Source organism: Mustelus asterias, chromosome 27, assembly GCF_964213995.1.
Source record: "Mustelus asterias chromosome 27, sMusAst1.hap1.1, whole genome shotgun sequence".
Taxonomy (NCBI): Eukaryota; Metazoa; Chordata; class Chondrichthyes; order Carcharhiniformes; family Triakidae; genus Mustelus; species Mustelus asterias.
This window is the reverse complement of record NC_135827.1, coordinates 342,001-588,063: the sequence shown is the minus strand read 5'-3', so window position 1 is coordinate 588,063 and position 246,063 is coordinate 342,001. Positions and strand designations below refer to the sequence as shown.

The following is a 246,063-nucleotide window of genomic DNA, read 5'->3' as shown; positions in this document are numbered from 1 at the left end:
TAACACTTTCCCAATAAGGCATGCTGGAATTCTCCCAAAAAATTCAAAGTTCCCAACGTGCAGGAAAATGGGAGTAAATCCCGCTGTTTTTTTTTTGGTGTGATTTCCAGAATGAATGTCCGATACTCTGTGCATCAGAGCCTCAGTGGGATTCACTCTGGAAAGGGGCGGGCCCAGAGGCTGGCTGCATAGCGCTGAGTGGGTCACTGCACATGTGCCGACTTGTCAACGTGGAAATTGATGCATGCGCAATGGCCCCCCGTTGCCAGCCTACAGACTGGCCAGCCCCACAACCCCCTCATCACTGGCCTTCCAAACCCCCCCACCCCTTGATCGCTTGCCTCCCGATCTCCCAGGGTCAGCCCCGATCACCCTCCCTCCCTCCCTCTCCCAGTGATTCCAATTACAAAGTCGCAGCGGGTCCTCTCCCTCCGCCAATCGCCCCCCCCCCCCCAATACCCAAGCAGGGCAGCGGACTGAGAGAATCGCCCCAATATGTTTCTTTTAGGTTCAGCTATTTAAACACTGTCCTTAATATCAGTTACTCACCAATCTGAGGGACTTATATAGAAGGTAAATGCACATGAGATACAGGGTAATTTGATAAAGTGGATTCACAATTGGACTTGGTGTAGGAGACAGAGGGTAAATTGAGTTTGTGTCTATATGTGCCCTGTTTGTGAACACAACTCCCACTCACCTGATGAAGGGGCAGTGCTCTGAAAGCTTGTGGCTTATGCTACCAAATAAACCTGTTGGACTTTAACCTGGTGTTGTGAGACTTCTTACTCAGTTGTAGGAGACAGAGGGTGATGATAGCGGTACGGTAGCACAGTGGTTAGCACTGCTGCTTCACAGCTCCAGGGACCTGGGTTCGATTCCCGGCTCGGGTCACTGTCTGTGTGGAGTTTGCACATTCGCCTCGTGTCTGCGTGGGTTTCCTCCGGGTGATCCGGTTTCCTCCCACAGTCCAAAGATGTGCGGGTTAGGTTGATTGGCCATACTAAAATTGCCCCTTAGTGTCCTGGGATGCGTAGATTAGAGGGATTAGCGGGTAAAATATGTAGGGATATGGGGGTAGGGCCTGGGTGGGATTGTGGTCGGTGCAGACTCGATGGGCCGAATGGCCTCTTTCTGTACTGTAGGGTTTCTATGTTTCTATAGAAGGCTGCTTTAGTGACTGGAAGCCAGTGTCCGGTGACGTACCACAGGGATCTGTGTTAGTCCCCCTATTATTCGTCACTCATATATATGACATAGATGACTATGTGGGGTAGGATTAGTAAGTTTGCGGATGACACAAAGATTGGACGGGTGGTTAACAGCGAGGCAGCGTGTCTTGGGCTACAAGAAGATATAAACAGAATGGTCAAATAGGCAAATAAGAGGAAGATAGAATTTAACCCTGGAAAGTTTGAGGTACTTGGAATGAGGAACTTGACAAGGAAGTATGCAATGAATGGTAGGATACTAGGAAGTTCTGTGGAACAAAGGGACCTTGGCGTGTTTGTCCAAAGATCACTGAAGGCAGGACTTGCTAATAAGTTGGTGATAAAGGCATATGGGACACTTGCCTTTATCAATCGAGGCATAGATTACAAAAGCAGTGAAGGTCCTGTTGGAGTTGGAGAGAAATCTGGTGAGGCCACAGCTGGAGCACTGTGTGCAGTTCTGGTCGCCACATTATCGGAAGGATGTGGTTACATTGGAGGGGGTGCAGAGGAGATTCACCAGGATGCTGCCTGGGATGGAGCATTTACATTATGAAGAGAGGCCGGATAGGCTTGGGTTGTTTTCATTGGAGCAGAGAAGACTGAGGGGGTGACCTGATCGAGGTGTACAAGATTATGAGGGGCATGGACAGAGTGGATAAGGAGCAACTGTTCCCCTTAGTTGAAAGGCCAGTCACAAGGGAACACAAGTTCATTGTGAGGGTTAGGAGGCTTAGGAGGGATGTGAAGGAAAACATTTATACCCAGAGGGTGGTGAGGGTCTGGAATGCACTGTCCGGGAGAGTGGGGGAGGTGGGTTGTCTCACATCCTTTAAAAAGTACCTGGGTGAGCACTTGGCACGTCATAACACTCCAGGCTATGGGCCAAATGCTGGTAAATAGGGTTAGGTAGTTCTCACGTGTCGGTGTAGACTTGATAGGCCAAAGGGCCTCTTCTGGACTGTATGATTCTATGATGCTATGAATCTATGATTTGCACATCAGCCAAGCAAACAACTACTTTAGGCAAATCTTGCAAAAGGCTCTCCATTGTGCATTGTAAATTTGCACAAGTAGACGAGACTCTGATTGCAATCTGGTGTACTGATACAAATCCTTATCAGAACATAAGAACCAGGAGCAGGAGTTAGGCCATCTGGCCTCTCGAGCCTGCTCCGCCATTCAATAAGATCATGGCTGATCTTTTTGTGGACTCAGCTCCACTTACCCGCCCACTCACCATAACCCTTAATTCCTTTACTGTTCAAAAATCTATCTTTGCCTTAGAAACATTCAATGAGGGAGCCTCAACTGCTTCACTGGGCAGGGAATTCCACAGATTCACAACCCCTTGTGTGAAGAAGTTCCTCCTCAACTCAGTCCTAAATCTGCTTCCTCTTATTTTGAGGCCATGCCCTCTAGTTCTAGTTTCACCCGCCAGTGGAAACAACTTCCCTGCTTCTATCTTATCTATTCCCTTCATAATCTAATATGTTTCTATAAAGTCTCCCCTCATTCTTCTGAATTCCAATGAGTATAGCCCCAGTCTACTCAGTCTCCCCTCATAAGCCAACTCTCTCAACTCCGGAAACAATCTAGTGAATCTCCTCTGCACCCCCTCCAGTGCCAGTACACCCTTTCTCAAGTAAGGAGACCAAAACTGTACACAGTACTCCAGGTGTGGCCTCACCAGCACCTTATACAGCTGCAACATCCCTCGAGCAATGAAGAACAAAATTCCATTTGTCTTCTTAATTACCTGCTGCACCTGCAAACCAACTCCTTGAGATTCCTGCACAAGGACACCCAGGTCCCTCTGCACAGCAGCATGCTGCAATTTTTTACCATTTAAATAATAGTCCATTTTGCTGTTATTCCTACCAAAATGGATGACCTCACATTTACCAACATTGTACTCCATTTGCCAGACCCTCGCTCCCTCACTTAGATTATCGATATCCCTTTGCAGACTTTCAGTGTCCTCTGCACACTTTGCTCTTCCACCCATCTTAGTGTCATCTGCGAATTTTGACACACTACACTTGGTCCCCAACTCCAAATCATCTATGAAAATCATGAACAATTGCGGTCCCAACACTGATCCCTGAGGCACACCTCTAGTCACTGATCGCCAACCAGAAAAACACCCATTTACCCCCACTCTTTGCTTTCTGTTAGTTAACCAATCCTCTATCCATGCTAATACATTACCCGTAACACCGTGCACCTTTATCTTACGTAGCAGTCTTTGGTGCGGCACCTTGTCAAACGCCTTCTGGAAATCCAGATACACCACATCCTCAGGTTCCCCATTGTCCACTGCACATGTAATGTTCTCAAAGAACTCCACCAAATTAGTCAAACATGACCTGCCCACATATTATGTATGTGAATAGCAAAACATTCCCTGCAAGTGTCATCCAGTTCCAAATGCTGGTATGCATGGCTCACATCTAACTTGATGTATGATAGATCCCCAGCCAACTTTGTGTACAAGTCTCCTATTTTAATATAGGAAATCTGTCTAATTTCTCTGCCTGGTTTACTGTTACTTTGCAGTCTCTGTATATTTGAATGATCTTATCGGGTTTGACTACTGGCATAATGGGAGCTGCCCACTCTGCAAATTGCATGAGCTTTATGATGCCCAAATCTTCTAATCGTCTAAGTTCAGTCTCCACCTTTTCGTACAACAAATAAGGCACAGGTCTATCTTGATAGAATTTTGGTGCAGTTTCCAGATCCACGTGAATTTTGGTTTCCAAGCCTCAGATTTTGCTCAATTCATACTCTAATAAATCCTTGTATCTTCTGAGGATTTTATGTAGACCATCCCTTCCCCCATTATTAATTTTAAATATTTTTAGCCAATACTATTTAATTTCCTGAAGCCAATCTCAACCTATCAAGCTTGGCCCTTTGTCACAACTGCAGTTAAAGGCTGTCTGTCTCTTACAGGGGCTATTGTTGTTCCAATGATCCACGTGGCCTCATTCGTGCATGTAGCCAGCTTGATTTTAATCTCGATTGAACCCTTCCCTGTAGGTATTGATAAGTTTGTTCTCCCACAGAGTGCTTGACTGTTGACCCATCAGTATTATTGAGTGAGGGGCTACTTTGCCAACTTAATATTATTCAACGTATATACATTTGGTTCTCCTTCAGAATTACTCTCCACACTGTAAACTGAAGCTGGAATCTTGACCCTGCTGGCATCAAGCTGACCCTGCTTGACCTTACATCTGCTAATGTATATGCCCCTTTCTGCCACAGGGACGACACACAGTTTCCTTCAAACTACACTTCTCCTGGGGGTGCTTTCCCCCACACTGATAACATCTCAACATCTCATTAAGGGAAGACCCAAATTCACAATGTTCAACTATTTGCCTCAATCTCGCCACAAAAAAAAGCTGCTATTGCTTCCCTGGGTATTCTTGCTGTTAAGTTGAAATTATATCTCTTCATGATTACTGAGAGCTTCAGGAGATAATGTCCTGTTACTATTACTACCAGCTCTTCTGAGGTTTTAGACTCGGGGGTATCCAGAGAAATCAAGCTTATTATTAAATTGAATGTTTGGGTACTGCAGGCTGTTAGCAGTATTACTTTCCTCTTCTCCTTCCCCCCATTCCATTTGCTTTGAAAAAATATTGCAATTGTTCGTTGTATTGAACCCAAACTTCCAAATTAGGGTCAAAAGGCTCTAATTTTCCTAATAAAGGCATTGCTGTAACTTATTGTAATAAGTCTGCGGAGGCAGAAGTTCCTTCACCAAATTCCCTTGATTTACAACTCAAACAGCAGTCCACAAAGTGCTAGCTACCTTCCAGAGGAACTGATACTCTGGTTAAGTACAAGGCAAAGACTCCCTGGTTGGCCCATCAATTGGATCCTTAACTGCGGATTTCTTTCGACACCAACCAAGTAAACAAACTCAAATTAACTTAGGGACAAAGTAAAAGGGGCAGCTCCCCAAAAGAAAGGGGGAACAGCCCGAACCAAAAACAAAGTCGAAAGGAAACTTAAAACGTCAAACCAAAAGGTGATTATCGGGGTCGATAATATACCCCAGCCCCTGCAGCGCCCAGCGGTCGCGGAAGGCGTCAACCGCGCCCGGGGACACCGCATGCTCCCTCTCCAGAGACACCTGGCCGCGAATGTAGCCGCGGTAGAGGGGCAGACAGTCGGGATGGACGGCCCCGTCGATCGCCCGCTGCCTGGACCTATTGATGGCGCATCTCGCCAGGCCCAGGAGCAGGTTCACGAGGAGGTCGGCATCCCGACCCGCCCCTCTCCGCACCAGGTGTCCGTAGATCAGGAGCGTGGGACTGAAATGCAAACAAAACATCAGTAAAAGGTGTTTGAGGAAATCAAAAAGGGCGTGCTGCCTAAAACACAGAACGTAGACATGGTCCACGGACTCCACAAGGCCACAGAAAGGGCAGTCTCGGGAGCCCGTGTACCGGAAAAACCTACGGTTGCACGGCACTGCTGCATGCAGCACCCTCCACCCCAGGTCCCCGAGATAATTGGGGGAGATCCCTCCGTAGAGGGACCTCCACTGGGGACCTCCGCCGCCCGGCGGCAACAAGGCCCGCCAAGGTGTATCCGGGCGACGGGCGAGGACGCGGTAGTGAAAGGTGTGCAGCAGCAGCCCGTACAGGAAACGCCTCCGCGCGGTGGAAAAGGGCACGGAGGACACTTCCGCGAGGCGGCACACGCAGTGGGGCACCTGACCCAGGGCGGGGGGGGTCTAGGCTTCGGGCCAATGTGAAATTCCGTCCGAGCAGGGGAACGCTCGGGCGGGATCCCACCACACGCCTGTGCCGCCTCCAGACCGTGTGCGCACTCGGGGCCGAGCACGACCGTCCTAAGGATCCTTAACTGGGGAGTTCATACTCCAATAGGCCAACCTTAATTGCCTGATTGAAGTCATTACACTTAATGACCCTTGAATGGATCTGGCTTGAATCGATCTGGCTTGAATGGATCTGGCTTGAATCGATCTGGCTTGAATCGATCTGGCTTGAATGGATCTGGCTTGAATCGATCTGGCTTGAATCGATCTGGCTTGAATCGATCTGGCTTGAATCGATCTGGCTTGAATGGATCTGGCTTGAATGATTTGCACATGAGGTCTGCTCTGCCTTGATGGCAATTTGAAGGTGCTCCCTATAAACTGTGTACAGAGTGCAAGAAATGTGGTACCGACTGATTTGACTTTAGTGCCACCCGGACAGGGAAAACGTGCGCTCAGCCCCCGGATTCACATTCTTCAGCCCAATTGGCCGATTGAGTCACAATGCTCCCTCTGAAACTTCGCCCCTGAAAGCTTCTCGCTACAACACCATCTAGGGCAAAGCAGCCCACTTGATTGGTGCCCCATCCACCGGCTTAAACTTTCATTTCCTCCATCATGCCGCGCCTGCTGTGTGTACCAGCTATAAGATACAGTGCTGCCACTTGCCACGGTTCCTCTCTCTCAGCACCTTACAAATATGCAACTTCGAGCACCTAGAAGGGCAAAGGCAGTAGATGCATGGGAACACTATCACCTGCAATTTTATTTCCAAGCCACTTGCAATCCTGATTTGGAACAACGGGCTGAATTTTAGTCTACTTTGGGTGCAGGTTGGCAGGTGGGCAGGGATGTGAAATTGGGTGCAATGTTATGGGTACTGCTCCTGGTGCCTACTCCAATCACTTTCATAATGCTGCAATTTTACAAGCAGCAAGGGAGGTGTTGAGCAGTCAGGTGTGTTGAACAGATGATGTATCTCGGCCTCTTCTAAAGGTCCCCAGCATCTCAGATATCAGTTTTCAGCTAATCTGATTCACTCCATATCATATCAAGAAATAACTGAACTCAGTGGACTCTGCAAAGGCTATGGACTCTTACAATATTGTGCAGTCATACTGAAGACTTGTTCTTCAGAACTAGTCGTGTCCCAGTCAAGCTGTTCTAATACAGCTACATCACTGGCATCTACCTGACATTGTGGGGAATTGTCCAGATGTGTCCTGTCCTCAAAAACAGGACAGATCCTGAATCTGAACAATGTTCAGGACCATTCATGACTCCTCAGATATAGAAGCATTACATGTCCATGTGCAGCAAGACTTGGAACAGATTCAAACTTAGGCTGCTAAGTTGCCAGTAACATTTGCACCAGACAATTTTTGCATTTGTTCAAAGGATATGTGTGTCACTGGCTGGGCCAGCATTTTTGCCCATCCCTAATTGCTCACCTTCTCAAGAGCAATAAGGAATGGACAGTAAATGCTGGCCTTGTGAAAGAGCGAATTTTAAAAAGTCACACGTGTCACCATGTGGTGGTAGAGCAGAAGGACTTGCCAATGGAGTTTGTGTACTGACTGGGAGAAACAGGCTCTCCTTTTCACAATGTCGCTCACAATGGTGTCAGCTGAAAATTGGAGAGGGGGTATGCTGGGTGGATCATAAGGGGAGGCGATCAGTTGAGTGCAGTTAGACGGAATGGGTTATTACAGAAACTGTAATTAAATAGGAGAGTGGGGTGAGTCAGGATGGGATAATAAAGAGTGGGCAATGAGAAAGAGACTAAGATTAGACAAGTTGAGATATTAAAGGGTGTTGGAAATGAGTGGGAGAGGAGGATTTGAATGTCATAGCCTGAAGCTGCCTGATAGGACTGATTGAGTGATATTGGCAGGAAATACACGTCACTGCCCCAATATGTGATGTTACGAAGCGGCAGATGTTAATTGCCAATAATTCTTATTGGAAGGGCATCAGAGTGAGACCAGCCAGAGTGAGACCAGTCAGAGTGAGACCAGCCAGAGTGAGACCCAGCCAGAGTGAGACCCAGCCAGAGTGAGACCCAGCCAGAGTGAGACCCAGCCAGAGTGAGACCCAGCCAGAGTGAGACCCAGCCAGAGTGAGACCAGTCAGAGTGAGACCAGTCAGAGTGAGACCCAGCCAGAGTGAGACCCAGCCAGAGTGAGACCCAGCCAGAGTGAGACCCAGCCAGAGTGAGACCCAGCCAGAGTGAGACCCAGCCAGAGTGAGACCAGTCAGAGTGAGACCAGTCAGAGTGAGACCCAGCCAGAGTGAGACCCAGCCAGAGTGAGACCAGTCAGAGTGAGACCCAGCCAGAGTGAGACCCAGCCAGAGTGAGACCCAGTCAGAGTGAGACCCAGTCAGAGTGAGACCCAGCCAGAGTGAGACCCAGTCAGAGTGAGACCCAGTCAGAGTGAGACCAGTCAGAGTGAGACGCAGCCAGAGTGAGACCAGTCAGAGTGAGACCCAGCCAGAGTGAGACCCAGCCAGAGTGAGACCAGCCAGAGTGAGACCCAGTCAGAGTGAGACCAGTCAGAGTGAGACCCAGTCAGAGTGAGACCCAGTCAGAGTGAGACCAGTCAGAGTGAGACGCAGCCAGAGTGAGACCAGTCAGAGTGAGACCCAGCCAGAGTGAGACCCAGCCAGAGTGAGACCAGTCAGAGTGAGACCCAGTCAGAGTGAGACCAGTCAGAGTGAGACCCAGCCAGAGTGAGACCCAGCCAGAGTGAGACCAGTCAGAGTGAGACCAGCCAGAGTGAGACCCAGCCAGAGTGAGACCCAGCCAGAGTGAGACCCAGCCAGAGTGAGACCAGTCAGAGTGAGACCAGCCAGAGTGAGACCCAGTCAGAGTGAGACCAGTCAGAGTGAGACCCAGCCAGAGTGAGACCCAGCCAGAGTGAGACCAGTCAGAGTGAGACCAGTCAGAGTGAGACCCAGCCAGAGTGAGACCCAGCCAGAGTGAGACCCAGCCAGAGTGAGACCCAGCCAGAGTGAGACCCAGCCAGAGTGAGACCCAGCCAGAGTGAGACCAGTCAGAGTGAGACCCAGCCAGAGTGAGACCCAGCCAGAGTGAGACCAGTCAGAGTGAGACCCAGCCAGAGTGAGACCAGTCAGAGTGAGACCAGCCAGAGTGAGACCCAGCCAGAGTGAGACCCAGTCAGAGTGAGACCCAGTCAGAGTGAGACCCAGTCAGAGTGAGACCCAGTCAGAGTGAGACCAGTCAGAGTGAGACCCAGCCAGAGTGAGACCCAGTCAGAGTGAGACCCAGCCAGAGTGAGACCCAGTCAGAGTGAGACCCAGTCAGAGTGAGACCCAGTCAGAGTGAGACCCAGCCAGAGTGAGACCCAGCCAGAGTGAGACCCAGTCAGAGTGAGACCCAGTCAGAGTGAGACCCAGTCAGAGTGAGACCCAGTCAGAGTGAGACCAGTCAGAGTGAGACCCAGTCAGAGTGAGACCCAGTCAGAGTGAGACCCAGCCAGAGTGAGACCCAGTCAGAGTGAGACCCAGTCAGAGTGAGACCAGTCAGAGTGAGACCCAGCCAGAGTGAGACCCAGCCAGAGTGAGACCCAGCCAGAGTGAGACCAGTCAGAGTGAGACCAGCCAGAGTGAGACCCAGTCAGAGTGAGACCCAGCCAGAGTGAGACCCAGCCAGAGTGAGACCAGTCAGAGTGAGACCCAGCCAGAGTGAGACCAGTCAGAGTGAGACCAGCCAGAGTGAGACCCAGTCAGAGTGAGACCCAGCCAGAGTGAGACCAGTCAGAGTGAGACCCAGTCAGAGTGAGACCCAGCCAGAGTGAGACCCAGCCAGAGTGAGACCAGTCAGAGTGAGACCAGCCAGAGTGAGACCCAGCCAGAGTGAGACCCAGCCAGAGTGAGACCAGTCAGAGTGAGACCAGCCAGAGTGAGACCCAGCCAGAGTGAGACCCAGCCAGAGTGAGACCCAGCCAGAGTGAGACCAGTCAGAGTGAGACCAGCCAGAGTGAGACCCAGCCAGAGTGAGACCCAGCCAGAGTGAGACCCAGCCAGAGTGAGACCAGTCAGAGTGAGACCCAGCCAGAGTGAGACCAGCCAGAGTGAGACCCAGCCAGAGTGAGACCCAGCCAGAGTGAGACCAGTCAGAGTGAGACCCAGCCAGAGTGAGACCAGTCAGAGTGAGACCAGCCAGAGTGAGACCCAGCCAGAGTGAGACCCAGTCAGAGTGAGACCCAGTCAGAGTGAGACCCAGTCAGAGTGAGACCCAGTCAGAGTGAGACCCAGCCAGAGTGAGACCCAGCCAGAGTGAGACCCAGTCAGAGTGAGACCCAGTCAGAGTGAGACCCAGTCAGAGTGAGACCCAGTCAGAGTGAGACCCAGCCAGAGTGAGACCCAGTCAGAGTGAGACCCAGTCAGAGTGAGACCCAGCCAGAGTGAGACCCAGCCAGAGTGAGACCAGTCAGAGTGAGACCAGCCAGAGTGAGACCCAGCCAGAGTGAGACCCAGCCAGAGTGAGACCCAGCCAGAGTGAGACCAGTCAGAGTGAGACCAGCCAGAGTGAGACCCAGTCAGAGTGAGACGCAGCCAGAGTGAGACCCAGCCAGAGTGAGACCCAGCCAGAGTGAGACCCAGTCAGAGTGAGACCAGTCAGAGTGAGACCCAGCCAGAGTGAGACCAGTCAGAGTGAGACCCAGTCAGAGTGAGACCAGTCAGAGTGAGACCAGCCAGAGTGAGACCCAGCCAGAGTGAGACCCAGCCAGAGTGAGACCCAGCCAGAGTGAGACCAGTCAGAGTGAGACCAGCCAGAGTGAGACCCAGTCAGAGTGAGACCAGTCAGAGTGAGACCCAGCTCGGGTGAGTGTGTGGGTTTTTAGGGAATTTAGAGTACAGTGGAACTGGCTGCTGAACGGAAAGAGATGCTTTTTGCTCTTTTTTGCCTTTCTAATTTTTTAATCTTCAGAGAGTGGTCTTGCCCTGCTGCAGGAGTAGAGGCTACAAGGGAGAGAGCTGATTGGTAAGGAGTGGGTAAGTTCAGGTAAGTATTTACTACTTTTATCACTTCCAGTTTGTAAAGTCTTTTTGTTGTTTATAGTTTGTAAGGGCTGCATTCCATAGTAATGAGACTCCAGGATGGTATGTTGCCTCCCTGATGCTAGGACCAAGGACGTATTGGAGTGATTACAGGATATTATGGCACGGAGGGTGAGCAGCCAGGGGTCATGCTGCACATCGGTCCAAGTGATATAGATAAAAAAGTGATAAGGTCCCAAAAGCAGAATATGGGGAGCTAGGAAGTAAGTTGAAAAGTAGGACCTCAAATGTAGTGAACTCATTCATCTGGAATGCACAGCCTAGGAAGGTAGTGGAGGCCGGAATCCTTACAACCTTTAAAAAGTATTTGGATGAACACCTGAGACATCAGAACATTCAAGGATATGGAATTTGTGCGCCATAAGTGGTAGTTACTGTCGGTGCTGCACTGACCCAGTGATTTTATTATGATCAACTCAATATCCTGAACCCACCTTCCCCCTATTTTTTTTTATCCCCTTCACCTCAAGAGCTGTATCTAACTCCTCCTTGAAAACATACAGTGCGGGCAATTTTACCTTTTTTGTCTAACTGCTGGGCGGACTTGAAACCAGGCGAGTTTCGGATCCATCTTTTGGCTGTGTTTTCAGGCACTCCCCCCAACCCCCCCCCCTCCCCCCCACCCCCCCGCCCCCACCCCCTCTCCCCACCCCCCGCCCCCACCCCCCGCCCCCATACACACTCTGCTTCCAAAATTCTGAGCGAGCCTGTTGCTCACTGCAGAAGTCTGTGGGCGGGGCTTGACGGTAGTGCGCATGTGCAGGCCTCTGATGCTGGGGTCTGACAGAAAAGAGAGCTGTCAGGCCCCTGCTAGTGCAGGCAGCCTGAAGCAGCTTCCCCCCCCTGCAATCACGGGGGCCCGCAGCCTGAGATGCAGCCCCCACAGACCCTCTTCTCCCAGCCACCCTGACCAATCACAGACCCCCTCCCTCCCCCACCGATCGTGGCCCCGCTGCTTCCCCCACCCCCCACCGATCGCTGCAGAGTCACCCCATTAGCCTCTCCCCCACTGACCCTGCCCCCATTGACCCCACCCCCCATTAGCCCCACTTCCTGGCACCGCCCCAGTGGGCATTTCCCAGGTGCCTGGTGGGCATTTCCTCGATGCCAGTTTGACACTGCCCAAGGGGCAATCCCCTTGCCTCCCCGGGGGGGCCTCAATGGCCTCCGGTTCCACCGGCGAGGCCTGGTTGACAGCTCTCCGTTCATAAGGAGCATGACTACTCCTTGCCGGCGTGAACCTTTCCCGATGAGGTCTTAAAGGGGGGTGAGCCCGGATAATTGAGCACCGGGCTCGCTAAACGGATGTTAAACAATATCAAAATAAAGTTCCATACATTAACCTGTCTCTCACCCATTTCCAGTGTGAGGCTGACAGCACCGGAAATCCGGTGCTCATAAAATGGCGCCGGTCGTGCAAACCCGTGCCAATCGTGCTAATTGCTTTACGCCCCACTTTACGACCACGTCGCGCCCGAAAACGGGCACAACGCAATGGTAAAATCACTCCCAGTATCTTGGCCTCAACTGCCTTCCGTGGTAGCGAATTCCAGAGGCTGACCACTCTCTGGGTGAAGAAATTTCTCCTCATCTCAGTCCTAAACAGTCTGCCCCGTATCCTCAGGCTATGATTCTGTGTCACTCAGATTATGAAAAACACCAGCACAGTTTTGAGGAGCGAGCGGAATGACGTTTTCTGTCCCAGTAAATTAAACAGTTGGGCAGGAAAACGGCTTGAGGTGTTTGAGCTCTGAGTAACTGAAACCAAAACGCTGACTGGTGAGAAGTGTCAGGTCAGTAACAGCAGAAAACATTTTTTTTACTTGAGATATAATCCATAATTAATTTCTTCATCTACATGAAGACAATTCTTCAGCAGGTCAATAAATTCCAAAGCATTCATGTTTGATAAGAATTGTGAGTATCGGTGTCGTGCGTCACATCGAAGCTGGTACATACACAGGAAGTGGTTTAACCGTGGTTAGACAGTTGAACTCGCGCAGCTTCCCCTTTCCTACTCACATTGTGAGAGACTCAGGACTGAAATTAGTGTCTGTTAGAGCAAACCAATCACTGGACAACATGTCAGAGAGCTCGTGGCTCCAATTATTGAAATAAATGAGTGCGATTGATCAGTGTGACCATTGGAAACATTGGGTAAGTGGAACGCTTGGTGTGAAATGCAGTGTGTAAGGCCATAAGGTAGGCCGGCCTTTACCTGCTCAAACTAACATGGTGGAAAGAGGCCTGCATATCCTATATGTACAGACGTTACTGAGAAATGTTCTTTAAAGTTTATTTCTTTTGGTCTCTAACTTTCTTTCCATCTGTCCTCATGCTGATTCTTTCTGATCTTTGTCTTTGTCCCATTTGACCAAATTGCTTATACTATCTGTTTGAAAACCATTTTTTGTCTCGGCTCCTAATATATTGCATCTAATTATAAGATGGGTTAATACAATCACCCGAAGGAGTTTCAACCTGCGGAAATCCCTGACATTGGGTGCAACGGAGGAAACAAATCAGCAAACATTGGAGGAAAGTAGGCAAGCTGACTCCAATCTGCTGTCTCACAGCGCCAGGGACCTGGGTTCATAAGAACATAAGAAATAGGAGCAGGAGTAGGCCATCTAGCCCCTCGAGCCTGCCCCGCCATTCAATAAGATCATGGCTGATCTGACGTGGATCAGTACCACTTACCCACCTGATCCCCATAACCCTTAATTCCCTTACCGATCAGGAATCCATCCATCCGCGCTTTAAACATATTCAGCGAGGTAGCCTCCACCACCTCAGTGGGCAGAGAATTCCAGAGATTCACCACCCTCTGGGAGAAGAAGTTCCTCCTCAACTCTGTCTTAAACCGACCCCCCTTTATTTTGAGGCTGTGTCCTCTAGTTTTAACTTCCTTACTAAGTGGAAAGAATCTCTCCGCCTCCACCCTATCCAGCCCCCGCATTATCTTATAAGTCTCCATAAGATCCCCCCTCATCCTTCTAAACTCCAACGAGTACAAACCCAATCTCCTCAGCCTCTCCTCATAATCCAAACCCCTCATCTCCGGTATCAACCTGGTGAACCTTCTCTGCACTCCCTCCAATGCCAATATATCCTTCAATCCTGGCCTTGAGTTTGCACATTCTCTCCGTGTCTGCGTGGGTTTCCTCCGGGTGCTCTGGTTTCCTCCCACATTCCAAAGACGTGTAGGTGACGTGGATTAGCCATGGTAATTGTGCGGGGTTATGGTGTAAGGTAGGGATGTTAGTCTGGGTAAGATGCTCTTTCGGTGCAGACTTGATGGGCTGAATGGCCTCTTCCTGTGCTCTAGGGATTCTACTCTTGTTTAATTTGAGTGGATTAGGAACACTGTTCTAAATTTAATGTCACACACATTGGTTTCATGAGATTCCTGAAACTCACTGTAAAAATGTGAAGAAACCAATGGCAAAAGAGCGAGTGAATCAAATGGTCAGAACTACTGCAATAAAAACTGAATATTAACAGTAGTTTTATTGCTGACTGGTGGGAAGATTTTGTTCACAGTAATTTTGAGTGTTTACTTGTGTTATATGTTCGATGTTTTGACCAGTAGTCTGAACAAGACAGAAGATGTGTGATATGGAGTACATAAAGTAGAGAGGTCAATACTTGGCTCAGAGACTAGTATGGGAGAAGTGAGTTTCAATTTGTGGGTGTAATAATCTTACCAAGTCTTCTGTCACCAATCACCCTTTATTTATAGTGATATCTGAGTGCCGTTCAGTGATTACTGAGTGCAGATCGGTCCCGTATCTATTGACTGCCGGCCTGAGTGGAGACACCTGGATTTAAACTTCCTGCTCCTCCTTCCCTATTGGGAGAGCCTCCATTCACCCAATCGGGGAGCTTGTATTCAGCAAGGCCTGCAGGGAGATCTATTGACAAAGCCCTGTGGCCATTGTAACATCCCCCCCCCCCGACCGTGTCCATGTCTTCCCTGCACCGCTGCTATGCGGGGGGGGGGGATCTTCTCCGCTGCTTAGTGATCGGCCTGGGGTCGGCTGGAGGCAGGACTGGATCGGGGGTGTGAAGCGGTTGGAGACCTTCACTTCCGAAGGGGACGCTGTAAAGCCACTGACTCTGCTCCTCTGTACTGGCATGGGCTCCCTACTCCCGAGATGGTCCAAGTGTTTCCTGACTATTTTGCCTTTGGACTTTATATGACATGGGCCTCATTTTCTCTGTTACAATCACGGGGACCCACTGAGGCCATCCCTGAAGTTCCTCACATGGACTGGGTCGCCGTTTTTGAATGTTCTGTCTGTCCTTACAGAATCATAGTTCTTCTTCTGGTTCTCTTGTTGGGACTCCACCTTCCTGGCCAGGTTTGGGAACAGTCAGCTTAATCCTCCGTCCCATTAATAATTCCGCTGGGCGATTCCTGTCATTTTGTGAAGGGTAGTCCTATAGTGGAATAAAACTCATGCCAGTTTGGTCTCTATAGATGCTATAGCTTGCTTCTACATATCGAGCTTAAAAGTCTGCATTCAGCCGAATAGGGGAGCTCATATTCAACAAAGCTCACGGAGAGATCTATTGATGGCATTCAGCCAACCCTTTGATGACAGGTGATAGGGAGCTGTCCTAATGTGTTGGATTCCAATGGAAAGCATGTAGGTCTGAAACTCGGTGCCATTGTCAGAGACCAGGACTTCAGGTATCCCATGTGTGCAGAAACTTTGTCCTAGTTTCTCAATGGTAGTAAGGGAAGTGGTGATGCTCATACGATGTAGCTCCAATAATTTGGAGTGCGTGTTGACCATAATCGGGAACATGGAGCCCACAAAAGGCTCGGTGAAGTCTACCCAAGATCTACCAGGCCACTCCTATGATGTAGGGAGGCTGAGGGAGGGGGAGTTTTTGATTCCCTTGGCATTGACTCACACTGTCTGGCCAAGTCGGTAATGTCTGCATCAAACCACCATACGTAGCTCCTGGCTAGCATTTTCAATCAAAATCCCAGGGTGGCCATAGTATAATTTGATAAGTAGCGGATGTCGCACTGGGCCAGGGACAACTACACGGGATAGCCAGAGATCAAGCCTTTGAGGAGTATAGTGAAAGTAGGAAGGAACTTAAATGTGGAATTAGGAGGGCTAAAAGGGGCTATGAAATGTCTTTAGCAAACAGTAAGAAGTCTCACAACACCAGGTTAAAGTTCAACAGGTTTATTTGGAATCACGGGCTTTCGGAGCACTGCTCCTTCATCAGGTGACTCACCCCAGTCCAATGCTGGCATCTCCACATCTTTAGCAAACGGGGTCAAGGAGAATCTCAAGACTTTTTATGCATATATTAGGAGCAAGAGGGTAGCAAGAGCAAGAGAAAACTTGGCCCATTAAAGGACAATGGAGGGAAGTTATGCATGGAGCTACAGGAAATGGGTGAAATCATTAATGAGTACTTTGTATCGGTATTCACCAAGGAGAAGTATATGATGGGTGTTGAGGTCAGGGATAGGTGTGTGAATGCTCTAGAGAATGTCAATATATCGAATAAGGAAGTGTTGAGTGTTCTAAATTGCTTTAATGTAGACAAGTCCCCTGGGTCGGATGGGATCTATCCCAGGTTACTGCGGGAGGCAAGGGAAGAAATAGTTGGGGCCTTAACAGATATCTTCACATCCTCTTTGACCACAGGTGAGGTTCCAGAAAACTGGAGAATAACCAATGTTGTTCCCTTGTCAAGAAAGGAAACAGGGATAATCCAGAAAATTATAGGCCGGTGAGCTTGACCTCAGTGGTGGAGAAGCTTTTGGAGAAAATACTGAGGGGCAGGATATATGCACTTTTGGAGAAAAATGGATTAAACCCTATGGTATTAAAGGAAGTAGCTACAAAGATAGTGGATGCACTGGAAATAATCTTCCAAGAATCTTTAAATTCTGGAAAAGTCCCAGAGGATTGGAAAACTCCCAAATTTATTCAAAAATGGAAGGGGACAAAAAAATACATAACTTACAGGCCAGTTAGCATACTCTATATCTAACCCCATGCTGTACCTGTCCTGGGAGTATTTGATGGGGACAGTGTAGAGGGAGTTTTACTCTGTATCTAACCCCGTGCTGTACCTGTCCTGGGAGTGTTTGATGGGGGCAGTGTAGAGGGAGCTTTACTCTATACCTAACCCTGTGCTGTACCTGTCCTGGGAGTGTTTGATGGGGGACAGCGTAGGGGGAGCTTTACTCTGTATCTAACCCTGTGCTATACCTGTCCTGGGAGTGTTTGATAGGGACAGTGTAGAGGGAGCTTTACTCTGTACCTAACCCTGTGCTGTACCTGTCCTGGGAGTGTTTGATAGGGACAGTGTAGAGGGAGCTTTACTCTGTACCTAACCCTGTGCTGTACCTGTCCTGGGAGTGTTTGATAGGGACAGTGTAGGGGGAGCTTTACTCTGTATCTAACCCTGTGCTGTACCTGTCCTGGGAGTGTTTGATAGGGACAGTGTAGAGGGAGCTTAACTCTGTACCTAACCCCGTGCTGTACCTGTCCTGGGAGTGTTTGATAGGGACAGTGTAGAGGGAGCTTTACTCTGTATCTAATCCTGTGCTATACTTGTCTAGGGAGTGTTTGATGGGGACAGTCTAGAGGGAAATTTACTCTGCATCTAACCCCATGTTGTATCTGACCCGGGAGTGTTTGATGAGGACAGTGTAGTGAAATATTTACTCTGGAAGTTCCCCTCCACATCTAACTCTGAAAGAACTAATAATGGTAAAAGCTAACTAGCTTAACATCTGTCATTGGGAAAATGTTGGAGTCCTTTATATAGTATGTCATAGCAAAGCATTTAGAAATACATAATATACTCTAAAGATGTGCGGGTCAGGTTGATTGGCCATGCTAAATTGACCCTAGTGTCAGGGGATTAGGAGGGTAAATATGTGGGGCTATGGGGATAGGGCCTGGGTGGGATTGTGGTCGGTGCAGACTTGATGGGCCAAATGGCCTCCTTCTGCACTGTAGGGATTCTATGATAATCAAGCAGAGTCAGCATGGCTTCATGAAGGAGAAACCATGCGAACTGACAGAAGACAGAGAATTTGGGATGAGAAGCGCATTTTCAGGATGGCAACTTGTAACTAGTGGAGTGCCACAGGGATCAATGCTGAGGTCACAATCATTTACTGTATATGAATGACTTGGGTGAGGGAAGTGAATGTAATATTTCCAAGTTTGTGAATGACACAAAAATAAGTGGGAAGGAAAGTGGTGATGATGAGAGTAAAAGATAGAATTAGAAGGTATGCCGGGCACAGCTTGCAAGAAGACGCCTCGATCCGGCGACATCTTGGAATAGTCCACAGAATGATATAGACAGCTTAGATGAGTGGGCACAAACTTGACAGATGGAAGATATTGTCGAAAAATAGTTATGCATTTTGGTAGGAAGAATAAAGGAGCTGAATATTATTTAAATGGAGAAAAGCTGCAGAAAGCTGAGGCACAGAGGGTTTTTCGGGCCCTCGTGCATAAATCACAAAAAGCTAGCATGCAAGTTCAGCAGGTCATCAGGAAGGCAAATGGAATATTGGCCTTTACTTCAAAGGGAATCGAGTATAACAATCGAGATGTTTTGCTAAACCTAGACAAGGCCACGCTTGAAATACTGTGAACAGTTTTGGTCCCCTTATCTAAGCAAAGATATACTGGCATTAGAGGCAGTCCAGAGAAGGTTCACTAGGTTGATGCCGGGTAGGGAGGGATTTTATTATGAGAGGTTGAGCAGGTTGGGCCTGTACTCATTGGAGTTTAGAAGAATGAGAGGCAATCTTACTGAAACATGGCTAAGGGGGGGACAGGACTGGCAGCTCAATGTTCCAGGGTACAGATGCTATAGGAAAGATAGAACAGGAGGTAAGAGAGGAGGGAGAGTTGCACTTTTGATTAGGGGAAGCATCACGGCCGTACTGAGAGGGGATATATCCGAGGGTTTGGCCACTGAGTCTATATGGGTAGAACGGAGAAATAAGAAGGGGGAAATCACTTTGATAGGGTTGTACGATAGGCCCCCAAATTGTCGGCAGGAAATTGAGGAGCAAATATGTAAGGAGATTACAGATAGCTCCACGAAAAATAGGGTGGTAATAGTCGGAGACTTTAACTTTCCCAACATTGACTGGGACAGCCATAGCATTAGAGGGTTGGATGGAGAGAAATTTGTTGAGTGTATTCAGGAGGAATTTCTCATTCAGTATGTGGATGGCCTGACTAGAGAGGGGGCAAAACTTGACCTCCTCTTGGGAAATAAGGAAGGGCAGGTGACAGGCGTTTTAGTGAGGGATCACTTTGCGACCAGTGACCATAATTCCATTAGTTTTAAGATAGCTATGGAGAATGATAGGTCTGGCCCAAAAGTTAATATTCTAAATTGGGGCAAGGCCAATTTTGATGGTATCAGACAGGAACTTTCAAAAGTTAATTGGGGGAGTCTGTGGGAAGACAAAGGGACATCTGGTAAGTGGCACGCTTTCAAATGTGTGTTAACCAGGGTTCAGGGTAAACACATTCTTCTTAGAGTGAAGGGCAAGGCTGGCAGAAGTAGGGAACCCTGGATGACTCGGGATATTAAGGCCCTTGTCAAGAAGAAGAAAGAGACGCATGAGATGCATAGACAGCTGGGATCAAGTGAATCCCTTGAAGAGTATAGGGGGTGTAGGAGTAGTGTTAAGAGAGAAATTAAGAGGGCCAAAATGGGACAAGAGATTATTTTGGCTGATAAGGCAAAGGAGAATCCAAAGACATTCTACAAATACATAAAGGCCAAAAGAGTAATAAGAGAGAGAGTAGGGCCTCTTCAGGATCAACAAGGTCATCTATGTGCGGATCCACAAGAGATGGGTGAGATCCTAAATGAATATTACTCAGCAGTATTCACTATTGAGAAAAGCATAGATGTTAGGGGACTTGGGGAAATAAATAGTGATGTCTTGAGGACTGTGCATATTACAGAGAAGGAAGTGCTAGAAGTCTTAAAGCACATCAAGGTAGATAAATCCCTAGGACCTGATGAAGTGTATCCCAGGACATTGTGGGAGGCTAGGGAGGAAATTGCAGGTCCCCTAGCAGAGATATTTGAATCATCGATAAGCACGGGTGAAGTGCCTGAAGATTGGAGAGTGGCAAATGCTGTGCCTTTGTTTAAAAAGGGCTGCAGGGAAAAGCCTGGAAACTACAGGCCAGTGAGCCTCACATCTGTGGTGGGGAAGCTGTTGAAAGGTATTTTGAGAGACAGGATCGACAGGGATTTAGAAACGCAAGGACTGCTTAGGAACAGTCAGCATGGCTTTGTGAGTGGAAAATCATGTCTCACAAATTTGATTGAGTTTTTTGAAGGGGTAACCAAGAAGGTAGATGAGGGCAGTGCAGTTGATGTTGTCTACATGGATTTTAGCAAGGTCTTTGACAAGGTACTGCATGGTAGGTTGTTGCATAAGGTTAAATCTCATGGGATCCAGGGTGAGGTATCTAAATGGATACAAAATTGGTGTCTTGACAGAAGCCAGATGCTGGTTGTAGAGAGTTGTTTTTCAAATTGGAGGCCTGTGACCAGCAGTGTGCCTCAGGGATCAGTGCTGGGTCCACTGTTATTTGTCATTTATATCAATGATTTGGATGAGAATATAGGAGGCATGGTTAGCAAGTTTGCAGATGACACCAAGATTGGTGGCATAGTGGACAGTGAAGAAAGTTATCTCCGATTGCAATGGGATCTTGATCAATTGGGCCAGTAGGCTGACGAATGGCAAATGGAGTTTAATTTAGACAAATGCGAGGTGATGCATTTTGGTAGATTGAACCAGGGCAGGAATTATTCAGTTAATGGTAAGGCGTTGGGGAGAGTTACAGAACAAAGAGATCTCGGGGTACATGTTCATAGCTCCTTGAAAGTGGAGTTACAGGTGAGCAGAGTGGTGAAAAAGGCATTTGGCATGCTTGGTTTCATCGGTCAGAACATTGAATACAGCAGTTGGGACGTCTTGTTGAAGTTGTACAAGACATTGGTAAGGCCACATTTGGAATACTGTGTGCAGTTCTGGTCACCCTATTATAGAAAGGATATTATTAAACTAGAAAGAGTGCAGAAAAGATTTACTAGGATGCTACCGGGACTTGATGGTTTGGATTATAAGGAGAGGCTGGGTAGACTGGGACTTCTTTCTCTGGAGCGTAGGAGGCTGAGGGGTGATCTTATAGAGGTCTATAAAATAATGAGGGGCACAGAAAATATCTTTTCCCAAAGGTAGGGGAGTCTAAAACTAGAGGGCATAGGTTTAAGGTGAGAGGGGAGAGATACAAAAGTGTCCAGAGGGGCAATTATTTCACACAGAGGGTGGTGAGTGTTGGAACAAGCTGCCAGATGTAGTAGTAGAGACGGGTACAATTTTGTCTTTTAAAAAGCATTTAGACAGTTACATGGATATGATGGGTATAGAGGGAAATGGGTCAAATGTGGGCAATTGGGATTAGCATAGGGGTTTTAAAAAAAGGGCGGCATGGACAAGTTGGGCCAAGGGCCTGTTTCCATGCTGTAAACCCCTATGACTCTATGAGACAGATAGGATTCTCAGGGGGCTTGACAGGGTAGATGCCAAGAGGTTGTTTCCCCTTGTAGGAGGGCCTAAAACCTGAGGGCATAATCTCAGAGTAAGGGATCATCCATTTAAGACAGAGAATGAAGAGAAATTTCTCCTCTGAGGGTAGTGAATCGGTGGAATTCTTTGCTGGAGAGGCTGGGTTGTTAAATATGTTCAAGGCTGAGATGGACAGATTTTTAATCAGTAAGGGATTCAAGGGTAATGGGGATAAGGCGGGAGCGTGGAGCTGAGGATTATCATATCAGATCAATCATGATCTCATTGAATGGTGGAGTAGACTTATTGGGCCAGATGGACTACTTCTGCTCTTATGATGTTATGCATTGTAAACGTGGATGTTCTGAAGTTGTGCAAAGTGCTCTGGAGGTGGGAGTGAATTGATTGTTTTTCCAAATTATTTTCCCTGATGTTCTGTAGTGAGTGACAGGATGGAGCTTTCATCTCCTCAAAGCCTCTCTTGCTGGGAGAAGAGCTCGTCTCGAAAACGCAGAGCATGGGCCCGGAGCAGAGCTCAGTGGCAGACTGTGGACGAGAACCTCACAGATACAATCTCTCATTCAGGTAAGAGTTTTTCAGGTGAAAGTTGCTCTCAACACATTAAGGTGCTTGGATCGTGCAGTGGACAGTTTGCTTTGGGATCATTCTCGTGTTGTTTATTTTGAGGAATTTGCTTGTTGTGTTATTTTCTCTGCTAGCTTCTGGTGTTCCTGGATCTCTCTGCTCTTCCATCAAATTGATGTCAACTGAACAGAATCTTCCCTCTTATTGAAATTCATCCGTTTCCCAACCACCTCATCCCCCCCACAATCACCCCATTCCACCCCTCCCAATCACCCCATCCTCTCTCCCCCCCACAGTTACCCCACCTTCAGAATTACCCCATCCTCCCACCGCGCCCCCCCCCCCCCGCCCCCCTCCCCCATCCCCATTCTCCCTCCTCCATCCTCACCCCTTCGTCTTGTCTTTCCTGGAGATTACAGTCTCAGCCTATTCAGTTTTTACTGATGGATATAATTTCTTAGAACTTCTAGCCCAGAATCACAGAATTACACAGTGCAGAAGAGGACTTTCAGCCCATGGAGTCGGCACCAAAAAACATGTGAGAAACACCTGGCCTCCTACCTAATCCTATTTACCAGCACTTGGAATGTTCTGATGTGCCAAGTGCTCATCCAGGTACCTTTTAAAGAATGTGAGGCAACCTGCCTCTACCACCCTCCCGGCAGCACATTCCAAACTTCTGGATAAAAATGTTTTTCCTCATATCCCCCTCTAAATCTCCTGCCCCTCACTTTGAACCTTTGTCCCCTTGTGACTGACCCTTCAACTAAGGGGAACAGCTCTTAAACCACTCTGCCATATCTCTCATAATCTTGTACACCTCGATCAGGTCGCCCCTCAGTCTTCTCTGCTCCAACAAAACAATAAGAAATCTCACAACACCAGGTTAAAGTCCAACAGGTTTATTTCGTAGCACAAGCTTTCAGAGTCTCGCTCCTTCATCAGGTGAGTGAGGACTTGTGTTCACAAACAGGGTGTATACAGACACAAACCCAATTTACAAGATAAGGGGATATGGGGGTAGGGCCTGGGTGGGATTGTGGTTGGTGCAGACTCGATGGGCTGAATGGCCTCTTTCTGTACTGTAGGGTTTCTATGATTTCTATGAATGGTTGGAATGCGAGTCTTTACAGGTAATCAAGTCTTAAAGGTACAGACAATGTGAGTGGAGAGAGGGCCAAACACAGGTTAAAGAGATGCGTATTGTCTCCAACCAGGACAGTTAGTGAGATTTTGCAAGGTACATTGGGGAGACCATGCAGACACTACGACAACGGATGAATGAACACCACTTGACAATCACCAGGCAGGAGTGTTTCCTTCCAGTCGGGGAACACTTCAGCAGTCACGGGCATTCAGCCTCTGATCTTCGGGTAAGCGTTCTCCAAGGCGGCCTTCACGACACACGACAACGCAGAATTGCTGAGCAGAAACTGATAGCCAAGTTCAGCACACATGAGGATGGCCTCAACCGGGATCTTGGGTTCATGCCACACTATCTGTAACCCCCACGACTTGCCTGGGCTTGCAAAATCTCACTAACTGCCCTGGCTGGAGACAATACACATCTCTTTAACCTGTGCTTAACCCTCTCTTCACTCACATTGTCTGTACCTTTAAGACTTGATTACCTGTAAAGACTCGCGTTCCAACAATTATCTTGTAAATTGAGCTGGTGTCTGTATATGCCCTGTTTGTGAACACAAGTCCTCACTCACCTGATGAAGGAGCTTGAGATTCCAAAAGCTAGTGCTGCCAAATAAACCTGTTGGACTTTAACCTGGTGTTGTGAGACTTCTTACTGTGCTTACCCCAGTCCAACGCCGGCATCTCCACATCATGGCCAACAAAAGCAACCCAAGCCTATCCAGCCTCTCTTCATAATGTAAATGTTCCATCCCAGGCAGCATCCTGGTGAATCTCCTCTGCACCCCCTCCAGTGGAATCACATCCTTTCTATAATGTGGCGACCAGAACTGCACACAGTACTCCAGCTGTGGCCTCACCAAAGTTCCATACAACTCCAACATGACCTCCCTGCTTTTGTAACCTGTGCCTTGATTGATAAAGGCCCATATGCCTTTTTCTCCACCCTACTAACATATCATTCTGCCTTCAGAGATCTATGGACAAATTCTTCCTCATGTCATGCCATTCATTGAATAGCTTCTTGTCAAATTACTCCTTCCAAAGTGTATCACCTCACACTTTTCAGGGTTAAATTCCATCTGCCACTTACCTGCCCATTTGACCATTCCGTCTATATCTACTTGTAGCCCAAGACACTCCGCCAATCTTTGTGTTATCCACAAAGTTACTAATCCTAGCCCCCACATAGTCATCAATGTCATTTATATAAATGACGAATAATAGGGGATCCAATACAGATCCCTATGGTACGCCACTGGACACTGGCTTCCAGTCACTTCCATCATCACCCTCTGTCTCCTCCAACTGAGCCAATTTTGAATCCATTTTATCAAATTACCCTGTATCCTATTTGAATTTACCTTCTTTGTAAGTCTCCCATGTGGGACCCTGTCAAAGGCTTTGCTGAAATCCATATAAACTACATCAACTGCACCACCCTCATCTACACAACTGGGCGGAACTCCCCCCCCTCAAAAATTCTAAATGTTGAATTTGTGTCAAAACTGGAGTAATTCACGCTGTTTTTTTTCAGTGAGAGCTCCCACTGGACTCAATCAGGTAAGAGTCTTTCAGGTGAAAGTTGCCCTCACATGTTAAGGTGCTTGGATCGTGCAGTCGACAGTGTGCTTTGGGATCATTCTTGTGTACTGTTTATTTTGAGGAATTTGCTTGTTGTGTAGCTTTCTCTGCTAGCTTCTGGTGTTCCTGGAAAATGCTGGAAAATCTCAGCAGGTCTGGCAGCATCTGTAAGGAGAGAAAAGAGCTAATGTTTCGAGTCCAGCTGACCCTTTGTCAAAGCTTGTTCGATACAGGTTTAATTTAAATTCTACCCCAAAAAAGGAACTCCGCTGTTTTGCTTGCTTCTTTATGGCCTTATTAACTGACACAACTTGAAGAAGTCTCACAACACCAGGTTAAAGTCCAATAAGTTTATTTGGTAGCACAAGCCATTAGCTTTTGGAGTGCTGCTCCTTCATCAGGTGATGAAGGGGCAGCGCTCCGAAAGCTAGTGGCTTGTGCTACCAAATAAACCTGTTGGACTTTAACCTGGTGTTGTGAGACTTCTTACGGTGCTTACCCCAGTCCAACGCCGGCATCTCCACATCACAACTTGAAGACACAGGAAACGGGTAATTTATTAGCCAGTAAGTGCTCAGTTTAAAGGCTGCGTGTGAAAAACTCACATCTGAAATAAGGGAAAGTTAAGGCCAATATAGTAAGATAATACAAGTAATCCAAAATAGAAGAGTTCACACAGGTGAACGGAAGTTAGGACATGGCAGGGCAACTCAGTCGAGTGGAATGTGTGTCCTGTAATATATGTGAAGTCATGGACGTTACCGATGTCTGAGATGACCACATGTGTGGGAAGCGCTCCCAGCTGCAGAAACTGGAGCTCCGGATTTCTGAGCTGGAGCAGCACCTGGAGTCACTGTGGATCATCCGTGAGGCTAAGAGTTACGTGGACAGCACATTCAGCGAGGTGGTCACACCGCCTCTTAAAGGCCTGCAGCAGAGAAAATGGATGATCAGCAGGCAGTCCAAGAGGACCAGCCAGATAGTTCAGAAGTACCCTGAGGCCCCATTAAGAAATCAGCTTTCTGTTTTGGAAGCTGGTGAAGGCATTGGTTACTCAGAGGAGTGCAGTCAGAACCAGATCTCTGGCACCACGAGTGACTCGCCTGTATAGGAGGGGAGGAAGGAGAAGGGAAGAACAGTTGGTTAATTAGGGGAACAGACAGTTGTTTCTGTGGCTATAGACGTGACTCCAGGATGGTATATTGCCTCCCTAGTAGCAGGGTCAAGGATGTCATAGAGCAGCTGCAGGACATTCTTCTGGCGAGGCTGAACAGCCAGAGGTCGTGGCCCACATTGCTTCAAATGACTTAGCTAGGAAGGGGATGGGGGCTTGCAATTCGAATTTGGGGAGCTAGGTGGACAATTAGCAAGCAGAACCTCAAATGTAGTAATCTCCGAATTGCTCCCAGTGTCTCGTGAAAGTAAGTACAGAAATAGGAGGATAAGGCAGATGACTGTGTGGCTGGAAAGATGGTGCAGGAGGGAGGGCTTTAGCTTACTGGGAAGCTGACACTGGCTCCGGGGAGATGGCACCTGTACAAGCCAGATGGATTGCATCTGAATAGAGCTGGGACTGAGTTCCTTGCGGGGAGTTTTGCTGTTGGGAGGGTTTAGACTAATTTGACAGGGGTGTGGCAACGAAGAGAAAATATTGGAGAGAAATACCAGAATGGACAAAATACTGGGAGAGACAGAAAGCACTAGTATAGTGGATAGTAAGTTAATCAATGAAGTCAGAGTAAGGGAGAAAGTAATGATGTCTAAATCAGGGTTATTGTGAATGCACGGAGGAGAGTAACTAAGATTGGCGAGTTACAGGCGCAGATTGCAACATGGAAATATAGTGTTGTGGTGATAAGAGAAACCAGGCTCAAGGAAGGTCAGGACTGGGTGTTAAATATACCTAGGTACAAGGTGTTCAGGAAAAGATAGAAATGGAATGAAAGGGGGAGGGGTGGTGGTATTGGTTAGGAAGAGCATTGAAGTGCTGGAGAAAGAGGACGTCCCAGAGGGTTCAAGGACAGAATCAATTTGGCTAGAGCTAAGGAACACAGAGTGAATTCACATTGCTCGGTGTGATCTATAGACTGCCCATTAGTGAGAAGGAAGAAGAAGAACCGGGAAAGTACAGAGTGATACAAACATTACAGAGTAGTTATAATGGGGAACTTTAATTACCCAAATGCAGACTGGGACCGTGATAGTGTAAAGGATGGAGAGGGGAAACGTTCCAAGAATGTGTCCAGGAAAGTGTCCTACAGCAGTATGTATCCAGTCCAACAAGAAAGGGTGCAGTGTGGGATCTGGTTCTTGGAAATGAGGTGGGCCAAGTGGATGAAGTGTCAGTGGGGGAACATTTAGGAGACAGTGATCATTGCATTGTAAGGTTTAGGGTGATGATCAAAAAGGATAACAGGCAATCCAGAGTAAAAATAATTAACTGGGGGAGAGCCGACTTCAATGGGGCAAGAACGGAGCTGGGCCGGTTAGACTGGGAGGAAAGGTTGTGGGAAAAACTGTAGTTGAACGATGGGCTACCTTCAAAACAGAAATGGTCTGGAAATAGTCCAGGTATATTCCCGAAAAGGGAAACGTAGGGAAAACAAATCAAGAGCTAACTGGTTGAAAAAGGAAATAGAAATTAAGATAGGGAATAAAAAGTGTGCATATGATTTGTGTCAGGTAGAAAATACAATTGAGAACCACGAGGAATCCAGGAGGTTCCGTGGGGAGGTGAAAAAACACAGAGAAGCAAAGAGGGATCTGGGAAAAGACTGGCAGCCAACAAAAAGGGGGAATCCCAAAGTCTTCTATAGGCAGATAAATAGTAAAAGGATTGTGAAAGGAGGAATAGGGTTGATTAGGGACCTAAAAGGGAATTTACACTGGGAGACAGGGGGCATGGTGAGATATTAAATGAATACTTTTCATCCGTCTTTACTAAGGAGGTAGATGCTACCCAGGACATGGTGACAGCTGAGGAAATTCTATTCTTGGAAGAGGTCAAAATTGATAAGGAGGGAGTGCTAAAAATACTGAACATTGGTCCAACACAAGTCCTGGGACATTGGAACTGAAAGTTGACAAGACGCTGGAACTGGATGAGATGCATCCAAGGATGTTGAAGGAAGTGAGAATCCAAATATCGCTCTTGACATTCAGTGGCATTACCATTGCTGAATCCCCCAGTATCAACATCCTGGGGGTTACCATTGACCAGAAACTGAATTGGATCAGCCATATAGATACTGTGGCTACAAGTATAGCTCAGAGGCTGGGAATCCTGAATAGTGTCACTTCCTGAATCCCCAAAGCTTACCCAATGCACAAGTGAGGAGTGTGATGGAATACTGTCCACTGGCCTGGATGGGTGCAGCTCAACACCATCCAGGACAAAGCAGCCCACTGGATTGGCACCACATCTACAAATATCCACTCCCTCCACCAATGACGCTCAGTGGCAGCAGTGCGTACCATCACACTGCAGCAACTTTCCAAGGCTCCTTCGACAGCACCTTCCAAACCTGTGACCTCTATCACAAAGAAAGACAAGAGCAGCAGATACCTGGGAACAGCACCACCTAAAGATTCCCCTCCAAGTCACTCACCATCCTGACTTGGAAATATATCGCCATTCCTTTACTATTGCTGGGTCAAAATCTTTGAACTCCCTGCCTAACAGCATTGTGGGTGGAGAAACGATGTAGGAGGGAGAGATTCCAAATCCTGGGACATTGGAACTGGTTCTGGGGAAAGTGGGACTGGAAAGCAGGACGGGTTGCATTTGGGCAGGACTGGGACCAATGTCCTCGGGGGTGGGGGGTGGTGGTGTTGGTATTTGCTAGAGCTGTCGGGGAGGGGTTAAACTGGAATGGCGTGGGAATGGGACGTTGAACCTAACTCTCAGCACTCTATTCTAAGTTGCACTTCTTGTCGTAAGCGTTACCAAAAGCACCCCTTTGGACCGAATTCCCAATTTGAACCAAATTCCCAAATATAAACCAGGACTTTCTGGCTGTTCACTGCGATGAGATCTTCCAGTCCTGCTGATAGTACATCCCTGGGATTTCTGAAGCGAGGGGGGCAATTAATGGGAAAACTTGTTGACAGTGGTGGGACCTTCTGGTGCCCCCGCTGGCCAATGACAATCCGTCCACCTCCTGTCGCTGTGAAACACATGATTGGTAAATGCCATCCCTGGTCTCTGTCTCACCAAGGCTGAAGTTTCTCCTCACTGATTGATTGCTCCCTTTGTAGAATGTCCTGCATCTATTTAATAATAACAATCAGAATAAGTTGTTGATGTCGTGAAAACTGAACTGCTTATTTGGAATTTGTAAATCTTACAATGAACCAGAGGAATCTCAGGAGTACCCAAGACCTTGGGGTCCGGGTCCATAGGACTCTTAAATCGGCCTCGCAGGTGGAGGATGCGGTCAAGAAGGCGTACGGCGTACTGGCCTTCATTAATCGAGGGATTGAGTTTAGGAGTCGGGAGATAATGCTGCAGCTTTATAGGACCCTGGTTAGACCCCACTTGGAGTACTGCGCGCAGTTCTGGTCACCTCATTACAGGAAAGATGTTGAAGCCATTGAAAGGGTGCAGAGGAGATTTACAAGGATGTTGCCTGGATTGGGGGGCATGCCTTATGAGGATAGGTTGAGGGAGCTTGGTCTCTTCTCCCTGGAGAGACGAAGGATGAGAGGTGACCTGATAGAGGTTTACAAGATGTTGAGAGGTCTGGATAGGGTAGACTCTCAGAGGCTATTTCCAAGGGCTGAAATGGTTGCTACGAGAGGACACAGGTTTAAGGTGCTGGGGGGTAGGTACAGAGGAGATGTCAGGGGTAAGTTTTTCACTCAGAGGGTGGTGGGTGAGTGGAATCGGCTGACGTCGGTGGTGGTGGAGGCAAACTCGTTGGGGTCTTTTAAGAGACTTCTGGATGAGTACATGGGATTTAATGGGATTGAGGGCTATAGATAGGCCTAGAGGTGGGGATGTGATCGGCGCAACTTGTGGGCCGAAGGGCCTGTTTGTGCTGTGGCTTTCTATGTTCTATGTTCTAAGACACAGGGAGCGAGGCGGAAGTAACTGAGCCTGAGGAATGGCGCAGAGGAGTTGATGGTCCACTGTTTTTCTGAAACTCGCTCTGACTGTTTCCTGTTTATTTTCACAGGATGTTCTGTTGATAAAATCAAGAGTTGGCTGGAGGATTGTGGGTAAGATGATGCTTGAATTCTGAAGCTTTTCCTGTTCTGAAATTGAAATAAATAAAAAGCAGAAACTACTCAGCAAGTCTGGCATCTGTACAGAGAAAAGAGCAAACATCTCTGGGTATTTTAGAACATCGCATCAATTGTACTGGAGTTACTTTTGGCTTACATTGTTGAAAGGAGCCCATTGTCCCTGCTCTTTGAAAGAAGATCCAACTAATCCTTGTCACTTAGTTTCTCGGTAAGCAGGCAAAGGTTTAAGAGATGTTGATGGAAAGCTCCTTTCCTCTGGCAAATCAGTCAGTAACCAGAGGCCATAGATTGAAAAATCTATGGGAAAAAATCTTGAGGGGAAATGAGGAATCGTTTTTCAGATATGTCAGGACTTTAAATGTGCTGCTTGAGCAAGTGGTTCAAGGCAATTCCCTAAATTATCTTGAAGGGAGTTGGACAGCTTCCCGAGGATGAGGGTCTGGAAGGGTTGTGGACAAATAGCAGGGATTTTGGATAAAGGACAACTCTCTTTCAGAGCGTCAGCGCAGCACAAAGAAAGAATAACAAAGAGTATTACAGCACAGGAACAGGCCCTTCAGCCCACCAAGCCTACACCAAGCCTACACCAAGCCTACACCAAGCCTACACCAAGCCTACACCAAGCCTACACCAAACCTACACCAAGCCTACACCAAGCCTACACCAAGCCTACACCAAGCCTACACCAAGCCTACACCAAGCCTACACCAAGCCTACACCAACATGATACCTTTCTAAACTTAAGACCTTTTGCCTCTACGCAGTCCGTATCCCTTACATCTGCAGGAAGTGCTCCCAATTGCAGCTCCTCCCAGACCACATGGATTGGCTGGAGCAGCAGTTGGATGCACTTAGGAGGATAAAGATGGCGGAAAGCGTCTTAGATAAAAGCTTTAGAGATGTGGTCACACCCAAGGTGCAGATAGATAGATGGGTGACCGCCAGAAGGGGTAGGCAGACAGTGTAGGAATCCCCTGTGGTCGTCTCCCTCTCTAACAAGTATACCATTTTGGATACTGTTGGGGGGGGATGGCCTATCAGGGGATAACAGCAGCAGCAGCCAGAGCAGTGGCACCATGACTGGATCTGTTGTTCAGCAGGGGGATCAAGGCACAGAAGAGCGATAGTTATAGGGGACTCTATAGTCAGGGGCGCAGACAGGCGTTTCTGTGGCCTGGAAAGAGACGTGATGTGGAGATGCCAGCATTGGACTGGGGTGAACACAGTAAGAGTTTTAACAACACCAGGTTAAAGTCCAACAGGCTTATTTGGTAGCAAATACCATTAGCTCTTGGAGTGCTGCTCCTTCGTCAGATGCAGTGGAAATGTCCACATTTCCACTCCATCTGAGGAAGGAGCAGCGCTCCGAAAGCTAATGGTATTTGCTACCAAATAAACCTGTTGGACTTTAACCTGGTGTTGTTAAAACTCTTACTGGAAAGAGACTCCAGGATGGTATGTTGCCTCCCTGGTGCCAGGACCAAGGATATCTCTGAATGGGCATGGGACATTGTGAAAGGGGAGGGTGAACAGCCAGAGATCATGGTACACATTGGTACTAATGACATAGGCAGGAAGAGTGACAAGATCCTGCAAGGGGAGTTCAGGGAGTTAGGTAGTAAGTTAAAAAAAGAGGACCTCAAGGTCTGTAATCTACTTCCTGTGCCACATGCCAATGAGGCTAGAAATAGGAAGATGGTGCAGCTCCACATGTGGCTAAAGAGCTGGTGTAGGAGGGAGGGTTTCAGATATCTTGATCATTGGGATCTCTTCTGGGAGAAGTGGAACCTGTACAAGAAGGACGAGTTACACCTAAACTGGAGGGGCACCATTATCCTGGCAGGTGGATTTGCTAGAGTCACTCGGGAGGGTTTGAACTAGTATGGCAGGGGGGTGGGAACCAGAGCAGTAGGTCAGCAGGAGAAATAACAGAGGGAGAGCTACAGACTAAGGCCAGGAAGATGAAGAGGAAGAGCAGGCAGGGAGTAGTTGTTGAACACAGTGGGACTGGTGGTCTGAAGTGCATTTGTTTCAATGCCAGGAGTATAACAGGTAAGACAGATGAACTTAGAGCTTGGATTAGTACTTATATTAGTATGATGTTGTTGTTATTACAGAGACTTGGTAGAAAGAGGGAAAGATTGGCAGCTAAAGATTCCAGGATTTAGATGCTTCAGGCAGAATAGAGGGGGATGTAAAAGGGATGGGGGAGTTGTATGGCTGGTTAAGGAGAATATCACAGCTGTACTGCTGGACGACACCTTGGAGGGTTCAGGCAGTGAGGCAATATGTGTAGAGCTCAGGAACAGGAAGGGTGCAGTCACAATGTTGGGGATTTATTATAGGCTACCCAACAGCCAGCAGGAGATAGAGGAGCAGATATGCAGACAGATTTTGGAAAGATGCAAAAACAACAGGGCTGTTTTGGTGGGTGATTTTAACTTTCCCTATATTAATTGGAACTCACCTACTGCTAGGGGCTTGGGTGGGACAGAATTTGTAAGGAGCGTCAGGAGGGTTTCTTGAAACAGTATGTAAGTAGCCCAACTCAGGAAGGAGCTATATTAGATCTGATATTGGGGAATGAGCCTGGCCAGGTGATTGAAATTTCAGAGGAGGGCATTTTGGGAACAATGATCATAATTCCATAAGTTTTAAGGTGCTTGTGGATAAGGACAAGAGTGGTCCTCGGGCGAAGGTGTTAAATTGGGGGAAGACTATAACAACATTAGACAGGATCTGGAGAGTGTAGATTGGGGGGAGGCTGTTTGAGGGTAAATCAACATCCGACATGTGGGAGTCTTTCAAATGTCAATTGATTGGAATTCAGGACTGGCATGTACCTGTTAGGATGAAGGATAAGTGTGGCAAGTATCGGGAACCCTGGATAATGAGGGATATTATGAACCTTGTCAAAAAGAAAAAGGAAGGATTTGTAACATCTAAAAGGCTTAGGACAGATGAAGCCTTTGAAGAATATAAAGAACGTAAGAAGGAACTTAAGGAAGGAGTTAGGAGGGCGAAAAGGGGTCGTTGGCAAACAGGATTAAGGAAAATCTTAAGGCATTTTATACGTATGTAAAGAGCAAGAGGGTAACCAGGGAAAGGGTTGATCCACTCAAGGATAATAGAAACATAGAAAACTACAGCACAAACAGGCCCTTCGGCCCCACAAGTTGTGCCGAACATATCCCTACCTTTTAGGCCTACCTATAACCCTCCATCCTATTAAGTCCCATGTACTCATCCAGGAGTCTCTTAAAAGACCCTATTGAGTTTGCCTCCACCTCCACTGACGGCAGCCGATTCCACTCGCCAACACCCTCTGTGTGAAAAACTTCCCCCTAACATTTCCCCTGTACCTACACCCCAGCACCTTAAACCTGTGACCTCTCGTAGCAGCCATTTGCACCCTGGGAAAAAGCCTCTGAGAGACCACCCGATCTATGCCTCTCAACATCTTATATACCTCTATTAGGTCTCCTCTCATCCTACGTCTCTCCAAGGAGAAAAGACCATGCTCCCTCAGCATATCCTCATAAGGCATGCCACTCAATCCAGGCAACATCCTTGTAAATCTCCTCTGCACCCTTTCAATCATTTCCACATCCTTCCTGTAATGAGGCGACCAGAACTGAGCACAGTACTCCAAGTGGGGTCTGACGAGGGTCTTATATAGCTGCATCATTATCCCCGGACTCCTGAACTCAATCCCTCGATTAATAAAGGCCCGCACACCATACGCCTTCTTAACCACCTCCTCCACCTGCAGGGCCGATTTCAGAGTCCTATGGACCCGGACCCCAAGGTCCTTCTGATTCGCTACAGTACTAAGAGTCTTTCCCTTTATATTGTACTCCTTCATCCCATTTGACCTACCAAAATGGACCACGTCGCATTTATCTGGGTTGAAGTCCATCTGCCACTTCTCCGCCCTGTCTTGCATTCTATCTATGTCCCTCTGTAACTTCTGACATCCCTCCAGACTATCCACAACCCCACCAACCTTCGTGTCGTCGGCAAACTTACCAACCCATCCCTCCACTTCCTCATCCAGGTCATTTATGAAAATGACAAACAGCCAGGGTCCCAGAACAGATCCCTGGGGCACACCACCGGTGACCGACCTCCATTTAGAAAGCCTCTGAGAGACCACCCGATCTATGTCTCTCAACATCTTATATACCTCTATTAGGTCTCCTCTCATCCTACGTCTCTCCAAGGAGAAAAGACCATGCTCCCTCAGCATATCCTCATAAGGCATGCCACTCAATCCAGGCAACATCCTTGTAAATCTATATGCACTCTCTGCCTCCTTTGGGCTCGTAATTTGCTACCAAATAAACCTGTTGGACTTTAACCTGGTGTTGTGAGACTTCTTACCGTGTCCTTTGGGCAAGCCAGTTCTGGATCCACAGGGCAGCAGCCCCTTGGATCCCATGCTCTCTCACTTTTTCGAGAAGCCTTGCATGGGGGACCTTATCGAACGCCTTGCTAAAATCCATATAAACCACATCTACCGCTTTCCCTTCGTCAATGTGTTTAGTCACATTTTCGAAGAACTCCACCAGGCTCGTAAGGCACGATCTGCCTTTGACAAAGCCATGCTGAGTATTCTTGAGCATACTAAACCTCTCTAAATGCTCATAAATCTTGTCCCTCAGGATCTTCTCCATCAGCTTACCAACCACTGAGGTTAGACTCACCGGTCGGTAATTTCCTGGGCTATCCCTATTCCCCTTCTTGAAAATAGGAACCACATCCGCAATCCTCCAATCCTCCGGCACCTCTCCCGTCTCCATCGACGACACAAAGACCATCGCCCGAGGCTCTGCAATCTCTTCCCTCGTCTCCCACAGTAACCTGGGGTACATCCCATCCGGACCCGGCGACTTATCTATCTTGATGCCATTCAAAGATTCCAGCACAACCTCTTTGTTAAAGTCCACATACTCAATCAATAATGAAGGGAATCTATGCATGTAACCAGAGGAAATGGGCAAGATACAAAATGAACATTTTGCCTCAGTATTCATCGAAGAGAGGGACTTGATGGATGAGGAGCCAAGGGTTGGGTGTGTAGATAATCTGGGTCATGTCGATATCAAAAAGGAGGTGATATTGGGTGTCTTAAAAAGCATTGAAGTAAATAAATAAAGCCTTTGACAAGGTACCTCATAGTAGACTGGTATGAAAGGTGAAGCCACATGGGATCAGAGGGGAGCTGGCAAGATGGATACAGAACTGGCTTGGCCATAGAAGACAGAGGGTAGCAGTAGAGGGGGGCTTTTCTGAATGGAAGGCTGTGACTAGTGGTGTTCCACAGGGATCAGTTCTGGGACCTTTGTTGTTTGTAGTATATATAAATGATTTGGAGAAAAATGTAGCTGGTCTGATCAGTAAGTTCGTCGACGACACAAAAATTGGTGGAGTTGCAGATAGTGAAGAGGATTGTCAGAGGATACAGCAAGATATAGACCAATTGGAGACTTGGGCGGAGAAATGGCAGATGGAGTTTAATCCAGACAAGTGTGAGGTAATGCATTTTGGAAGGTCCAATACATGTAGGAATTATACAGTAAATGGTAGAACCCTTAGGAGTATTGACAGACAGAGAGATCTGGGTGTACATGTCCACCGATCACTGAAAGTGGCAACGCAGGTGAATAAGGTAGTCAAGAAAGCATACGGCTGCTTGCCTTCATCAGTCGGGGCATTGAGTATAAAAATTGGCAGGTCATGCTGCAGCTGTACAGAATCTTAGTTAGGCCTCATTTAGAATATTGTGTACAATTCTGGTCGCCACACTGCCAGAAGGATGTGGATGCTTTGAAGAGGGTACAGAAGAGGTTTACCAGAATGTTGCCTGGTCTGGAGGGTACTAGCTATGAGGAGAGGATGGAGAAACTTGGTTTGTTCTCACTGGAACGACAGAGGTTGAGAGGTGACCTGATAGAAGTTTACAAGATAATGAGTGGCATGGACAGAGTGGATAGTCAGATGCTCTTTCCTAGGATAGAAAAGTCAAGTACAAGGGACATAGGTTTAAGGTGTGTGGGGAAAAGTTTAGAGGGGATGTGCGAGGCGAGCTTTTTTTTTTACACAGATGTCACAGAGGTTAGAGAATGTCTGGAACGCGATGCCTGGGGAGGTGGTGGGAGCAGGTACAATAGCGGCATTTAAGGCGCAACTAGATGAATACATGAATAGGATGGGAATGGAAGGATATAGACTCCGTAAGTGCATACGGTTTCAGTTTAGGCAGGCATCATGATCATGCTGGGGTCTGATGTTGCAGATGTATAGAACGTTGGTTCGGCCGCATCTGGAATACTGCGTCCAGTTCTGGTCGCCACACTACCAGAAGGACGTGGAGGCTTTGGAGAGAGTTCAGAGGAGGTTTACCAGGATGTTACCTGGTATGGAGGGGCTTAGTTATGAGGAGAGATTGGGTAAACTGGGGTTGTTCTCCCTGGAAAGACGGAGGATGAGGGGAGACTTAATAGAGGTGTACAAAATTATGAAAGGCATAGATAGGGTGAACGGTGGGAAGCTTTTCCCCAGGTCGGTGGTGACGTTCACAAGGGGTCATAGGTTCAAGGTGAAGGGGGGGAGGTTTAACACAGATATCAGAAGGACGTATTTTACACAGAGGGTGGTGGGGGCCTGGAATGCGCTGCCAGGCAAGGTGGTGGAGGCGGACACACTGGGAACGTTTAAGACTTATCTAGACAGCCATATGAACGGAGTGGGAATGGAGGGATACAAAAGAATGGTCTAGTTTGGACCAGGGAGCGGCGCGGGCTTGGAGGGCCGAAGGGCCTGTTCCTGTGCTGTATTGTTCTTTGTTCTTATTCCCTGCCTATTCATTTATCTGTCAAGATGCCTCTTAAACATTGCTATTGTATCTGCTTCTACCACCTCCTCTGGCAGCGCATTCCAGGCCCTTAGCGCTGTCTGTGTAAAAAACATGCCTCTCTCATCTCCTTTAAACTTTCCCCCTTTTGCCTTAAACCCATGTCACCTAGCACTTGACATTTCTATCCTGGGAAAAAGACTCCCAACTATCTATTCTATCCATCTACGTCGCCTCTCAGTCTCCAATGTAAAAACAAACCAAGTTTGTCCAATCTCTCCTCATAGCTAATACCCTCAAAACCAAACAACATCCTGGTAAATCTTTTCCATACCCTCTCCAAAGCCTCCACATCCTTCTGGTAGTGAGGTGACCAAAACTGTATGCAATATTCCCAAAGTAGCCTAATTAAAGTTCTGTACAGCTGCAACATGACTTGCTAATTTTTATACTCTATGCCCTGATCCATGAAGATAAACATGCCACACTTATATTGCCACTTTCAGGGAACTGTGAACTAGCACGCCTGGTTCCCTCTGTATGTTAATGCTTCTAAGGGTTCTACCATTTACTGTACATTTCCCTCATTCGAGACCTTCCAAAATGCATCACCTCACATTTTTCTGGATTAAATTCCATCTGCCATTTCTCCGCCCATGTCTCCAGCCGATCTATATCCTGCTGTATCCTCTGACAATCCTCCTCACGATCCATCGCTCCCCCAATCTTTGTGTCATCCGCAAACTTAGCAATCAAACCATCTACAGCCCCCTCTCGATCATTTATATATATGTTATATACAACAGGGATCCCAGCACTCATCCCTGTGGAACATCACTGGTCACAGATCTCCAGTCAGAAAAACATCCTTCTGCCGCTACTCTCTGTCTTCTATGACCAAGCCCGTTCTGTATCCATCTTACCAGCTCACCATAGATCCCATGTGACTTCACCTTCTGTATCAACCTGCCGTGGGGGACATCATCATAGAAATCATAGAAACCCTACAGTGCAGAAGGAGGCCATTCGGCCCATCGAGTCTGCACCGACCACAATCCCACCCAGGCCCTACCCCCACATATTTACCCGCTAATCCCGCTAACCTACGCATCTGAGGACTCTAAGGGGCAATTTTTAACCTGGCCAATCAACCTAACCCACACATCTTTGGACATGTGTTGGACATTGAGTTGAATGGCTCCTTGCCGCATTTTTCTACAATTCTAACTATTTGTACAACTGAGGAATGAGCTTCCATCACCCTTTCAGGCACAATATTCCAGACCACACAAAAAATAAGTAAATAAATTCTCATTACCCCTTTGTTTCTTAAAGAACAAAGAAAATTACAGCACAGGAACAGGCCCTTCGGCCCTCCAAGCCTGCAGCGACCATGCTGTTTAACTGAACTAAAAGCCCCTACCCTTCCGGGGACCATATCCCTCTATTCCCATCCTATTCATGTACTTGTCCAGACCCCCCTTAAAACTCACTATCGTATCCGCTTCCACTACCTCCCCCAGCAGCGAGTTCCAGGCACCCACTACTCTGTGTGTAAAAATACCTGCCTCATACATCTCCTTTAAACCTTGCCCTGTGCGCCTTAAACCTGTGCCCCCGAGTAATTGACACTTCCACCATGGGAAAAAGCTTCTGACTATCCACTCTGTCCATGCCTCTCATAATCTTGTAGATTTCTATCAGGTCGCCCCTCAACCTCCGTCGTTCCAGTGAGAACAAACCAAGTTTCTCCAACCTCTCCTAATGCCCTCCATACCAGACAACATCCTGGTAAATCTTTTCTGTACCCTCTCCAAAGCCTCCACAATCTTCTGGTAGTGTGGCGACCGGAATTGAACACTATATTCCAAGTGCTGCCTAACTAAGATTCTATAAAGCTGCATCATGACTTGCCAATTTTTAAACTCAATGCCGTATGCCTTCTTAACTACCTTCTCCACCTGCGTTGCCACTTTCAGCGACCTGTGTACCTGTACACCCAGATCCCTCTGCCTACTTTTAATACTTTTAAGGGTTCTGCCATTTACTGTGTATTTCCCATTTTGTATTAGTCCTTCCAAAATGCATCACCTCACATTTGTCCAGATTAAAAGCCATCTGCCATCTTTCTGCCCAAGTCTCCAACCGATCTATATCCTGCTGTATCCTCTGATGGGCCTTGTCAGTATCCGCATATCCACCAACCTTTGTGTTGTCCGCAAACTTACTAATCAAACCAGTTACATTTTCCTCCAAATCATTTATATATATTACAAACAGCAAAGATCCCAGCACCGATCCCTGAGGAATGCCACTTGTCACAGCCTTCCATTCAGAAACTCACCCTTCCACTACTACCCTCTGCCAGTTCTGTATCCATCTTGCCAGCTCACCTCTGATCTAGTGTGACTTCACCTTCTGTACCAGTCTGTCATGAGGGACCTTGTCAAAGGCCTTACTGAAAGTCCATGTAGCCAACATCCACCCCCATCAATCATCTTCGTCACTTCCTCGAAAAACTCGATCAAGTTAGTGGGACATGACCTCCTCTTCACCAAACCATGTTGTCTCTCGCTAATACGTCCACTTATTTCCAAGTGGGAGTAAATCCTGTTTCCAATAATTCTCTCCAATAATTTCCCTACCACTGATGTAAGGATCACCGCCTGTAATTACCTGGATTATCCTTGCTACCCATCTTAAACAAAGGAAAAACATTGGCTATTCTCCAATCCTCTGGGACCTCCCCTATAGCCAGTGAGGATGCAAAGATCTGTCTCAAGGCCCCAGTAATTTCCTCCTTTGCCTCTCTCAGTATTCTGGGGTATATCCCATCAGGCCCTGGGGACTTGTCTACCTTAATGTTTCCCAAGAACCCCAATACTTCCTCCTTTTTGATCTCAACATGACCCAAACTATCTACACATCCTTCCCCAGACTCATCATCCACCAAGTTCTTCTCTTTGGTGAATATTGACACAAAGTACTCATTTAATACCTCGCCCATTTTCTCTGGCTCCACGCATAGATTCCCTCCCCTGTCCTCGAGTGAGCCAACCCTCTCCCTGGCTACCCTCTTGCTCTTTATATATAGCCTTGGGATTTTTCTTAATCCTGCTGGCCAATGATTTTTCATGACCTCTTTTAGCCCTCCTTACTCTAATCTAAACTAATCACTTTAAATCTGTTTCCTTCCTGATTATGAAAACTGTTTTTCTTTATTTGCTCCATCAAAGTTCTCATTATTTTGAACACTTCTATTAGAGTCAGAGTCACAAAAGAGATTATTTGGCCCAGCCAATGCAAGCCACTTCCTGCAGGGCAACTTAGTCAATCTCATTTTCCTGTTCTATCCCTCTAACCCTGGAAATGTTAATTCAAGTTTCTTTTCAAATCATTAATTGTCTCTGTTTCCTGCACCCATGTGGGCAGTGAGTTCTAATTCTTTACCACTCACTGTAGAACTTCTGTCTGACATCCTCCTGGTACCTCTTCTCAAAACTTTAACTCTGTGTCTCCTTGTCTTCATATCATTGGCTAATGGTAATAGTTTCTCTCTGTTCATCATTGTCTTGTAGACCCCAATCAAGTATCCTATTAGTCTCCTTTGCTCTAAGGAGAACATTCCAGATTTTCCAATCCAACCTTGTAACTAAAATCTCCCATCCCTGTAACCATTCTGGTAAGTCTCCATCTGTATTCTCTCAAGAAACTCATCTCCTTTCTAATGTGTGATGACAGGTTCAGAACTAGTTCAGTTTCTAAGCAGAGTAAATAAAATAAAGGTCCAATCTGACTTCCCTAATTTTGTACTCAGCTACCTTGATTTATGAAGCTAAAGATCCCACATGCTATGTGAAGTTTTCTCCCAGTATGTCCTGCCACTGTCAACGATCTATTCACATTGACTCTGCACACATTTTAGAACCTGTGCCTTGAAGTCTATGTTGCCTCTTCCTATTCTTTCTGCCAGTCAGTTCAAGGTAGCACCTTCCAAACCCATGACCACTACCATCTAGAAGAACAAGGTCGGCAGATACTTGGGAACACCACCACCTGGAGGTTCCCCTCCAATTTAGTCACCATCCTGACTTGGAAGTATATCACCGCTCCTTCACTATCACTGGGTCAACATCCTGGAATTGCCTCTCTAACAGCACTGTGGGTGTACCTACACCTCGGACTGCCGCAGTTCAAGAAGGCGGCGCCTCACCACCTTCTGAAGGGTGATTAGGGGTGTGCCCAGCCAGCAACGTTGACATCTCATTGATGAATTAAGTAACTCTTGAGAATTGTATCATTTGGTTTACATTACCTCTCTTCATTCTGACTATGCAAATTATTTCACACTTGTTAAATCTGTGTTGAATTTTTTTTATTCGTTCATGGGAAGGATGTGGAAAAGATTGAAAGGGTGCTGAGGAGATTTACAAGGATGTTGCCTGGATTGAGTGGCATGCCTTATGAGGATAGGCTGAGGGAGCTCGGTCTTTTCTCCTTGGAGAGACGTAGGATGAGTGAGGGAGTGAGTGAGGGAGTGCTGCTCGGGCTGCAGTAGAGTGTGACAGTTGGTGTCTCACTGTGGGAGTGCTGCTCGGGCTGCAGTAGAGTGTGACAGTTGGTGTCTCAGTGTGGGAGTGCTGCTCGGGCTGCAGTAGAGAGTGACAGTTGGTGTCTCAGTGTGGGAGTGCTGCTCGGGCTGCAGTAGAGTGTGACAGTTGGTGTCTCAGTGAGGGAGTGCTGCTCGGGCTGCAGTAGAGTGTGACAGTTGGTGTCTCAGTGAGGGAGTGCTGCTCGGGCTGCAGTAGAGTGTGACAGTTGGTGTCTCAGTGAGGGAGTGTTGCTCGGGCTGCAGTGGAGAGTGACAGTTGGGGAAGTGTGGGGAAGTTTTTTGTTTTCTTTTTTTCTTGCTGGTAATGGCTTCAGGGATGGCAGTTCAGGCAGTATGCTGCATCTCCTGTGGGATGTATGTGGTGAGGAAATCCAGTAGTGTTTCAGGAGATTTTAGTTGTAAGAAGTGCATTAGATTGCAGCTTCTGGAGGAGCGTGTAAAGGAGCTGGAGGGGGAGGTAGAGGAACTCCGCATAATTCGGGAGGCGGAGGTGGAAGTTGATAGGAGTTATAGAGAAATAGTAACTCCTAGAAATGAGGCTTGGGTCAATGCCAGGAGGAGGGGTAAGAAGCAATCGGGAAGACAATCCCCTGGGGCGGTTCCCCTCCATAATAGGTTTTCGGTGCTGGAGGCTACAGTTGAGGAGGAATCAACTGAGCATAGAGAGCAGATCTCTGGGGGTGAGCCGAGTGAGAAAGCTCAGGTGGTTAGGGGCTGTAAAAGACTGGGCCTTGTGATTGGGGACTCCACAATTAAGGGGACAGATAGGAGGGTCGGAACTAAAGGTAGGGACTCAGGGTTGGTGTGTTGCCTACCAGGGGCTGGGGTCCGGGATGTGTCTGACAGGGTATTCAGGACTCTTAGGGGGGAGGGAGATAAACCACAAGTTATTGTACATGTGGGGACACACGACATAGGGAGGATAGGGGAAGGGGATATTAGGCAGGGATTTATGGAGTTGGGGTGGAAACTAAAGGCCAAGACTGACAGAGTGGTTATCTCTGGACTCTTGCCTGTACCACGGGATAGTTTAGAGAGGAATAGGGAGAGGGAAGGTTTGAATTCATGGCTGAGGGGATGGTGCAGGAGGGAGGGGTTCAGGCACTTAAGCAATTGGGGCTCGTACTGGGGAAGGTGTGACCTCTATGAGAAGGATGGTCTACACCTTAATCAGAAGGGGACCAATATCCTGGGGGGTAAATTTGCTAAGGCCATGCAGGGAGGTTTAAACTGATTCGGGGGGGGGGAGGGATCCTGAGTAGTGGGGCTGAAAGTGAGGGATGCATGGATGGGGACTGCAATGCACGGCATTGCAGAGGTGGGGTGGAGCAGGGTTTGAAATGTGTATACTTCAATGCCAGGAGTATTCGCAATAAAGTGGGTGAACTTGCAGCGTGGATCAGTACCTGGGACTTCGATGTTGTGGCTATTTCAGAGACATGGATAGAGCAGGGGCAGGAATGGATGCTGCAGGTCCCGGGGTTCAAATGTTTTAGTCGAAGTAGGGAAGGAGGTAGAAGAGGGGGAGGGGTAGCATTATTGGTCAGAGATTGTATCACAGTGTCAGAGAGGAGGTTTGATGAGGACTTATCTGTTGAGGTAGTATGGGCGGAGATTAGAAATAGGAAAGGAGAGGTCACCCTGTTGGGAGTCTTTTATAGACCTCCTAAAAGTTCTAGAGAGGTTGAGGAAAGGATTGCGGAGTCAATCCTGCTTAGGAGTGAAAGTAATAGGGCAATTGTTATGGGGGATTTTAACTTGACTAATATTGACTGGAATTGTTATAGCTCTAGCTCGTTAGAGGGGTCAGTTTTTGTTCAAAGCGTGCAGGAAGGTTTTTTGACTCAGTATGTAGACAGGCCAACTAGAGGTGAGGCTATATTGGATCTGGTGCTGGGAAATGAGCCAGACCAGGTGCTAGACTTGGAAGTTGGTGTGCATTTTGGTGATAGTGACCACAATTCGGTTACGTTCACCTTAGTGATGGAAAGGGATAGGCATGAACCTCGGGCCAGTGGTTTTAGCTGGGGGAAGGGTAATTATGAGGCTATTAGGAGAGAATTAGGAAACATAGGTTGGACTAGGAGATTACAGGGACTGGGAACGTCCGACATGTGGAGTTTTTTCAAGGAGCAGCTACTGCGAGTCTGTGATAGGTATGTCCCTGTCAGGCAAGGAGGAATTGGTAGGGCTAGGGAACCGTGGTGCACCAAAAAAGTTTCTTTGTTGGTTAAAAAGAAAAAGGAGGCTTATGTTCGGATGAGACGTGAGCACTCGGGTAGTGCACTAGAAAGCTTTAGATTGGCTAAGAGGGAGTTGAAGAGCGAGCTTAGAAGGGCTAAAAGGGGACATGAGAAGACTTTGGCGGATAGGGTTAAAGAGAATCCTAAGGCGTTCTATAGGTATGTCAAGAACAGAAGGTTGGTTAGGGCAAGTTTAGGGCCAGTTATAGATGGCAGAGGGAAGTTATGTGTGGAACCGGAGGAGATTGGTGAAGCATTGAACCAATATTTCTCTTCGGTGTTCACGCAAGGGGACATGAATATAGCTGAGGAGGACACTGGGTTGCAAGGGAGTAGAATAGACAGTATTACAGTTGATAAGGAGGATGTGCAGGATATTCTGGAGGGTCTGAAAATAGATAAATCCCCTGGTCCGGATGGGATTTATCCAAGGATTCTCTGGGAGGCAAGAGAAGTGATTGCAGAGCCTCTGGCTCTGATCTTCAGGTCGTCGTTGGCCTCTGGTATAGTACCAGAAGATTGGAGGTTAGCAAATGTTGTCCCATTGTTTAAGAAGGGGAACAGAGACTTCCCCGGGAATTATAGACCGGTGAGTCTCACTTCTGTTGTCGGCAAGATGTTGGAAAAAATTATAAGGGATAGGATTTATAGTTATTTGGAGAGTAATGAATTGATAGGTGATAGTCAGCATGGTTTTGTGGCAGGTAGGTCGTGCCTTACTAACCTTATTGAGTTTTTTGAGAAAGTGACCAAGGAGGTGGATGGGGGCAAGGCAGTGGACGTGGTATATATGGATTTTAGTAAGGCGTTTGATAAGGTTCACCATGGTAGGCTTCTGCAGAAAATGCAGATGTATGGGATTGGGGGTGATCTAGGAAATTGGATCAGGAATTGGCTAGCGGATAGGAAACAGAGGGTGGTGGTTGATAGTAAATATTCATCATGGAGTGCGGTTACAAGTGGTGTACCTCAGGGATCTGTTTTGGGGCCACTGCTGTTTGTAATATTTATTAATGATCTGGATGAGGGTATAGTTGGGTGGATTAGCAAATTTGCTGATGACACCAAAGTCGGTGGTGTGGTAGACAGTGAGGAAGGGTGTCGTAGTTTGCAGGAAGACTTAGACAGGTTGCAAAGTTGGGCCGAGAGGTGGCGGATGGAGTTTAATGCGGAGAAGTGTGAGGTAATTCACTTTGGTAGGAATAACAGATGTGTTGAGTATAGGGCTAACGGGAGGACTTTGAATAGTGTGGAGGAGCAGAGGGATCTAGGTGTATGTGTGCATAGATCCCTGAAAGTTGGGAATCAAGTAGATAAGGTTGTTAAGAAGGCATATGGTGTCTTGGCGTTTATTGGTAGGGGGATTGAATTTAGGAGTCGTAGCGTTATGTTGCAACTGTACACAACTCTGGTGCGGCCGCACTTGGAGTACTGTGTGCAGTTCTGGTCCCCACATTACAGGAAGGATGTGGAGGCTTTGGAGAGGGTGCAGAGGAGGTTTACCAGGATGTTGCCTGGTATGGAGGGGAGATCCTATGAGGAGAGGCTGAGGGATTTGGGATTGTTTTCGCTGGAAAGGCGGCGGCTAAGAGGGGATCTTATTGAAACATATAAGATGATTAGAGGTTTAGATAGGGTGGATAGTGATAGCCTTTTTCCTCTGATGGAGAAATCCAGCACGAGGGGGCATGGCTTTAAATTGAGGGGGGGTAGTTATAGAACCGATGTCAGGGGTAGGTTCTTTACCCAGAGGGTGGTGAGGGATTGGAATGCCCTGCCAGCATCAGTAGTAAATGCGCCTAGTTTGGGGGCGTTTAAGAGATCCGTAGATAGGTTCATGGACGAAAAGAAATTGGTTTAGGTTGGAGGGTCACAGTTTTTTTTTTAACTGGTCGGTGCAACATCGTGGGCCGAAGGGCCTGTTCTGCGCTGTAATGTTCTATGTTCTATGATGAGAGGAGACCTAATAGAGGTATATAAAATGTTGAGAGGCATAGATCGGGTGGACTCTCAGAGGCTTTTTCCCAGGGTGCAAATGGCTGCTACGAGAGGACACAGGTTTAAGGTGCTGGGGGGTAGGTACAGGGGAAATGTTCGGGGGAAGTTTTTCACACAGAGGGTGATGGGCGAGTGGAATCGGCTGCCATCAGTGGTGGTGGAGGCAAACTCAATAGGGTCTTTTAAGAGACTCCTGGATGAGTACATGGGACTTAATAGGATGGAGGGTTATAGGTAGGCCTAAAAGGTAGGGATATGTTCGGTACAACTTGTGGGGCTGAAGGGCCTGTTTTGTGCTGTAGTTTTCTATGTTTCTATGTGGGTGTCGCTGGCTGGGCCAGCATTTGTTGCCCATCCCTGAGGGCAATAATTAGTCAACCACACTGCTGTGGCTCTGGAGTCATATGTAGGCCAGACCTATGGGGCGGCACGGTGGCACAGTGGTTAGCACTGCTGCTTCACAGCTCCAGGGTCCCGGGTTCGATTCCCAGCTCGGGTCACTGTCTGTGTGGAGTTTGCACATTCTCCTCGTGTCTGCGTGGGTTTCCTCCGGGTGCTCCGGTTTCCTCCCACAGTCCAAAGATGTGCGGGTTAGGTTGATTGGCCAGGTTAAAAATTGACCCTTAGAGTCCTGAGGTGCGTAGGTTCGAGGGATTAGTGGGTAAATATGTGGGGGTAGGGCCTGGGTGGGATTGTGGTCGGTGCAGACTCGATGGGCTGAATGGTCTCCTTCTGCACTGTAGGGTTTCTATGATTTCTATGACCAAGTAAAGACACCAGATTTCCTTCCCTTTTGTGAACCAGGTGGGTTTATATGATCAGCATTAGACTTTTAATTCCAGAATTTTTTATTGAATTCAAATTTCACAATCTGCCGTGGTGGGATTTGAACCCAGGTCTCCAGAAGATTCACCAGCCTATATCCTCCTGAAGTGTATTACTGTCTTCCTCAATGCTTGCTGCACTTTCCAGTTTTGCGTCATCCAGACATTTTGAAATTCCACCCTTTATACCCATTCCAGATCACTAATATATATCCAAAAAAGCATTGGCCCTAACACTGACCCAGGGTAACACGTACTTTGCTCCAATCTGAAAAAACAACTCTGGAAGGGTCACGACCTGAAACATGAACTGCTTTTCTTGACAGAAGTTGCCTGACCTGCTGAGCACTTGCAGCATTTTTGGTTCTTTTTACAAATTTCCAGCAACATTCACTTTTGGATTCACCTCAACTTTCTGCTTTATATTCTTTCTCCAATTTTACCAGTGTCTCTTTAATTCCATAAACTTCATTTGCTAATATTATAATTTGTTGATATGTTTTAAAAGTCAATTAACCACGTTGTTCTCATTAATCCTTTCCATTACTTAATCAAAAAACAAAATCTAGTTAATCAAACTCTAGGCCTTGAAGGGCTGAATAACCTTCTTTGTCATAATGACACTAATGACTATTTTTTTTTAACAAAGCTGTGCTGCTTTTAATTATTAAACCTAGATTTTTCCAAATTCTAATTAATTTATCACGGTGGCACAGTGGTTAGCACTGCTGCCTCAAAGCACCAGGGACCAGGGTTTGATTCCTGACTCGGGTCACTGTGTGGAGTTTGCACATTCTCCCAGTGTCTGTGTGGGTTTCCTCCGGGTGCTCCAGTTTCCTCCCACAGTCCAAAGATGTGCAGGTTGGGTGGATTAGCCATGCTAAATTGCCCCTTAGTATCCAAAGTTGTGTAGATTAGCGGGGTAAATACATGGGGTTACGGGGATAGGGCAGGGGGTAAGCCATATGAGAGAGTCAGTGCAGATTTGATGGGCCAAATGGCCTCCCTCTGCACTGTAGGGATTCTATGATCATTGTCTCTAAACATTTCCCGAAATTGATGTTAAGTTTGCAATTGCAAATATTCTGGGTGATTAATTGTGATTTTCACCATTTCTTTTATATAGGTCCCGTCAGCCGAGCCTACAGGAGGAGAGCAACCCATCCGGATTAAATGGTATAATTTATCCCACGTGAGCTAATTCTTCATATAATGTAGGGCTGTTCACTAGTTTCTGTGTGTAATGTCCTCATTATTTTAGAGTTTGGGGGCCTTAAACAAATAGATAGAGATGTGTGTTGCACACCAAGATTCCAAATAACAACAGATTTATTGTGGGAATTGCTGCCTTTACATAGTAGAAAATTAAACTAAGACAATGTGTGAAACAGCCCAATGACATCACCATCAAATCATGCAACCTGCTCTTAAAGCAATCATGGAACCACTTAAATATTTAACATCCATAGAGTCATAGAGGTTACAGCATGGAAACAGGCCCTTCGGCCCAATTTGTCCATGCCACTCTTTTTTTTTAAACCCCTAATCTAATCCCAATTGCCCCCTTTTGACCCATATCCCTCTATACCCATTTTACCCATGTAACTGCCTAAATACTTTTTAAAAGATAAAATTGTACCCGCCTCTACTACTACCTCTGGCAGCTCGTTCCAGACACTCACCACCCTCTGTGTGAAACAATTGCCTCTCTGGATACTTTTGTATCTCTCCCTTCTCACCTTAAACCTATGCCCTTTAGTTTTAGGCTCCCCTACCTCTGGAAAAAGATATGGACTAGCTGATCTGTGCCCCTCATTATTTTATAGACCTCTATAAGATCACCCCTCAGCCTTCTACGCTCCAGGGAAAAAAGTCCCAGTCTATCCAACCTCTCCTTATACAGTTGAACCCCGATTTAACGCGTCCTGATTTAGCGCGAATTCGGATATTACACGATGAATCGTGGGACCCTTTTTTTCACTCATAATTGGCAAATTTAGCGTGACCCCGCTTTTTTTGCGACCCCGCTTTTATGGACCCCAACCATCGCGTTATAACGGGGCCGCACTGTATCTCAATCCATCAAGTCCCGGTAGCATCCTAGTAAATCTTTTCTGCACTCTTTCTAGTTTAATAATATCCTTTCTATAATAGGGTGACCAGAACTGTACACTGTTCTCCCCATTTACTTCAGTGATCATGACAAAAAATGACTATGAAATTATACATCGGATCAATAATATTCTAGATTTAGTACTATGCACCATTAATCATTATATACAGTCAATTAGAAAGTTGATCAGATGGACATCTATTCCTCTTTGGTTGTATACAGATTCCAGTATACATGGAACAAAAGCTATTGGTTGTTCGTATTCCAAAGGCATGATATGTGAAACAGCTGTCCCTACTCCAGGTGAAGTGTTGCAAAGCAAGCAGTAATGGTAGCTTCGGATTCAAATGAACTTCAGATTTCTGCAAAGTATCTTTGACATCCGTGTATGCTTTCTCACAGTCTGTGGTCCAGTCTCGTGACTGTTTCACACAGAGTAAGTTATGCAATGGCTTCAATAATGTCGCTAAGATAGGAACAAATTTGCCGTAATAACTTACTAATCCTAGAAAGGACCCCAATTGCGTCACATTCTTCAGACGTGGTGCTTCTAAAATATTGTCCATCTTTTTAGGTGCTTTATGTATGTCTTTACTATCATGTTGTTTATTTGGACAACAATTTAATAACAGGATCCACCAAAGAGGAACATTCAGCCAATTTGGATGCAATTTTGAAAAGATTCCAGAAGGCAGGTGTGTGCCTAAAAAGAGAAAAGTGCACCTTCTGAGGCTTATCTTTGTTACCGGGTCAATGCTCAAGGGTTACCCCCAATGGAAGACAAAGTGAATGTGGTTACAGAGGCACCAGCCCCCTAGGAACACCTCCAAACTCAGGCCCTCCCTTGAGATGAATCATAGAATAGAATCATAGAATCCCTAGTGCAGAAGGAGGCCATTCGGCCCATTGAGTCTACACCGACCACAATCCCACCTAGGCCTTATCCCCATAACCCCACTTATTTACCCTGCTAACCCTTGACACTAAGGGGCAATTTGGCATGACCAATCAACCTAATCCGCATATCTTTGGACTGTGGGAGGAAACCGGAGCACCCGGAGGAAACCAACGCAGACACGGGGAGAATGTGCAAACTCCACACAGACTGTGATCCGAGGCTGAAATTGAACTCGGGTCCCTGGTGCTGTGAGGCAGCAGTTCTAACCACTGTGCCACTGTGCTACCCCTAAAATCAAATCCATTCTGGTAGCGGATGGTTAACTATTTCAGGCAGTTTCTCCCAAATCTATCAACATTCCTAACACCATTACATGTGCTGTTAAAGAAACACCAGAGATGATGTTGGAAAACATCACAAAAAGAGGCTTTTAACCAAGTAAGCATGCTTATTCGTGCATTTTGACAGCTCTGAGAAGATAGTAATTATGAGGCTATTAGGAGAGAATTAGGAAACATAGGTTGGACTAGGAGATTACAGGGACTGGGAACGTCCGACATGTGGAGTTTTTTCAAGGAGCAGCTACTGCGAGTCTGTGATAGGTATGTCCCTGTCAGGCAAGGAGGAATTGGTAGGGCTAGGGAACTGTGGTGCACCAAAAAAGTTTCTTTGTTGGTTAAAAAGAAAAAGGAGGCTTATGTTCGGATGAGACGTGAGCACTCGGGTAGTGCACTAGAAAGCTTTAGATTGGCTAAGAGGGAGTTGAAGAGCGAGCTTAGAAGGGCTAAAAGGGGACATGAGTAGACTTTGGCGGATAGGGTTAAAGAGAATCCTAAGGCGTTCTATAGGTATGTCAAGAACAGAAGGTTGGTTAGGGCAAGTTTAGGGCCAGTTATAGATGGCAGAGGGAAGTTATGTGTGGAACCGGAGGAGATTGGTGAAGCATTGAACCAATATTTCTCTTCGGTGTTCACGCAAGGGGACATGAATATAGCTGAGGAGGACACTGGGTTGCAGGGGAGTAGAATAGACAGTATTACAGTTGATAAGGAGGATGTGCAGGATATTCTGGAGGGTCTGAAAATAGATAAATCCCCTGGTCCGGATGGGATTTATCCAAGGATTCTCTGGGAGGCAAGAGAAGTGATTGCAGAGCCTCTGGCTCTGATCTTCAGGTCGTCGTTGGCCTCTGGTATAGTACCAGAAGATTGGAGGTTAGCGAATGTTGTCCCATTGTTTAAGAAGGGGAACAGAGACTTCCCCGGGAATTATAGACCGGTGAGTCTCACTTCTGTTGTCGGCAAGATGTTGGAAAAAATTATAAGGGATAGGATTTATAGTTATTTGGAGAGTAATGAATTGATAGGTGATAGTCAGCATGGTTTTGTGGCAGGTAGGTCGTGCCTTACTAACCTTATTGAGTTTTTTGAGAAAGTGACCAAGGAGGTGGATGGGGGCAAGGCAGTGGACGTGGTATATATGGATTTTAGTAAGGCGTTTGATAAGGTTCACCATGGTAGGCTTCTGCAGAAAATGCAGATGTATGGGATTGGGGGTGATCTAGGAAATTGGATCAGGAATTGGCTAGCGGATAGGAAACAGAGGGTGGTGGTTGATAGTAAATATTCATCATGGAGTGCGGTTACAAGTGGTGTACCTCAGGGATCTGTTTTGGGGCCACTGCTGTTTGTAATATTTATTAATGATCTGGATGAGGGTATAGTTGGGTGGATTAGCAAATTTGCTGATGACACCAAAGTCGGTGGTGTGGTAGACAGTGAGGAAGGGTGTCGTAGTTTGCAGGAAGACTTAGACAGGTTGCAAAGTTGGGCCGAGAGGTGGCGGATGGAGTTTAATGCGGAGAAGTGTGAGGTAATTCACTTTGGTAGGAATAACAGATGTGTTGAGTATAGGGCTAACGGGAGGACTTTGAATAGTGTGGAGGAGCAGAGGGATCTAGGTGTATGTGTGCATAGATCCCTGAAAGTTGGGAATCAAGTAGATAAGGTTGTTAAGAAGGCATATGGTGTCTTGGCGTTTATTGGTAGGGGGATTGAATTTAGGAGTCGTAGCGTTATGTTGCAACTGTACACAACTCTGGTGCGGCCGCACTTGGAGTACTGTGTGCAGTTCTGGTCCCCACATTACAGGAAGGATGTGGAGGCTTTGGAGAGGGTGCAGAGGAGGTTTACCAGGATGTTGCCTGGTATGGAGGGGAGATCCTATGAGGAGAGGCTGAGGGATTTGGGATTGTTTTCGCTGGAAAGGCGGCGGCTAAGAGGGGATCTTATTGAAACATATAAGATGATTAGAGGTTTAGATAGGGTGGATAGTGATAGCCTTTTTCCTCTGATGGAGAAATCCAGCACGAGGGGGCATGGCTTTAAATTGAGGGGGGGTAGTTATAGAACCGATGTCAGGGGTAGGTTCTTTACCCAGAGGGTGGTGAGGGATTGGAATGCCCTGCCAGCATCAGTTGTAAATGCGCCTAGTTTGGGGGCGTTTAAGAGATCCGTAGATAGGTTCATGGACGAAAAGAAATTGGTTTAGGTTGGAGGGTCACAGTTTTTTTTTTTTTTTTTTAACTGGTCGGTGCAACATCGTGGGCCGAAGGGCCTGTTCTGCGCTGTAATGTTCTATGTTCTACATGCGATGCATCACCATGTGGAGTTGGGCTGTGTTACCCACACAATGGATGGCGGCGGGTCCCAGAGATCCATCGGATATGTGTCAATAACTGTGTCAGATGTGGAAAGAGGATACTCCCAGATAGAAAAAGACCCAGCTGTTTCTTCAGCATTAAGAAGTTTCATTAATACATTTACGGAGATATTTTATGATCATCACAGACTATAAGACACAAATAGGGCTTTTCAAGCAGAACAGGATGATTCCAATTGCTTCTGCCAGTATACAGTGATGGACACTGTTTGTGTCAGCTTATTAGTATACCTTTGAACATCAGCCAGGGGTTCACTAGCCAACACAGACACCTTAAACCACTTACTGTTACCAAAAAGCTGTCATGATGTGGAGATGCCGGCGTTGGACTGGGGTAAATACAGTAAGAAGTCTAACAACACCAGGTTAAAGTCCAACAGGTGGGTTCGAGAACTCCCACCCACCTGACGAAGGGACAGCCTGTTCCGAAAGCTTGTGTGGCTTTTGCTACCAAATAAACCTGTTGGATTTTAACCTGGTGTTGTTAGACTTCTTATCAAAAAGCTGGCCAGCCCTTCTAGTACTGCAAGAGATTGTAATGGCCTTAAACTTTCTGGACTCGTTACCTGTGGCAGCACAATGAATTGGAGGCGGTGGTGTAGGGGTATTGTCTCTGGACTAGTAATCCAGAAATCTAAAGTAATTCTCTGGGGACCTTGGTTTGAATCCTGCCACGGCAGGTGGTGAAACTTGAATTCAATTTTTAAAAATTTGCAATTAAAAGTCTACTAATGACCACGAATCAATTGTCGTTAAAAACACATCTGAATTCACTAATATCGGGGATGCATTAGTGTAGTGCTTGTGTCACTGGACCAGCGATCAAGAAGCCCAGGATAATATTCTGGGAACATGGGTTCAAATCCCACTGTGGCACTTAGAAAGATAAGTTAATTAGTAAAATCTAGAATCTTCCAACAGCATTTAAAATATTCAATGGCAGAATTTAGATGGATTTTTATTAACATATGGTGGCACAGTGGTGCCTCACATTACCAGAGACCCGAGTTCAATTCCCAGCTTGGGTCAGTGTGTGGAGTTTACACATTCTCCCCATGGGTATACTCCGGTTGCTCCAGTTTCCTCCCGCAGTCCAAAAGACGTGCTGGTTCGATGCATTGGCCATTCTAAAAATTCTCCCTCAGTGTACCTGAACAGGCACCGGAGTGTGGCGGCTAGAGGATTTTCATGGTAACTTCATTGCAGCGCTAAGGTAAGCCTACTTGTGACACTAATAAATAAACTTAAAAACATTTTGGGCAGCATGGTGGCACAGTGGTTGGTATTGCTGCCTCACAGCACCAGAGACCTGGGTTTGATTCCCAGTAAGAAGTTTAACAACACCAGGTTAAAGTCCAACAGGTTTATTTGGTAGCAAAAGCCACACAAGCTTTCGGAGCTCTAAGCCCCTTCTTCAGGTGAGTGGGAATTCTGTTCACAAACAGAGCTTATAAAGACACAGACTCAATTTACATGAATAATCATGAACAATTTACAACAAATAAATTGAGTCTGTGTCTTTATATGCTCTGTTTGTGAACAGAATTCCCACTCACCTGAAGAAGGGGCTTAGAGCTCCGAAAGCTTGTGTGGCTTTTGCTACCAAATAAACCTGTTGGACTTTAACCTGGTGTTGTTAAACTTCTTACTGTGTTTACCCCAGTCCAACGCCGGCATCTCCACATTTTGATTCCCAGCCCAGGTCACTGTCTGTATGCACATTCTCCCTGTGTCTGCGTGGGTTTCCTTCAGTTTCCTCTCACAGTCCAAAGATGTGCGGGTTAGGTTGATTGGCCGTGCTAAATTGACTCTAATGTCAGGGGGATTAGCGGGGTAAACATGTGGGGTTACGGGAATAGGGCCTGAATGGGATTGCGGTCAGTGCAGATTCGATGGGCCAAATGGCCTCCTTCTGCACTGTAGGATTCTATCCTATGAAATTAAGCACTGGACTAATAGAGACCCGCTGTTATTGAAGATTAAACATATGATACTGCGTGGATGGCAGAATGAGAAAGCTTCAGAGGAAATGAAGCCTTAACAGCTCCGGATATATGAGCTTGGTTGTGAGGCTGGTGTCAGCCTTTGAGGAGCAAGAGTGGTTGTCCTCATACAGCGAGAGAGTTATTGCCTGAGGAATTACATCGTGCCAATCCAGGCATGACAATGATGAAAGTGTTAGCGAGAAGCTATATCTGCTGGCCTCGCATCAATGCTGATATAGAAAGGATTGTAAACAATGTGACCAGTAGCAGCTACAGCAGAAATTACCTGCTACAGCCCCCTTGAGAATGGCCAGGTTGGTCATGGGTGAGAGTTCACATGGTTTACATTGTGCCCAAAATTGGGCCAATGTTCCTTTTGTTAGTGGACACCCATTCAAAATGGATGGAGGTATTCAAAATGAAGTCCACAACTTCTTAGGCCACAGTGGATAAACTGCACCAATGTTTCTCCACCCACAGCGTACCAGAAGTACTCGTCTTAGACAATGGAATGGCATTCACAAGTGCCAAATTCCAGAAGTATGTGGCATCCAATGAAATAAAGCATATCTGAACAGTATCACATCACCCCTCTTCCAATGACTGCCAAGTGCAGACTTCCAAGGCTGGTATGGAGAAACCGTAACCTGCATCACTAGAAACCAAGATAGCATGGTTCCTGTTAGCTTATAGAACCACCCCACATACCACCACTCAAATATCTCCAGCCAAGCTGCTGATGGGTCAATGTGTGGGAATGTCAAAGATGATACAACTGAGTTCTTTAAGGAACACACAGACACATTCCTGTAAATCGGCACGGTAGCACAGTGGTTAGCACTGCTGCTTCACAGCTCCAGGGACCTGGGTTCGAATCCTGGCTCGGGTCACTGTCTGTGTGGAGTTTGCACATTCTCCCTGTGTCTGCGTGGGTTTCCTCCGGGTGCTCCGGTTACCTCCCACAGTCCAAAGATGTGTGGGCTAGGTTGATTGGTCATTCTAAATTGCCCCTTAGTGTCCTGGGATGCATAGGTTAGAGGGGTGAGTGGGTGGATATGTGGATAGGGCCTGGGTGGGATTGTGGTTGGTGCAGACTCAATGGGCCGAATGGCCTCTTTCTGCACTGTAGGATTCTATGATCCAAGCAATAACATTTACTTGTACAAGGACTGGTTATCCTACTGACAGCAAGATTATTAACACCCTAACTGCCAGCATGAGATGAGCAAAGGGCTATAATACACATTCAGTATTTATACATAGCTGGATAAATGCAAGTCATTCTATTTGGCAGTTGGATCAGGTGATGGGCATGTGACACATCGTCACAAGATCATAACAAGATTTACAGAGAACTGAGCAAACAAGATGTGATTACAAATGGAGTAATACCACATTGATCACAGCTGCTTGGCTTAATGAGGTTACAATTTCAACCAATTAACCCTTAGTTAACAGATATGCTCCCACAGGAAGCAGGTTGAGCCTGATAGTTCTGAATTTGGCGAGGAGGGTGGAGATTAAGTCAAGTTGTCAGAAAAGGAACCATGATTCATCAAAAGTGAAAAGAAACTTTGAGATAAACAATCCAATTTCATAGAATCTACAGTGCAGAAGGAGGCCATTTAGCCCACTGAGTCTGCACAGATGATAATTCCACCCAGGTCCTACCCCCGTAACCCCACATATTTACCCTCCTAATCCCCCTGACACTAGGGTCAATTTACCATGGCCAATCCACCGAACCTGCACATCTTTGGACTGTGGGAGGAAACCGGAGGAAACCCACGTAGACACAGGAGAAAGTGCAAACTTCACACAGACAGTGACCCAAGCTGAGAATCGAACCCAGGTCACTGGCGCTGTGAGGCAACAGTGCCAACCACTGTGTCACTCTGTAAAGAATTTTGGAAGCAGACCAAGTTGGGTCCCAGAGATCATTGAAGCCAGGGTGTGATAAACCACTGTTATGTGCTGATAACCACTATTATGTTCTGATGACTGGACACACCCCTACCGGTGCTGCCTGAGGCTCCTCCCCTGTTCACTGGGGTATAAAGGTGGCTGCTCCTCCCCTTCGCCTCATTCTGGTCCAGTCGCTTGGTTAGAGTTCACTGGAGTTTGTTCCCTTTTATAGTTAATAAAAGCCTATTATTCCAGATTCTGTCTCTGGGTGTTGATAGTGCATCACAGGGTAAGACCACTGTCCTATGAAGTGAGTGCAGAACAAGTTAATTGGGGGAGTCTGTGGGAAGGCTAAGGGACGTCTGGTAAGTGGGAGGCTTTCAAAAGTGTGTTAACCAGGGTTCAGGGTAAGCACATTCCTCTTAGAGTGAAGGACAAGGCTGGCAGAAGTAGGGAACCCTGGATGACTCGGGATATTGAGGCCCTGGTCAAGAAGGAGAAGGAGGCACATGACATGCAGAGGCAGCTGGGATCAAGTGAATCCCTTGAAAAATATAGGGAGTGTAGGAGTAGAGTTAAGAGAGAAATCAGGAGGGCAAAAAGGGGACACGAGATTGCTTTGGCAGACAAGGCAAAGGAGAAGCCAAAGAACTTCTACAAATACATAAAGGGCAAAAGAGTAACAAAGGAGAGAGTAGGGCCTCTTAAGGATCAACAAGGTCATCTATGTGCAGATCCACAAGAGATGGGTGAGATCCTAAATGTCTATTTCTCTTCAGATTTGCTGTTGAGAAAATCATAGATGTTAGGGAACTTGGGGAAATAAATAGTGATGTCTTGAGAAGTGTACATATCACAGAGAAGGAGATGCTGGAAGTCTTCGAGTGCATCAAGGTAGATTAATCCCTGGGACCTGATGAAGTGTATCCCAGGACATTGTGGGAGGCGAGGGAGGAAATTGCGGGTCCCCGAGCAGAGATATTTGAATCATCGATAATTACAGATGAGGTGCCTGAAGATTGGAGGATGGCAAATGTTGTGCCTTTGTTTAAAAAGGGCTGCAGAGAAAAGCCTGGGAACTGCGGGCCAGTGAGCCTCACATCTAGAACATAGAACATAGAACAGTACAGCTCAGAACAGGCCCTTCAGCCCATGATGTTGTGCCGAGCTTTATCTGAAACCAAGATCAAGCTATCCCACTCCCTATCATCCTGGTGTGCTCCATGTGCCTATCCAATAACCGCTTAAATGTTCCTAAAGTGTCTGACTCCACTATCACTGCAGGCAGTCCATTCCACACCCCAACCACTCACTGCGTAAAGAACCTACCTCTGATATCCTTCCTATATCTCCCACCACGAACCTTATAGTTATGCCCCCTTGTAATAGCTCCATCCACCCGAGGAAATAGTCTTTGAACGTTCACTCTATCTATCCCTTTCATCATTTTATAAACCTCTATTAAGTTTCCCCTCAGCCTCCACCACTCCAGAGAGAACAGCCCGAGCTCCCTCAACCTTTCCTCATAAGACCAACCCTCCAAACCAGGCAGCATCCTGGTAAATCTCCTCTGCACTCTTTCCAGCACTTCCACATCCTTCTTATAGTGAGGTGACCAGAACTGCACACACTATTCTAAATGTGGTCTCACCAAGGTCCTGTACAGTTGCAGCATAACCCCACGGCTCTGAAACTCCAACCCCCTGTTAATAAAAGCTAACACACTATAGGCCTTCTTCACAGCTCTATCCACTTGAGTGGCAACCTTTAGAGATCTGTGGATATGGACCCCAAGATCTCTCTGTTCCTCCACAGTTTTCAGAACCCTACCTTTGACCCGGTAATCCACATTTAAATTAGTCCTACCAAAATGAATCACCTCACATTTATCAGGGTTAAACTCCATTTGCCATTTTTCAGCCCAGCTTTGCATCCTATCTATGTCTCTTTGCAGCCTACAACAGCCCTCCACCTCATCCACTACTCCACCAATCTTGGTGTCATCAGCAAATTTACTGATCCACCCTTCAGCCCCCTCCTCTAAGTCATTAATGAAAACCACAAAGAGCAGAGGACCAAGCACTGATCCCTGTGGCACTCCGCTAGCAACATGCCTCCAGTCCGAAAATGTTCCATCCACCACCACCCTCTGTCTTCGATCAGATACAGTAAGAAGTCTCACAACACCAGGTTGAAGTTCAACAGATTTATTTGGTAGCAAATACCATAAGCTTTCGGAGCACTGCTCCTTCGTCAGATGGAGTGGAAATGTGCTCTCAAACAGTGCACAGACACAGAAATCAAGTTACAGAATACTAATTAGAATGCAAATCTCTACAGCCAAACAGGTCTTAAAGGTACAGACAATGTGGGTGGAGGGAGCATTCAACACAGGTTAAAGAGATGTGTATTGTCTCCAGACAGAACAGCTAGTGAGATTCTGCAAGACTAGGGGCAAGCTGTGGGGGTTACTGATAATGTGACATAAATTCAACATCCCGATTTAGGCTGTCCTCGTGTGTGCGGAACTTGGCTATCAGTTTCTGCTCAGCGACTCTGCACTGTCGTGTGTCGTGAAGGCCGCCTTGGAGAACGCTTACCTGAAGATCCAAGGTTGAATGCCCGTGACTGCTGAAGTGCTCCCCCACAGGAAGAGAACAGTCTTGCCTGGTGATTGTCGAGCGGTGTTCATTCATCCGTTGTCGTAGCGTCTGCATGGTTTCCCCAATGTACCATGCCTCGGGACATCCTTTCCTGCAGCGTATCAGGTAGACAACGTTGGCCGAGTTGCAAGAGTAGGTACCGTGTACCTGGTAGATGGTGTTCTCACGTGAGATGATGGCATCCGTGTCGATGATCCGGCACGTCTTGCAGAGGTTGCTGTGGCAGGGTTGTGTGGTGTCGTGGTCACTGTTCTCCTGAAGACTGGGTAGTTTGCTGCGGACAATGGTCTGTTTGAGGTTGCGTGGTTGTTTGAAGGCAAGAAGTTGGGGTGTGGGGATGGCCTTGGCGAGATGTTGGATTTATGTCACATTATCAGTAACCCCCACAGCTTGCCCCTGGTCTTGCAGAATCTCACTAGCTGTTCTGTCTGGAGACAATACACATCTCTTTAACCTGTGTTGAATGCTCCCTCCACCCACATTGTCTGTACCTTTAAGACCTGGCTGGCTGTAGAGATTTGCATTCTAATTAGTATTCTGTAACTTGATTTCTGTGTCTGTGCACTGTTTGAGAGCACATTTCCACTCCATCTGACGAAGGAGCAGTGCTCCGAAAGCTTATGGTATTTGCTACCAAATAAATCTGTTGGACTTTAACCTGGTGTTGTGAGACTTCTTACTGTGTTTACCCCAGTCCAACACCAGCATCTCCACATCATGACTTCGATCAGATAGCTAGTTACCTATCCAATCGGCCAACTTTCCCTCTATCCCACACCTCCTTACTTTCATCATAAGCCGACCACGGGTAAGTCCTGTGGTGGATAAGTTGTTGGAAGGTAAATCTCACAGGATCCAGGGTGAGGTAGCTAAATGGATACAAAATTGGCTTGATGACAGAAGCCAGAGGCTGGTTGTAGAGGGTTGTTTTTCCAACTGGAGGCCTGTGACCAGCGGTGTGCCTCAGGGATCAATGCTGGGTTCACTGTCATTTGTCATTTATATTAATGATTTGGATGAGAATATAGGGGGCATGATGATATGTTTGCAGATGACATCAAGATTGGTGGCATAGTGGACAGTGAAGAAAGTTACCTCCGATTGCAACGGGATCTTGATCAATTGGGCCAGTGGGCTGACGAATGGCAGATGGAGTTTAATTTAGATAAATGCGAGGTGATGCATTTTGGTAGATTGAACCAGGGCAGGACTTACTCAATGGTAGGGCGTTGGGGAGAGTTACAGAACAAAGAGATCTAGGGGTACAGGTTCATAGCTCCTTGAAAGTGGAGTCACAGGTGGACAGAGTGGTGAAGAAGGCATTCAGCATGCTTGGTTCCATCAGTCAGAACATTGAATACAGGAGTTGGGGCGTCTTGTTGAAATTGTACAAGACCACTTGGAATCCTGTGTACAGTTCTGGTCACCCTATTATAGAAAGGATATTATTAAATTAGAAAGAGTACAGAAAAGATTTACTAGGATGCTACCGGGACTTGATGGTTTGAGTTATAAGGAGAGGCTGGAAAGACTGGGAGTTTTTCTCTGGAGTGTAGAAGGCTGAGGGGTGATCTCATAGAAGTCTATAAAATAATAAGGTGCGTAGGTCAGCCAGATAGTCAATATCTTTTCCCAAAGATAGGGGAGTTTAAAACTAGAGGGCATAGGTTTAAGGTGAAAGGGGAGAGATACAAAAGTATCCAGAAAGGCAATTTTTTCACGCAGAGGGTGGTGAGTGTCTGGAACAAGCTGCCAGAGGTAGTAGTAGAGGCGGGTACAATTTTGTCTTTTAAAAAGCATTGACAGTTACATGGGTAAGATGGGTATAGAGGGATATGGGCCGAATGCAGGCAATTGGGACTAGCTTCAGGGTTTAAAAAAAAGGGCGTCATGGACAAGTTGGGCCGAAGGGCCTGTTTCCATGCTGTAAACCTCTATCTCTCTATGACTCAAAGTTTCTGTTGAAACAGATGGATCATTTGTGGTGACAGAACCATCCCTGATCCAATTGTGCCGTAGTGTTGTTTGTCTGATCAGCCAATGGCAGCCCAAGGTGCTGCTCCCAGTGAGAGTGAGGAGATAGTGGGAAGTGATGTGCTGGAACTAGGAAAGAGTGTGAGTAAAGCGAGTGGAACCCAAACCACCTCTACGGTTCAACCTCAGCCAGTTGAGCTACGTCCCTCACAGAGAAAGAGGAACATAGAACATAGAACATAGAAAGCCACAGCACAAACAGGCCCTTCGGCCCACAAGTTGCGCCGATCACATCCCCACCTCTAGGCCTATCTATAGCCCTCAATCCCATTAAATCCCATGTACTCATCCAGAAGTCTCTTAAAAGACCCCAACGAGTTTGCCTCCACCACCACTGACGTCAGCCGATTCCACTCACCCACCACCCTCTGAGTGAAAAACTTACCCCTGACATCTCCTCTGTACCTACCCCCCAGCACCTTAAACCTGTGTCCTCTCGTAGCAACCATTTCAGCCCTTGGAAATAGCCTCTGAGAGTCTACCCTATCCAGACCTCTCAACATCTTGTAAACCTCTATCAGGTCACCTCTCATCCTTCGTCTCTCCAGGGAGAAGAGACCAAGCTCCCTCAACCTATCCTCATAAGGCATGCCCCCCAATCCAGGCAACATCCTTGTAAATCTCCTCTGCACCCTTTCAATGGCTTCAACATCTTTCCTGTAATGAGGTGACCAGAACTGCGCGCAGTACTCCAAGTGGGGTCTAACCAGGGTCCTATAAAGCTGCAGCATTATCTCCCGACTCCTAAACTCAATCCCTCGATTAATGAAGGCCAGTACGCCGTACGCCTTCTTGACCGCATCCTCCACCTGCGAGGCCGATTTAAGAGTCCTATGGACCCGGACCCCAAGGTCCTTCTGATCCTCTACACTGCTAAGAATGGTACCCTTCATATTATACTGCTGCTTCATCCCATTGGATCTGCCAAAATGGATCACCACACACTTATCCGGGTTGAAGTCCATCTGCCACTTCTCCGCCCAGTCTTGCATTCTATCTATGTCTCGCTGCAACTTCTGACATCCCTCCAAACTATCCACAACACCACCTACCTTGGTGTCGTCAGCAAACTTACCAACCCATCCCTCCACTTCCTCATCCAGGTCATTTATGAAAATGACAAACAGCAAGGGTCCCAGAACAGATCCCTGTTCCTGACAGTCTGAATTTCTGATAAATTGTGTAAAAACTGTTCATTATTGCTGATATTTTTAAAAATTGTATAAGTTACATCAATGTACTGTGTAGTGAGGGATTTATAAGGGTTTGGATGTAGTAGCTAGCCCCTTTAAGGAGTGCGCATCAGAAGGTCATGTGACCTGATCACCCAATGGGGATTGAATGCAGGGATCTTAGGGCTTTTTGCAGTCAGATTGATTTTGGAGCTGAGAATGAGGAGATGAGTTACAGTGCTCTGCGTATAATTGTAAATAGTAATAAACCTGGTGTTGCTTGTTAGCTAGTTGGTGATCACCAATCACTGCATTTACTACTGTAACAATTGAATGGCCTCTTTTTAAGTTGCAGGATTGAATCTGACCATTTTTGCAGCTCCTAACATTTTCAAAAGCTTCTGCTCCACAATATTAGAATATTAATTCCTTTGGCAAAGTTAAAATAATGCACTACTCCACAACAAAAATGGGCAGTAATAAAGATATTCATTAGAAAGCACCAATGCTTTTAACTGTTGTATTTTTAATCCTTTTAGCTTTCGCGACAAGCTATTGCTAACAGAAATGAATGAGGGAGTGATGCGCGTTATCACACACGAGGCTTGAGATGCTCAAGGAAATAAAGGCTTTTATTTACTATTACAACAAAGCTACCATGTATAGTACACGATCCCAGACTGAGGGGTCCCAGACAGAGCAGGGACCTTTATACCTCTCCCAGGAGGCGGAGCCCAACTGGGATGTACCACAATAACTATAATACAGGTGTAACAGCCCAACCCTAACCCCAACAGCAACAAGTAGAACAACCCATCCCTAACCCCAACAGCAACATATATACATACTTGTAGTACTGGCCAGACCCTGGCTCAGTACTACCTGGTGGGAACCAACGATGGTTCACCACATTCACCCCTCCTTTGAAGACAAAGGCTGGTGGGGTACAAAAAAACAGAATAATTTGTCATCAGTCTATAAGTTCAGATGGTCAGGGGGACCGCACCGTCGTTGTGACCTCCTCAACACTGGCGATGACACCGGAGTAGGCACTCGCGGTGGCGTTCTCCCCAAGGCGATGTCCAACGATTCCTCCACAGTCTCACGGGCCGGCTGACCCCGAGGTGATGATAATCCGTTGAGTTACGACACGCCCTGAAGTGGTGACCATCTCCTGGACTCAGGCAAGCTGTACACGGGAGTAAAAGGGTTAAGTAATGGTCCCGATGCTGCCCGTGCTGTGTCAGGAGGGGAAACAATAGTTGTGGGGTCTCTAACAGGAGGTATGGGAGCGACAGGGGTTTCTACGTCCCCTGCTGGCGCCAGGTCTCGAATCGAGACTGTGTCCTCTCGCCCGTCAGGGTATGCCACATAGGCATACTGAGGGTTGGCGTGGAGGAGATGGACCTGTTCGACCAACGGGTCGGACTTACGGGCCCTTACATGTCGCCGCAGGAGGACAGGTCCTGAGTACGTCAACCAAGACGGTAATGAGGTCCCAGAGGAAGACTTCCGAGGGAATGAAAACAGCCTCTCATGAGGAGTAGCGTTGGTTGCCGTACACAGGAGTGAGCGTATGGAATGGAGCGCATCAGGGAGCACCTCTTGCCAACGGGAGACTAGAAGGCTTTTTGACTTCAACGCCAGTAAGACAGCCTTCCAGACTGTAGCATTCTCACGTTCCACCTGTCCGTTACCCCTAGGGTTGTAGCTCGTGGTTCTACTAGAGGCAATCCCGTATGAGAGCAGGTATTGCCTCAAGTCATCGCTCATGAACGACGAGCCCCTATCGCTGTGAATGTAGCAGGGGTACCCGAACAGAGTAAAAAGATCACGGAATGCCTTGATAACTGCGGCAGCGGATGTATCAGAGCAGGGAATAACAAAAGGGAATCTCGAGTACTCATCAATGATGTTGAGGAAGTACACATTCCGATCTGTCGAGGGAAGGGGGCCCTTAAAGCCGACACTCAGTCTTTCGAAAGGACGAGTGGCCTTGACTAGTTGTGCCCGGTCAGGTCGGTAAAAGTGCGGTTTGCATTCCGCGCATACCTGACAACTTCTCGTTATGGACCTGACATCCTCCACCGAGTAGGGCAGATTGCGGGCTTTTACGAAGTGGTAGAGCCGAGTGACCCCAGGATGACATAGGTCATTATGGAGAGCCTGCAAACGGTCCTCCTGTATACTGGCGCATGTTCCACGCGACAGGGCATCCGAGGGCTCGTTGAGTTTCCCTGGACGATACATGATGTCGTAATTATAGGTGGAGAGTTCGATTCTCCACCTCAAGATCTTGTCGTTCTTGATCTTGCCCCGCAGCGTGTTATTGAACATGAACGCCACGGACCGCTGGTCCGTGATCAGGGTGAACCGTTTTCCCGCCAAGTAATGGCGCCAATGCCTGACGGCCTCCACAATGGCCTGGGCCTCCTTTTCCACTGCTGAATGTCGAATTTCGGGGCCTTGGAGGGTGCGGGAAAAAAAGGCGATGGGCCTGCCCGCCTGGTTAAGTGTGGCGGCCAGGGCGAAATCAGATGCATCGCTCTCCACCTGAAAGGGGATGGACTCATCAACAGCGTGCATCGTGGCTTTCGCGATGTCGGCTTTTAGTTTATCAAAGGCCAATCGAGCCTCTGGTGTTAGGGGAAAAGAGGTGGACTTGATGAGCGGACGGGCTTTGTCCGCGTAATTGGGAACCCACTGTGCATAGTAAGAGAAGAAGCCTAAGCATCTTCTCAGTGCTTTTGCGCTAGTGGGCAGGGGAAGTTCAAGGAGGGGACGCATACGGTCTGGATCAGGGCCAATGGCCCCGTTTTCCACCACGTATCCGAGGATGGCTAAACGGAGCGTACGAAATACACACTTCTCCCTGTTGTAGGTCAGATTCAGGCGAGATGCAGTGCGTAGGAACTTAAGGAGATTTGTGTCGTGGTCCTGCTGGTCATGGCCGCAGATGGTGACGTTATCCAGGTACGGGAAGGTAGCCCTGCAGTCCGTTATGGTCCACCATTCGGTCCATAGCATGCTGGAAGACCGAGACCCCATTGGTGACACCAAAAGGAACCCTGAGAAAGTGATACAAGCGACCATCCGCCTCAAAAGCCGTGTATTGTCGGTCCTCTGGGCGAATGGGGAGTTGGTGGTAGGCGGACTTGAGGTCTATGGTGGAGAACACCCGGTACTGCGCAATCTGGTTGACCATGTCAGATATGCGCGGGAGGGGATACGCATCCAGCTGCGTGTATCTATTAATGGTCTGACTATAGTCAATGACCATCCGGGGTTTGTTCCCACTCTTGACCACCACGACCTGCGCTCTCCATGGACTAGCGCTAGATTGTATGATCCCTTCCTTGAGGAGCCGCTGAACTTCAGATCGAATGAAGATCCGATCCTCAGCGCTGTAACATCTACTCTTAGTCGCGATGGGCTTGCAGCCTGGCACAAGATTCTGGAACAGGGAGGGTGTGGTAATCTTCAGCGTCGAGAGGCTACAGGCGGGGCGCATTGGGCAATTTGGAAGCTGCTGTTCTCCCACTGAAAGCGGAGGGTGTGACCCACCGTACTGTAGGGTTACACTCTTCAAGTGGACCATGAAATTTAGTCCGAGGAGTATTGGCGCGCAAAGGTGCGGTAACACCAGGAGGTTGAAGCGCTCGTAAACCGTGCCCTGCACCGTTAAATTTACCACGCAACTCCCTAGCACGGTGACAGACCGGGACCTTGATGCCATCGAAATCGTCTGTTTGACAGGTTGGATCTGGAGGCCACACCGCTTCACAGCGTCTGGGTGAATAAAACTCTCAGTGCTCCCGCTGTCAAACAGACAATAAATCAAGTGTTTGTTTACCTGAATGTCCACCATAGACTTGTCGAGTCTGTGAGGCTTGGCCTGGTCCAGGATGATCGACGCCACTGTTGGTTCGTGAGCGCCACTGCAGGCAGCTGAGATAGATGAAGATGACCCCTGCTGGTCGTTCGCGGTCGGTGCCGACCAACATGGCTACTCCCATGGGTCGCACGTGGGTGATGGCACCAAAATCAGCGACCCCTGGTGGTCGCGCATCTCTTGCGACTCCGTCGACTGTAATGGCGGCGTCCTGGCCTCGCACGTGGACGAAACCCTCGACGATGCCGACGACGAAGAACCGGGCTCCGGGGAGTCGCAGGCCGCACTGCTGTTCCTGGAAGTAAGTTTGGATCGGCATACCTTCGAATAGTGCCCCTTCTTACCGCAGGCAGAGCACAACACAGCTTTAGCGGGACATCGCTGCCGAGTGTGCTTCACTCCCCCACAGAAGTAACACCGCGGGCCGCCCGGAGTTGCTGCCGTCGTCAGGCCCGAGTGTGGGCACGCAATCACGCAGATGTTCAAACCCGAGGGACGAGGAGGGATCAGCGACTGCTCCTGCCACGTTGTCTCCACGTGGTCTTCGGGATACAATACTAGGCTTTTGGAGGCCGTCTCCAACGTATCCGCTAGTTCTATCGACTGAGTGAGATCAAGATTACCTTGCTCCAACAGTCTGAGTCGGATGTAAGATGATCCGATTCCCGCCACAAACGCATCTCGAGCGAGGTCGTTCATGTTCTGGTCTGCCGATACTGCTTTGCAGTTACAGCCCCTGGCTAGCTGTAGGAGCTCGTTCGCGTACTCTTCCGTCGTTTCGCCGGGCTGCCGTCGTCGAGTGGCTAAGAGGTATCGAGCATGCATCTCATTTGGCGGTTTAATGTCACGCTTCTTAAGAAGCTCGAGGGCCCTTGTGTAGTCGGTGGCCGCACGGATCGCGAGGTAGACAGTGTCGCTTACCCTCGCGTGGAGGACCCGGAGTCTGTCGTCGTCTGTGGTGACCGCTGCGGAGGCTGCCAGGTAGTCCTCAAAACATTTCAGCCAGTGGTCGAAGGTGTTCGAGGCACCCGCCGCACGTGGGTCCAGTGTAAGACGTTCGGGTTTTAACATTTGCTCCATACTCTCCGTATCGTTTTCTTTTTTTTTAACGACGAGAGTTTAATTAACAGTAAATAAAATTGATGCGCGTTATCACACACGAGGCTTGAGATGCTCAAGGAAATAAAGGCTTTTATTTACTATTACAACGAAGCTACCATGTATAGTACACGATCCCAGACTGAGGGGTCCCAGACAGAGCAGTGACCTTTATACCTCTCCCAGGAGGCGGAGCCCGACTGGGATGTACCATAATAACTATAATACAGGTAGAACAGCTCAACCCTAACCCCAACAGTAACAAGTAGAACAACCCATCCTTAACCCCAACAGCAACATATATACATACTCGTAGTACTGGCCAGACCCTGGCTCAGTACTATCTAGTGGGAACCAACGATGGTTCACCACAGGGATATTCTTGTTTTATAAAGCAGAGTATAGAGAAAACCCATTGCTGGAGAAACTCAGCAAGTCTGGCAGCATCTGTGGAGAAAGAAAAACAGAGTCTTCTGGGATCACCCACTTAAATACCCACGCATAAACTAACACGGCACTATGTCATTCTTAATGTTTTTTTATTCATTCATGGGACATGGGCGTCGCTGGCTGGCCAGCATTTAATACCCATCTCTAGTTGCCCTTGAGAAGGTGGTGATGAGCTGCCTTCTTGAATCGCTGCAGTCCATGTTTTGTGGGTTGTCCCACAATGCTGTTAGGGAGGGAATTCCAGGATTTTGACCCAGTGACTGCGAAGGAATGGTGATATATTTCCAAGTCAGGATGGTGAGTGGCTTGGAGGGGAACTTGCAGGTGGTGGTGTTCCCAGGTATCTGCTGCCCTTGTCCTTCTAGATGGAAGTGGTCATGGGTTTGGAAGGCGTTTGCTAAGGATCTTTGGTGAATTGTTGCAATGCATCTTGTAGATGGTACACACTGCTGCTACTGAGCGTCGGTGGTGGAGGGATTGAATGTTTGTAGATGTGGTGCCAATCAAGCGGGGCTGCTTTGTCCTGGATGTCATAGAATCATAGAAACCCTACAGTGCAGAAGGAGGCCATTCGGCCCATCGAGTCTACACCGACCACAATCCCACCCAGGCCCTACCCCCATATCCCTACATATTTACCCGTTAATCCCTCTAACCTACACATCTCCGGACACTAAGGGGAAATTTTAGCATGGCCAATAAACCTAACCCGCACATCTTTGGACTGTGGGAGGAAACTGGAGCACCCGGAGGAAACCCACGCAGACACGAGGCAAATGTGCAAACTCCACACAGACAGTGACCCAAGCCGGGAATTGAACCCAGGTCCCTGGAGCTGTGAAGCAGCAGTGCTAACAACTGTGCTACCGTGCCGCCCTTAATGTGTCAAGCTTCTTGAGTGTTGTTGGAGCTGCACCCATCCAGGCAAGTGGGGAGCATTCCATCACACTCCTGATTTGTGCCTTGTAGATGGTGGTTAGGCTTTGGGGAGTCGGAAGGTGAGTTACTCGCCGCAGTATTCCCAGCCTCTGAGCTGCTCTTGTAGCCACTGTGTTTCTGTGGTGAGTCCAGTTGAGTTTCTGGTCATTGGAACCCCAAGGATGTTGACAGTGGGGGATTCAATAATGGTTACACCATTGAATGTCAAGGGGTGGTGCTTAGGGTGTCTCTTATTGGTGATGGTCATTGCCTGGCATTTGTGTGGCGCGAATGTTACTGCCACTTGTCAGCCCAAGCCTGGATATTGTCCAAATCTTGCTGCGTTTGAACATTGACTGCTTCAGTATCTGAAGAGTCACGAATGGTGCTGAACATTATGCAATCATCGACAAACATGCTCAGTTCTGACCTTATGATGGAGGGAAGGTCATTGATGAAGGAGCTGAAGATTGTTAGGCCTAGGGCACTACCCTGAGGGACTCCTGCAGAGATGTCTCGGAGCAGAGATGACCTCCACAACCACAACCATCTTCCTATGCATCAGGTATGACTCCAACCAGCGGACAGTTTGCCCCCTGACACCCATTGATTCCAGTTTCGCTAGGGTTCCTTGATACAACACTCAGTTGAATGTGGCCTTGATGTCAAGGGCTGCCACTCTCACCTCGCCTCTTTTAGCTCTTTTGTCCATGTTTGAACCAAGGCTATAATGAGGTCAGGAGCTGAGTGAACCCTGGTGAAACCCAAACTGGGCGTCACTGAGCAGGTTATTGCTGAGCAAGTGCTGCTTGATAGCACTGTTGATGACCCCTTCCATCACTTTACTGATCTACCCAATCGACTGATTGAGTAGTAATTAGGCGTGTTGGATTTGTCCTGCTTTTTGTGTACAGGACATACAAGGGCAATTTTCCACATTGTTGGGTAGATGCCAGTGTTGTAACTGTACTGGAAGAGCTTGGCTAGGGGAGTGGCAAGTTCTGGAGCACAAGTCTTCAGTAGTATTGCCGGAATGTTATCAGGGCCCATTGCCTTTGCAGTATCCAGTGCCTCCAACCATTTCTTGTTGAGACTTTGTAGCGATTGTTACATTTTAGAGGGCAGTTGAGAGTCAACCACATTGCTGTGGCTCTGGAGTCACATGTAGGCTAGACCAGGTAAGAACAGCAGATTTCCTTCCCTAAAGGACATCAGTGAACCAGATAGGTTTTTCTGACAACCGACAACAGTATCATGTAGACTCTAAATTCCAGATATTTTTTATTGAATTCAAACTCCGCCATCTGCCGTGGCGGGATTCAAACGCAGGTCCCCAGAACATTATCTAGGTTCCTGGATTAATAGTGGAGCGATAATACCACTAGACCATCACCTCCCCATGTTAATGATCCATGCTGCATACATCAGACCATATTTGGAATCAAATGCTAACAATGGTTACCATAATTGTACTCGGACCTTTCTGGGATTCTTTGGTCAATTGATTGGTGAATCCTGAAAGAAAATAAAGTAACAGGCACAATTGAGGGGAAGGTTGAAGAGCAAGGACAGGGCAGAGGATAATGGGCCCAGAAACAGGAGAAGCAGCAGGGCTCAGAATTTCTCTGCCTGGGCCTGGTGGGCACTGGTCAGGTCAGGGAGCGTCAGCTGGTGGGGCTTGTCAGGTTGTATCTTCGGAGTCAGGTAGTTGTGGGGAGGAGGTGGGGGGAAATATTTGACTGTCACTTAGAGTTTCTTGGAGGGTCGTGGGGAACAGGGAAATTGCCCATTGGAGGTTCAAATATCCCAGGCAATTCCCAAGGAGTCAGGAAATTAGGACTTCTGAGAAGTTCCACAGTGTGTCTTTGGGATATATCCAGAGACTGGAAGATCTGGGTCATTGTCTCTGGTCTCCAGCATCATCTTTTCTCCCCTGACACTGACTATCCTTCTCACTAACAACTGACTGAGGGCGGACCACATTATTTGGAACCTTGGTGTTTTGCTTGTAGAGCAAGACAAGAATTGTCATCAATATATTCATGACACCAGGAATTGGTCCAGCGCTTCCCATAAGCTCTGAGGCGCTGTGTATAAAAGGTATTTATTAAGTTGTGTAATACAGTGCAGTGTTGTTTATTTTAACCAAAATATAGTGGCATTGTGTTTAGCATTACTGCCTCGCAGCTCCAGGAACCTGGGATCGATTCTGGCCTTGGGTGACTGTGTGGAGTTTGCAAGTTCTCCCTGTGTCTGCGTGGGTTTCCTCCGGGTGCTCCGGTTTCCTCCCGCAGTCCAAAGATGTGCAGTTTAGGTGGTTTGGCCATGCTAAATTGCCTCTTTGTGTCCCAAGATGTGTAGGTTAAGGGGATGGGTGGGAGGAATGTGTGGGGTTACGGGAATAGGGCTGGGGGTGGGCCTGAGTAAAATGCTCTATCGGAATGTCAGTGCAGATTTGATGGGCCGAATGGCCTCTTTCTGCACTGTAGGAATTCTATGATTTGATTCTATTCCAAGGCTGAGCCCCTCCTTGAGTAATCGTCCTGATATCTCCATATCCCATGGCTTGGTCTCAGATATCATTAAAGAACTCGTGGGGAAGCACATTTTTCTGTCTTAAAGGTGTAGAAATACACACTGGAATTGTATTCAATTGAAAGTCTATCCCTGTTTTTTTCAGACACCGTTGGTTTGAGTGTTGGGAACAGTTTTGAGGATGACCTGAGTCTTGGAGCTGAGGGTAAGTTGACATTTTCCTTTTTGCTAAAGAGTTTGAATCTGTAGCTCGGTGAATCCACATTCCTCACTCCTCCACCTAAATCTAAGGTTTGTGTTGAGTCCATCCAGCTGGAGAAAATAGTGAAGGCTCAGATTTATAAAACAAACAACAGTCTCTTCACTTCAATCAGTACCATATTCACAAAGACTGTTCCCATAACTTCTGAGCTACAGTTATACTGTAAAAAACCTTGGAACGCTGTTGCTTTTGTTCCTTTAGTTTCCTTTCCCATTTTAATTCATCCAGTGCCTTTTCTGAGAAACTCCATTCTGTATCATGCTGCTACTGCTGCCTCTATAACTGCGAATCATATTTCTTAAAACTACCAGAACTGGGGCAATGACAATCACAAACTACTCAAATCTGATTCTTACATATTGCAACGATCTGTATTTAAGAAGCTCCAATATCATATGAAGGTGTTTCAATCTGGAAGATCTAGCTTTCACATCAGCAGAGTTCACTCAAATCAAACAGTTCTTTGGGATTAGCATTTACGAAGAATGTGGTGGTACATTCAGACACAGTGGCTCCATATACCTTGTTAGTCTGGAAGTATTATTTACAGTTGTAAAGTTTGGCACAGCAATTCAATGGTCAAGGCAAATAATTGAACTGAATCAATGTGATAACCATTGTATTGTCTGATGATTTCTGCCACCTCTTCACCGCTGAAAGAGTCACCATTTCATCAATGTCAGGTTTGCAAGGCTGTGTTAGGGTCTAATTCAAAGGCTCCATGGAATGCTGGGAGACAAGGTTTGGCAACATTTCTGCAAATTTGTTAATCCCCCTTACCTCACATCGTAATCTGGTAGAAATATTTGGCAAGGTGTTCACTGTTCTTAAGTAATGTTTAGATTCATTAACATAAGGCCTGACACTCGCTTTCAAGTGAATAATTAACAAGGTAAGGTATCTTATTTAAATAACCAGGAACTAAACAAATAACATGTTAACTAAGGTACGTTTCGACTGAAATACTGTTCGAATAATACAAGGAATGTTCATTACCAAAACAGTAATAACAGAAGGTTAGTCACTCTCAAGAATAACATATACCCAGGTCTGATGGCGTTCAGAAGCTTTGGAGTTCTTTGGTAGTTTCCGTTGTCTGTAAGGTCTTTCTGACTCAGTACCCTTCTGTTCGATAGCTGGATAATTCTCTTCAGAGATGTTTAAACTAGCAGAGGTGGAGAGCTGCTCCAGAAATGAATGTTGGCTTTTTTGACTGGCTGCCCTGACCTCTGGAGATGTTTTTCTAAGATGTTCTTATAGAGTCATAGAGGATTACAGCATAGAAACAGGCCCTTCGGCCCAGCTTGTCCATGCCGCCCTTTTTTTAAAAACGCCAAAGCTATTCCCAAATGCCAGCATTTGGCCCATATCCCTCTCTATCCATCTTACCCATGAAACTGCCTAAATGCTTTTTAAAAGACAAAATTGTACCCGCCTCTACTACTACCTCTGGCAGCTTGTTCCAGACACACCACACTCTGTGTGAAAAAATTGCCCCTCTGGACACTTTTGTATTTCTCCCCTCTCACCTTAAACCTATGCCCTCTAGTTTTAGACTCTCCTACCTTTGGGAAAAGATATTGACTATCCAGCTGATCTGTGCCCCTCACTATTTTATAGACCTCTATAAGATCACCCCTCAGCCTTCTACGCTGCAGAGAAAAAAGTCCCAGTCTATCCAGCCTCTCCTAATAACTTAAACAATCAAATCCCAGTCGTATCCTAGTAAATCTTTTCTGCACTCTTTCTAGTTTAATAATATTCTTTCTATAATAGGGTGACCAGAACTGTACACAGTATTCCAAGTGTGGCCTTACCAATGTCTTGTACAACTTCAACAAGACGTCCCAACTCCTGTATTCAATGTTCTGACCAATGAAACCAAGCATGCTGAATGCCTTCTTCACCACTCTGTCCATCTGTGACTCCACTTTCAAGGAGCTATGAACATGTACCCCTAGATCTCTTTGTTCTGTAACTCTCCCCAATGCCCTACCATTAACTGAGTAAGTCCTGCCCTCGTTCAATCTACCAAAATGCATCACCTTGCATTTGTCTAAATTAAACTCCAGCTGCCATTCGTCAGCCCACTGGCCCAATTGATCAAGATCCCGTTGCAATCAGAGATAATTTTTCTTCACTTTCCGAAAAGGCTGTTGCTTTGGTCTTTATACCTGCTGTGACCACACAATCTTCTTACCCCAGGATTGGTTTGAGACTGTAAACAACAGCAAATTTAAAGCTGATAGGTTCCTTTTAGCTGAGTGTTTTCTTTAAACTCAAGGGCTAACAAAATGCAAAGCCCTGCAGAGCCGGTTACCAAGGCAACCCTCATGCCTTTGGTCCCTTGAAACAAATGTTGCAACCTGGAGTCTGCGTACTCTGCATTTTAGCACAGAACTCAAAAACAGCTTTTAAAGGGACCACGCACAATTTTATTTCCCTCTAACATATCTTAACAATTCTTTTATATCTTTATAAACATTCTTTATATCTTTACAAACTCAACTTCACAACAAATTATCCATTACTTTGTTGTGGTCTCAAATGATGTCAGTTTTTAAGTAGAATGGACTACTAGATTCATGGCTTATCAGAATATCAGGGACTTTTAAACAAACTTCTCTTGCTCTTGCTGAGACAAGACTTCACTCCTTTCCTCTAATTCCCAGCACTCCTTTCCTCTCACTCCCGACGATGCAACAACAATAATCTCTCCCTCAATGTCAGTAAAATGAAGGAGATAGTCATTGACTTCAGGAAGCACAGTGGAGGACATGCCTCTATCTACATCAACGGGGATAAAGTGGAAATGGTTGAGAGCTTCAAGCTTCTAGGTGTCCAGATCACCAACAACCTGTCCTGATCCCTCCACTCTGATGCTATAGTTAAGAAAGCCCACCAACGCCTCTACTTTCTCAGGCGGCTAAGGAAATTCAGCATGTCCACTATGACCCTCACTAATTTTTACAGATGCACCATAGAAAGCATCCTTTCCAGATGTATCACAGCTTGGTATAGCTCCTGCTCTGCCAAACACCACTACTACAAAGGGTTGTGAATGTAGCCCAATCCATCACGCAAACCAGCCTCCCATCCATTGGCTCCAACTATGCTTCCAGCTACCTCTAATGCATTTACATCCCTCCTCAACTAAGGGGACTAGAACTATGCGCAGACTCCAGTTGCGGTCTCACTAATTTCCTATACAGTTGCAACAGCACCTATTCTGTTCCATTAGCAATGAATACCAAAATTCCATTTGCCTTTCTTATTACCTGCTGCACCTGAACACTAACTACAGTGATTCATGCATGAGAACACCCAGATCCCTCTGCACTGAAGCATTTTGAAATTTATCACCATTTAGATAATAAGTTGCCTTTTTATTCTTTCTTCAAAATGGATACCCTGACATTTATCCATGTTAAATTCCATCTACCAAATGTTGGCCCACTCACATAACCTATCCATATCCATCTGGAGATTTTTTTTCATTCATTTGTGGGACATGGGCATCGCTGGCTGGCCAGCATTTATTGCCCATCCCTAATTACCCTTGAGAAGGTGGTGATGAGCTGCCTTCTTGAATCGCTGCAGTCCACGTTCTGTGGGTTGACCCACAATGCTGTTAGGGAGGGAGTTCCAGGATTTTGACCCAGCGACTGTGAAGGAACGGCGATATATTTCCAAGTCAGGGCAGTGAGTGGCTTGGAGGGGAGCTTGCAGGTGGCAGTGTTCCCATGTATCTGCTGTCCTTGTCTTTCCAGATGGAAGTGGTTGTGGGTTTGGAAGGTGCTGTCTAAGGATCTTTGGTGAATTGCTGCAGTGCATCTTGTAGATGGTACACACTGCTGTTACTGAGCGTCGGTGGTGGAGGGAGTGGATGTTTGTGGATGTGGTGCCAATCAAGTGGGCTGCTTTGTCCTGGATGGTGTCGAGCTTCTTGAGTGTTGTTGGAGTCGCACCCATCCAGGCAAGTGGGGAGTATTCCATCACACTCCTGACTTGTGCCTTGTAGATGGTGGACAGGGTTTGGGGAGTCAGGAGGTGAGTTACTCGCGGCAGTATTACCAGCCTCTGACCTGCTCTTGTAGCCACTGTGTTTATGTGGTGAGTCCAGTTGAGTTTCTGGTCAATGGTAACCCCAAGGATGTTGACAGTGGGGATTCAGTGATGGTAACACCGCTGAATGTCAAGGGGCGGTGGTTAGAGTGTCTCCTATTGGTGATGGACATTACCTGGCATTTGTGTGGCACGAATGTTCCTTACCACCTGTCAGCCCAAGCCTGAATATTGTCCAGATCTTGTTGCATTTGAACATGGACTGCTTCAGTATCTGAGGAGTCCCAAATGGTGCTGAACATTGGAACAACTTTATTTTGATTGCACAATGTGAATGAAGACTGAGATAAAGTATTTGTTTAACACCTTTGCCATTTCCTAGTTCCCCATTATTTCCCCAGTCTCATTCTCTAAGAGGCCAATGTTCACTTTGGCCCCTCTTTTTCTTTTTATATATTTAACAAAGCTCTTTCTTTCTGTTTTTATATTACTTACTAGTTTACCCTCATACTTTATCTTCTCCATCTTTATTTTTGATCTTCATTTGTTGGTTTTTAAAACTTTCCTAATCTTATGGTTTTCCGCTAATCTTTGCCACATTGTATGTTTTTTTCTTTCAGCTTAACATAATCTTTAACTTCCTTGGTTAAGCATGGTTGATTTATCCTCTTCCTAGAATCCTCCTTTCTCACTGGGATAGATATTTGTTGTGAATCATGAACTATTTTCAGAAACGTCTGCCATTGTTGATCAACCACCTTTCCTGCTAAACTCCTTTCCCAGTCCACTTCGGCCAACTCTGCTCCCATTCCTTCATAATTATCCTTATTTAAGTGTAGTACAATTGTTTCTGATCCAAGTTTCAAACTGCATGCTAAATTCTACCATGTTATGGTCATGGTTTCTGAGGGAATCTTTTACTCTGAGATTGTTTATGAAACCTGCCTCATTACCACAAAATCATCTGACCCATGGTTGGACCCACACCATATTGATCTAGGAAATTGTCCCGAAAACACGACTAATCCTTACTCATGGCTACCTCTGACAGTTTGATTTTCCCAATCTACACGAAGGTTAAATCACCCATGATTAATGTACTGCCTTTTTTAAATGCCCTCATTATCTCCTGATTTATTCTCTGTCCTGCACTATAGTGACAGCTAGGGGCCTATAGACTACACCAGTGTCTTCTTCCCCTTGTTATTTCTTACCTCCACCCATATGGATTCTACATCTTCTGATTCAAGATCATTTCTTGCTCCCGTATTTACTGTATCTCATACTAACAAAGCTACCCCACCACCCTTTCCTTCCTGCCTGCCCTTACGGAAAATCACGTAATCCTGAATATTCAGTTCCCAGTTTTAATTTCCTTGTAGCCATGCCTGTGTAATGGTGATAACATCTTGCCCATTAGCCCAATTTGTGCCGTTAATTCATTTATTTTGTGCTGAATACTATGTGCATTTAAGTAAAGAGTCATTAATTTTGCCTTGCCATGATTTCCCCTTTGACCCTATTTGTTGCTGTTTTTAATGTTTGTGCACTCTGTATCTTCCCGTCACACTCTGGGTATCATTGTCTAAATAGCTGCCTTGTAATGCTGCCATATCCTTTTGCTTTGTAAGCCTACCTATCCTCTCTCCAGAACTAGCCCCCCTATACCTAGTTTAAAGCCCTCTCTATTTCCCGAGTGATGTGGTTTACAGGAACACTGGTCCCAGCATGGTTCAGGTATAGACCGTCCCAACGGTACAGCCCCCACTTTCCCCAGTACTGATACCAGTGCCCCACGAACCGAAACCCACTTCCCCCACACCAGTCTCGGAGCCCTGATTTCATCTCTAATTTTCTACACTCGATGCCAATTCACACGTGGCTCAGGTAATAATCCAGAGATTATATTTCAAGAAGGGGAGTAGAGACAAGCCTGGTAATTATAGACCATGATGTGGAGATGCCGGACCAGTGAGCCTTACTTCTGTTGTGGGCAAAGTTTTGGAAAGGATTATAAGAGATAGGATTTATAATCATCTAGAAAGGAACAATTTGATTAGGGATAGTCAATACGGTTTTGTGAAAGGTAGATCGTGCCTCACAAACCTTATTGAGTTCTTTGAGAAGGTGACCAAAGAGGTGGATGAGGGTAAAGCAGTTGATGTGGTGTATATGGATTTCAGTAAAGCGTTTGATAAGGTTCCCCATGGTAGGCTATTGCAGAAAATACAGAGGCATGGGATTGAGGGTGATTTTGTGGTTTGGATCAGAAATTGGCTAGCTGTAAGAAGACAGAGGGTGGTGGTTGATGGGAAATGTTCATCCTGGAGTTTAGTTACTAGTGGTGTACCGCAAGGATCTGTTTTGAGGCCACTGCTGTTTATCATTTTTATAAATGACCTGGATGAGGGCATAGAAGGCTGGGTTAGTAAATTTGCAGATGACACTAAAGTCGGTGGAGTGGTGGACAGTGCGGAAGGATGTTGTAGGTTACAGAGGGACATAGATAAGCTGCAGAGCTGGGCTGAGAGGTGGCAAATTGAGTTTAATGCGGAAAAGTGTGAGGTGATTCACTTTGGAAGGAGTAACAAGAATACAGAGTACTGGGCTAATGGTAAGATACTTGGTAGTGTGGATGAGCAGAGAGATCTTGGTGTCCATGTGCATAGATCCCAGAAAGTTGGCACCCAGGTTGATAGGGTTGTTAAGAAGGCGTACAGTGTGTTAGCTTTTATTGGTAGAGGGATTGAGTTTCGGAGCCATGATGTTATGTTGCAGCTGTACAAAACTCTAGTGCGGCCGCACTTGGAGTATTGCGTACAGTTCTGGTCGCCGAATTATAGGAAAGATGTGGAAGTGTTGGAAAGGGTGCAGAGGAGATTTACCTGGATGTTGCCTGGTATGGTGGGAAAATCGTATGAGGAAAGGCTGAGGGGCTTGAGGTTGTTTTCGTTAGAGAGAAGAAGGTTAAGAGGTGACTTAATAGAGGCATACGAGATGATCAGAGGATTAGATAGGGTGGATAGTGAGAGCCTTTTTCCTCGGGTGGTGTTGGCTAGCACGAGGGGACATAGCTTTAAATTGAGGGGTGAGAGATATAGGACAGATGTTAGACGTAGGTTCTTTACTCAGAGAGTAGTAAGGGCGTGGAATGCCCTGCCTGCAGCAGTGGTGGACTCGTCAACGTTGAGAGCGTTCAAGTGGTTATTGGATAAATATATGGATGATATTGGAATAGTGTAGGTTAGAGGGGCTTTAGATTGGTTCCACTGGTCGACGCAACATCGAGGGCCGAAGGGCCTGTACTGCGCTGTAATGTTCTATGTTCTATAAACTTGGAGATTCTGCTGTTTAATTTGGTGCAAAACTTCTCAAACTCTCTCTGCAGAACCTTTTTCCTCATTCTCCCACGACAATGGGATCCTTCCCCTCCCACTGCAAGTTCCCCTTCCGCCTGGAGCAGATGTCCCAAACCCTGGCACCGGGCAGGCAACACAGCCTGTGGGACTCTCAAACCTTCCTACAGAGAACAGTGTCTATTCCCCTAACTGTGCCACCCCTGACTATCACTACTTTTCTCTTCCCCACCCCACCCCCTCTCTTAAGTGGCTCCCTGTATCACGGTGCTGGGGTCAGTTTGCTTATTTTCCCTACAGCCTCCACTCTCATCCACACAGGGAACAAGAATCTCAAACCTCTTAGACAAGGGCAGGGGCTGAGGTTCCTGCAGTGTTACCTCTTGGATTCCTCGACCTGCCTCACTCATAGTCACACCCTCCTCTCCCTGACCATTGGCTGAGTTAAAGGTCGTTAATCCAAGGGGCGTGACTGCCTCCTGAAATACAGCATCCAGGGAACTCTCCCCCTCCCTGATGTGTCACAATGTTTGAAGCTCAGATTCCAGCCCATTGACTCTGAGCCAAAGTTCCGATAACCACATAAGAACTAGGAGCAGGAGTAGGCCATCTGGCCCCTCAAACCTGCTCTGCCTTTCAATAAGATCATGGCTGGTCTTTTTGTGGACTTAGCTCCACTTACTCGCCCCTTCACCGCCCGTTCCTTTACTGTTCAAAAATTTATCTATCCTTGCCTTAAGAACATTCAATGAGGTAGCCTCAACTGCTTCACTGGGCAGGGAATTCCACAGATTCACAACCCTTTGTGTGAAGAAGTTCCTCCTCAACTCAGTCCTAAATCTGCTTCCCCTTATTTTGAGGCTATGCGCCCTAGTTCTAGTTTCACCCGCCAGTGGAAACAACTTCCTTGCTTCTATCTTATCTATTCCCTTCATAATCTTATATGTTTCTATAAAATCTCCCCTCATTCTTCTGAATTCCAATGAGTATAGCCCCAGTCTACTCAGTCTCTCCTCATAAGCCAACCCTCTCAACGCCGGAATCAACCGAGTGAATCTCCTCTGCACCCCCTCCAGTGCCAGTATATCCTTTCTCAAGTAAGGAGACCAAAACTGTACACAGTACTCCAGGTGTGGCCTCACCAGCACCTTATACAGCTGCAACATCACCTCGCTGTTTTTAAAATCCATCCCTCTAGCAATGAAGGACAAAATTCCATTTGCCTTCTTAATTACCTGCTGCACCAGCAAACCAACTCCTTGAGATTCCTGCACAAGGACACCCAGGTCCCTCTGCACAGCAGCATGCTGCAATTTTTTACTATTTAAATAACAGTCCATTTTGCTATTATTCCTACCAAAATGGATGACCTCACATTTACCAACATTGTATTTCAACTGCCAGACTCTCGCCCACTCACTTCGTGTGGTGAACCATCAGTGGTTCCCACCAGGTAGTGCTGAGCCAGGTTCTGGCCAGTACTATGAGTCTGTATATATGTTGCTGTTGGGGTTAGGGTTGGGCTGTTCTACATGTTGCTGTTGGGGTTAGGGTTGGGCTGTTCTACATGTTGCTGTTGGGGTTAGGGTTGGGCTGTTCTACATGTTGCTGTTGGGGTTAGGGTTGGGCTGTTCTACCTGTAATATAGTTCTTATGGTACATCCCAGTCGGGCTCCGCCTCCTGGGAGAGGTATAAAGGTCACTGCTCTGTCTGGGACCCTTCAGTCTGGGATCGTGTATTATATATGGTAGCTCTATTGTAGTAGTCAATAAAAGCCTTTATTTCCTCGAGCATCTCTAGCCTCGTGAGTTATATCGCGCATCAATTTTATTGACTACTAATTGAACACTCGTCGTTGAAAAAAAGAAAACGACACAGAGAGCATGGAGCAAATGCTTAAACCCGAACGGCTTACGCTGGACCCACGTGCGGCGGGCGCCTCGAACACCTTCGACCACTGGTTGAAATGTTTTCAGGATTACCTCGAAGCCTCCGCAGCGGTCACCACCGACGCCGACAGACTCCGGGTCCTCCACGCGAGGGTAAGCGACGCTGTATATTTAGCAATCCGTGGGGCCACCGACTACAAAGGGGCCCTCGAGCTTCTTAAGAAGCGCTACATTAAACCGCCGAACGAGATGCATGCTCGATATCTCTTAGCCACTCGACGGCGGCAGCCCGGCGAAACGACGGAACAGTACGCGTGCGAGCTCCTACAGCTAGCCAGGGGCTGTAACTGCAAAGCAGTGTCGGCAGACCAGAACATGAACGACCTCGCTCGAGATGCGTTTGTGGCGGGAATCGGCTCGTCTTATATCCGCCTTCGGCTGTTGGAGCAAGGTAATCTCGATCTCACTAAGTCTATAGAGCTAGCGGGTGCGCTAGAAACGGCCTCCAAACGTCTGGCGATGTATCCCGATGACCACGTGGAGACAGTGTGGCAGGGGCAGTCACAGACCCCACTTCATCCAGCGGGACCGAAAAGCTGCGTGATGGCGTTCCCACCCTTGGGCCTGACGACGGCAGCAGCTCCAGGCGGCCCGCGGTGTTACTTCTGTGGGGGAGAGAAACACCCTCGGCATCGATGTCCCGCTAAAGCGGTGTTGTGCTCCGCCTGCGGCAAGAAGGGGCATTATTCGAAGGTATGTCGATCCAAACTTCCATCCAGGAACAGCAGTGCGGCGTGTGACTCCCCGGAGCCAGTTTCCTCGTCGTCGGCATCGTCAAGGGTTTCTTCCACGTGCGAGGCCAGGACGTCGCCATTCCAGACGACGGAGTCGCAAGAGACGCGCGACCACCAGGGGCCGCTGATTTTGGCGCCATCGCCCATGTGCGACCTATGGGAGCAGCCATTTTGGTCGGCACCAACCGCGAATGACTAGCAGGGGTCATCATCATCCATCTCAGCTGCCTGCAGTGGCGCCCACGAACCAACGGTGGCGTCGATCATCCTGGACCAGGCAAAGCCTCACAGACTCGACAAGTCCATGATGGACATACAGGTAAACAAACGCACGATTTATTGTCTGTTTGACAGTGGGAGCACGGTGAGCTTTATTCACCCAGACGCCGTGAAGCGGTGTGGCCTCCAGATCCAGCCTGTCAAGCAGACAATTTCGATGGCGTCAAGGTCCCGGTCTGTCACCGTGCTAGGGAGTTGCGTGGTAAATCTAACGGTGCAGGGCACGGTTTACGAGAGCTTCAAGCTCCTGGTGTTACCACATCTTTGCGCGCCAATACTCCTCGGACTAAATTTCATGGTCCACTTGAAGAGTGTAACCCTACAGTACGGTGGGCCACTCCCTCCGCTTTCAGTGGGAGACTCGCAGCCTCTAAATTGCCCAACGCGCTCCACCTGTAGCCTCTCGACGCTTAAGATTACCACACCCTCCTTATTCCAGAATCTCGTGCCAGGCTGCAAGCCCATCGCGACTCAGAGTAGGCGTTACAGTGCTGAGGATCGGATCTTCATTTGATCTGAGGTTCAGCGGCTCCTCAAGGAAGGGATCATACAACCTAGTGCTAGTCCTTGGAGAGCGCAGGTCATGGTGGTCAAGAGTGGGAACAAACCCCGGATGGTCATAGACTATAGTCAGACCATTAACAGATACACGCAGCTGGAAGCGTATCCCCTCCCGCGCATATCTGACATGGTCAACCAGATTGCGCAGTACCGGGTGTTCTCCACCATCGACCTAAAGTCTGCCTACCACCAGCTCCCCATTCGCCCAGAGGACCGACAATACATGGCTTTTGAGGCGGATGGTCTCTTGTACCATTTTCTAAGGGTGCCTTTTTGTGTCACGAATGGGGTCTCGGTCTTCCAGCGTGCTATGGACCGAATGGTGGACCAGAACGGACTGCGGGCTACCTTCCCGTACCTGGATAACGTCACCATCTGCGGCCATGACCAGCAGGACCACGATGCCAACCTTCTTAGATTCCTACGCACTGCATCTCGCCTGAATCTGACCTACAACAGGGAGAAGTGTGTATTTCGCACACGCCGCCTAGCTGTCCTCGGATACGTGGTGGAAAACGGGGTCATTGGCCCTGATCCAGACCGTATGCGTCCCCTCCTCGAACTTCCCCTGCCCACTAGCGTAAAAGCACTGAGAAGATGCTTAGGCTTCTTCTCTTACTATGCACAGTGGGTTCCCAATTACGCGGACAAAGCCCGTCCGCTCATCACGTCTCCCTCTTTTCCCCTAGCACCAGAGGCTCATTTGGCCTTTGAAAAACTAAAAGCCGACATAGCGAAAGCCACGATGCACGCTATCGATGAGTCCATCGCCTTCCAGGTGGAGAGTGATGCATCTGATTTCGCCCTGGCTGCCACACTTAACCAGGCGGGCAGGCCCGTCGCCTTTTTCTCTCGCACCCTCCAAGGCCCTGAAATTCGACATTCGGCGGTGGAAAAGGAGGCCCAGGCCATTGTGGAGGCCGTCCGGCATTGGCGCCATTACTTGGCGGGAAAACGGTTCACCCTGATCACGGACCAGCGGTCCGTGGCGTTCATGTTCAATAACACGTTACGGGGCAAGATCAAGAACGATAAGATCTTGAGGTGGAGAATCGAACTCTCCACCTATAATTACGTCATCATGTATCGTCCAGGGAAACTCAACGAGCCCTCGGATGCCCTGTCGCGTGGAACATGCGCCAGTATGCAGGAGAATCGATTGCAGGCTCTCCACAATGACCTCTGCCATCCGGGGGTCACTCGGCTCTACCACTTCATAAAAGCCCGGAATCTACCCTACTCGGTGGACGATGTCAGGTCCATAACCAGAAGCAGCCTGGTATGCGCGGAATGCAAACCGCACTTTTACCGACCTGACAGGGCACAACTCGTTAAGGCCACTCGTCCCTTCGAAAGACTGAGTGTGGATTTTAAGGGCCCCCTTCCCTCGACAGATCGGAATGTGTACTTCCTCAATGTGGTTGATGAGTACTCACGGTTCCCTTTTGTCATTCCCTGTTCTGATATGACCGCTGCCACGGTTATCGAGGCATTTCGTGATCTTTTCACCCTGTTCGGTTACCCCTGTTACATCCAAGGCGATAGGGGCTCGTCGTTCATGAACGATGACTTGAGGCAATACCTGCTCTCATACGGGATTGCCTCTAGTAGAACCACGAGCTACAACCCTAGGGGTAACGGACAGGTTGAACGTGAGAATGCTACAGTCTGGAAGGCTGTCTTACTGGCGTTGAAGTCTAAAGGCCTTCCAGTCTCCCGTTGGCAAGAGGTGCTCCCTGATGCGCTCCACTCCATACGCTCACTCCTGTGTACGGCAACCAACGCTACTCCCCATGAGAGACTGTTTTCATTCCCTCGGAAGTCTTCCTCTGGGACCTCATTACCGTCTTGGTTCAAGTACTCAGGACCTGTCCTCCTGCGACGACATGTTAGGGCCCGCAAGTCCGACCCTTTGGTTGAACAGGTCCACCTCCTCCATGCCAACCCTCAGTATGCCTATGTGGCATACCCTGACGGGCGAGAGGACACCGTCTCGATTCGAGACCTGGCGCCAGCAGGGGACGTAGAAACCCCTGTCGCTCCCATACCTCCTGTTAGAGACCCCACAACTATTGTTTCCCCTCCTGACACGGCGCGGGCAGCATCGGGACCATCACTTAACCCTTTTACTCCCGTGTACAGCTTGCCTGAGTCCAGGAGATGGTCGCCACTTCAAGGCGTGCCCGAGTTCAGCGGATTGTCACCACCTCGGGGTCTACCGGGCCCGTGAGACATTGGAGAAGCCGTTGGACACCGCCTTGGGGAGAACGCCACCGCGAGTGCCTACACCGGTGTCATCGCCGGTGTTGAGGAGGTCACAACGACGGTGCGGTCCCCCAGACCGTCTGAACTTATAGACTGATGTGCAATTGTTCTGTGTTTTTGTACCCCGCCGGCCTTTGTTTTCAAAGGAGGGGTGAATGTGGTGAACCATCGTTGGTTCCCACCAGGAGTGCTGAGCCAGGGTCTGGCCAGTACTATGAGTCTATATATATGTTACTGTTGGGGTTAGGGTTGGGCTGTTCTACATGTTACTGTTGGGGTTAGGGTTGGGCTGTTCTACCTGTAATATAGTTCTTATGGTACATCCCAGTCGGGCTCCGCCTCCTGGGAGAGGTATAAAGGTCACTGCTCTGTCTGGGACCCCTCAGTCTGGGATCGTGTATTATATATGGTCGCTCTATTGTAGTAGTCAATAAAAGCCTTTATTTCCTCGAGCATCTCCAGCCTCGTGAGTTATATCGCGCATCACTTAGATTCTCTATATCCCTTTGCAGACTTTCAGCATCCTCTGCACACTTTGCTCTTCCACCCACCTTAGTGTCATCATGTCACATACGGCATGCTTGCCTTCATCGGCCGGGGCATTGAGTTTAAAAATTGGCAAGTCATGTTGCAGCTTTATAGAACCTTAGTTAGGCTGCACTTGGAATATAGTGTTCAATTCTGGTCGCCGCACTACCAGAAGGATGTGAAGGCTTTGGAGAGGGTACAGAAAAGATTTACCAGGATGTTGCCTGGTATGGAGGGCATTAGCTATGAGGAGAGGTTGGAGAAACTTGGTTTGTTCTCACTGGAACAACGGAGGTTGAGGGGAGACCTGATAGAAGTCTACAAGATTATGAGGGGCATGGACAGAGTGGATAGTCAGAAGCTTTTTCCCAGGGTGGAAGAGTTAATTCCCAGGGGGCACAGGTTTATGTTGCGAGGGGCAATGTTTAAGGGAGATGTACGAGGCAAGCTTTTTACACAGAGGGTGGGAGTGCCTGGAACTCGCTGCCGGGGGAGGTAATGAAAGTGGATACGGTCGTGGCTTTTACTTCCTGGACAAATATATGAATAAGATGGGAATAGAGGGATATGGTCCCCGGAAGGGTCGGGGGTTTTTGTTCAGTCGGGCAGCATGGTCGGTGCAGGCTGGGAGGGCCGAAAGGCCTGTTCCTGTGCTGTAATTTTCTTTGTTTTTTGTTCTGGGAAATCACAAATTTCCAAATCAAGCAGAAAAACTCATATTTTATTTCAAACACAATGATTTGGATGCTTGAAATGTGTACTAAAAGCAGACGTTTCTGGGAATCTATAGCAGGTCAGGTAGCTCCTGTGCATGGAGAAACAAAGATAATGGCCGGAATTTTGCTGCCTATCCTGCCCTGGAATCGGGCGGGCGCGGCTCGCAGAATGGAATTCTCTGTTGGCCTCGGGTAGGATTTTACAAGCCTCGCCCGAGCGATGTCGTAAAATCCCACCCGTTGTTTCATGTCTGTATCTTTGATCTGAATGTTTCTCTCCAGAAATATTGAATGATGTTGTTCTTTCTCATCCCTAGCTATCCTGTTGGAGAGTCCAACCCAGCCAGTCTCATCACCGTAAGTACATGCAGCTCTGCTCTCTCACTGCACACTCTGCACGGCTGGACAATGATTCTGGGAACTTATCCGAGCTGCAGCTATATTGGCTGCTACTTATTATGTATGGTTATCACAATGCCGAGTGAAGGAACATAGGAATTAGGGGCAGAAGTCGGCAAATTCAGCCCTTCAAGCCTGCTCCACCATTCAATCAGATCATGGCTGATCTCTCCCTGGTCTCAAATCCACCTCCCCACCTGTTCCATTTATCCTATTTTTATTAGAAATATATCCATCTCCTTCTTGAAGCCATTCAATGATTCAGACTCCACCGCGCGATGGGACAGCGAGTTCCACACATTCACCACCCTCTGCGAGAAGTAGTCCCTCCTCATCTCAGTTTTAAACCTCCCGCCTCTCAGCCTACACCCTGTGTCCTCTTGTCCCAGATTGCCCCGTAAGAGGAAACATTTGGTCTACATTTACTCTATCAATCCCTTTTTAAATTTTATAAACCTCGATTAGATCCCCTCACATCCTTCCAAACTCCAGCCAGTAAAAGCCCAAATTGTTCCATCTCTCCTCGTACGTCAACCCTGTAAGAAGAAATATGGGGGAGGTGTTGAAGACTTAACAATAGGAGCTCTTTATTGAAGGTGTGTCCTGTTCCACAGTCAATCCTCGACTGACTCCCTGTAACCCCAGGGGTCACATGGCCCCCACTCTGAAATGGGCAGTGCACAGTGTGTCATACTGAAATTATCACTGGGACTCGAAAGGAACGATTAGCTGTCAACCCTGCCATTGTAGGCACGAAACATGTCTGAATCAAACGGATCAGGGAGTCAGTGCTGAGGGAGTGCTGCACCGTCAGAGGGTCAGTACTGAGGGAGCGCTGCACCGTCAGAAGGTCAGTACTGAGGGAGTGCTGCACCGTCAGAAGGTCAGTACTGAGGGAGTGCTGCACTGTCAGAGGGTCAGTGCTGAGGGAGTGCCGCACTGTCAGAGGGTCAGTGCTGAGGGAGTGCCGCACTGTCAGAGGGTCAGTGCTGAGGGAGCGCTGCACCGTCAGAAGGTCAGTACTGAGGGAGTGCCGCACTGTCAGAGGGTCAGTACTGAGGGAGTGCCGCACTGTCAGAGGGTCAGTGCTGAGGGAGTGCCGCACTGTCAGAGGGTCTGTGCTGAGGGAGTGCTGCACTGTCAGAGGGTCAGTACTGAGAGAGTGCTGCACTGTCAGAGGGTCAGTACTGAGAGAGTGCTGCACTGTCAGAGGGTCAGTGCTGAGGGAGTGCCGCATTGTCAGAGGGTCAGTGCTGAGGGAGTGCCGCACTGTCAGAGGGTCTGTGCTGAGGGAGTGCTGCACTGTCAGAGGGTCAGTACTGAGAGAGTGCTGCACTGTCAGAGGGTCAGTACTGAGGGAGTGCCGCACTGTCAGAGGGTCAGTGCTGAGGGAGTGCTGCACTGTCAGAGGATCAGTACTGAGAGAGTGCTACACTGTCAGAGGGTCAGTACTGAGGGAGCGCTGCACCGTCAGAGGGCCAGTACTGAGGGAGCGCTGCACTGTCAGTGGGTCAGTGCTGAGGGAGCGTCGCGCTGTCAGAGGGTCAGTACTGAGGGAGTGCTGCACCGTCAGAAGGTCAGTACTGAGGGAGTGCTGCACTGTCAGAGGGTCAGTACTGAGGGAGTGCTGCACCGTCAGAAGGTCAGTACTGAGGGAGTGCCGCACTGTCAGAGGGTCAGTGCTGAGGGAGTGCCGCACTGTCAGAGGGTCAGTGCTGAGGGAGTGCCGCACTGTCAGAGGGTCAGTGCTGAGGGAGCGCTGCACCGTCAGAAGGTCAGTACTGAGGGAGTGCCGCACTGTCAGAGGGTCAGTACTGAGGGAGTGCCGCACTGTCAGAGGGTCAGTGCTGAGGGAGTGCCGCACTGTCAGAGGGTCTGTGCTGAGGGAGTGCTGCACTGTCAGAGGGTCAGTACTGAGAGAGTGCTGCACTGTCAGAGGGTCAGTACTGAGAGAGTGCTGCACTGTCAGAGGGTCAGTGCTGAGGGAGTGCCGCATTGTCAGAGGGTCAGTGCTGAGGGAGTGCCGCACTGTCAGAGGGTCTGTGCTGAGGGAGTGCTGCACTGTCAGAGGGTCAGTACTGAGAGAGTGCTGCACTGTCAGAGGGTCAGTACTGAGGGAGTGCCGCACTGTCAGAGGGTCAGTGCTGAGGGAGTGCTGCACTGTCAGAGGATCAGTACTGAGAGAGTGCTACACTGTCAGAGGGTCAGTACTGAGGGAGCGCTGCACCGTCAGAGGGCCAGTACTGAGGGAGCGCTGCACTGTCAGTGGGTCAGTGCTGAGGGAGCGTCGCGCTGTCAGAGGGTCAGTACTGAGGGAGTGCTGCACTGTCAGAGGGTCAGTGCTGAGGGAGTGCTGCACTGTCAGAGGGTCAGTGCTGAGGGAGTGCTGCACTGTCAGAGGGTCAGTGCTGAGGGAGTGCCGCACTGTCAGAGGGTCAGTACTGAGGGAGTGCCGCACTGTCAGAGGGTCAGTACTGAGGGAGTGCCGCACTGTCAGAGGGTCAGTACTGAGGGAGTGCCGCACTGTCAGAGGGTCAGTACTGAGGGAGTGCTGCACTGTCAGAGGGTCAGTACTGAGGGAGTGCTGCACTGTCAGAGGGTCAGTACTGAGGGAGTGCCGCACTGTCAGAGGGTCAGTACTGAGGGAGTGCCGCACTGTCAGAGGGTCAGTGCTGAGGGAGTGCCGCACTGTCAGAGGGTCAGTGCTGAGGGAGTGCCGCACTGTCAGAGGGTCAGTACTGAGGGAGTGCCGCACTGCCAGAGGGTCAGTGCTGAGGGAGTGCCGCACTGTCAGAGGGTCAGTGCTGAGGGAGTGCCGCACTGTCAGAGGGTCAGTACTGAGGGAGTGCCGCACTGTCAGAGGGTCAGTGCTGAGGGAGTGCCGCACTGTCAGAGGGTCAGTGCTGAGGGAGTGCCGCACTGTCAGAGGGTCAGTACTGAGGGAGTGCCGCACTGTCAGAGGGTCAGTACTGAGGGAGTGCCGCACTGTCAGAGGGTCAGTGCTGAGGGAGTGCCGCACTGTCAGAGGGTCAGTACTGAGGGAGTGCCGCACTGTCAGAGGGTCAGTACTGAGGGAGTGCCGCACTGTCAGAGGGTCAGTGCTGAGGGAGTGCCGCACTGTCAGAGGGTCAGTACTGAGGGAGTGCCGCACTGTCAGAGGGTCAGTGCTGAGGGAGTGCCGCACTGTCAGTGGGTCAGTGCTGAGGGAGTGCCGCACTGTCAGAGGGTCAGTACTGAGGGAGTGCTGCACTGTCAGAGGGTCAGTGCTGAGGGAGTGCCGCACTGTCAGAGGGTCAGTACTGAGGGAGTGCCGTACTGTCAGAGGGTCAGTACTGAGGGAGTGCCGCACTGTCAGTGGGTCAGTGCTGAGGGAGTGCCGCACTGTCAGAGGGTCAGTACTGAGGGAGTGCCGCACTGTCAGAGGGTCAGTGCTGAGGGAGTGCTGCACTGTCAGAGGGTCAGTACTGAGGGAGTGCCGCACTGTCAGAGGGTCAGTACTGAGGGAGTGCCGCACTGTCAGTGGGTCAGTACTGAGGGAGTGCCGCACTGTCAGATGGTCAGTACTGAGGGAGTGCCGCACTGTCAGAGGGTCAGTGCTGAGGGAGTGCCGCACTGTCAGAGGGTCAGTGCTGAGGGAGTGCCGCACTGTCAGAGGGTCAGTGCTGAGGGAGTGCCGCACTGTCAGAGGGTCAGTGCTGAGGGAGTGCCGCACTGTCAGAGGGTCAGTGCTGAGGGAGTGCCGCACTGTCAGAGGGTCAGTACTGAGGGAGTGCCGCACTGTCAGAGGGTCAGTGCTGAGGGAGTGCCGCACTGTCAGAGGGTCAGTGCTGAGGGAGTGCTGCACTGTCAGAGGGTCAGTGCTGAGGGAGTGCCGCACTGTCAGAGGGTCAGTACTGAGGGAGTGCTGCACTGTCAGAGGGTCAGTGCTGAGGGAGTGCCGCACTGTCAGAGGGTCAGTGCTGAGGGAGTGCCGCACTGTCAGCAGGTAGTATTTTGGGATGATGCACTGTGGTTATAATGAAAATAATGTTTTTATGATTCTGCATGTTTCTCAGCATTGGTCTGATTTCACCTATTCTCCTATTGTTGATAGGAATGAGGAAAGTACAAGGCCATTAAGAAGCCTCAGACATTCAAACTCCAGGTACAAATGTTGGGAGAAATTCCAATCTTCATGATTCACGCACTGACTGTGTGCACACACTGTCTCCGTCTGCGTGCACACACTGTCTCTGTATACACACACTGACTCCATCTGCGTGCACACACTGACTCTGTATACACACACTGACTCCATCTGCGTGCACACACTGACTCTGTATACACACACTGACTCTGTATACACACACTGACTCCATCTGCGTGCACACACTGACTCTGTATACACACACTGACTCCATCTGCGTGCACACACTGACTCTGTATACACACACTGACTCCATCTGCGTGCACACACTGACTCTGTATACACACACTGACTCTGTATACACACACTGACTCTGTATACACACACTGTCTCCATCTGCGTGCACACACTGACTCTGTATACACACACTGTCTCTGTATACACACACTGTCTCTGTATACACACACTGACTCCATCTGCGTGCACACACTGACTCTGTATACACACACTGTCTCCATCTGCGTGCACACACTGACTCTGTATACACACACTGTCTCCATCTGCGTGCACACACTGACTCTGTATACACACACTGTCTCTGTATACACACACTGTCTCTGTATACACACACTGACTCCATCTGCGTGCACACACTGACTCTGTATACACACACTGTCTCCATCTGCGTGCACACACTGACTCTGTATACACACACTGACTCCATCTGTGTGCACACACTGTCTCTGTATACACACACTGACTCCATCTGCGTGCACACACTGACTCTGTATACACACACTGACTCTGTATACACACACTGACTCTGTATACACACACTGACTCTGTATACACACACTGTCTCTGTATACACACACTGACTCTGTATACACACACTGTCTCCATCTGCGTGCACACACTGACTCTGTATACACACACTGTCTCCATCTGCGTGCACACACTGACTCTGTATACACACACTGTCTCCATCTGCGTGAACACACTGACTCTGTATACACACACTGACTCTGTATACACACACTGACTCCATCTGCGTGCACACACTGACTCTGTATACACACACTGACTCCATCTGCGTGCACACACTGACTCTGTATACACACACTGACTCTGTATACACACACTGTCTCCATCTGCGTGCACACACTGACTCTGTATACACACACTGTCTCCATCTGCGTGCACACACTGACTCTGTATACACACACTGTCTCCATCTGCGTGCACACACTGACTCTGTATACACACACTGACTCCATCTGCGTGCACACACTGACTCTGTATACACACACTGACTCCATCTGCGTGCACACACTGACTCTGTATACACACACTGACTCTGTATACACACACTGACTCTGTATACACACACTGACTCTGTATACACACACTGACTCCATCTGCGTGCACACACTGACTCTGTATACACACACTGACTCTGTATACACACACTGACTCCATCTGCGTGCACACACTGACTCTGTATACACACACTGACTCCATCTGCGTGCACACACTGACTCTGTATACACACACTGACTCTGTATACACACACTGTCTCCATCTGCGTGCACACACTGACTCTGTATACACACACTGTCTCCATCTGCGTGCACACACTGACTCTGTATACACACACTGTCTCCATCTGCGTGCACACACTGACTCTGTATACACACACTGTCTCCATCTGCGTGCACACACTGACTCTGTATACACACACTGACTCCATCTGTGTGCACACACTGACTCTGTATACACACACTGACTCCATCTGCGTGCACACACTGACTCTGTATACACACACTGACTCCATCTGTGTGCACACACTGACTCTGTATACACACACTGACTCCATCTGTGTGCACACACTGACTCTGTATACACACACTGACTCCATCTGCGTGCACACACTGACTCTGTATACACACACTGACTCTGTATACACACACTGACTCTGTATACACACACTGACTCCATCTGCGTGCACACACTGACTCTGTATACACACACTGACTCTGTATACACACACTGACTCTGTATACACACACTGACTCCATCTGCGTGCACACACTGACTCTGTATACACACACTGACTCTGTATACACACACTGACTCTGTATACACACACTGACTCTGTATACACACACTGACTCCATCTGCGTGCACACACTGACTCTGTATACACACACTGACTCTGTATACACACACTGACTCTGTATACACACACTGACTCTGTATACACACACTGACTCCATCTGCGTGCACACACTGACTCTGTATACACACACTGACTCCATCTGCGTGCACACACTGACTCTGTATACACACACTGACTCTGTATACACACACTGACTCCATCTGCGTGCACACACTGACTCTGTATACACACACTGACTCTGTATACACACACTGACTCTGTATACACACACTGACTCCATCTGCGTGCACACACTGACTCTGTATACACACACTGACTCCATCTGCGTGCACACACTGACTCTGTATACACACACTGACTCCATCTGCGTGCACACACTGTCTCTGTATACACACACTGTCTCTGTATACACACACTGTCTCTGTATACACACACTGACTCTGTATACACACACTGACTCCATCTGCGTGCACACACTGACTCTGTATACACACACTGACTCTGTATACACACACTGACTCTGTATACACACACTGACTCTGTATACACACACTGACTCCATCTGCGTGCACACACTGACTCTGTATACACACACTGTCTCTGTATACACACACTGACTCTGTATACACACACTGACTCTGTATACACACACTGACTCTGTATACACACACTGACTCCATCTGTGTGCACACACTGACTCTGTATACACACACTGACTCTGTATACACACACTGACTCTGTATACACACACTGACTCTGTATACACACACTGACTCTGTATACACACACTGACTCTGTATACACACACTGACTCCATCTGCGTGCACACACTGACTCTGTATACACACACTGTCTCTGTATACACACACTGTCTCTGTATACACACTCTGACTCCATCTGCGTGCACACACTGACTCTGTATACACACACTGACTCCAACTGCGTGCACACACTGACTCTGTATACACACACTGACTCCATCTGCGTGCACACACTGACTCTGTATACACACACTGACTCTGTATACACACACTGACTCTGTATACACACACTGACTCCATCTGCGTGCACACACTGACTCTGTATACACACACTGACTCCATCTGTGTGCACACACTGACTCTGTATACACACACTGACTCTGTATACACACACTGTCTCCATCTGCGTGCACACACTGACTCTGTATACACACACTGTCTCCATCTGCGTGCACACACTGACTCTGTATACACACACTGACTCCATCTGTGTGCACACACTGTCTCTGTATACACACACTGTCTCCATCTGCGTGCACACACTGACTCTGTATACACACACTGTCTCCATCTGCGTGCACACACTGACTCTGTATACACACACTGTCTCCATCTGCGTGCACACACTGACTCTGTATACACACACTGACTCCATCTGTATACACACACTGTCTCTGTATACACACACTGACTCCATCTGTGTGCACACACTGACTCTGTATACACACACTGTCTCCATCTGCGTGCACACACTGACTCTGTATACACACACTGTCTCCATCTGCGTGCACACACTGACTGTATACACACACTGTCTCCATCTGCGTGCACACACTGACTCTGTATACACACACTGTCTCCATCTGCGTGCACACACTGACTCTGTATACACACACTGACTCCATCTGTATACACACACTGTCTCTGTATACACACACTGACTCCATCTGTGTGCACACACTGACTCTGTGTACACACACTGTCTCCATCTGCGTGCACACACTGACTCTGTATACACACACTGTCTCCATCTGCGTGCACACACTGACTCTGTATACACACACTGTCTCCATCTGCGTGCACACACTGACTCTGTATACACACACTGACTCTGTATACACACACTGACTCCATCTGCGTGCACACACTGACTCTGTATACACACACTGTCTCCATCTGCGTGCACACACTGACTCTGTATACACACACTGACTCTGTATACACACACTGTCTCCATCTGCGTGCACACACTGACTCTGTATACACACACTGTCTCCATCTGCGTGCACACACTGACTCTGTATACACACACTGACTCCATCTGCGTGCACACACTGACTCTGTATACACACACTGACTCCATCTGCGTGCACACACTGACTCTGTATACACACACTGACTCTGTATACACACACTGACTCCATCTGCGTGCACACACTGACTCTGTATACACACACTGACTCCATCTGCGTGCACACACTGACTCTGTATACACACACTGACTCCATCTGCGTGCACACACTGACTCTGTATACACACACTGACTCTGTATACACACACTGACTCCATCTGTGTGCACACACTGACTCTGTATACACACACTGACTCTGTATACACACACTGACTCTGTATACACACACTGACTCCATCTGCGTGCACACACTGACTCTGTATACACACACTGACTCCATCTGCGTGCACACACTGACTCTGTATACACACACTGACTCCATCTGCGTGCACACACTGACTCTGTATACACACACTGACTCCATCTGCGTGCACACACTGACTCTGTATACACACACTGTCTCCATCTGCGTGCACACACTGTCTCTGTATACACACACTGTCTCCATCTGCGTGCACACACTGTCTCTGTATACACACACTGACTCCATCTGCGTGCACACACTGACTCCATCTGCGTGCACACACTGACTCTGTATACACACACTGTCTCCATCTGCGTGCACACACTGACTCTGTATACACACACTGTCTCCATCTGCGTGCACACACTGACTCTGTATACACACACTGTCTCCATCTGCGTGCACACACTGACTCTGTATACACACACTGTCTCCATCTGCGTGCACACACTGACTCTGTATACACACACTGTCTCCATCTGCGTGCACACACTGACTCTGTATACACACACTGTCTCCATCTGCGTGCACACACTGACTCTGTATACACACACTGTCTCCATCTGCGTGCACACACTGTCTCCATCTGCGTGCACACACTGACTCTGTATACACACACTGTCTCCATCTGCGTGCACACACTGACTCTGTATACACACACTGTCTCCATCTGCGTGCACACACTGACTCTGTATACACACACTGTCTCCATCTGCGTGCACACACTGACTCTGTATACACACACTGTCTCCATCTGCGTGCACACACTGACTCTGTATACACACACTGACTCCATCTGCGTGCACACACTGACTCTGTATACACACACTGACTCCATCTGCGTGCACACACTGACTCTGTATACACACACTGACTCCATCTGCGTGCACACACTGACTCTGTATACACACACTGACTCCATCTGCGTGCACACACTGACTCTGTATACACACACTGTCTCCATCTGCGTGCACACACTGACTCTGTATACACACACTGTCTCCATCTGCGTGCACACACTGACTCTGTATACACACACTGACTCCATCTGCGTGCACACACTGACTCTGTATACACACACTGTCTCCATCTGCATGCACACACTGTCTCTGTATACACACACTGACTCCATCTGTGTGCACACACTGACTCTGTATACACACACTGACTCTGTATACACACACTGACTCCATCTGCGTGCACACACTGACTCTGTATACACACACTGACTCCATCTGCGTGCACACACTGACTCTGTATACACACACTGTCTCCATCTGCGTGCACACACTGACTCTGTATACACACACTGTCTCCATCTGCGTGCACACACTGACTCTGTATACACACACTGTCTCCATCTGCGTGCACACACTGACTCTGTATACACACACTGTCTCCATCTGCGTGCACACACTGTCTCCATCTGCGTGCACACACTGACTCTGTATACACACACTGTCTCCATCTGCGTGCACACACTGACTCTGTATACACACACTGTCTCCATCTGCGTGCACACACTGACTCTGTATACACACACTGACTCTGTATACACACACTGACTCCATCTGCGTGCACACACTGACTCTGTATACACACACTGTCTCCATCTGCGTGCACACACTGACTCTGTATACACACACTGTCTCCATCTGCGTGCACACACTGACTCTGTATACACACACTGACTCCATCTGCGTGCACACACTGACTCTGTATACACACACTGACTCCATCTGCGTGCACACACTGACTCTGTATACACACACTGTCTCCATCTGCGTGCACACACTGACTCCATCTGCATGCACACACTGTCTCCATCTGCGTGCACACACTGACTCTGTATACACACACTGACTCCATCTGCGTGCACACACTGACTCTGTATACACACACTGACTCCATCTGCGTGCACACACTGACTCTGTATACACACACTGACTCCATCTGCGTGCACACACTGTCTCTGTATACACACACTGACTCTGTATACACACACTGTCTCTGTATACACACACTGACTCCATCTGTGTGCACACACTGTCTCTGTATACACACACTGTCTCCATCTGCGTGCACACACTGTCTCTGTATACACACACTGACTCCATCTGCGTGCACACACTGTCTCCATCTGCGTGCACACACTGACTCTGTATACACACACTGTCTCCATCTGCGTGCACACACTGACTCTGTATACACACACTGTCTCCATCTGCGTGCACACACTGTCTCCAACTGCGTGCACACACTGTCTCTGTATACACACACTGACTCCATCTGCGTGCACACACTGTCTCTGTATACACACACTGACTCCATCTGCGTGCACACACTGTCTCCATCTGCGTGCACACACTGACTCCATCTGCGTGCACACACTGTCTCCATCTGCGTGCACACACTGTCTATGTATACACACACTGTCTCCATCTGCGTGCACACACTGACTCTGTATACACACACTGACTCCATCTGCGTGCACACACTGACTCTGTATACACACACTGACTCTGTATACACACACTGACTCTGTATACACACACTGACTCCATCTGCGTGCACACACTGACTCTGTATACACACACTGACTCCATCTGCGTGCACACACTGACTCTGTATACACACACTGTCTCCATCTGCGTGCACACACTGACTCCATCTGCGTGCACACACTGACTCTGTATACACACACTGTCTCCATCTGCGTGCACACACTGACTCTGTATACACACACTGACTCTGTATACACACACTGTCTCCATCTGCGTGCACACACTGACTCTGTATACACACACTGTCTCCATCTGCGTGCACACACTGACTCCATCTGCGTGCACACACTGACTCTGTATACACACACTGTCTCCATCTGCGTGCACACACTGACTCTGTATACACACACTGACTCCATCTGCGTGCACACACTGACTCTGTATACACACACTGACTCCATCTGCGTGCACACACTGACTCTGTATACACACACTGTCTCTGTATACACACACTGTCTCTGTATACACACACTGACTCCATCTGCGTGCACACACTGACTCTGTATACACACACTGACTCCATCTGCGTGCACACACTGACTCTGTATACACACACTGACTCCATCTGCGTGCACACACTGTCTCTGTATACACACACTGACTCTGTATACACACACTGACTCCATCTGCGTGCACACACTGTCTCTGTATACACACACTGACTCTGTATACACACACTGACTCTGTATACACACACTGACTCCATCTGCGTGCACACACTGTCTCTGTATACACACACTGACTCTGTATACACACACTGACTCTGTATACACACACTGACTCCATCTGCGTGCACACACTGTCTCTGTATACACACACTGACTCTGTATACACACACTGACTCTGTATACACACACTGACTCCATCTGCGTGCACACACTGTCTCTGTATACACACACTGACTCTGTATACACACACTGACTCTGTATACACACACTGACTCTGTATACACACACTGACTCCATCTGCGTGCACACACTGTCTCTGTATACACACACTGACTCTGTATACACACACTGACTCTGTATACACACACTGACTCCATCTGCGTGCACACACTGTCTCTGTATACACACACTGACTCTGTATACACACACTGACTCTGTATACACACACTGACTCCATCTGCGTGCACACACTGTCTCTGTATACACACACTGACTCTGTATACACACACTGACTCTGTATACACACACTGACTCTGTATACACACACTGACTCTGTATACACACACTGACTCTGTATACACACACTGACTCCATCTGCGTGCACACACTGACTCTGTATACACACACTGACTCTGTATACACACACTGACTCTGTATACACACACTGACTCCATCTGCGTGCACACACTGACTCTGTATACACACACTGACTCCATCTGCGTGCACACACTGACTCTGTATACACACACTGACTCCATCTGCGTGCACACACTGACTCTGTATACACACACTGTCTCCATCTGCGTGCACACACTGTCTCTGTATACACACACTGACTCTGTATACACACACTGACTCTGTATACACACACTGTCTCTGTATACACACACTGTCTCTGTATACACACACTGACTCTGTATACACACACTGACTCCATCTGCGTGCACACACTGACTCTGTATACACACACTGACTCTGTATACACACACTGACTCCATCTGCGTGCACACACTGACTCTGTATACACACACTGACTCCATCTGCGTGCACACACTGTCTCTGTATACACACACTGTCTCCATCTGCGTGCACACACTGACTCTGTATACACACACTGACTCCATCTGCGTGCACACACTGACTCTGTATACACACACTGACTCCATCTGTGTGCACACACTGACTCTGTATACACACACTGACTCCATCTGTGTGCACACACTGACTCTGTATACACACACTGACTCTGTATACACACACTGACTCTGTATACACACACTGACTCCATCTGCGTGCACACACTGACTCTGTATACACACACTGACTCCATCTGTGTGCACACACTGACTCTGTATACACACACTGACTCTGTATACACACACTGACTCCATCTGCGTGCACACACTGACTCTGTATACACACACTGACTCCATCTGCGTGCACACACTGACTCTGTATACACACACTGACTCCATCTGCGTGCACACACTGACTCTGTATACACACACTGACTCCATCTGCGTGCACACACTGACTCTGTATACACACACTGACTCTGTATACACACACTGTCTCCATCTGCGTGCACACACTGACTCTGTATACACACACTGACTCTGTATACACACACTGACTCCATCTGCGTGCACACACTGACTCCATCTGCGTGCACACACTGACTCTGTATACACACACTGACTCCATCTGCGTGCACACACTGACTCTGTATACACACACTGACTCCATCTGCGTGCACACACTGACTCTGTGTACACACACTGTCTCCATCTGCGTGCACACACTGACTCTGTATACACACACTGTCTCCATCTGCGTGCACACACTGACTCTGTATACACACACTGACTCCATCTGTGTGCACACACTGACTCTGTATACACACACTGTCTCTGTATACACACACTGTCTCTGTATACACACACTGACTCCATCTGTGTGCACACACTGACTCTGTATACACACACTGACTCTGTATACACACACTGACTCCATCTGCGTGCACACACTGACTCTGTATACACACACTGACTCCATCTGCGTGCACACACTGACTCTGTATACACACACTGTCTCCATCTGCGTGCACACACTGACTCTGTATACACACACTGTCTCCATCTGCGTGCACACACTGTCTCTGTATACACACACTGTCTCCATCTGCGTGCACACACTGACTCTGTATACACACACTGTCTCCATCTGCGTGCACACACTGACTCTGTATACACACACTGACTCTGTATACACACACTGTCTCCATCTGCGTGCACACACTGACTCTGTATACACACACTGTCTCCATCTGCGTGCACACACTGACTCTGTATACACACACTGACTCTGTATACACACACTGACTCCATCTGCGTGCACACACTGACTCTGTATACACACACTGTCTCCATCTGCGTGCACACACTGACTCTGTATACACACACTGTCTCCATCTGCGTGCACACACTGACTCTGTATACACACACTGACTCCATCTGCGTGCACACACTGACTCTGTATACACACACTGACTCCATCTGCGTGCACACACTGACTCTGTATACACACACTGTCTCCATCTGCGTGCACACACTGACTCCATCTGCATGCACACACTGTCTCCATCTGCGTGCACACACTGACTCTGTATACACACACTGACTCCATCTGCGTGCACACACTGACTCTGTATACACACACTGACTCCATCTGCGTGCACACACTGACTCTGTATACACACACTGACTCCATCTGCGTGCACACACTGTCTCTGTATACACACACTGACTCTGTATACACACACTGTCTCTGTATACACACACTGACTCCATCTGTGTGCACACACTGTCTCTGTATACACACACTGTCTCCATCTGCGTGCACACACTGTCTCTGTATACACACACTGACTCCATCTGCGTGCACACACTGTCTCCATCTGCGTGCACACACTGACTCTGTATACACACACTGTCTCCATCTGCGTGCACACACTGACTCTGTATACACACACTGTCTCCATCTGCGTGCACACACTGTCTCCATCTGCGTGCACACACTGTCTCTGTATACACACACTGACTCCATCTGCGTGCACACACTGTCTCTGTATACACACACTGACTCCATCTGCGTGCACACACTGTCTCCATCTGCGTGCACACACTGACTCCATCTGCGTGCACACACTGTCTCCATCTGCGTGCACACACTGTCTCTGTATACACACACTGTCTCCATCTGCGTGCACACACTGACTCTGTATACACACACTGACTCCATCTGCGTGCACACACTGACTCTGTATACACACACTGACTCTGTATACACACACTGACTCTGTATACACACACTGACTCCATCTGCGTGCACACACTGACTCTGTATACACACACTGACTCCATCTGCGTGCACACACTGACTCTGTATACACACACTGTCTCCATCTGCGTGCACACACTGACTCCATCTGCGTGCACACACTGACTCTGTATACACACACTGTCTCCATCTGCGTGCACACACTGACTCTGTATACACACACTGACTCTGTATACACACACTGTCTCCATCTGCGTGCACACACTGACTCTGTATACACACACTGTCTCCATCTGCGTGCACACACTGACTCCATCTGCGTGCACACACTGACTCTGTATACACACACTGTCTCCATCTGCGTGCACACACTGACTCTGTATACACACACTGACTCCATCTGCGTGCACACACTGACTCTGTATACACACACTGACTCCATCTGCGTGCACACACTGACTCTGTATACACACACTGTCTCTGTATACACACACTGTCTCTGTATACACACACTGACTCCATCTGCGTGCACACACTGACTCTGTATACACACACTGACTCCATCTGCGTGCACACACTGACTCTGTATACACACACTGACTCCATCTGCGTGCACACACTGTCTCTGTATACACACACTGACTCTGTATACACACACTGACTCCATCTGCGTGCACACACTGTCTCTGTATACACACACTGACTCTGTATACACACACTGACTCTGTATACACACACTGACTCTGTATACACACACTGACTCTGTATACACACACTGACTCCATCTGCGTGCACACACTGACTCTGTATACACACACTGACTCTGTATACACACACTGACTCTGTATACACACACTGACTCCATCTGCGTGCACACACTGACTCTGTATACACACACTGACTCCATCTGCGTGCACACACTGACTCTGTATACACACACTGACTCCATCTGCGTGCACACACTGACTCTGTATACACACACTGTCTCCATCTGCGTGCACACACTGTCTCTGTATACACACACTGACTCTGTATACACACACTGACTCTGTATACACACACTGTCTCTGTATACACACACTGTCTCTGTATACACACACTGACTCTGTATACACACACTGACTCCATCTGCGTGCACACACTGACTCTGTATACACACACTGACTCTGTATACACACACTGACTCCATCTGCGTGCACACACTGACTCTGTATACACACACTGACTCCATCTGCGTGCACACACTGTCTCTGTATACACACACTGTCTCCATCTGCGTGCACACACTGACTCTGTATACACACACTGACTCCATCTGCGTGCACACACTGACTCTGTATACACACACTGACTCCATCTGTGTGCACACACTGACTCTGTATACACACACTGACTCTGTATACACACACTGACTCCATCTGTGTGCACACACTGACTCTGTATACACACACTGACTCTGTATACACACACTGACTCTGTATACACACACTGACTCCATCTGCGTGCACACACTGACTCTGTATACACACACTGACTCTGTATACACACACTGACTCTGTATACACACACTGACTCCATCTGCGTGCACACACTGACTCTGTATACACACACTGACTCCATCTGCGTGCACACACTGACTCTGTATACACACACTGACTCCATCTGCGTGCACACACTGACTCTGTATACACACACTGACTCTGTATACACACACTGACTCCATCTGCGTGCACACACTGACTCTGTATACACACACTGTCTCCATCTGCGTGCACACACTGACTCTGTATACACACACTGACTCCATCTGCGTGCACACACTGACTCTGTATACACACACTGTCTCCATCTGTGTGCACACACTGACTCTGTATACACACACTGACTCTGTATACACACACTGACTCTGTATACACACACTGACTCTGTATACACACACTGACTCCATCTGTGTGCACACACTGACTCTGTATACACACACTGACTCCATCTGCGTGCACACACTGTCTCTGTATACACACACTGACTCTGTATACACACACTGTCTCCATCTGCGTGCACACACTGACTCCATCTGCGTGCACACACTGACTCTGTATACACACACTGACTCTGTATACACACACTGTCTCTGTATACACACACTGACTCTGTATACACACACTGTCTCCATCTGCGTGCACACACTGACTCTGTATACACACACTGACTCCATCTGCGTGCACACACTGACTCTGTATACACACACTGACTCTGTATACACACACTGACTCCATCTGTGTGCACACACTGACTCTGTATACACACACTGACTCTGTATACACACACTGACTCTGTATACACACACTGTCTCCATCTGCGTGCACACACTGACTCTGTATACACACACTGACTCCATCTGTGTGCACACACTGACTCTGTATACACACACTGACTCTGTATACACACACTGACTCTGTATACACACACTGTCTCCATCTGCGTGCACACACTGTCTCCATCTGCGTGCACACACTGACTCTGTATACACACACTGACTCCATCTGTGTGCACACACTGACTCTGTATACACACACTGACTCTGTATACACACACTGACTCTGTATACACACACTGACTCCATCTGCGTGCACACACTGACTCTGTATACACACACTGACTCCATCTGCGTGCACACACTGACTCTGTATACACACTGTCTCTGTATACACACACTGACTCTGTATACACACACTGACTCTGTATACACACACTGACTCTGTATACACACACTGACTCTGTATACACACACTGACTCCATCTGCGTGCACACACTGACTCTGTATACACACACTGACTCCATCTGCGTGCACACACTGACTCTGTATACACACACTGTCTCTGTATACACACACTGACTCTGTATACACACACTGACTCCATCTGCGTGCACACACTGACTCTGTATACACACACTGTCTCCATCTGCGTGCACACACTGACTCTGTATACACACACTGACTCTGTATACACACACTGACTCTGTATACACACACTGTCTCTGTATACACACACTGTCTCTGTATACACACACTGACTCCATCTGTGTGCACACACTGACTCTGTATACACACACTGACTCTGTATACACACACTGACTCCATCTGCGTGCACACACTGACTCTGTATACACACACTGACTCCATCTGCGTGCACACACTGACTCTGTATACACACACTGACTCTGTATACACACACTGACTCCATCTGCGTGCACACACTGACTCTGTATACACACACTGACTCCATCTGCGTGCACACACTGACTCTGTATACACACACTGTCTCCATCTGCGTGCACACACTGACTCTGTATACACACACTGACTCCATCTGCGTGCACACACTGACTCCATCTGCGTGCACACACTGACTCCATCTGCGTGCACACACTGACTCTGTATACACACACTGACTCTGTATACACACACTGACTCTGTATACACACACTGACTCCATCTGCGTGCACACACTGACTCTGTATACACACACTGACTCCATCTGCGTGCACACACTGACTCTGTATACACACACTGACTCTGTATACACACACTGACTCCATCTGTGTGCACACACTGACTCTGTATACACACACTGACTCCATCTGTGTGCACACACTGACTCTGTATACACACACTGACTCTGTATACACACACTGACTCTGTATACACACACTGTCTCTGTATACACACACTGACTCCATCTGCGTGCACACACTGACTCTGTATACACACACTGACTCTGTATACACACACTGACTCTGTATACACACACTGACTCTGTATACACACACTGACTCCATCTGCGTGCACACACTGACTCTGTATACACACACTGACTCTGTATACACACACTGTCTCCATCTGCGTGCACACACTGACTCTGTATACACACACTGTCTCCATCTGTATACACACACTGACTCTGTATACACACACTGACTCCATCTGTGTGCACACACTGACTCTGTATACACACACTGACTCCATCTGTATACACACACTGACTCTGTATACACACACTGACTCCATCTGCGTGCACACACTGACTCTGTATACACACACTGACTCCATCTGCGTGCACACACTGACTCTGTATACACACACTGACTCCATCTGTGTGCACACACTGACTCTGTATACACACACTGACTCCATCTGTGTGCACACACTGACTCTGTATACACACACTGACTCCATCTGTGTGCACACACTGACTCTGTATACACACACTGACTCTGTATACACACACTGTCTCCATCTGCGTGCACACACTGACTCTGTATACACACACTGACTCCATCTGTGTGCACACACTGACTCTGTATACACACACTGACTCTGTATACACACACTGACTCTGTATACACACACTGACTCCATCTGCGTGCACTCACTGACTCTGTATACACACACTGTCTCTGTATACACACACTGACTCTGTATACACACACTGACTCTGTATACACACACTGACTCTGTATACACACACTGACTCTGTATACACACACTGACTCCATCTGCGTGCACACACTGACTCTGTATACACACACTGTCTCCATCTGCGTGCACACACTGACTCTGTATACACACACTGACTCTGTATACACACACTGACTCCATCTGTGTGCACACACTGACTCTGTATACACACACTGACTCCATCTGCGTGCACACACTGACTCTGTATACACACACTGACTCCATCTGCGTGCACACACTGACTCTGTATACACACACTGTCTCTGTATACACACACTGACTCTGTATACTCACACTGACTCTGTATACACACACTGTCTCTGTATACACACACTGACTCTGTATACACACACTGTCTCTGTATACACACACTGACTCTGTATACACACACTGACTCTGTATACACACTGACTCCATCTGCGTGCACACACTGACTCTGTATACACACACTGACTCTGTATACACACACTGTCTCTGTATACACACACTGTCTCTGTATACACACACTGACTCTGTATACACACACTGACTCTGTATACACACACTGACTCTGTATACACACACTGACTCTGTATACACACACTGTCTCTGTATACACACACTGACTCTGTATACACACACTGTCTCTGTATACACACACTGACTCTGTATACACACACTGACTCTGTATACACACACTGACTCTGTATACACACACTGACTCCATCTGCGTGCACACACTGACTCTGTATACACACACTGACTCTGTATACACACACTGACTCTGTATACACACACTGACTCTGTATACACACACTGACTCCATCTGCGTGCACACACTGACTCTGTATACACACACTGACTCCATCTGCGTGCACACACTGACTCTGTATACACACACTGACTCTGTATACACACACTGACTCTGTATACACACACTGACTCTGTATACACACACTGACTCTGTATACACACACTGACTCTGTATACACACACTGACTCTGTATACACACACTGTCTCTGTATACACACACTGACTCTGTATACACACACTGTCTCTGTATACACACACTGACTCTGTATACACACACTGACTCTGTATACACACACTGACTCTGTATACACACACTGACTCCATCTGCGTGCACACACTGACTCTGTATACACACACTGACTCTGTATACACACACTGACTCTGTATACACACACTGACTCTGTATACACACACTGACTCTGTATACACACACTGACTCTGTATACACACACTGACTCCATCTGCGTGCACACACTGACTCTGTATACACGCACTGGCTCCATCTGCGTGCACACACTGACTCTGTATACACACACAGACTCTGTATACACACACTGACACCATCTGCGTGCACACACTGACTCTGTATACACACACTGACTCTGTATACACACACTGGCTCCATCTGCGTGCACACACTGACTCTGTATACACACACTGACTCTGTATACACACACACTGGCTCCATCTGCGTGCACACACTGACTCTGTATACACACACTGACTCCATCTGCGTGCACACACTGACTCTGTATACACACACTGTCTCCATCTGCGTGCACACACTGACTCTGTATACACACACTGTCTCCATCTGCGTGCACACACTGACTCTGTATACACACACTGTCTCCATCTGCGTGCACACACTGACTCTGTATACACACACTGACTCCATCTGCGTGCACACACTGACTCCATCTGCGTGCACACACTGTCTCTGTATACACACACTGACTCCATCTGCGTGCACACACTGTCTCTGTATACACACACTTACTCCATCTGCGTGCACACACTGACTCTGTATACACACACTGACTCTGTATACACACACTGACTCCATCTGCGTGCACACACTGACTCTGTATACACACACTGTCTCCATCTGCGTGCACACACTGTCTCTTTATACACACACTGACTCTGTATACACACACTGACTCCATCTGCGTGCACACACTGACTCCATCTGCGTGCACACACTGTCTCTGTATACACACACTGACTCCATCTGCGTGCACACACTGTCTCTGTATACACACACTGACTCCATCTGCGTGCACACACTGGCTCTGTATACACACACTGACTCCATCTGCGTGCACACACTGACTCTGTATACACACACTGTCTCTGTATACACACACTGTCTCTGTATACACACACTGTCTCTGTATACACACACTGACTCCATCTGCGTGCACACACTGACTCTGTATACACACACTGACTCTGTATACACACACTGACTCTGTATACACACACTGTCTCTGTATACACACACTGTCTCTGTATACACACACTGACTCCATCTGCGTGCACACACTGTCTCTGTATACACACACTTACTCCATCTGCGTGCACACACTGGCTCTGTATACACACACTGACTCCATCTGCGTGCACACACTGACTCTGTATACACACACTGTCTCTGTATACACACACTGTCTCTGTATACACACACTGTCTCTGTATACACACACTGACTCCATCTGCGTGCACACACTGTCTCTGTATACACACACTGACTCTGTATACACACACTGTCTCTGTATACACACACTGTCTCTGTATACACACACTGTCTCTGTATACACACACTGACTCCATCTGCGTGCACACACTGTCTCTGTATACACACACTGACTCCATCTGCGTGCACACACTGTCTCTGTATACACACACTGACTCTGTATACACACACTGTCTCTGTATACACACACTGACTCCATCTGCGTGCACACACTGTCTCTGTATACACACACTGACTCCATCTGCGTGCACACACTGTCTCTGTATACACACACTGTCTCTGTATACACACACTGTCTCTGTATACACACACTGACTCCATCTGCGTGCACACACTGTCTCTGTATACACACACTGACTCCATCTGCGTGCACACACTGTCTCTGTATACACACACTGTCTCTGTATACACACACTGTCTCTGTATACACACACTGTCTCTGTATACACACACTGACTCCATCTGCGTGCACACACTGTCTCTGTATACACACACTGACTCCATCTGCGTGCACACACTGTCTCTGTATACACACACTGACTCCATCTGCGTGCACACACTGTCTCTGTATACACACACTGACTCCATCTGCGTGCACACACTGTCTCTGTATACACACACTGACTCCATCTGCGTGCACACACTGACTCCATCTGCGTGCACACACTGACTCTGTATACACACACTGACTCCATCTGCGTGCACACACTGACTCTGTATACACACACTGTCTCCATCTGCGTGCACACACTGACTCTGTATACACACACTGTCTCTGTATACACACACTGACTCTGTATACACACACTGACTCCATCTGCGTGCACACACTGACTCCATCTGCGTGCACACACTGTCTCTGTATACACACACTGACTCCATCTGCGTGCACACACTGTCTCTGTATACACACACTTACTCCATCTGCGTGCACACACTGGCTCTGTATACACACACTGACTCCATCTGCGTGCACACACTGACTCTGTATACACACACTGACTCCATCTGCGTGCACACACTGACTCTGTATACACACACTGTCTCTGTATACACACACTGTCTCTGTATACACACACTGTCTCTGTATACACACACTGACTCCATCTGCGTGCACACACTGTCTCTGTATACACACACTGACTCTGTATACACACACTGTCTCTGTATACACACACTGTCTCTGTATACACACACTGTCTCTGTATACACACACTGACTCCATCTGCGTGCACACACTGTCTCTGTATACACACACTGACTCCATCTGCGTGCACACACTGTCTCTGTATACACACACTGACTCTGTATACACACACTGTCTCTGTATACACACACTGACTCCATCTGCGTGCACACACTGTCTCTGTATACACACACTGACTCCATCTGCGTGCACACACTGTCTCTGTATACACACACTGTCTCTGTATACACACACTGTCTCTGTATACACACACTGACTCCATCTGCGTGCACACACTGTCTCTGTATACACACACTGACTCCATCTGCGTGCACACACTGTCTCTGTATACACACACTGTCTCTGTATACACACACTGTCTCTGTATACACACACTGTCTCTGTATACACACACTGACTCCATCTGCGTGCACACACTGTCTCTGTATACACACACTGACTCCATCTGCGTGCACACACTGTCTCTGTATACACACACTGACTCCATCTGCGTGCACACACTGTCTCTGTATACACACACTGACTCCATCTGCGTGCACACACTGTCTCTGTATACACACACTGACTCCATCTGCGTGCACACACTGACTCCATCTGCGTGCACACACTGACTCTGTATACACACACTGTCTCTGTATACACACACTGTCTCTGTATACACACACTGACTCCATCTGCGTGCACACACTGTCTCTGTATACACACACTGACTCCATCTGCGTGCACACACTGACTCTGTATACACACACTGTCTCCATCTGCGTGCACACACTGTCTCTGTATACACACACTGTCTCCATCTGCGTGCACACACTGACTCTGTATACACACACTGACTCCATCTGCGTGCACACACTGACTCCATCTGCGTGCACACACTGTCTCTGTATACACACACTGACTCCATCTGTGTGCACACACTGACTCTGTATACACACACTGTCTCCATCTGCGTGCACACACTGTCTCTGTCTGCGTGCACACACTGTCTCCATCTGCGTGCACACACTGTCTCCATCAGCGTGCACACACTGTCTCCATCTGCGTGCACACACTGTCTCCCTCTGCGTGCACACACTGTCTCCGTCTGCGTGCACACACTGTCTCCGTCTGCGTGCACACACTGTTTCCATCAGCGTGCACACACTGTCTCCATCAGCGTGCACACACTGTCTCCGTCTGCGTGCACACACTGTCTCCATCTGCGTGCACACACTGTCTCCGTCTGCGTGCACACACTGTCTCCATCTGCGTGCACACACTGTCTCCATCAGCGTGCACACACTGTCTCCGTCTGCGTGCACACACTGTCTCCCTCTGCGTGCACACACTGTCTCCGTCTGCGTGCACACACTGTCTCCGTCTGCGTGCACACACTGTCTCTGTCTGCGTGCACACACTGTCTCCATCTGCGTGCACACACTGTCTCCGTCTGCGTGCACACACTGTCTCCATCTGCGTGCACACACTGTCTCCATCTGCGTGCACACACTGTCTCTGTCTGCGTGCACACACTGTCTCCATCTGCGTGCACACACTGTCTCCGTCTGCGTGCACACACTGTCTCCATCTGCGTGCACACACTGTCTCTGTCTGCGTGCACACACTGTCTCCATCTGCGTGCACACACTTTCTCCATCTGCGTGCACACACTGTCTCTGTCTGCGTGCACACACTGTCTCCATCTGCGTGCACACACTGACTCTGTATACACACACTGACTCCATCTGCGTGCACACACTGACTCCATCTGCGTGCACACACTGTCTCTGTCTGCGTGCACACACTGTCTCCATCTGCGTGCACACACTGACTCTGTATACACACACTGACTCCATCTGCGTGCACACACTGTCTCTGTATACACACACTGACTCCATCTGTGTGCACACACTGACTCTGTATACACACACTGTCTCCATCTGCGTGCACACACTGTCTCTGTCTGCGTGCACACACTGTCTCCGTCTGCGTGCACACACTGTCTCCATCTGCGTGCACACACTGTCTCCCTCTGCGTGCACACACTGTCTCCATCTGCGTGCACACACTGTCTCCATCAGCGTGCACACACTGTCTCCATCTGCGTGCACACACTGTCTCCCTCTGCGTGCACACGCTGTCTCCATCTGCGTGCACACACTGTCTCCATCTGCGTGCACACACTGTCTCCCTCTGTGTGCACACACTGTCTCCATCTGCGTGCACACACTGTCTCCCTCTGCGTGCACACACTGTCTCCATCTGCGTGCACACACTGTCTCCATCTGCGTGCACACACTGTCTCCCTCTGCGTGCACACACTGTCTCCATCTGCGTGCACACACTGACTCCATCTGCGTGCACACACTGTCTCTGTATACACACACTGACTCCATCTGTGTGCACACACTGACTCTGTATACACACACTGTCTCCATCTGCGTGCACACACTGTCTCTGTCTGCGTGCACACACTGTCTCCCTCTGCGTGCACACACTGTCTCCGTCTGCGTGCACACACTGTCTCCGTCTGCGTGCACACACTGTCTCCATCAGCGTGCACACACTGTCTCCGTCTGCGTGCACACACTGTCTCCATCTGCGTGCACACACTGTCTCCGTCTGCGTGCACACACTGTCTCCATCTGCGTGCACACACTGTCTCCATCAGCGTGCACACACTGTCTCCGTCTGCGTGCACACACTGTCTCCCTCTGCGTGCACACACTGTCTCCGTCTGCGTGCACACACTGTCTCCGTCTGCGTGCACACACTGTCTCCGTCTGCGTGCACACACTGTCTCCATCTGCGTGCACACACTGTCTCTGTCTGCGTGCACACACTGTCTCCATCTGCGTGCACACACTGTCTCCGTCTGCGTGCACACACTGTCTCCATCTGCGTGCACACACTGTCTCTGTCTGCGTGCACACACTGTCTCCATCTGCGTGCACACACTGTCTCCATCTGCGTGCACACACTGTCTCTGTCTGCGTGCACACACTGGCTCCATCTGCGTGCACACACTGTCTCTGTCTGCGTGCACACACTGGCTCCATCTGCGTGCACACACTGTCTCTGTCTGCGTGCACACACTGGCTCCATCTGCGTGCACACACTGTCTCTGTCTGCGTGCACACACTGTCTCCGTCTGCGTGCACACACTGTCTCCGTCTGCGTGCACACACTGTCTCCGTCTGCGTGCACACACTGTCTCCATCTGCGTGCACACACTGTCTCTGTCTGCGTGCACACACTGTCTCCATCTGCGTGCACACACTGTCTCTGTCTGCATGCACACACTGGCTCCATCTGCGTGCACACACTGTCTCCGTCTGCGTGCACACACTGTCTCTGTCTGCGTGCACACACTGCCTCCATCTGCGTGCACACACTGTCTCCATCTGCGTGCACACACTGTCTCTGTCTGCGTGCACACACTGCCTCCATCTGCGTGCACACACTGGCTCCATCTGCGTGCACACACTGTCTCTGTCTGCGTGCACACACTGTCTCTGTCTGCGTGCACACACTGTCTCCGTCTGCATTCATGGTGGCACAGTGGTTAGCACTGCTGCCTCACAGCGCCAGGGATCAGGGTTCAATTCACAGCTTGGGTCACTGTGAGGAGTTTGCATGTTCTGCGTGGCACACACTGACCCTATCTGTGTACACACACTGACTCTATCTGTGTACACACACTGACTCTATCTGTGTACACACACTGACCCTATCTGTGTACACACACTGACTCTATCTGTGTACACACACTGACTCCATCTGTATACACACACTGACTCTGTATACACACACTGACTCCATCTGCGTGCACACACTGACTCTGTATACACACACTGACTCCATCTGCGTGCACACACTGACTCTGTATACACACACTGACTCTGTATACACACACTGTCTCCATCTGCGTGCACACACTGACTCTGTATACACACACTGACTCCATCTGTGTGCACACACTGACTCTGTATACACACACTGACTCTGTATACACACACTGACTCTGTATACACACACTGACTCCATCTGCGTGCACACACTGACTCTGTATACACACACTGTCTCTGTATACACACACTGACTCTGTATACACACACTGACTCTGTATACACACACTGACTCTGTATACACACACTGACTCTGTATACACACACTGACTCCATCTGCGTGCACACACTGACTCTGTATACACACACTGTCTCCATCTGCGTGCACACACTGACTCTGTATACACACACTGACTCTGTATACACACACTGACTCCATCTGTGTGCACACACTGACTCTGTATACACACACTGACTCCATCTGCGTGCACACACTGACTCTGTATACACACACTGACTCCATCTGCGTGCACACACTGACTCTGTATACACACACTGTCTCTGTATACACACACTGACTCTGTATACACACACTGACTCTGTATACACACACTGTCTCTGTATACACACACTGACTCTGTATACACACACTGTCTCTGTATACACACACTGACTCTGTATACACACACTGACTCTGTATACACACTGACTCCATCTGCGTGCACACACTGACTCTGTATACACACACTGACTCTGTATACACACACTGTCTCTGTATACACACACTGTCTCTGTATACACACACTGACTCTGTATACACACACTGACTCTGTATACACACACTGACTCTGTATACACACACTGACTCTGTATACACACACTGACTCTGTATACACACACTGACTCTGTATACACACACTGTCTCTGTATACACACACTGACTCTGTATACACACACTGTCTCTGTATACACACACTGACTCTGTATACACACACTGACTCTGTATACACACACTGACTCTGTATACACACACTGACTCCATCTGCGTGCACACACTGACTCTGTATACACACACTGACTCTGTATACACACACTGACTCTGTATACACACACTGACTCTGTATACACACACTGACTCCATCTGCGTGCACACACTGACTCTGTATACACACACTGACTCCATCTGCGTGCACACACTGACTCTGTATACACACACTGACTCTGTATACACACACTGACTCTGTATACACACACTGACTCTGTATACACACACTGACTCTGTATACACACACTGACTCTGTATACACACACTGACTCTGTATACACACACTGTCTCTGTATACACACACTGACTCTGTATACACACACTGTCTCTGTATACACACACTGACTCTGTATACACACACTGACTCTGTATACACACACTGACTCTGTATACACACACTGACTCCATCTGCGTGCACACACTGACTCTGTATACACACACTGACTCTGTATACACACACTGACTCTGTATACACACACTGACTCTGTATACACACACTGACTCTGTATACACACACTGACTCCATCTGCGTGCACACACTGACTCTGTATACACACACTGGCTCCATCTGCGTGCACACACTGACTCTGTATACACACACTGACTCTGTATACACACACTGACACCATCTGCGTGCACACACTGACTCTGTATACACACACTGACTCTGTATACACACACTGGCTCCATCTGCGTGCACACACTGACTCTGTATACACACACTGACTCTGTATACACACACTGGCTCCATCTGCGTGCACACACTGACTCTGTATACACACACTGACTCCATCTGCGTGCACACACTGACTCTGTATACACACACTGTCTCCATCTGCGTGCACACACTGACTCTGTATACACACACTGTCTCCATCTGCGTGCACACACTGACTCTGTATACACACACTGTCTCCATCTGCGTGCACACACTGACTCTGTATACACACACTGACTCCATCTGCGTGCACACACTGACTCTGTATACACACACTGTCTCCATCTGCGTGCACACACTGACTCTGTATACACACACTGTCTCCATCTGCGTGCACACACTGACTCTGTATACACACACTGACTCTGTATACACACACTGACTCCATCTGCGTGCACACACTGACTCTGTATACACACACTGTCTCCATCTGCGTGCACACACTGTCTCTGTATACACACACTGACTCTGTATACACACACTGACTCCATCTGCGTGCACACACTGACTCCATCTGCGTGCACACACTGTCTCTGTATACACACACTGACTCCATCTGCGTGCACACACTGTCTCTGTATACACACACTTACTCCATCTGCGTGCACACACTGGCTCTGTATACACACACTGACTCCATCTGCGTGCACACACTGACTCTGTATACACACACTGTCTCTGTATACACACACTGTCTCTGTATACACACACTGTCTCTGTATACACACACTGACTCCATCTGCGTGCACACACTGACTCTGTATACACACACTGACTCTGTATACACACACTGACTCTGTATACACACACTGTCTCTGTATACACACACTGTCTCTGTATACACACACTGACTCCATCTGCGTGCACACACTGTCTCTGTATACACACACTTACTCCATCTGCGTGCACACACTGACTCTGTATACACACACTGTCTCTGTATACACACACTGTCTCTGTATACACACACTGACTCCATCTGCGTGCACACACTGTCTCTGTATACACACACTGACTCTGTATACACACACTGTCTCTGGAGACACACACTGTCTCTGTATACACACACTGTCTCTGTATACACACACTGACTCCATCTGCGTGCACACACTGTCTCTGTATACACACACTGACTCCATCTGCGTGCACACACTGTCTCTGTATACACACACTGACTCTGTATACACACACTGTCTCTGTATACACACACTGACTCCATCTGCGTGCACACACTGTCTCTGTATACACACACTGACTCCATCTGCGTGCACACACTGTCTCTGTATACACACACTGTCTCTGTATACACACACTGTCTCTGTATACACACACTGACTCCATCTGCGTGCACACACTGTCTCTGTATACACACACTGACTCCATCTGCGTGCACACACTGTCTCTGTATACACACACTGTCTCTGTATACACACACTGTCTCTGTATACACACACTGTCTCTGTATACACACACTGACTCCATCTGCGTGCACACACTGTCTCTGTATACACACACTGACTCCATCTGCGTGCACACACTGTCTCTGTATACACACACTGACTCCATCTGCGTGCACACACTGTCTCTGTATACACACACTGACTCCATCTGCGTGCACACACTGTCTCTGTATACACACACTGACTCCATCTGCGTGCACACACTGTCTCTGTATACACACACTGACTCCATCTGCGTGCACACACTGACTCCATCTGCGTGCACACACTGACTCTGTATACACACACTGACTCCATCTGCGTGCACACACTGACTCTGTATACACACACTGTCTCCATCTGCGTGCACACACTGACTCTGTATACACACACTGTCTCTGTATACACACACTGACTCTGTATACACACACTGACTCCATCTGCGTGCACACACTGACTCCATCTGCGTGCACACACTGTCTCTGTATACACACACTGACTCCATCTGCGTGCACACACTGTCTCTGTATACACACACTTACTCCATCTGCGTGCACACACTGGCTCTGTATACACACACTGACTCCATCTGCGTGCACACACTGACTCTGTATACACACACTGACTCCATCTGCGTGCACACACTGACTCTGTATACACACACTGTCTCTGTATACACACACTGTCTCTGTATACACACACTGTCTCTGTATACACACACTGACTCCATCTGCGTGCACACACTGTCTCTGTATACACACACTGACTCTGTATACACACACTGTCTCTGTATACACACACTGTCTCTGTATACACACACTGTCTCTGTATACACACACTGACTCCATCTGCGTGCACACACTGTCTCTGTATACACACACTGACTCCATCTGCGTGCACACACTGTCTCTGTATACACACACTGACTCTGTATACACACACTGTCTCTGTATACACACACTGACTCCATCTGCGTGCACACACTGTCTCTGTATACACACACTGACTCCATCTGCGTGCACACACTGTCTCTGTATACACACACTGTCTCTGTATACACACACTGTCTCTGTGTACACACACTGACTCCATCTGCGTGCACACACTGTCTCTGTATACACACACTGACTCCATCTGCGTGCACACACTGTCTCTGTATACACACACTGTCTCTGTATACACACACTGTCTCTGTATACACACACTGTCTCTGTATACACACACTGACTCCATCTGCGTGCACACACTGTCTCTGTATACACACACTGACTCCATCTGCGTGCACACACTGTCTCTGTATACACACACTGACTCCATCTGCGTGCACACACTGTCTCTGTATACACACACTGTCTCCATCTGCGTGCACACACTGTCTCTGTATACACACACTGTCTCCATCTGCGTGCACACACTGACTCTGTATACACACACTGACTCCATCTGCGTGCACACACTGACTCCATCTGCGTGCACACACTGTCTCTGTATACACACACTGACTCCATCTGCGTGCACACACTGACTCTGTATACACACACTGTCTCCATCTGCGTGCACACACTGTCTCTGTATACACACACTGTCTCCATCTGCGTGCACACACTGACTCTGTATACACACACTGACTCCATCTGCGTGCACACACTGACTCCATCTGCGTGCACACACTGTCTCTGTATACACACACTGACTCCATCTGTGTGCACACACTGACTCTGTATACACACACTGTCTCCATCTGCGTGCACACACTGTATCTGTCTGCGTGCACACACTGTCTCCGTCTGCGTCCGCACACTGTCTCCATCTGCGTGCACACACTGTCTCCCTCTGCGTGCACACACTGTCTCCATCTGCGTGCACACACTGTCTCCATCAGCGTGCACACACTGTCTCCATCTGCGTGCACACACTGTCTCCCTCTGCGTGCACACACTGTCTCCGTCTGCGTGCACACACTGTCTCCGTCTGCGTGCACACACTGTTTCCATCAGCGTGCACACACTGTCTCCATCAGCGTGCACACACTGTCTCCGTCTGCGTGCACACACTGTCTCCATCTGCGTGCACACACTGTCTCCGTCTGCGTGCACACACTGTCTCCATCTGCGTGCACACACTGTCTCCATCAGCGTGCACACACTGTCTCCGTCTGCGTGCACACACTGTCTCCCTCTGCGTGCACACACTGTCTCCGTCTGCGTGCACTCACTGTCTCCGTCTGCGTGCACACACTGTCTCTGTCTGCGTGCACACACTGTCTCCATCTGCGTGCACACACTGTCTCCGTCTGCGTGCACACACTGTCTCCATCTGCGTGCACACACTGTCTCCATCTGCGTGCACACACTGTCTCTGTCTGCGCGCACACACTGTCTCCATCTGCGTGCACACACTGTCTCCGTCTGCGTGCACACACTGTCTCCATCTGCGTGCACACACTGTCTCTGTCTGCGTGCACACACTGTCTCCATCTGCGTGCACACACTGTCTCCATCTGCGTGCACACACTGTCTCTGTCTGCGTGCACACACTGTCTCCATCTGCGTGCACACACTGTCTCTGTCTGCGTGCACACACTGTCTCCATCTGCGTGCACACACTGTCTCCATCTGCGTGCACACACTGTCTCTGTCTGCGTGCACACACTGTCTCCATCTGCGTGCACACACTGACTCTGTATACACACACTGACTCCATCTGCGTGCACACACTGACTCCATCTGCGTGCACACACTGTCTCTGTCTGCGTGCACACACTGTCTCCATCTGCGTGCACACACTGACTCTGTATACACACACTGACTCCATCTGCGTGCACACACTGTCTCTGTATACACACACTGACTCCATCTGTGTGCACACACTGACTCTGTATACACACACTGTCTCCATCTGCGTGCACACACTGTCTCTGTCTGCGTGCACACACTGTCTCCGTCTGCGTGCACACACTGTCTCCATCTGCGTGCACACACTGTCTCCCTCTGCGTGCACACACTGTCTCCATCTGCGTGCACACACTGTCTCCATCAGCGTGCACACACTGTCTCCATCTGCGTGCACACACTGTCTCCCTCTGCGTGCACACACTGTCTCCATCTGCGTGCACACACTGTCTCCATCTGCGTGCACACACTGTCTCCCTCTGTGTGCACACACTGTCTCCATCTGCGTGCACACACTGTCTCCCTCTGCGTGCACACACTGTCTCCATCTGCGTGCACACACTGTCTCCATCTGCGTGCACACACTGTCTCCCTCTGCGTGCACACACTGTCTCCATCTGCGTGCACACACTGACTCCATCTGCGTGCACACACTGTCTCTGTATACACACACTGACTCCATCTGTGTGCACACACTGACTCTGTATACACACACTGTCTCCATCTGCGTGCACACACTGTCTCTGTCTGCGTGCACACACTGTCTCCCTCTGCGTGCACACACTGTCTCCGTCTGCGTGCACACACTGTCTCCGTCTGCGTGCACACACTGTCTCCATCAGCGTGCACACACTGTCTCCGTCTGCGTGCACACACTGTCTCCATCTGCGTGCACACACTGTCTCCGTCTGCGTGCACACACTGTCTCCATCTGCGTGCACACACTGTCTCCATCAGCGTGCACACACTGTCTCCGTCTGCGTGCACACACTGTCTCCCTCTGCGTGCACACACTGTCTCCGTCTGCGTGCACACACTGTCTCCGTCTGCGTGCACACACTGTCTCCGTCTGCGTGCACACACTGTCTCCGTCTGCGTGCACACACTGTTTCCGTCTGCGTGCACACACTGTCTCCGTCTGCGTGCACACACTGTCTCCATCTGCGTGCACACACTGTCTCTGTCTGCGTGCACACACTGTCTCCATCTGCGTGCACACACTGTCTCCGTCTGCGTGCACACACTGTCTCCATCTGCGTGCACACACTGTCTCTGTCTGCGTGCACACACTGTCTCCATCTGCGTGCACACACTGTCTCCGTCTGCGTGCACACACTGTCTCCATCTGCGTGCACACACTGGCTCCATCTGCGTGCACACACTGTCTCTGTCTGCGTGCACACACTGGCTCCATCTGCGTGCACACACTGTCTCTGTCTGCGTGCACACACTGGCTCCATCTGCGTGCACACACTGTCTCTGTCTGCGTGCACACACTGTCTCCGTCTGCGTGCACACACTGTCTCCGTCTGCGTGCACACACTGTCTCCGTCTGCGTGCACACACTGTCTCCATCTGCGTGCACACACTGTCTCTGTCTGCGTGCACACACTGTCTCCATCTGCGTGCACACACTGTCTCTGTCTGCATGCACACACTGGCTCCATCTGCGTGCACACACTGTCTCCGTCTGCGTGCACACACTGTCTCTGTCTGCGTGCACACACTGCCTCCATCTGCGTGCACACACTGTCTCCATCTGCGTGCACACACTGTCTCTGTCTGCGTGCACACACTGCCTCCATCTGCGTGCACACACTGGCTCCATCTGCGTGCACACACTGTCTCTGTCTGCATGCACACACTGGCTCCATCTGCGTGCACACACTGTCTCCGTCTGCGTGCACACACTGTCTCTGTCTGCGTGCACACACTGCCTCCATCTGCGTGCACACACTGTCTCCATCTGCGTGCACACACTGTCTCTGTCTGCGTGCACACACTGCCTCCATCTGCGTGCACACACTGGCTCCATCTGCGTGCACACACTGTCTCTGTCTGCGTGCACACACTGTCTCTGTCTGCGTGCACACACTGTCTCCGTCTGCATTCATGGTGGCACAGTGGTTAGCACTGCTGCCTCACAGCGCCAGGGATCAGGGTTCAATTCACAGCTTGGGTCACTGTGAGGAGTTTGCATGTTCTGCGTGGCACACACTGACCCTATCTGTGTACACACACTGACTCTATCTGTGTACACACACTGACTCTATCTGTGTACACACACTGACCCTATCTGTGTACACACACTGACTCTGTATACACACACTGACTCCATCTGCGTGCACACACTGACTCTGTATACACACACTGTCTCCATCTGTGTGCACACACTGACTCTGTATACACACACTGACTCTGTATACACACACTGACTCTGTATACACACACTGACTCTGTATACACACACTGACTCCATCTGTGTGCACACACTGACTCTGTATACACACACTGACTCCATCTGCGTGCACACACTGTCTCTGTATACACACACTGACTCTGTATACACACACTGTCTCCATCTGCGTGCACACACTGACTCCATCTGCGTGCACACACTGACTCTGTATACACACACTGACTCTGTATACACACACTGTCTCTGTATACACACACTGACTCTGTATACACACACTGTCTCCATCTGCGTGCACACACTGACTCTGTATACACACACTGACTCCATCTGCGTGCACACACTGACTCTGTATACACACACTGTCTCCATCTGCGTGCACACACTGACTCTGTATACACACACTGACTCCATCTGTGTGCACACACTGACTCTGTATACACACACTGACTCTGTATACACACACTGACTCTGTATACACACACTGTCTCCATCTGCGTGCACACACTGTCTCCATCTGCGTGCACACACTGACTCTGTATACACACACTGACTCCATCTGTGTGCACACACTGACTCTGTATACACACACTGACTCTGTATACACACACTGACTCTGTATACACACACTGACTCCATCTGCGTGCACACACTGACTCTGTATACACACACTGACTCCATCTGCGTGCACACACTGACTCTGTATACACACTGTCTCTGTATACACACACTGACTCTGTATACACACACTGACTCTGTATACACACACTGACTCCATCTGCGTGCACACACTGTCTCTGTATACACACACTGACTCCATCTGCGTGCACACACTGTCTCTGTATACACACACTGACTCTGTATACACACACTGTCTCTGTATACACACACTGACTCCATCTGCGTGCACACACTGTCTCTGTATACACACACTGACTCCATCTGCGTGCACACACTGTCTCTGTATACACACACTGTCTCTGTATACACACACTGTCTCTGTATACACACACTGACTCCATCTGCGTGCACACACTGTCTCTGTATACACACACTGACTCCATCTGCGTGCACACACTGTCTCTGTATACACACACTGTCTCTGTATACACACACTGTCTCTGTATACACACACTGTCTCTGTATACACACACTGACTCCATCTGCGTGCACACACTGTCTCTGTATACACACACTGACTCCATCTGCGTGCACACACTGTCTCTGTATACACACACTGACTCCATCTGCGTGCACACACTGTCTCTGTATACACACACTGACTCCATCTGCGTGCACACACTGTCTCTGTATACACACACTGACTCCATCTGCGTGCACACACTGACTCCATCTGCGTGCACACACTGACTCTGTATACACACACTGTCTCTGTATACACACACTGTCTCTGTATACACACACTGACTCCATCTGCGTGCACACACTGTCTCTGTATACACACACTGACTCCATCTGCGTGCACACACTGACTCTGTATACACACACTGTCTCCATCTGCGTGCACACACTGTCTCTGTATACACACACTGTCTCCATCTGCGTGCACACACTGACTCTGTATACACACACTGACTCCATCTGCGTGCACACACTGACTCCATCTGCGTGCACACACTGTCTCTGTATACACACACTGACTCCATCTGTGTGCACACACTGACTCTGTATACACACACTGTCTCCATCTGCGTGCACACACTGTCTCTGTCTGCGTGCACACACTGTCTCCGTCTGCGTGCGCACACTGTCTCCATCTGCGTGCACACACTGTCTCCCTCTGCGTGCACACACTGTCTCCATCTGCGTGCACACACTGTCTCCATCAGCGTGCACACACTGTCTCCATCTGCGTGCACACACTGTCTCCCTCTGCGTGCACACACTGTCTCCGTCTGCGTGCACACACTGTCTCCGTCTGCGTGCACACACTGTTTCCATCAGCGTGCACACACTGTCTCCATCAGCGTGCACACACTGTCTCCGTCTGCGTGCACACACTGTCTCCATCTGCGTGCACACACTGTCTCCGTCTGCGTGCACACACTGTCTCCATCTGCGTGCACACACTGTCTCCATCAGCGTGCACACACTGTCTCCGTCTGCGTGCACACACTGTCTCCCTCTGCGTGCACACACTGTCTCCGTCTGCGTGCACACACTGTCTCCGTCTGCGTGCACACACTGTCTCTGTCTGCGTGCACACACTGTCTCCATCTGCGTGCACACACTGTCTCCGTCTGCGTGCACACACTGTCTCCATCTGCGTGCACACACTGTCTCCATCTGCGTGCACACACTGTCTCTGTCTGCGTGCACACACTGTCTCCATCTGCGTGCACACACTGTCTCCGTCTGCGTGCACACACTGTCTCCATCTGCGTGCACACACTGTCTCTGTCTGCGTGCACACACTGTCTCCATCTGCGTGCACACACTGTCTCCATCTGCGTGCACACACTGTCTCTGTCTGCGTGCACACACTGTCTCCATCTGCGTGCACACACTGACTCTGTATACACACACTGACTCCATCTGCGTGCACACACTGACTCCATCTGCGTGCACACACTGTCTCTGTCTGCGTGCACACACTGTCTCCATCTGCGTGCACACACTGACTCTGTATACACACACTGACTCCATCTGTGTGCACACACTGACTCTGTATACACACACTGTCTCCATCTGCGTGCACACACTGTCTCTGTCTGCGTGCACACACTGTCTCCGTCTGCGTGCACACACTGTCTCCATCTGCGTGCACACACTGTCTCCCTCTGCGTGCACACACTGTCTCCATCTGCGTGCACACACTGTCTCCATCAGCGTGCACACACTGTCTCCATCTGCGTGCACACACTGTCTCCCTCTGCGTGCACACACTGTCTCCATCTGCGTGCACACACTGTCTCCCTCTGTGTGCACACACTGTCTCCATCTGCGTGCACACACTGTCTCCCTCTGCGTGCACACACTGTCTCCATCTGCGTGCACACACTGTCTCCATCTGCGTGCACACACTGTCTCCCTCTGCGTGCACACACTGTCTCCATCTGCGTGCACACACTGACTCCATCTGCGTGCACACACTGTCTCTGTATACACACACTGACTCCATCTGTGTGCACACACTGACTCTGTATACACACACTGTCTCCATCTGCGTGCACACACTGTCTCTGTCTGCGTGCACACACTGTCTCCCTCTGCGTGCACACACTGTCTCCGTCTGCGTGCACACACTGTCTCCGTCTGCGTGCACACACTGTCTCCATCAGCGTGCACACACTGTCTCCGTCTGCGTGCACACACTGTCTCCATCTGCGTGCACACACTGTCTCCGTCTGCGTGCACACACTGTCTCCATCAGCGTGCACACACTGTCTCCGTCTGCGTGCACACACTGTCTCCGTCTGCGTGCACACACTGTCTCCGTCTGCGTGCACACACTGTCTCCATCAGCGTGCACACACTGTCTCCGTCTGCGTGCACACACTGTCTCCCTCTGCGTGCACACACTGTCTCCGTCTGCGTGCACACACTGTCTCCGTCTGCGTGCACACACTGTCTCCGTCTGCGTGCACACACTGTCTCCGTCTGCGTGCACACACTGTTTCCGTCTGCGTGCACACACTGTCTCCGTCTGCGTGCACACACTGTCTCCATCTGCGTGCACACACTGTCTCTGTCTGCGTGCACACACTGTCTCCATCTGCGTGCACACACTGTCTCCGTCTGCGTGCACACACTGTCTCCATCTGCGTGCACACACTGTCTCTGTCTGCGTGCACACACTGTCTCCATCTGCGTGCACACACTGTCTCCGTCTGCGTGCACACACTGGCTCCATCTGCGTGCACACACTGGCTCCATCTGCGTGCACACACTGTCTCTGTCTGCGTGCACACACTGGCTCCATCTGCGTGCACACACTGTCTCTGTCTGCGTGCACACACTGGCTCCATCTGCGTGCACACACTGTCTCTGTCTGCGTGCACACACTGTCTCCGTCTGCGTGCACACACTGTCTCCGTCTGCGTGCACACACTGTCTCCGTCTGCGTGCACACACTGTCTCCATCTGCGTGCACACACTGTCTCTGTCTGCGTGCACACACTGTCTCCATCTGCGTGCACACACTGTCTCTGTCTGCATGCACACACTGGCTCCATCTGCGTGCACACACTGTCTCCGTCTGCGTGCACACACTGTCTCTGTCTGCGTGCACACACTGCCTCCATCTGCGTGCACACACTGTCTCCATCTGCGTGCACACACTGTCTCTGTCTGCGTGCACACACTGCCTCCATCTGCGTGCACACACTGGCTCCATCTGCGTGCACACACTGTCTCTGTCTGCGTGCACACACTGTCTCTGTCTGCGTGCACACACTGTCTCCGTCTGCATTCATGGTGGCACAGTGGTTAGCACTGCTGCCTCACAGCGCCAGGGATCAGGGTTCAATTCACAGCTTGGGTCACTGTGAGGAGTTTGCATGTTCTGCGTGGCACACACTGACCCTATCTGTGTACACACACTGACTCTATCTGTGTACACACACTGACTCTATCTGTGTACACACACTGACCCTATCTGTGTACACACACTGACTCTGTATACACACACTGACTCCATCTGCGTGCACACACTGACTCTGTATACACACACTGTCTCCATCTGTGTGCACACACTGACTCTGTATACACACACTGACTCTGTATACACACACTGACTCTGTATACACACACTGACTCTGTATACACACACTGACTCCATCTGTGTGCACACACTGACTCTGTATACACACACTGACTCCATCTGCGTGCACACACTGTCTCTGTATACACACACTGACTCTGTATACACACACTGTCTCCATCTGCGTGCACACACTGACTCCATCTGCGTGCACACACTGACTCTGTATACACACACTGACTCTGTATACACACACTGTCTCTGTATACACACACTGACTCTGTATACACACACTGTCTCCATCTGCGTGCACACATTGACTCTGTATACACACACTGACTCCATCTGCGTGCACACACTGACTCTGTATACACACACTGACTCCATCTGCGTGCACACACTGACTCTGTATACACACACTGTCTCTGTATACACACACTGTCTCTGTATACACACACTGACTCTGTATACACACACTGTCTCCATCTGCGTGCACACACTGACTCCATCTGCGTGCACACACTGACTCTGTATACACACACTGACTCTGTATACACACACTGTCTCTGTATACACACACTGACTCTGTATACACACACTGTCTCCATCTGCGTGCACACACTGACTCTGTATACACACACTGACTCCATCTGTGTGCACACACTGACTCTGTATACACACACTGACTCTGTATACACACACTGACTCTGTATACACACACTGTCTCCATCTGCGTGCACACACTGTCTCCATCTGCGTGCACACACTGACTCTGTGTACACACACTGACTCTGTATACACACACTGACTCTGTATACACACACTGTCTCCATCTGCGTGCACACACTGTCTCCATCTGTGTGCACACACTGACTCTGTATACACACACTGACTCTGTATACACACACTGACTCTGTATACACACACTGTCTCCATCTGCGTGCACACACTGTCTCCATCTGCGTGCACACACTGACTCTGTGTACACACACTGACTCTATCTGTGTCTACACACACTGACTCTATCTGTGTACACACACTGACTCTATCTGTGTACACACACTGACCCTATCTGTGTACACACACTGACTCTATCTGTGTCTACACACACTGACCCTATCTGTGTACACACACTGACCCTATCTATGTACACACACTGACCCTATCTGTGTACACACACTGACCCTATCTGTGTACACACACTGACCCTATCTGTGTCTACACACACTGACTCTATCTGTGTCTACACACACTGACTCTATCTGTGTACACACACTGACCCTATCTGTGTACACACACTGACCCTATCTATGTATACACACTGACCCGATCTGTGTACACACACTGACCCTATCTATGTACACACACTGACCCTATCTGTGTACACACACTGACCCTATCTATGGACACACACTGACTCTATCTGTGTACACACACTGACTCTATCTATGTACACACACTGACTCTATCTGTGTACACACACTGACTCTATCTATGTACACACACTGACTCTATCTGTGTACACACACAGACTCTATCTGTGTACACACACTGACTCTATCTGTGTACACACACAGACTCTATCTGTGTACACACACTGACCCTATCTGTGTACACACACAGACTCTATCTGTGTACACACACTGACTCTATCTGTGTACACACACTGACTCTATCTGTGTACACACACTGACTCTATCTGGGTACACACACTGACTCTATCTGTGTACACACACTGACTCTATCTGTGTACACACACAGACTCTATCTGTGTACACACACTGACTCTATCTATGTACACACACTGACTCTATCTGTGTACACACACTGACTCTATCTGTGTACACACACTGACTCTATCTGTGTACACACACAGACTCTATCCGTGTACACACACTGACTCTATCTATGTACACACACTGACTCTATCTGTGTACACACACTGACTCTAACTATGTACACACACTGACTCTATCTGTGTACACACACTGACTCTATGTACACACACTGACTCTATCTGTGTACACACACAGACTCTATCTGTGTACACACACAGACTCTATCTGTGTACACACACTGACTCTATCTATGTACACACACTGACTCTATCTGTGTACACGCACTGAGTCTGTCTATGTACACACACTAACTCTATCTGTCTACACACACTGACTCAATCTGTGTACACACACTGACTCTATCTGTGTACACACACTGACTATCTATGTACACACACTGACTCTATGTGTCTACACACACTGACTCTATCTGTGTACACACACTGACTCTATGTGTCTACACACACTGACTCTATCTGTGTACACACACTGACTCTATCTATGTACACACACTGACTCTATCTATGTACACACACTGACTCTATCTATGTACACACACTGACTCTATCTGTGTACACACACTGACTCTATGTGTCTACACACACTGACTCTATCTGTGTACACACACTGACTCTATGTGTCTACACACACTGACTCTATCTATGTACACACACTGACTCTATCTATGTACACACACTGACTCTATCTGTGTACACACACTGACTCTATGTGTCTACACACACTGACTCTATCTGTGTACACACACTGACTCTATGTGTCTACACACACTGACTCTATCTATGTACACACACTGACTCTATCTATGTACACACACTGACTCTATGTGTGTACACACACTGACTCTATCTATGTACACACACTGACTCTATCTGTGTACACACACTGACTCTATCTGTGTACACACACTGACTCTATGTGTCTACACACACTGACTCTATCTGTGTACACACACTGACTCTATGTGTCTACACACACTGACTCTATCTGTGTACACACACTGACTCTATGTGTCTACACACACTGACTCTATCTATGTACACACACTGACTCTATCTGTGGACACACACTGACTCTATCTATGTACACACACTGACTCTATCTGTGTACACACACTGACTCTATCTGTGTACACACACTGACTCTATGTGTCTACACACACTGACTCTATCTGTGTACACACACTGACTCTATGTGTCTACACACACTGACTCTATCTATGTACACACACTGACTCTATCTATGTACACACACTGACTCTATCTATGTACACACACTGACTCTATGTGTGTACACACACTGACTCTATCTATGTACACACACTGACTCTATCTGTGTACACACACTGACTCTATCTGTGTACACACACTGACTCTATGTGTCTACACACACTGACTCTATCTGTGTACACACACTGACTCTATGTGTCTACACACACTGACTCTATCTGTGTACACACACTGACTCTATGTGTCTACACACACTGACTCTATCTATGTACACACACTGACTCTATCTATGTACACACACTGACTCTATCTGTGGACACACACTGACTCTATCTATGTACACACACTGACTCTATCTGTGTACACACACTGACTCTATCTGTCTACACACACTGACTCTATGTGTCTACACACACTGACTCTATCTGTGTACACACACTGACTCTATGTGTCTACACACACTGACTCTATCTTTGTACACACACTGACTCTATCTGTGTACACACACTGACTCTATCTATGTACACACACTGACTCTATCTATGTACACGCACTGACTCTATCTATGTACACACACTGACTCTATCTGTGTACACACACTGACTCTATGTGTCTACACACACTGACTCTATCTGTGTACACACACTGACTCGATGTGTCTACACACACTGACTCTATCTGTGTACACACACTGACTCTATCTGTGTACACACACTGACTCTATGTGTCTACACACACTGACTCCATCTGTGTACACACACTGACTCTATCTGTGTACACACACTGACTCTATCTGTGTACACACACTGACCCTATCTGTGTACACACACAGACTCTATCTGTGTACACACACTGACTCTATCTGTGTACACACACTGACTCTATCTGTGTACACACACTGACTCTATCTGTGTACACACACTGACTCTATCTGTGGACACACACAGACTCTATCTGTGTACACACACTGACTCTATCTGTGTACACACACTGACCCTATCTGTGTACACACACAGACTCTATCTGTGTACACACACTGACTCTATCTATGTACACACACTGACTCTATCTGTGTACACGCACTGACTCTATCTATGTACACACACTGACTCTATCTGTGTACACACACTGACTCTATCTGTGTCTACACACACTGACTCTATCTGTGTACACACACAGACTCTATCCGTGTACACACACTTACTCTATCTATGTACACACACTGACTCTATCTGTGTACACACACTGACTCTATCTATGTACACACACTGACTCTATCTGTGTACACACACTGACTCTATCTATGTACACACACTGACTCTATCTGTGTACACACACAGACTCTATCTGTGTACACACACAGACTCTATCAGTGTACACACACTGACTCTATCTGTGGACACACACAGACTCTATCTGTGTACACACACTGACTCTATCTGTGTACACACACTGACCCTATCTGTGTACACACACAGACTCTATCTGTGTACACACACTGACTCTATCTATGTACACACACTGACTCTATCTGTGTACACGCACTGACTCTATCTATGTACACACACTGACTCTATCTGTGTACACACACTGACTCTATCTGTGTCTACACACACTGACTCTATCTGTGTACACACACAGACTCTATCCGTGTACACACACTGACTCTATCTATGTACACACACTGACTCTATCTGTGTACACACACTGACTCTATCTATGTACACACACTGACTCTATCTGTGTACACACACTGACTCTATCTATGTACACACACTGACTCTATCTGTGTACACACACAGACTCTATCTGTGTACACACACAGACTCTATCTGTGTACACACACTGACTCTATCTATGTACACACACTGACTCTATCTGTGTACACGCACTGACTCTATCTATGTACACACACTAACTCTATCTGTCTACACACACTGACTCAATCTGTGTACACACACTGACTCTATCTGTGTACACACACTGACTATCTATGTACACACACTGACTCTATGTGTCTACACACACTGACTCTATCTGTGTACACACACTGACTCTATGTGTCTACACACACTGACTCTATCTGTGTACACACACTGACTCTATCTATGTAACACACTGACTCTATCTATGTACACACACTGACTCTATCTATGTACACACACTGACTCTATCTGTGTACACACACTGACTCTATGTGTCTACACACACTGACTCTATCTGTGTACACACACTGACTCTATGTGTCTACACACACTGACTCTATCTATGTACACACACTGACTCTATCTATGTACACACACTGACTCTATGTGTGTACACACACTGACTCTATCTATGTACACACACTGACTCTATCTGTGTACACACACTGACTCTATCTGTGTACACACACTGACTCTATGTGTCTACACACACTGACTCTATCTGTGTACACACACTGACTCTATGTGTCTACACACACTGACTCTATCTGTGTACACACACTGACTCTATGTGTCTACACACACTGACTCTATCTATGTACACACACTGACTCTATCTGTGTACACGCACTGACTCTATCTATGTACACACACTGACTCTATCTGTGTACACACACTGACTATCTGTGGACACACACAGACTCTATCTGTGTACACACACTGACTCTATCTGTGTACACACACTGACCCTATCTGTGTACACACACAGACTCTATCTGTGTACACACACTGACTCTATCTATGTACACACACTGACTCTATCTGTGTACACGCACTGACTCTATCTATGTACACACACTGACTCTATCTGTGTACACACACTGACTCTATCTGTGTCTACACACACTGACTCTAGCTGTGTACACGCACTGACTCTATCTATGTACACACACTGACTCTATCTGTGTACACACACTGACTCTATGTGTCTACACACACTGACTCTATCTGTGTACACACACTGACTCTATCTGTGTACACACACTGACTCTATGTGTCTACACACACTGACTCTATCTGTGTACACACACTGACTCTATGTGTCTACACACACTGACTCTATCTATGTACACACACTGACTCTATCTGTGTACACACACTGACTCTATCTGTGTACACACACTGACTCTATCTGTGTACACACATTGACTCTATGTGTCTACACACACTGACTCTATCTATGTACACACACTGACTCTATCTGTGTACACACACTGACTATGTGTATACACACACTGACTCTATCTATGTACACACACTGACCCTATCTGTGTACACACACTGACTCTATCTATGTACACACACTGACTCTATCTGTGTACACACACTGACTCTATCTGTGTACACACAGACTCTATCTGTGTACACACACTGACTCTATGTGTCTACACACACTGACTCTATCTATGTATACACACTGACTCTATCTGTGTACACACACTGACTCTATCTGTGTACACACAGACTCTATCTGTGTACACACACTGACTCTATGTGTCTACACACACTGACTCTATCTGTGTACACACACTGACTCTATCTGTGTACACACACTGACTCTATCTGTGTACACACAGACTCTATCTGTGTACACACACTGACTCTATGTGTCTACACACACTGACTCTATCTATGTATACACACTGACTCTATCTGTGTACACACACTGACTCTATCTGTGTACACACTGACTCTATCTGTGTACACACACTGACTCTATGTGTCTACACACACTGACTCTATCTGTGTACACACACTGACTCTATCTATGTACACACACTGACTCTATCTGTGTACACACTGACTCTATCTGTGTACACACAGACTCCATCTGTATACACACTGACTCTATGTGTCTACGCACACTGACTCTATGTATCTACACACACTGACTCTATCTGTGTACACACACTGACTCTATCTATGTACACACACTGACTCTATCTGTGTACACACACTGACACTATCTGTGTAAACACACAGACTCTATCTGTGTACACACACTGACTCTATCTATGTACACACACTGACTCTATCTGTGTACACACACTGACTCTATCTATGTACACACACTGACTCTATCTATGTACACACACTGACTCTATCTGTGTACACACACTGACTCTATCTATGTACACACACTGACTCTATGTGTCTACACACACTGACTCTATCTGTGTAAACACACAGACTCTATCTGTGTACACACACTGACTCTATCTATGTACACACACTGACTCTATCTATGTACACACACTGACTCTATCTGTGTACACACACTGACTCTATCTATGTACACACACTGACTCTATGTGTCTACACACACTGACTCTATCTGTGTAAACACACAGACTCTATCTGTGTACACACACTGACTCTATCTGTGTACACACACTGACTCTATCTGTGTACACACACTGACTCTATCTGTGTACACACACTGACTCGATCTGTGTACACACACTGACTCTATCTGTGTACACACACTGACCCTATCTGTGTACACACACTGACTCTATCTGTGTACACACACTGACTCTATCTATGTACACACACTGACTCTATCTGTGTACACACACTGACTCTATCTGTCTACACACACTGACTCTATGTGTCTACACACACTGACTCTATCTGTGTACACACACTGACTCTATGTGTCTACACACACTGACTCTATCTTTGTACACACACTGACTCTATCTGTGTACACACACTGACTCTATCTATGTACACACACTGACTCTATCTATGTACACGCACTGACTCTATCTATGTACACACACTGACTCTATCTGTGTACACACACTGACTCTATGTGTCTACACACACTGACTCTATCTGTGTACACACACTGACTCTATGTGTCTACACACACTGACTCTATCTGTGTACACACACTGACTCTATCTGTGTACACACACTGACTCTATGTGTCTACACACACTGACTCCATCTGTGTACACACACTGACTCTATCTGTGTACACACACTGACTCTATCTGTGTACACACACTGACCCTATCTGTGTACACACACAGACTCTATCTGTGTACACACACTGACTCTATCTGTGTACACACACTGACTCTATCTGTGTACACACACTGACTCTATCTGTGTACACACACTGACTCTATCTGTGGACACACACAGACTCTATCTGTGTACACACACTGACTCTATCTGTGTACACACACTGACCCTATCTGTGTACACACACAGACTCTATCTGTGTACACACACTGACTCTATCTATGTACACACACTGACTCTATCTGTGTACACGCACTGACTCTATCTATGTACACACACTGACTCTATCTGTGTACACACACTGACTCTATCTGTGTCTACACACACTGACTCTATCTGTGTACACACACAGACTCTATCCGTGTACACACACTTACTCTATCTATGTACACACACTGACTCTATCTGTGTACACACACTGACTCTATCTATGTACACACACTGACTCTATCTGTGTACACACACTGACTCTATCTATGTACACACACTGACTCTATCTGTGTACACACACAGACTCTATCTGTGTACACACACAGACTCTATCAGTGTACACACACTGACTCTATCTGTGGACACACACAGACTCTATCTGTGTACACACACTGACTCTATCTGTGTACACACACTGACCCTATCTGTGTACACACACAGACTCTATCTGTGTACACACACTGACTCTATCTATGTACACACACTGACTCTATCTGTGTACACGCACTGACTCTATCTATGTACACACACTGACTCTATCTGTGTACACACACTGACTCTATCTGTGTCTACACACACTGACTCTATCTGTGTACACACACAGACTCTATCCGTGTACACACACTGACTCTATCTATGTACACACACTGACTCTATCTGTGTACACACACTGACTCTATCTATGTACACACACTGACTCTATCTGTGTACACACACTGACTCTATCTATGTACACACACTGACTCTATCTGTGTACACACACAGACTCTATCTGTGTACACACACAGACTCTATCTGTGTACACACACTGACTCTATCTATGTACACACACTGACTCTATCTGTGTACACGCACTGACTCTATCTATGTACACACACTAACTCTATCTGTCTACACACACTGACTCAATCTGTGTACACACACTGACTCTATCTGTGTACACACACTGACTATCTATGTACACACACTGACTCTATGTGTCTACACACACTGACTCTATCTGTGTACACACACTGACTCTATGTGTCTACACACACTGACTCTATCTGTGTACACACACTGACTCTATCTATGTACACACACTGACTCTATCTATGTACACACACTGACTCTATCTATGTACACACACTGACTCTATCTGTGTACACACACTGACTCTATGTGTCTACACACACTGACTCTATCAGTGTACACACACTGACTCTATGTGTCTACACACACTGACTCTATCTATGTACACACACTGACTCTATCTATGTACACACACTGACTCTATGTGTGTACACACACTGACTCTATCTATGTACACACACTGACTCTATCTGTGTACACACACTGACTCTATCTGTGTACACACACTGACTCTATGTGTCTACACACACTGACTCTATCTGTGTACACACACTGACTCTATGTGTCTACACACACTGACTCTATCTGTGTACACACACTGACTCTATGTGTCTACACACACTGACTCTATCTATGTACACACACTGACTCTATCTGTGTACACGCACTGACTCTATCTATGTACACACACTGACTCTATCTGTGTACACACACTGACTATCTGTGGACACACACAGACTCTATCTGTGTACACACACTGACTCTATCTGTGTACACACACTGACCCTATCTGTGTACACACACAGACTCTATCTGTGTACACACACTGACTCTATCTATGTACACACACTGACTCTATCTGTGTACACGCACTGACTCTATCTATGTACACACACTGACTCTATCTGTGTACACACACTGACTCTATCTGTGTCTACACACACTGACTCTAGCTGTGTACACGCACTGACTCTATCTATGTACACACACTGACTCTATCTGTGTACACACACTGACTCTATGTGTCTACACACACTGACTCTATCTGTGTACACACACTGACTCTATCTGTGTACACACACTGACTCTATGTGTCTACACACACTGACTCTATCTGTGTACACACACTGACTCTATGTGTCTACACACACTGACTCTATCTATGTACACACACTGACTCTATCTGTGTACACACACTGACTCTATCTGTGTACACACACTGACTCTATCTGTGTACACACATTGACTCTATGTGTCTACACACACTGACTCTATCTATGTACACACACTGACTCTATCTGTGTACACACACTGACTATGTGTATACACACACTGACTCTATCTATGTACACACACTGACCCTATCTGTGTACACACACTGACTCTATCTATGTACACACACTGACTCTATCTGTGTACACACACTGACTCTATCTGTGTACACACAGACTCTATCTGTGTACACACACTGACTCTATGTGTCTACACACACTGACTCTATCTATGTATACACACTGACTCTATCTGTGTACACACACTGACTCTATCTGTGTACACACAGACTCTATCTGTGTACACACACTGACTCTATGTGTCTACACACACTGACTCTATCTGTGTACACACACTGACTCTATCTGTGTACACACACTGACTCTATCTGTGTACACACAGACTCTATCTGTGTACACACACTGACTCTATGTGTCTACACACACTGACTCTATCTATGTATACACACTGACTCTATCTGTGTACACACACTGACTCTATCTGTGTACACACTGACTCTATCTGTGTACACACACTGACTCTATGTGTCTACACACACTGACTCTATCTGTGTACACACACTGACTCTATCTATGTACACACACTGACTCTATCTGTGTACACACTGACTCTATCTGTGTACACACAGACTCCATCTGTATACACACTGACTCTATGTGTCTACGCACACTGACTCTATGTATCTACACACACTGACTCTATCTGTGTACACACACTGACTCTATCTATGTACACACACTGACTCTATCTGTGTACACACACTGACACTATCTGTGTAAACACACAGACTCTATCTGTGTACACACACTGACTCTATCTATGTACACACACTGACTCTATCTGTGTACACACACTGACTCTATCTATGTACACACACTGACTCTATCTATGTACACACACTGACTCTATCTGTGTACACACACTGACTCTATCTATGTACACACACTGACTCTATCTGTGTACACACACTGACTCTATGTGTCTACACACACTGACTCTATCTGTGTAAACACACAGACTCTATCTGTGTACACACACTGACTCTATCTATGTACACACACTGACTCTATCTATGTACACACACTGACTCTATCTGTGTACACACACTGACTCTATCTATGTACACACACTGACTCTATGTGTCTACACACACTGACTCTATCTGTGTAAACACACAGACTCTATCTGTGTACACACACTGACTCTATCTGTGTACACACACTGACTCTATCTGTGTACACACACTGACTCTATCTGTGTACACACACTGACTCGATCTGTGTACACACACTGACTCTATCTGTGTACACACACTGACCCTATCTGTGTACACACACTGACTCTATCTGTGTACACACACTGACTCTATCTGTGTACACACACTGACCCTATCTGTGTACACACACTGACTCTATCTGTGTCTACACACACTGACTCTATCTGTGTACACACACTGACCCTATCTATGTACACACACTGACCCTATCTGTGTACACACACTGACCCTATCTGTGTCTACACACACTGACTCTATCTGTGTCTACACACACTGACTCTATCTGTGTACACACACTGACCCTATCTGTGTACACACACTGACCCTATCTATGTATACACACTGACCCGATCTGTGTACACACACTGACCCTATCTATGTACACACACTGACCCTATCTGTGTACACACACTGACCCTATCTATGGACACACACTGACTCTATCTGTGTACACACACTGACTCTATCTATGTACACACACTGACTCTATCTGTGTACACACACTGACTCTATCTATGTACACACACTGACTCTATCTGTGTACACACACAGACTCTATCTGTGTACACACACTGACTCTATCTGTGTACACACACAGACTCTATCTGTGTACACACACTGACCCTATCTGTGTACACACACAGACTCTATCTGTGTACACACACTGACTCTATCTGTGTACACACACTGACTCTATCTGTGTACACACACTGACTCTATCTGGGTACACACACTGACTCTATCTGTGTACACACACTGACTCTATCTGTGTACACACACAGACTCTATCTGTGTACACACACTGACTCTATCTATGTACACACACTGACTCTATCTGTGTACACACACTGACTCTATCTGTGTACACACACTGACTCTATCTGTGTACACACACAGACTCTATCCGTGTACACACACTGACTCTATCTATGTACACACACTGACTCTATCTGTGTACACACACTGACTCTAACTATGTACACACACTGACTCTATCTGTGTACACACACTGACTCTATGTACACACACTGACTCTATCTGTGTACACACACAGACTCTATCTGTGTACACACACAGACTCTATCTGTGTACACACACTGACTCTATCTATGTACACACACTGACTCTATCTGTGTACACGCACTGAGTCTATCTATGTACACACACTAACTCTATCTGTCTACACACACTGACTCAATCTGTGTACACACACTGACTCTATCTGTGTACACACACTGACTATCTATGTACACACACTGACTCTATGTGTCTACACACACTGACTCTATCTGTGTACACACACTGACTCTATGTGTCTACACACACTGACTCTATCTGTGTACACACACTGACTCTATCTATGTACACACACTGACTCTATCTATGTACACACACTGACTCTATCTGTGTACACACACTGACTCTATGTGTCTACACACACTGACTCTATCTGTGTACACACACTGACTCTATGTGTCTACACACACTGACTCTATCTATGTACACACACTGACTCTATCTATGTACACACACTGACTCTATGTGTGTACACACACTGACTCTATCTATGTACACACACTGACTCTATCTGTGTACACACACTGACTCTATCTGTGTACACACACTGACTCTATGTGTCTACACACACTGACTCTATCTGTGTACACACACTGACTCTATGTGTCTACACACACTGACTCTATCTGTGTACACACACTGACTCTATGTGTCTACACACACTGACTCTATCTATGTACACACACTGACTCTATCTGTGGACACACACTGACTCTATCTATGTACACACACTGACTCTATCTGTGTACACACACTGACTCTATCTGTGTACACACACTGACTCTATCTGTGTACACACACTGACTCTATGTGTCTACACACACTGACTCTATCTGTGTACACACACTGACTCTATGTGTCTACACACACTGACTCTATCTATGTACACACACTGACTCTATCTATGTGTCTACACACACTGACTCTATCTATGTACACACACTGACTCTATGTGTGTACACACACTGACTCTATCTATGTACACACACTGACTCTATCTGTGTACACACACTGACTCTATCTGTGTACACACACTGACTCTATGTGTCTACACACACTGACTCTATGTGTGTACACACACTGACTCTATGTGGCTACACACACTGACTCTATCTGTGTACACACACTGACTCTATGTGTCTACACACACTGACTCTATCTATGTACACACACTGACTCTATCTATGTACACACACTGACTCTATCTGTGGACACACACTGACTCTATCTATGTACACACACTGACTCTATCTGTGTACACACACTGACTCTATCTGTGTACACACACTGACTCTATGTGTGTACACACACTGACTCTATGTGTCTACACACACTGACTCTATCTATGTACACACACTGACTCTTTCTGTGTACACACACTGACTCTTTCTATGTACACACACTGACTCTATCTATGTACACGCACTGACTCTATCTATGTACACACACTGACTCTATCTGTGTACACACACTGACTCTATGTGTCTACACACACTGACTCTATCTGTGTACACACACTGACTCTATGTGTCTACACACACTGACTCTATCTGTGTACACACACTGACTCTATCTGTGTACACACACTGACTCTATGTGTCTACACACACTGACTCCATCTGTGTACACACACTGACTCTATCTGTGTACACACACTGACTCTATCTGTGTACACACACTGACCCTATCTGTGTACACACACAGACTCTATCTGTGTACACACACTGACTCTATCTGTGTACACACACTGACTCTATCTGTGTACACACACAGACTCTATCTGTGTACACACACAGACTCTATCTGTGTACACACACTGACTCTATCTGTGTACACACACTGACTCTATCTGTGGACACACACAGACTCTATCTGTGTACACACACTGACTCTATCTGTGTACACACACTGACCCTATCTGTGTACACACACAGACTCTATCTGTGTACACACACTGACTCTATCTATGTACACACACTGACTCTATCTGTGTACACGCACTGACTCTATCTATGTACACACACTGACTCTATCTGTGTACACACACTGACTCTATCTGTGTCTACACACACTGACTCTATCTGTGTACACACACAGACTCTATCCGTGTACACACACTGACTCTATCTATGTACACACACTGACTCTATCTGTGTACACACACTGACTCTATCTATGTACACACACTGACTCTATCTGTGTACACACACTGACTCTATCTATGTACACACACTGACTCTATCTGTGTACACACACAGACTCTATCTGTGTACACACACAGACTCTATCTGTGTACACACACTGACTCTATCTATGTACACACACTGACTCTATCTGTGTACACGCACTGACTCTATCTATGTACACACACTAACTCTATCTGTCTACACACACTGACTCAATCTGTGTACACACACTGACTCTATCTGTGTACACACACTGACTATCTATGTACACACACTGACTCTATGTGTCTACACACACTGACTCTATCTGTGTACACACACTGCCTCTATGTGTCTACACACACTGACTCTATCTGTGTACACACACTGACTCTATCTATGTACACACACTGACTCTATCTATGTACACACACTGACTCTATCTATGTACACACACTGACTCTATCTGTGTACACACACTGACTCTATGTGTCTACACACACTGACTCTATCTGTGTACACACACTGACTCTATGTGTCTACACACACTGACTCTATCTATGTACACACACTGACTCTATCTATGTACACACACTGACTCTATGTGTGTACACACACTGACTCTATCTATGTACACACACTGACTCTATCTGTGTACACACACTGACTCTATCTGTGTACACACACTGACTCTATGTGTCTACACACACTGACTCTATCTGTGTACACACACTGACTCTATGTGTCTACACACACTGACTCTATCTGTGTACACACACTGACTCTATGTGTCTACACACACTGACTCTATCTATGTACACACACTGACTCTATCTGTGTACACGCACTGACTCTATCTATGTACACACACTGACTCTATCTATGTACACACACTGACTCTATCTGTGTACACACACTGACTCTATCTATGTACACACACTGACTCTATCTGTGTACACACACTGACTCTATCTGTGTACACACACTGACTCTATGTGTCTACACACACTGACTCTATCTGTGTACACACACTGACTCTATGTGTCTACACACACTGACTCTATCTATGTACACACACTGACTCTATCTGTGTACACACACTGACTCTATCTATGTACACACACTGACTCTATCTATGTACACGCACTGACTCTATCTATGTACACACACTGACTCTATCTGTGTACACACACTGACTCTATGTGTCTACACACACTGACTCTATCTGTGTACACACACTGACTCTATGTGTCTACACACACTGACTCAATCTGTGTACACACACTGACTCTATCTGTGTACACACACTGACTCTATGTGTCTACACACACTGACTCTATCTGTGTACACACACTGACTCTATCTGTGTACACACACTGACTCTATCTGTGTACACACACTGACCCTATCTGTGTATACACACAGACTCTATCTGTGTACACACACTGACTCTATCTGTGTACACACACTGACTCTATCTGTGTACACACACTGACTCTATCTGTGTACACACACTGACTATCTGTGGACACACACAGACTCTATCTGTGTACACACACTGACTCTATCTGTGTACACACACTGACCCTATCTGTGTACACACACAGACTCTATCTGTGTACACACACTGACTCTATCTATGTACACACACTGACTCTATCTGTGTACACGCACTGACTCTATCTATGTACACACACTGACTCTATTTGTGTACACACACTGACTCTATCTGTGTCTACACACACTGACTCTATCTGTGTACACGCACTGACTCTATCTATGTACACACACTGACTCTATCTGTGTACACACACTGACTCTATGTGTCTACACACACTGACTCTATCTGTGTACACACACTGACTCTATCTGTGTACACACACTGACTCTATGTGTCTACACACACTGACTCTATCTGTGTACACACACTGACTCTATGTGTCTACACACACTGACTCTATCTATGTACACACACTGACTCTATCTGTGTACACACACTGACTCTATCTGTGTACACACACTGATTCTATCTGTGTACACACATTGACTCTATGTGTCTACACACACTGACTCTATCTATGTACACACACTGACTCTATCTGTGTACACACACTGACTATGTGTATACACACACTGACTCTATCTATGTACACACACTGACCCTATCAGTGTACACACACTGACTCTATCTATGTACACACACTGACTCTATCTGTGTACACACACTGACTCTATCTGTGTACACACAGACTCTATCTGTGTACACACACTGACTCTATGTGTCTACACACACTGACTCTATCTATGTATACACACTGACTCTATCTGTGTACACACACTGACTCTATCTGTGTACACACAGACTCTATCTGTGTACACACACTGACTCTATCTGTGTACACACACTGACTATCTGTGGACACACACAGACTCTATCTGTGTACACACACTGACTCTATCTGTGTACACACACTGACCCTATCTGTGTACACACACAGACTCTATCTGTGTACACACACTGACTCTATCTATGTACACACACTGACTCTATCTGTGTACACGCACTGACTCTATCTATGTACACACACTGACTCTATTTGTGTACACACACTGACTCTATCTGTGTCTACACACACTGACTCTATCTGTGTACACGCACTGACTCTATCTATGTACACACACTGACTCTATCTGTGTACACACACTGACTCTATGTGTCTACACACACTGACTCTATCTGTGTACACACACTGACTCTATCTGTGTACACACACTGACTCTATGTGTCTACACACACTGACTCTATCTGTGTACACACACTGACTCTATGTGTCTACACACACTGACTCTATCTATGTACACACACTGACTCTATCTGTGTACACACACTGACTCTATCTGTGTACACACACTGATTCTATCTGTGTACACACATTGACTCTATGTGTCTACACACACTGACTCTATCTATGTACACACACTGACTCTATCTGTGTACACACACTGACTATGTGTATACACACACTGACTCTATCTATGTACACACACTGACCCTATCAGTGTACACACACTGACTCTATCTATGTACACACACTGACTCTATCTGTGTACACACACTGACTCTATCTGTGTACACACAGACTCTATCTGTGTACACACACTGACTCTATGTGTCTACACACACTGACTCTATCTATGTATACACACTGACTCTATCTGTGTACACACACTGACTCTATCTGTGTACACACAGACTCTATCTGTGTACACACACTGACTCTATGTGTCTACACACACTGACTCTATCTGTGTACACACACTGACTCTATCTGTGTACACACACTGACTCTATCTGTGTACACACAGACTCTATCTGTGTACACACACTGACTCTATGTGTCTACACACACTGACTCTATCTATGTATACACACTGACTCTATCTGTGTACACACACTGACTCTATCTGTGTACACACTGACTCTATCTGTGTACACACACTGACTCTATGTGTCTACACACACTGACTCTATCTGTGTACACACACTGACTCTATGTGTCTACACACACTGACTCTATCTGTGTACACACACTGACTCTATCTATGTACACACACTGACTCTATCTGTGTACACACTGACTCTATCTGTGTACACACAGACTCCATCTGTATACACACTGACTCTATGTGTCTACGCACACTGACTCTATGTATCTACACACACTGACTCTATCTGTGTACACACACTGACTCTATCTATGTACACACACTGACTCTATCTGTGTTCACACACTGACACTATCTGTGTAAACACACAGACTCTATCTGTGTACACACACTGACTCTATCTATGTACACACACTGACTCTATCTGTGTACACACACTGACTCTATCTATGTACACACACTGACTCTATCTATGTACACACACTGACTCTATCTGTGTACACACACTGACTCTATCTATGTACACACACTGACTCTATGTGTCTACACACACTGACTCTATCTGTGTAAACACACAGACTCTATCTGTGTACACACACTGACTCTATCTATGTACACACACTGACTCTATCTATGTACACACACTGACTCTATCTGTGTACACACACTGACTCTATCTATGTACACACACTGACTCTATGTGTCTACACACACTGACTCTATCTGTGTAAACACACAGACTCTATCTGTGTACACACACTGACTCTATCTGTGTACACACACTGACTCTATCTGTGTAAACACACAGACTCTATCTGTGTACACACACTGACTCTATCTATGTACACACACTGACTCTATCTGTGTACACACACTGACTCTATCTGTGTACACACACTGACTCTATCTGTGTACACACACTGACTCTATCTGTGTACACACACTGACTCTATGTGTCTACACACACTGACTCTATCTGTGTACACACACTGACTCTATGTGTCTACACACACTGACTCTATCTGTGTACACACACTGACTCTATGTGTCTACACACACTGACTCTATCTATGTACACACACTGACTCTATCTGTGTACACGCACTGACTCTATCTATGTACACACACTGACTCTATCTATGTACACACACTGACTCTATCTGTGTACACACACTGACTCTATCTATGTACACACACTGACTCTATCTGTGTACACACACTGACTCTATCTGTGTACACACACTGACTCTATGTGTCTACACACACTGACTCTATCTGTGTACACACACTGACTCTATGTGTCTACACACACTGACTCTATCTATGTACACACACTGACTCTATCTGTGTACACACACTGACTCTATCTATGTACACACACTGACTCTATCTATGTACACGCACTGACTCTATCTATGTACACACACTGACTCTATCTGTGTACACACACTGACTCTATGTGTCTACACACACTGACTCTATCTGTGTACACACACTGACTCTATGTGTCTACACACACTGACTCAATCTGTGTACACACACTGACTCTATCTGTGTACACACACTGACTCTATGTGTCTACACACACTGACTCTATCTGTGTACACACACTGACTCTATCTGTGTACACACACTGACTCTATCTGTGTACACACACTGACCCTATCTGTGTATACACACAGACTCTATCTGTGTACACACACTGACTCTATCTGTGTACACACACTGACTCTATCTGTGTACACACACTGACTCTAGCTGTGTACACACACTGACTATCTGTGGACACACACAGACTCTATCTGTGTACACACACTGACTCTATCTGTGTACACACACTGACCCTATCTGTGTACACACACAGACTCTATCTGTGTACACACACTGACTCTATCTATGTACACACACTGACTCTATCTGTGTACACGCACTGACTCTATCTATGTACACACACTGACTCTATTTGTGTACACACACTGACTCTATCTGTGTCTACACACACTGACTCTATCTGTGTACACGCACTGACTCTATCTATGTACACACACTGACTCTATCTGTGTACACACACTGACTCTATGTGTCTACACACACTGACTCTATCTGTGTACACACACTGACTCTATCTGTGTACACACACTGACTCTATGTGTCTACACACACTGACTCTATCTGTGTACACACACTGACTCTATGTGTCTACACACACTGACTCTATCTATGTACACACACTGACTCTATCTGTGTACACACACTGACTCTATCTGTGTACACACACTGATTCTATCTGTGTACACACATTGACTCTATGTGTCTACACACACTGACTCTATCTATGTACACACACTGACTCTATCTGTGTACACACACTGACTATGTGTATACACACACTGACTCTATCTATGTACACACACTGACCCTATCAGTGTACACACACTGACTCTATCTATGTACACACACTGACTCTATCTGTGTACACACACTGACTCTATCTGTGTACACACAGACTCTATCTGTGTACACACACTGACTCTATGTGTCTACACACACTGACTCTATCTATGTATACACACTGACTCTATCTGTGTACACACACTGACTCTATCTGTGTACACACAGACTCTATCTGTGTACACACACTGACTCTATCTGTGTACACACACTGACTATCTGTGGACACACACAGACTCTATCTGTGTACACACACTGACTCTATCTGTGTACACACACTGACCCTATCTGTGTACACACACAGACTCTATCTGTGTACACACACTGACTCTATCTATGTACACACACTGACTCTATCTGTGTACACGCACTGACTCTATCTATGTACACACACTGACTCTATTTGTGTACACACACTGACTCTATCTGTGTCTACACACACTGACTCTATCTGTGTACACGCACTGACTCTATCTATGTACACACACTGACTCTATCTGTGTACACACACTGACTCTATGTGTCTACACACACTGACTCTATCTGTGTACACACACTGACTCTATCTGTGTACACACACTGACTCTATGTGTCTACACACACTGACTCTATCTGTGTACACACACTGACTCTATGTGTCTACACACACTGACTCTATCTATGTACACACACTGACTCTATCTGTGTACACACACTGACTCTATCTGTGTACACACACTGATTCTATCTGTGTACACACATTGACTCTATGTGTCTACACACACTGACTCTATCTATGTACACACACTGACTCTATCTGTGTACACACACTGACTATGTGTATACACACACTGACTCTATCTATGTACACACACTGACCCTATCAGTGTACACACACTGACTCTATCTATGTACACACACTGACTCTATCTGTGTACACACACTGACTCTATCTGTGTACACACAGACTCTATCTGTGTACACACACTGACTCTATGTGTCTACACACACTGACTCTATCTATGTATACACACTGACTCTATCTGTGTACACACACTGACTCTATCTGTGTACACACAGACTCTATCTGTGTACACACACTGACTCTATGTGTCTACACACACTGACTCTATCTGTGTACACACACTGACTCTATCTGTGTACACACACTGACTCTATCTGTGTACACACAGACTCTATCTGTGTACACACACTGACTCTATGTGTCTACACACACTGACTCTATCTATGTATACACACTGACTCTATCTGTGTACACACACTGACTCTATCTGTGTACACACTGACTCTATCTGTGTACACACACTGACTCTATGTGTCTACACACACTGACTCTATCTGTGTACACACACTGACTCTATGTGTCTACACACACTGACTCTATCTGTGTACACACACTGACTCTATCTATGTACACACACTGACTCTATCTGTGTACACACTGACTCTATCTGTGTACACACAGACTCCATCTGTATACACACTGACTCTATGTGTCTACGCACACTGACTCTATGTATCTACACACACTGACTCTATCTGTGTACACACACTGACTCTATCTATGTACACACACTGACTCTATCTGTGTACACACACTGACACTATCTGTGTAAACACACAGACTCTATCTGTGTACACACACTGACTCTATCTATGTACACACACTGACTCTATCTGTGTACACACACTGACTCTATCTATGTACACACACTGACTCTATCTATGTACACACACTGACTCTATCTGTGTACACACACTGACTCTATCTATGTACACACACTGACTCTATGTGTCTACACACACTGACTCTATCTGTGTAAACACACAGACTCTATCTGTGTACACACACTGACTCTATCTATGTACACACACTGACTCTATCTATGTACACACACTGACTCTATCTGTGTACACACACTGACTCTATCTATGTACACACACTGACTCTATGTGTCTACACACACTGACTCTATCTGTGTAAACACACAGACTCTATCTGTGTACACACACTGACTCTATCTGTGTACACACACTGACTCTATCTGTGTAAACACACAGACTCTATCTGTGTACACACACTGACTCTATCTATGTACACACACTGACTCTATCTGTGTACACACACTGACTCTATCTGTGTACACACACTGACTCTATCTATGTACACACACTGACTCTATCTATGTACACACACTGACTCTATGTGTCTACACACACTGACTCTATCTATGTACACACACTGACTCTATCTATGTACACACACTGACTCTATCTATGTACACGCACTGACTCTATCTGTGTACACGCACTGAGTCTATCTATGTACACACACTGACTCTATCTGTGTACACACACTGACTCTATGTGTCTACACACACTGACTCTATCTGTGTACACACACTGACTCTATCTATGTACACACACTGACTCTATCTGTGTACACACTGACTCTATCTGTGTACACACAGACTCCATCTGTATACACACACTGACTCTATGTGTCTATGCACACTGACTCTATGTGTCTACACACACTGACTCTATCTATGTACACACACTGACTCTATCTATGTACACACACTGACTCTATCTGTGTACACACACTGACTCTATCTGTGCACACACACTGACTCTATCTGTGTACACACAGGCTCTATCTATGTACACACACTGACTCTATCTGTGTACACACACTGACTCTATGTGTCTACACACACAGACTCTATCTATGTACACACACTGACTCTATCTATGTACACACACTGACTCTATCTCTGTACACACACTGACTCTATGTACACACACTGACTCTATCTATGTACACACACTGACTCTTTCTATGTAAACACACAGACTCTATCTGTGTACACACACTGACTCTATCTGTGTACACACACTGACTCTATCTATGTACACACACTGACTCTATGTACACACACTGACTCTATCTATGTACACACACTGACTCTTTCTATGTACACACACTGACTCTATCTATGTACACACACTGACTCTATCTGTGTACACACACTGACTCTCTCTGTGTACACACAGACTCTATCTGTGTACACACTGACTCTATCTATGTACACACACTGACTCTATGTACACACACTGACTCTATCAGTGTACACACACTGACTCTCTCTGTGTACACACTGACTCTCTCTGTGTACACACTGACTCTATCTATGTACACACACTGACTCTATGTGTCTACACACACTGACTCTATCTGTGTACACACACTGACTCTATGTGTCTACACACACTGACTCTATCTGTGTACACACACTGACTATATGTGTATGCACACACAGACTCTATCTATGTACACACACTGACTCTATCTGTGTCCACACAGACTCTATCTGTGTACACACACTGACTCTATGTGTCTACACACACTGACTCTATCTGTGTACACACACTGACTCTATGTGTATGCACACACTGACTCTATCTATGTACACACACTGACTCTATCTATGTACACACACTGACTCTATCTATGTACACACACTGACTCTATCTATGTACACACACTGACTCTATCTATGTACACACACTGACTCTATCTGTGTACACGCACTGACTCTAACTGTGTACACACACTGACTCTATGTGTTTACACACACTGACTCTATGTGTGTACACACACTGACTCTATCTGTGTACACACACTGACTCTATCTATGTACACACACTGACTCTATCTGTGTAAACACACTGACTCTATCTGTGTACACACAGGCGCTATCTATGTACACACACTGACTCTATCTGTGTGCACACAGACTCTATCTGTGTACACACACTGACTCTATGTGTATACACACACTGACTCTATCTATGTACACACACTGACTCTATGTGTCTACACACACTGACTCTATCTGTGTACACACACTGACTCTATCTATGTACACACACTGACTCTATGTACACACACTGACTCTATCTATGTACACACACTGACTCTATCTGTGTACACACACTGACTCTATCTGTGTACTGATAGACTCTCTATATTAAGCAGGAGTTCCCAAGGCACCAAAGGGCAGCAGATCTTTCATTTGGGTAGAAGCAAGGCCTCCACCAGTGTTTCTGAAGGTACCGTTGGAACGTTTTCTAGGTAGGTGAATGTTACTCATCATTTGCATGCCATTTAGATTCATAATATGTAACAAACCCTAAAATCATCTAATGCTAAGCCAACAACACCAATGATCATAACATGGATTTGAGCCGAATTTGACATCATAGCCTGTGCAGAAATACCACTGGATAAGTCAGTAAATTTCGCATGGCCAATCCATCAAAGTGCACATCTTTGGAGTGTGGGAGGGAGCAGGAGCACTCGGAGGAAAGCCATGCAGATATGGGGAGAACGTGCAAACTCCACACAGTCATCCAAGCCAGGAATTGAACCCGGGTCCTTGGTGCTGTGAGGCAGCAGTGCTAACCTGGAGCTGCACTCATCCAAGCAAGCAGAGAGTATTTCATCACACTCCTGACTTGTGCCAAGGAGATTGTGAAAAGAGTTTTGTTGCATATGTGCTTCCTGTGTAATGTCAATCTGTGTGTGAGTGACAGTGAGTGAGGGACAGTCTGAATATGATCGCTCCTCAGCCTTTTGGCTAAGATCAAGTGTAGGATCAAGGCCAAGGGATCGGATTTTGCAAAGAGCTACTGGATTTAAATGTGGTCGTGGATTGAAAAAAACAGAAGACACAGAAAGACAACCCTTGAGTTCTGCTGCTATTGATGGATCTTATGCTGGTTTAAGCCTCTGGTTTGGACCTAACATTGGTACAGCATGATTCAGTGTTTGAGCTATGGTTGCAGCTGCTGGTTATTTAGGATTGCAAAGGGATCTTGATCAATTGGGCCAGTGGGCTAACTTCGGGGGGAGCCTTGCCTGCGGATTGGGACTACTTTGTGAAGTGGATGCTGTTCAAGTGCTGTGGATTTGAAGCAGCTGACATGTTCAGCCTACAAGGCGTCCCCAGCGGTGGGTATTTTGACATGACCTTCAAGAGCATTGCTGAATGGATCAAGCTTTTCGGGCCCTGGTCAAGAAGAAGGAGGAGGCACATGATATGCAGAGGCAGCTGGGATCAAGTGAATCCCTTGAAGAGTATAGGGGGTGTAGGAGTAGGTTTAAGAGAGAAATCAGGAGGGCAAAAAGGGGACACGAGATTGTTTTGGCAGATAAGGCAAAGGAGAATCCAAAGAGCTTCTACAAATACTTAAAGGCCAAAAGAGTAACAAGGGAGAGAGTAGGGCCTCTTAAGAATCAACAAGGCCATCTATGTGTGGATCCATAAGAGATGGGTGAGATCCTAAATGAATATTTCTCATCAGTATTTACTTTTGAGAAAGGCATGGATGTTAGGGAACTTGGGGAAATAAATAGTGATGTCTTGAGGAGTGTACATATTACAGAGAAGGAGGTGCAGGAAGCCTTAAAACGCATCAAGGTAGATAATCCCCAGGTCCTGATGAAGTGTATCCCAGGACATTGTGGGAGGCTCGGGAGGAAATTGCGGGTCCCCTAGCAGAGATATTTCAATCATCAATAGTCACCGGTGAGCTGCCTGAAGATTGGAGAGTGGCAAATGTTGTGCCTTTGTTTAAAAAAGGCTGGGGGGAAAAGCCTGGGAACGACAAGCCAGTGAGCCTCACATCTGTGGTGGGTAAGTTGTTGGAAGGTATTTTGAGAGACTGGATCTACAGGCATTTAGAGATGCAAGGACTGATTAGGGACAGTCAGCATGGCTTTGTGAGTGCAAAACCATGTCTCACAAATTTGATTGAGTTTTTTGAAGGGGTAACCAAGAAGGTAGATGAGGGCAGTACAGTTGATGTTTTCTACATGGACTTTAGCAAGGCTTTTCACAAACACGATTCAGTGTTTGAGCTATGGCGCATGGTAGGTTGTTGCATAAGGTTAAATCTCATGGGATCCAGGGTGAGGTATCTAAATGGATACAAAATTGGCTTGATGACAGAAGCCAGAGGGTGGTTATAGAGGGTTGTTTTTCAAACTGGAAGCCAGTGACCAGCGGTGTGCCTCAGGGATCAGTGCTGGGCCCACTGTTATTTGTCATTTATATTAATGATTTGGATGAAAATAAAGGAAGCATGGTTAGTAAGTTTGCAAATGACACCAAGATTGGTGGCATAGTGGACAGTGAAGAAGGTTATTTTGGATTGCAAAGGGATCTTGATCAATTGGGCCAGTGGGCTGACGAAAGGCAGATGGAGTTTAATTTAAATAAATGTGAGGTGATGCATTTTGGTAGATTGAACCAGGGCAGGACTTACTCAGTTAATGGTAGGGCATTGGGGAGAGTTACAGAACAAAGAGATCTAGGGGTACAGGTTCATAGCTCCTTGGAAGTGAAGCCACAGGTGGACAGAGTGGTGAAGAAGGCATTCAGCATGCTTGGTTTCATTGGTCAGAATATTGAATACAGGAATTGGGACGTCTTGTTGAAGTTGTACAAGACATTGGTAAGGTCACACTTGGAATACTGTGTACAGTTCTGGTCACCTTATTATAGAAAGGATATTATTAAACTAGAAAGAGTGCAGAAAAGATTTACTAGGATGCTACTGGGACTTGATGGTTTGAGTTATAAGGAGAGGCTGGATAGACAGGGACTTTTTTCTCTGGAGCGTAGAAGGCTGAGGGGTGATCTTATAGAGGTCTATAAAATAATGAGGGGCACAGATCAGCTAGATAGTCAATAACTTTTCCCAAAGGTAGTGGAGTCTAAAACGAGATGGCATAGGTTTAAGGTGAAAGGGGAGAGATATAAAAGTGTCCAGAGGGGCAATGTTTTCACACAGAGAGTGGTGAGTGTCTGGAACAAACTGCCAGAGGTAGTAGTAGAGGTGGGTACAATTTTGTCTTTTAAAAAGCATTTAGACAGTTACATGGGTAAGAAGGGTATAGAGGGATATGGGCCAAATGGGGGCAATTGGGACTAGTTTAGGGGTTCAAAAAAAAGGGCGGCATGGATAAGTTGGGCTGTAGGGCTTGTTTCCATGCTGTAAACCTCTATAACTCTATGACTTTTGAAGGTCCTCAAGGAAAAAGGAAACCCGGGGCCCCTGTCCACCCTGACTGCGTAGCCTCTGATAACACTCCTGTCAGAGTGGAACCAGGTTATCACCGTACATATGTGTAACTCCTACATCCCTGTGGCGAACGTGCTCACGTTCCTCGCCAGATACGTCGAGGTGGAGGGAGAGAGCATGGACGTGATGGACAAATTTGACGTCTGGACATGCAAACAATAGGGCAAAGTGACTCTGAAAACAGATCCTAATGGAGGCCTCCTGCATCCCCGCTCCAAGTTTGCAATCGGAGAGAATCGAGGCTTTCTCTACTACACGGGAGTGTATCTGCGGGAAAAGCGGCTGTTTTGCAGCAAGCTGCAGCACCAGCTTCTGCAGAAACTGCTTACAGGAGGGACACGCGACCAATGAGTGCAAGGAAAGCAAATGCTGCAATCTGTGCAGGGAGTATCGTCACGTCTACAAGGTCTGCCCAGGACGAGGGCCACATACACCCAGATCACCAGTGGCTGAGCAGAATGGCCACCGCAAAGGTGGCTCTTTTCCCCTCTAAGCCACCGCACAAGAAGCTGGCAGAATGAAAGCTTCTGAATCAAAGGTGGATGCGCCAGCACAGCAGGACGACACATCCCCACCCTCATCAGAAGACGTAGATCCCATGCAACAGGAGGAGGGAGATCACAAAGGGCCCTGGATAAACGTGATCTACAAAAATCGAAAGAGGAAAACACTTGAAGCTAGAGGCTCCAGTGAACAACAAGTGGCCACTGATGACAAAACAAGAGGCTCAGCACCAAGGTGGCATGGGAACCACAGAGAGCCCAGACCACCTACAACGAAACATTTTAAGGCAAGGATAGATACATTTTTGGACAGTAAAGGAATTAAGAATTATGGTGAGCAGGCGGGTAAGTGGAGCTGAGTCCACGAAAAGATCAGCCATGATCTTATTGAATGGCGGGGCAGGCTCGAGGGGCCAGATGTCCTATTCCTGCTCCTAGTTCTTATGTTCTTATCTGGGGAACATCCAGTCAATAGGAGCAGCAGTGCGACCAAGGCTCCCCAGGCCCTGGAAAATACAAGCAAAGACACCGACAGCAGCAACATCCAAGATCGGCCTGCTACCCCGACACCAACCGAGGGCTACAAACCCCCACGATGTCACCCAGTCGAGGTTATGGGCCTGATGCAAAGCCGGACAACTTCCTCAGCCCTGCAACCCTGAAGAACCTTTTCAGCACCGCAGGGGTGCAGCAACTTGAGCCAGCTATGTGAAAGACTCGGGACTTTTGAGACTGGTAAATCTATTTAACTTAAAATGGAGTTAAAATGGAGCATCAATTAATGTGCAAAAGTATTAAGGACACTTTGCGGTGTGCGACCAACCTCACCGACCTGGCCAATGTCAAGGCCAACCTGCTGTTCCTGCAGGAGTGTGGGATACCTCACCTCAGCACTTACAGGCGCTGGTCAAGTGTGTGGTCCCACGGACCGTCCATCTGGTCAGGCGGGAACGATTGCTGTTCCTCCGGCCTAGGCATTCTGCTGCGAGGAAGCAACTTCACCATCTTCGAAGTTAAGGAAGTGGTGGGAGGATGCCTCCTCGTGGCAGATGTCACATACAAGAACTACCCTCTCAGCCTGATTAATGTGTATGCCCCGGCTGTCAAGACCGAACGCTGGCAGTTTTTGAACATCTGCCACTGCTGCTCACCACCTCCAGGCCAATCATTCTGGGCGGGGATTTCAACTGTCCCATCGACATGGCCGGGTAATCCAGCCAGGCTGACTGCAAACTGGACGCTACGTCCAGAGCCCTGCTGGAAACAGTTAAAGGTGCCAAGCTGCATGACGGGTCTGTCCGCTCCAGAATTGACTTCCTGTTTGTGTCCCGTGTGCTCACGGTCAGGTCCACTGACGTCAAGCTGGAATTCTTCTCTGACTACTGCCTCCTACTGGCCGACTGTCACCGACAGGAAAAGCAGAATGTGGGCAGGGGACACTTTTATATTAATTTGTTGGGACACGGGCGTCGCCGGCTGGCCAGCATTTATTGCCCATCCCTAGTTGCCCTTGAGAAGGTGGTGGTGAGCTGCCTTCTTGAATCGCTGCAGTCCACGTGCTGTGGGTTAACTCGCAATGCCGTTAGGGAGGGAATTCCAGGATGTTGACCCAGCGACAGCGAAGGAACGGCAATATATTTCCAAGTCCGGATGGTGAGTGGCTTGGAGGGGAACTTGCAGGTGGCAGTGTTCCCATGTATCTGCTGCCTTTGCCCTTCTCGATGGAAGTGGTTGTGAGTTTGGAAGGTGCTGTCTAAGGATCTTTGGTGAATTGCTGCAGTGCATCTTGTAGATAGTACACACTGCTGCTACTGAGCGTCGGTGGTGGAGGGAGTGGACGTCTGTAGATGTGGTGCCAATCAAGTGGGCTGCTTTGTCCTGGATGGTGTCGAGCTTCTTGAGTGTTGTTGGAGCTGCACCCATCCAGGCAAGTGGGGAGTATTCCATCACACTCCTGACTTGTGCCTTGTAGGTGGTGGATAGGCTTTGGGGAGTCAGGAGGTGAGCTACTCGCCGCAGTATTCCCAGCCTCTGACCTGCTCTTGTGGCCATTGTGTTTATACGGTGAGTCCAGCTGAGTTTCTCATAGATCATAGAATCCCTACAGTGCAAGAAGGAGGCCATTCGGCCCATCGAGTCTGCACAGACCACAATCCCACCCAGGCCCTATTCCCATAACCCCATGCATTTACCCTAGCTAGTCCCCATGATACTAAGGGGCAATTTAGCATGGCTAATCCACCTAACCTGCACATCTCTGGACTGTGGGAGGAAACCGGAGCACCCGGAGGAAACCCACGCAGACACGGGGAGAACGTGCATTCCTGGTCAATGGTAACCCCAAGGATGTTGACAGTGGGGGATTCAGTGAGGGTTACACCATTGAATGTCAAGTGGCAGTGGTTAGAGTGTCTCTTATTGGTGATAGTCATTGCCTGGCATTTGTGCGGCCCGAATGTTACTTGCCACTTGTCAGCCCAAGCCTGGATATTGTCCAAATCTTGTTGCATTTGAACATGGACTGCTTCAGTATCTGAGGAGTCGCGAATGGTGCTGAACATTGTGCAATCATCGGCGAACATCTCCACTTCCGACCTTATGGTGGAGGGAAGGTCATTGATGAACAGCTGAAGATTGATGGGCCTCGGACACTAGCCTGAAGGACTCCTGCAGAGATGTCCTTGAGCTGAGATGACTGACCCTCCATAGCCATCTTCCTATGTAGCAGGTAGGACTCCACCACCCGCCGCCCCCCCCCCCCCCCCCCCCCCCCACCTCCCGATACCCATTGATTCCAGTTTTGCTAGGGCTCCTTGATGCCACACTTGTTTGAATGTGGCCCAGATGTCAAGGGCTATCACTCTCACCTCACCTCTGGAATTCAGCTCTTTTGTCCATGTTTGAACATGGAAGCTGGATGTAAAACTGTTGAGAGAACAGAGAACCTCGAGGAACTCTAAAGGGATTACAAGGTTGGAGAACCATGAAACCCTTCTTTGAATCTCCGTCATTCTGGTGGGAAGCAATCAAGGGGAACATCTAAAGGTTCTTCATCCATAAAGGGGTTCAGAAAGCGAGAGAGAAAAGGGGGGAAATGTCCCAACTCCAGGAAAGAATGCTGAATCTGCTCCGACTGCAGTCGATGGGGGGTCGATGTCAAGGAAGATCTCCAGGAGGTGAAGAGCCAGCTCTTTGCCTCGGAGGCCTCCAAGGTAATCTTCCAATCCAGGGTCTGCTCTGTGGAGCAAGGACAAAACATGCTCGCGTTTCTTCTTCTGTGATCAGCAGCCTGAAGGAAGAAGATGGCTCTGTAAAATCATCGCAGTCTGACATTCTGAGGATCTGCAAATCCTTCTATGCCGGACTGTATGGCCTGAAGCCAACAGACAGCATGACCTCCTTTCCTGCCATCTATCATGAGGGTCTTAGACGACGGCGAGCAGGAGATCCTGGACAGACCCAAGCATGGACCAGGAGAAGGCGTTTGACAGAATATCGCACATGATGGATGTGCTCTCCAAAATGGATTTTGGGGAGGGAATCCGCAATTGGATCCAACTGCTCTGCACAGACATCAGTAGCGCAGTTTCAATCAATGGGCGGGAATCAGATAGTTTTCAGATCAGGTCTGCAGTCAGGCAGGGCTGCCCTCTCTCCTCCATTCTTTTTGTGTGTTGCATTGAACCCTTTGCCGAATCCATCAGAAAGGACCCAGACATTAAAGGGGTTACAATTCCAGGCAGTGGAGGCTCACAGGTCAAAGTCTCCCTCTACATGGATGACGTGGCTGTCTTCTGCTCAGACCCGTCGTCTGTTCGCAGGCTCCCCCAAGTCTGTGACCGGTTCAAAATGGCCTTGGCGGAGCCAAAGTCAACCGGGGCAAGAGCGAAGCCATGTTCTTCGGGAACTGGGCTGACAGATCCTTTGTCCCCTTCACCGTCAGGGCAGACTACCATAAGATGCTGGGGATATGGTTTGGAGCGGTGAGGGCGTGCACCAAAAACTGGGAAGAGCGCAGCACCAAACTAAGGCAGATATTGGGCATGTGGGAGCAACTTTATCACCGATAAAAACCTAGTCATCCAGTGAGGCACTCTCTGTCTTGCTAAATATAGCGCAAGTTTGGCCAATACCCAGGTCCTGCGCAGCAGCAGCCACCAAGGCCATCTTCAAATTTATCTGGAGATCCAAGATGGATCGTGTCCGGATGCATAAATCTCTGGACAAGGGTGGGAAAAATGTTCCCAACACCGCCCTCATCCTGATGAGGGAACCATCCGACAGGTCCATCATCATTTCCTTCAAGGGCTTGAGGACATTACATACAGACCACTGCTTGATTGCCTTGTGGTCAAAGATGTTTTTCTGAATAAATTTCTCCATGAAGGACAGGTGTTGCAGTACGGTCCAACTACTTGGGATGTTCTATGGCAACATGGCCAGGCTCGTCCTAATGGCCACCTTTGTGTGCAGCTGCATCAAGCTGTGTGTAGATCCTCGGTACGCTAACACCAAGTGCCACTACTTTTTGACGTTCTACCTGTCCCAGGTGCTATGGAGGATGGGTCTGGCCACGCTGGCGTGGAACGCTCCAAGTTGGACCGTACTGCAGCACCTGTCCCTTCATGGAGAAACTTTTCCAGAAACACACCTTTGACCAAATGGCAATCAAGCAGTGGTCAGCGCGTAATACCCTCGAGGCCTTGAGGGAAAAGGAGATGGTGGATCCTGTCAGATGGTTCCCTGAGCAGATTGTCAGTGTCATCTGGCAGAATGCCTCATCATCAGAACTTTCAAACAAGCACCAAGACCTGGCTTGGCTGGTGGTGAGAAGGGCACTTCCTGTCAGATCCTTCATGCACACCTGAAGTCTCAACATCACTGCACGCTGCCCTCAAAGCGGGGGCGATGAGACGGTCGCACACCTCCTTGTGGAATGTGCCTTTGCAAAGAAGATCTGGAACGAGATGTAGTGGTATTTGTCGAGGCTCATCCTGAGCAGCTCGGTGACGCAGGACTTTCTGCTCTACAGACTGTTTCCAGGGAGCACACCGAGACAAATATCAACTACTGCTGGAGGGTCATCAACTTGGTAAAGGGTGCTCTTTGATCCGAAACTTGCTGATCTTCCAGTGCAAAGATTTGTCCTCCACCAAGTATTGCAGACTGGCACATTCCAAGGTCCAGGACTACGTGCTGAGGGACGCTCCCAAGCTTGGGGCAGCCGCCGCAAAGGCACAATGGGAAAAGGCCACCGTTTAAAGCCTCTCAACCAAGGCAGACCGAGGGGCCAGTGACTGTAAAAAACCCTTGGACTGGCTATAGTTTCTAACTGTGTTTAACTCTATTGAAACACCACAGAGTGCATTGGTACCAATGTACATAGTTTCAGAAAGAACTTTGGACTTGGATTGAAGTATAAGCAACATTCTTAGACTGAACACAATGTGAGTTTAATCCTAGGGAGAATGTAAATTACTGTTGTAATGATCAGAAATGTTTCTGTAATGCTTTTCAGATTTTATAAGAATAAAGTAAATTTTTGAAATTAAAAAAATCATTCTGAGGGTGGGTGAGTGTGAGTGAGAGTGAAGGGTCAGTTTAAGTGTGAGTGAGGGTGAGTGATGGGTCAGTTGAGGGAATGTGTGGACAAAGCTTTTTACATAGCGAACAGTAACCTGGAACTCACCACCCATGAGGATGGCCAAGGTGGACAGGGTTAATGATTTCAAATGGCACATTAAGCTGTGGATTAAAGTAGGGGAATGACACTGACGGAATTGCTCTAAACAGAGCTGACATGACTCAGTGGGCCAAATGGCCATTATGAGTCTTTCATTCTATGTTTATCTGGAATATTTGCTTAAATTAATCTGGGAGAGTAAATCCAGGTCATGGGCCATAGAGTCATAGAATCATACAGCAGAGAAACAGGCCATTCGGCCCACCATATCTATGCCAACCATCAAGTACTAAACTATACTAATCCTATTTACTTGCACTTGGTCTATAGCCTACTATGCTTGGTAATTTAAGGGCTCCAGATTCATCTCAAATGTTGTGACAGTATCCGCCTCCACCACCCTCTCAGGCAATGTTCCATATTTCCAACACCCTCTGGGTGAAAACATTTTTCCTCAATTTTTCTTCAATAGGAGAAGCTAAATTTTGCACGGTTCTCTGAAAGTTCTTTGCACAGTGCTTGATCTCCGTGTGACATGGCCATTCAGGGTAGTTGCTGGTTAAAGTGGAGATGATACTGTCTGGTATGACCTGATGCTACTGGATGGCTGCTGGGGGTTTTGTAAGCTAGCTAATGTCAGTGGATTCCAAGGCTTACTTCCCTGGGAGTGGGCCTGTCAGTTGTGGGAGCCCATATTATGGAATTTCCCTGATCCAACACATGAGTTTAGAGGAATGAAGTGTGGAATGCTGGAACTCAGGTGTTAAGGGCAATCAGAGACCTTGTGGGAACTCAGAGTCTGGTGGGAATGCTGCTGGGAAGGGCACAGAATGTAAAGGTTCATCAGACAGGTGTCTGGATCAAGAGGGAATATGTGCAGGGACTTTACCTCCTGGATTTACCAAGTTTTCATCCATTGGAAGCTGTTGAGGTCCCCACAACTTGGGAAAACCAACCCAGCAGTTACATTCTGCACAACAATGAGGCTCTCAGCCACATAGAAACATAGAAACCAGAAGCAGGAGTAGGCCATTCAGCTCTTCGAACCTGCTCCACCATTCATTTTGATCATGGCTGATCATCAAATTTGGCGGTACAGTGGTTAGCACTGCTGCCTCACAGCGCCAGGGATCCGGGTTCGATTCCCAGTTTGGCTCACTGGTCTGTGTCGAGTTTGCATGTTCTCCCTGTGTCTGCGCGGGTTTCCTCCAGGTGGGCTCTGGTTTCCTCCCACAGTTTGAAAGATGTGCTGGTTTAGGTGCATTGGCCATGCTAAATTCTCTCTCAGTGTACCCGAACAGGCACCTGAATGTGGTGACTAGAAAATTTTCACATTAACTTCATTGCAGTGTGAATGTAAGCTGACTTGTGACTAATAAATAAACTTTATTTTAACCTGATTCCCCCCTTCCTCCCATATCCCTTGATTCCTTTAGTCCCAAGAGCTGTATCTAATTTCTTCTTGAAATCAGACAACGTTTTGGCCTCAACTACATTCTGTGGTAAAAAAGCAAATTACTGCAGATGCTGGAATCTGAGACCAAAGGAGAAAACGCTGGAAAATCTCAGCAGGTCTGGCAGCATCTGTAAGGAGATGATTTGGAAATGATTTGGAAGAAGGTGTAACTGGTGTAATCAGCAAGTTTGCGGATGACACGAAGATGGCTGGACTTGTGGATAGCGAAGAGCATTGTTGGGCAATACAGCAGGATATAGATAGGCTGGAAAGTTGGGCGGAGAGGTGGCAGATGGAGTTTAATCCGGATAAATGCGAAGTGATGCATTTTGGAAGAAATAATGTAGGGAGGAGTTATACAATAAATGGCAGAGTCATCAGGAGTATAGAAACACAGAGGGACCTAGGTGTGCAAGTCCACAAATCCTTGAAGGTGGCAACACAGGTGGAGAAGGTGGTGAAGAAGGCATATGGTATGCTTGCCTTTATAGGACGGGGTATAGAGTATAAAAGCTGGAGTCTGATGATGCAGCTGTATAGAACGCTGGTTAGGCCACATTTGGAGTACTGCGTCCAGTTCTGGTCGCCGCACTACCAGAAGGACGTGGAGGCGTTAGAGAGAGTGCAGAGAAGGTTTACCAGGATGTTGCCTGGTATGGAGGGTCTTAGCTATGAGGAGAGATTGGGTAGACTGGGGTTGTTCTCCTTGGAAAGACGGAGAATGAGGGGAGATCTAATAGAGGTGTACAACATTATGAAGGGTATAGATAGGGTGAACAGTGGGAAGCTTTTTCCCAGGTCGGAGGTGACGATCACGAGAGGTCACGGGCTCAAGGTGAGAGGGGCGAGGTATAACTCAGATATCAGAGGGACGTTTTTTACACAGAGGGTGGTGGGGGCCTGGAATGCGCTGCCAAGTAGGGTGGTGGAGGCAGGCACGCTGACATCGTTTAAGACTTACCTGGATAGTCACATGAGCAGCCTGGGAATGGAGGGATACAAACGATTGGTCCAGTTGGACCAAGGAGCGGCACAGGCTTGGAGGGCAAAGGGCCTGTTTCCTGTGCTGTACTGTTCTTTGTTCTTTGAGAGAAAAGAGCTGGCGTTTCGAGTCCAGATGGCCCTTTGTCAAAGCTAAAAGGCTTAGAAAGTGGGAGATATTTATACTGCAGGGTGAGGGAATGAAAGATGAGTCATAGCCACAAAAACAAGGGGAAAGGCTGCTATTGGCAGCCTGTGGTAGTGAATTCCATACATTCACCACCCTCTGGGTAAATAAATTTCTCCTCACTTCAGTTCTAAAGGATTCACCCCTTATCCTCAAATTATGACCTCTAGTTCTGGACTCCCCCCACCATTGGGAACATTCTTTCTGAATCTACCCTGTCTAACCCTGTTAGAATTTTATAAATTTCTATGAGATCCCCTCTCACTCTCCTAAACTCCAGTGAATATAATCCTAACCAATTTAGTCTCTCCTCATATGACAGATCTGCCATCCCAGGAATCAGCCTGGTAAACCTTCGCTGTACTCCCTCTATAGCAAAGACATCCTTCCTCAGATAAGGACGCCAAAACTGCACACAATACTCCAGTGTGGCCTCACCAATGCCCTATACAATTGTAGCAAATCATCCCTATCCCTATAGTCAAATTGTCTCGGTATGAAGGCCAACATACCATTTCAAATCATAGAAATCATAGAAACCCTACAGTACAGAAAGAGGCCATTTGGCCCATCGAGTCTGCACCGACCACAATCCCACCCAGGCCCTACCCCCATATCCCTACATATTTTACCCACTAATCTACGCATCCCAGGGCACTAAGTGGCAATTTTAGCATGGCCAATCAACCTAACCCGCACATCTTTGGGCTGTGGGAGGAAACCGGAGCACCCGGAGGAAACCCACGCAGACACGAGGAGAATGTGCAAACTCCACACAGACAGTGACCCAAGCCGGGAATCGAACCCAGGTCCCTGGAGCTGTGAAGCAGCAGTGCTAACCACTGTGCTACCGTGCCTTCTTTAGTGCCTGCTGTACCTGCACGCTTACTTTCAGCGACTGATGCATGAGGACTGCAAGTTTTCATTGAGTATCCATCTCTCTCAATTTACACCCATTCAAGTAATAATCTGTCTTCCTATCATTGCCAGCAAAGTGGATAACCTCACATTTATCCACATCATACGACATCTGCCATACGGATGCCCACACACTCAGCCTGTCCAAATCACGCTGAAGCATCTCTGCATCCTCCTCATAGCTCACCCTCCCACCTAACTTTGTATGATCTGCAAATTTGAAGATAAGACATTCAGTTCCCTCTTTCAAATCATTAATATATAATGTGAACAGTTGGGGTCCTAGCACAGATCCCTGCGGAACCCCATTAGTCACCAACTGCCACCAGAAAATGAGCATTTATGCCAACTCTCTGCTTCCTATCTGGAGACAATACACATCTCTTTAACCTGTGCTTAATGCTCCCTCCACCCACATTGTCTGTATCTTTAAGATCTGGTTGGTTGTAGGGATTCGCATTCTAATCAGTATTCTGTAACTTGATTTTGTGTCTCTGTGCCCTGTTTGAGAGCACATTTCCACTCCATCTGACGAAGGAGCAGCGCTCTGAAAGCTAATGGTATTTGCTTCCAAATAAACCTGTTGGACTTTAACCTGGTGTTGTTAAAACTCTTCCTATCTGCTAACCAGCTTTTGATTCATCTCAAGACTTTGCCTGCAATCCCATCTGCTTTAACTTTACAGAATAGTCTGCTGTGTGAGACCTTTCGAAAGCCTTCTGAAAGTCTAAATAAACCACATCCACTGGTTCTCCTTGGTCAACTCTACTAGTTACATCTCCAAAAAATTCCAATATATTTGTCAAGCATGATTTCCCTTTTGATTTTGATTTGATTTGATTTATTATTGTCATGTATTAACATACATTGAAAAGTATTGTTTCTTGTGCACTATACAGACAAAGCATACCATTCATAGAGAAGAAAATGAGAGAGTGTAGAATGTAGTGTTACAGTCATAGCTAGGGTGTCAAGAAAGATCAACTTAATGCAAGGTAGGTCCATTCAAACGTCTGACAGCAGCAGGGAAGAAGCTGTTCTTGAGTTGGTTGGTGCGTGACCTCAGACTTTTGTATCTTTTTCCCGATGGAAGAAGGTGGAAGAGAGAATGTCCGTGGTGCATGGGGTCCTTAATTATGCTGGCTGCTTTGCCGAGGCAGCGGGAAGTGTAGACAAAGTCAATGGATGGGGGGCTGGTTTGTGTGATGGATTGGGCTACATCCACGACCTTTTGTAGTTCCTTGTAAATCCTTTGTAAATCCATGCTGACTTTGTCTGATTATACCACTGCCTTCCAAATGCTGAGTTATGAATTCCTTGATAATGGACTCTCGCAACTTCCCCAGTACCGACATTAGGCTCACTGGTCTATAGTTCCCTGTTTTCTCTCTACCTCACTTTTTGAATAGTGGGCTTACATTAGCTACCCTCCGATCTGGAACTATTCTAGAGTCCAAATAATTTTGGAAAATAACCACCAATGGATCTATTATTTCCAGGGCCACTTCCTTAAGTACTCTGGGATGAAGATTATCAGGACCTGGAGATTTATCCACCTTCAATCCCATCAATTCCCCCAAAACCATTTCTCTATTAATGCTGATTTCCTTCAGCTTCTCACGAAAACATGTTTCTCTCAGCATTTCTGGTACATTATTCATGTCTTCCTTTGTGAAGAGAGTGAAGGGTATTCCCACGGACCTTGAGGGAAGCTAGTGTTGAACTTGCAGGGGCCCTGGCAGACATATTTAAAATGTCAGTATTCACGGGGGAGGTGCCGGATGATTGGAGGGTGGCTCATGTTGTTCCGTTGTTTAAAAAAGGTTCCAAAAGAAATCCGGGAAATTATAGGCCAGTAAGTTTGACATCGATGGTGGGCAAGTTATTGGAAGGTGTGATAAGGGATAGGATCTACAAATATTTGGATAGACAGGGACTTATTAGGGAGAGTCAACATGGCTTTGTGCGTGGTAGGTCATGTTTGATCAATCTATTAGAGTTTTTCGAGGAGGTTACCAGGAAAGTGGATGAAGGGAAGGCGGTGGATGTTGTCTACCTGGATTTCAGCAAGGCCTTTGACAAGGTCCCTCATGGGAGGTTGGTTAGGAAGGTTCAGTTGCTAGGTATACATGGGGAGGTAGTAAATTGGATTAGACACTGGCTCAATGGAAGAACGATGTGGAGAAGCACTGTTTGAGAACAGATAACCACTCCATCTGACGAAGGGGCAGCGCTCCGAAAGCATATGGTATTTGCTACCAAATAAACCTGTTGGACTTTAACCTGGTGTTGTGAGACTTCTTTCAATGGAAGAAGCCAGAGAGTGGTTGTGGAGGATTGCTTCTCTGAGTGGAGGCCTGTGACTAGTGGTGTGCCGCAGGGATCGGTGTTGGGTCCATTGTTGTTTGTCATCTATATCAATGATCTGGATGATAATGTGGTAAATTGGATCAGCAAGTTTGCTGATGATACAAAGATTGGAGGTGTAGTGGACAGTGAGGAAGGTTTTCAAAGCTTGCAGAGGGATTTGGACCAACTAGAAAAATGGGCTGAAAAATGGCAAATGGAATTTAACGCAGACAAGTGTGAGATATTGCACTTTGGAAGGACAAACCAAAGAAGAACGTACAGGGTAAATGGTAGGACTCTGAAGAGTGCAGTTGAACAGAGGGATCTGGGAATACAGGTACAGAATTCCCTAAAAGTGACGTCACAGGTGGATAGGGTCATATAGAGTGCCTTTGGTACATTGGCCTTTATAAATCGGAGTATCGAGTATAAAAGTTGGAGTGTTATGGTAAGGTTATATAAGGCATTGGTGAGGCCGAATTTGGAGTATTGTGAACAGTTTTGGTCACCTAGTTACAGGAAGGATGTAAGGTTGAAAGCCTGCAGAGAAGGTTCACAAGGATGTTGCCGGGACTTGAGAAGCTGAGTTACAGAGAGAGATTGAATAGGTTGGGACTTTATTCCCTGGAGCGTAGAAGATTGAGGGGAGATTTGATAGAGGTGTATAAGATTTTGATGGGTATAGATAGAGTGAATGCAAGCAGGCTTTTTCCGCTGAGGCGAGGGGAGAAAAAAACCAGAGGGCATGGGTTAAGGGTGAAAGGAGAAAAGTTTAAAGGGAATATTAGGGGGGGCTTCTTCACGCAGAGAGTGGTGGGAGTGTGGAATGAGCTGCCGGATAAAGTGGTAAATGCCACTTTTAACATTTAAGAAAAACTTGGACGGGTTCATGGATGAGAGGGGTGTGGAGGGATATGGTCCAAGTGCAGGTCAGTGGGACTAGGCAAAAAATGGTTCGGCACAGACAAGAAGGGCCAAAAGGCCTGTTTCTGAGCTGTAATTTTCTATGGTTCTATGGTTCTAAGACTGAAGCAAAGTACAAATTTAATTCCTCAGCCATTTCTTTATTCCCCGTTATGAATTCTCCCGTTTCTGACTGTAAGGGGCTTACATTCGTTTTTGTCAATCTTTTTCTCTTTACATATCTATAGCAACTTTTACAGTCAGTTTTTCTGTTCCCCGCTGGCTTACTTTCATACTCTATTTTTCCCTTCTTAATCAATCCCTTGGTCCTCCTTTACTGAATTTTAAACTGCTCCCAATCCTCAAACCTATTGCATTTTCTTTCCAATTTGTTTGCTTCTTTCTTGAATCTGATACTATCTCTAATTTCCCTTATCAGCCATGGTTTGGCCACAATTCCCTTACCACTCTTGTGCCAAACAGGAAAAAACAACTTCTGGAGTTCACCCATTCGTTCTCTAAATGCCTGCCATTGCCTGTCCACTGTCTTTTCTTTTAATAATGTTTCCCAGTCTGTCACGGCCAATTCATGCCTCATACCATCATAGATACCTTTATTAAGATTCAGGACCCGAGTCTCAGAATCAACGACATCATTATCCACCTTGACAAAGAATTCTACCATATTATGGTCACTCGTCCCCAAGGGTTCTCTCACAACTAGATTACCAACTAATCCTTTCTCATTACACAACACCCAGTCCAAGATGGCCTGCTCCCTTGTTGGTTCCTCAACGTACTGCTCCAGAAAACCATCCTGGAGTATGCACTCCAGGAATTCCCCCTCTATTGTACTGTGACTAATTTGACTCTCCTAATCTATATGCAGATTAAAGTCACCCATAATCACAGATGTTCCTTTAACACATACATCTCTGATTTCCTATCTAATGCTTTCTCCAAACTTACCTCTACAGTTTGGTGGTCTGTATGCCGTCCCCACCAATGTTTTTTGCCCTTTGTTGTTTCTTAACTCGACCCATACAGATTCCACATCATCTATGCTGATATCTTCCCTCAATATTGTGTCAATATCATCTTTCATCAACAATGCAACTCCACCACCTTTTCCCTTCTGCCTGTCCTTCCTAAACACTGAATAACCCTCAATGTTTAGTTCCCATCCTTGCTCACCTTGGAACCATCTCTCCATAATGCCAACTATATCATAGCCCTTTACATCTATCTGTGCAACTAATTCATTCATTTTGTTTCGAATGCTCCGAGCATTCGGGTACAAAATCTTAAGGTGGGCACTTTTAATGTTTCTTTTTCCTTTCCTACTATTTTTTAACTTGGTCCTTATCTGACTCTGGTCCTTGATTTCTCTGCCTATCACTTTCCTTATTCTCCTTGCTGTCTTTTCCTCTTCTTAATTCCCCCTGCTCTGAATCCTTGCAATGGTTCCCACCCCCCTGCCATGTTAGTTTAAACGTTCCCCAACTACTCTAACAAGCACCCCTCCAAGGACATCAGTCCCAGTCCTGCCCAGGTGTAACCCGTCCAGTTTGTACAGGTCCCTCCTCCCCCAAACTGGTCCCAATGCCCTAGGAATCTGAAACCCTCCCCCTCACAGCATCTTTTCGGCCACGTATTCATTCTATGCATCCTGCGGTTTCTACTCTGACTCGCACATGGCACAGATAGTAATCCTGAGATCAATACCTTTGAGGTCCTACTTTTCAGCTTGCTTCCTAGCTCCCTATTTTCTGCTTTTAGGACCCCATCCCTTTTTTTTAACCACATCGTCACATCGAAAGCTGCAACTTGTCCATCAATGACCATGGAGCAGAAACGAGACCAGCATTTCATTCAGATGCCGGAATGGCAAATTTAATTTCTGACTGTGAAGGTTTCCTGATCACTGGGTTCAGGGTTATATTTACATCAAATGAATTTGTGTGATTATCCACCAATCCACACACACACTCTCGTATTTTCCTTCACACCTGTTGAATTGTATTTGCTCAGTTTGAACATTCTTTGTTCACAGTGTCTCTGAAATTTTGGATATGTACAAAGAAGATCCTGAGGAGATTCTATATAACCTCGGCTTTGGAATGGAAGAGCCCAATATTACAGCAAAAATTCCATCCCGCTTTTTCAGCTATGCATCTTGTGCCAATGGAATTAACTTCAGAGTTTTCCTAGAAGCTCAGGTGAAGAGACTAGGAGAGGAAAATCCCAGTTACACACTGGCAAGTAAGTTACAATCTAGAACGAAGAATGGCCCATCAAAGGCCAATCTTCCTGTACCTTAAACCTCCAACTGAAATCTATCTCTCTAACATTTTTAAACCTTTCTTCAAAGTTCTCAACACTCTATAATTTTTTTAATTCATTCGTGGGACATGGGTGTCGCTGGTTGGCCAGCATTTATTGCCCATCCCTAGTTGCCCTTGAAACTGAGTGGCTTGTGAGGCCATTTCAGAGAGCATTGCTGTGGCTCTGGAGCCAGACCAGGTAAGGACGACAGATTTCCTTCCCGAAAGGACATTAGTGAACCAGGTGGGTTTTCTGGCAATCAACAATGGTTTCATGGTCATCAGTGGACTCTTAATTCCAAATTTTCTTTTTATTGAATTCAAATTCTACCATCTACCATGTCGGGATTCAAACCGGGTCCCCAGAACATTATCTGTGCTTCTCGATTAATAACCTAGTGATAATACCACTAGGTCATTGCCTCCCCAGATTGAGATCCTTCACTAAAATTTCAGTAACAGCGACAGAAAATACTCAAAAACATTGATGGAATGTTGGTCTTATCTTTATAGAGGATTAAAATGCAGGGATAGAAGTCATGCTTCAGCTAAACAAAGCTCTGGTTAGACTTCAGCTACTGTGTTCAGTTCTGGGGAGCACACCTTTAAAAGGATATATTGGCTTCAGAGAGAGTTCAGTAAACCAGAATGCTACCTGGATTCAAAGTGTTAAATTACAAGGAAAGATTATACAAAAAAAGCTTGTATTCCCTAAAAGGCTAAGGAGTGACCTGATCAAAGTTTCTTGTCATTAAGCTCAAAACAAACCATTTTTATTAACTGGGGAGTCTCAAATTGTGGGGGAGGGAGGTGGAGGTGGCGTGGGGGGGGCATAATCTAACAATTAAAGCCAGACCTTTCCGGATTACACACTAAGTGTGGTAAATATTTGGAACTCTCTACTGCAAAGAGCAATTGATGCATGATATATTGTTAATTTTAAACCTGTTACCATAGTATGAAGAGATATATGGGTACAGAAACATAGAAACATAGAAATCATAGAAACCCTACAGTACAGAAAGAGGCCATTCGGCCCATCGAGTCTGCACCGACCACAATCCCACCCAGGCCCTACCCCCATATCCCTACATATTTTACCCGCTAATCTAATTCACGCATCCCAGGACACTAAGGGGCAATTTTAGCATGGCCAATCAACCTAACCCGCACATCTTTGGACTGTGGGAGGAAACCGGAGCACCCGGAGGAAACCCACGCAGACACGAGGAGAATGTGCAAACTCCACACAGACAGTGACCCAAGCTGGGAATCGAACCCAGGTCCCTGGAGCTGTGAAGCAGCAGTGCTAACCACTGTGCTACCGTGCCCCCCACATAGAGAAACATAGAAAAACTACAGCACAAACGGGCCCTTCGGCCCCACAAGTTGTGCTGAACATGTCCCTACCGTCTAGGCCTACCTATAACCCTCCATCCTACTAAGTCCCATGTACTCATCCAGGAGTCTCTTAAAAGTCCCTATTGAGTTTGCCTCCACCACCACTGACGGCAGCCGATTCCACTCGCCCACCACCCTCTGTGCGAAAAACTTTCCCCTCACATTTCCCCTGTACCTACCCCCCAGCACCTTAAACCTGTGTCCTCTCGTAGCAGCCATTTCCACCCTGGGAAAAAGTATGTATGGAGTTAGGTCAGTTGTCAGTCATGATATTGTATAGTGGAACAGGCTCAAGGTGTTAAGTAGCTGAGTCCTGGTTCTATATTCTTTGTTCTAATTCTCTTGTCAACACCAATTCCTATTGTATCTCCCAAGATCTCAGCATTCCTCCAATTTTGGCTCCACCATGGACAGCTGGGCCTCCAGTTGTGCAGTCCTGAAGCCCTAGAATTCCCTTCTCCAGCTCTCTCACTTTCTTTTCCCCCAGGAAGAATTTCCTTTTGACCAAAGGTTTGGTCAGCTGTCATGCTAACTCCTTAGTTTGTCCTGTGTGAAGTTTGTTGAATAATGACTGCTATGAAGTGTCTGTCGAATTTTTTATGGAGTTAAAGACATTGTCTATATGAAAATTGCGCTGCAGAATTGGACAGAGGATTCTGTTAGTCTGACACGTTTGATCATCTTTGCAGGTCGGTTCCGACAAATCGAGGTGCTCACAACGATGGCGAATGCTCTGACCTCTTTGTACTCTCACGTTTCCAAGACACCAGTGCAGAAGATCGGACCTGCCCACCAGTTTTCTTTCAGTCCTGACAAATGCATTGGAGGTGCTTCTAACAACCTGCAAGAAAGGAAGCACCCAGCTGGAAAAGCAGTTCTGAAACTGAGAAAAACAATTACAAAGTTATGTTTATATGGAGCATCCCGGGAGTTGGAGTCTCCAAAACAAAAGACAGGGTCTCCGAGCCGGAAGAGCCCAGGACTGGAACTGTCAGGTGACCTCAGTCTTAAGACCGACTCTGCGAAAACCGAGGTGGAAAGTTCAGGAACAGTGTGTAAAGAAGCTTTCAATTCAGAAGATAGTGCCTCTCCTCATCCTCAGTTCAAAGGTGAAGGAGATAGACAAACTAATGCTGCAATGACCAAGCTGATGTGGAGGGAGGACACTGGGCGGTCCAGGTTGTATGGTTTCAGTACAGACTCTGACCAATCCTGGGAAATAGACTTTCAAGATAACCAGCAGCTTTCGAATCCTGCACCAATCGATTCTTCAGACACTGTCTGGAACTGTGGGAAGCAACCTATTGATGTACAGGAAATTAAAGCCATCTCATTATTTCAATGGAACAGCCAGAGCAGCTCAGAAGAAAGTGAAGCTTTGAAACATGATTTGAATCTCCAGAACGTTCTGCAAAGAGATCCAGAAAAACATTGACCAAAATACAAAGAATGGTGTGGAACAGCACAGAGCCTCAAAGACACACCTGAGGAGGAACTGAGGCAGGTACTGACTGCGTTTACCTCAACATAGAAAGGCGGCAGCTCACTACATTAAAGAAATCGGCATCTCCTTGGACTGAGAACTATTTTTTGCAGCATAAAGACATGAGAGCAGATTTGGACATGAAAATAACAGGCATTGTTAAACAACAAACCAACCATTCACAATAAACATTTTTTTGCCATCTAAGTACTCAATGAAAGGGTTTCTGAATGGAAAGTGGACTGAAGTCACTGTTTCCCATATGGTAAATGGATCCAGGAGCACTTACAGAATCATATTGCTGCACAAGAGGAGACCATTTGGCCCATCAAGTTGTCACTGGTTGTTTTGAACAGCAACTGAGTTTGTCCATTCTTCACTTATTTCACATATTCTCTATTAAATATTTATCCAATTCCAAATTGAAGGTTATTATTGAATCTGTGGCCACCAGCCGATCAGTCATTCCCAACGTGACCACTCATTGTATGAAAACATTTATCCTCATAGTTCTTTTGCCAATCAGGCCCATCGAGTCTGCACCGACCACAATCCCATCCAGCCCCTATCACCGTAGGCCCACGTATTTACCCTGCTAGTCCCCCTGACACTAAGGGGCAATTTAGCATGGCCAATCAACCTAACCCGCACATCTTTGGAATGTGGGAGGAAACCAGAGTACCCGGAGGAAACCCACGCAGACATGGGGAGAACACGCAGACTCTGCACAGTCACCCAAGCCGGGAATTGAACCCAGGTCCCTGGCGCTGTGAGGTAGCAGTGCTAACCACTGTGCCACCGTACCACCAAACATAGAACCACAGAAAAGTTACAGCACAGAAGGAGGCCATTCGGCCTATCTTGTCCATGCCAGCCTGAGGACACACCGGTGCCTTTTCTAATTCCACCTTCCTGCATTCAACCCACAGCCCTGCAGCTAACAGCACACAAGGTGCAGATTAAGGTACTTTTTAAAAGAGTTTAGGATCTCTGCCTCCAACACCAACACCACCAAACCTTTTTTCATGCCATCTCATTCATTTCCTTATTTCCTTTATTACTTCGTCCCTGCCTATATTTGTCTAGGCTATCTGCAATGCTCAGTTCTTTGGGCCTATTATACACTTTCATTTTCTGTTTGATCTTCGCCCGTATTTTTCCAGACAACCAGGGTGGTCCAGATTTGGCAGTACCACTCCTATTTTTGGAGGGGACATGTCTACTTTGTACATTTTGGATCTCGCTTTATAGTGCTTCCCACTGGTTTTCCACTGATTTATCCCCTCTCAGTCCACCTCAGCCAAATCCCTTCTCATTCCTGCAAACTTTGCTTTCCCCCAGTTCAAAACTTTTATTCCAACCTTCTCTCTGTCCTTTTCCATGGTAATGCTAAAGTTAACTGAATTGTGATCACGATCCTCGACATGGTCGCCAAATGTCACTTCACCCATTTGCCCTTCTTCATTCCCCAAGACTAGGTCGGGAATTGCATCTCCTCTCATTGGATTGTCACTAATTGGTTGAAAATATTTTTCTTGGACACACTGCATGAATTCTTCTCCCGCAGTCCCTCTTATTTTTTGAATCCAGTTGATATTATTGCCCTCTTGTTCTTACAGGCAGAAATTTCCCTCCATATTTGTTCTTCTATCTCCCTTTCACTATCTATAGCCTACTTCCAGTAGTGTGACTGTCCCTTTTTTATTTCTAAGCTCACTCCTTAAAGCCTTGTTTGTTGACCTGTTTGGTTTATCATCCCTTCTCACAACTGGAGTTCATTCTTTAACCATTAACAGCCCCCTCCATTATCTCCCACTCTATTGTATCTGAAGACTCTAAAATCAGGAATATTGAGCTGTCAATTTTGCCCCAGGTTTCGTTTATAGCAATGACATCATGCTACCATGTGTCTATCTGAGCACTTGTTTGTAAAACTCTTTGCATTGAAGTATAAAAAGTTTAATTCCATCAGCGGGAGACGGGAGAGGTGCCGGAGGATTGGAGGATTGCGGATGTGGTTCCTATTTTCAAGAAGGGGATAGCCCAGGAAATTGCCGACCGGTGAGTCTAACCTCAGTGGTTGGTAAGCTGATGGAGAAGATCCTGAGGGACAAGATTTATGAGCATTTGGAGAGGTTTAGTATGCTCAAGAATACTCAGCATGGCTTTGTCAAAGACAGATCGTGCCTTACGAGCCTGGTGGAGTTCTTCGAAAATGTGACTAAACACATTGACGAAGGGAAAGCAGTAGAAGTGGTTTATATGGATTTTAGCAAGGCGTTCGATAAGGTCCCCCATGCAAGGTTTCTAGAAAAAGTGAGAGGGCATGGGATCCAAGGGGCTGCTGCCCTGTGGATCCAGAACTGGCTTGCCAAAAGGAGGCAGAGAGTGTGTATAGATGGGTCTTTTTCTAAATGGAGGTCGGTCACCAGTGGTGTGCCCCAGGGATCTGTTCTGGGATCCTTGCTGTTTGTCATTTTCATAAATGACCTGGATGAGGAAGTGGAGGGATGGGTTGGTAAGCTTGCCAACGACACGAAGGTTGGTGGGGTTGTGGATAGTCTGGAGGGATGTCAGACGTTACAGAGGGACATAGATAGGATGCAAGACTGGGCGGAGAAGTGGCAGATGAACTTCAACCCAGATAAATGCGTAGTGGTCCATTTTGGCAGGTCAAATGGGATGAAGGAGTACAATATTAAGGGAAAGACTCTTAGTACTGTAGAGGATCAGAAGGACCTTGGCGTCCGAGTCCATAGGACTCTAAAATCGGCCCCGCAGGTGGAGGAGGTGGTTAAGAAGGCGTATGGTGTGCTGGCCTTTATCAATCGAGGGATTGAGTTTAGGAGTCCGGGGATAATGATGCAGCTGTATAAGACCCTCGTCAGACCCCACTTGGAGTGCTGTGCTCAGTTCTGGTCGCCTCATTACAGGAAGGATGTGGAAAACATTGAAAGGGTGCAGAGGAGATTTACAAGGATGTTGCCGAGATTGAGTGGCATGTCTTATGAGGATAGGCAGAGGGAGCTCGGTCTTTTCTCCTTGGAGAGACGTAGGATGAGAGGAGACCTAATAGACGTATATAAGATGTTGAGAGGCATAGATCGGGTGGACTCTCAGAGGCTTTTTTCCCAGGGTGGAAATGGCTGCTACGAGAGGACACAGGTTTAAGGTGCTGGGGGGTAGGTCCAGGGGAAATGTTAGGGGGAAGTTTTTCACACAGAGGGTGGTGGGCGAGTGGAATCGGCTGCCGTCAGTGGTGGTGGAGGCAAACTCAATAGGGTCTTTTAAGAGACTCCTGGATGAGTACATGGGACTTAATAGGATGGAGGGTTATAGGTAGGCCTAGAGGGTAGGGATATGTTCGGCACAATTTGTGGGGCCGAAGGGCCTGTTTTGTGCTCTAGTTTTCTATGTTTCTATGTTTCTAATTTCCCTTGCTGGACATTTTTTACTCAAGTCTACCACTACATCTTCTGCATCACGAGCTGATGTTCTCCCTCCATTTTCCTGATCAGAATCTGACCTCAGGATCAGAATTTTACCAGGATGTTGCCTGGTATGGAGGGGAAATCCTATGAGGAGAGGCTGAGGGATTTGGGATTGTTTTCGCTGGAAAGGCGGCGGCTAAGAGGGGATCTTATTGAAACATATAAGATGATTAGAGGTTTAGATAGGGTGGATAGTGATAGCCTTTTTCCTCTGATGGAGAAATCCAGCACGAGGGGGCATGGCTTTAAATTGAGGGGGGGTAGTTATAGAACCGATGTCAGGGGTAGGTTCTTTACCCAGAGGGTGGTGAGGGATTGGAATGCCCTGCCAGCATCAGTTGTAAATGCGCCTAGTTTGGGGGCGTTTAAGAGATCCGTAGATAGGTTCATGGACGAAAAGAAATTGGTTTAGGTTGGAGGGTCACAGTTTTTTTTTTAACTGGTCGGTGCAACATCGTGGGCCGAAGGGCCTGTTCTGCGCTGTAATGTTCTATGTTCTATGTTCTATGTTCTATCTGTGTGATGGGTATCACACTGTCCCAGAATTCGGTTTAGAATAAGGACATATATAAGCAGCAGAGATTTATATGTCAAGTGTTTTAATTCAAAGTGGAATAAAACCATTTCAGCAGACAGGTCATTTAAAAGTCAGGATCAGTTTAAGAAATTTTAGCTGACCCAGGATCATGACGTCACTAAAAGACAAAAGCAGGGTTTGAAGATTCTTGGGAATTGACAGCCCATAAATTCTTCTAATTACCTTCCTGCAATTACAGCTACTAACTAGAGTGCAAAAGAATATCAACAGATAACAAGCAAAGAATAAAATAAGCAAACTTCCTAACCCTTGGCGTTTAAGATATCACCATTTGGAACAGTGGTTATTTGGACATCTATATATTTAAGAATCTTGACACATTGAAAATAGAAAATTGAAAGTAGAGATGTGTCTCTAACAAACTTCCTGTCTGACTATATATCTTAGACACCTGACATTCAAGCAGACTCTAAGAAGTTAAATCACATGCTTGGTGATAATTTTGCCATAGAACATTACTCAATACAAACAATAAATGAACAAAGGGATCGATAGTACCAAGTGAGTAAGAAATATGTATATAAACAGGCAGAATCTACAGACTTGTCACTCACTCTATCTCCTGCAGTCAAAGGAATTCTGTTCTGCAAGCCTGTTTCGTCAACAAAGACCCTCGTGGTTTTTGTAAGTATGTTTCTATTAAACTTTTTAGAAATGTATTAGAGATTGATATGAGATACTTTAAGATTTTCCATGTTTAGAAGTATGCTTCTCTTACGGAAGTTAGTTTGTTAACAGTTAACAAAGGACTGTTAATCAATTTATACTCTTAACTCTGCAATTCTGTATTTGTCAATTGAGAGTATTTTATAACAAAATACTATTAGAAATAAACTGTGTAGCCTTAATCTCACAAGTCTTAGATCCTAGACACACATTTAGGAAATGACAAGGATTCACGACCGACTGAGGTAGGGGGTTTAGTCATGAATGACAAATCCGAATATCGCCCATTAGAAAGTAACTGAAATCCTGTTTAACTGTTTGAGACACTGAAGAGTTATCTCCCCTTGTGAGAGCTATTCTGAGTCTTAGCAGAGAAATAGATTTCCCTCTTTGGGTGGCTTAGCCTGATATAGGCTTGTAAGATAGCCCCTTCGGATCTGGAATACCTAAACCGCTCGCATCTAATCCTACTCCAGGGATCCCATTCCCCTGCCACACTAGTTTAAATACTCCCCCACAGGACTGGCTTTTGCCTGGGTGCAGCCTGTCCAATTTGCACTAGTCCCAGTGCCTCCAGAATCTGAATCAGTCCTGGCTAAACCTTCTCTCCAGCCACATGTTCGTTTGGTCTATCCTATTGGTCCTACTCTCGCTAGCACGTGGAACTGAGATTACTAAATTTGAGGTCATGCATTTTAATTTATCTCCTAACTCCCTGTACTCTGCTTTTTAAAATTCATTCATGGGACATGAGCTTCACTGGCTGGCCAGCATTTATTGCCCATCTCTAGTTGCCCTTGGAGGGCGGTTGAGAGTCCCCCACATTGCTGTGGCTCTGGAGTCACATGTAGGCCAGACCAGATAAGGACGGCAGATAACTTCCCTAAAGGACATTAGCAAACTAGATGGGTTTTTCCGACAATCAACAATGATTTCATGGTCATCAGTAGTTTCTTAATTCCAGATTTTTTAAATTGAATTCAAATTCAATTTCACCATCTGTCATGGTGGGATTTGACCCCGGATCCCCAGAGCAATAGCTGAGTTTCTGGATTAATAGTCTAACTAAAATACCACTAGGCCATCATATCCCCTGCAGGTCCTCATCCCTTCGTTGACCTATACCATTGATGCCAGTGTGTATCACGACTGCTAGCTGTTCACCTTCAGGAAGCGTAAAGGAGAACATGCCCCTGTCTACATCAATGGGGACGAAGTAGAAAGGGTCGAGAGCTTCAAGTTTTTAGGTGTCCAGATCACCAACAACCTGTTCTTGTCCCCCCATGCTGACACTATATTTAAGAAAGCCCACCAACGCCTCTACTTCCTCAGAAGACTAAGGACATTTGGCATGTTAGCAACGACTCTCACCAACGTTTACAGATGCAACATAGAAAGCATTCTTTCTGGTTGTATCACAGCTTGGTATGGCTCCTGCTCTGCCCAAGACTTCAAGGAACTACAAAGGATCGTGAATGTAGCCCAATCCATCACGCAAACCGTCCTTCCATCCATTGACTCTGTCTACACTTCCCGCTACCTCGGCAAAGTAGCCAGCATAATTAAGGACCCCACGCACGCTGGGCATTCTCTCTTCCACCTTCTTCCTTTGGGAAAAAGATACAAAAATCTGAGGTCACATACCAACTGACTCAAGAACAGCTTCTTCCCTGCTGCTGTCAGACTTTTGAATGGACGTACCTTGCATTAAGTTGAACTTTCTCTACACCCTAGCTATGACTGTAACACTACATTCTGCACTCTCTCCTTTCCTTCTCTATGAGCGTTTTGTCTGTATAGTGCGCAAGAAACAATATTTTTCACTATGTTAATACATGTGACAATAATAAATCAAATCAAATCAAATCACCTTCCCACACCAGATATGCTGCCGCCGCTCTGTGACATCCTGGACCCTGGCACCAGGGAGGCAACATACTAACCCCTGTCTACAACAATGGGGATGATGTAGAAATGGTCGAGAGCTTCAAATTTCGAGGCATGCAGATCATCAACATGTCCTGGTCCCTCCAGACGAATGCTATAGTTAAGAAAACCTACCAATGCCTGCATTTTCACAGGAGACTAAGGAAATTTGGCATGTCCACTACAACTCTCATCAACTTCTACAGATGCACCATAGAAAGCATTCTTTCTGGTTGTATCACCACTTGGTATCCTGCTCTGTCTAAGACCGCAAGAAACGACAAAGGATCATGAGCGAAGCCCAGTCCATCACTCAAACCATTCAATGTATTGACTCTGTCTACACTTGCCGCTGCTTCAGAAAAGCAGCCAGCATAATCAAGGAACCCACGCACCGCAGAAATACTTTCTTCCACCTTCTTCCATCAGGAAAAAGAACAAAAGTCTGAGGACACGTGTTTTGTCTGTGTAGCATGCAAGGAACAATACTTTTCACCGGATACTAATACATGTAACAATAACAAATCAAATCAAATCAGATTTTTGATTCATGTTTGTGGCCACAGAAGTGTCTATCTGTACCCCTAACTATTGAATCCCCTATCATTACAGCCCTGCCATTTGCTTGTCTTCCACCCCTCTGAGCAGCAGAGCAACCCACAGTACGATGAACTTGGTTGTAACTGCTTTCCCCTGAGAAGCCATCTCCCCCAACAGTATCCAAAGCAATATATCTGTTTGAGAGGGGGCTGACCACAGGGAATTCCTACACCTCCTTCCTGAGTCTTTTACTGTTCCTAATGGTCACCTATTCCCTACCTGCCTGTGCAATTCTCACTCGCTAAAAGTGCTATCCATGCCAACCGGGTTGGTCAAGAATAAGGAGGTACATGACATGCATAGGCAGCTGGGATCAAGTGAATCCCTTGAACAGTATAGGAGGTGTAGAGTAGAGTTAAGAGAGAAACCAGGAGGGCAAAAAGGGACATGATTGGCAGATGAGGCAAAGGAGAATCCGAAGAGCTTCTACAAATACATAAAGGGCTAAAGAGTAACAAGGGAGAGAGTAGGGCCTCTTAAGGATCAACAAAGTCATCTATGTGCGGATCCACAAGAAATGGGTGAGAAATGGTCTAGTTTGGACCAGGGAGCAGCGCGGGCTTGGAGGGCTGAAGGGCCTGTTCCTGTGCTGTATTGTTCTTTGTTCTTTGTTTGTTCTTTATCCTAAATGAATATTTCTCATCAGTATTTACTGTTGAGAAAAGCATGGATGTTAGGGAACTTGGGGAAATAAATAGTGATGTCTTGAGGAGTTTACGTATTACAGAGAAAGAGGTGCTGGAAGTCTTAAAGTGCATCAAGGTAGATAAATCTCCGGGACCTGATGGAGTGTATCCCAGGACATTGTGGGAAGCTAGGGAGGAAATTGCGGGTCCCCTCGCACAGATATTTGAATCATCGGTAGTCACGGGTGAGGTGCCTGAAGTTTGGAGGGTGGCAAACGCTGTGCCTTTGTTTAAAAACGGCTGCAGGGAAAAGTCTGGGAACTACAGGCCGGTGAGCCTCACATCTGTAGTGGGTAAGTTGTTGGAAGGTATTTTGAGAGCCAGGATCTACAGGCATTTCAAGATGCAAGGACTGATTAGGGACAGTCAGCATGGCTTTGTGAGTGGAAAATCATGTCTCACAAATGTTATTGAGTTTTTTGAAGGGGTAACCAAGAAGGTAGATGAGGGCAGTGCAGTTGATGTTGTCTACATGGACTTTAGCAAGGCCTTTGACAAGGTACTGCATGGTAGGTTAAATCTCACGGGATCCAGGGTGAGGTATCTAAATGGATACAAAATTGGCTTCTTGACAGAAACCAGAGGGTGGTTGTAGAGAGTTGTTTTTCAAACTGGAGGCCTGTGACCAGCGGTGTGCCTCAGGGATCAGTGCTGGGCCCACTGTTATTTGTCATTTATATTAACGATTTGGATGAGAATATAGGAGGCATGGTTAGTAAGTTTGCAGATGACACCAAGATTGGTGGCGTAGTGGATAACGAAGAAAGTTTTCTCCGATTGCAATGGGACCTTGATCAATTGGGCCAGTGGGCTGACGAATGGCAGATGGAGTTTAATTTAGATAAATGCAAGGTGATGCATTTTGGTAGATTGAACCAGGGCAGGATTTACTCAATGGTAGGGCATTGGGGAGAGTTACAGAACAAAGAGATCTAGGGGTACAGGTTCATAGCTCCTTGAAAGTGGAGTCACAGGTGGACCGAGTAGTGAAGAAGGCATTCGGCATGCTTGATTTCATTGATCAGACCATTGAATACAGGAGTTGGGACGTCTTGTTGAAGTTGTACAAGACAGTGATAAGGCCACCCTTGGAATACTGTGTACCCTATTATAGAAAGGATATTATTAAACCAGAAAGAGTGCAGAAAAGATTTACTAGGATGCTACCGGGACTTGATGGTTTGAGTTATAAGGAGAGGCTGCATAGACTGGGACTTTTTTCCCTGGAGCGTAGAAGGCTGAGGGATGATCTTATAGAGTTCCATAAAATAATGAGGGGCACAGATCAGCTCGATAGTCAATATCTTTTCTCAAAGGTAGGGGAGTCTAAAACTAGAGGGCATAGGTTTAAGGTGAGAGGGGAGAGATACAAAAGTGTCTCGGGGGCAATTCTTTCACGCAGAGGGTGGCGCGTGTCTGGAACAAGCTGCCAGAGGTAGTAGTAGAGGCGGGTACAATTTTGTCTTTAAAAAAGCGTTTAGACAGTTACATAGGTAAGATGGGTATAGAGAGATATGGGCCAAATGCGGGCAATTGGGATTAGCTTAGGGGTTTAAAAAAAAGGGCGGCATGGGCAAGTTGGACCGAAGGGCCTGTTTCCATGCTGTAAACCTATTTGACTCTATGCATTGGCAGCTTTAGTGGATAGGCTATTGTCCTGATAGGATGTGTCCCCAGCAACAGCTTTTTAACAGTCTGCTACAGGCAAAATGCCACCATTGGCCAATGAAGCATTCTCCCTTTCATCTCTGCCAGCGGGGCTTGATTCTGAGTGGAACATTCAGCAGACTTACTAACACTGTCTCTCACAGTGCTGAGTAGTTCCAGCATTTTGTTTTTATACCATGTGTTATTTTCAATACTTTACAAAAGATTGTTACCTGATCTAATTATTGAATTCCTTAGAAGTACAATGTCATCCACCTGCTCTTCCTCTTCGACTATCTAACTCCTGCACTGAGGTGCCACACTCAATCTTCTTGGATAATCTATCAACTTTTAAATATCATAATTTGATGTGATTTGATTTGATTTATTATTGTCATAAGTATTCATAAACATGAAAAGTATTGTTTCTTGCGCGCTATACAGACAAAGCATACCGTACATAGAGAAGGGGAGAGTGCAGAATGTAGTGTTACAGTCATAGCTGGGATGTAGAGAAAGATCAGTTTAATACAAGGTCGGTCCATTCAAAAGTCTGATGGCAGTAGGGAAGAAGCTGTTCTTGAGTCGGTTCTTGACTCAGACTTTTGTTTATTTTCCTGACAGAAGAAGGTGGAAGAATGTCCGGGGTGCGTGGGGTCCTTGGTTATGCTGGCTGCTTTTTTGATGCAGCGGGAAGTGTAGACAGAGTCAATGGATGGGAGGCTGATTTGCGTGATAGACTGGGCTACATTCACGTCTTTTGTAATTTGTTGCGGTCTTGGACAGAGCAGAAGCCATACCAAGCTGTAATACAGCCAGAAGGAATGCTTTCTACGGTGCGTCTGTATAGTGGACATGCCAAATTTCCTTAGCCTCTTGAGAAGGTGGAGGCGTAGGTGGACTTTCTTAACAATAGCGTCAGTGCGGAGGGACCAGGACAGGTTGCTGATAATCTAGACATCTAGAAGCTTGAAGGTCTCGACCATTTCCACTTCATCCCCGTTGACGTAGAGAGGGACATGTCTTCCACTATGCTTCCTGAAGTCGATGACAATCTCTTTGTTTTGTTGACATTGGGGGAGAGATTATTGTTGCCGCACCAGTTCACCAGATTCTCTATCTCATTCCTGTCCTCTGTCTCGTCATTGTTTGAGATCTGACCCCACTATGGTGGTGGTGTCAGCAAACTTGAAAATGGAGTTGGAGGGGAATTTGGCCACACAGTCATAGGTGTATAAGGAGTATAGTAGGGGGCTGAGGACACAGCTTTCTGGGGCACCATTGTTGAGGATGATCGTGGAGGAGGTGTTGTTGCCTATCCTTACTGATTGCGGTCTGTGGGTTCGGAAGTCTAGGATCCCGTCTCAGAGGGACGAGCCGAGCCCCAGGCCACGGAGTTTGGAGACGAGTTTCGTAGGAGCAATGTTGTTTAAGACTGAGCTGTAGTCAATAAATAGGAGCCTAACATGACTTTGTTATCCAGGTGTTCCAGGGTTGAGTGCAGGGCCAGGGAGATGGCGTCTGCTGTGGACCTGTTGCTGTGGTAGGCAAACTGTAGTGGATCCAGGCAATCCGGGAGGCTGGAATTGATTCGTGCCATGACAAGCCTTTTGAAGCACTTCATAATGATGGATGTCAGAGCTACCGGGTGATATTCGTGTTCGGTACCGGGATGATTGTCGTCTTCTTGAAGCAGATAGGGACTTCAGATTGGTGTAAAGAGAGGTTAAAGATGTCTGCAAATACCCCTGCCAGCTGGTCCACACAGGATCTGAGTGCTTGTATGGGTACCCCATCCGGGCCAGTCACTTTCCGTAATTTTATCCTTACTCTGTGCACTATTGGTCACGCAAACCACATTCTGAATCTGCCCCTTAAGTACAAGGTTTGAACAGGTCTGGAGCAAACTGTTCAGTTTCTGATGCTATTCATTTATTTCTTGGACTGTCTCTAACTCGACTCTTGCTCAATGACTCCGAGACCAAGACGCCTCCTGTTCATTTATTGGTTCAGGACAGTCTCATGGTCCACAAATAGACACACTTTAGTCCAGACACAATCTTCATGCTAACTTGCACTAAAAATGAAAACACTGAACAGTAAATATTACTGTCTTGAGCTTACAAGACAAGCTTTGAAGACAAATGCATCAAATTCCCCCTCCCTAAATCTCTGACATTTTACACCCAGTTTATGATGCTCACATTTTTATGCAGCTTCTCAACCCCATGACCAATTGTTTGATAGAATGTGTACCACGGACGAAGGGCTTCAGTTCCACAGAGAGGTTAGACAAGCGGGAGGGATTGCCTTTTTATTGACACAAAGTGATCAGAAAAGCGCGTAATTTGTTAGTGCAGTGGAAACCAATCCAATCAGAAAAATATCACCAAAAATTCAACAAGTACATGAATGGAAACAATTGCAGGTGACATAGGATGTCTTGAGGAGTGTACATATTACAGAGAAGGAGGTGCTGGAAGTCTTAAGGCGCATCAAGGTAGATAAATCCGCGGGACCTGATGAGGTATATCCCAGGACGTTGTGGGAGGCTGGGGAGGAAATTGCGGGTCCCCTAGCCGAGATATTTGAATCATCGATAGTCATGGGTGAGGTGCCTGAAGATTGGAGAGTGGCAAATGTTGTGCCTTTGTTTAAAAAGAGCTGCAGGGAAAAGCCTGGGAACTACAGGCCAGTGAGCCTCACATCTGTGGTGGGTAAATTGTTGGAAGGTATTTTGAGAGCCAGGATCTACAGGCATTTAGAGATGCAAGGACTGATTAGGGACAGTCAGCATGGCTTTGTGAGTGGAAAATCATGTCTCACAAATTTAATTGCATTTTTTGAAGGGGTAACCAAGAAGGTAGATGAGGGCAGTGCAGTTGATGTTGTCTACATGGACTTTAGCGAGGCCTTTGACAAGGTACCGCATGGTAGGTTGTTGCATACGGTTAAATCTCACGGGATCCAGGGTGAGGTATCTAAATGGATACAAAATTGGCTTCTGTCTGGTTGTAGAGAGTTGTTTTTCAAACTGGAGGCCTGTGACCAGCGGTGTGCCTCAGGGATCAGTGCTGGGCCCACCGTTATTTGTCATTTATATTAATGATTTGGATGAGAATATAGGGGGCATGGTTAGTAAGTTTGCAGATGACACCAAGATTGGTGGCATAGTGGACAGTGAGGAAGGTTATCTCCAATTGCAATGGGATCTTGATCAATTGGGTCAGTGGGCTGATGAATGGCAGATGGAGTTTAATTTAGACAAATGCAATGTGATGCATTTTGGTAGATTGAACCAGGGCAGGACTTACTCAGTTAATGGTAGGGCGTTGGGAAGAGTTACAGAACAATGAGATCTAGGGGTACATGTTCATAGCTCCTTGAAAGTGGAGTCACAGGTGGACAGAGTGGTGAAGAAGGCATTCGGCATGCTTGGTTTCATCGGTCAGAACACTGAATAAAGGAGTTGGGATGTCTTGTTGAATTTGTACAAGACATTGTAAGGCATTGTACAAGACATTGTAAGGCCACACTTGGAATACTGTGTGCAATTCTGGTCACCTTATTATAGAAAGGATATTATTAAACTAGAAAGAGTGCAGAAAAGATTTACTCGGATGCTTCCGGGACTTGATGGATTGAGTTATAAGGAGAGGCTGAATAGACTGGGACTTTTCTCTCTGGAGCGTAGGAGGCTGAGGGGTGACCTTATAGAGGTCTATAAAATAATGAGGGGCATAGACAAGGTATCTATAGTCAATATCTTTTCCTAAAGGTAGGGGAGTCTAAAACCAGGGGGCATAGGTTTAAGATGAGAGGGGAGAGATGCAAAAGTGTCCAGAGGGGCAATTGTTTCACACAGAGGGTGGTGAGTGTCTGGAACAAGCTGCCAGAGGTAGTAGTAGAGGCTGGTACAATTTTATTTTTAAAAAAGCATTTAGATAGTTACATGGGTACGATGGGTATAGAGGGATATGGGCCAAATGCGGGCAATTGGGATTAGCTTAGGGTTTTTAAAAAAATAAGGGCGGCATGGACAAGTTGGGCTGAATGGCCTGTTTCCATGCTGTGAACCTCTTTGACTCTATGACATGGAAAGAGCAGTGGAATGGAATAAATTAGACAGTTCTTTCCAAGAACTGATACACGCACAATTCAACAAGTGACCTTCTTCTGTGCTGTTCCCTGACTGACATCTGACACTGGGAGAGAGAAGACAGAACATCTTCCCCAGGGGGAAGGACTGGCTGCCTCAGCTGCTGTGGATGGAAAGATGAGGAAATGTTCACTGGACACAAGAACATTGAGGTCAGAGTAGAAATAAGCAACCAACAGGAGGACAGAAATTTTAAAAGGGTCAACAATTAAATACAAAAGAATTTTCTGTTTCCTCGAGAGGCAAGTTTTGTGTTTATTATTCAACTAAACAGTTCCTTTAACAGCCACACAAACAACAATAATTCTATTAAATTCAAATACGTAATATCATGTAAAGAAAATAGCACTCTTTAATGCTAGTAACAATAACATTGGGCTGAGTTTTCCTGTCCCTTTGACGTTTGATTGGGAGATGGGAGAAGGAGTGGGAATATCGGAAGAAATGGGAAAAGAGATGGGCATAAGGTGGGGAGAAGGCAATAGGAGGAGAGCCATCATGATATTTTGTCAGCATTGGGCACCTATGTAATGTGGCTGCTGTGCCAACTTAACTACTTAAGTGGCCAACTAAGGGTTTCTTCCTGCCCTACCAGTATTATGCCAATGTCTGGTGGGCTTATTGCAATGTGAGGTAAACTCTGGCAGTCTCCTAATTGGTTATATGGCTGGGGGCCCTTTTCAATGGACACTCCCTGGCCCTTGGCCTCCATTGTGCTAATGGCCTTTCCAGTAGCAAAAGCACCACCAGTGTACTGTAACCCCCTTCCAATTGCCAGTATCCTGCCTATCAGGCCCTGGTTAGTCCCACCAAAGTTCACCATTCTTTGAGGGTGTCTCAGTGCAATGTGGTGCCCTCTGCCCAGAGCTGAATCCTCAGCAATAGCCAACACCAGTGGCCCTTTTGGGTACTGGCCATTGTCCAACACAGCAGCAGCTTTTTAATAGGCTGGTGCCAGCCATATGCCATCAAGGTTCCTATTCCTCCACTGGAGTGGGGTCAGCTCCCATTTTCACATCTGGCCGCGGCATTTAACCATCAGCCCATTAATTCACCTACAACAATGAGAACAGGCATTCCAATGTGATCCTTCAGTTAGAAATCTTGCTGTACTCATTGGGCTTTAAGAGCCACTGAAGCTGAGTGATTGGGAAAGGGTGGATTCCATTAAAAAAATAGACCAATAACCTGATTTTCCTGAGGAATAAATATCCATTACCTTCCAGGTGCTTTGGTCTGCTCTGAATGTACAGTCCAAAAATAAATGGATGCAGCCACTTTACCCCCGTCTGATCTGAGGGGAATTGTGGACACAATAAAGATGCTCATTTCTCTTATCCAAAAGGTGATGTTGGGAGATCCCATCTTGCAAGGTTATTAAAAAGAGTCTTATCATTAAAAGTATAACTTTCTCCAAAGAGAGCAAGCTAGACGAATTCAGATCCTCCAATCCTGTGATTAACCAACCAATAAAATTAATGGTCTTATGATAAGTTTGTGAATCAGGCTGAGAGTGTGTAGAAAGATAGCGTCAGAGAGATACACAGCATGGAATCAGGCCTTTAGCCCAACTCATCCAAACGGACCAGGTGCCCTGAACTGAACTTGTCCCATTTGCCTGTGTTTGGCTGAAAGATGTTTGAAATGCCGCTATTAGGACTGGAAGTGGGAATTAACCCCATGGCAATCAGGGGCAAGATGCTGGTGCATCAATTTGCCAGTGGTAGCTTAGCTCTGGGGCAATCATTGCTACAGGAGGTTCTCTGTAGAGTATGGAGCGACCACTAAGAATGGTCCCTAGCCCTGGAAACTGCAGGACCACGTCTCGGTCCACCTTGTGGGTACCCACACAGTGGTTGCCTTTCCTGATATGACAAAGGTTTTGTTGCATTGCAGAGCTGGCCCTTACGGGATATCTAATTGTCTGCCTGGTGAATACCTGCATCACTTCCCTGGCGGTGAGATTTCTCACACTCTCTTGGCAATGCCTTCCTCCAGCCTCTCATCTCCCAGCTCATCTGCAAAGTGTTCTTAAGATCCAGCCCAGTGATTCAAGTGGTCATAGTATATGAATTACATATTAAGAAGACTAATTGCCAGCAGCTAGGTGACAGAGTCAATTAAAGCTCTCTCTCAAGGTGCATTTGCAAACTTAAAACCTGTCACAGAAGTACTGAAATTGGTGAAATCAGAATGACCATCCTTTTGCTTAGCACTGAATCTCCTGATGATGAGTGAGCCAGGAGCTCTGCCAATGTTCAGCAGATTTGCCATCATGTCGATGCTGCGGTTCTCAGCGACGGTTTAGACCTGCTCACCCTGAAGTGGAGAAATAATTGGTCAAATTTTCAATAGGTCAGTTTAAAGTCTGCTCACAATTCAGTGAAATGATACAAGTAGATTAACAACATAAGGGAAGGGCAGCCCCGCATACCCCTTGTTCCAAACCCACTGAAAATGCATTAAATTCTGCCCATTTTGCCCAAATTGTATCCTTCTCAAGCTGGCAGGTTGGTAGTCAAATTTAAATGGAGAAAAGGAGGAACATCTTAATCCAAGTAAACTCCAACAATGTTGGAATGAGGAATGTGTAAGATTTGATAGTTTGTGAGTGGGTACATCACTCTCTAGCAATGTAAACATCTCATTACTTCCCCTTCTCGAAAGTAGCATTTCAGTGGGGAAGTAAAAAACTGTTTTCAGCATACTTCACTGACAATTTCACTAATAAACCCACTTCAGTTCTCTATAATTCGGTTGTGGATAAGTATATATAGGTATATATAAGTATATATGCACATATAGGCAGCATAGTGGCACAGTGGTTAGCACTGCTGCCTCACAGCGCCAGGGATCAGCGTTCAATTCCAGTCTTGGGTGACTGTGGAGTTTGCACGTTCTCCACGTGTCTGCATGGGGTTCCTCTGGGTGCCTTGGTTTCTTCCCACATTCCAAAGATGTGCAAACTGGGTAGATTGGCCATGTTCAATTGTCCTTAGTGTCCCAAAGTGTTTAGCTTAGGGGGATTAGCAGGGTAAATATATGGGGTTATGGGGACAGAGTCCGGATAAGATGCTCTGTTGGAGAGTCGGTGCAGACTTGATGGACTGAATGGCCTCCTTCTGCACTGTAGGGAGTCTATGATTCTATTATTTCAATGATTCTATGATTGTATGTTTCTATGATATATGTGTTCTTTTTTCTCTTTGTGTCTGTGTGTATTTCCTCTGGGTGCTCCAGTTTCCTCCCACAGTCAGTGCAGGGTGGATTGGCCATGCTAAATTGCCCCTTGGTGTCCAAAGATGTGTAGGTTAGTGAAATTAATGGAATAAATATGTGGGGCTATGGGGATAGGGCCTGGGTGGAATGCTCTGTCAGACAGTCAGAGCAAACTCGATGGGCCAAATGGCCTCCTTCTGCACTGTAGAGATTCTATAATTCTATGGATTCTGTGTAGCTCCAGTCACAGTTAGCAAACTGTTCTTTCTCTTCATCACCGAGAAGGATGTTCAGATTGAGAAATGCAATCATGTACTAGGTCAGATCCTTCCTGGCTTGCCACAGTCATGTGAACTCTGCTCTGTGGCACACTTACTGGATTCAAAGAGCAAAGTCTTACCAGCAGCAATGTCATCTTTGAGCACATAACACGGTGTCAGGAGTGGAGCTGAGTTGCTTGAGATTTGAAAAGCTGGACAGAAGCCACAGCTACTGACGCATGAACAAAAGGAACACAGCATTTCTCAAACTTACTAAAAGCTGCTGAAACAGCCACTGAAAGCCACTGAGAAGAAAAGGTAAACAAAAGCCAAAGGTTGCAACAAAATCACTGAGTGAGTCAAAAACATTAATTTATTGAAATGATGTCGCAGAACTGGCAGCTTTTCCACTTGTCGTGCCAAAACTATGAGATTGCAACAAATTGAATGAATGAAGCAAGCTGATATGGATAACAGCTTTAAAGGCTCCTGGGAGGCACTGCTACAAATTGTATTCCACCCAAAGTCTCTCTGAAAGACAGGAAAAAACAGAGAGCAGAAATCTTGAAAGCCTTGAAAGCACACTTTGAACCTTAGCTGGAACTTTCATACTCTATGGGTGGGTTTTTCAACAGCCCTGCTGCTACTTGTGTTTGTGCTGGCAGAGCAATACGACCATTGGCCTGATTCACCAGTCCCACTGATGTCATTGTTCGCAGGCCATGCCACCAGGGAACCTGCTGCTGGGGAGCCAATAGGAAGGGCCAGAAAATTTGCCCCAATGCATTCAACACTAGGTGTGAAATTTTCCCGTCCCATCACGAGGTCTGTTGACCTTGGGTGGGATTTTCTGGCCTTGGGGCGAGCGTGGCCAGAAAATCCCACCCTGGGACTCAATATATTGATGAGTCTGTAACTGCACAAAAAAGCTTGCAGAATCCTCTGAATTTGGACAATTAAATGATGATCTCATGGAATCATAGAATCTCTACAGTTCAGAAGGAGGCTGTGGTGAATCGTTGTTGGTTACCACCAGGAGTGCTGAGCCAGGGTCTGGCCAGTACTATGAGTCTGTAGATATGTTACTGTTGGGGTTAGGGTTGGGCTGTTCTACCTGTTAATATAGTCCTATGGTACACCCCAGTCGGCTCCGCCTCCTGGGAGAGGTATAAAGGTCACTGCTCTGCCTGGTGACCCTTTAGTCTGGGATTGTATATTGTATATAGTAGCTCTGTTATTGTTGGCAATAAAAGCCTTTATTTCCCGGGTACATCCTGCCTCCCGTGTGATTTATCGCGCATCAATTTTATTGCCAACAAGTAAATTCTTTTTTTTTGGAAAAAAAAACCAAAAGAAAACATGGAGCAAATGCTTAAACCCGAACGGCTTACGTTGGACCCACGTGCGGCGGGAGCATCGAACACTTTCGACCACTGGTTGAAGTGTTTCCAAGATTACCTCGACGCCTCCACAGCGGTCACCGACGACGCCGACAGACTCCGGGTCCTCCACGCGAGGGTAAGCGACGCTGTATACTTAGCGATCCGTGAGGCCCCCGACTACAAAGGGGCCCTCGAGCTTCTCAAAAAGCGATACAGCAAATCGCCGAATGAGATCCATGCTCGACACCTTCTAGCCACTCGACGGCGGCAGCCCGGCGAAACGACGGAACAGTACGCATGCGAACTTCAGCAGCTAGCCAGAGCCTGCAACTGCAAGTCAGTGTCGGCAGCCCAGTACATGAGCGACTTAGTTCGAGATGCGTTCGTGGCGGGAATCGGCTCGTCGTACATCCACCTTCGGCTGTTGGGGCAAGGTAACCTCGATCTCACTAAAACCATAGAGTTAGCTGACGCTCTAGAAACGGCCTCCAAAAGTCTGGCGATGTACCCCGATGACCGCGTGGAGACATTGTGGCAGGGGCAGCCGCAGACTCCACTTTATTCAGCGGGACCGAAAAACTGCGTGATTGCGTTTCCAGCCTCGGACCTGACGACGGCAGCAGCTCCAGGTGGCCCGTGGTGTTACTTCTGTGGGGGGGTGAAACACCCTCGGCAGCGATGTCCAGCTAAAGCGGTGTTGTGCTCCGCCTGCGGCAAGAAGGGACATTATTCCAAAGTATGCCGGACCAAATCTCCATCCAAAAACAGCAATGCGGCGTGTGACTCCCCGGAGTCGGCCTCCTTGTCTTCTGCGTCTTCAAGGTCTTCTACCACGTGCGATTCCAGGACGTCGCCATTCCGAACGACGGAGTCGCAAGACACGTGCGACCTGCAGGGGCTGCAGGTTTTGGTGCCATCGTCCACGTGCGACCTATGGGGGCAGCCATTTTGGTCGGCACCGACTGCGAATGACCAGCAGGGGTCGTCATCAACCATCTCAGCTGCCTGCAGTTGTGCCCACGAACCAACGGTGGCCTCGATCATCCTGGACCAGGCCAAGCCTCACAGACTCGACAAGTCCATGATGGACATACAGTTAAACAGACGCCAGATTTATTGTTTGTTTGACAGCGGGAGCACGGAGAGCTTCATTCACCCTGACACCGTGAAGCGGTGTGGTCTCCAGATTCTGACTGTCAAGCAGACAATTTCGATGGCGTCAAGGTCCCGGTCTCTCACCGTGCTAGGGAGCTGCGTGGTCAATCTGACGGTGCAGGGCACGGTTTACGAGAACTTCAGGCTCCTTGTGTTACCGCACCTTTGCGCGCCGATACTCCTAGGACTAGATTTTATGGTCCACCTGAAGAGTGTAACCCTGCAGTACGATGGGCCACTCCCTCCGCTTTCAGTGGGAGACCCGCAGCCCCTAAATTGCCCAACGCACTCCACATGTAGTCTCTCAACGCTTAGGATTACCACACCCTCCCTATTCCAGAATCTCGTGCCAGGCTGCAAGCCCATCGCAACAAAGAGCAGGCGTTACAGCGCTGAGGATCGGATCTTCATTCGATCTGAAGTTCAGCGGCTCCTCAAGGAAGGGATCATCCAACCTAGCACTAGTCCTTGGAGAGCGCAAGTCGTGGTGGTTAAGAATGGGAACAAACCCCGGATGGTCATAGACTATAGTCTGACCATTAACAGATACACGCAGCTGGATGCGTATCCCCTCCCGCGCATATCTGACATGGTCAACCAGATTGCGCAGTACCGGGTGTTCTCCACCATCGACCTAAAGTCTGCCTACCACCAGCTCCCCATTCGCCCAGAGGACCGACAATACATGGCTTTTGAGGCGGATGGTCTCTTGTACCATTTTCTAAGGGTGCCTTTTTGTGTCACGAATGGGGTCTCGGTCTTCCAGCGTGCTATGGACCGAATGGTGGACCAGAACGGACTGCGGGCTACCTTCCCGTACCTGGATAACGTCACCATCTGCGGCCATGACCAGCAGGACCACGATACCAACCTTCTTAGATTCCTACGCACTGCATCTCGCCTGAATCTGACCTACAACAGGGAGAAGTGTGTATTTCGCACGTGCCGCCTAGCTATCCTCGGATATGTGGTGGAAAACGGGGTCCTTGGCCCTGATCCAGACCGTATGTGTCCCCTCCTCGAACTTCCCCTGCCCACTAGCATCAAAGCACTGAGAAGCTGTTTAGGCTTCTTCTCATACTATGCACAGTGGGTTCCCAATTATGCGGACAAAGCCCGTCCGCTCATCAAGTCTACCTCCTTTCCCCTAACAACAGAGGCTCGCTTAGCCTTTGCAAGAATAAAAGCCGACATCGCGAAAGCCACGATGCACGCTATCGATGAGTCCATCCCCTTCCAGGTGGAGAGTGATGCATCTGATTTCGCCCTGGCCGCCACACTTAACCAGGTGGGCAGGCCCGTCGCCTTTTTCTCTCGCACCCTCCAAGGCCCCGAAATTCGACATTCGGCGGTGGAAAAGGAGGCCCAGGCCATTGTGGAGGCCGTTCGGCATTGGTGCCATTACTTGGTGGGAAAACGGTTCACCCTGCTCACGGACCAGCGGTCCGTGGCATTCATGTTCAACAACACGTTACGGGGCAAGATCAAGAATGATAAAATTTTGAGGTGGAGAATCGAACTCTCCACCTATAATTATGATATCATGTACCGTCCAGGGAAGCTCAACGAGCCCTCGGACGCCCTGTCGCGTGGAACATGCGCTAGTGTGCAGGAGAATCGATTGCAGGCTCTCCACAATGACCTCTGCCATCCGGGGGTCACTCGGCTCTACCACTTCATAAAGGCCCGGAATCTACCCTACTCGGTGGAGGATGTCAGGTCCATAACCAGAAGCTGCCGGGTATGCGCGGAATGCAAACCGCACTTCTACCGACCTGACAGGGCACACCTCATTAAGGCCACTCGTCCTTTCGAAAGACTGAGTGTGGACTTTAAGGGCCCCCTTCCCTCGACAGATCGGAACGTGTACTTCCTCAATGTGATTGATGAGTACTCACGATTCCCTTTTGTCATTCCCTGTTCTGATATGACCGCTGCCACGGTTATCAAGGCATTACGTGATCTTTTCACCCTGTTCGGTTACCCCTGCTATATCCACAGCGATAGGGGCTCGTCGTTCATGAGCGACGACTTGAGGCAATACCTGCTCTCATATGGGATTGCCTCTAGTAGAACCACGAGCTACAACCCATGGGGTAACGGACAGGTTGAACGAGAGAATGCTACAGTCTGGAAGGCTGTCTTACTGGCGTTGAGGTCTAAAGGTCTTCCAGTCTCCCGTTGGCAAGAGGTACTCCCTGATGCGCTCCACTCCATACGCTCACTCCTGTGTACGCCAACCAACGCTACTCCTCATGAGAGAATGTTTTCATTCCCTAGGAAGTCTTCCTCTGGGACCTCATTACCGTCTTGGTTGACGTACTCAGGACCTGTCCTCCTGCGGCGGCATGTTAGGACCCGCAAGTCCGCCCTTTGGTTGAACAGGTCCATCTCCTCCACGCCAACCCTCAGTATGCCTACGTGGCATATCCTGACGGGCGAGAGGACACGGTCTCGATTCGAGATCTGGCGCCAGCAGGGAGCTTGGAAACCCCTGTCGCTCCCACACCCCCAGTTAGGGACCCCCCAACCATTATCTCCCCTCCTGACACGGCGCGGGCAGTATCGGGACCACCACTTAACCCTCTTACTCCCGTGTACAGCTTGCCTGAGTCCAGGAGATGGTCGCCACTTCAAGGCGTGCCCGAGTTCAGCGGATTGTCACCACCTCGTGGTCTACCGGCTCGTGAGGAACTGGAGGAGTCGCTGGACACCGCCTTGGAGGGACGGTCACCGCGATTGCCTGAACCGGTGTCATCGCCGGTGTTGAGGAGGTCACAACGACGGTGCGGTCCCCCAGACTGTCTGAACTTATAGACAGATGAACAATTGTTCTGTGTTTTGTACCCCGCCGGCCTTTGTTTTCAAAGGAGGGGTGAATGTGGTGAACCATCGTTGGTTACCACCAGGAGTGCTGAGCCATGGTTTGGCCAGTACTATGAGTCTGTAGATATGTTACTGTTGGGGTTAGGGTTGGGCTGTTCTACCTGTTAATATAGTCCTATGATACACCCCAGTTGGCTCCGCCTCCTGGGAGAGGTATAAAGGTCACTGCTCTGCCTGGTGACCCTTTAGTCTGGGATTGTATATTGTATATAGTAGCTCTGTTATTGTTGGCAATAAAAGCCTTTATTTCCCGGGTACATCCTGCCTCCCGTGTGATTTATCGCGCATCAGAGGCTATTCAGCCCATTGAGTCTGCACTGACAACAATCCCACCCAGGCCCTATCCCTGTAACCCCACATATTTACCCTGCTAATCCCCCTGACACTAAGGGCAATTTATCATGGCCAATCCGCCTAACCCACACATCTTTGGACTGCGGGGGGGAAACTGGAGCACCCGGAGGAAACCCACGCAGACATGGGGAGAATGTGCAAAGTTCACACAAACAGTGACCTGAGGCCGGAATTGACCCTGGGTTCCTGGCGCTGTGGGGCAGCAGTGCTAACCATTGTGCCATCGTTATAGGATTGTTTTAGACATAACAGACTCTGGTGTGAGAACAAGTATACTGTGAGAAGAGAAACTTACATGTCGAGGTGGAAAAACATCAGATAAAGCATATTTATCTCAGAACAGACCAGGACATATATTACACAAGGCTGAAAGAGCAGAACTATTTTGGACCAAGGGTCCTGTGCAGATACTGTGGAGGACGTCACACAAAGGGAAACAAAGGGGTGGCACAATGGCAAAGTGGTTAGCACTGCTGCCTCACAGTGCCAGGGGCTTGGGTTCAATCCCAGCTTGTTACTGATTACTGTGGTGGTTTTATGATAGGCTGCGGGCCTCGAAGGGTCAAACAAAGAGCTTTATTGAAAGGACGTTAACACTTCAGGCTACTGAGATAGACTGCCTGTGTGTCCAAGCAACTGACTGATAACGTCATCCATAACATCAAGTGATCAGTCTCTTTAAGTGCCCCTGTTCCACTGCAAAACTATCAGTGAGGAAGTACTAGAAATAACATGAATGCACAACATTTTTCCCTCCCTTTAAATCAAAAGTTCCTGACGCCAATAACAGCATAATGTTAACAATCAAAATTAGCAATATGAACAATTAATTAACAACAATCCATAGTTTAGATGTTTTGGAGGCTCTCATTCTCTGTGTGCTTGTTGGTGAATCTCAGGTGTCTGCTGTCAATGCTTTGCTGCAACCTCTGGTGTCCTCAGCCCAGTCCGGACCATTGTTAATGATTGTCTTAACCGGAGTCGATGTAGTGTTTTGAGGTTGACTCGGTGTTGAAGTGTTCGCAACTGAAGCACTGACTTCTCCAATTGCTTCGGGTAGTGTTAGGTACATCTTCTATAAACTCTCCATCCTTTGGTTCTCAATCCTGAACCACATTTTTTGCATTATGCTGAGCCTTTGTTATCTTGGACCCAGTACTCCTCGCCTGAACCTCGGCCACAGCTACTTTTAAAGCTTTCTCAGCAGCTGTTACTTCGGCTTTAGGTTGGGCCTGCTTTGTCCGTCATGGGCCCAGTTTAATCTGCTCTTTTCCAGCCAGGTTCTTCCCATTAGCACTGGATAGTTTCCTTTAACGAGGTTCGTGGAATTGCGGATAGCAATGAGGATCGTCAGAGGATACAGCAGGATATAGATCGGTTGGAGACTTGGGCGGAGAGAGGGCAGATGGAGTTTAATCCGGAAAAATGTGAGGTAATACATTTTTGGAAGGTCTAATATAGATAGGAAATATATAGTAAATGGCAGAGTATTGATAGGCAGAGAGATCTGGGTGTACAGGTACACAGATCACTGAAAGTGGCAACGCAGGTGGAGAAAGTAATCAAGAAGGCATACGACATGCTTGCCTTCAATCGGTCGGGGCATTGAGTTTAAAAATTGGCAAGTCATGTTGCAGCTTTATAGAACCTTAGTTAGGCCACCTGTCTACCAGACAGCATAAGAAGAAAGTATTGGAGTCAATTCCACAATCAATGGATCAGATCATGTTGATGGATAACGAAACAACTCACTGGAGGAAGCAGTTCCACAAATATCCCCATCCTAAATGATAGAGGAGCCCAACACATCAGTGCAAAAGATAAGGCTGAATTCGCAGTCAGAAGTGCCGATTGGATGATCCATCTTGGTCTCCTCTGGAGGTCCCCAGCTCACAGATGTCAGTATTCAACCAATTCAATTCACTCCACGTGATATCAAGAATGCTGAAGTCACTGGATACTGCAAAGGCAATGGACCCTGACAATATTCCGGCAATAGTACTGAAGACTTGTGCTCCAGAACCTGCTGCTCCCCTAGCCAAGCTCTTCCAGTACAGCTACAACACTGGTATCTATCCAACAATGTGGAAAATTGCCCATGTATGTTCTGTACACAAAAAGCAGGACAAATCCAACCCGGGTAATTACTGCCCAATCAGTCTACTTTTGATCATCCGTAAATTGATGGAAGGGGTCATCGACAGCGCTATCAAATGGCACTAACTCAGCAATAACCTGCTCAGTGACGCTCAGTTTGGGTTCTGCCAGGGTCACTCAGCTCCTGACCTCATTACAGCCTTGGTTCAAACATGGACAAAAGAGCTGAATTCCAGAGGTGAGGTGAGAGTGACAGCCCTTGACATCAAGGCACCATTTGACTGAGCACGGCATCAAGGGGCCCTAGCAAAACTGGAGTCAATGGGAATCATACCTGGCACAAAGAAAGATGCTTGTGGTGGTTGGAGGTCAATCATCTCAGCTCCAGGGCATCACTGCAGGAGTTCCCCAGAGTAGTGTCCTGGGCCCAACCATCTTCAGCTGCTTTTTCAATGACCTTCCTTCCATCATAAGGTTGAAGTGGGGATGTTCGCTGATGACCACACATCGTTCAACACTGTTATAATCCTCCAGACGTACATTGGAAATCCCTGTGGGTCTCATGGAATAGGAGTTCCCATGGTAATAGGTGTCTCCCGAGCCCTTGATAAGGTGGACCCCTGAGCAGGTCGAGTGCTCTACCGTCCTCGATGGGACAGATGTGTCCACACCACAGGTTATGGTTTAACTTTTGATTTAAGAATAAAACTTGGTGCCTGAGTTATTATAAGTACCATTCATGACTCTTCAGCTACTGAAGCATTCCAAAGATGTGCAGGTTAGGTTGATTGGCCATGGTAAATTGCCCCTTAGTGTCAGAGCGATTAGCAGGGTATAGATATGGGGTCATGGGAATAGGGCCTGGAAGGGATTTTTGTTGGTGCAAGCTTAATGGACTGAATGGCCTCCTTCTGCACTGTAGGGATTCTATTATTCTATGTCCAAATGCAGCAAGACCTGGACAATATCAAAGCTTTGGCTGACAAGTGGCAAGTAACATTCGTGCCACACAAGTGCCAGACAATGACCATCTCCAACAATTGCCCCTTGCATTACCATTGCTGAATCCCCCACTATCAACATCTTGGGAGTTCCATTGACCAGTGACAGAACTAGAGTAGCCATATAAATACTTTGTCTACTACAGCAAGTCAAAGGTTAGGAATCCTGCAGCAAATAACTCACCCCCGACTCTCCAAAGCCTGTCCACCATCTACAAGGCACAAGTCAGCTGTTTGATGCAATACTCTCCTCTTGCCTAGATGACTGCAGCTCCAACAACACTCAAGAAGCTTGACTACCTCCAGGACAAAGCAGCTCACTTGATTGCTACCCCTTCCAAAAACATTCAATCCCTCCACTACTGACGAACAGTGGCATTGCAATGACTCACCAAGGTTTCTTCCAAACCCACAACCACTACAATCTAGAAGGATAAGGGCAGCGGATATTGGGAACATCACCACCTGGAGGTTCACCTCCAAGTCACCCACCTTCCTGACTTTGAAATATATCACTGTTCCTGGGTCAAAATCCTGGAATTCCCACTCTAACAGCACTATAGGTGTACCTACTACAGTGGTCTAAGAAGGCAACTCACCAGGGTTAACCTTCTCAAGGGCAATTAGAGTTGGGAGACAAATGCCCATACCTTCCAAATAAAAACAATATCTCTAAAATCAATAACTAGTGAGGGCAATAGCAATGCTAAAGTAGTGACATCAGTGATGATGTTACCATGCATTGTGACACCAATGAGGTAGACATTGGAGCAATGCTCATGCAGCAAGGACAACCAGTTTGCATCCAGGGCATTAACACAAACTGAGAGGCAAAGTAACGGTGTAGTCTCATCATGAGCCTCTTCAAAGCATTTTTCTCAACCTGGAACTATGCGATCCAATGCTACTGCGAAAAATGTAACATTGTTTACAGAAAGATCAATTGGATGTGACACACAAGCAAGGAAAACAGATGTGTATTGTCGACATGCTGTCGAGAACAGCACTTCCCATGAAGAAAGTTAAAGATTCGATAACAGAATGTGAAATCTTCCAAATTCAACATGCAGCAGCAGCTCAGCATGATCTGGAAGTCATCAATCCAGCAAAATCATTGAATCTGACAGACAAGCGGCTTGCTTCAATCAAGTGAATAACCCAACATGATATAACTCTCCAAGAGTTTTCCGAAGTCACAATGAAAGGATGAGAAGTGGTGAGAGTATCAAGTACACACCTGCAGCCACAACAATGTATTGAACATACAGAGATGAATTGACAGCCCAAGCTGGCATCTTGTACAAACGAAATAGAGTTAGAGTGTGGGATTTTTATGGCCTCACTCATCCCAAAATAGTAAAATCCCGCCCGAAGTCAACAGTCCTTTCATGGTCTGCCCCTCGCCCTCTCCAATTCCCGTGGTGGGCAGGATGGTAAGATTTTGGCCAATATAGAGATAAACCAGGGAACTACAGACCAGTGAGTCTCATGTCAGTAGTCGGGAAACTATGAGATAAACCTCTGAGGGAGAGCATCGATCTCCACTAGGAAAGGCAAAGCTTGATCAGGGATAGTCAGCATGGCTTCATCACAGAGAGGTCATGCCTAACAAATTTGATTGAATTTTTTGAGAGGGTGACCAGGCGTTGACCAGGGTGGTGCAGGCAATGTAGTTTATATGGATTTCAGCAAAGTTTTTGACAAATTCACATGGGATACAGAATAATTTGATAAAGTGGATTCAAAATTGGCTCGGTTGTAGGAGACAGAGGGTGATGACAGAAGGCTGCTTTAGTGACTAGAAGTGATGTGGACTAGTGACTAGAAGCCAGCATCCAGTGGTGTACCACAGGGATCTGTGTTGGGCCCCCTATTATTCTTCATTTATATAAATGGCATTGACATAGGTGGGGGGGTAGGATTAGAATGCTTGCGGAAGGGCATGTTAGTAGGGTGGTATATGGGACACTTGCCTTTATCAGTCGAGGTATAGATTACAAAAGCAGGAAAGTCATGTTGGATAAAAGCAAGTTACTGCGGATGCTGGAATCTTGTGTGGATTGCTTTGCTGAGCACCTTCGGTCTGTGCGCAATCAGGACCCTGACCTTCCGGTTGCTGCCATTTTAACACACGATCCTGCTCCCATGCCCACATGTCTGTCCTTGGCCTGCTGCAATGTTCCAGTGAAGCTCAACGCAAACTGGAGGAACAGCATCCCATCTTCCGGCTCAGCACTTTACAGCCTTCCGGTCTCAACATCAAATTCAACAACTTCAGATGATTAGCTCTACCCCACCTCGATCCCCTTTGTTTCCATTTTATTACATTTTTTCTGTTTTCTATCTTTTGTTCCTTTATTGTCTTTCTTTATTTTTCTCCCCCCCCCGCACTCTTTCCCCTACTTTATCCCCCTTCCCTTACTCTTTCTCCCCCTTTGCTTCCCCTCTCCTCCTTTTTCTAATCTTACCTCTCTTCCACCCATTCCCCCCATCCCCCCACACCTTCATCTGTCAAAGCTTACCCTCTGATTTCAGCTTCTCTGCCGTTTGGCCATTCACACCCTTTATTCTTTCTATGGACTGCCATTAGCAGTCTTTTCCCCGGGTTTTGTATGGCTATGACTCATCTTTCATTCCCTCACCCTGCAGTATAAATACCTCCCACTTTCTATGCATTTTAGCTTTGACAAAGGATTATCTGGACTTGAAACATCAGCTCTTTTCTCTCCTCACAGGTGCTGCCAGACCAGCTGAGATTTTCCAGCATTTTCTCTTTTGGCGTCATGTTGGAGTTGTATAGAACTTTGGTGAGGCCACAGTTAGAGTACTGTGTGCAGTTCTAGTCATCACATTATAGGTTAGATGTGGTTGCACTGGAGGGGGTGCAGAGGAGATTCACCAGGATGCTACCTAGAATGGAAAATTTAAGTTACGAAGAGAGGTTGGATAGGCGTGGGTTGTTTTTGTTGGAGCAGAGAAAACTGAGGGGCGACCTTATTGAGCTGTTCAAGATTATGAGCGGTATGGATAGAGTGGATAATGAGCAGCTGTTCCCCTTAGTTGAAGGGTCAGTCACGAGGGGACACAGGTTCAAGGTGAGGGGCAGGAGGTTTACGGGGGGATGTGAGGAAAAACTTTTTTTATCTAGAATTCTGGAATGCGCTGCCCTTGGAGGGTGGTAGAGGCGGGTTGCCTCATGTCCTTTAAAAAGTATCTGGATGAGCACTTGGCACATCATAACATTCAGGGCTATGGGCCAAGTGATGGCAGATGGGATTAGGTGGGAGTTCAGGTGTTTCTAATGTGTTGGTGCAGACTCGATAGAGTCATAGAATCATACAGATGGAAACAGGCCCTTTGGCCCAACTTGTCCACGTTGACCTTTTTTTTTAAACCACTCGACTCGTCCCAATTTCCCACGTTTGGCCCATTTCCCTCTCTACCCATCTTACCCATGTAACTGTCGACATGCTTTTTAAAAGACAAAATTGTACCCTCCTCTCCTACTGCCTCTGGCAGCTCGTTCCAGACACTCACCACCCTCTGAGGGAAACAAAATGCCCCTCTAGACCCTTTTGTATCTCTCCCCTCTCACCTTAAACCTATACCCTCTAGTTTTAGACTCCCCGACCTTTGGGAAAAGATGTTGACTATGCCCCTCATTATTTTATAGTCCTCTATAAGATCATCCCCAAGTCTCCTATAGTTCAGGGAAAAAAGTCCCCCCAGTCTATTCAGATTCTCCTTATAGCTCAAACCATCAAGTCCTGGTAGCATCCTAGTAAAATTTTTCTGCACTCTTTCCATAATAGGGTGACCAGAACTGTACACAGTAGACTGAGTGTGGCTTTACCAATGTCTTATACAACTTCAACAAGACATCCCAACTCCCATTTTCAATGTTCTGACCAATGATGCCAAATGCTTTCTTCACCACTCTGTCCACTTGTGACTCCACTTTCAAGGAGCTGTGAACCTATACCCCCAGATCTCTTTGTTCTATAACTCTCCCCAATACCCTACCATCGGCCGCATTTGGAATACTGCGTCCAGTTCTGGTCGCCACATTACCAGAAGGACGTGGAGGCTTTGGAGAGAGTACAGAGGAGGTTTACCAGGATGTTGCCTGGTATGGAGGGGCTTGGTTATGAGGAGAGATTGGGGAAACTGGGGTTGTTCTCCTTGGAAAGACGGAGGATGAGGGGAGACTTAATAGAGGTGTATAAAATTATGAAAGGCAGAGATAGGGTGAATGGTGGGAAGCTTTTCCCCGGGTCGGTGGTGACGTTCACGAGGGGTCATAGGTTCAAGGTGAGGGGGGGGAGCTTTAACACAGATATCAGAAGGACATATTTTACACAGAGGGTCGTGGGGGCCTGGAATGTGTTGCCGGGCAAGGTGGTGGAGGCGGACACACTGGGAACGTTTATGACTTATCTAGACAGCTATATGAACGGAGTGGGAATGGAGGGATACAAAAGAGTGGTCTAGTTTGGACGAGGGAGCGGCGCGGGCTAATTGTTCCTTGTTTCTCGTTTCAAGGCTTCATTCTATGATCATCTTGCTGGTGCCAGCACAGAGCGAGACTGCGGATAGTTGGGAACCTGTCTCGGGGGCAGGGAATTCATATGGTGTTCGTGGAAGTGGAAATGACTAGGGTTGGGAAGCATTTTCCGATCAGGGCCAGTGTGATCTCCTGGACTCATTTTGATCGCCTCAGGGGGTCGGAGAGGAATTTCCCAGATTTTTTTTTCCCCATATTGGCCCTGGGGTTTTCACTCTGGGTTTTCGCCTCTCCCTGGAGATCACATGGTCTGGAATGGGGGGGTGGGGGTGAGTTAATAGGTTGTGATGAACAAAGCATCGTAGCTGTGAGGGACAGCTCGGTGGATAGGATATTGGTATGTAGATAGGCTGGAAAATTGGGCGGGGATCCTGGATTCAGGATTCAATCCTGGACCGGGGAGCGGCGCGGGCTTGGAGGGCCGAAGGGCCTGTTCCTGTGCTGTATTGTTCTTTGTTCTTTGTTTATTAACTGAGTAAGTCCTGCCCTGGTCCAATCTACCAAAATGCATCACCTCACATTTATCTAAATTAAACTCTATCTGCCATTTATCAACCCAATTGATCAAGATCCCATTGCAATCCTAGATAACCTTCTTCACTGTCCACTCTGCCATCAATCTTGGTATCATCTGCAAACTTACAACCATGCCTCCTAAATTCTCATCCAAATCATTAATATAAATGACAAATAACTGGACCCTGAATCGATCACTGAGGTACACCGCTAGTAACAGGCCTCCAGTTTGAAAAACAACCCTCTACAACGACCTTCTATCTTCTGTCAGCAAGCCAATTTTGTATCCATTTGGCGACCTCACCCTGGATCCCGTGAGATTTAACCTTCGGCGACAACCTACCATGCAGTAGGCCTTGTCAAAGGCCTTGCGAAAGTCCATGTAGACAACATGGACTTAGACCGAAGGGCCTCTTCTGCACAGTATGATTCTATGATTAATATCATGAAGAAGATGAGAGGAGAGATGCTGATACACATTCATGTGAGCCAACGAACAATTCACAGAATCACAGAGTTTCTACAGTGCAGTCGGATGCAATTTGGCCCATTGAATTTGCACTGGCTCTCTGAAAAAGCATCCTACCTAATCCCAGCCCCCTTGCCTTATATCCAAAACAAAATTATACAGTGCAGAAGAGGCCCTTCAGCCCATTGAGGCTGCACTAACATGTGAGTAACACGTGACCTGCCTATGAAATCCCATTAACCAGCACTTGGCCCATAGCCCTGAATGTTATGACGTGCCAAGTGCCCATCCAGATACTTTTTAAAGGATGTGAAGCAACCTGTTTTCACCACCCTCCCAGGCAGTGCATTCCAGACCGTCACCAACCCTCATACCCCTCTTAGACCTCCAGCTCCTCACCTTTAACTTGTGTCCTCTCGTGACTGACCCTTCCAGCAAATGGAGCAGCTGCATCTTATCCACTCTGTCCCTCATAATCTTGTGCTTGTTTGGCCAAACATGAACAATGAAATGGGTGGTACGGTGGCACAGTGGTTAGCACTGCTGCCTCACAACACCATGGACCTGGATTCAATACCGGCCTCAGATAACTGTCTGTGTGGACTCTGCATGGGTTTCCTCCGGGTGCTCTGGTTTCCTCCCACAGTTCAAAGACGTGCGAGTTAAGTTGATTGGCCATGCTCAATTGCTCCTTTGTGCGGGGGGACTAGCAGGATAAATACATGGGTTATGAGGTTAGGGCCTGGGTTGGATTGTTGTCGGTGCAGACTCGATGGGCTGAATGGCCTCCTACTGCACTGTAGGGATTCGATGGACAATGAAATTAAGGACCAAGTTAATCGGCGTGGTACTTGTCATGAGTGCCTAGCTAAACAAGTTAGTGAGTAACGCATGATCCATGACAACCCAGACAGAACATTGATGAAGTTGAGATTAGGCCTCTTTGCTCCAGCAGGACTGAATGATCTTGTCACCATAGACAACTAGTTTAACTAATGAGAGAAAGATGAACAGACTTCAATGATTGCTGGTGAGATAGTCGGATACCTGAAATTACACTTCAGTTGTTAAGTCATTCCAGAGATTGTAATGACTGATAATGGCCCTCAGTTTGTGAATGAAGAACAAAGAACAAAGAACAAAGAACAATACAGCACAGGAACAAGCCCTTCGGCCCTCCAAGCCCACGCCGCTCCCTGGTCCAAACTAGACCATTCTTTTGTATCCCTCCATTCATATGGCTGTCTAGATAAGTCTTAAACGTTCCCAGTGTGTCCGCCTCCACCACCTTGCCCGGCAGCGCATTCCAGGCCCCCACCACCCTCTGTATAAAATACGTCCTTCTGATATCCGTGTTAAACCTCCCCCCCCTCACCTTGAACCTATGACCCCTCGTGAACGTCACCACCGACCTGGGAAAAAGCTTCCCACCGTTCACCCGATCTATGCCTTTCATAATTTTATACACCTCTATTAGGTCACCCCTCATCCTCCGTCTTTCCAGTGAGAACAACCTCAGTTTACCCAATCTCTCCTCATAACTAAGCCCTGTCCTCTGCACCTCTCCTCTGCACCCCCTCCAGTGCAACCACATCTACCCTATAATGTGATGACCAGAACTGCACACAGTACTCTAACTGTGGCCTCACCAAAGTTCTATACAACTCCAACATGACTCCAAAAGATAACTAAGAATTCAGCCAATTCATAAAGGATTGGAAATTCAACATCATCTCCACACGATTCCCAATCTAATGAAAAGGCTGAGGTGGCAGTGAAAGTTGCCAAAGGAATAATCAAATTGAACAAATCTAGTGTATAAAGCAACCCTCAAGTGGAGAAATACCATTGCATGGGAAGAAATCCAGTTCAAAGATTAACATCACACTGCACACAAACTACTTTTCTAATGGCCACAAAGCTTCTGAAACCACAAGGAGTAACAGGCATTTGTGAAAATATCAAGATGAAGTGACAGAAACAAATTTCATTTTCACAAAACTGTCATAAACATTGTTAGAGCTATTCAGGATATAAACCTTCAATGCTCTCCATAGGATTCAACTTGGGACATGCATAGGGCAGATTGGGAAGGGAACTGTGGCCAAACCATGGCTTAGAAAGGAAATTAAAGATAGTATTAGATTCAAAGAGGAAGCATATAAATTTGCAAGAAAAAAGCACTAGACCTGAGGATTGGGAGCAGTTTAAAATTCAACAAAGGAGGACCAAAGGATTGATTAAGAAGGGAAAAATAGAGTATGAAAGCAAGATAGCGGAAACATTAAAACTGATTGTAAATGTTTCTATAGCTATGTGAAGAGAAAAAGATTAACATGGCAGATGAACCCAGGGCATGGATGGGTATGTGGGACTGGGATGTTATAGCAATTACTGAAACATGGCTAAGGGAGGGACAGGACTGGCAGCTTAATGTTCCAGGGTACAGATGCTATAGGAAAGATAGAACAGGAGGTAAGAGAGGAGGGGGAGTTGCACTTTTGATTAGGGAAAGCATCACAGCCGTACTGAGAGGGGATATATCCGAGGGTTCGGCCACTGAGTCTATATGGGTAGAACTGAGAAATAAGAAGGGGGAAATCACTTTGATAGGGTTGTACTATAGGCCCCCAAATAGTCAGCGGGAAATTGAGGAGCAAATATGCAAAGAGATTACAGATAGCTCCAAGAAAAATAGGGTGGTAATAGTCGGAGATTTTAATTTTCCCAAAATTGACTGGGACAGCCATAGTATTAGAGGGTTGGATGGAGAGAAAATTGTTGAGTGAATTCAGGAGGAATTTCTCATTCAGTATGAGGATGGCTCGACGAGAGAGGAAAACGTGACCTCCTCTTGGGAAATAAGGAAGGGCAGGTGACAGAAGTGTCAGTGAGGGATCACTTTGTGACTAGTGACCATAATTCTATTAGTTTTAAGATAGCTATGGAGAATGGTAGGTCTGTCCCAAAAGTTAAAATTCTAAAGTGGGGCAAGGCTAATTTTGATGTTATCAGGCAGGAACTTTCAAAAGTTAATTGGGGGAGTCTGTGCGAAGGCGAGGGACGTCTGGTAAGTGGCATGCTTTCAAAAGTGTGTTAACCAGGGTTCAGGGTAAACACGTTCCTCTTGGAGTGAAGGGCAAGGCTGGCAGAAGTCGGGAACCCTGGATGACTCGGGATATTGAGGCCCTGGTCAAGAAGAAGAAAGAGGCACATGACATGCATAGGCAGCTGGGATCAAGTGAATCACTTGAAGAGTATAGGGGGTGTAGGAGTAGAGTTAAGAGAGAAATCAGGAGGGCAAAAAGGGGACACGAGATTGTTTTGGCAGATAAGGCAAAGGAGAATCCAAAGAGCTTCTACAAATACATAAAGGGCAAAAGAGTAACAAGGGAGAGAGTAGGGCCTCTTAAGGATCAACAAGGTAATCTATGTGCAGATCCACAAGAGATGGGTGAGATCCTAAATGAATATTTCTCATCAGTATTTACTATTGTGAAAAGCATGGATGTTAGGGAACTTGGGGAAATAAATAGTGATGTCTTGAGGACTGTACATATTACAGAGAAGGAGGTGCTGGAAGTATTAAAGCGCATCAAGGTAGAAAAATCTGCGGGACCTGATGAGGCATATCCCAAGACGTTGTGGGAGGCTAGGGAGGAAATTGCGGGTCCCCTAGCCGAGATATTTGAATCATCGATAGTCACAGGTGAAATGCCTGAAGATTGGAGAGTGGCAAATGCTGTGCCTTTGTTTAAAAAGGGCTGCAGGAAAAAGCCTGGGAACTACAGGCCAGTGAGCCTCACATCTGTGGTGGGTAAATTGTTGGAAGGTATTTTGAGAGACAGGATCTACAGGCATTTAGAGATGCAAGGACTGATTAGGGACAGTCAGCACGGCTTTGTGAATCGAAAATCATGTCTCACAAATTTAATTGAGTTTTTTGAAGGGATAACCAAGAAGGTAGATGAGGGCAGTGCAGTTGATGCTGCCTACATGGACTTCAGCAAGGCCTTTGACAAGGTACCCCATGGTAGGTTGTTGCATAAAGTTAAATCTCACGGGATCCAGGGTGAGGTATCTAAATGGATACAAAACTGGCTTCTTGACAGAATGTGGAGATGCCGGCGTTGGACTGGGGTAAACACAGTAAGACGTTTAATAACACCAGGTTAAAGTCCAACAGGTTTATTTGGTAGCAAAAGCCACACAAGCTTTGGAGGCCCCGAAAGCTTGTGTGGCTTTTGCTACGAAATAAACCTGTTGGACTTTAACCTGGTGTTGTTAAACTTCTTACTGTTCTTGACAGGAGCCAGAGGGTGGTTGTAGAGAGTTGTTTTTCAAACTGGAGGCCTGTGACCAGCGGTGTGCCTCAGGGATCAGTGCTGGGTCCACTGTTATTTGTCATTTATATTAATGATTTGGATGAGAATATAGGGGGCATGGTTAGTAAGTTTGCATTAGACACCAAGATTGGTGGCATAGTGGACAGTGAAGAAAGTTATCTACAATTGCAACAGGATCTTGATCAATTGGGCCAGTGGGCTGACGAATGGCAGATGGAGTTTAATTTAGACAAATGCGAGGTGATGCATTTTGGTAGACTGAACCAGGGCAGGACTTACTCAGTTAATGGTAGGGCGTTGGGAAGAGTTACAGAACAAAGAGATCTAGGGGTACAGGTTCATAACTCCTTGAAAGTGCAGTCACAGGTGGACAGAATGGTGAAGAAGGCATTCGGCATGCTTGGTTTCATCGGTCAGAACATTGAATACAGCAGTTGGAACGTCTTGTTAAAGTTGTACAAGACATTGGTAAGGCCACACTTGGAATACTGTGTACAGTTCTGGTCACCCTATTATAGAAAGGATATTATTAAACTAGAAAGAGTGCAGAAAAGATTTACTAGGATGCTACCGGGACTTGGTGGATTGAGTTATAAGGAGAGGCTGGATAGACTGGGACTTTTTTCTCTGGAGCGTAGGAGGCTGAGGGGTGACCTTATCGAGGTCTATAAAATAATGAGGGGCACAGATCAGCTAGATAGTCAATATCTTTTCCCAAAGGTAGGGGAGTCTAAAACTAGAGGGCAGAGATTTAAGGTGAGAGGGGAGAGATACAAAAGTGTCCAGAGGGGCAATTTTTTCACACAGAGGATTGTGAGTGTCTGGAACAAGCTGCCAGAGGTAGTAGTAGAGGCGGATACAATTTTATCTTTTAAAAAGCATTTAGATAGTTACATGGGTACGATGGGTATAGAGGGATATGGGCCAAATGCGGGTAATTGGGATTAGTTTAGGGGTTTAAAGAAAATGGGCGGCATGGACAAGTTGGGCCGAAGGGCCTGTTTCCATGCTGTAAACCTCTGTGACGGCTCCGTGACGGCTCCGTGACGGCTCCGTGACGGTTCCGTGACGACTCCGTGACGACTCTGTGACGACTCTGTGATAGGCCCCTTACAGTCAGAAACAGGAGAATTCATAATGGGGAGCAAAGAAATGGCCGAGAAACTAAATTTGTACTTTGCTTCTGTCTTCACAAAGGAAGACATGAATAATGTACCAGAAGTTTTAATGAGGGGCTGAAGGAAATCAATATTATTAGAGAAATGCTTTTGGTGTAATTGATGGTGTTGAAGGTGGATAAATCCCTTGGACCTGATAATCTTCATCCCAGAGTATTCAAGGAAGTGGCCCGAGAAATATTGGTGGTCATTTTCCAAAATTCTTTGGACTCATAGAATTTCTTCAATACAGAAGGAGGAGGCCATTGGGCCCATCGAGCCTGCACCAACAACAATCCCACCCAGGCCCAATCCCTGTAAGCCCAGATATTTATCCCACTAGTCCCCCTGACACTAAGGGGCAATTTAGCATGGCCAATCCACCCAACCTGCTCATCTTTGGACTGTGGGAAGAAACCAGAGCATCGGCGGAAACTCACGCAGACACAGGGAGAATGTGAGAATTTCACACAGACAGTGACCCAAGGCTGGAATCAAACCCGAGGCCCTGGTGCTGTGAGGTAGCAGTGCTAACCACTGTGCCACCATGCCAAGTGACTCAGGATTGGTTCCTTCATATTAGAAGGTAGCTCATGTAAGACCGCTATTTAAAAAAGGAGGTAGAGAGAAAATAGGGAATTATAGACCAATGAGCCTAATGTCGGTACTGGGGAAGTTGCTATAACACATTATTGATGATCTCATAACTCAGCATTTGGAAAGCAATAGTATAATCAGACAAAGTCAGCATGGACTTATAGGGGGGATATCATTCTTGGCGAATCTATTGGAATTCTTTGAGGAATCTAACTAGTAGATGTGGTTTATTTAAACTTTCAGAAGGCTTTCGACAAGGTCTCACATAACAGACTACTATGTAAAGTTAAAGCACATGGGATTGCAGGTGGTATCTTGAGATGGATAGAAAGCTGGTTAGCAGATAGGAAGCAAAGGGTTGACATAAATGGGTATTTTTCTGATTGGCAGGCAGTGACTATCGAGGTACTGCAGGGATCTGTGCTGGGACCCCAACTGTTCACATTATATATTATGATTTGGAAGATTGGTTGTAGATGGGTCTTTTTCAGCATGGAGGTCGATCATCAGTGGAGTGCCCCAGGGATCTGTTCTGGGACCCTTGTTCTTTGTGATTTTTATAAATGACCTGGATGAGGAAGTGGAAGGATGGGTTGGCAAGTTTGCTGATGACACAAAGGTTGGTGGTGTTGTGGATAGTGTAGAGGGATGTCAGCAGTTGCAACGAGACATAGATAAGATGTAAGACTGGGTGGAGAAGTGGCAGATGGACTTCAACCCAGATAAGTGTGTGGTGGTTCATTTTGGCAGGTCGAATAGGATGAAAGAATATAATATTAAGGGTAAGACGCTTGGCAGTGTGGAAGATCAGGAGGATCTTGGGGTCCGGATTCATAGGACGCTCAAAGCAGCGTTGCTGGTAGAGGCTGTGGTTAAGAGGGTGTATGGAATACTGGCCTTCATCAATAGAGGAATTGAGTTTAGAAATCGGGAGATAATGCTGCAGCTGTATAGGACCCTGGTCAGACCCCACCTGGAGTATGGTGCCCAGTTCTGGTCGCCTCATTACAGAAAGGATGTGGAAGCTATAGAAAGGGTGCAGAGGAGATTTACAAGGATGTTGCCTGGATTAGGTGGCATGCCTTATGAGGATAGGTTGAGAGAACATAAGAACATAAGAGCTAGGTTTTTTCTCCTTGGAGAGGCAAAGGATGAGAGGTGACCTGATAGAGGTGAATAAGATGTTGAGGGGTATTGATAGAGTGGATTCTCAGAGGCTTTTACCCAGGGCTGAAATGGTTGCGACAAGAGGTCACAGGTTTAGGGTGCTGGGGAGTAGGTACAGAGGAGATGTTTGGGGTACGTTTTTCACTCAGAGGGTGGTGGGTGCGTAGAATCGGCTGCCGGTAGTGGTGTTGGAGGAGGTTTCGATAGGGTCTTTTAAGAGACTTTCGGATAAGTTCATGGAAGATAGAGGGTTATAGGTAAGCCTAGTAGGTAGGGACATGTTCGGCGCAACTTGTGGGCCGAAGGGCCTGTTTGTGCTGTAGCTTTTCTATGTTCTATGTTCTAATCCCAATTGCCCGCATTTGGCCCATATCCCTCTATATCCATCGTACCCATGTAACTGTCTAAACGCTTTTTAAAAGACAAAATTGTACCCTCCTCTATTACTACCTCTGGCAGCTTGTTCCAGACACGCACCACCCTCAGCGTGAAACAATTGCTCCTCTGGACACTTTTGTATCTCTCCCCTCTCACCTTAAACCTATGCCCTCTAGTTTTAGACTTCCCTACCTTTGGGAAAAGATATTGACTATCTAGCTGATCTATGCCCCTCATTATTTTATAGACCTCTATAAGATCACCCCTCAGCTTTCTACGCTCCAGAGAAAAAAGTCCCAGTCTATCCAGCCCCTCCTTTTAACTCAAACCATCAAGTCCCAGTAGCATCCTAGTAAATCTTTTCTGCACTCTTTCTAGTTTAATAAGATCCTTTCTATAATAGGGTGACCAGAACTATACATAATATTCCAAGTGTGGCCTTACCAATGTCTTGTCCAACTTTGACAAGATGTCCCAACTCCTGTATTCAATGTTCTGGCCAATGAAATCAAGCATGCTGAATTCCTTCTTCACCACTCTATCCACCTGTGACTCCACTTTCAAGGAGCTATGAACATGTACCCCTAGATCTCTTTGTTCTGTAACTCTTCCCAACGCCCTACCATTAACTGAGAAAGTCCTGCCCTGGTTCAATCTACCAAAATGCATTCCCTCGCATTTATCTGAATTAAACTCCATCTGCCATTCACTAGCCCACTGGTCCAATTGATCAAGATCCCGTTGCGATCGGAGATAACTTTCTTCACTGTCCACTGTGCCACCAATCTTTGTGTCATCTGCAAACTTACTAACCATGCCTCCTATATTCTCATCCAAATCATTGATATAAATGATAAATAACTGTGGACCCAGCACTAATCCCTGAGCCACACCGCTGGTCACAGGCCTCCAGTTTGAAAAATAACCCTCTACAACGATCCTCTGGCTTCTGTCAAGGTGCCAATTTTGTATCCATTTAGATACCTCACCCTGGATCCCGTGAGATGTAACCTTATGCAACAACCTACCATGTGGTACCTTGTCACAGGCCTTGCTAACGTCCATGTAGACAACATCAGCTGCACTGCCCTCATCTACCTTCTTGGTTACTATTTCAAAAAACTTAATCAAATTTGTGAGACATGATTTTCCACTCACAAAGCCATGCTGACTGTCCCTAATCAGTCCTTGCATCTCTAAATGCCTGTAGATCCTGACTCTCAAAATACCTTCCAACAACGTATCCACCACAGCTGTGAGGCTCACTGGCCTGTAGTTCCCAGGCTTTTCCCTGCAGCCCTTTTTAAACAAAGGCACAACATTTGCCCCTCCAATCTTCAGGCACCTCACCCGTGACTATCGATGATTCAAATATCTCTGCTAGGGGACCCGCAATTTCCTCCCTAGCCTCCCACAATGTCCTGGGATACATTTCATCAGCTCCCAGCGATTTATCTACCTTGATGTGCTTTAAGACTTCCAGTACCTCTTTCTCTGTAATATGTACGTTCCTCAAGACATCACTATTTATTTCCCCAAGTTCCCTAATATCCATGCTTTTCTCAACAGTAAATATTGATGAGAAATATTCATTTGGGATCTCACCCATCTCTTGTGGATCCGCACATAGATGACCTTATTGATCCTTAAGAGGCCCTACTCCCTCCCTTGTTACTCTTTTGGCCTTTATGTATTTGTAGAACTCTTTGGATTCTCCTTTGCCTTATCTGCCAAAACAATCTCATGTCCCCTTTTTGCCCTCCTGATTTCTCTCTTAACTCTACTCCTACACCCCCTATACTCTTCAAGGGATTCACTTGATCCCAGCTGCCTATGCATGTCATGTGCCTCTTTCTTCTTCTTGACCAGGGCCTCAATATCCCGAGTCATCCAGGGTTCCCTACTTCTGCCAGCCTTGCCTTTCACTCTAAGAGGAATGTGTTTACCCTGAACCCTGGTTAACACACATTTGAAAGCGTGCCACTTACCAGATGTCCCTTTGCCTTCGCACAGACTCCCCCAATTAACTTTTGAAAGTTCCTGCCTGGTACCATCAAAATTAGCCTTGCCCCAATTTAGAATTTTAACTTTTGGGCCATACCTATCATTCTCCATAGCTATCTTAAAACTAATAGAATTATGGACACTGGTCCCAAAGTGATCCCTCACTAACACTTCTGTCACCTGCCCTTCCTTATTTCCAAGAGGAGGTTATATTTTGCCCCCTCTATAGTCGGGCCATCCACATACTGAATGAAAAATTCCTCCTGAATACACTCAACGAATTTGTCTCCATCCAATTCTCTAATACTATTGGAGTGGCATGGTAGCACAGTGGTTAGCACTGCTGCTTCACAGCTCCAGGGTCCTGGGTTTGATTCCTGGCTCAGGTCACTGTCTGTGTGGTGTTTGCACATTCTCCTCATGTCTGCATGGGTTTCCTCCGGGTGCTCCGGTTTCCTCCCACACTCCAAAGATGTGCAGGTTAGGTTGATTGGCCAGGTTAAAAATTGCCTGTAGAGTCCTGTGATGTGTAGGTTAGAGGGATTAGCGGGTAAATATGTGGGGGTAGGGCCTGGGTGGGATTGTGGTTGGTGCAGACTCGATGGGCCGAATGGCTTCCTTCTGCACTGTAGGGTTTCTATGATTCTATGATTACTGTCCCAGCCAATGTTGGGAAAGTTAAAATCCCCTACTGTTGCCACCCTATTTTTCTTGGAGCTATCTGTAATCTCTTTGCATATTTGCTCCTCAATTTCCTGCCGACCATTTGGGGGCCTATAGTACAACCCTATCAAAGTGATTTCCCCCTTCTTATTTCTCAATTCTATCGATATAGACTCAGTGGCCGAACCCTCGGATATCCCCTCTCAGTACTGCCGTGATGTTTGCCCGAATCAAAAGTGCAACTCCACCTCTTCTCTTACCTCCTGTTCTATCTTTCCTATCGCATCTGTACCCTGAAACATTGAGCTGCCAGTCCTGTCCCTCCCTCAACCATGTTTCAGTAATTCATATAATATCCCAGTCCCACATACCCATCCATGCCCTGAGTTCATCTGCCTTGCCCGTCAGGCCTCTTGCATTGAAATAAATGCAGTTTAATCTGGACTTCCCTTGCTCTCTGTCTTGCTTTTGCCTGATCTGTCTGGTACAAGGATTACTGACACTGCCTTTACTACTTAATGTGCTCTCTTTAACCTCTGTGCTGTCCTCAAACTTCTCTTCTGTCTCCCTACTGCTTTGGATCCCACCCTCCTGCCAAACTAGTTTAAACCCTCCCGAGTGGCTCTCGCAAATCTCCCTGGCAGGATGTTCGTCCCCCTCCAGTTCAGGTGTATCCCGTCCCTCTTGAACAGATTACCCCTTCCCCAGAAAAGATCCCAATGATCCAAAAATCTAAACCCCTGTCCCCTGCATCAGCTCTCAAGCCACGCATTCATCTGCCTAATCTTCCTATTCCTAGACTCACTAGCACATGGTACCGGAAGTAGTCCAGAAATGACTACCTTCGAGGTCCTGCACTTTAGCCTTCTGCCTAACTCTCTATATTCATACTTCAGGACTTCATCCCTTTTCCTACCTATGTTGTTGGTACCAATATGTACAACAACCTCTGGCTGCTCACCCTCCCCCTTAAGAATTTCCTGCAACCGCTCAGAAATATCCTTGACCCTGGCACTAGGGAGGCAACGCACAATCCTGGACTTTCGATTGCGGCCATGTCTGTGCCTCTAACTAGCGAGTCCCCGATTACTACTGCTTGCTTGCTCTTTGCCCGACCCTGCTCTAAAACAGAACCAGGTGTGGTGTCACAGGTCTGGCTGCTGCTGGTATCTCCCCCTGACAGGCTATCCCCCTCAACAGTATCCAAAACGGTATCCCTGTTTGAATGGGGAATACAGTAAGAAGTTTAACAACACCAGGTTAAAGTCCAACAGGTTTATTTGGTAGCAAAAGCCACACAAGCTTTCGAGGCTCTGAGCCCCTTCTTCAGGTGAGTGGGAATTCTGTTCACAAACAGAACTTATAAAGACACAGACTCAATTTACATGAATAATGGTTGGAATGCGAATACTTACAACTAATCCAGTCTTTAAGAAACAAAACAATGGGAGTGGAGAGAGCATCAAGACAGGCTAAAAAGATGTGTATTGTCTTGATGCTCTCTCCACTCCCATTGTTTTGTTTCTTAAAGACTGGATTAGTTGTAAGTATTCGCATTCCAACCATTATTCATGTAAATTGAGTCTGTGTCTTTATAAGTTCTGTTTGTGAACAGAATTCCCACTCACCTGAAGAAGGGGCTCAGAGCCTCGAAAGCTTGTGTGGCTTTTGCTACCAAATAAACCTGTTGGACTTTAACCTGGTGTTGTTAAACTTCTTACTGTGTTTACCCCAGTCCAACGCCGGCATCTCCACATCATGAATGGGGAATAGCCACAGGAGACTCCTGCACTGCCTGCCTGCCTCTCCTAGTAGTCATCCATCTACCTGACGGAACCGGTGGTGTGACAACCTCCCTGTAACTAGTGTCTATCACACTCTCTGCCTCCTGTATGCTCTGCAGTGCATCCACCTGCCGTTCCAACCGAACAATGTGGTCCGTGAGGAGCTGCAACTGGGCAACTTCCTGCAGATAAAGTTGTCAGGGAGACTAGATTGCTCCCTAATTTCCCACATCTGACGAAGAGCATACCACTGCCCGAGCTGCCATACTGCCCTTATACAGGTAAAAGGATAAAAAAACTCAACTCTCTCTTGCTTGTGATCCTCCCGCCAACGTTTTCTTTTGGTTAGAGGAGAGGTAGGGAGGGAAACACTGAAATAGTGTTTGGGGTTTAACTGTCCCTTCACAACAGCTCCTCCACAAACCAACCTTCTGGTTGCAGTGACAACACCTATGCAAATGTTACCTGCAACCACCAATCACCTTCACCACTCTGCTGCCCTCACCTGGACACTTACCTTCACACGAAGAAGAAAGGTATCTCCCGGAAATCGACCTTCTGGTCGCAGTGACGACATCTACATCTGATCTGTTCTGGGACCCTTGCTGTTTGTCATTTTCATAAATGACCTGGATGAGGAAGTGGAGGGATGGGTTGGTAAGTTTGCCGACGACACGAAGGTTGGTGGGGTTGTGGATAGTCTGGAGGGATGTCAGAAGTTACAGAGGGACATAGATAGGATGCAAGACTGGGCGGAGAAGTGGCAGATGGACTTCAACCCAGATAAATGCGTAGTGGTCCATTTTGGCAGGTCAAATGGGATGAAGGAGTACAATATAAAGGGAAAGACTCTTAGTACTGTAGAGGATCAGAAGGACCTTGGAGTCCGGGTCCATAGGACTCTAAAATCAGCCCCGCAGGTGGAGGAGGTGGTTAAGAAGCCGTATGGTGTGCTGGCCTTTATCAATCGAGGGATTGAGTTTTGGAGTCCGGGGATAATGATGCAGCTATATAAGACCCTCGTCAGACCCCACTTGGAATACTGTGCTCAGTTCTGGTCGCCTCATTACAGGAAGGATGTGGAAAAGATTGAAAGGGTGCAGAGGAGATTTACAAGGATGTTGCCTGGATTGAGTGGCATGCCTTATGAGGATAGGCAGAGGGAGCTCGGTCTTTTCTCCTTGGAGAGACGTAGGATGAGAGGAGACCTAATAGAGGTATATAAGATGTTGAGAGGCATAGATCGGGTGGACTTTCAGAGGCTTTTTCCCAGGGTGGAAATGGCTGCTATGAGAGGACATAGGTTTAAGGTGCTGGGGGGTAGGTACAGGGGAAATGTTGGGGGGAAGTTTTTCACACAGAGGGTGGTGGGCGAGTGGAATCGGTGGTGGTGGCGGCAAACTCAATAGGGTCTTTTAAGAGACTCCTGGATGAGTACATGGGACTTAATAAGATGGAGGGTTATAGGTAGGCCTTAAAGGTCGGGATATGTTCGGCACAACTTGTGGGGCCGAAGGGCCTGTTTTGTGCTGTAGTTTTCTATGTTTCTATGATTGAATGTACTTGGTCTGACAAATATTAAGATATAGAGCAGGACAATTGTAATGCGATAAAACATCAAGGTGTTCCTGAAAGAATGCAATGTCATACTTGACAAACCTTTCTAGCAGCATGAAGGAATGAAGTAACATTTAACATGAATGAGAAGAAAGTAAGTTTTGGCTATTTGTAACTTACATTGTTTCCCCTTGGCTGTGTTGGGAAGTTGAGGACAGTGTCTAACTAAAACAAAGCAAATGGAAGAATGCAAGAAAGATTTCAACACTTCAATCCTTTTACTCTTTCACGAAGTTGTTCTATTTCTATTGTCAATCTCTCCTTGCAAAGAGGTTTGGTTAAATTGCCATTTGATAAGCTAAATTTGCAAAGCGCTGCTTCCTTGACATCGTAAGAAGTCTAACAACAACCAGGTTAAAATCCACCTGGTGTTGTTAGACTTCTTACTGTGTTTACCCAAGTCCAACGCCGGCATCTCCACATCCTTGACATCCACCAGTCTATCTCCAATTTCCCTCGGAAGTAAATGTTGGTTTACACAAACCATTTCCTTTCCTTTTGAAAAGGATGGGATGACCTCTGGAACTGGAGGGATATTCAGGCAGATCACAAATGTAGTGTGACCACTTTTTGAGATTCTCTGTGTTTGTTTAATTGCATTATGTCCATTTTTGTCTATTCATGTTTATCCATCCATTGTTACAGTTTTCTGAGTGGATACTGCGTCTGGTTCTACAGCGCAAAAGGGTGGGATGAAGAAGAGGAGAGCAGTAGTGATAGGGGACTCGATGGTCAGAGGTACGGACCGGAGGTTCTGTGGTCGGGACCGAGACTCCCGCATGGTTTGTTGCCTCCCAGGTGCCAAGGTCAGCGATGTCTCTGATCGCGTGCACAGCGTTCTAAAGTGGGAAGGTGATCAGCCAGATGTCGTGGTACACATCGGTACCAATGACGTGGGAAGGAAGAGTGAGGAGGTCCTAAAGAGTGAGTACAAAGAGCTTGGAAGGAAGTTAAAAAGCAGGACCCCGAGGGGAGTAATCTCAGGATTGCTACCTGAGCCACATGCCAGTGAGGGCAGGAGTAGGATGCTCGGGCGGATGAACACGTGGCTGAGGAACTGGTGCAGGGGGCAGGGTTTCCACTTCTTGGATCATTGGGACCTCTTTTGGGGCAGATGGGACCTGTACAAGAGAGACGGGTTACACCTAAACTACAAGGGGACCAATATACTTGCAGGGAGATTTGCTAGTGTTATTGGGGAGCGTTTAAACTAGGTTTGCAGGGGGGTGGGAACCAGAGTGCCAGAGCAGGTAGTGGAGCAGGGGTAAAAAGACAGGTTAGTTCAAGCAAAATCACAAATGGAAGGGTAGAGTGTGGTGGAAATAATTTTTTGAGGTGTGTCTATTGCAATGCCAGGAGTATTGTGGGGAAGGCAGATGAGCTGAAGGCATGGATAGACACATTGAAATATGACATTATAGCCATTAGTGAAACTTGGCTACAGGAGAGGCAGGACTGGCAGCTCAATGTTCCAGGGTTCCAATGTTTCAGGCGGGATAGAGGCAGAGGGATAAAAGGTGGGGGGTGGCATTGTTGGTCAGGGAAAATGTTACAGCGGTACTCAGGCAGGATAGATTAGGGAGCTTGTCTACAGAGGCCCTATGGGTGGAGCTGAGAAACAGGAAAGGTATGACCACATTAATGGGCTTGTATTATAGACCACCCAATAGTCAGCGAGAATTGGAGGAGCAAATCAGCGGAGAGATAGCTGACAACTGCAAGAAACACAAAGTTGTGATAGTAGGGGATTTTAATTTTCCACATATAGATTGGGACTCGCATACTGTTAAAGGTTTAGACGGGGTAGAGTTTGTAAAATGTGTTCAGGAGAATTTTCTACATCAGTATATAGAGGTGCCAACTAGAGAGGATGCGATATTGGATCTCCTATTGGGAAATGAGTTAGGGCAGGTGATGGATGTGAGTGTGAGGGAACACTTTGGATCCAGTGATCATAATGCCATTAGTTTCAACCTGATCGTGGATAAGGATAGATCTGGTCCTCGGGTTGAAGTTCTGAACTGGAAAAAGGCCAAATTTGATGAAATGAGAAGGGATCTGGGAAGTGTGGATTGGCACAGGCTGTTCTCTGGTAAGGATGTAAATGGAAAGTGGGAGGCCTTCAAAGGAGAAATTTTGAGAGTGCAGAGTTTGTATGTTCCTGTCAGGATTAAAGGCAAAGTAAATAGGAATAAGGAACCTTGGTTCTCGAGGGAGATTGTAACACTGATTAAGAGGAAGAGAGAGTTGTATGAAATGTACAGGCAGCAAGGAACAGATCAGATGCTCGAGGAGTATAAAAAGTGCAAGAAGCTACTTAAGAGGGAAATCAGGAGGGCTAAAAGAAGACATGAGGTTGCTTTGGCAGACAGAGTGAAGGAAAATCCAAAGAGCTTCTATAGGTATGTTAGGAGCAAAAGGATAGTGAGGGATAAAATTGGTCCTCTTGAAGACCAGAGTGGTACACTGTGTATGGAACCAAAAGAGATGGGGGAGATACGAAATGGTTTTTTTGCATCCGTATTTACTGAGGAAACGGGCATGGAGTCTACGGAAATAGGGCAAACTGGTAGGGAGGTCATGGAACCTTTACAGATTAAAGGGGAGGAGGTGCTCGCTGTCTTGAGGCAAATCAGAGTGGATAAATCCCCAGGACCGGACAGGGTATTCCCACGGACCTTGAGGGAAGCTAGTGTTGAACTTGCAGGGGCCCTGGCAGACATATTTAAAATGTCAGTATTCACGGGGGAGGTGCCGGATGATTGGAGGGTGGTTCATGTTGTTCCGTTGTTTAAAAAAGGTTCCAAAAGAAATCCGGGAAATTATCAGCCAGTAAGTTTGACGTCGGTGGTGGGCAAGTTATTGGAAGGTGTGATACGGGATAGGATCTACAAATATTTGGATAGACAGGGACTTATTAGGGAGAGTCAACATGGCTTTGTGCGTGGTAGGTCATGTTTGACCAATCTATTAGAGTTTTTCGAGGAGGTTACCAGGAAAGTGGATGAAGGGAAGGCGGTGGATGTTGTCTACCTGGATTTCAGCAAGGCCTTTGACAAGGTCCCTCATGGGAGGTAAGTTAGGAAGGTTCAGTCGCTAGGTATACATGGGGAGGTACTAAATTGGATTAGACACTGGCTCAATGGAAGAACTGGTGTTGTTAAACTTCTTTCAATGGAAGAAGCCAGAGAGTGGTTGTGGAGGATTGCTTCTCTGAGTGGAGGCCTGTGACGAGTGGTGTGCCGCAGGGATCGGTGTTGTGTCCATTGTTGTTTGTCATCTATATCAATGATCTGGATGATAATGTGGTCAATTGGATCAGCAAGCTTGCTGATGATACAAAGATTGGAGGTGTAGTGGACAGTGAGGAAGGTTTTCAAAGCTTGCAGAGGGACTTGGACCAACTAGAAAAATGGGCTCAAAAATGGCAAATGGAATTTAACGCAGACAAGTGTGAGATATTGCACTTTGGAAGGACAAATCAAAGTAGAACATACAGGGTAAATGGTAGGACTCTGAAGAGTGCAGTTGAACAGAGAGATCTGGGAATACAGGTACAGAATTCCCTAAAAGTGATGTCACAGGTGGATAGGGTCGTAAAGAGTGCCTTTGGTACATTGCCCTTTATAAATTGGAGTATCGAGTATAAAAGTTGGAGTGTTATGGTAAGGTTATATAAGGCATTGGTGAGGCCGAATTTGGAGTATTGTGTACAGTTTTGGTCACCTAGTTACAGGAAGGATGTAAATAAGATTGAAAGAGTGCAGAGAAGGTTCACAAGGATGTTGCCGGGACTTGAGAAGCTGAGTTACAGAGAGAGATTGAATAGGTTGGGACTTTATTCCCTGGAGCGTAGAAGATTGAGGGGAGATTTGATAGAGGTGTATAAGATTTTGATGGGTATAGATAGAGTGAATGCAAGCAGGCTTTTTCCGCTGAGGCTAGGGGAGAAAAAAACCAGAGGGCATGGGTTAAGGGTGAAAGGAGAAAAGTTTAAAGGGAATATTAGGGGGGGCTTCTTCATGCAGAGAGTGGTGGGAGTGTGGAATGAGCTGCCAGATAAAGTGGCAAATGCGGGGTCACTTTTAACATTTAAGAAAAACTTGGACGGGTTCATGGATGAGAGGGGTGTGGAGGGATATGGTCCAAGTGCAGGTCAGTGGGACTAGGCATAAAATGGTTCGGCACAGACAAGAAGGGCCAAAAGGCCTGTTTCTGAGCTGTAATTTTCTATGGTTCTATGGTTCTAAGGGGTGAATGAATTAAGAAATGTATATCCTCAACATATAACATTAGACTAAAATAAAAGGGAAGGCAGTCTAAAAATAGAGAAATGTTGCTAAAACTATACAAGGCACCAGTTCAACCACATTTGAAAAACTGTGGACAGTTTTAGTCCCTTTTTCTAAGGAAAGATATATTGGCATTGGAGAGAGTCCAGAGAAGGTTCACCAGGTTGATCGCGGGTATGAAGTGATTTTCTTATGAGGAGAGGTTGAGTCGGTTGGGCCTGTACTTATTGGAGTTTAGAAGAATGAGAAGCAACCTTATTGAGATATACAGGGCACTATTTACCCAGCCCGCTGCGCTGGCCCAGTGAGCTGGGAAATTTCAGCAGGACCCCAAAAATCAGATTCCTGCCCAATGTCTGGCAGATCGCAATATTCCTGGGCCATCTTTTATGACATGATGAGTCTCGGATTTAAGTATTTATGATGTCATTTTCATCTGCTCAGTGAGCTCTGGACACTATTGTCTTAGATTTCTGACCTCGCCACTGAAGATTCCCACCAGTGAGGATCACAGCTGGTCCCCAGCAACAGAGACCAGAGAGGATGGCCTCACTGGTGAAACCAGAGGCCATTGAGGCCCCCTGGGTGGTGGGGGCTGGGGTGCGGAGGGGGGGCTAGTGCCAGCCTGGCATCCTGGCACTGTCCACCGGGGGAAAGGGGGAACTCTGCATCGGGGGTTGGCGGTGATCGGGAGGCTAGCAATCAGTGAGAGTGGTGATCGGGGGGAGTTCTGTGGAGAGGTATACGAGGAGGGTATGTAAGGGGGTATGCAGCGATGTGTATGTGGGCGGGAGTGTCTATGGGGGAGATGGGTGGGCCATATCTGTGGGGGGTAGTTGACATTAAAAAGATTGAGGGGGCTGAATCTGTGACACCACCCGCTCCTCCCCACGCAGCCCCCCCCCCCCCCCCCCCCCCCCCCTCCTCCCCGCACTGGAATGAAGGAGCTGATCCCATCCCCCATGTGTGTGTGGGTATGTTGAAATGTGTGTGGGCATTAGTGTGTATGGTTGTGTTTGTGGGGGTGGACGTGAGAGGGGACAGAATTGGGTGTGCGTGGGAGGGTGTGTGTGGGAGGGTGTGTGTGTAGGGATTGCGTAGAAGGTATGTGAGTGTAGGTGTGTGTGGGGGGAGTTTGGGGTGGATGTGAGTGTGTGTGTGTCTCTGTGTGTGTGGGAGTGGACGTGTGTGTGGGAGTGGATCTGTGTGTGTGTGTGTGTGTGTGCGTGTGGGTGTGGGGGAAGGATGTGGCGGCATGTGAGGAGGGGGGTGGGTCTACGCGTGTGGGTGTGTTTGTGGGTGTGTGGGTGTATGGGAGTGGGTATATGTGTGTGGGTGTGTTTGTGGGTGTGTGGGAGTGGGTGTATGTGTGTGGGTGTGTTTGTGGGTGTGTGGGTGTGTGGGAGTGGGTGTATGCGTGTGGGTGTGTTTGTGGGTGTGTGGGAGTGGGTGTATGTGTGTGGGTGTGTTTGTGGGTGTGTGGGTGTGTGGGAGTGGGTGTATGTGTGTGGGTGTGTGGGAGTGGGTGTATGTGTGTGGGTGTGTTTGTGGGTGTGTGGGAGTGGGTGTATGTGTGTGGGTGTGTGGGTGTGTGGGAGTGGGTGTATGTGTGTGGGTGTGTGGGAGTGGGTGTATGTGTGTGGGTGTGTGGGAGTGGGTGTATGTGTGTGGGTGTGTTTGGGGGCATGTTGAACCATTGAACAGTTACAGATTAGAAGGAGGCCATTTGGCCCATCTTGTCCATGCCAGCCCGAGTGCACCCATGTGCCCTTTCTAATTCCACCTTCCTGTACCTGGCCCATAGCCCTGTAGCTAACAGCACTTTAGGTGCAGGTCCAGGCACTTTTTAAAAGAGTTTAGAGTTTCTGCCTCCACCACCAACTCAGGCAGCGAATTCCAGACACACACCACACTTTGCATTAAAAAGTTCTTCCTCGTGTCCCCTCTACACCTACTGCCACTTATCTTGAATCACGAGCTATTTTGGATCTGGTATTGTGTAACGAGGTAGGTAGAATTAAGGATCTTATGGTGAAGGACCCTCTTGGGTCTAGTGACCACAATATGGTCGAATTTCTGATTCAGATGGAAGAGGAGAAAGTTTGGTCTCAAACCAGTGTCCTCTGTTTGAACAGAGGGAAATATGATAGGATGAGGGATGAATTGGCTAAGGTAGACTGGGAGAGCAGGCTGGCAGGTAGGATAGCTGAGGAACAGTGGAGGATTTTTAAGGAGATCCTTTTCAGTTCTCAGCAAAAATATATTCCAGCAAAAAACAAGGATTGTAAGAAAAGGGAGAACCAGCCGTGGATAACGAAGGAAATAAAGGAGAGTATTAAAATAAAAACAGCTGCGTACAGAGTGGCCAAAAATAGTGGAGAAACAAGTGATTGGGAAAAATTTAAGAAACAACAAAGAGAGACTAAGAAAGCGATAAAGAAAGGAAGGATAGACTATGAAGCTAGGCTAGCAATTAATATAAAAAATGATAGTAAAAGTTTTTATAAATATATAAAAAGGAATAGAGTGGCTAGAGTGAATGTTGGACCCTTGGAGGACGAGAGGGGGGAGTTAATAGTGGGAAATGAGGATATGGCTGAGTCTTTAAATAAGTTTTTTGTGTCGGTCTTCACGGTGGAGGACACAAATAGTTTGCCAAATATTAACGATAGAGGGTTGGCAGCAGGAGAAATACTTAATACGATTAATGTTACCAGAGAGGCAGTGCTGGGTAGACTAATGGGACTGAAGGTGGACAAGTCCCCGGGTCCGGATGGAATGCATCCCAGGGTATTGAAAGAAATGTCAGAGGTAATAGTGGATGCGTTAGTGATTATTTATCAAAACTCGTTGCATTCTGGGGTAGTGCCGGTTGATTGGAAAACGGCTAATGTTACGCCGCTGTTTAAAAAAGGAAGGAGACAAAAGGCGGGTAACTATAGGCCGGTCAGCTTAACGTCTGTAGTAGGGAAAATGCTGGAATCCATTATTAAGGAGGAGATAGCAGGGCATCTGGATAGAAATGGTTCGATCAATCAGACGCAGCATGGATTCATGAGGGGAAAGTCATGCTTGACGAACATGTTGGATTTTTATGAAGATGTGACTAGGGCGGTTGATGGAGGAGAACCGGTGGATGCGGTGTTTTTGGATTTCCAAAAGGCGTTTGATAAGGTGCCCCATAAAAGGCTGCTGAAGAAGATTAGGGCACACGGAGTTGGGGGTAGTGTGTTAAAGTGGATTGGGGACTGGCTATCCGACAGGAAGCAAAGAGTCGGAATAAATGGGTGTTTTTCCGGTTGGAGGAAGGTAACTAGTGGCGTGCCGCAGGGATCGGTACTCGGGCCGCAACTGTTTACCATTTATATAGATGATCTGGAGGAGGGGACGGAGTGTAGGGTAACGAAGTTTGCAGACGACACAAAGATAAGTGGAAAAGTGAATCGTGTGGAGGACGGAGAAGATCTGCAGAGAGATTTGGACAGGCTGAGTGAGTGGGCGAGGATATGGCAAATGGAGTATAACGTTGATAAATGCGAGGTTATACACTTTGGAGGAAATAATAACAAATGGGATTACTATCTCAATGGAAACAAATTAAAACATGCTACCGTGCAAAGGGACCTGGGGGTCCTTGTGCATGAGACGCAAAAGCCCAGTCTGCAGGTACAACAGGTGATCAAGAAGGCAAATGGGATGTTGGCCTATATTGCGAGGGGGATAGAATATAAAAGCAGGGATGTCTTGATGCACCTGTACAGGGCATTGGTGAGGCCGCAGCTGGAATACTGTGTGCAGTATTGGTCCCCTTATATGAGGAAGGATATATTGGCATTGGAGGGAGTGCAGAGAAGGTTCACCAGGTTGATACCGGAGATGAGGGGTTTGGATTATGAGGAGAGGCTGAGGAGATTGGGTTTGTACTCGTTGGAGTTTAGAAGGATGAGGGGGGATCTTATGGAGACTTATAAGATAATGCGGGGGCTGGATAGGGTGGAGGCGGAGAGATTCTTTCCACTTAGTAAGGAAGTTAAAACTAGAGGACACAGCCTCAAAATAAAGGGGGGTCGGTTTAAGACAGAGTTGAGGAGGAACTTCTTCTCCCAGAGGGTGGTGAATCTCTGGAATTCTCTGCCCACTGAGGTGGTGGAGGCTACCTCGCTGAATATGTTTAAAGCGCGGATGGATGGATTCCTGATCGGTAAGGGAATTAAGGGTTATGGGGATCAGGCGGGTAAGTGGTACTGATCCACGTCAGATCAGCCATGATCTTATTGAATGGCGGGGCAGGCTCGAGGGGCTAGATGGCCTACTCCTGCTCCTATTTCTTATGTTCTTATGTTCTTATGTTCTTATGTGCCCTGCTTCTAGAATTCTCCACCATGGGAAACAATTTTATCCTGTCCACTCTATCTCTTCCCCTCATAATTTTGTACACTTCAATTAAGTCACTCCTTAGCCTTCTTTTTTTCAAGGAAAATAACTCCAACTCCAGGATAGTGCGTTGCCTCCCTAGTGCCAGGGTCAGGGATGTCACTGAACAGCTGCAGAGCATCCTGAAGGGGGAGTGGCTGAGTTAGAGGTCGTGGTACATGTTGGTACCAATGATATGGGCAACGTGAGGAATGAGGTCTTGCATCAAGAACTCAGAGAGCTGGGAAGCAGATTAAAAAGCAGAACCTCGATGGTTGCAATCTCTGGATTACTCCAGGTGCCACGTGCTCGGGAGTATAGAAACCGGAAAATTGGACAGATGAAAGTGTGGCTTAAGAGTTGGTGCAAGAGGGAGGGTTTTAGATTCCTGGATCACTGGGACCGTTTCTGGGGAAGGTGGGACACGTACAAACGTGATGGTCTGCACCTGAACCAGGTTGGGGCCAACATCCTTGTGGATAGGTTTCCTGCTGGGAGGAGTTTAAACCAGTCTGGCAGGGGGAGGGGACAGAATATTGGTGAAATAGAGAGACATCATGCTGCAGTAAAGGAAGCAAATCAGAGTGAGTTCAGCTGTGTTGTGTGTTAAGAGAGTATAGCAAGGATGGATGGTCTTTACTTTAATGCCAGGAGTGTAATAGGTCAGACTGATGAGTTAAAGGTGTGGATTGACAGATGGAAGTGTGATCCTGTTACCATCACAGAAACATGGTTGAGGGAAGGGCAGGACAGGCAACTCAACATTCCGAGGTATAGGATCTTTAGGTGAGACAGTGGAGGGTGTAAAAAGGGAGGTGGTGGAGCATTATTACTGAAGGAGATTGATTGAGAAGTTTAAAGCACATGGAATTCAGGAAAACTTGGTGAGATAGATCAGAAACTTGCTTAGTAACAGAACACAAAGGATAGTTGTAGAAGGCTGTTTGAGTGACTGGATGCCAGTGTCCAGTGGTGTACCACAAGGACCAGTACTGGGACTCTAATTGTTTGTTATGTACATAAACAATATAAATGGTAATTGGAGGGGAATGTTAAACAAGTTTGCAGATGACATCAAGATTGGGAGTGAAGATGGTTGTAATTTACAGGAAGCCGGTGCAAATGTCAAAACATTGTCAGAGTGTGGGAAGACCACAGTGTTGAACTCACCCAAAAAACCTGTGTGGAACACTCCTGTTTTCAAACTTTTATGACACTTATGGCATAATCTTCCCAAAAAAGGTCTAAGGGCACGATCTTACCAGCTTGCAAAATGAAAAATCGGGTTCAGGCCAGGTTTTACACTGCATGCAGAGTTACCGGCGCTGATTTATAGATTGATTACATGTTTAGCATGTCATTTAATGTGTCCTGCACAGCATCTTCTGGCCTCACCGACACTTACTCCATTGCCAGTTGGACATCACACCAGCGAGAATCACTGCTGGTCTCCACCAGCAGGCACCAGACATGATGGCCTCATTAGGACACATGGGATTGAGGGTGATTTAGTGGTTTGGATCAGGAATTGTCTAGCTGTAAGAAAACAAAGGGTGGTGGTTGATGGGAAATATTCATCCTGGAGTTCAGTTACTAGTGGTGTACCGCAAGGGTCTGTTTTGGGGCCACTGCTGTTTGTCATTTTTATTAATGACTTGGATGAGGGCGTGGAAGGATGGATTAGTAAATTTTCGGATGACACTAAAGTCGGTGGAGTTGTAGACAGTGCGGAGGGAAGTGGCAGGTCACAGAGGGGCATAGATAAGCTGCAGAGCTGGGCTGAGAGGTGGCAAATTTAATGCGGAAAAGTGTGAGGTGATTCACTTTGGAAGGAGTAACAGGAATACAGAGTACTGGGCTAATGGTAAGATACTTGGTAGTGTGGATGAGCAGAGAGATCTTGGTGTCCATGTGCATAGATCCCTGAAAGTTGGCACCCAGATTGATAGGGTTGTTAAGAAGGCGTACAGTGTGTTAGCTTTTATTGGTAGAGGGATTGAGTTTCGGAGCCATGATGTCATGTTGCAGCTGTACAAAACTCTGGTGCGGCCGCACTTGGAGTATTGCGTACAGTTCTGGTCGCCGTAATATAGGAAAGATGTGGAAGTGTTGGAAAGGGTGCAGAGGAGATTTACCAGGATGTTGCCTGGTATGGTGGGAAAATCGTATGAGGAAAGGCTGAGGGGCTTGAGGTTGTTTTTGTTAGAGAGAAGAAGGTTAAGAGGTGACTTAATAGAGGCATACAAGATGATCAGAGGATTAGATAGGGTGGATAGTGAGAGCCTTTTTCCTCGGATGGTGTTGGCTAGCACGAGGGGACATAGCTTTAAAGTGAGGGGTGAGAGATATAGGACAGATGTTAGAGGTAGGTTCTTTACTCAGAGAGTAGTAAGGGCGTGGAATGCCCTGCCTGCAGCAGTGGTGGACTCGTCAATGTTGAGAGCATTCAAGTGGTTATTGGATAAACATATGGATGATATTGGAATAGTGTAGATTAGAGGGGCTTTAGATTGGTACCAGTGGTCGGCGCAACATCGAGGGCCGAAGGGCCTGTACTGCGCTGTAATGTTCTATGTTCAAGGAGGATCACAGTCCATTGGTTGGGGGCATGGCCTGGCAGTGCCCATTGGGCACCATAACTGTGGAACCTGAGTGGGGATGCGGGGAGGCAATGGGCAAGCTCTGCAGGGTAGGAGGCAAGGGTGGGAGCTCGGCACACGGGTGGCGGGGGAGGGGGGGGTTGATCGGCTGGTGGGGGTATGATAGAGGGGGGTGGTCAGCAGGGGTGTGGGGTATGCAAGGGGGGGTGGGTAATCCGGAGGGTGGTGGGGGGGAGATCGGCAAAAGGGGTGATTGGCAGATATAGAAACATAGAAAATGAGGCAGGAGTAGGCCATTTGACCATTCAAGCCTGTTTCACCATTCATTTTGATCATGGCTGATCATCAAATTCAATATCCTGATGCCCCCTTACCCTCATATCCCATGATCCCTTTAACCGCAAGAGCTATACCTAATTTCTTCTCGAAATCACACAATGTTTTGGCCCCAAGTACTTTCTGTGGGAGTGATTTCCACACATTCACCACCCTTTGGGTGAAGAAATTTCACCTCACCTCAGTTCTAAAACCTCCCCCACTATTCTTTCTGAATCTACCCTAACTGTGTTAGAATGTTATACGTTTCTGTGAGATCCCCACTCACTCTTCTAAACTCCAGTGAATGTAATCCTAACTTTACTACGAATCAGCCTGGTCAACTTTTGCTGCACTCCCTCGATAGCAACGAGATCCTTCCTCAGATAAGGACACCAAAACTACACACAATACTCCAAGTGTGACCTCACCAACACTCTATACAATTGCAGCAAAACATCCCTATTCCTGTACTCAAATCTTCTCGCTATGAAGGCCAAAATACCATCTGCCTTCTTTACTGCCTACACGCTTACTTTCAACAACTGATGCCTGAGGCTGAGTATCCACCTCTCCCAATTTACACTCATTCAAATAATAAGCTGCCTTCCTATTATTGCTACTGAAGTAGATAACGTCACGTTTATCATAGAATCCTATCGTGCAGAAGGAGGCCATTCGGCCCGTTGAGTCTACACTGATCACAATCCCACCCAGGCCCTATCCCCATAACACCATGCATTTACTCTAGCTAGAACCCCCTAACACTAAGAGGCAATTGAGCATGGCCCTAACCTGCACATCTTTGGACTGTGGGAGGAAACCGGAGCACCCGGAGGAAACCCACGCAGACATGGGGAGAACGTGCAAACTCCACGCAGACAGTCACCCAAGTCGGGAATTGAACACAGGTCCCTGGCGCTGTGAGACAGCAGTGCTAACCACTGTGCTACCGTGCCGCTCAATCATCCACATTATACTGCATCTGCCATGTATATTTCTACTCACTCATCCTGTCCAAATCACGCTGAAGCATCTCTAACATCCTCCTCACACCACACCCTCCCACCCAACTTTGTATCGTCTGCAAATTTGGAGATGATATATTTGGTTCCCACTGTAAATTATTTATATATAATGTGAATAGTTGGGGTCCTAGCACAGATCCCTGTGGTACCCCACTAGTCACTGCCTGCCAATCGGAAAAATGCTCATTTATGCTAATTCTTTGCTTCCTATCTGATAATCAGTTTTCTATCCATTTCAGGATACTACCTGTAATCCCATGTGCTTTAATTTTACACAGTAATCTGTTGTGTGAGACCTTGTCGAAAGCCTTATGAAAATCTAAATAAACCCCATCCACCGGTTCTCCCCGGTCAACTCTACTTGTAACATCCACAAAAAAATCCCAGTAGATTCGTCAAGTATGATTTCCTCTTTGTAAATCTATGCTGATTTTGTCTGATTATACCACTGCTTTCCAAATGCCGAGTTATGAAATCTTGATAATGGGACTCAAGCAATTCCCCAGTACCGACGTTAGGCTTACTGGTCTATAGTTCCCTGTTTTCTCTCTACCTCCCATTTTTGGATAGCGAGCTTACATTAGCTACCTTCCAATCTATAGGAACCAGCCCAGAGTCCGAAGAATTTTGGAAAATAACCACCAATGGATCTATTATTTCCAGGGCCACTTCCTTAAGTACTCTGGGATGAAGATTATCAGGACCTGGAGATTTATCCACCTTCAATCCTATCAATTCCCCCAAAACCATTTCTCTACTAATGCTGATTTCCTCCAGCTCCTCACTAAAACTTGTTTCTCTCAGCACTTCTGTACATTATGCATGCCTTCCTTTGTGAAGACTGAAGCAAAGTACAAATTTAATTCCTCAGCCATTTCTTTATTCCCTGTTATGAATTCTCCTGTTTCTGACTGCAACGGGCCTACTTTTGTTTTTGTCAATCTTTTTCTCTTTACATACCTATAGAAAATTTAACAGTCCGTTTTTCTGTTCCCACTGGCTTACTTTCATACTCTATTTTTCCCTTCTTAATTAATCCCTTGATCCTCCTTTGCTGAATTTTAAACTGCTCCCAATCCTCAGATCTATTGCACTTTCTTCCCAATTTATTTGCTTCTTCCTTGAATCTGATACTATCTCTAATTTCCCTTGTAAGCCATGGTTTGGCCACAATTCCCTTACCACTCTTGCGCCAAACAGGAATAAACAACTTCTGGAGTTCACCCATTCGTTCTCTAAATGCCTGCCATTGCCTGTCCACTGTCTTTCCTTTCAGTAATGTTTCCCAGTCCATCATGGTCAATTCATGCCTCATACCATCATAGTTACCCTGGTCTCAGAACCAACTACATCACTATTGTTATGTTAGTGTAACTTTAAGAGGTTTTTTAAAGACATGCTGTCTGTAGCAAAGCCCAGGTGATGTCATTGTGGGTGGAGAAAACTTGTGGGCAGATCAGGTGACATAAGTTTTTTCAGCTTTCAGTTTTGTTTTAGCTGCAGTGTTCGAAGCATAGCTGAAAGAAGTCTCTCTCTCTCTCTGTTCTTATTTTGAACGTTTTACCAGTTAGCCAAAAGCGCATCTTGTTTGCTATCCTGCAGTAAAGAATCTGTGTTTTGGGGAGCTGATGACTGCAAGCTGCTCTGAGTTTTCAAGATCATTTGAAATCAGCATTCAACACAGGGAACTGGATTCTAGTATCATGTGAGCTTTAGCCTGTGCAGTGATAAATCCGTTTGCGGGGTTTTGTTTTTTGGATATTGGTTTTGATTGGAACAGCTGATATATATTGGTTAAGGGTTATACATTAGTGTGGTTGTTTTGTTTTTGTTTGTAATTGTTAAAAGGTTCTTGCTAATTTCCTTACTATACATGTTAACTATATTCTTCAATTAAACCTTGTTTGATAAAAGCTCTCTAGTGAGTTGATGGAATCACATCCTAGCCAAATTCAATGCAAAAAAATTATGGTTCAGACAATCTTCATAAAACACTTTGAAGTTTCTGCCTTGACTCATAACACTGTCCATCTTGACGAAGAATTCCACCATATTACGATCACTTGTCCCCAAGGGTTCACTCACAACTATAAATTAATTCTTTCCCATTGCACAACACCCAGTCCAAGATGGCCTGCTCCCTTGTTGGTTCCTCAATGTACTGCTCCAGAAAACCAACCCGTATGCACTCCAGAAATTCCTCCTCTATTGTAATTTGATTCTCCTAATGTATATGCAGATTAAAGTCACCCAAAATCACAGATGTTCCTTTAACACATGCATCTCCGATTTCCTGTCTAATGCTTTTCCCAACCTTACCACTACAGTTTGGTGGTATGTATTCCACCCCCACCAATGTTTTTTGACCCTTGGTGTTTCTTAACTCGACCCATACAGATTCCATATCATCTATCTTTCCTCAATATCGTGTCAATATCATCTTTAATCAACAATTTTCAACTATCAATCGAATATTGACAATTCAAGGGTTGATTTCCTCACCTCTTTTCTCCACATTTCCTGAAGTCTGCTGAAGTTATAATTAGAAGACAGATATAGATAATTTGATCTAAGTATGTTTACAATAGACTCTTTTTGCTGCTTGGGATATAAATGAGTTCTGACATTAAATTCTGTTGAACCCCTCCCATTGGCCATCTGGTGTTTTACCCATTAACAGATTTGTCCAGTTTACTATGGCTAATAAAATAAAAATAAAATACCACCGACGCTGCAAATCTTCAGAGGAAGGAGCAATATTGGACTTGAAACATTGGGTGGAATTCTCCCATTTTGAGGCCAAATGCGATGACGGGGGTTTTCTGGAGGTGCCTTTCCCCCTGGCTGGAATGGTGGGTTAATGGTGAGTTAATGACGGGTTAATAACGGGTAATGATGAGTTAACAGCAGGTTGATGGCAGGATAATGGCAGGTTAATGATAGGTTAATGGTGGGTTAATCGCAGGTTAATGGTGAGTTAATGCAGGTTAATGGTGGGTAATCACAGGTTAATGGCAGGTTAATGGCATGTTAATGGTGGGCTAACTGCGGGGTAATGGCATGTTTCTGGCGGGTTAATGGAGAGTTAATGGTGGGTTAATGATAGGTTAATGATGGGTTAATGGCATGTTAATGGCAGGGTTAACGGCGGGTTAATGATAGGTTAATGACAGGTTAATAACAGATAATGGTGAGTTGATGGCATGGTGATGGCAGTTTGATGGCAGCTTGATGGTGGGTTAATGCAGGTTAATAGTGGATTAATGCAGGTTATCGGTGGGTTAATGCAGGTTAATAGTGGATTAATGCAGGTTATCGGTGGGTTGATGCAGGTTAATAGTGGATTAATGCAGGTTATCGGTGGGTTGATGCAGGTTAATAGTGGTTAATGCAGGTTATTGGTGGGTTAATGCAGGTTAATAGTGGGTTAATGGAGGATTAATGGTGGGCTAATGGAGGGTTAATGAGGATTTAATGATGGGTTATTGGTGGTTTAATGATGGGTTAATGGCAAGTTAATGCAGGCTAATAGCAGGTTAATGGTGATTTAATGATGGGTTAGTGGCAGGTTACTGGCGATTTAATGACAGGTTAATGGCGGGTTAACAGCAGGTTAATGGTGGGTTAATGGTTAGTTACCAGCAAGTCACTTCTACTGTTGTCTTGTGGTGTGAACACTATTTGCATTCATTTCAATCTCGTGAATGTTCATTAAAATAGCTGGTTCCCAACATCCCATCTGCCCTTTCAATCTTGCATCACAACAGCAGGAAATCACATCCGTTTAATAACTGATTGTCAATGAGTGGTCTGCACAAGGTGGCCCTCAGTTTTCCAGAGGCTTTGGGGTGAGTACTCACAACCATAGTGCTGTGCTGCTCCTGGTGCACTCACTGTTCACCACTCTGTCGGGGCAGACTGGCTTCTGCCTTCATCTCTGTGCCGAGCTAGTCTCCATTAACCTATCATTAACCCATGATTAATCTGCTATTAACTCATCATTAACCCACCATTAACCCAACAATGGGAGAATTATGATGTGGTTTTACACTGTGGGTTTCCAGTTTAATTGGTCCTGCTAGATTCTCTGCTCCTGCCCACCAAATCCACCGTGGGCGGGATGGGAGAATTCCACCTGTTCACTCTGTACTCTCTCCACAGATGCTGCCAGACCTGCCGAGTTTTTCCAGCATTTTCTGCTTTTATTACTGTGGACAGTTATTGACATCATGGAGTCAACCTCCCCAAAATTTGAAATCTTTGTGACTGTTTTACGTTTCTCTCCTTCAAACATGGTATTGAACTTGGGCATATTCTGATTTCTGTTAAATAAATCTTCATCCATCAATAGACTATCAACTAAACCAGGATCATTACTCATTGATTGATGTGATTTGCTTCTTGCTTGATTCTCGGGCATCTTGCTGGAGAAAAGTGATAGAAAGTCACCAAAACAAAATTGTCGATGACACAAAGATAGGTTGATTTGCATAAAATTTCACAGAGTTATGAGCAGATTAAATGAGTGGGTGGAAGTGTAACAGATAGATTCAAATGCCGGCCAATGTGTGGTACTGAGATTCAGAAGGATAGAACAGAGTATTTTCTAAATGGCGAATAGCAGAGTTACTTGAAGGTGAGGGGGGAGGAGGGTTGGGGTTCCAAATCACATAGATCATTAAAATGCCATAAATACTTCAGAAAATATTCTAAAAGTCGAATGGAATGTTGGTCTTAATACCAAGAGGAACAGAATGTAAGGGATGAAGACTGATGCTTCAGTTGCACATAGCAAGGGTTAGACCATAACTGCAATATTATGCGCTGTTCTAGAAACCAAACCTTAGAAGTGTAGGCTGAGGGAGAGAGTGAAATATATTTTCCCTGAATGATACCTGAACACTAAACATTCGATTAAAGAAGAGATTACACAAATGAGGTTTCTATTTCTTGGAATCTAGATGGTAAAAGAATGATTTGAAGAATGATTTAGTAAGGACGGCACAGTGGTTAGCACTGCTGCCTCACAGCACCAGGGACCTGGGTTCAATTCCGGCCTCGGGTCACTGTCTGTGTGGAGTTTGCACATTCTCCCCGTGTCTGTGTGGGTTTCCTCCGGGTGTTCTGGTTTCCTCCCACAGTCCAAAGATGTGCGGGTTAGGTGCATTAGCCATGCTAAATTGACCCTTAGTGTCAGGGGAACTACTGGGGTAAATATGTGGGGCTAAGGGATTAAGGCCTGGGTGGGATTGTTGTTTGTGCAGGCTTGATGGGCCGAATGGCCTCCTTCTGCACTGTAGGGATTCTATGATTCTAAAGTTTTCTCTATCTCAGGGAGATAGAGAGAAAGTTTACTGTCGCTCGGAGAGTCATGGACTTGGCATCATCTAAGGATTAGCAGCAGATCTTTCAGAAGTAAATTTAGGAAACACTGCTACATTTTTAATAAAAGCAAATTACTGTGGATGCTGGAATCTGAAACAAAAAGAGAAAAAGCTGGATAATCTCAGCAGGTTTGGCAGCATCTCTAAGGAGAGAAAAGAGCTGATGTTTCGAGTCCAGATGACCCCTTGTCAATGCTAAAAGGCATAGAAAGTGGTCCATATGTCTATAAGTTCGATGTCTTTTGGGTGTTGCTGGCAAGACCCTTGAGAAGATGTCAGTGATCTGAACTACAACAGTACTTTTTACTTTCCTGTAGTGATTTGGGCAACGTAATGGCTTGCTAGGCCATTTCAGACTCCCATTTATTGACTACAGTTCAGCCTTCAACACCATTATTTCTATAAAACTCTTCTCCAAACTCTATAGCCTGGGGTTTGGCTCCTCCCTCTGCATCTGGATCCTAGACTTCCTAACCCACAGATGACAATCTGTAAGCATAGGCAACAACACCTCCCCCATGGTCATCCTCAACACTGGTGCCCCACAACGCTGTGTCCTCAGCCCCTTACTATACTCCTTATACGTCTATGACTGTGTGGCCAAATTCTGCTCCAACTCCATTTTCAGGTTTGCTGACGACAACACCAATAGTGGGTTGGATCTCAAACAATGACGAGACAGAGTACAGGAAAGAGATAGAGAATCTGGTGAACTGATGCAGTAACAATAATCTCTCCCTAAATGTCAGCAAAACGAAAGAGATAGTCATCAACTTCAGGAATCATGGTGGAGCACACGACCCTGTCTACATCAATGGGGATGAAGTGGAAATGGTCGTGAGCTTCAAGTTTCTAGGTGTCCAGATCACCAACAACCTGTCCTGGTCCCTCCATGCTGACGCTATAGTTAAGAAAACCCACCAACGCCTCTACTTTCTCAGGAGGCTAAGGAAATTCAGCAAGTCAGCTACAACTCTCACCAACTTTTACAGATGCCCCATAGAAAGCATTCTTTCTGGTTGTATCACAACTTAGTATGGCTCCTGCTCTGTCCAAACCCGCAAGAAACTACAAAGGGTCGTAAATGAAGCCATGTCCACTGACTCTGTCTACACTTCCCGCTGCCTTGGGAAAGCAGCCAGCACAATTAAGGACTCCACGCACCCCGGACATTCTCTCTTCCACCTTTTTCCATCGCGAAAAAGATACAAAAATCTGAGGACATGTACCGACCGACTCAAGAACAGCTGCTTTCCTGCTGTCATCACACGCTTGAATGGACCTACCTCATATTAAGTTGATCTTTCTCTACACCCCAGCTATGTCTGTAACACTACATTCTGCACCCTCTCCTTTCCTTCTCTATGTACAATGTGCTTTGTCTGTATAGTGCGCAAGAAACAATACTTTTCACTATATACTAATACATGTGACAATAATAAATCAAATCAAATCAAAACATTTTTATAGAATTTATTAATTAATTGAACTTAAGCACCATCAGATCTTATGGTGTTGTTTGAACCTGTGTCCCTACAGCATTAGCCCGGATTACCTAGTTACAACGATCCTAACGTCACTTGCTGATATCTGGTGCAGTATTTTTAAAAATTAGCTGGGGAAAACAGCCGCAGCTGCTGCAAGATAAAGGTAAAATACTGCAGATGCTGGAATCTGAAAACAAAACAGAAAATCTGAAAAAACTCTGCAGTTCTGACAGCATCAGCCTATCTAATCTTTCCTCATTGCTCAGACCCTCCATTCCAGACAGCACCCTGGTCAGTCTCCTCTGCACCCTCTGCAGTGCAATCGAATCCTTCCTGTAATGTGGTGACCAGAACTGCACACAGTGATCTAGCTGTGGCCTAACCAGTGTTTTATATAGTTTCACCATGACCTCCCTGCTCTTGTATTTTATAGTAAGAAGTTTAACAACACCAGGTTAAAGTCCAACAGGTTTATTTGGTAGCAAAAGCCACACAAGCTTTCGGAGCCCCAAGCCCCTTCTTCAGGTGAGGTTGTATTTCATGCCTCAGCTAAGAATGGCAATTATCCCCAATGCCTTTTTAACCATCTTATCTACCTACCCTGCCACCTTTAATGACCCTTGGATAGATACTCATCATAGAATCCCTACAGTGCAGAAGGAGGCCATTCAGCCCATCGAGCCTCCACCAACAGCAATCCCACCCAGGCTCTATTCCCATAACCTCCCATACTTACCCCGCTAATCATAGAAACCCCACAGTACAGAAAGAGGCCATTCGGCCCATCGAGTCTGCACTGACCACAATCCCACCCAGGCCCCACCCCCACACCCCTACACATTTACCCACCATTCCCTCCAACCTACGCATCTCAGGACACCAAGGAGCAATTTTAGCATGGCCAATCAACCTAACCCGCACATCTTTGGACTGTGGGAGGAAACCGGAGCACCCGGAGGAAACCCACGCAGACACGAGGAGAATGTGCAAACTCCACACAGACAGTGACCCAAGCTGGGAATTGAACCCAGGTCCCTGGAGCTGTGAGGCAGCAGTGCTAACCACTGTGGTGCTAATCCCCCTAACCTACACATTTTGGAACACTAAGGGACAATTTAGCATGGCCAATCAACTTAATCTGCGCATCTTTAGACTGTGGGAGGAAACCGGAGCATCCGGAGGAAACCCACGCAGACACGGGGAGAACGTGCAAACTCCACACAGACAGTGACCCCAGGCCGAAATTGAACCCAGGTCCCTGGTGCTGTGAGGCAGCAGTGCTAACCACTGTGCCACCATGCTCCCCACTCATAGATCCCACTGACCTTCAATACGTTCCAGAGTCTTACCATTTGCCTTGTTAACCTCCCCCCCACCGTCCAGCATATTTTTCCATCTCACACTTTACCAGGTTGAATCCCCTTTGCCACCACTCTGCTCACCTGACCAGTTAGTTGCTATCATCCAGCAGTTTATGGCTATCCTCTTCACCATTGCGTATCTGACCAATTTCCCCGTGTTCATAGAATCATAGAAACCCTACAGTGCAGAAAGAGGCCATTTGGCCCATCGGGTCTGCACCGACCACAATCCCACCCAGGCCCTACCCCCGTATCCCTACATATTTACCCGCTAATCCCTCTAACCTATGCATCTCAGGACGCTAAGGGGCAATTTTAGCATGGCCAATCAACCTAACTCGCACATCTTTGGACTGTGGGAGGAAACCGGAGCACCCGGAGGAAACCCACGCAGACACGAGGAGAATGTGCAAACTCCACACAGACAGTGACCCAAGCCGGGAATCGAACCCAGGTCTCTGGAGCTGTGAAGCAGCAGTGCTAACCACTGTGCTACCGTGCCGCCCTTATGGTACGAGATCAGAAACCCTAAGGTATATTGTGAAGTTAGACTAGATGCCAACTATTTGCTATTTTGGCATTCATGTGAGGAAATGATGCTTCATTCCAGGTGTGATGCTGTTGACACATTAGGAAGCTTTTACCAAAACAAACTTTATTTAACAACACAGTTTAACTATAACAAATGAATTAGCTTAACATTTACAAATTGAATAATACTTAAAAATGACAAGATATAGTTTGTAACTGCTAACCTATTCCTATGACTTCCAATTTGAGCCATATTCCTCTTAGAGAATTAAAATCCCACAAATAGATGTAAATGGGTATGATATAGTTCAGATTATAGAGACGAGGCTGCAGAGTGACTAGGGATGGGAACTGAATATCCAGGTATATTCAGTATTTAGGAAGGACAGACAACCTCACAGCACCAGGGACCCAGGTTCGATTCCCGCTTGGGTCACTGTCTGTGTGGAGTTTGCACATTCTCCCCGTGTCTGTGTGGGTTTCCTCTGCGTGCTCTGGTTTCCTCCCACAACCTGAAAGACGTGCTGGTTAGATGTATTGGCCATGCTAAATTCTCCCTCAGTGTACCCGAACAGGCGCCGGAGTGTGGTGACTTGGGGAATTTCACAGTAACTTCATTGCAGTGTTAATGTAAGCCTACTTGTGACTAATAAATAAACTTTACTCTACTTAGATTGGACAAATCAAATTAGTCACAAGTTGAGGAGGAATTCCTGGAGTGTATACAGGATGGTTTTCTGGGCTAATACATTGAGGAACCAACTAGAGAGCCGGCCATCCCAGACTGGGTATTGTGCAATGAGAAGGGAATAATTGGCAGGCTAGTTGTGTGTGAGCCCTTGGGGATGAACGACTATAACATGATAGAATTTTTCACCAAGATGGAGAGTGAGGGAGTTGATTCTGAGACCAGGGTCCTGAATCTTACTAAAGAAAACTACGATGATATGAGGCACAAGTTGGCTGTGATGAATTGAGAAACATTTCTTAAAGGGATGACGGTGGATAGGCAATGGCAAACATTCAGTGAGTGCATGGGGAAACTGCAACAATTGTTTATGGCACAATTCTGGCACAATTGCCTCCTGGACTTGCTGGCTGTCCTGTCTGGAGACAATACACATTTCTTTAACCTGTGCTTAATGCTCCCTCCACCTACATTGTCTGTATCTTTAAGATCTGGTTGGCTGTAGGGATTCGCATTCTAATCAGTATTCTGTAACTTGATTTTGTGTCTCTGTGCCCTGTTTGAGAGCAGATTTCCACTCCATCTGACGAAGGAGCAGCGCTCCGAAAGCTAATAGTACTTGCTACCAAATAAACCTGTTGGACTTTAACCTGGTGTTGTTAAAACTCTTACTGTGTCCGACGCCGTCATCTCCACATCATGACAAACTGAATACATTCTTTGGTTCCATCTTAGAATCCATAGAATCCCTACAGTGCAGAAGGAGGCCATTCGGCCCATTGAGTCTGTACTGATCACAATCCCACCCTGGCTCTATCCCCGTAACCCCACGTATTTACCCTATTAACCCCCCCCGATACTAAGGGGAAATTTAGTAAAGCCAATCAACCTAACCCCACACATCTTTGGACTGTGGGAGGAAATCGGAGCACCCGGAGGAAACCCACGCAGACACGGGGAGAATGTGCAAAGTCCACACAGACAGTGACCCAAGCCGGGAATCCAACCCAAGTCCCTGGCACTGTGAGACAGCAGCGCTAACCACTATGCCACCCCACCGCCCCACAGGAAGACCCAAATAAGATACTAGAAATGTTGTGGGATGCAGGGATTAGTGTGAGGGAGGAACTAAAGGAGATCAGTATTAGTAGAGGAATGATGTGGGATTGAAGACCAATAAATCCCAGGGCCTAGTAATTTATATCCCAGAGAATTTAAGGAAGTGACCCTAGAAATAATGGACAAATTGGTGGTCATCTTCCAACATTCTATAGATTCTGGAACAGTTCCTACAGAATGGAGGGTAGTTAATGTAATCCCACTATTTAAAAAGGGAGGGAGAGAGAAAACAAGGAATTATAACCAGTAAGGCTGACATCGGTAGTGGGGAAAATTCTGGAATCCGTTATCAAAGATTTTATAGCAAAACACTTGGAAATCAGTGGCAGGATTGGACAGAGTCAGCATGGATTTATGAAAGGGAAATCATGCTGGACAAGTCTACTAGAATTCTTCGAGGATGTAATTAGTAGAGTTGATGAGGGGGAGCCAGTGGGTGTGGTTTATTTGGACTTTCAGAAGGTCATATAAGACATTAGCATGTAAAATTACAGCGCATGGGATTGGTGGTAGTGTATTAAGATGGATAGAAAACGAGTTGGCAGATAGGAAACAAAGAGGAGGATGAAATGGGTCTTTTTTCAAATCGGCGGGGGGGGGGCAGTGACTAGGGATCAGTGATGAGACTCCAGATATTCACGATATATATATTCATGATTTAGATAAGGAAACTAAATGATATCTCCACATTTGCAGATGACACAAAGCTGAGTGGGAGGGTGAGCTGTAGGATGATGCAGAGATGTTTCAGTGTCATTTGGACAAGCTGAATGAATGGACAAATATATAGCAGATGCAGTATAATGTGGATAAATGTGAGGTTATCCACTTTGGTAGCAAAAACAGGAAGGCAGATTATTATCTGAATGGCCATAAATTAGGAGTGGGAATGTACAGTGGAACCTGGGTGTCCTCATACACCAGTCACTGAAGGTCAGCATACAGGTGCAGCAGGCGGTAAAGAAGGCAAATGGTATGTTGGCCTTCACAGCGAGAGGATTCGAGTGCAGGAGCGGGAATGTCTTGCTGCAATCACACAGGGCCTTGGTGAGGCCACACCTGGAATATTGTGTGCAGTTTTATTGTCTTTATCTGAGGAAGGATGTTCTTGCTCTGGAGGGAGTGCAGCAAAGGTTTAGCAGACTGATTCCTGGGATGGCAGGACTGATGTATGAGGAGAGATTGAGTCGGTTAGGATTATATTCGCTGGACTTCAGAAGAATGAGGGGAGATCTCATAGAAACCTATAAAATTCGAACAGGACTAGACAGGATAAATGCAGAGAGGATGTTCCTGAAGGTAGGGGAATCCAGAACCAGGTGTCACAGTCTGAGGATACAGGGTAAACCATTTAGGACTGAGATGAGGAGAAATTTCTTCATCCAGAGAGTGGTCAGCCTCTGGAATTTGCTACCACAGGAAGTGGTTGAGGCCAAAATATTGTAGGCTTGATCTTACTGCGCCTCATCATGCCAGTCAACCTGTGTGGCGAGCTGGCTAAAACAGATCTGTGCCGGGCATGAGTCTGTTTTGTATCATCCCGACCCTGTTTTGCTGGCGAGGTCAGCTTCGCACTAGAATGGACACAAAGCTGTTCAGCAGGAGTTAAAAGAGCTTACCCACGCTTTGCACGGCAGCCTCCGGCCTCTCTACTGTGTCCCACTTTGTCAGGATGATCTGGTTCACCAGCAGAGACCAGATTCCATGGCCACACCAAGGGATCGGAGACCTTTGAAGCCTCCGGGTGGTCAGGGGCTTGGCTGGGCAGTGCCAGCGTGGCAGTGCCCACCTGGTGCCCTGGCAGTGCTCAGTTTGGCACCATAAGAGTGCCGGGGAAGTGCCGGTGGGTGTGGTCTCTATGGGGGTGGGGCCTCTGTGGGAGTGGGGAGTAGGTCGAGGTGGTGCTATGACTGGTGGGGGTGGGGGTGGGGGGATCCACAAAAACGGGGTGGGTGCTTATTCGGGAGGTGGTGGGGGGGGGGGGGGGGCAATCTGCAAGGGCAGGCTACACAAGGGGGCTCTTCATTTTCCGGGGGGGGGCGGGGGGGGGGGCTGGTGGCAGTGTGGGGTGGCATAGCCGCTTCACCAGGAAACTCATCAGGAGGGTCAGAACCCTTCAGAGTATTGATAGGCAGAGGGATCTGGGTGTACAGGTACACAGATCACTGAAAGTGGCAACGCAGGTGGAGAAGGTAGTTAAGAAGGCATACGGCATGCTTGCCTTCATCGGCCGGAGCATTGAGTTTAAAAATTGGCAAGTCATGTTGCAGCTTTATAGAACCTTAGTTAGGCCGCACTTGGAATATAATGTTCAATTCTGGTCGCCACACTACCAGAAGGATGTGGAGGCTTTGGAGAGGGTACAGAAAAGATTTACCAGGATGTTGCTTGGTATGGAGGGCATTAGCTATGAGGAGATGTTGGAGAAACTTGGTTTGTTCTCACTGGAATGACGGAGGTTGAGGGGAGACCTGATAGAAGTCTACATGATTATGAGAGGCATGGACAGAGTGGATAGTCAGAAGCTTTTTCCCAGGATGGAAGAGTCAATAGGGGTATAGGTGCGAGGGGCAAGGTTTAAAGGTGATGTACAAGGCAAGCTTTTTACCCAAAGGGTGGTGGATGCCTGGAACTCGCTGCTGGTGGAGGTACTGGAAGTGGATACGATAGTGACTTTTAAGAGGCGTCTTGACAAATATATGCATAGAATGGGAATGGAGGGATATGGTCCCCGGAAGGGGGTTCTGGTTCAATCGGGCAGCATGGTTGGTGCAGGCTTGGAGGGCCGAAGGGCCTGTTCCTGTGCTGTAATTTTCTTTGTTCTCTGAGGGTCCTGATGCTCTGATGCTGGCGGCCTGTGTGGGTGTGGGGGAAGGACATGCCGCCATTGATGGGGGTGGGGGGAGGGGTCCAATGTCCATGGGGGATGGTGGGAGGCAGTCTCTCAGTTCAGTAGGCATTCAGAATGCACTGCGCAATACCGCTGTGCAGCCAGATTCCCCAGCATGCCTCGACTGCCCCCTCCCTCCCCCCACCCCCAACAGCATTGCAAATCTTCCTGCTGTCAGAAGGACTGACAGAGTGTGGGAAGTTTGCAGTGCTGAACTTGCCTGAAAACCCAGTGTGGAACACTGTTTCGGGCACGATGCTACCGGCTGCTCACTCCCTGCTGCCACTGTAAGTGAGGACAGAGAACTTGGCGCTCAGCCAAATCTCCATTCTCTGCAGCGGAACCAGGAAATCTCACGAGCATGAATGGCCGATTCTGCTCTTATAATTTTTGGGGGATAATTCCGTCTTGTATCTTTTCAAGAGGCAGTTAGATAAAGCACTTGGGGCAAAGGGGTTCAAAGGATATGGGGGGAAGGTGGGATCAGGTTGTTGAATTCGATGATCAGCCATGATCACAATGAACTGTGGAGCAGGCTCGAAGGGCCGAATGGCCTCCTCCTGCTCCTATTTTCTATGTTTCTATGTTTCCAGGTTTCAAAATCAGTTTGCAAACCCCAGGTTTATATGTTTATACATGTGAACAGTCATAGAGCCTTTTTAACGCCTCTGGAGAGAGAGAGAGAGACAGAAAGACACCTCTTGCTTCTTTCAAAACCAGGTAGAAACCTCATTGTTTTAAAATAAAAGAGAAACTGTGTATCTTCCTTGTGAGCTTAGCTTCCCTCATTAGCATTCTGCTTCTTGTCAATCAAAATCCTACTCTGAAACATCAAGGGAAACCTAAGTAAACACAAATGTTCCCCCTATCTTATCCCCCCTTTCGTTATCTTTTCTCCCCCTTTGCTTCCCCTTTCCCACTTTTTCTCAATTTTCCCCCTCTCCCACCCATCTCCCCCCCCCTCCCCCCACATCTTTATCTGTCACAGTTTACCCTCTGATTTCTGCTTCTCTGCTGTTTGGCCATTCACACCCTATGGGCTGCCATTAGCAGCCTTTTCCCCTGGTTTCCATGGCTATGACTCATCTTTCATTCCCTCACCCTGCAATGTAAATATCTCCCACATTCTATGCATTTCAGCTTTGACAAAGGGTCATCTGGACTCGGAACATCAGCTCTTTTCTCTCCTGAGAGACGCTGCCAGACCTGCTGAGATTTTCTCTTTTAGTTAAACATGCTAATTGTTGTTTAGAGGAATTACAGAAGACACAGGTAGAAACAAATATTTTGGAATTCAATTAAGCTCCAATCAAATTAAAAACTAAATTTCAAAACTACAACATGTTGTATTCTCCAGCTAAAATATTAAATTGTTTTATCATAACTGCTACTGTGACGCGCATGTGTAATTATTCTGAATAATTACTGAAGAGTGTAGTATAAAACTCGTATAAAAGGCCCTTGTTTTAAATTTACTATAATGAGTAGACTAGGTTAAGGTAAAGATTCAAGGTGCCTTAGATATCGAATAAGGATTCACCATGTGCCTAATACTGTACTATATGCAAAGGTATTGTTTGTATAATGAGAATTTAACCAAGTATTATGAAATTAAACTGTATTCTTAATGTG

The 246,063-nt window shown here is 46.9% G+C and overlaps 1 protein-coding gene across 5 annotated transcripts; it reads left to right on the top strand.

Annotated features, from left to right (window-relative positions):
• Positions 1-13,036: 13,036 nt before the first annotated feature.
• Positions 13,037-173,348, top strand: tespa1 (thymocyte expressed, positive selection associated 1). Of its 5 annotated transcripts, none has more exons than XM_078199226.1 (10): positions 13,037-13,254; positions 22,151-22,294; positions 30,202-30,244; positions 47,931-47,980; positions 71,334-71,393; positions 86,222-86,261; positions 90,397-90,447; positions 151,637-151,732; positions 169,780-169,988; positions 172,141-173,348. In XM_078199226.1, exons 2-10 carry the CDS (start codon positions 22,162-22,164, stop codon positions 172,884-172,886), a joined length of 1,428 nt encoding a protein of 475 aa, XP_078055352.1. In that variant the 5' UTR covers positions 13,037-13,254; positions 22,151-22,161; the 3' UTR covers positions 172,887-173,348. The 5 variants fall into 5 exon arrangements, with proteins under 5 accessions (XP_078055352.1, XP_078055349.1, XP_078055354.1 ...); XM_078199223.1 differs by having other exon boundaries at positions 151,619-151,732; XM_078199228.1 differs by lacking the exon at positions 30,202-30,244 and having other exon boundaries at positions 13,066-13,254.
• The last annotated feature ends 72,715 nt before the right edge of the window (positions 173,349-246,063 follow it).

Excerpts from the sequence above, each read along its gene's own strand:
- tespa1 (XM_078199223.1), top strand. The coding sequence starts at position 22,162 with ATGGAGCTTTCATCTCCTCAAAGCCTCTCTTGCTGGGAGAAGAGCTCG. Across the intron at positions 22,295-30,201 it reads AGATACAATCTCTCATTCAG|GATGTTCTGTTGATAAAATC; the intron begins GTAAGAGTTTTT and ends TTATTTTCACAG. Across the intron at positions 90,448-151,618 it reads CTCAGACATTCAAACTCCAG|ACTCTCTATATTAAGCAGGA; the intron begins GTACAAATGTTG and ends GTGTACTGATAG.